Genomic DNA, 285,864 nt, shown 5'->3' with positions numbered 1-285,864 from the left:
TACCCAAAACCACCTAGATTTTTGTGGTGCGTAGTCAATACCTCAAATTATGCTGATAAACAAACAGTCTGCCAAAGCAACTGGAGAGTACAATTCTGAACAAGTTATAATTTTATTCTTGTAGCTTGTGCTGCTCAGCTGTCAACTGGCTGGACTGCATGGTCTGCCTCTTCCAGTGGCCCCTCAGAGTGTGTTGGGAAAACCAGTCTGAAGCCCACAAAGAACACCTAGCACAATACACATGAAGCTTTCCTGGTGTTTGACCCACAATATGCGCTCAGCCCTAAATATCTGTTGGTAATGTTACACGACGATTATGGCAAGCCAGTATTGACTATCTATTGCTCAGATGACCTTGCCTACAATCCCCACCTGGCTCAATTTCTGTGCCCCTCCCACAAACTCACTTACACATGAATTGTGGTACAGATTCCATAGTCAGTATAAAAGGTTCAGTGGTATGTTTTGCAGCTTGAGACTGAAGAGACTAGGTCAAGGCTGAGTGTCAACTTCAGGAAGTTGAAGTACTGAGGAAGAGGAGACAGCTGAAAACATCACACTCTCCTGGTATGGGAGTTACAATAGTGACTTCCTGCTTTAAAAGTGACTAACATTTTCCAGGTTCATACCACATGCTGGGCATTATGCCAAGGCCTGTACATGAATTATTTCATTTAAATATCTATAAACAGGGCTGTGAAGAAGGTTTTATTATCACTGCCAGACAGGTAAGAAAACAGATTCAGGGAGATGGTGTACTAGCAAAGAGCCAATAAGGAGGGGAGAGACTGGATTTAAATTCAGCCTGTCTGACTCAAGAGCTTAGATTTGGAAACATTATGCCAGTGTTTTCCAAACTTTAAAACAGAATCTCTGGCAAATAAGCTTTTATTTGGTGCACAGATGCTTCATTAAATAGTGAGAAAGTCACTTTTTTATAAGGTCTTTCAGTCCTTCCTTTCTTATCAAAGAAAAAGGCTCAGTTTGCTGCTGAATTGTCAACACCTCTCTAACCCTGGCTCCTCTCCTTGTGCAAACTACAGTAAGACCAAGCTCAGGCTCAGCCTGTTCCAGGCAGTGGGATCTAGCAGGAATTCACCCATATTTTCATGGTATTTAGTTTGACGTACTTATGTTAATAGAACATACATAGGTTTTTCATTATGTAGTAAAACAAGACTTCCTTTTGCAGTATACATACTAAAGAGTGAGCAAATACTAAAGAGTGAGAAAATCGTTAAGTAAGGGTGATGATCAGCTTTATTACTAGGAAATCGTCCCTCCATATATCAAACACTACTGCAGGCATTGTGTGAAGATATTTTGTAGACGTGACTAAAGTCCATAATCACTTGATTTCAAAATAGAGGGATTATCCTGGATCATCTGCGTGGGCCCACTGTAATCACAAGGGTCCTTACCAGGAAAAAGGGAGGCAAGAGAGTCAGAGAAGGAGATGTGAGGACAGAAGCAGAGGTCAGAGTGGTGTAGCCACAAGCCAAGGAACGTGGGCAGCCTCTGGGAGGAGAAAAGGGGGGGGAGATGGAATCACTCCTAGAGCCTCCCAAAGAGATGCAGACCTGTGGCCACTTTGACTTTAGCCTTTGAAACTGACTTTGGACTTCCAACGTCTAGCACTGTATGAAAATAAATTGATGCTGTGTTAAGTTACCAAGTTTGTAGCACTTTGTTTTAGTAGCTACAGGACACTAAAACCTTCGTCTATGATGTTCGGTAGGCCACAAATGACAGGGTAATCCAGATGGCACTAAGTTACAACACCTGCCCAGAAACCCAAGGGTCAGACTGCTTATTAAACAAATTAGCACTCTTCTCCCTACATTGTGGAATATATTACCTTATACCTGTTAAAATGTTGATGGTACATAGTAGGTGCTCTGTGCAAATCTACGGAATGAGTGGATGACAAAGGGTGAGCTAATGAGAGAGAAAGAAATGTCTTCCTATGAACATGCTTTGGGATTTGCTCTCCCCTGCAAGGCCGGTGTCTGCCTAGTTTGCATGGCCACTTGCCTCAATAAGAAAGGCACAAAGGTTGCCTGGGTCACCATTAGGAAGCAGTCTTAGGGCTGAAGGTTTGTTGCTTCTAAATGAAATACTCTGGATATCGACTTCCAGTCTCTCTGACACTCTGCTCTTTCGGTGGTTGTGAATTTCTTACCACCTTTAGGTCCAACCACCCAGTGGCTATTACCCTTTAATGCAACATTTGCCTAGAAAAGTCTCTCATCCTTGATTTATGACTTCTCGCTTAACTTAAAACTTTTTTATCATAATCTCTGTTTCATTACCTAGTTGCTAGTTTCATTATCATCTGCATCTTCATCATTATTGGAACCTTTGACATTGCTCAAGCATGGACTTTGACCCATCTCAGGTGTCCATTTCCAATCAAGCTCCTAGGCCCTTTTTCTGGACTTGAAACTCAAAGCCTAAGGTTTTCTTCATTTTTTCATATAGGTTTTAAAGTAATATATGCAAATTTTTTAATTACATAATAGAAAAATTATTGAACTTATCTTGAACTCTGGATCCCTTCCCCAGAGGTAGGTGTGTCTTTGTGTGTGTGTCAGAGAAAAAGAGAAGGGGGGAAAGAGAGAGGAGAGAGAGAGAATTATTCTCTTAGATCACATACAAGGCTATGTCTGTATTGTACTCTTGCTACTTTGCTTTTTTTAACATAAAATATAATAATAATAATACTTCTTGGGTTGTTGTAAGGATTAACGAATTAATCTTTAGTTAGTCTTTGAGCACTAAATGAGGGTTTGTTGAATACGTACACTGACCTCTAAAATGAAATACCTAATACTCTAAAAGATGTTCTTTAAAATCAAGGAACCCACACAGTCATTAATTTCTATTATTTCATCTTCTCTTTATATAGTATTTAACAAACATATTTTATACTACTATAACAAAGATAAACTTGTGATTTTGGTCACTTTTAAAAATTATTTATGCAAAACTTAATACTTTAGTCTGTAGACATGTAGCTTTATATATTCTAAAATACATGTAAGTCATCATTTGTGTAATCTTTTCCCTGATTTGTGTTACTTCCAACCTTTTGCTATAATACGTTGCACCACTAAAATACAAGAATCTTGGAATGGGGAGGGATCTTAGGAGTCACATTTCCTCAATGCAGCCATAGCCTATGACATTGCATACGGCCCAGCCTCTGCTGAACACACCCACGGAGACTCACTGCTTCGCGGAGCAGCCCAGTCCTCTCTTCAGCTTTGCTCCTCACAGTTCTGCAGCCTTAAGGCCTCCTTGCCCGTGTCCACAGCAGGTCCAACCTGCCCCGCAAACATTTCCAGTCAGGCTCCCTCTCACTCACCCCATCCCCGACCCCCCCGCACCCCTATTCCAGCCACAAAATAGACTTTTAAAATAAAATTGCCATCTTTAATGGAACATCTTTTTTAAAGTTTTATAATGTGCTTAGTTTTGATGCTTTTTTATTTTTATAAAATTATATTTGCTAGTTGAGCAAATGTAAAACAAAGTGATATATTTACTTCTACTGGATAACGTGGGTGAACTGGATACAAATGTTGTTCAGTATATAGTTTCAAATAACTTTCATTTATTAAATTAGTACCGGGTAACCTGATTGGCAAAATAATTGCTTTCCCTAAGCAAGCTACATGAACCCTTTAAACTGAATTTCTGACACAAAGTCCGGTGAACAAGCACCAGCTGCCCGCTAAACAAAGTGCCCTGGGGACCTGAGAGGTGTCAGCTGATGGCTCGGATGAGAACAAACTGGATTACATAATTACTACCACATATCAGAAAGTTGTGAAAACTAGTTATGTTCCTCCGTTTTCCTGACGTTCCTCATACAAGAACTTTTCACCTGAGGAATTGCAAAAAAGTTTAAATGAACACTGAAATAGCAATTCACTGAAAATCCTTTCAGAAAGGTTCCAGGATTTAAAAGGAAAATGTTACCTTGGAGCTGTCTAGGTACAATTGTTATGCAATGGTGTTGGGAGCTGGAATCACTGAACAACATGAGACCCCATGAACACCAGGAACTGGCCTTGTACCAAGAAATAGAGCCTGATCCATTGTAGGCCCTAAAATAAACAAAATCATTCCAATTAAAAAGTAAGACATTATTGTGCTGAAAAAATATAAATAGAAACATGAGCCCTGGCTGGTGTAGCTCAGTGGATTGAGCATGGGCCTGTGAACCAGTTTGAACTGGGTTACCAGGTCAATTCCCAGTCAGTGTGCATGCCTGGGTTGTGGGCCGGTACCCAGTAGGGGGTGTACGGTCAGAGGCAACCACTGTTGTTTCTCTCCTTCACTTTCTCCTTCCCTTCCCCTCTCTCTAAAAATACTAAATAAATAAAATCTTTCTAAAAAAAGAAAAAAGAAACATGGACAAGTATACACTCCACATTCAGGCCCATAATAAATTATAAAATAATCCTGGTTGGCAAAATGATCATTATCACTAAGTGAGCTATACAATCTCTTTAGACTTAATTTTAAAAGACTAAATTAGAAAGACTAAATCATTTTAACCACAGACTCCATATGTTATTGAGACATAAAAATGCTGAAAGAATTCATCACCAGCACACCCACACTTTAGGAAATATTGAGGAAGTCGTTCAGGCAGAAGAAAAAATGATACCATACGGAGATGTGGATCTAACCAAACAAATAAAGAGTTGCTATGTGGGTTTTTATGTAATTTTCTCTCACTATTGAAATACTTTTAAATAATAATTGAATGTTTAAACAAATAATAATATGCTATAGAGTTAATGACATGTGTAGTTAAATTTTAAAAAATAACAAATATGTAACTAAATGTACCACATTAAAAATTTGTTAAATAAAATAAAAATATATGACACCAATAGTATAAAGGCTAGAAGGGGAGAAGTGAAAGTACACTATTACTTAAAATTAAAAAGTGGAAAGTGATCTCCATTTCACATTGGAGGGTTAGCAACAGAGGAGTGGGAGGAGGAGAGTGGGAGAGAGGCTACAGAGAATAAGTAGCATAGACGGTAGGTAGAAAATAGACGGGGGGAGGGCAGGAATACTATGGGAAATACAGAAGCTAAAGAACTTGTGACACATAGACATGAACTAAAGAGGGGAATGTGGGGGGGGTGCAGGGTGGAGGGGAATGCAGGGGGGATGGGACAACTGTAATAGCATAATCAATAAAATATATTTTTTAAATGTAAAGTGATACAATATGACTTGGAGATAGACTGTGATGAGTTAAAAAATGTATACTGTAACCACAAAGGTAACAAAGCAAAGAGTTATAGCTAATAAATTAATAATGGGGATAAAATGGGATCATAGAAATACTCATACTGTAAAATGGCAAAGAGAGAGAGAGAACGAAGAACAAATGAAACAAATGGAAAATAAATAGCAAGATGACAGACTCAAATCAAGCATGTCAATAATCCTAAATGTAAGTAATCTAAACATCCCCCCAAATAGGTAGAAATTGTCAGGTTAGATTTAAAAAGAAACAAAGCAGAACCAACCCTATGCTTTCTATAAGAAAATACTTTAATATTACTAGGAAGAAGAAGGAAGTAATTTTATCATGATAAACAAGTCAGCTCATCAAGAGGACAGGTCATCATAAGTGTCTGTGCTCTTAATAACAGAGCTTCAAAATATACAGAGCAGGCCCTGGCTGGTGTAGCTCAGTGGATTGAGTGCGGGCCTGCGAACCAGAGGATCGCGGTTTGATTCCCAGTCAGGGCACATGCCTGGGTTGCAGGCCGGTTCCCTGCAGGCCAACTCCCAGCAGGGGATGCACGAAAGACAACCATACATTGATGTTTCTCTCCCTCTCCTTCCCCTCTAAAGATAAATAAATAAATAAATAAAATCTTAAAAAAAAATATACAGAGCAAATACCAAGAGAACTGCAGGAAGAAAAGGAAAACTCCACCATTACAGTTAGACATTTCCATATTCCTGTCTCAACAATTGAGAATACAAGTAGACAGAAAAATCAATAAAGGGATAGAATAAATGAGCAGCACTATCAATTTGACCTAACTCACCTTTATAGAATACTTCACCCAATACCAGCAGAAAACATAATTTCTCAATTGACATGGAGCATTTAGTGAAATAGACCATTTTCTTGGCCACAAAATATGTCAATAAATTTAAAAGGGTTCAAGTCACACAGAGTACATTTTCTGACCACAACAGAATTTAATTAGGAATCAGCAATAGAGATTTCTGGAAAATCCTCAAATAATTAGAAACAAAATAACATACTTTTAATTCCCCCCCAAGTCAAAGAAGAAATCAAAGGAGAAATTGGAAAATATTTTATTTATTTATTTAAATTTATTTATTTACCTTTAGAAGGGAAGGGGAGAGGGAGAGAAACATCAATGTATGGTTGCCTTTTGTGTGTCCCCTGCTGGGAGTTGGCCTGCAGGGAACTGGCCTACAACCCAGGCATGTGCCCTGACTGGGAATCCAACCTCGATCCTCTGGTTCGCAGGCCTGCGCTCAATCCACTGAGCTACACCAACCAGGGCAATTGGAAAATATTTTAAACTGATTGACAATTAAAACACAATTAAGTGGGAAATTTATAGTACTAAATAGCTATTGTAGAAAAAAAAAGGTATCAAATCAATGATCCAGCTTCCACCTTAAGGAGTTAGAAAAAGAAAAGCACATCAAAACCTACTAGAGTAAGCAGAAAAAAGCAAACGATTAAGATTATACAAGAAAATTAAAAAATAGAAAGCATAGAAACACTAGAGAAAAATCAATGAAATTAAATTCAAAACTCAATTGTATTTCTATATTATTAGCAATGAACAATTGGATACTGATTTTTAAAATATATATAATAGCATCAACCTGGCTGGTGTAGCTCAGTAGATTGAGCGCGGGCCTGAGAACCAGAGGATCGCGGTTCGATTCCCAGTCAGGGCACATGCCTGGGTTGCAGGCTGGTTCCCTGCAGGCCAACTCCCAGCAGGGGACGCATGAAAGGCAACCATACATTGATGTTTCTCTCCCTCTCCTTCCCCTCTAAAGATAAATAAATAAATAAATAAAATCTTTAAAAAAATAAAATAAAATATATATAATAGCATCAAAAGCACATAAAACATTTGGGATAAATCTAACAAAATACATGCAAGTCCTCCACACTAAAAACTACAAAACACAGCTGAGAGAAGCCACAGAAGATCTAAATGAATGAAGAGATACCTTGTCGTGGGTCCACATACTCCATATTGCTAAAATGCCAGTTCTCCCCAGACTGATACATAAACTTAATGCAGTACCAGTCAAAATCCCAGTGGGTGACACATGCTAGAACAGAGATAAAACCTGAACACATTATGCCAAGTGAAAGAAGATAGACTTTAAACAAAATGTCCACAAAAGGCAAATCTATAGCAAGAAACCTTTCTATAGAAAGGTGGTAGGAGAGTAATGGGAAGTCAGTGCTAGAGAATACAAGGTTTCTTTTCGGTGTGACAAAAAAATCTGGAATTCAAAGAGCGGTGATGGTCGTGCAACATTGTGAATATACTAAACAAACACTAAATTATACCCTTTAGAATGTCTAAAATGGTGAATTTTATGCGATGTGAATTTTATCTCAATTTTTAAAAATTTACCTGAAAAAAATGCCAGCAGGTGTTTTTCTAGTAATTGACCCGTTGATTTTAAAATCCATATGCATGCAAAAGACCTGACACAGCCAAAAACAACTTTGTAAAAGAAGAACAAAACTGGAGGGCCAACTGTATGTGATTTCAGTGCTTACTACAAAGGTACATCATTCACGACCATGTGGTCATGAAGTTAAAAAAAAAAAACAACAAGTCAATGGAACAGAATAGAGAGAGTGGAGAAATACAGCAGCACATAAATGTACAACTGATTTTCAACAAAGGTGCAAAGGCAATATCATCTCTCAACAAATGATCCTGGAATAATCAGATATCTATGAGTATATGCAAAAATAATAATAATAAGCCTCCATACATATGTTGCACCATATATAAAAATTAACTCAAAATTGATCATTGACTTAAATGTAAAAACTAAAACCATAAACCTTCTAGAAGATAACATAAGATAAAATGTATGTGACCTTTAGTTAGGCCAAGATTTCTTAGCTACAACACAATTCAGAGAAGAAAAATATTAATAAGATGTACTTAAACAAAATTTAAAACTTCTGCTCTTTGGAGGATTTGTTAAGAGAACAAAAAAAAAAAAAACAAGCCATGGATTGGGAGAAAATATTTGTAAGGCATCTGTCTAGTGAAAGACTTGTGTCCAAATACAATGACCTCGCGAAGAAAGTTGTCCTGCAGCAAGTGAGTGAAACTGAGAAGCCAAGTGAGTGAGCCCTGGAAGGGTTCTGCCCTCAAGGGCTGGCCGTCCTAGTCCCGGGGCCTTCCCCACAGTTGGTTCCCTGAGCCCATAAGTGAGCCTTTCTGTCTAAGCTAATTCGATGAAGTTTTCTATCACTTCCAACCAAAAACATGTCCTTAATAAGAGTCCTCTAGAGGAATGAAAGTATCAGAGGGAGAAACCAAAAGAGGAAATGGTCAATGATTTTCCATAAGAGTAACTATTGAGAAACAAAAATTTGGTGTGATCGCAAGGAACTAGTGGTATAAAATCACATAGTTGGCTGTAAACTTATTTTTTACTGTCTATTCAAATTGTAAAGCACACATATTTCAACTCAAGAAATTGACTGCTAGAGAAATATTGGCACATTGGCACAAGGAGAATGTATACGAATATTCAGTGTGGCTTCGTTGTACTAATGAACAATCACAAACGCCTGAAACATCCATCAGAGGGTGAGCCACCGCGGACCGACTTCGTGGAATGCCCGGCAGCAGTCTGAAACAGCAGGGTGGATGCCTTTGTACCAACACGGAAGAGAGCTCTAAGACATGTTGTGATGTGAAATAAGTAAGTCACTTTTATTCATCAGCATGTTTAAGTTTCTAAAAATAAAACACAGCACAAACCTCTATATTTCTATATGTGAGCACACGTGTAAGCAAAACCATAGAAAAGAACTGCAAGGTTCCACTCCCAATTGGTAATTGAGTTCACTTCTAGGCAGGGGACAGGAAGGGCGGGGGGGGGAGGCTTTCACTTTGCCTGCTTTGCTTGCAGGTTTTTTTGTTTGTTTTTAAGATTTTATTTATTTATCTTTAGAGGGGAAGGGAAGGAGAAAGGGAGAGAAACATCAATGTATGGTTGCCTTTCGTGCGTCCCCTGCTGGGAGTTGGCCTGTAGGAACTGGCCTGCAACCCAGGCATGTGCCCTGACAGAGAATAGAACCTCGATCATCTGAGTCGCAGGCCCACACTCAATCCACTGAGCTACACCAACCAGGGCATATGCTTGCAGTTTTTACACATAAACAAACTCACTAGAACTTTAACTAAAACCAATGAAAGAGTGTGAAGAATTTTTACTAAGTAGAAACATGTACTAGTTATCATGTAATAAAATAAGTAAGGTCCTTGCCAAATGGAAATGGATAAATGTACATAATTTTAGGGTCAATATATGAGGGGCCTATGCACATACAATAATAAAATGACTAAGTAGTACTAAGAGAGGGAGACCTTTTTTAAAAGGTTGATTAGGATAGAAGGAACATACTTTTTTGCATTTATGAACACAATGTCTGACTTTCTGATGATTGTTTTTAAGAAGTTCATCTACAGGTTTCCTGTTGAAAACTCAGTGCATTTTCCCATGGAAAAAAATGTTGAAACTTTCTAGTTATGTCAAAAATTTATTGTATCTGTCTTCTTTGATAGGAAGCATAAGAAATACACTGGAAATTGGGCAAAAAGATGCTCGCAGGATGCAGGGAGACATGAAGTTTCAGCCCCCAGGAACAAGAACCAAGGTGGCTCCTGGGTCTAGGATACTTACTGATGGACAGCTGAACCACCAGTCGGTTTTCCCTGGAGGTCACAGCCTTGAATCACATGACACAAGGACAGAAAAATATTGGCAAGCCCTGAGGTCCTTCCTTCCCTGCCTCCTAGATACTTGGCACTGCCTGTTTGGGTCCTAAGAATTCTGGAGTTTTAAAGACTTAAAAAAAGTTTTCTAATTTAATTATTGTTCAAGTACCAGGTTCACATTCCAGCTGTGCTATTTACTAACCACGTGGCTTTGAGCAAGTTGCTTAATCACAACTATCCTCATCTGTAAACAGCGGGATAAAACTGAACCTATCTCCCAGGGGTTTTTGAGAGGACTAAGTTGCATAATACACCTAAAATTACTGGCACAGAGCATGTATTCCATTAACATTGGCTGTTATTTATTTCCTATTGATAAACAGAAATATATAAAGATGTTAAGTATTTGTCATAGTGAATGTGTGAAGGGATCTTCTCTTGTTTTAGAAAGTTTCTCTGAGAGCATTTTATTCTAATTGTAAAAAAATTTTTTAAAGCTCTGACTTGCAATAATCTGATGACTATAATTATAGTACAATCTGTTACTCAGATTAGATATTTCAATAATCAATAATGCTTAGCTGTCTTTAGTAGAGTTTAAGAATTTTAGCCATGTAAATTAGCAAAATTTTTGCCTCTAAGGTAAGTCATTATGGTTTTATAATTGGAGCTGTGTTAGTTCAATAGACTCAAGTGAATCTCAAAAGTGTATATCTTATTGTTTGGTCCTTTTTTCATGTATTCATTATTCATGATGGTTCTGTCTTGGTCTTGAACAAATAAACACCAAAATATTTAAAAACACTGAACTGTCTTTCCTGGCAAGAAATACATTCCCAATGACTAAAACCCAAAAGATCACAAGATGTTTCCCTTCATTATATCATTTGATCTTAGATATGCTGCTCTCAAAACACAAGCTGCAATAAGCAGCTATTTACAGACAAGACAGCCCAAATCTATCATTTCAAAGAGGAAATAAGTGGTGAGGGCATTGCATTCTTAAATTAGAACTTCTGAACTGAAAACTTTTTGTTTGTCAAAAACAATTCTACGGGACAAGGGATCAGTCAGTGGTGGCAGATACTGTGGACTGGCTCCCTCACCACACATCTCACCACCTTTGCCACCTGCCTCCCCTACTAGAAGGCAACTTGGAAAGTGAGATATTTGCCTCTCTAGACTCGTGGGACAGGAGTGGGGTGGCCGTGTGATCCAGTTCTGGGCAACACAGGGTCAACAGAAGTCTTGGCTTAAGGCTGCCAGAAACGCTTTTTTAAAAGATCTAGCTGGCAGCTTCTTTGACACTTCGCCCTTCCTTTTTCGTCCTTTTTACCACTTGTAACTCTAACCTGATGCCTGAAGTGAAACTATCTCTCAACCACGAGAAGGAAGGCCACGGGAAGACATGGCTAAACCACCATCCCAGTTCTGAAAGCTTGTCCCCAGATACACTGTTGCTTAAAGCAAATAAGTCCCTTACTTGTTTATGCCTCTCTTTCTTGGGTTTTCAGTTGCTTGAAGACAAACACACAACTTATAAAATTAATACATCAGGAAGAACAGATTGCTCCTTGACATGAATAATTATTTTTCCAGAGACTACAAAGCACCTAAGGAAAGGTGTTTTACCAAAGTGCACTAGAACTGCCTGAGAAACTTGATTTACATAATGTGTAATATGAGTTTTGCTTTCCTGTGCTTATTACCAGAATCAACTTCATGAAAAAAATAAACATTTTTAAAGTTTTATTTTCACAGAGAATGAATACATAATTTAAAGAATATCGATGAAATTCTGACTTGCAGATATATATTAGAGACAGTCTTCTCAGTTCCCTTTTCCTAAAGAAGTTACAAACATTCTTCATTACTAAGTTGAGATATCACAAAGAAAAACGTAATGTTTTTCATCCTGGGTGGGGTGGGTGGGGTAGATGAAGTAAGTAAATACAAGCAACTCTCAAAACCAAATGCAGTTATTGACACTCAACCACTCCCTTCCCCAATCCCCTGACCATAAGGTGATGTGAATCTTAGAGATGTGTCTTGGTTATTTCTAATTTTTATAGTCAATATGACATAACTGGACATTAAACTGAAGAAAAATTCCTACCGTCTAGATTAGGTCAATCTCCCCAAAAGGAAAGAGACTTATTCCTGAGCCATAGCAAGGCCAAGCTGCCTGAGAGGGCACAGTGTCTGCTTGCAGGCTGTACGCTGGAAGATTTCTTTGGCTCCTCTAGTTTCGACTTCTCACCTTCCTGGGATCAAGTTAGTGGTTGGTCATCACACATACAATTTAGGGTCTGGTGTGTTAGTTGGGTTTCTCAGAGGCCACCTTGGGGGTAAAAATGGAGAAAGGAAAGGCCTTGTAAATCCACCATCACCCCCTCACCATCACATTGGAGCCAGCGCCACCCTGCTTTAGGGACTTCTACTAAAGGGGCTTTGGAGTAAGTTTTCATTTGTAGCAAGTGCATATTATTTTTTAAAAGCAATAACTGAATTAAGATATACCTGAGTGTCGTTTATAAATGTAAATATACTACTTGGGAGAGGTGACATTAATTCACCTGCCTCCCCATGCACATTGAAAGTGAGCAGTTAGTAAATCAGAGCAGTGGGACAGGCTGGGACTATTCACCTGACTCTCAGGTTGTTAATCCGTCAGCCACGTTAAATAAACATTAGTGCATCCATGAATTTATACTCACATTCTAACAAGTGTTTAATTAATCAGTTACTTAATAGTTTCATCAATGTCAGCAAGTTGATTTCTCTAGTCTGTCATAATGGAGCTACCTCTCACCAGTATTTGATCCCATGAACTTGTGGGAAGCACCTAGAAGCACAGAAACCTCCAGTCCCAGCTACCCTGAGCACTGAACACCGCCAAGTTAGCCTGTACAATCTGATGTTTTTCCAAATTGTGAACTTAGCTCTATTGAAGCCTTCTGAATCTCTCTCTGAACTCTTACTGCTACTCTTGAAACAACTATAGTGCAATATTCTTTATTCCCAAATCTGAGCCCTGAGCCACCTTTTTTATTGCTATACATACTGCCTCTGCTCTCTAGAGACAGGACAGAGCTCTTTCAAAAGAAATGCTCATTTGTTACTCCTATGACCAGAGTTTCTGCTTGATCTTTATCTGCTACTCTGGGAGTTGGGCTAGACGACATAAAAACCACAAGTATGTCTCCCCGTTAGGCACCGAGCAGAGCCAGGCCCTCTTTTCTCGTAAACTCAGGGATCTGAGGGTGACGTCATGGAGCAAGAAGAAAGTTTTGCAGGAGAGAGGGCCGATGACTCAGCATAGGAGGAAGAGTATGTTGATGCCTTTGGTTTTTCCAGGATGGTGGCTCCACTGTGTTCCTCACATCTTTGATGTGTCCTTTTATGCTGGCCACGGGATGGTGTCAGACTGGGGTGGGGAGGTGGAGGGGAGCAGGCAGTGGAGGGCCTGTGGTCAACACTGGTTTTCAAGACCTACTATAGTCTCAAGTCCCTCAGAAGCAGGGACCCTGCTCATCCTTCCCTCCTATGGGGTCTTATAACACTTACTATTCGAGCTGTAACTCTCACTTGACAACTTTTATGTAACTTTTCACCTCAGGTAGATAACAAATTCTTTGAGAGCAGAATGGACAGGTAAAAAGCAGATCATAAAGACGACAAGCACTTGCTAAATGTTTATAATTGATAATCAGGAGGAGGAGCATCTTACTGGGGATCAGTATTTGATGAAGAAGTAACTCCTGCCTCATTTGGAAGGAATTCGGACGCCTTTTTATAAACTAAATGTGAACATCAGAATTGCCTTTCATCCAGAAAGATGCTGTCCTTGAATCTCACCAGGAGATAATGAGCTTTCTTTTACTCAATTTATAACCCCTCACCGGAAGCATCATTACAATATAACCATCCTACAATACAGGTATAGTCATTTATGTTTACATTTATATATATATTTATTTTCTTCTGTGGCCATAAAAATAATTACAGAAACTTGCAAAACTTATAATCCATATCTATCAAAAAACAAGTAAATTATAATGATGGAAAACAGAATGGCAACTAAAGGGCTTTCCTCTGAAAAACCCAGACTTTTTGTGTAATAACAGAGATGTCAGACCCACCTCAGTCAGCATAGGACCAGAATCATTATCCATCATTCATTACATTACGACACTGTGTGACTTTATAAGCCTTGATGATACAGCAGTCTTACTAAAGGGATTATTAATAAATGATTGGAAACATGAGTATTCCGTTTGTACTTCACAAACTTTTGTATTATTTGGATATCTCTTAACCAGATAAATACATCAACTCAGCTCAACTGGAGTTCCTTTACTTCTTTGTTACCAGATACTGTCAAGTATTTTTCATGCCTAAGAATTGCTAATTTTTGAAGTTGATTGAAAAGTTTTTTAAACAAGGTATCATTTAGGTAATTTAAATTATGCTGTTCTAGGAAAATGTTTCCTGCAATCTATACAAGTTTATAACTTTATAGTATATAAATTATTCATCATAATTCCTTACTTTCAGAATTTGTAATCTGTATGAAATATTTCCTTTCACACGCTCACATGGAAGGAAAAATCAGTAATCCAATAATAAAAAAGAAACCCCAAATTAAGTTGTTTACTTGAGAAAAAGGAGGAGGAGGATGAGAAATGTCACAGAACGGTATCTGGAGCATTCACCAGACAAGGAACATGGATTAGAAGCATGAGAAAAACAAGATGCCCCCAGAAAAGGAAGTGAATTTAGGGCTAGGAATAAGGTCGGCGCTGCAGACTCTGCAGGAACAACCACAGGCGGAAGGAGAAATTCCAGCCAGGAGGAGTCTATGTGTCAACTCAGGGCCAAGACCGGGAAGGGTCTAGTGGATAGATCCACATTCGAACCATTCTTAGTGGCCTCTTATGTGGCATTGGGGGATACCCACTGTAGGACTTTGGACAACTGTGATTTGTCTATTGCAACACATATGTACATAGTTATTGTCTGTTTGCCTCTAAATAAAACTTGGTTTTACTACACTGCAATTACTGAACTTGCAAGTGTAATTCATGCCAGTTTACTATATTATCAAATGAACAGTTTTCTTGGGTTTTGGCTCATGCCAAAGAACAAGATTTTGGAGTCAAAAGAAAGTCACAGAATTTTTGAGCCTACTTTCTGAAATGAAAATGTTTTTCATCTCAACAAGTCTCTGTTTCTAGCACCGTACCACGCATATAGTGGACACTTTATGAATATTAGTTTCCTTCCCTTCTTTATGCCAGAAGCATATCTGGCAAGATGATTATAACTTCAGACATTAGTGCATGTTTAAACTATAATAAACGTTTCCTGTAAGAAAGCAAAAGAAATGGCCCGAATTTTCAGAATCACTAAAAGAGACCCAAGAAGGCATTTAGTTGCTTTAGTCCTTTTCTCCTAAGTGGATGACCTATTACAAAAAGCAATGTCTTTCAATTAAGTTCTTTTTGCTTTATGATCTAGTCAGTCCCATAAAATCAACCCCAGGAATTCATGTAATTCCTTCTAAGGAGGAAATAATCTTTCAGATAGCACTTACTCTTTTTGCTACCTTTCTCACACATTATTATCCTGTTATATCTACATCATACAAAAATTTTAAATATTTTTAAAGTAATTTTATATGGTGTTTTCACTGGCTGATATTTATACATTGAAAATTAGTAGACTTTTCCTATGTTGATAATATTTCTAACTGTTTATTCAGATGTTCTTCTAAGGACTCTTAACACATTAGAAGGCCACGTAAATAAATAATTTTAGAAAATGAACCTAATAAAAAACCCAACAATTTGTATTAGTCCTAAAAAGAGCAAATGCATACTTATCACTTGTCTATGTTTCACATTATAAACACTTTTTTAAAGATTTTATTTATTTATTTATCTTTAGAGAGAAGAAGAGAAATATCAATGTATGGTTGCCTTTCGTGAGTCCCCTGCTGGGAACCGGCCTGCAACCCAGGCATGTGCCCTGACTGGGAATCGAACCACGATCGTGTGGTTCGCAGGCCTGCACTCAATCCACTGAGCTACACCAGCCAGGGCTATAAACACTTTTTTGATGTAACAGACATTAATGAAGTTGGGGGGACACTGATTATATACACAAAATTATATTAAAAAGGAAAATATCTATGAAGGCAGAAGTTACTATCTGTGGATCAGTAATAATCATTAGTGAATAAGAAAACAATGTACTTCAATGAACAAGTACTCATTAAACTCATACCATTAGCCCAGCACTGTGCTAGGCCCTGTAAGTCTGGCAGTGAATGAGTCCCCAGTGAGGGGTGCCCAACCCGTGGTCCAGGGTGGCTGTGAAGGCAGCCCAACACAAAATCGCAAATTTACTTAAAACCTTTTTTGTGTGCATCAGTTTTCATTAGTGTTTGTGTGTTTAATGTGTGGCCCAAGTCAACTCTTCTTCTTCCAGGGTGGCCCGGAGACGTCAAAAGGTTGGACAGCGCTGCATCTCTTACTAGTCACTTTGTATACTTAAATATACATTGAATGATAGAATCATTTACATTTTTTTCTTACTACCTTAAAACACAAAATTAAAGCTAAGTATATTTTAAAATATTTTACCAAAAAAATAAATCAAAAAAGAAGCTAGAAGTTGAGCCAAAATGGAAACTCAGCTGCAACAGCTACTGAATTTATGGCCATTAAGCTATCTGGAAACTATTCTCTTCCTTTAAAATTTGAACTAGCTATAGAAAGCCCTCGCACTCCCACGGGGCACATTAGCAATAGAAATTGAGATCAGAGAGTTGTAGGAGCTGAGGCAGAGTTCATACAAAGTAAAGCCATATGTACTAGATTGGATTAGTCACAACTCTTCCCTCCATCCCCCAGCCATGTAAACCTGCGGACACTGGAGTGATGGCTGTATTCCCCCATTCTATTGATGCTGCACTACATGACTTATTCTAGTCACTAGAACAGCAGTGAACATGGCATGCACAAAAGAATTAAATGTCCTTGTATTCTTTGGCTCAGTCCTTAGCACTTCCATCGTTGCTAGAAAGAGAACATACACTAGCTAGCTCCTCTTCCTGCAGTCTGGGCCCCAGGGTAAGATATACAGGCAGTCCTATGCTAGACTGAAAGCCAAGAGCCAAACCAAGCTGCCTGCAGCCTGAAGCAGAGCTACTCTGCTAACCTACAGACCTGTGAGCAAGAATATAGATGCTTCGTGTTATAAACCACAATGTTTTTGAGGTTTCTTTGCTAGATTTTTGGAGCAATAGCTGATTAATTCATCATTCCTGGTTAAAATAAGCAGTATATGTACAGATTATCATTCTCTAACTAAAAAACAGTATGAACACATTTTATGCAATTATAAACAAAGAGACTAAAAAATGGTAAAATTAGTTTCAAATTCCATAATAGAAGTAACAGACCACACTGTTGAGTGGAATTATGGGACATAGGTGGGAGTCAGTGGAAGGTGCAGAGACAGGGCCAAAAAATGAATAATACGGGTCTAGACATCATGGGCTTGCCCAATTACTGAGAATCAACATGTCCCGATGTCAAACTGACACAAATTCACTTAAGCTGAATTCACTTCCTGTTAAAAGTACAAAGTTTCTTTTTCATTAATAATTGAAACATATTTCCATAGATCCAAGGCTTTAGCCTAAGTAATTTTATTAAATGAGACTTAAATTTGGTATCAATATAATTTGAAAGAAAAGCACAGTGATGTTCTTCTTTGTTTTAGCAACTACGGACAGCACAGAGACAGACTTATGTAAAGTAAATGTTTGTACCCATGGAAGGCAGAATGTTGTCACAGAAGGCTCTGTGGATGAAGGTTTTGTAATCGGTCAGAGAAAAGTGATGAAGCACAGCACACAGCACATGTGTGGGACACAGCAGCACGCCGAACTGAAGACCACCCACAACACGTTAGCCCATGCCATAGTCAAAAAGGGAAGGAATTTAGTTCCAGGAAAACACCACAAAACAAACAAAAACATTGCCGATTTGAACTCTCCTTCTTTAGTAGTGATATTGGCATCTAATTTTAATTTTTTTATAGTTGTAATAAATGTTAGTGGTAATGGGTTTTGCTTTAGTTAGTATCCTGTTGGGAATGAGAACCCAAATTCAAACTAACTGAAATAGGAAAGAAAATGTACGTGTTCATGCAGCTTGGAACGGCCTTGGGGCTGTTTAGTGCCATGAGTGGTTTGATCCAGTAGCTCCAAAAATGTAATCAAAATTCGGTTTCTTAAGTTTCTTGGCTCAGCCTTCTGCTGTGTCAGCTTCATTCTTAAGATTCATGTGGTAGCCTCTGGAATCTCCAGGCTCACATCTTCCTGACTGTGAAAAGTGCCTGTGGAAAGGCAGAACATGGACCCCACATCCACTCTGACTGAACCAATCTCTGTAGCCGAGGCCACGTGCTTCCACGGCACAAGGGCACAAGTGGAAGCTTACAGACTGATGGTTCCCAATGAGAGATGGGTGGGGATGCTTCCACAAGTGAAATCAGGATCCTATCAGCAAAACAGAGGTGACTTCGGGTGGACGAGGAGCATCAAGCATCTTGTATAGCAGGGGTGTGCAAGCTAGGGCTCATAGGCCAAATACGTTCCACTGCCTGTATTTACACAGCCCATTAGCAAGGAATGTTTTTTTACATTTTTTAAGCAGTTGAAGGGAGGGAATCAAATGAAGAACATTTCGTGATGTCAACATTATATGAAATTCATATTTCAGTGTCCCCAAATAAAATCTGAGGAACAGCCACATGCGTTTGTTTATACACTGTCTGGAGAGTGTTCATGCTACAATGGTCACAGCAGAGACCAAATCACCCAGAAACCCTGAACTATTTGCTATCTGACCCTTTAAGAAGAACTTTGCCAACCTCTGCTCTATAAGTTTATATCTACAGATTTATTTTAGTGCATTTAAGATAGTATTATTGGTAAATGATTTCAGTCAAGACTGAGGCTCTTCAGCAGTATTTGTCCGCAGTAGGTCACACTCCGATTCTAGAACTGCAGTTTCATCTATAGGATACTGAATAGCACAGATGGAACACCAAACAGGATTTCAGTTCCACAGAGGAAAAATGGACATTGCTCAGAGAAGGAAGCTTCTGATAATGACAAGCACATTTTGAAATGTCTCTGTGACATCACCCAGATGTTCATCCACTGGACATAGGCGCTATGTGGGACAACTGAGTGATATCAGGTAAAATGGTTTCATTCATAACAGGAGAAGAATATGGATGCCTGTGCATTAACTTGTTTTAGACATGTCAGTCACACGTCTCTCAGGTACTCTGTTTTTTCAAAGAAAATCAGCATGTCCACAACCCTACTTGATGATCCATCTCCAAGCTCCCACCCAGGAGTGACCAGTCTATAGCCCAACCAATGGCCCACGAACATTAAAATCTCTCAGAGATAAGTTGGGGCATTAGTTTCCTATGCAGTAGTTCCCCTTCTCCACAAAGGGCACATTCTAAGACCTCCAGTAGATGCCTAAAACTAGGTGCAGTATTGAACCCTACATACACTATGTGTTTTTCTATACATATGCATATTTTCACTAAAAGTAGGCCCTTTATGGCTTCTCTTTGGCATATAGGAATTGCCAAAATCACTGGCAATTCTTGTGCTTTGGGGCCATGAAGTAAAATAAAGGTGACCTGAACATAAGCATGGGACACAATGAGAGTCAACCTGATAACTAAGTGACTACCAGGAGGGGAAAATCCACAGCGTGGACATGCTGGACAAAGGGATGACTCATGTCCCAGGAGGGATGGAGTGGACCAGCACCAGATTTTATCATGCTACTCAGAATGGTGCACAACTTAAAACTTATGAATTGTTCATTTCTGAAATTTTCCATTTAATATTTTTGGACTGTGATTGACAGCGGACAACTGAAGCTACTACTGTAGTTGCCATAACAAATTACTAGAAAATGAATGACTTAAAGCAACAGAAATTTATTTCCTCATAGTTCTGGAGATCAGAAGTCTGGAGTCAAGGTGTTGGCAGGGTTGGCTCCTTCTCGAAGCTGTGAGGGAGAGTCCGCCCCCTGCCTGTCTCCTAGCTTCTGCTGGCTGACAACCCTTGGCATTCCTTGGCTTGTGGCTGTCCCCTAATCTGGGCATCCACCCTCACGTGGCCTTTTCCTCTCTGTGTCTCTATAGCTCCTCTTTTTTTTTTTTTGGTCTCTTATAAGGACACTTATCATTGGACTTAGGGCTCACCTTACTCTAGGATATCTCATCTCACTAACCATACCTTAATTACACCTGTAGAATCCTTTATTCCAAATACAGTCACGTCCTGATGAGCTGTAGACAGGAGTTTGGGGGGGCACTGTTTTACTTCCTATAGTTGAGACAAACACAATCATCCTCTCAGGAATTTGAAAAAGGAGAGTACAGATGAGGTAACTAATATTGGGAGCGTAAGTTTAAAAGATGTCCTAGATGGAGCCAGGAGCAAACCAAATTTATAAGCATAATGAAGGCATGGGAAATCAGAAATCACAGGTACAGAAGAAAATGAGGAACAGACAAGGTACAGAGTAGACGGTCAGGAAGGCAGCTGGCGGCACGAAGAGAAGGGAGAAGACACTGAGAGCGGGAGAGGGCGGGGTATGGAGCCGAGTTACCACCAGAGCACTGGACTGACCATGCGTCACTGTTCCTGTAGCACCTTGGGCGTCTTCCAGATTCTGAAGGAATCTACTGCTCTTAAGTTTCTACTTCTCTTTTCGCCAAATACATCTTCACAATTATCATAATTATTAGAACTTGCTGAAAGGTGTCAACTTTATTTATAACCCAAAGAGCTTAATATCTTGGCTCTTAAGATAACTGCTGAGTAAAATGTATGTGGCACACATTCATAGTGAGGTCCTAGTTATTTTCATTAATCCTTTTGCTATATTAAAAAATTCTCATTTAAAAAATTCCTCAGGTCACTATTAAAGATATCTATCTGAACTAGATCTACCCAGCTGATAATCGCAGTCAAAACCGGATTGTCAACCGTCAGCATGGCATGAGTGTGAGGTTTTCCTGTGAGACTGCGGTAACTACCTGAAGCCACAGTGGTTTAAGACAATAAATGATTATTTCTCACTCTTGTTGTTCATCAGCTATGAGGTGATGGCAGTTCCGCACCTGTCACGTATGTCTTGTCCAGTATCTGAGATGTGCTTTTCTTCTAAGAAAGAAACAGGTGGGGGGGGCACAAAACCAACAATGATAATCAGCACTTTCAATATCTACTCACATGTCACCAGCTAAAATAAGCCACGTGGTTAAGACCAATGTCAAAGGAGCATGGATGTGTACTCCTTCCCTGGAAGACACTGCAAGATGTAATGGGCCAGAATACATAAAGTTAGGCCCTTATCTATAATTTGTATCTAAATAGATTCTAGGTGAATTTAAAAAATAAATCACAATAGCACAGATGGAACAGGAAAGCACTATGCTAAGTGAATTAAGATAGGCAGTGAAAGATAAATACCATATGATCTCATGTATAAGTGGAACCTAATTAACAAAACAAATGAATAAAATATAACCAGAGACATGGAAATGAAGAACAAACTGACAGTAACCAGAGGGGAGAGGGGAGGGGGATAATGGGGAAGGAAAGGAAAGGGTCATCAACAAACATGTGTAAAGGACCCATGGACAAAGCCAAAGGGGGGAAGGACAGAGGATGGGAGGTGGGGTGGGTGGGGTGGGGGAAAGTGGTGGTGGGAAAATGGAGACAACTGTATTCGAACAACAATAGAAAGTGATTAAAAATAATTAAATCATAAAAATATTGTGGAGTCAGAGAAAGACTTTCACAGCATTACACCAAATATAGAAGTCATGAGGTTTTAATAGATTTGATTGATGTAATACATACCTCAAAATGTGGTCCCCTCCAAGAGAGTTTACTTAACTCATGAGCCAACCACCCTGCCTGGTACCAAATCCATTAGATCGCATTCTCAGCGACCACATTGGAACCACATGATCCTGCTGCTCCACTGGCTCAAAAATGTCAGCTCAACACCAAATACCTGACCCAAGCTTAACCAATCGAATTTACTTTCCAAGGAATTTGGACTTGGAATAAACGGCTCCTGGTTTAGTCTGGTTGCTATAGTCAAGAAACATGTAAACACAAAAGACAGGGGTGGTCACTTCCCACCACTCCATACTTGTGAAGCAGAGAAAGTTGGACTACGAGAGATGGAAATATACAGAGATAAGGAGATCAGGAGAGAGGACCTATTGGGATTTTGAGAACTTCACCACAGATACTTTTTGATACCAGGTTGCAATGTTACCCTTGAGTCTCGTGAGCTATATCAATATATTCATTGGAAAAGTTTTGTGTACATCCCCTTTTCTCACCTCTGATTACAATACAAATGATTCCACATAAGTGTCAACTTTTTGTCTCAACATCTCACCTCAAGAGTGGACTGCTCATGCTTGCTTCCTGCTCAGGGCTTCTCTGGCGCAGCAGTGAAGGACAACACAACCCAAAGCTTCTCATTTTGTCTGTTTGACAGAAGTCTGTAGAAGGGCTCAGCAATAATAAGCAGCAGTCTCCCAAAAAGGCAGTCTGGTGTCAGCCTTCCCTCCTTCCCTAGCTGACTTTCTTTGGCCTCTCATTTCTGCTTCTGGGAATAACATTCCAAATAAAACAACCTGCATACAACAAGAGACCCAGGCTCTGCTTTAGAAGAAACCCAGAATAAGCAAGTTGATATCAGAAATGGCCACAGAAAGAAAAAACAGAAAACAGTATTCTAAACCCAGCAGAAAGAACCCCATTGCTGGTTGTATATGACATGGTCACAATCTCTGGTAGCAATGGCTTCACGAATTACCATCACCTGTTGGATTGGAATGTGGCAGCAGTAGAAAGCAAAGCATGGGTTATGTGGTAATTGGGCAGTGGACTAGATAGCAATAGTAATTACAAGAATTATAGAATGGTCTGGCTTTTGTTGATTGCTTCTAGGTACTGATAAAAGGAAATGATAGACTCACGTCATCTAACTAGCAACTCAAGGCCCACTATAAAAAAAAAATTCCTCCATGGCTGTGTGTCTTTTAGATAATCAGTACTAGATCCACTGAACATCCATATGGAAACAGTGAACTTTGATCTTACTTATAGCATGCTCTCAGATTAATTTTAGATAGATCATTTATGTAAATAGTTAAACAAAGCATCTAGGAGAAAACACAGAGGAACATATTCACGACCTTGGGGTTAAACAGAACATAAAGAATACTACAAGAAAAGATGAAAAATCTCATTAAAATTAAGAATTTCCGGCCCTGGCTGGTGTAGCTCAGTGGATTGAGCTCGGGCCTGTGAACCAGAGGATCGCGGTTCGATTCCCAGCCAGGGCACATGCCTGGGTTGCAGGCTGGTTCCCTGCAGGCCAACTCCCAGCAGGGGACACATGAAAGGCAACCATACATTGATATTTCTCTCCCTCTCTCCTTCCTCTCTGAAGATAAATAAATAAAATCTTTTAAAAACAAAAGAATTTCCGTTCACCAAAAGACTCCATGGAGAGGGTGAAAAAGCAAGCTGAGGACTTGGATCATGTATTCAACAAAGTACCTAAATCCAGAATACATAAAGAATTCCTACAAACAGTAGGAAAAAAAGAAACCCACACAGCCTGATTTTTAAAAACTTCCCCCAAAAGTCTTTTCACAAGGGGGATAAACAAATGGCAAAATGCATAACAAAAGATGATTAATGTCATTCATCAAGGAAATGCACTTTAAAACTACAGTTTGATCTGACCACACTCCCACAGGAATGACTTATACGCAGACTGTCAATACTAAGTAAGCATCTGGTGAAGATGTGGAGCAACTAGAACCTTATATGTTGCTAGTGGGGGCATTAAATCAGGACAACCACTTTGAAAAAACTGCTTGGCAGTATCTACCCAAGTTATGTGTACATATGGCCAATAGCTAAACAATTCTACTCCTGAAAATTCCTTTGCCAAAATCAATGAGTGTTCAGGTCCACCAAAAGTCAAGTAAAAGTGTCCATAGCAGTTTTATCATAGTAACACAAACTGGAAGTAACCCAAATATCCACCAATAGGAGAATGGATAAATGAATTACAGTATACTATGGAAAGCTATGCAGCAATGAACAAGAACTAATACTTCACACAACATGAACACATCTCACAGATATAATGGTGAACAAGAATGCAAACCATGGGTCCATTTATATGAAGGCAAAGAATATGAAAACTGCATTTATTATGAAAGTGGTCATATATTGATATCACTGTGGGGATAACCGATTGGGAAGTGGGCATGGAGAAGCCTTCTGGAGTGCTGCAAATGATCTGTATCTTGATTGGGTTGGTGTTATAAGGGTGCATGCACAGGTAAACATATATCAAGTTCTATACTTAATATGTAGGTAGAGTACTTTGCTGTAATATGTACATTTATTTTTTTAAGATTTTATTTATTTATTTTTAGAGAGAGGAAGGGAAGGGAGAGAGGGAGAAAAACATCAATGTGTGCTTGCCTCTTGAGCAACCCCCTACTGGGGACCTGGCCTGCAACCCAGGTATGTGCTCTGATTGGGAATCAAACCTCCAGCCCTTTGGTTTGCAGACTGGAACTCAATCCACTGAGCCACACCAGCCAGGACACATTTAAATATATATAAGTTATGCCTTGATAAAAAGTAAATAAAAAAGGGCAAAAATAAAATGGCCTTTACTTCTTGTAGTTGTAGAGCAATATATGCTGTAAAACGAGACCCAAGGTTTCATTGCAAGGGGGTAAAACTGCACAGGAGAGGGACTGCACAGTCTCAAAAAGCCTTCTATGTCAAAGTCAAAGCCCTGACAGGAAAAGTTCTACACGGACACCTCTGAGGGTGACATTTGGGAGGGTAAACCGAAATATCTTAATTCCCATGAATCCTCTTCCAGAAGCAGCAGCCCTTCCTCCTTGCCAGAGAGAAAAATTCACAATAGCTGGAAGCTACACAAAACCTCACCTGGGTCAGGCATCTTCCAAGACAATGCTTTTTGCTGTCCATGATCTGCCACCGTATCCTTCATTGCCTCGGGAGGAACAAGGGTCTACTGAAAAAAATACATTTCCTACCCCGGGAGGAAACAGCTTATAGAACCAAAATAATCACAGTACCAGAGTAAGTACTAGCAAGAACTGGAAGAACATGTGTGGGAGTGTATCTTGAGAGTGCATAACCAGTGTGGTGGTGGGGGGAAAGGAATATACAGGGGTGGGTTTACCCTCGTAAACTCACAATAGGTTTACCATTGTGAGTATGTGAACCACAGTTTATTCTTATATTATCATTTATTAACTATGGTACTATTTTCCATACGAACAACTGTAAACCTACTTTTGCTCCACCCTGTACATCTGCATGGTGGACAACTTGCTGACCTTGGAGCACTCTCCTGTGACTTAGCCCCCTGAAAAGGAAATCTGGGGTCATCCTCCCATGCTGCTGAGACAGGCTTTTGAAGCTTGGCCATGTAGTGTCCTGTTATAAACAAGGTTGAGATGCCAGAACTATTTGGGGAGAATATTAAGGAAAGCCATAGGCTCAGGAAAATGAAGATGTTAAAATAGATTACACTTATTACGTTGTGACCCCACTGACTACAGGCCCCAGGAAGCCCTGGAGGACACTGGCCTCACTAAGGAATGGGGAATGTGTAAGAAGGTTGTACTGGGAGCTTTGAGAAAGTCAGTGACACATTTCCACTTTATGTTAATGAGATGTGGCCTTGAAACTGCCCTTCGGGTATCAACAGAGATGGTAGGAACCTAGAAAGGCCAAGGTCAGGGAGTGCCACCTAACTGACAGAGTCAATACGGACAGAACTATCATAATAGAAAGCAAGGCTGGAATGGCGACCAGTGTCCTGACCTCCAAAAACCAGTTGTGGTGGCGAACCGTCCTGAGTTCAAGACAGGTGGATGTACCAAATCATGGCCTTCCTTGACTTATTTGCTTTACAAAACAAAAACCAAAAACTGCCAAAAGATGAACCTCAACTTCAAAACAGAAAAATATGATTGTCTCTCATCCTGTTTTAAGCCAACTCATAGACCAGAGCCCATGAGTAAAGGCAAGTATGGGTGTTCTTGCACAATAAATTCTCCCTAATCATTCCCCAAAAGCTCTTGCAACCATTTATGACAGAAACTATACAATGAAGAAAGGAAAAGTCTTCCTAGACTTTTTTGTTACATGACAGGGTCTGACCTGATAATAAAACAAGCAAAGCCCAGATGCTGTCATAGGCCACTAGGTAGAGTAAGGGCTTATGGAGGCCAGGTGATAAATGCAGTTCTAGCCCAAGTCCAGAGTCCCCAAAATCTGCAGAATAAAATCTAGAAGATAGAAAATAGCAGATGCTGTGATTATTTCTCCAGTTCCCAAGCATGGCATTTGAACCAATTCATTTGGCACAGTTTTCCCACTCTCTGGCTTACTGTGTAAAAGTTATGGTAAGAAGGGGTATAAAAAAATCCCCAAGATGTATCCCTCACTCCCCTCCCAACCCTGCCATAGTTGAAGTGCCAATATAGTATTTTAAACATATCCCAAGAGGAATTTCAGAAATTCATACAACTCTCAATATTTAAATGATACAAACATGTTGGTTTCCATCATATTTCTCTTTAATTTACCTGTGTGACCGCGGCAAAAACCAAATGAATCATGTTGGCTAATGGTTATATATATATATCAAACTTAACCACTTGGTACTTCCAACTGCGGTTGATAGACTGAATGTAATATTTTTAATAGAAGATATCGACACAAGCTCTGACGTGGTATATATCTCTTGATCTTACAAGCATGTTCTTTTCAATACCCAATAATAAAGAGGGTCAAAAAATTTTACCTTTATATGAGAAGGACAGCAGTACATTTTACTGTTTTTACTCAGGGCTACATAAACTCTCCTTTCTTCATATTGTTTGCAAAATTCTTTTTTAAGAATTTTTGTTTATTTATTTTTAGAGAGAGGGGAAGGGAGGGAGAAAGCAAGGGAGAGAAACATTGATTGGTTGCCCTTATACCCACACTGACGAGGACCGAACCTGCAACCCAGGCATGTAGCCCTACTGGGAATTGAACCAGCAACCTTTCGCTTTGCTGAACAATGCCCAACCAACTGAGCCACACCAGTCAGGGCAAATGTCTACAAAACTCCTGATCATCTTGACACTCTCCAGAAAAACCAAGCTGGCTCACTATGACATCAGGTTAAATAGACTTGGTAAACAGGAAGTACTCTACATGCCCTACGTATACGACCCCTGTGTGCCTGAGGGTGGGAAACACACAGTACAAAGAGTCAAAGGCCTGCAGTGAAATTCTAGAGACCCAATAGGACTTTTTAAAATAAGTAGAGAGAGTACACTTTAAAATAACAACAAAAAGCATAGTAAATATGAAAACCGGTAACATAGTCATTTATAATGATCACATAGTGTTATGTACTGTATGTGCACCACTGTGTGTGCTGTACTTCTCCATGACCAGCGGCACAGTCGGTTGTTCACACCAGTACCCCATCATCACCGCAGCCATGTGAACAACGAGTTGCTCTGCGATGTTAAGACAGTGATGATGTCACTAGATGACAGAAATTTTTCAGCTCCATTGCAATCTTATGGGACCACCATTACCCATGTGGTCTGTCATTGGCCGAAACACCCTTATGTGGGGCATGACTGTTAAATACTCATGGCCAGTGTCAAAACTATTAAAGCTGGGAAGGACGGCCCTGCTAGACAGAGCCTATGTGTGTAGATAAGACACCTAAAAATCAGTATGCAGCCTCTTAGTGCATTAACTCTCCCCCATTCCTGACTGCTTAGAATTAGAGTAGGACAATTTCTACATTCACTGTATGGTTATGGTGTTGGCCTATGAATATATATGGTGTTTGTTAGCCATCTTCTCAGAACTTCAAATCATTTCCAAGGACAATGTCAAAATACCTAAAAGATACCAAAGTAATCCTAGTATAGTTGTTTTCTATTGTTGCTGTAACAAATCACTGCAAACCTAGTGGCTTCAACAACACAAATTCGTTATCTTACAGTCTCGGGGTCAGAAGTCTGAAGTGCGGGGCCCAAACCCAGGCATCAGCAGGGCTGAAGTCCTTCTGGAGGCTCTGGTGGGACAATCTGTTTCCTCACCTTTTCTGGCTTCTAGAGGCTGTCCCCACTCCTTAGGTCCTGGCACCCTTCAAAGCCAGCAATGTCCAGCTGAGTCCTCATGCTACAGCTTTCTGGTTCTCTGTTCTGATGCCCTCTTCTACTTTTAAGGGCTTTTATAATTATATGGGTCAGTATGGATAACCCAGGGTAAGCTGACCGCTTTAAGTTCGCCTGATTTACAACTTTATTCATTGTGACCTCAATTCCTCTTTACCACACAGTCATAGCTTCTGGGGATTAGGACTCAGACGTCTTTGTGAGGGGCCATTACTCCGCACACTGCACCTAGTCAATGATAATGACCAAGTGAAGTAAAGAAATGGCGTGTGGTAGGACTTTCATGGAGCTTAATGTCACTGTGACTGGGATGTCAGGGAAAGCTTAAAGGAAAAGGTAGATTTATTCTGGCCTTTAAAACATAGTTGTTTTTTATCAGAGTTTTTAAAAACATTTTATTTCTTTTTTAGAGAGAGAGTGGGGAGGGAGAAAGGGAGGGAGAGGACATCTATGTGTGAGAGAATCAGGGACAGGCTGCCTCTCCCACACGCCACAATCTGGGATCAGTGGCAAGCCAGGCATGTGCCCTGACCGGGAATCAAACTGCTGACCTTTCGCTTTGTGGGGTGACACCCAACCAACTGAACCACACTGGTCAAGGCCTAAAGCATAGTTATAAAAGTGGAGGGTGAGGCGTGGGAATCCAGATAATAGAAGGCATATGAACAAGATTTGAAAAATGTAAGAAATGACATAGAACAAGGGACAAAGCTAGAATATCTTGGTTAAAAGAAAGGTTCACAAGAGGGAGGAGGAGTGGGAACCAAAATTAGAAGGGCTGAGTTTTGTCTTTATCTTTTCTTCAAACTAACTGACCCCAGAGGGCTTTTTAACATCATAATGGACTCAGGAATGACCATCAGGAGTCAAATGCTTTTGAATACAGCATCTCAATGAAATAGCATCAAAAGATCACTGTGGGTATGCTGACTGCCTAAACTAAAGTAAGCACACCAAAATTCCTCTCCGATGAGCAAAACATGATCAAAATTGAATTTTCCCTCATTTTAACAGACCCACCCACAGAAAATTCAAAACATTTTATTCAAAATGCATTAAATAGCTCTCATTTTATATTTTTATTATACAAAATAACATGTAAAATATTTGTAAATGAGAAGAAGCTCTTCTTTTCCCCATAATGTGGCCATCTGATGTTAAGCAATGATGTTGTAGGTCAGGTCCTCATATCAGGTGCTGCATCAAGTCTACTCCATCATTTTGCTTTCGCTGTTGTATAATATAAAATTACATTTCGCAAGGTGTATCACAGCAAAGGGAGTAATGCATATTTTGCAATGTCCAAGTACTTTTGAATTAGGCTGTTCCAAAAAAGTCACTGTAATATTTTCAATAGTTCACTTCCCAATTTTTAATTTCAGGGAGAAAGATAAGAAGCTGAGGCTCAAGTTCAAGCTGCTTTAATGTATTCTGGATACCAATCTTTTGTCAGTTATATGTGTACGGTCTAACTTCTCCAGTCTCTAGTGTCTTCTAACTTTGTAAACGTGATTTTTGATACACAGAAGAAGGTATTCAATTTCCTAAAGGCACATTATCCCATATTAATAACTTCTTAAAGGTACTTACATTTTTCTTATATCTGTAAATTTAAAAATAAATTTTGGAAAAAATTCCACTGGCATTTCTCTTTCAGCAAGGTCTATTACTGTCCTATACATACCAAGTGCTCTGTGGCACGGCTTTGGGGAGATGTTCCTCTAAGGAACAGGGGAGGACAGGAGGCTTGAGCAACGTAAAGAGAACGATGGGAACAGAGTGTAGGTACTGATAACACTACATATCATTCCCTTATTGCTTTATGTGGGAAGGTTTGCCTTTGCCATCTTAAGTTTACAGAGTTGTTTGAAAACTCTTGACCGATCTATACAATTGCTAACTTTGTCATTCCATCTGCAGGTCTTGTTTTATGAACACATTTGACCAGACTGACATCACTCTGCACTGCTTGTCTGCCAAGGAGCTATTACAGGCCTGGGAAACTTCTTTTCTGAAATACTCTGTTGGGATTTTCATATGCCTGACTTCATATATGAAAGGTTTGCTGTAGCTGTAATATTCTAGTTATTCTAAAACATTTCAGATTCTGGAATTGGAGTGATGGGATTCAGCCAGATATATTCATTTTAGTTTACCTAAATGACTCATGGTTATCAATTGATCATTAAATGCCTGAACTCTAGTGTGACAGAGGAGACTCTGAGCCCAAACTTCCTTTCCTCAGATTGTCAAGGAAACATTCTAGAGTCCTTATCAAGTTTGATCCTTTAAAGACAGAAATAGTAAGAAGCTCCTGCTGTAACTCAATTCTGATCCTTCCTTCTCTCTCAATTACAGTCTCAGGTGGACAACATTGATACTTTAATGATCTTTAATTTCCTCATTGTTTTTCACCTTCTATTCTTTTGACTTCTATTCATCTTAACACAATTCTAAATACTAGATCAATGGAGTTCACAGTAAGGCTCTCTAGGCATGGTTGGCTGAATGATAACTATAACTTATTCATAGCAATAAAAATATTCTATTAAAACCAACTAATTTAACTTGGAGAAAATAGAGACTATCATCTTTTCAAATATCATAATTATTAAAATGTTTTAATGAAAAGAATTACTGAATAATTTCTAAATAATCAAACCAATATAAGTAGTAACAGAAATTACTAAGGACATGAGATATAACTAAAGCCATCATTTTAAACTGATAAGAACAGATACTACACTTGATCTTAGCCAAAAGGCCGAGAAGTGATAAAAAGCCATCATTTTAAAGCATTAAAATTAAATGCCTGTAGCTCCACAAGTATGTAAAGAAAAAACTAATTTTATAATAAATTAACTAACAAACAAACAAGAACAGTGATTTGGTTTGTTTCATTATAATATACTTGTTTTAATATTTTATTACCATTTTATATGCCCCTCTTTCTTCTATGTAATAAAATAACATCACTTATTTTCCTCTGCCAATAGATTAGCTACATTTTTATGAGCTTTGTAGATCATAAAAAGATCCAAATTAAAAAATACAATTTCAATACTGAAGTACTTCTCACCCCAGGAATTTGTCTAGATCTTTGAATTTCTCTTCATCGACTTCTAATATATGTTGTGATACCTCCCCCCACCCCCACCCCTCTCTCTTATCCTATCTTACAACCTGTGGTCCAGTCTTTGTCAGCCTAGAATGAAAGAAAATACCCGAGAGAGGTTAAGTGACAACTGGAAGGCATGTAAAAGTCTCTTTGAAGAACACACAGAAATTCGTATATGAAAGGTATACTCTAGATAGCATCACTTCAAGAAAATCTCCCACTGAACATTGAAAAATTTAAAGCCCTGGCTGGCGTAACTCAGCGGATTGAGTGTGGGCCTGAGAACCAAAGGATTGTGGTTCGATTCCCAGTCAGGGCACATGCCTGGGTTGCAGGCCAGTTCCCAGCAGGGGACACACGAGAGGCAACCATACATTGATATTTCTCTCCCTTGCTTCTTCCCTTCCCCTCTATAGATAAATAAATAAAATGTTTTTTAAATATTGAAAAATTTAATAATCTTATAAGTCTGCTTGGTTACCATCAGACCCTAAAATATTCTTTTCTTCTTTGTTTTTTTAGACCCTACTAAATGAATCAATCTTGCAAACCAAGAAAACAAAACTAAAAATATTCAATATGAAAACACATATTTCCTTTCATTTTCTGTAGTGTCCTCTTTTAGTGACAAAATAACATTTATCATATAATGATAAATATATCTATAGAACTATAAGTTATATAATACATTTATAAATAACACCATGTTTTAGGAAGAGTAAGGTATGGGAAATGGGAGAAAGTCAATGTTTTATAAGAAAGGATGTAAATAGCCCTGGCTGGTGTGGCTCAGTGGATTGAGCGCAGGCCTGCGAACCACACGATCGCAGTTTGGTTCCCCGTCAGGGCACATGCCTGGGTTGCAGGCCAGTTCCCAGCAGGGGACTCACGAGAGGCAACCATACATTGATATTTCTCTCCTTCTCTCCTTCCTTTCTCCTCTAAAGATAGATAAATTTTAAAAAATCTTTAAAAAAAGAAAGGATGTAAATAAAATATTGGAGAAGTATGCAGGAAAAACCCCCAAATTTTGGCTGCTATAACTGATAAGTAATGTTACAAATAGAAGATGGTATTGATGGAAAGAAAAAGATTTAGAAATCAAGAATATATCTAATTGTTTCAGAAAATGATATGGGAATATATGAATGGCATTACATTTTAAAGGAACTATCAGGTGATTCGCCTTTTCAGAGTTGGTAAAATAAACCCCCACCCACTGGGCTTATTATTTGACAGCAAGATCCTGTTTACCCTCTTCTGGTTTGGGGTAACTTTCTCTCCTACCTGGTCTGAAGCTCACACTATTAGAGCCACACCTGTAGACTACATAATGTACATACATTTGCACCCAGTGATGGTGACAGCCTTCCTCTCCTTAGCATGGATTCCCTTGTCAGATCTCACAATCACTGACGGGTTTGGGCCCTCTCTCCCTCTTTGGAGTGCCTATTTTTTTTTAGGCAGTAACTCAGAGTCCGAGTGTCAGAAAATGAATAGGATATAGTCTTTTTCCTTTAGGAGCTCACTGTTTGGCAGAAGACACCAATAGGGAAAGAAATATACTGCAACATGATACATTTTGACAAGTGTAAAGATACTACTATTGTTGTAAAGAATAATATCCAGCATTAGGTAAAAAGTGAGGAAACAGAGCACTGAGACACTACTGGCAGAAGCTCAAATTGGTAACAAGTTTTCTGGAGGGCACTTTGGTATGAAAGCCTTAAAAGAAAGGAAGGGAAGGGAGGGAGGGAGGGAGGGAGGGAGGGAGGGGAAAAAAAAGAAGAAAGAACAACAAAAAGTCAGTACGCTTTGCCCCAGCAGCTCTACCGCTCAAGATTTATCCTAAGCAAATCATCAGACAAATTTGCAAAGATGTTTGCACAAATGTATTTATTGTAAGATTTATTGTAACAGTAAAAACATGATAATGTCCAATAATAGGTGATTAAGCTAATTTTGCTATACCCATAGAACAGATTATTATTATCACTGTTGAGAAGATTTTTATATGCAGTGAGTAGAAAATATACTTATGATATACTTTTGAATAAAAGAAGTAGGTTATAAAGCATAATATGGATATTATGGATATCTAATATAGATATGATAAAAATGGCACTTCACCTCTGTGGTTTTCCTCCCCCAAATCTATAACCCTACCAAATCATGAGAAAAATATCAGACCAATCCCAATAGTAAAGCACCCTACAATATCCCTGACCAGTACTTCAAAACTGCCAAGGTCATCAAGACTAGGAAAGTCTGAGAAACTGTCGGAACCATGAGAAGCCTAAGATCACCTGACAAATAAAAGTAATGTGGTATCCTAGGTGGAGTTCTGCAACAGAATAAGGACACTAGCCAAAAACTAAGGAAATCTGAATAATCTATGGGCTTTAATTAATAACAATATATTGATATTGGCTCATAAATCATAATAAGTGTATCATACTAATGTAAAATGTTAATGTGGTAGAGGTTGAAATGAGAACTCTATGTAACTTTGCAATTTTCCTGTAAAAACTAATGTATATTAATAAAAACAATATGGCATAAACCATTTTAAAGATATATATTTACTATATATGTATAGAAACAAGTGTGGAAGAATATACGGGAAGGTGTTAATCTTCTTCACTCAGGTTGATTGAAGTATAATTTATATTCCATAAAATGTATTCTTTTAGGGCACAGTTCTATTAGTTTCAATAACTGTATACAGGTGGATAGCTATCACCACTATCGAGATAACAGAACACTCCGTCAGCCCTAATACAGCTGCGCAGCCCAGACTCTGGCAATCATCATTTTCTTTCTTTCCCTATAGTTTTTGCCTTTTCCAGCATGTCATATAATTCTCCTACAGGAATCTACATCTGGAACGTGCTCTGTTGATTAAAATTGGGGGTTCTGCTCCCCAGAATATGAGACTATAAGTAATAATTTCCTTACTTATTATCTCTATTTTTGAATTTTCTATAATAAACATTATTTTTGTAATTTAGAAAAATAAAAGGAGAAAGTAATTGTCATGGGTATTATACTAATAAACTATTGGAGTACAGATGAAGACATTTTTGTTTAAGATATTTAAGTTACAGGATTATTTTACTAATGGGTCAGTGTTGAGAGGCAACAGGAATTAAGGGGTGGTAAAAATCCTAGCTGTTCTACTGACTAGCTGTGTGACTTTGGGTCATCTATTTACCATCTTTACCCTCAATATTTTTATTTTCTCATGTTTTTAAGGATTTGTATTTTTTTATTTTTAGAGAGAGGGGAAGGAAGGGAGAAAGAGAGGGACAGAAATATTTGATGTGCAAAAGGATGTGCAAAAGATACATCCCTTGGCCCCCAACTGGGGACCTGGCCCACAACCCAGGCATGTGCACTGACTGGGAATGGAACCGGTTACCTTTCAGTTCACAGGCCAGTGCTCGATCCACTAAGCCATACCTGCCAGGGCTAAATATTCTTATTTTTAAAATAGGGTTAAAATAGTACCTGTCTCATACGGTTGTTAAAAAGATTAGATGAGACCGCATGTAAACTTGTGCATAAGAGGTTTTAGCCAGCAAAATCATCTGCATTGTTTTTTGGCTGTTCTCATTCTAACAATGAATCACTGTCACTATTGAGCTCTTGAGAGATGTCTAGATGTGGCAGGATGCTCTAGGCCACGGGAACAGCACATGTGAGAGCAGACTTACTGGAAACAGGTCCAGGGACAAAGAGCAGCATGGCACGCAGGGGCAGAGGGAACGTGCTGTGGAATATCGTGGAGCCAGGTCGTGAACAACCTGCTCACCCAGACCAGGGAGTTTGTTCTTTATCCTTAAGCCCAAAGACTGAAACTTATGTTTTGCTTGTAATATATATTATATTAGTATTTCTAGTTGTCTTTCTTTCTTTTATGCTAAGTGAGACTCCCCTCTGCCCTCTCTCCGCTGCATGCTTCCAAAGCACTCCATTCACATCTCTCTTACTGCATTTGCAATGTGGCATTACAATCATTTGTTTACAAGCCTACCTCTCCAGTTAAACAAAGCCCCTGTAGACTTTGTCCTCTATCTCACACTATACTCCAAAGAGGCAAAAAAAAAAAAAATCCTTTATAAATATTTAATGGATGAAGTTACATTTTTGCAAGACAAAAAGGAAAGTGTGAGAAGGCACAATCCATGGCAGACACATTTCAAAAAAAGAAACCAAGAGCAGATGATCAAAAGGAGAAGCAGCATGAAAGGTGAGACAGAGGCTTTAGGGCGGTAGAAGCCCCTGAGGGCAAGCTCACTGGATAGTTCTCACTAGAAGAATCTGGGCAGATGAATCAGCTCTTAACACACTGTTACATTTAGTGAGTGTCAGGTCCGTCTATGACATTATGGAACAAAATCTAAGATATATTGTTAAGTGGGAAAATGTTGCAGAACAATGTACATATGCTAAGTGTGTGTGGGAAATACATGTGCGTCTACATGTGCACACATATAACTTCATATATTATACATGCATGAGATAAAACTAGTAATACAGGTTGTTTCTGGAAGAGTGTGTTCCTTTTCATTTAAAAACTTTTAGTTCCTTTTACTTTAATAACTCATATATGTAATTAATGTGCTCAAAATTTATTTTAAAGATCTATAAAGTAAAATTTTAGGTTATATTTCTAAAGCTAACTCTAAAAATGAAACTATACACACACATGCACACAAGGAAAAAAGATCTGGAATGATGTATATCAAAACATGAATGGTGTAGCCACTGCTTGTGGGTATTTTTTATTTTATCCTTTTCTAGCTTCTTCTATCTCAATTTTCTAATTTTGCTGGTTCCTCCTCTTTTCCCAGGGCTCAGTCTTTAATAGTTTCCTTTCTCTGCATTCTCTTGATGACCTCATCATGTCCCTTCGCTTTGAATACCAACTATATGCTGAACAAATGTGTATCTCCAGGCTAGAACTGAGCTCCAGACTTAAACATACAACTGTTTGCTCAACCACTTGGATATCTAAACATCATCTCAAACATAACATCCCACACTAACCCCGACCTTCCCAAGCCAGTCTGGCCTCCTTTGGTCTTTACGCTCCACGCATGTGCCCACCTTATGCAAATGTGCCAGACCTTCCTCTGCTCCTAACCCAGATATTTTCAGGACTCATCTGCTCCCTTCCTTGAACTCTTTGTTGAAAACTCACCTACTCAATGAGGCCTTCTCCTACTGTCCTACCTAAAATTTCCACTATCCATCCGTAATCCCATTCCTCTTTCCAATACTATTTTACTTTCCTGTAATACTTATCTTTTTCTACTCTGTAGAAATGATTGGGTTATTATAGTTATTTTTTATAATTTGCCATGCTCACCTTTGACTAAAAAAGCTCCAAGAGAACAGGATTTTTCTCTGCACTGTTCTGAGCTAGAAAATACATGGCATATAATAGATGCTCAATAAATACATGTTGACTGAATAAGCTTATATTATCATGAAATAAAGAATAATTTTTAAATAAAAGTCACTAAGTGAATGCTACAAGTATCTATTTTTTCATAATTTGAAGGCTTTTTTGAAATTTAAAAAAACTTTCTATTTTTGTTTTCTTAGGAAAAAATACTTCTGGGTTTTACTTAGTTCCCCACCCCTCCCACTTATCAGGACTGGAGAAGCAATAGTCTTTGACTGCATTTCTCCTGTAGGCAGCATTACACAGGAAGGATCAACAGCCTTAGGCCTGAGTGTCCCAGAGCCTATCTCCACCACTGCGTCAGCCCTTATGTGCTTCTAAACAAGTCCCTTCACCTCCCTCAGCCTCCTTTTCCTCATCTGTGAAACGGGAACGATGCCTCATAGAGTTGCAAAGATTAAACAGAGTCAGAGCTAATATTTGCAAGGTGCTTACATCACAAAGTGGGTAATATCATCTCTGTTTTCCCAGCTTAGGAAACAGGGGCCAAAGGTTAGAGAACTAATTAGGTAGCAGGGTCAGTATCCTGATCCCTAAACAGCAAGTCCAGGATTCTTTCCCTTCCATCCTCACTACCTCTTATCTCTTTGGGAGAAGATAAAGGCTGGACAGAGTATCTAAAGACAAATAAATGAGGACTGGAATTTGATTCTTCTTTTAGCATGCAGGGGGCTTTGGGAAGTCCACTACTGCCACCACTGGGTGATTCATAAAAAACCTCGGGTTACCACAAATAATGTGCAAGTTAAATAGAATTAATAATATCCCTTCCTTTCCTATATATGTAGCTAATATGCAAAGTCAAATTGTCCTCTTTGATTTTTTCTTCTCAGGAATCAGCTCGGTTACTTCCACCCCTAAAATCTCTCATATCCCACATACATGTACTTTTTAACTCACTGCTTTCTTTCATTAAGTCTTATCCAGTTATAACAGATAAATCTTTCTCCCTCTTTCTGACATCCTTTGTTCCTTTTATAAAGTCCAAAATAGTTCCTTTCTGGCCAGGAAGCACAAAAGTAGTACTGAAAATACAGCTAAATAAGGAAAAGACCAACCACTCACTTTGAACTATTCTAGGTTCATTGAACAATACAGTGCACTACCCGAGAGAGTGAGCAGATGTCCCCTCCAGAATGTTCTCAGACTGTTCACTTCCCTCTTTATTCTAAATTAGGGCGATTGTGCTGTGCAGTGGGTAATGCAGCTGTGGGCTGGCTCCAATCCTAGTTCTACTACTCAGACGCTGTATGGCTCTGGGTAGCTATGTAACTTTTACCCCAGTTTTCTCATCTGTGAAGTGGATTATAATGGAATCCACCTTCTAGGGTTATTGTGAGAATTAAATGGGTTAATGTATTTAAAGCACTTAGAATGGCTTCTGGCTGGTGTGGCTTAGTGGGTTGAGTGCTGGCCTGTGAACCAAAAGGTCCCCAGTTCAATCCCCAGTCAGGGCACATGCCTGCGTTATAGGCCAGGTCCCCAGCTGGGGACAAGCAAGAGGCAACAGATGGATGTTTCTTTTGTACAGTGATGTTTCTCTTCCTCTCTTTCTCCCTCTCTTCCTCTCTAAAAATAAATAAAATATTTTTTTAAAAAGAGCAGCTTCTGGAACAGAGCAAGGGCAAAATAAATGTTGGTTATTGATATTTCCTCAAACCTGAATATTCAATATTTATTTTTTTTCTATTTTTTACTCTTTAAGCTACATTACAATAGGCTTAAAATTTTTTAAACTACAAATACAGTTGTTCAGTCATATAATCAAGTAAATACACTCTCACTAGGTAACCTAAAGATCTAAGTATCATTCACAAGATTGTTTCTATGAAAAGCTTACTTTGAATTTGTAAATATTTACAAATTAAATTTTGAAGTGTATTTTATTTTTTTAATTTAATTTATTTATCTTTAGAGGAGAAGGGAAGGAGAGAGGGAGAGAAATATCAATGTATGGTTGCCTCTTGTGAGTCCCCTGCTGGGAACTGGCCTGCAACCCAGGCATGTGCCCTGACTGGGAATCGAACTGTGATCCCTTGGTTTGCAGGCCCATGCTCAATCCACTGAGCTACACCAGCCAGGGCTTGAAGTGCATTTTATTTAGAAGATAGGGAATGCTTATATTAAAATGCAAATGTACATAATATCGTGACATATGATATACCAGAAAATTCTTTATGTTTTTTGAAATAAGGAATATCATAAACAATTAATCTATTTCTGTTGACATAGCTGGTATGGGTCAGGTACCTCTGAAAAGTATAAGTCAGAGGAGAAGGGGTCCCAGGTCTCCTCACTTATTCACAGAGCTGGGCCTTTGCAATCATATTCATAAGTGCTCTAAAACACCATGTTTGTAGAAAATAACTACTTTAGGCTGTGCCATCAGCACTTGCTGCAGTGGTCAATTTCCTGAAGATAAATTACTTAGCTAAGGAACTCTGATCTGCAGGGGAAAAGTACCAGGAGTATTAAAGTTTGACTCAGGAGGAAGAAGCCGATCCTACCAGCTACTTCCTTTATATCTCCAAATAAAAAACCAACACTGTGTGCACTCTGCAGACCTGGCAAAGTTCTGTTTATTTTCAAATTAACAACACTACTATATTTATTGGTCAGATAAGCAAATTTAGGTAAAAACAAGGTAAAAAAAGCAAGATATCAGGATATTGGTTAAATTTGATTTTCAGATACACAAGAAATATTCTTTTGCTATCATTATGTGCCAAATATTATGAGACTTAAATAAATGAAGTATTCTTTGTGTATCTGAAACTCTAATTTAACTGACCATCTTGTATTTAATCACTGTATTCATTGGGAGATGATTTTTACACATATTACTGCTTTCTCACTTCCTCTCTCAGGCAGGTTTTCATACACTAAGGAAATACATGTATTTTGTAAACAAAGTACACCAATCTGCACACCAATTGGTATTTACCTTCAAGGGTTGGAAACTGCTTAAATAAGAAATACCAGTAGTTCTCATTTGTGTTTAAATTGGGAAGGGAATTCATAATAGCATGTAACTATATTTTATTTCTTAGTTGGCTTTGTACAATTACAGAAACAAGCTACAGAACTGAGGGTTTTTTATTTTGTTTTAATTTGTACCTGTTCTCAAATGTTAAATGGAATCTTGTCTCAAAACAATTTAACATGAGACAATACTGCCACCTAAAGATCAGAGGCAGGTATGACTAAGAATCTAATTTTTAATTCCTGAATAAAAACATCTGGGTTATGGCGACACTTGATCTAATTAATAATGCCATTCTACCATCATATGAGTCTAATTTTTCCTTATTTTTTCATTAACTTAATGGAAAATTTCTATTTTCTACTATATGCCAGGCACTATGCTAGGTTTGGGGAAGTTAAAGATGTATGGAACCTAGTTTCTTTAATTAGCTAATAAACTAGTGGGAGATACCAGCAGATTATCAGATGTCATCCACGGTACCCTAGGCCTTTAAGAGTAAAATGAAATTAAATATAACCCCAACATCCATATGCTAGAAAACATGTATCTTCCTCTTTTTAAGATTGTAGGCTAGACTGCGATTTGTAATTTTCCCATTTACCTTGGACTCAGCTCCTGCTTCATCCAAAACAGTGCCTTTTATGGACTACTTTATTGTCATACACATATTGCCCTTGTTTGCCACCAAATTTCCTATGCATGTAGAACACGACATTGTTTTCTTGATTGCCATGATTAGTTACCACAAAACTTCTAGCTTGCAGGGAATTATCTCGATGTTTGGAAGCATGGAGGGATGTGTGCATGTGTGTAAACAGTTTAGAGCAACACTAACAATTACAAATTCAATAGTAGACTTCATTGCTTTTTGCAAAGTCCTTTGCACCATTTGGACTCTCCTTTCTCCCTCTGCTTCCTTTTTTGTTCTTTCCCCCCAACCTCCCCCCTCTACCATTAAACAATTCTTCCCACTTTATTGTACAACACAATCCAACTTTCTCGGTCTCACATCGCCAAGCCCAGCTTCCTGCTGGTATGTGCAACATGCAACTCACATTGTTTCATTAGGACACACAATGGCCTGTCTACCCAGGGCCGAGTTTCATCCCTTTTCTTTCCCCTATATAAAGATTTATTTCTCCATAGACAAGGAGTTATGGCAACCCCTCAAAAGACAGAGTGGTAACAGTTTAAGCCTTTAATAACACTTTAAAATGTCCTCCATAGACAAAGATACAAACAAAGGATCATGGGAGCCCTTTTTACTCCCCCCCTCCTCCCTCCCTTCTGCTTTCTCTGCTATGCTATAAGCTGTCCCTACAGGTATTTCTAAACAGTTTTGTAACAGCCCACGGCAATACTGCTAAACTTCAGGAAAAAAGAGGGAGAACTGATGGAAGCACTGTAATGCAGTACAGCTAATTTGCCGGTCCATGGTATACACTGTTTTCTCGTTAAACCTACAACACAAGCCTTCTGCAAAAGCCAGAGTATTCCTACAAGAGCTTGGTGAAAGGATGTTGGTAGGATGAATCATCATCGTATCTTGCTGATAATCATCACCAAATCCGGTTAACTACTGTTGGCCTTGAAAAGGAAGTGTGCATGAGAAATTGGATTAGAACATTAATTTTATAGAATCATAAATAGAAACTATCCCACATATTAAGTTTAAAAAGAATCATCCAATTACAGTTCACATTCAATATTATTTTGTTTTAGTTTCAGGTGTATAGCATAATAGTTAGACAATCATAAACTTTACAAAGTGACTCCCCCAATATGTGAAGTACCCACCTGGCACCATACATAATTATTACAGTATTATTAACTATGTTCTCTATACTGTAGTTTACATCCCTGTGTCTGTTTTGAAAGTACCAAGTTGTACATCTTAATCCCTTCACCTTTGTCACCCAGCCCCCAACCCCCTTCCCCTGTCAACCATCAGTCTGTTCTCTGTATCTGAGTCTGTTTCTAATAATTTTTTAAAAAGGATCACTCAGCCCTGGCTGGTGTAGCTCACTGGATTGAGTGTGGGCCTGGGAACCAGACGATCGTGGTTTGATTCCCAGACAGGGGACATGCCTGGGTTGCAGGCCAGTTCACAGCAGGGGACACACCAGAAGAAACCATACATTGATGTTTCTCTCCTTCTCTCCTTCCCTTCCCTTCTAAAGATAAATAAATAAAATCTTAAAAAAAAATAAAAAGGATCACTCAGTCAACAATTTCTCTAACTTTATTAATTCCTTCACCAGACCCCCTTGGTATGAAAGCTGGTGTACCAAAACAGAATAAAGCTCTTGCCTGGGCTTTAGTGATGCCATCTGATTGGCACTGTGACTTGGTCTGTATCTTTGGAAGTCAGGGTTTAAAGAGAGACTGAGCAAATCACTTCATTTTCAGAAATAAAATCAGAGAACTTCATGCTTTCACATATAAACATACATTTGTTGAGCATGTGTGTTGAGTCTTGCTCTATGCAATGTGCTTATAATACAAATCAAATAAAACATAATATCTGCTCTCAAGGAATTCAGAGCTCAATGAAGAAGACACATTTATCAAAGGCCATATAAGAATTTTGTAAATGTCTAAACCTTTGTAAATTTTCAGATCTGTTGTTTACCCTGTTTGTTTTTCCAAAGCAATTAGCAGTAAAATACAATTATAATGGTCTCTACATTTATTTTGGGGACCTTCACTAATCCTTAAGATGTACAGCTTAGAACAGAAAAGAAATCTAGACCAGTGCACTGGCATTCTGTCAGTTCCATGAATATTCCTAGCTCATTTACACTCTAGGGATTTTTTACTACATATTTCCTTCCTGAGCTATGGGAGGAAATTGAGGTGAAGGGACACTTCACAAATGAGGTATAGGCTTCCAAGTTAAAGAAACAAAAACTAAAAACCTCTTCCCTGTAAGAACCACAAAGGACAATTAGGGGATGGCTGTTTCCCAAGCACATCCCCTGACGTAGAGTAGGTATTTGCTTTGGGTTGAGATACTTGCCTTCTCCTTTAGTGCGTCCACTTTGCAAGGGGAAGAACAATGCGTGTTTATAGCTCAACAAACGAGGATGTACAACAGTGGCTTCCAAACCCACTCGTCACCTGAGGGCCTCACAGAAAACCACTCCTGATTCAAATGAAGTTTGAAAAAAATTTTATGACACGGTGCTATTGGAAATTTGGACAATGACTGGGTATTTTATAATACAGAGTGGGGTAAAAGCAGGTTTACAGTGTTTCACATGAAAAATGATACAATAATTAATAAGTAATAATACAAGAATAAATTCTGTGTTTTTGGTATTTATAACCTACTTTTGCCCCATCTTGAACTAAGCTGTTATAACTGTTTTCGGAATAATGGTGGTTTAAATTAACCATTAATTTAAATAATGGTTAAATTTTTATCTCTCAAAGCTCTATACTGAAATATAGATTAAATTATGTTTGGGGTTTGCTTCAATAGACTGCTGGAGAGGGAGAAACGTTGGGGGAGGGGTTTAAGTGAAACAGGATTGACCATTATTCAACAGATAGATTATGGGTACATGGGGGTTCAATATACTATTCTGTCTTCTTTGGTATATGTTTAAAGTTATCCATAAAATATATTAAAAAATACATATTCCTGGGTTTCCACAAGATTCTGCCTTAGCAGGTTGAAAGCCTGTGAATCTAACGTTTGCATCACCATCACTACCAGGAGATTCACACCATTATTCCTCCTTGCCTATCTATGCTATAAAGTATATTAGTGTTGGGGGTGGGGTGTTGGTGATCAAGCTCATACCCTCTAAATATCCTTAGGAAGAAAGTAGCTGATTAATTTACATAAGCTGTGCATTTAACAGTCAATCCAAAGGAGAGATTTTGCAGTTAAAGGAAAATCTAATAAATTTTAAAGAACAAAATTTCTTTCAACAAGGCCTCTAGATTTCAAGTTAAGAAACCACCCTCAAAACTGTGCTTTTTTGACTCTATCTTACGTCAGTACAATCCAGCCACACCAACCCCTTGCTTTCTCAAATGTGCCAAGCTCATTTGTGCCTACCGACCAATGGGTTAGCCACATGTTTTGCCCATGAATGCTCTTCCCCCAGATCATTACATGGCTGGCTCCTGTCTTTGTGTCTTTCATTCATATCTCAACCCCCAAAGCTGCCTTTTCGGGAAGGCCTTCCCTGACACTGCCTCCCCAGTACCCCATTCCTTACAACTGCGCAGGATCTTAAGCTGTTATTGAACTTAGCATTTATCACTACGTGAAACTGTTCCATTTGTTTACTAATTTATTGTTCACATCCTTTATCAAGGATATAAGATCTCTAACTACGGGGTTCTTATCCACCTTGTTTGTGGATGCCCCCTGATCTCCTATGAGAATGTCTGGCCAAAATAGGGACTCAACATAGGAACTCTGAATATTTCACATATGTACATTTTTAAGGTTAGCTTCTTGTGTCCCTACATTATATTGGAGGTCGCAAATTCAAATACCACAGGTATTTGTGCTCACTCATTCACTTTAGTGCTCACTCACTTTCTCCAAGAGGGACTTGGAGAAAACCTAGAGATCACCTGAACTGATCTAAAGGAGGAGGCTGCTCTTCAGCTCGACATCCATTTTTTATGCCTCCCTCCAATTTTAATGGTTAGCAACCAATGTGCAAAAATTAAAGCAGCATGTAAATCACCAGCTTGCAAGCTCTGCTCATAGAGGTAAGACAATTCAGAGATTAGTTAAGAGACAAGATTAGTTTTGAGAAAGGATACTGGGAAGATTGTACCCTACTGGTTTTTTTTTTTTGTAATGTGAAACGTGAAAACGTTTAGTAACCTATCCATCATTATGGGAATTCTCAAATAAGTTGTGGCAAATTTATTTAATAGAATACCATACAGTTAAAACAAATGAAGTCTAGCCATATGTACCAATGTGCATAGGTCTCCAAAACACATTAGAATAATACAAAAAAATATAGCCTTTATGTAAAACTTGAAAAGCCCAAAGTCATTCTCTATATTGTTTATAAACACAGAGTAAAAGTTTAAAAGCCTAGATTAACAAGATGCATATCAAATTGAAGATCTCGGTTGCCTCTCAGAAGGGAGGTAGGTGGCTTCCACTTTATTTGTATCGTTCCATTTGTTTCGTTTAAAAATATAAAACGACAAAACGTAACATTCATTCACTCTGGCGAGTGGGTACATGAAAAAAGTTTACTCTGTTTTTTCTTTCTAAAACATTTCACAATTTTAGAATGTGGGTAATTGAGTTTGTCTTTGTTCTGCCGCCCTGATGCTGATATGACCTCTAGATTCGGTGTCCCGTTTCCTCAGTAGCAAATGCGAGAAAGTCTGTGGTGCTCTCCTTAGTCTCTTCAATCTAAGGGTCTGTGAACCTAAAACCTCCCTCCCCACTCCCAGTCCCACCTGGGAAGGCTATCCAAACTAGGGGATGGAAATGATATCCCCCCAAATTTAGGAACGTTCCATCTCTCTCAATTCTCAATTGTTTCTTCAGGGGCAGGATGTGTATTGGAAGAACTGTCTTGGCAACAGAGACGTGGATTTATCAGCCTGAGTGTTTGTTAATATTCTTTTCTAAAACGGGGATAACACCATTACCTACCTCACCTAAAACACCTACCTCACAAAATTGTAGTGAAATTTAGAGAAAACATATGTTTAGTGCCTGAATAGAATTGCTACTAATAATGGTAGTAATAGGATCGCATTTAGGTTCTAATTAGGCTCAATACCACGGTTTTTCACGCTGCCGTCCAAGTCCAAGTTGGTTTACCTTGACGACTCCCGGAGACGTGACGGAAGCGATCCAGGAAGGGTTGCTAGGGCGACACTCCGGTTCCGCCTCCAGGCTGATCGAACAGCACGCTGGGAATTGTAGTGCATAAAAGCTGACACTAACCGAGGGGGCGGGGCAGCTCCCGAAAAGGGTACTGTATTTCTTATTCCTGCCTCCACCGCCATCTTTTACCCTTCCCTGCTTTTTGGGCCACAGAACCCAAAATGAAAGCCCAGCTATGGATCCTCTTTTCCAAGTCCGCGGAAGGTAAGGCTGAAGATAGGCCAGGTGGAGCACTGAAGTGTCAAGGGCGGAGACCCGCGCAGGACCCGCGGCAGGAAGAGGCGAGGCTCAGGCCGCGGGCAAGAAGGCTCCACCTCCTTACGTCACTTCCGTCAACAGAAGGCGCGGTTCAGGCGAAGTGTCCGGGATGTGACTTGGGCTTAAGCTGCAGCAGTAGCTTCGGCGGCTGCAGCTGCGGCGGTGGCTTCGGGGCATCTGGGAGGACAGTACTGATTCCTTCGTTTATCAGGTAGGAAGTGTAAGCGAAGGCAGCCCTGTCATGGCCTCCTTTAGGCCCCTCCCAGCGCCCGCTCTGGCCAGTGTTGGAATCAGGGCGGTAAAGGGTCGGCAGATTGGCGAAGCACAGTGAGGTGAAGTCCAGAGGGACTCCTCGTGGTCCTGCGTGGAGGCTGTGGGCTCCTGGCTCTCAAAGCCAGTCTGATTAAACTGCGAACCGCCCGGAAGGCCTATTCTAACTGGCTCTTTGCTGCTTGGTGTACGAGAAGGATTTCAGTGTTCTTGTGTCAGAGATGTTACCGTCCCCAAACGGATACGTTTCGAGCCTTTTAGAAACGTATCTTCGTTTAGACCACTGTTGGTTTATTTGCATTGCTTTACTTTGTAAGTTTCATTTTGCTTTTTCGTATGTTAGCATTGAGTTCAAAGGCCAGCATGTTTATATGAATCATCATTTCATACAGACCCTTGCCTCCTTAGAGAACTCACCTACACTGTTTTTCTAAAGTTCCATATCATTTGTTTTGCATGCTGAAACAACCCCCAAATACCTGTTCTGTTATTAAAAGTGTTTCTTTAAAGGAAAAATTGTTAGTCAAGATGTCGGAGGATTTTCACTTAGTATCTGGGATTATTAGGTAGTGGGCGTTTGGACCTTTCCTTGAAAACCTTCTTTGGAGGTGTCGTAGCTCCGGTTTAGACTGTCCAGAGTCACCCTGAGCTCAGTGATTTATAAAAATTCCAGTGCTCAGGCCACTGATTCCAGGTATTGGCAAAACATCCGTTTTCAATACAGTTCTCAATTAATTTAGGAGGGACATCAGTGGGTTTGAATCTTTTTGAACAGTCACAGCATGATTAAATGCAAGTCAACATACAGAAAAGGCCTTAATGCGCCTAAGGTACTTCGTAATCTAATGAGGTAAATCGCCTATACCGCAAATGTCTCATCTTTTGATAACATGAAACAATAAGTTAAGAAGAATTTAATATTATGCGTACATAAAAAGGAAATGTGGGAGGATATTTAAGGTGGATGACTTAGGAAAATAAAGCTGGTTAATATATAAAGTAAGGGGAAAGTCTTAGATAAATAGAAGGTCTTGCACATATTCTATATGGAAGGGTCGACTGTAACTTCATAGTGTAACTTTAAAAAAAGATTTTATTTATTTCTAGAGAGAAGGGAACAGAGGGAGTAAGAGAAGGAGGGAACCATCAATGTGAGGTTGCCTCTCATGTGCCACCTACTAGGGACCTGGCCCGCAAGCCAGGCTTGTGCCATGATTGGGAATGAACCCTTGGTACTTTGGTTTGTAGGTGGCGCTCAATCCACTGAGCCACACCCACCAGTAATGTTTTTGGTATTAGCAAAACTAAACATATATAATAAAGTTTCATGTTTTCATGGAAATAGGTAGATAAAGTGTATCAAAAGTAGTTACAGGCCCTGGCTGATGTGGCTCAGTTGGCTGGGCATTGTCCCACAAAGCAGAAGGTCACCAGTTGGATTCCTGGTCAGGGTACATGTCTGGGTTGTGGCCTGGTGGGGTGCGTGTGAGAGACAACTGATTCATATTTCTCTCATACATTGATTTTTCTCTTCCTCTCTCTCTAAAAATAAAGAAGTACAATATTTATACAAAAGTACTTACAGAAATAAGTTTAATTTTACATAACTTCACTTGTTCAAGGAACTATAATAAGTATTATCCCTAGACAGACACGGAGTTTCTGCTTGGTAGTTGATATAAGGGTTCTAGTCACCAGTTCAAATGCAGATACCTCTGTCGTTCTACATCTGTTTGAATCTGGTTGGTTCTTCTAAGAATATATTTTAGAAGGGAGCTCTATAGGCCACCTGAAGTTTGAGTCAGGCTGGGAATATCACATGGCTGTTTGTGTTTATTTTTTATGTATTGGAAACCTTCAATACTGTAGGGCTTTTGAAGGCAGTGACTTTGTCTTGTTCAGTACCATCTTCCTAATGCTCAGAATAGTGCTGGGCAACTGGATAAGAGTTAACATTTGTGGGATGAGTGAATACAGAAAATGGCAAAAAAAAAAAATTTTGTCTGATAGACAATTCGTCTTAAGGCTTCTGTGTACAAGTAATGTAGATTAAATTTAAGGCATCCTTTAACTATCTCTAACAACCTCTGAAACTCTTGATTTTATTTTATCCTATGAAGTGGGTATCTGTACCTTTTTCATTTTTGTGTGTTATAGCATTGTTGTATAATTTTATTGGTTTTCTTTAGGTCTTTTTCTAAGAAGCTGGTCTTGAAGCAATGGAGGAGCGGAAGGTGAAGAGGAGGAGCCCTAAGTCGTTTAGCGCCCATTCTACTCAGGTTGTTAGTGCCAAAAAAAATGCCATTCCAGTTAGTAAAAGCACAGGGTTTTCCAATCCTGCATCACAGTCAACTTCGCAGCGACCAAAGTTAAAAAGGTGAGTTTTTTCTTTCGTAGTATCACAGCAAAATGCTACTAAAGTAAATACTTAATCCTGTGATTCTTATAACATTTTTTCTCTTGACTTTTAAAGCAGTTCAGACACGTATGTGATTTAGAAAAAAATTTTTAAAGGTTAAAGTATGTGTATAGAGATTAGTGCAAAATGAATGGTGTAAAGGTCCTTACTTTGTCCCATATTAAAATAAACAGATCAAGAAAACTTGTAGACAAAGTTGATGAGCTAGTGAGAAATGGGATAAAGGGTGGATATATATAATTTTTTTAACTAAGATAAATTTTTGTGCTTTGGTGATTTTTATTTTTTGAAGTGTGGTTTCATTGTTTTTGTAGAAATGATGCTTATTTTAAAAATTCAAACACAGGAAGAATTCAGAGCAGAAATTTAAAAAACTAAAATTTCATGTCCTAGAAGTAATCATTAATATTTGGTGAACATCATTTGTCTTCAGACTCTAAAGGAAACAGGGATGGCAAGTTTAAATGTGACACACATTACTGTTGCATAGGTGTGATTATTTTGTAGGTTTAAATATTTAAAAAGCAAGGTAAGATTTTTTAGAGAAAAGCATTTTGTAATCTTAATTCTTTTTCTGTTTATGATTAAATTAACTTACTTCCAATTGCAAGCTCTTCGTGGAGAGTCGGGTAAGGAAGGAATGCTTGTAGCACGTTGTAGCCATTGGGTTTCCACAAGGAAAAGGCGAGCTTCTTGCCTTGACAATGGTCTCACACTCTGAGGACACAAAAGGGACATAGAGACACTGGAAAGGAACATTCCCGTAAGGATTAAATGATAAACAAGAGTTAGGAGGTTTCCTTTGATTAAATTATCAGATTGGAAAGGGGTTTTCATTCTGGCTAAATTTAATTTAGAGTCAGATTTTTAATTTGGTTATGGTTGGAGGAAGAAGAAAGCCAAGAGATTTTAAAGGTAATTACTCCTTTTACTAAATTCTTATAGCAATTTGTTTATACCTCATTGCCATTGTCTACCTTGTACTTCTGTTTTCCTACCCTCCTCTGAAAGGAGGGGGGCTGTATTAATAATCCTTATGTGTCAGACAATACTTAGGGCGGGGCTCTACACCTGGAATAATTCTAGTGACTTTTATTGTCGAAGTACTTTAATATAAAATGAGACAGTGCCTTGGCTGGTGTAGCTCAGTGGATTGAGCACGGGCCTGCAAACCAAAAGATCGCGGTTAAATTCCCCATCATGGCACATGCCTGGGTTGCGGGCCAGTTCCCAGCAGGGGCCAGTTTCCAGCAGGGCGTGCAAGAGAAGCCACCATACATTGATTAAATAAATAAATAAAATGAGACAGTGTGACATGATCAAAAACTCTGAAGTGGAATAAACAGGTTTTATTTTCTTTTTGGATAAAACTTCCAATGTGAGAAAAAAGATATGTACTAAAACCTTATATTCTGCAGTAGTTTATCTCAGACTTTAATGTGAATATGGATCTCTCGGGGATCTTTATAAAATGCAGACTCCAAATTAGTTAGTCTGGGATAGGGCTTCAGATAAGCATTTCTAATTAGCTCTCAGGTGATGTTGATGCTATAGGTCTTAAATGGCATTTTGAGTAGGCAGGTACTAAATGATGATATGTGTGTCTAATATGAATGTAAGATGCAGATCTTGCTTTGTGAAGAGCTGTTGCTGACCTGTCTACAGCCTATATATTCTAAATTGATTTCTTGTTAAAAGTATTAGTTTCTTTCTTGCTACTCTTCCCCGCACCCACCGTATAGCCTATTTATCTTGTCCTTACTGTGGTGAGTGCACTTACGGAAAAGATGTCATCATGCTACATTACAAAGAAATTAATTGAGTACTGAATCTATGTGTATGTCGGGATCTCTAGTACATGTTGGAGTTACACAGATAATATTCAACCCCTTCTTCCTTTTTTGCCTGGCAAACTACTTTTTCTTTAAGGCATCACTCACATACCACCTTTAGGAAGTTTTATGTGGCTACCCCTAGGTTGAGTGAACTGCTCCTTCTCTGTTCCACATCACTCAAGTGTTGAGAGCCTGACACATACTATAATAGATATGTGTAATATGAACTAATCTAGTCTAGAGTTTCTACAAAGGCCTTCTGGAGGAAGTAGCATTCACACTGAGAATTGCAGGATGTGTGGGAGGTAGCCTGACAAAGATGGCCATTAGGAGAAGGACACTAATGCAGAGAATTAGCATGCAGGTAGGTAAGAGAGTGGAATTCTAAAAGGCAGAGATTCAGAAAGTCTAGCGGATAGGTAGACAAGAGAGGATAGGGTTCCTCAAGGATATTTTATGCAGCAGACAGTGCAAAGCTACTGAACGGTTTGAATTAAGTGAATTATATGCTCTGATTTTACTTTTTAAAAAATGGACTTGGATGCTCTGTGGGGAGGCAAGGGGGATCAGAAACAACACACAGAGACAGGAAGACCAGTTAGGAAGGTGCTGGAGTAGTTCGGTCAAGAGAGAGAGCTGTGGCAGTGGAGAAGAGAGAACTACAAAGACTGGAGATATAACTGTGGTTGTTATCTTTTGGACTTCATGACTGCATGTCGGGGCCATAGAAAGGTGGAGGAGTCAAGGTTAGTAACAGGTTTTTAGCACTCCATCATGTGGTGATTAGGAATTGATGTGTCCTTCTTTCTCCTTAGGCTGGGTGCTCTTCCGTGCAATGACTGATGTCATATGCCTCTCTGCACACCCAGTACTGGTGACAGCTACAGAGTAGGCACCACACTGCCTGTTGAATGACCGATTGTTCATGAAACAAATAGGGTGAAGTTTAGAAGGGAAAGGTATATGTACTGAGAAATAAAATATGAAACAGGATAGTAAAAGTACTAATTCTCTTTTTAGTTTTTTTATAGTCCAAAGAATTGGCATATTGTATAAATGAATTAGTCAAGCTTTTTATATACCTTAGTAGTTATATTTTATACATTTCTTTGAGATTTCCACCACCTGTTCTTTTGGTTTCTGGCTTGAATTTACTGGGTTTATTTAATATTGAATTTGTTCTGATTTCTTGGTTTTAAGGAAAGTTCCACTTAATTCATAAATTTTGCTTAGCCTAGAACAGTCTGAAAATAGTCGTCTCCTTTTAAAGACAGTTAAGTGCAATTGATTTTTTAATTGCATCTTACTTGCAGAGTGACAAAAGAGAAGACGAAACCTCAGGGTGGAGAAGGAAAAGGTGCTCAGTCAACTCCAATTCAGCATTCCTTTCTCACTGATGTCTCAGATGTTCAGGAGATGGAGAAGGGGCTTCTCAGTCTTTTGAATGATTTCCACTCTGGAAAACTTCAAGCATTTGGTAAGCAGTAGATGTTTGTATATACCATTTTTCTCTTTGAGATGTTTATATCCTGTTTTCTGCATGTATTTTGCTACTCCTTTTAAAAGTGTCATTTTCTTTTGTTAAAAAAAGAGTCCAGAGGCAGAAAATGCATTCATCTTAGATTTCAGTAATCGATTCAGTTGTACTACTGAGTGTACAGTTGAAATTACTACATTGTGTTTCTCATGCTTCATAACATTCTGCGTGCTTCATGAAATATTCATTTAGTATGAATATTTTCATATATATTTCTTAAAGGAGGAATATGTTGGTTGGGAAAGGATTCGTGGTTAAGTCTTTATGTGACTCTTAATTTTATTGAGATTATTATAAAATATTGGAACACTTGATTCAAATGACAGTTGTCAAATTGGAGGTGATTAGATGCTGCTGTTGCTTCTATAGATGATATTACTATTGAAAAAAGTTATCTTCTTTACCTAAGGAATATTTATTAAAAATCTTTCATATATGATTTGTTTAGTCCCCATGATCATTTCTTGAATTGTTACTGTTTTTTGGTCAGAAATTTAATTTATTATATTTAGAAAATATGCAATCATTAACAAACTAATTTATAAAAGAAGATAATCAATTTCTCTTGTAGCACTGTAGAGTTTAAAAGTATTTCCTCTAGGAAGATAGTTAGGACTGTCTTAATCTTTAGTAATGTTCTGGAATGTTCTCCCAGGAAATGAATGTTCCATTGAACAGATGGAACATGTTAGGGGAATGCAGGAGAAATTAGCTCGTTTGAATCTGGAGCTGTATGGGGAGTTAGAGGAACTTCCTGAGGACAAGAGGAAAACAGCTAGTGACTCCAATCTGGACAGGCTTCTCTCTGATGTGAGTATATAGTTCTTTTCTTTATTCTTTTCTTAATATTTTTATTGACATAAAATTTACTATTGTAACTATTTTAAAGTGTATAGTTCATTGGGTTTTAGTATATTCACAGTTGTGCAGACATCACCACTGTCTAATTTCAGAACGTGGTCGTCACTCCAAACAGAAGTCCTGTAACTCTCAGTTCTCCCCACCAATCCTCTGGCCACCACTGATCTCCCTTCTGTCTCTACGAATTGCCTGTTCTGGACATTTCATATAAGTAGCATCATATAACATGTGGCTTTTTGTTGGGATTCTTTCACTTAGTGTAATGTTTTCAAGTCTCATCCATGTTGTTCTTTATTCTTTTTTTAGAGAAACTGTACTCCAAAGAAATTATACATAAGTTTTCTGAGAATGCTGGCAAATCTTAAAGCGAAACACTAGCTTCTGTACATATATGATAAAAACTTAAGATATAGAAACTAGTTATCAAAAAGTCCTGACATGACTAATACATATTACATTATTTATTCAGGGTGTTACTTATTTTTTAAACACAGAATTATGTTTGTTATTTATAGTAATTTAATACATTTCCATGTATGCCAGCTTGTTAGAGTTGCTGTAGAAGTACTATAGACTGGGTAGCTAAACAACAGAAATTTATCTTCTCACAGTTCTTCAGACTCAGAGTTGGAGGTGAGGTGTTGGCAGGATTGTGTCCTCTGAGGCCTCTCTCCTTGGCTTTTAGATGGCTGTCTTCATGCTCACACGACATTCTCCCTCTGTGCATGGGCACCTGGGTCCAGATTTCCTCCTCTTGTCATGCTAGGTTAGGGCCCATCCTAACGACCTCAGCGTAAGTTAATTACCTCTTTAAAGACCCTGTCTCCAAATGCCCTCGCATACTAAGCTGCTGGGAGATAGAACTCAAACATGAATTCTGAGAGGACAAAATTTAGCCCATAACACCACCTGTAACAGTTATTAGCCCATGTACTGGGAAGTGTTAAATTCGCCCCTTTAAATGTTTTTTTGGAACAAAAATTAATAAAAATTGAATTCCATGTACTTTAGTTTCAGAATAGTTTCCGTGGTTGCCAATGACATTCTGTTGCTTTTCTCTATTTTTTGAGTGAGTGTGAGAGAAGTTATATGCCCATACTTAAAAATTTCAAGCCAATATTTTTTAAGTCTACTGTGTTCAGTGTTGCAACTGTTTCCTTTTCCTAGTTCCTCTTAACAAATAAAGCTTAATTTTAATAAATTTAGGAGAGTAACTGTGGTATGCTGAAAATACACTGAATTTGAAACCAGAAAGCTTTTATTCATTCCAGGGTCTGCATTTGTAACTTTGAGCAATGTAATATTTCTGCAACTCAGATTTTTCCCTCTAGGAGTGAATTCATTCTACCTCATACTGAAAACTGAATGTCACGTAAAATATTTTTGTGATTGTTAAAGGTTTTAAAGTTTTTGATCATTAAAATGGCAATACTTATCTTTTAAAAACTATTATTAGAGATGATTATAATTATGCTTGGTTTTAAGTATACTTATGAAACCCCAGTTTTTATCATCTGGTTTAATTCTCATTGCATAATCTTGTTTAGTAAATGCTAAGTACTTTGTCATTCCTTTGCATAAGTAAATTTTGAAAAGTTTTTTCTTTAATATTGCTTTTCCATATAAAAAAAGCTTAAATAAAAATAATTTATTTAAAAATGGAGTTATGATATTTATTATATTTATCTTATAAAATTAAAATTAAATGTGTTTCTTTATGTTACAGTTAGAAGAACTGAATTCTTCCATGTATCCTTTGCCTACTAACAGCAATGAAAAGCCTATAGCCATGTTTTGGAAAGATGTGATTTTGTATATAGTGGACAGAGACATCTGCTGTTATTTACTGGGGCTGTCTCTCCTCCCCTTTGATTTCCAGATGGAGTTTTGTACTTGTTTTGTTTGTTCTGGCTTGTGCTTTATTTTGTATTGTTTTATAAATTTTTTTTTAATTAACAGTGGAGGATTAGCCTAGTTCTCATATAAATTATTTTGAATCTTAGATTCTGAGGCTCAATGGCAGTTGGTTAACCAGAACTGTGTTTAATTTAATATTATTACATAGAATATTTAAATGCATAAAATTGAAAATTAGACATTCAAGGAATATTTATATAGCTTGTGAAATGGTATTTTCACAATTAAGTGTACAAAGTATATTATCAGATTAGCCAAGGTACATGTAAAATATTCAGGTATTGGCCTTTCAATTTAGAGCAATTATTTCAGGAACTTTTCAAAATGTATTTTTTAACATAATGATAGGCACAATGTAGGGTACACAGAACAATAAGAAATGATCCTACCTATGAAATAATTTCATTTGAGAGGAAAGACATCCCCTCTGAACCAATAATGAGATACTAGAAAAAATACTGCAGAGTTAAGAGATTTAATTTTTGAGATTTGGCTCCATGTTTTGGTAACGTAACCTTGGGAAAACGGCTTAATATCTCAGTGTCCTCTGTGATGTGCATTGATTGCTACACATAGTGAAGTGTATGTGAAATTTTCCAAACCACATTATGTATATGTAATGTATATGTATTTACATATATATAAATTACTGTTATTAATATAACAGCAATTAATTGTTATGTTAATTACTGCTGCTATTGCTGAATTGTACAGTAACAACAAGGAAGAAGTAGGGAGGTATATTCAAATTCAGTATTAATAATTAATAGCTAATCTTTATTGAATACTTACAGTTTGCCAAGTATAACATGAAGGACTTAACACGCATTATCTCACTTGGGCCTACCCTTTGAAGTGGGTGGTGTCATACTCCCCATTTTACAGAAACTTTTGAGAAACCACATAAATTGGGGGGAGATATTAATGTAAGGTATCATTGTCAACGTGATTTAAGAAAGACTTAAATACACGGGTAAGATATGAATTAATTAGGGGGCTTTTCTTAGAAGTAGTTCCTAGTTCTTTGTTCTTTATATTCGTTCCAAGCTTTATATTCTTTCTAGGCTTTTGACACTCATGTATCCCCTGTCCCCTGAGTTTTTGGTAAACGCTTAGACTCACTCGTCTCACCACTTTCCTCGTTTCACCCACCACAGTCACACGAGGCAGAACACGAGAGCACGTGCTTTGGGTTGCTTGGCCAGCTGTTCTGCCTTGAGCAAAGTCTGGCCACCCTAGTTTCCTCATCTGTAATAAATGTTCTCTCTGTACTCATGCTTTCCCCTCCTAATTCCCTCTCTGTCATCAGTGCCTCAGTTATTTCCACCACCAATATTATTTTAAAATCCCTCTATGTCCATACCAGATATTGCTAATTAATATGGCACTTTTTGCCATTGAGCCTGGACATGGACATGAAATTATATGCCACCTTGTAACTACAGTAAGTTGTCAGTCATCATTCGTTCTGCCTTTTGTTCTTCTCTAATCCTCTACCCTTCTCACCTGACCCCATAACCTTTTAAATATCTACTCCAGCCCTACAGCTGCATGGTCCAATATGGCAGCCACTAGCCCTGTAGCCGCTAAGCACATGAAATGTGGCTTCTCTGGATTATGAAATGCTCTAAGTGTAATATGCACCCTTGATTTCAGAGATTTAGTATGAAAAAAAGGCTGTGAAGTATCTCACTATCTTTATAATGACATGTCGAAATAATTTTTGATACATTAGTGTCAATAAAATACATTTAAAAATTACACCTGCAGTTTGCATTATATTTCTATTGGACAGTGCTGCTGTAGACTTCGGATGTTGCCACTAAATCATCCTTAAAACATGACTTTCATGCCATTCCTATTCCTTACCGAGTTGTTTTTCTCACCATGCCGAACTTTCTAAAGGCTCTCACTAATTTGATCACCACCCGTACATCCTATTTTATTTTTCAGTCCCACCAAGTTGGTTCTCTGATGTCCAAGAGCACATCATGTTCATGTTTACCATGCTTTCCCTTCAGGTTGTACTTGCTGCCTGGAGTTACTCTGGCCTCTCCCTTCTCTCCATCAAATAACATCGAAGCTGACCACTTCTGTAAAGCATTTTGTTTGTACCTGAGACTAGCATTCTGGGTTTTTTTCATTATCTGTTGATTTTTATAGGTGAAATCTCAACCTTACAACTGGACAAGAATGTCTTTGATGGCAGGGCTCATGTGTGTACATGTTGCAGCCTCTCCCTACATACATTGCGCTCATTTAGTTCTCCATGTAGCAGGTAGCAGGTGGATCATATAGATGAGAAGGGAAAATAAAAGGCAGTGATGATGAGAAGGGACTAATATGTGCAGGGATTCCACCTATTTCCGAATAAATCAGAGGATAGAGGAGAGGTTTCAGAGCTCTGAAGATTTTATTTTTGACTTCTACAAGGATTGTTTTCTCAAGGATAATAAAGTGGTATTCTCAAGTGAATTTTTAACACAGCAATTTTTGTATGAAAATCATTCTAACTGCATTAAAAGTACAGTCTTGAGTCAGTGACTTTTTTCTGAAAGTCTTCAAATCCTTGTCATGGTTATAATTACTTCACTACATTTAAAAATTGTCTTACCACTACTGTTTCTCAGTAGCAACATAGGTACTTTCCCTTTAAATATATATATATTAATGCCTTGATCTCTTATCCCCTGAGTGTAATATCCAGAAGTTTAAAAGATGTACTTATTATAGAATGAAAATCTTCTTAACTGATGAATTCAGACAAAAACTCCATTTGGCAGATACACAAGATATTCCAAATACTTCGACCAGCTAAAATGAATGCAGTTGCTTTCTTGTGGTTTGAAGAAAAGCAGCTTTCTTTATTTTTCCAGCTGAATCCAGTAGCAGAATCATCTTCCACAATAAGGAACTAAAGCAATTACAGTGCAAGTGCGATGATTGTTTTCACATACCGCTTTTAGTAAATTTGACTTTCTGTAATTCACCTAACTGGGGGCCTTGGCCTTGCCAAAGGCCTATTCAGGAAATGTGATGCAGAGATTGTGCTGCTATGCTTACTATTGTTGCCTTCTGGGGTTATACTTGAAATGTGTCGTGCTAAATGTCGTGCACAGGGCTGAAGGATTTAGTACCCGTGAGCTCCCCACACTTACTCGTGCTGATCCTAAGTTGATGATGTGCAGGGTTTTTGTGGCAGCCCGGCTTCAGTTCACAGCAGACAATCGGTACACACGGTGGTGTGTTTTCCAGTGGCCAGTGATAACAAAATGTTAAATGAGTATTTGTGAAATTTGCTGTTTTTAATAAAGTGATTGTTTTAAATTTGTCTCTATTGTTTGTTTTGAAGAAACCTGTAGTCTTCAATCTGGGAATACGAGTTCTATTCTCAAGTGTAAACTGTGCTCATGTCAGGCGAGGCTCTGTAACTTTTTTGCACACGCCACAGCTTGTGCACACTTACCTGCAGATGTAATGAAGAGAGCACAGGCTTTAAAGTCAGACCTGCATCTGAATCCGCATTCTGCTCCTTGGCTTTGTGTTCATGCACATTTACTCAGTTTACCTGAGTTTAATTTTTGTTTTCATCTAGAAAAAGAGGTTAATGACCAACTTGTAGTGACTGTTATGGGGAAGTAAAAGAGTGTGAACCAAGATGCTAAGGCACAACTGTTGACCCAAGTAATGTCCAACAAACAGTAGCTTTCTCTCCCCTTACAAATCACGTGATTGAAATATCCACATACGATAGAATTTACCATTGCCAAGTGTACAATTCAGTAGTTCTTAGTATATTCAGAGGGTTGTGCAGCTAACAGCATAATCTGATTCAGCAGCCCCCAAAAGAAGCCTATTAGCAGTCACTCCCTACCTTTCTAACTCCCCCTCCACTTGGTAACAAGTACTCTACTTTCTGTCTCTATGAATTTACCTGTTCTGAACATCTTCTACAACTGCAATCATATTGTACAATACACAGTCTTTTGTGACTAGTTTCTCTTAGCATGATGCTTTCAGAATTCATTCACGTAGTGTGTATCAGTGCTTCATCTTTTTTCACAGCCGAATCGTGTTCCAGTGTATGGATGTACCACATTTTTTTTTACCAATTCACATGCTCCGTTGCCCTCGCCAGTGAGGAGAGACCCCCATGCTTCTGCCCGCTTGTTTCCAAGCACCTACTTGGGGACGGGGAGAGTGGGGGACCCACTGAATGACAGTAAACAAATCTACTGGGTTTGGTAATTTGGGGGATTCAGAGTTAAAAGAATTTTGATGAACTTATCTAATCGGTTTTTTTAATATCCCTTTAAAAAATGAGGTTACTAGAACATGAAATACAACCTGGGAAACGTTTCTGTTGGGTTGAGACAATGGGATTCAGCAGGGAGACCTCATTCTGGGGCTGGACAGAATAAAAGGGAACAGCCATGTGACGTGTTTTTCTTGGATGGGTCCAGAGATAAAGCGGAAGCTGTTTCCTGTAGCTTAGTGACAGAGCAACAGGCTGGCCTTGTTTATTCATTTGCCCTTTGTGCCAGGGGAGCTCATGTGGGTCTCAGGTAACAAAATTTTAACTTAACTAATTTGTATTCTTTTACACAACGTAAACATGTTGAAGGCAACAGGAAAAAAAAAAAAACCGAGGTGCCTGGGTTAGAATAAAATTTAGTATATGTTGCTTCTTCCTTGTAGATAAATTTTCATTACAGGTGAGTTTACTTATTTTTTAATTTTATTTATTTATTTATCTTTAGAAGGGAAGGAGAGAGGGAGAGAGACATCAATGTATGGTTGCCTTTTGTGCATCCCCTGCTGGGAGTTGGCCTGCAGGGAACTGGCCTGCAACCCAGGCATGTGCCCTGACTGGGAATTGAACCATGATCCTCTGGTTCGCAGGCCTGTGCTTAATCCACTGAGCTACGCCAGCCAGCGCTTTCATTATGGGTGAGTTTTAAAAAATACTACCAGAGCAAACTGACTTCCAGACTTCTTAAACTTATTTGCAAAAAACTAGATCATATAGTCAATCACATGGTTTTCTAACCTACTGCTTACGAATATTTTTCCATGGTGGTAACTATTCATCTACCTAGAAAAAAAAAGTTTAAAGGCTTCACAATAACTATTTAAAGACATTTTTACCAGAATCATTAGAAACCATCTAGGAAGAGTTTTAGTTTTGGTACCTTCTGTATAATTATAAAATTGAAAATAAATGTAAAATATTCTGAGGATTTCCTGAGGATAAGAAAACTCCCCTTTCCCATCCCATGGCCTTAAAATAGCTAACTTTCTCAGACCAAGCAAACGTTGGCTTCGGTATCCAGGAGTCCGGCAGCCTGGCGTCCCTCCGTGGCTTCTGGGCAGTCACTGCAAGGAGAGCCCGGTGGTCACCTGGGTCCCTGCCCAGCCCAGCCGGCCCAGGTAAACTAAGGACACTCTTCGAGGAGCAGGGGCGTGGCGCGGGGCCCTGTTTTCTGGTCACTATGGAGACGGTGCGTGGTCACCTCCTGGCTCTCACCCCAGGCTGCAGCGGAGGTCTTGTTCCCATTTTCACTACGCCGTCCCAAGAGCTGGCAGCTGCTGGGCGCTCGTTCTCTCGGCCACCTCCCGCAGGTAAAGCTCTTGGCTTCTGGGCCGCATCTTTTGCTTGGAACACCATGGGCACAGTGCTCAGGTTGGCTAGGTTCCGCATGCAGCCTTGGGACCATCCTAGGCAGCGCTGAGCTAGGGCACTGTCTCGACGACCTTGGACAACCTGAGCTACTGCAGGATTATCCAAAACTGAAGTGGTGCTGGGGAGAGACAAAGCAACCTCTGAGTAGGGGCAGGTTTGAGTTGAGCTGCGGCGGGTAAACACCAGCCTCCCCCGGAGCACTCATATAGGGTGGAAGTAAAGTCGAGTTATGGGGCAGTGTGGAAAACACTGATTTTCATATGGCCTGCACCATCAAACTCTCTCCATCCGCCAGTTCTCACCCTCTTTCCTAGCCTGGAGTTCAAAGCGCAGGGAGCGAGGTTGGGGAGGGAGGGTGTCCCTCCACCCCTGTCCCCAGTGAGTGCCCCGAGAGGGCTGGGGTAAGAGTCACAGCCCAACTCAAACCCGAGGCAATGCAGAGATCGTTTTGTTTCTCCCCAGTGTCACTTCAGTCTTTTGGAAAATTATGAAGCTGCTTAGGTTCTCCAAGGTCAAGGGTAGGGAGGCCAGTGCTCTGCCTGGGAGGTAGCAAAGGAGAAATAGAATCTACAGAGAATACAGTTTGTGGTTATAATTGTATAGCTCTGAATTAATATGCTAATATTTGATGAACAGGACAAATAATTACACTGTGATACTTAGAAATATTTATCTTTTAAAAAGTACTTAGGCTGCACTTAATAAATCTTTCCATAAGTATCAGCCCGAATATCCTGACATCATCTCTATTAAAGTTCAGAACAACCTAGGCAATTGCTTTCAGGCCCATCTTGACGTTTGTGCACCTCGGAAACCTCAAAAATCATGCTCTAAAAATTATTTCAGTGAGAGAAAGGAGGGGTTAGGCCTTTGAAAATTGGCCTGAATGAATTTAAAAATTACAGTTGCTTGTTACAGCTTTAATTTTATGTCTTCAAACTGAGCAAATTCAACATTTGATTATGTACATCTTCCACTAAGTACAGCATTTCCTGTCACCTTCTTTCCAACAACACAGATTTCCTCAAAGCGTGCTATTGCTTTCATTACATTTGTGCACGTAATAAAAATTATATATCAGTTTATGTTCAGATAAAGTCATGTTTTTACATGCCCTGAATAGGACATTTTATTTAACTGGAATAGTTTTTAATTTCTGTTTTCTTTTCACTAATCACATGCTCTTTTCTTTTATTGTTTTTTTTTCCTGCAATCTTTAGAACCAGATTACCTCTTGGGAGGCGTATTTAAATGGTTAATATTTTTCTCCACCCCTAATAGTTTATTCCTTCTTCATGCTTTAGGAGGAAGCCTTGCTAATGGATTTTTTAATGCGTAGAATTTAAAAGTTCCTCAAAAAAGAAATGCCAGGCACACATTTCTAAAGGTGCTAGAAAATAACCGATGACTGCCAGATTTTAACATAATTCACAATTAGTATTCTTGTCCCCGAGTGAATTCTCCCCCCACCCATAAGCACCCTAAAATACTTCTCTTTCTTCTGGTTCACTAATGTCATGAAAGAAGAATCTGTCAGATCTACCTAATCATTCAATTCTAAGCTCATTTTTACCATGTAACTGATTGAACACAATGATGGAAATTAGTAATAAGAATATCACATAAGTTGATAAATTGTCACAGTGATGACAGTGTTGTCAAATCCTAATAATCAGTGAAGGGGCTGGGCTTTTTCTTAGCTAGTGATTTGCTTTCCAGCCCTTGAATTTGGAACATTGGTGATGTGAACAATTATTCATTTACTCAGCAAATGTGCACCGAACGCCTACTTGTGGGCAGGCACTATGCTGCAAGCAGCTTCTGCAATGGCTCCCATCTTCCTGGTGTCCCGGCCTTGTGAATCCTTCTCCTTAAGTGTGGGCTGGACTTGCTTCTAAAGCAGGAGAGCCAAACTTTTCTTTAAAGGGCCAGGTAGTAAATATTTTTGGCTTTGTGGGCCATATGGTTGCTTTTCCAGTCACTCAACTTTGCTGTTGTTACTTGACTGTGTTCCAATAAAACTTTACTTACAAAAATGGATGGCAGGCAGTTATGGCCTGTGACTCTGTTCATTGACCCCTGTTCTGACTAATCAAAAGTGATGGTATAGCACTTCTGAGACCATGTTACACAAAGACTCTGGCTTCCGTCCTGTCTACTCTCTTGCTCTTTCACTTGCTTGGTTGTCATTTTGTGAGCTAAGTTGTGCAAAAGCCCTCATGGGAGGGGAGCCTCCAGCCAACAGCCAGCCAGGAACCGAGGTCCTGGTTCTGACAGGCTGTGTGGAACTGAATTTGCCAGCAACTACTTTCATGAGCTTAGACGTGGGTCATTTCCCTGTCCAGCTTTGTGATGACTTCAGCCCCAGGTAACACCTGGATCATGAGAGAGCCTTGAGCCAGGACTCAGTTCAACCGTGCCTTGACTCCTGACAGAAACTGTGAGATGATAATGCTGGTTTTTTGAAGCCACTAAGTTTTGGGACTATTTGTTACACAGCATTAGATAACTGCAGCAGATAACCAGTTCACACTATGATAGGCTCTTATAATAATGAGCAATAGAAATGCTGCACAGTAGTTACTCCTCTTGAAAATATTTAAGTTTCAAAAACATCTGGCAAAAAGAAACATGTCTAATTTTGTTCAATTTTTTCCCAAGCATATTGAATCATGGATTCTGTTTTTCTGAGAAACTCCTATTGATATCTTATGGAGCTACTATTTGGAAAAATATAAAATGCTTAAATGTGAAAATAAATCATTCTATTTAAAGAAGTTGTGATTGCCAGCATGCCATTTCTCTCTAGTCAGCAAAGTTGACATCGTAGATAATAAAGAGAATCCAGTAGAAATTTATATTTATATATACCTATATATGATGTACTGCACACGAGCAATGTTTGGCTTATTATGTAACTCAGTAGTTTCTTACAATGAAAGATAATAATTTTGAGAAACTTGCTAAATAAAAATCCCTTATGCTGGCTCTTGAAGGGATTTCACATAACAACAGCTGGGCATCTTATGAAACGGAGGATTTGTTTTCATTTAATGTTGATTCAGAAGTATTTAATTTCCCACATTGCCATGAGGTTTTTATCTGAACCACACATTATTACACTACAGTTCGCCAAGACACATCACCGCCTTGCTTTACATATAAAGAGGCTGGTGCTCAGAAACTAAACTATTTGTAAAGCTTCAGTTTGTTGGGAGGGGGATCAAAGCAGGGATCCAAATGTGGCACTGTCAAACTGCCCTCGTAATATTTCTAAAATTGTTCCTATTATGGTATAAGCCTTTCCAATATATTCTTTTTCAAAATGCACTTCCATCTTGTTGACTCTTAGTAAGAGTAGAGGCACTGGGAATTTTGTCTTATTCTCAAAATCTTCTGACTCTCCCAGAAAGTTTTCTCAGCTACTCCAGGCCCCATTTTTCCTCCTTGAAATGTATAGCAACAGACAGTTGCTTAGAAACTAAGACCTTTCCGATGCTTGAATTCCAGCTAGAATTTCACTGACAAGTGGTCAGTGAATTTGAGTTTTAGTATCTCCAGAAATAGACATAATAGCCTTCGGAGACAGCTGAAGCTGCTGAAGTAGTGGTTTTCCCACACAGATCCATCCAAAATCTGTCTGACATCATCCGTTGTTCCTAAGTCTGTCTTCTGGGGATTCACAAACCATATGTAATTGATTTTAAGTAAAAAAGCCTTCAGATAGCTGGTGTGTGTGTGTGTGTGTGTGTGTGTGTGTGTGTGTGTGTGTGAGAGAGAGAGAGAGAGAGAGAGAGAGAGAGAGAGAGAAAGGGGGGCTCTCTTTCTTTTCTCTTTTTAAAACAGATACTCTGCTTTCTGTAGGTGGAAGGATCCACCTCTTCCTCTTTGATCTATAACCTTACCAGTGCTCATGTGCATGAGTCCATTTGGGACTTTCTCTGTTGCTTTCCTTCTTTCAACGTCTGTCTCCGTACTAACACCACGTCATCCGCTTACTCCAGCTCCATGAATGAGAAAGTGACTCAACTCAATGAATTAGAAAGTGACTCGCCTGGGCTCCCCCCACTAGATCAGTACCAGCGTCTCAGAATCACACCTCTCATGTCCCTCCTTGTCATCGCCTCTTGTTCCTCCCCAAAGGTAACCACCATCCTAACTTTAACATTATAATATAAAACTTTGTATAAATTAAACCATACAAACTATATTATTCTGTTCCAGCTTGTTTTGTTTAATGTGTGTGTGAGTCCTACATATTTTTGTGTGTAACAGCAGATTGCTAATGGGTGTATAGCATTCTAGTACATTAATATATGACAATATAGTTATCCTTTCAACTGTAGGTGGGTGCTTGGGCTTTTTCCTATTCGAAGACATCTGATGCAGCTATGAATATTCTTATGGATTTACCTGATTCACATGTTCTTGTCTTTCTGTTGGGCCAAGTGTATGCATATGTTCAACTTTAGGAACTAATGTCAAACATTTTTTCAACGTACTTATATCACAGAAGCTGTATGTGAGAGTTCTGTGTGCATACAACACATGGCTTTATCGGTCTGTTCTGGACAGCAAACCATCCCGACATCGAGGAGCTTGAAACAAGAACCATTATTTTTCACAGTTCTTTGGATTGGCTGGCCTCACCTGGGCAGTTCTTTTGTTTCCTGTTATAGTCTGGGCTCATTGATGTGGTTGCATTTACCTAGGAGATCAGATGGAAGAGAACGCCTAAGCTGGCTTCATTCACACACCTGGTGCATTGGCCAGGGTGGCTGAAACAGGTGGGGGCTGGCTCAACCTCTCTCTCCAGGTGGTCTCTCATCACTCAGTCATCTGTCCCAGGCTTATTTCTTTGCCAGCTAGATCTCAGGAGTGCAAAAATAGAAACTGCTGGTCTTCTCGAGGCCCAGACTCAGGAGCCGCACATCTTCACTTCCACAACATCCTACTGGTTGAAACAAGGCAGCACCCGTACAGGTTCCCGAAGTCAATGTCCTGTGCTTTACGTTATGCTATGACAATACTCTCCTTCTGGGTACCAATTTCATATCAGTTGTTATTGCTGAACAACAAGTCACCCAAAATGGAGTGGCTTAAACAATAATTACTATTTCTCATGATTCTGAAGGTCAGCTGGTCCCAGCTAGATAGTTGCTGTACCCCCTAAGTGGTTCTCTAGAATCTTCCTTTCCCCACTGCTCTGCACTGCCACCTTTGTCCTAAATCAGCTGTCCATATATGCGAGTCTGTTTCATTGATCCTTTCTGTTTGTCTGTCTGTTCTTGTGCCAATATCTCATGCTCTTATTTACATTACCCTTGTAGTAAGTGAGTCCTGATATCATGTAGAGTAGTAGTAACTACTTTGTTCTTTTTGAAGCTGCCTTTAATATTCTTGTCCTTCTGCATTCCATACACTTTTTATACTGAGTTTGTCAAATACACACACACACACACACACACACACACACACACTATACCTGCTGGTTTTGACTGAGATGATATTGAGTTGTAGATTAGTTTGTTAGAACCAACATCTGTAGAGATGTGTACTCTTGATTAGATCTTTAAAATACTCTCTTGATGAAATATTTAGTATTCTATGTGGAATACTTATCCCTCTTTGCTTTAACTTGGATTTAATTTTTTTACAAATGGTATATTGTTGTTTGATAAAGTTCTGTTGTTAGTAAACAGAAATCCAGATGGTTTTTGTTTTTCTTGTGTTCAGTGAATTTTCTAAGCTTCTGCCTTAAGCCTGACAATTGATTTGTAGATTTTTTAGCATTTTCTACATACAATTATGCCATTAATAAATAATGTCATTTTTTATTTTCCATTACTATACATTATATTTTATTTCTTTGCTTTATTATTTGGTCAGTATCTCAAGAACATGTTGAATAAAAATGGCAGTAGCAATCAGAGGGGAAAGTTTCAACATTTCTCTATTAAATTTGATGTTTGCTATGTTTCCAAATATGTACTTATTTGGATTAGGAAGTTCCCTTCAAGTCATAGATTTTTTCCTCTTAATAGACAGTGAAGCTTATCAAATTTACTTTTTGCATCTATTGAGAATACCACATAATTTTCTTCTTTATTTTGTTAGTGATGAGAAGAGCATTGATTCTGTAATATCAAACCAAATTCTCATTTCAAGAGTAAATCCACTTTGGTGGTGATATATTACCTTTTTTATACACTGTTGGGTTGGGGATTCTGATACTTTCATCAGAATTTTTACATCTATGTTTATAATAATAAACCTATAATGTTCATCTTTTATACGGTCCTTGTTCAGTTTTGGTAACAAGGTTATGTTGACTTCATAAAAGGATTTGGTAATTATTCCCACTTTTTCTGTCCTCTGGAAGATTTTATTTGTTTACTGTTATATCACCCCTAAATATATATTTTTAGGATTTTATTTATTTATTTTTGGAGAGAGCAGAAGGGAGGGAGAAAGGGAGAGAGACATTGATCTGTCAGCCGCTTCTCACATGTCTTCAACCAGGGACCTGGCCTGCAACCCAGGCATGTGTCCTGATTGGGAATCCAACTGGTGACCTTTGGTTCACAGGCCAGCACTCAACCCACTGGGCCACACCAGCCAGGGCTGGCCCCGAAATGTTTGATAATATAAATATTGGTCCAAGAGTAGAGTGCTACTATAAGAACAGCAACACATTTCAAATTATGTGATGTTAACATTCAGTCTGGTACCATGAATTGGTTATTGGACACTTGGAAAGATGGCAACCCATGCTATACAGTGGGAAAAAATTATAAAACTATAGTCTTAAATAGGGTAAAGGGCATATTGTGTATCTAATTAGTTTGTATTTTATGCAAAGAGTTAGAAGATTAATGTTAATAGAATAAGTTCATTATCACTGGCTGCATTTGCCAAAGTAGTACTACAAGAAATAAAGGAGCTCAGAAAAGATTTTGGCTGGTTTATGAGCAGGAGTATAAGGAAATGCAGACAGCCAAAAAACGCAGGTACTTGTAAGGTTGGAAGGGGTAACTGATTCATAGCTTCAACTAGTAAAGAAGCAACTGAGAAGGCCTTTGATCAACTAAGTCTGCTTTAAAGTCTGCCCAGTGGCGAGGGCCAGGTCAAGGGTGTGGCTGCCACACCCTTTTTAGGATCTCCAAATGGAAGAAGGTGGTATCCAGCAAACACTGTCTATCATAAAAATATCACAGGGAAGGTAGACTTAGGGTTTGGTTTTTTTCCTCAGGAAGACTGACAGGCTCAAAATATTTGCAATTAAACTTAGAGAAAAATGTCTTTAAATAATTGTAGCCTATAGCACTGCCTAGAATCAAGTACATACCTTTAGATAGCTTTTGAGAGAGTGGTATAATCAGAGGAATCAGCGGCGTGGTCTAAAGGAGATGTGAATGTTTGAGACTGAAAATAGTCGTTGGGCCCCAGCCTTCTACAGCAGGATTTCAGAATCTATGGACTAACTCTTTTATACGTCATTCTTCTTTACAAATCAGAATATTTATTATAGTTATTCTTTCCCTGTTCTACCATCATATATACTGTATAGAGGAGCGAGGGCCAGAAAACTTATCTTCTTAGTTCAGAGATCTCTAGGTCAATAGGAGCAATACCTGGATCTGTAGAGACTGTTATGAGTCATGCATGCCACCTGGAATCTAAGATAAAAATATTGATGAGATGGAACTTTTGGGTTGTCTCCCTTAAAAAGCGGGTGAGTGTGCCCTGTGTAGGGGAAAAGGAGGAAGTGACCCACAAGCTAAGTTGTGGTAGACTGCATTACTGTTTGTAATCCTCTCCCCTTGAGCGCAGGCCGCACCTAGTGACTTGTTTTTTTGCTAATAGAACAGAGCGACAATGATGGGCTATCACTGCTGCAGTTTGGTTACAGAGAAACCATAGCTTGTCTCTTGTGTGCCCTCTCCTGCTTTTTCATTTGCTCACTCTGATGGGAGCCAGCTGCCGTTGAACCGCTCTGTGGGGGAGCTCATGTGGCAAGGAAGGCAAGGGAGGTCTCCACCCAGCAGCCAGTGAGAACCGCGGCCTTCAATCCAACAGCCCAAACTGAATCCTGCCCAGAGTCACAAGAATGAGCTTCAAATCCTTCAAATGAGACTGGTGTCCTGGCCAACACCTTCACAGCACCTTGTGAGAGACCTTGAAGCAGAGGTACCTGTTATGGATTTAATTGTGCCTCCCCAAATTCATATGTTGAAACCCTAACCCCCCAACATGACTATATTTGGAGACAGAACTTATAAAGAGGTGATGAAAGTTAAATGAGGTTGTAAGGGTTGGGCCTTAATCCAGCAAGACTGGTATCCTTCCAAGGAGAGGGAGAGACACTAGATCTCTTTCTCTCTCTCTCTCTCTCTCTCTCTCTCCCCCCCCTGCCCCCCGTCCTCAGTCCCTCCCTCCCAACCCGATGTGTGCACACAAGAAAGGTCTTGTGAGAACACAGCGAGAAGGTGGCCATTTACAAGTCAGGAAGAGAGGTCTCCCCAGAAACCAGCCCTGACAACACCTTGATCTTGGACTTCCAGCTTTTAGAAATGAGGAAAATAACATTTTTTGTTGTTCAGGCCACCAGGCCTGTGACATTCTGCTATGGCAGCCCTAGTAGCTGAAGACAGTGCTCCACCAAGCTCTGTCTAGATTCCTGACCCACAGGAACTTTGAGATAATAACAGTAACGCATTAGCTTAATTTTTTTCTCTGCATTCTCTTTGACTTGTATCCTCAAAAGACAGGCAGGTGGACTGGCAATTTGTGGTCTTCAGAGTCTTGCTTCCAGGGGGCAAAAAAAATAAAATCTGTATTCCTGGCTGATACAGAATCATTCCAATTTCTAAGTCATTTTCCCAGCTGAGTGCAAACAGCTCTAGTTTGGAGTCACGTTTGGGTGCAATGAGACGAGGCCAGAGTGAATCGCAATGACTCGGAGGACACGAACTCCCTGTGTGTGTCAGTGGGGATTACCTTCCCTGGATCTATATGTGAAGGAATTGCTCTAATTATATAACTTCCATAAGGACAATATTAATATACTGGATGTTTCTGGTTGATCTTAATCAAACATCTGTTGAAATGAACCTAGTTTTTCGGACTGGAAGAAAATAATTCGCTGAAATGTCAGCTGGGAATTCTTCCAGAAAAACCCTGGAAATGGAGGGCTTCCACACAAGATTCAGTGCCTGGACGCCATTTAGCAACAAGTCTTTAAACAGACAGGTGAGTCTCGTACTCTAGAATAAAGCAAGTTTCCTTTGTGAGGCGGATTTTACTACAATATGTTGGGTTGCGTGTTGCCATATGCTTTTTTTTCAGGGGGGGAAACACCCTAAAGAATTTAGTTTCTGAATCACCTTAAGCAAAAATAAACCTACAGTTGTCTGCACCAAAGACAGTTTCTTCTCACCCCAGTCCCCACATCCTACCTACAGATCTGGAGGCTCCAGATCTGTCCCCCCTTTCCTCTGTACCTCCAGGGACAAAGAGCAATCTCCAGAGCACACACCGTTTACTGTGACGGGGAAGACAAAAGAAGAAGTGCTTCTGGTGGTGTGGAGGGAGTTAATGCACAGGGGTGGGCGAAGGTAGCTGAACAGCTGTGAGGACGTGCAACACAGAGTTTATTCTTGTATTATTTTTAATTATTATATTATTTATTTCTATTATTTGTCTCATTACTATTGTTATTATTTCATACCCTTAGTTCCAATGCATCTTTTAGTTAATGAGGGCTGGTAACTTAACTCATCCCCGTGTAGTTCTCTGTGTATTTCTTTAATCCTCTCTTCCCTCCTGTGCCAACTGTATGGTTCAGTGGCCTGGGGATGTCCCCTTTGAAAGGCAGCCCAGGAAGTAGTCAGACCTTAATGGAGGAGCTGGCTGGGCCCGCGGAGCTCCTACGGGTTCAGGCCGGCTCACAGAGGAAGGAGGCCCTGCAGGCAGGGACCAAAGCCCAACTGAGTAATCAAGCCAGTGGGTTGGTATGTGTCACCGGAGCAAAGCTGGACTGATACCCAGGTTTGGGGGGATGCTGGTTCCTGGTGTATGTCTTCCCCGGAGACACGTCTAGCGATGGCTACGAGGCAAAATTCACTAACTTTCATTTTGGCAGGTGCAGTGAAGACACAGGACTGTGAGTTAGTAAAATCATACCTACTTCAAAGGGCCTTGTTTTCACAATTCCATGAGGGTAGCCTGTTTGGGTTTTCGAGATGAAATATTTGGAATCTGTTTCCCCAGGCCATATGAGCTAAGGTAGAAAGGAGAACCAGGATTCTTTACCTCTTTGTTTTGAAAGAGGCCTCCTTGGGCCCCTGTGTAATTGTATCTCCCACCCACCTTTTCCACCAGCCCACCCAACAAGCCTGAGCTTGTCCATATCCAAAAGTAGATTAAGCTGAAGGGAGAGACCTCTACTAAGTATGTGAAAACACTTTGTGACCTTTAAAGCACTATGCAAATATAAGCCCTGAGGTTGTTAGATTGCCGGAGGATTGCTAAGCAACTAAGAATATATTCAGCTATACAGAAAACTGTCATTTTTTCCCCTCTATAGCTCTTTCAGGAAAGAGTTGCTCTTATAAGTCATTGGTTTGACCTCTGGACTAACAAGCAACGTCAAGAATTCTTATTCACGATATTATTACGATGCACTAAATCACAATTAAGGTAAATGTGGCCTATTGATACAATTGTCATTGGTCGTTAAAGAAAATAAAGTGTAGTAAACTGTTTGTATAACTCTTAAGGGCTTTTTTCCTTACAGGGAAAACCAAACAAACACAGCCATCAATGGTTTAAGGTTTATAAACACTCTTCTGCTGCTGCTTCCTTGAGGGGAAATGGAACCTCTGGGGCTTTAATTTCAGCAGACCACAGGGAGGTGTTTAATCTTTGCAAAAACTTGTAAATAGCTTCAGTCAGTGAAGTTTGAATGTTGCCCTAGTATTAAATCCCTCTTGGAGCCATGAGACAGACAAGTACATCAAGCAGAGATTTGATATATAGGTAGGTACTCCGTAAAGATGGGTTACATAAATGGATGGATCTGAAGAGTATCTGAGAAGTACCCATAGCAACAGCATTTAGGAATATGGGCAAGACTTGTACAGCAGTGGTCAGTGATTGCCAGTGGGCCCTTGTTCTTGCTCTTAACGTTCTCTCCCATTACGTCTACACTTTACTTTGAAATACTCCAGCGAAGATGGTGTGATAGTCAAAGGTGTTGCTGAAATACCAGGGGCAGCCAATATTCTCATCAGGAATCAATACTAGCATTGTATTGGGAAGGTAATGGTCTCAGTTATCACCTGATACTTTGCTGACTGACACAGCAAATATCAGACATTAGTTATTATCAGAGCAACTAGTGGCTTGTCACCTTGTCAGATGAATGTCGCACGTGGGGACTCTTTAGTGAAGTCAAAGATGTGGGACAGACTGAAGCTCTAGAGAGCCCTGCAGTGCGCCTGCGTGCGGTTGAAGAACCCAGCCGCACTGGTAGCAGGTGCTCGAAGGGATTGTTTCCTAGGCTTTATGCCCAAATAAATGGTCAGTCTGGGGATTTCCGGTGGCCTGAGGTCAGTGGTGAGGGTAATGATGGAACCCCGTCTCTGGAACTTGTACTGTTTCCTGTTGTTTCTCAACTAAGTGGAACTTGCACCCAGAAGTCAGAGAGCTGGGTTTTAAACCTGCGGAACAGACTATGTGAACTGGTCTGGGCTTATTTACCAAGGTGTTAGTGGCTGTCACTACAACCTGGCGGTGAGGTTGGGGGCCTTTGAACTTCTTAGGCGGCTACCAAAAAGCACTGGAGTGAGACTTGTGGGAGACCAAATTGGCTTATTTTAGTTGCAGTGCCTGCCTCCCACTTTTTCTTGCACCCTTCCCTGCCCGTCTCTTTGGATGGGCCATTTTACCTCTTCTACGGACTCACTCACCTCCTCCATTGTCGGCTTTCGCCTGCATCTGTGGTCACACAGTGGATTGTTAACCAACTGTCCCTTATGAAGTCACTGAGTCACCAGGGGGAGACATATCTTTCTGGCTGTGTTGAAAAGCTGGAAAACAAGCCATAGAAAAATAGCTCTCAGTCAACACTTAAAAAACAGGGATGGGAACTTTTTATGGCAGGCATCGGCTAGCTTTTCTTTTACTCCAACTTGACAGCTTTCCAGATAAGAAAATAAAAGACCAAACCCCACATCTATAATTGCTCTGTGGTGTAGTCTCAGGTATCATGAACCAAGCAATTTTAGTTGTCAACACTAGAGGTCACTAGAGAACTGCTGGTATATTTTGAGGCATAGTAACACTAGGCCTGACATTGTGTCGCTGGAAATTGCATCCTTTGTCTGATATTTGAATTCTTCTTTCTGTGGGACAAGGATATGGAACTAATCTGTTCAGTGAAATCACTTCACTTTGTTTCCCAGCAGCTGTGTTTCTGCAGAGAGCTGTTTGTATTTCGTAGTCCCACAAAGCTGTGAGGACTTGTTCCCAGCCACTGATTTTAGGGGAAGTTGTCTGTCAGTTTTCAGTTTCTGGTCTCTAGACTTGGCATCCTGAACTCATCTTTCGTTTGTAGTGGTGGCTTCTGTTGTTTGATACCAGTCAGTTCTCTCCCCAGAGCCTGGATTAAGCCTGTCTTACCCGCCTTCCTNTTCAGTGAAATCACTTCACTTTGTTTCCCAGCAGCTGTGTTTCTGCAGAGAGCTGTTTGTATTTCGTAGTCCCACAAAGCTGTGAGGACTTGTTCCCAGCCACCGATTTTAGGGGAAGTTGTCTGTCAGTTTTCAGTTTCTGGTCTCTAGACTTGGCATCCTGAACTCATCTTTCGTTTGTAGTGGTGGCTTCTGTTGTTTTATACCAGTCAGTTCTCTCCCCAGAGCCTGGATTAAGCCTGTCTTACCCGCCTTCCTCCCCCTTTCTTTCGATCAGCCATTGCTTCTCTTCTACTGATGCCCACAGATCCCGTGTGCCCGTGTCTGATCCAACATAAACTGTGCTCAGTTTAGATGAGGTCTGACAGCCCAATTCACTTTATTGCTCAGATTAAAGTTAGTTCAATCAACTTCCTTTTAAACATCTTCATTCAGATATAATTCACATACAGTGAAATCGACCCATTTAAAGGTACAGTTCAACCGTTTCAGTAAATTCAGAGTTGTGCAGCCATCACCACAATGGAAATCTAGAACATGCTCATCACCCCCCAAAGGACACCCCCACCCTTGAGCAGTCTCCTTTTCTCCAGCTCCCAGAACTGGGAAGCCACAGATCTACTTCCTGTTTCTATAAATTTGTCTTTTCTGGACTTTTCACATAAATAAGATCACACAATGTGTGGTCTTCTGTGACTGGCTACTTCCATGTACTATAATGCTCTCAAGGTTCAATAATTTTGTGGCATGTATCAGCACTGCTTTTCTTTTTATTGTCAAATAATATTCTATGGTATGGATAGGCTATATTTTATTTATTCGTTCATCAGTTGATGGACAGATGAGTTGCTTACACATTTTGGCCACTGTGAATAATGCTGCTATGAGCATTTGTGTACATGTTTTTCCACATGGATGTACTTATTATGTCTTTTAGGTATATACCTAGGAATGGAATCTCTGGGTCAGATGGTGACAGGCCAATCAACTTTTAATAATTAAGTGTTTCTTTGGAATCATTTACTCCTATAGCCCCTTTTTGCCCTTACATCTTTATATGTAAGCCAAGCTATACATTTGTGCAAATGCCTCATTGTCCAGGCAGAGAAGCCACTGTGTTAGATGTTTTGTTTGGTGATTTCTGGATGACACTGTTGTGCTCCAGGTGGTTAGAACTGCGAAGCCTAAGATATTGCAGTATTGGTCAGAAATATGCTATCATGGTTTCTGTAAACTTTCCTTCTCAGTCTCTGTGAGATATAGTTAAACACTGAAGATGTTCCTTTCCTGATAGATATTCCCTATTGTTAGAATTTAAAAAGATTTCTTCAACAGAGTTCTACGCTATTTCAGACAGCTTCCAAAGGTCCAGCTTCTGAAACCATCCCTTTGGCAAATCCTCCCTCGCACCTCACCTGAAATGTGCCTTCCCCTGGGAAGCCCTCCCCGCTCATTTAGAATTTGTCCCCAGCAATTTTTACAAGCCTCTATCATGGCGTTTCCCCCAGTACATTGTGCTTTTGTTGTCATGTGTCTACTGGTTTCCAGTGTGTTGTCTCCCTGCCACTTGGCTGGGCTCGCCTTCCTTGTGACTCCTTAGAGGAAACTGGGCTGTTTGTGTCTGTCACACTGGGAGAGACCTAGGAGGAGCTCACACCTGTCTCCCAGCCGCACTGGTGAGACCGGTTTCAAATGGCCTCTGCTCAGCCCCCGGGAACGCCCCACACAAAGGCCTTTCAGTCCAAGGCTGGAGCTGTTCAAACTTGTAGCTTTGCGTGGTGGGTGGGGCCACAGTCATGTAAAATCATTTCCAAGAGATGGACAGGGTGTGTGTGTGTGTGTGTGTGTGTTTCAGGGGGAGAGGGAGGTAATGATCAGTGAAGGATTCACTTTCCTCATATGTCTCCCTCAGGGCCAGCTGGCAGTGGGGTTGGCGGGGAGACAGACGTACCAACCAACGTACAGTTAAGAAAGCTTCACTCTGCCCCAGCAACTTGAGTACGCCCTCCCCTCTTTCCAAGCCGCCCCTGGGAGGTCTCAGCTGGGAACTGTGAGGAAATCTTGTAGACAACACAGTTCTAGGTTAACTTTGAATGTAGAACATCTACATCACTGTGAGTGACTGAATGTCCATTGGAAAGAGACTTCTGTGTGGAGGTGATGGGCGGAGAGGGGAGGAAGCAGGGACATGCTGGGTTTCTCAATATCTCACACAGTCTTGAAATTCGAGTCATCTCGACTCTTCCGTCCCTTCAGCTTGTGGTCTGGCCATGTTCCTGTCCTTTCACAGAATTCCCGTGGTCATGGGCAGTCATGTGAACTGTTAGCATTTCTTGTTTGGGCAGGGGGTGTTAGAGGTAGATGAAGCTGAGAGAAAAAAAACCCCTTGAATTTGAAAGAAAAGGAGAAACCCAATTAAAAGCCAAAGCCATTTAATCGGGTGGGGATGAGGACAGAAGGAAAGTGGGTGGTGAGAAGTTCATTGGCCTGTATTAGGCAAACCTGTGCACCTGAAGTTCTCACTTCCATTTTGTAAATGGTGTTTCTCTGCTTCGTAATGTGGAACGTACCTTTGTAGCACTTGGCGCCGCCAGACATTATGTTATATTCAGTGCTTGTTGGTTTACTTAGTGCCCGCCTGCCCACTAGAAGTGAGAACTCCGCGGGACTCTGCCTGTCCCGAGCACTTAGAGCAACACCAGGTACATAGGTGTTACCCCTCAGCAAGTGCTTGGTCAATGATGAAGGAAGATGTCAAAAACACTCCTGTTACAACAGGAACAAGAAGGCATTCAGAAAGAGACTGTCGTCTGATAGTTCTCAGGAGGAAAACATTTTTCAAGATCTTAAAAGCTTTTGAATAGAGGTGATTACTAATAAGTTGCTTCATTTAAGACTTTTCATCAATGAATTAGTTCAAGACCCCTATAAAGCCAATCCGAAAGGAATTCTGCACAGCAGTAAAAGCGAAGGGTGCCCTGGGCTGCTGTTCCACACTGTCACCTGTGGGAAGGGCACCTCTTGAAGTCCGTTGCGCAACCTCCCAAACGCAGCTGCCCAGGCCGTAGTACCAGCCACTTATAAAATACATGGTATTAGCTTCCGAATGTACCAAATGGAGAATTCGGGGCTGGAAATGGAGACTAGGTTTCAAGGGACTATCTGTCTATATTCTGTATTTAAGAATCTCTTTAGGAAATAGCCAGGAAAGCTGCAGCAGCATTAGGGTCAAAGTGGCTGCCCGTGGGACCTCAGTGGCCCAGCAGGTCTCAGAAGCCCTGGTAGTGTGCCCACTTGGAGTCATCGGTAAACAATAGTGACGTTTGTCATCTTTCTTCTGACTCTCTCTATTGATTTCCTGGTCCGGAGGCTTTCAAGGGAAAATAACAGAAGTGCAGTTCAAAGCACCTGAAGAAGAAGTGGGAGTTGACTGATGTAAGATTTGTCTAGCTTCAGGCTGGGCTAGGTACTTGGAATCAAACAATCTGACTAGGTTCCTCCCTCCCCCTTCATCTCTCCCTGCCTGTCTCTTTCTCTCTCTTATCTCAGCTCTGCTTCCCTATCTTTGTTGTATGTAACTAAAAAGATAAGTGCAAGACTGTTAATTAGGAAATTATACATTTGTATTAGGGGTAATAAAAAATAACCCTAGATAAATAGATGTTTCATGTTCAAAAATGCCAATTCTCTCCAAATTAATTTTTGAGTTCAATTCAATCTCTGTTCAAGTCCCCAAATGGAATTTCCTTATGGACCTTGAGAAACTGATTCTAAAGCTAATCCGGAAAAGAAAATGGACAATGGTTAAGAAAAATTTAAATATAAAGAAAAAAAGTGAAACAGTAGCATTGCCAGATAATAAAACCACTTTAATCCATTTAATAAATATCCCTTACAACCCAGCAATTTTCCTTCTGAGTATTTATTTTAAATAGATAAGAAAACAAAAACACTGATTTGAAAAGATATATGCACCCCTATATTCACTGCAGAATTATTTAAAATTGTCAAGATATGGAACAACCTAGTTGTCCATTAATGGATGAATAGATAAATAAAGATATGATATATAGATATATATGTATATTCAATGGAATATTACTCACCAATATAAAAGAATGAAATCTTGTCTTTTGCGACAACATAGATGGACCTAGAGAGTATTGAGCTAATTGAAATAAGTCATATAGAGAAAAACAAAGGCCATATGATTTCATGTATATGTGGAGTCTAAAACAAGACCAAAAAATGAACAACAACAACAAAAAAAACCACAAACAGACTCAGATACATAGAACAAACTTATGATTGCCAGAGTAGGGGGTGGGGGTGGGGTGAGTGAAAAAGGTGAAGGAGGAAGAATAGGTATGAATTTCCAGTTATAAAATGAATAAACTATGAGGATGTAGTATAAAACACAGGAATTGGAGTCAATAAAATTATAATAAGTTTACATGGTGATTTACTGTGTAAAGTATATAAATGTTGAATCATTATTTTGTACAACTCAAACTAATACAATATTGTATGCCACCAAACATTAATAAAAAAAAAACTTTAAAAACATTTTAGGACTTACTGTAAAAAAGAAAAGAACCTTAAACATAAAAAAAAGAAGAAATACCCCAAGTGGTATTTTAAATGTGAAGAGGAACAGGACTGAGATGAAGGAGAGGGGTATGAAGGACAGGGGCTGGCATCTGCAAGGTTGGACTGGTCACACACATAGGCAGCTGCCTCGATCTTTCCTCGTCTTCCTTCAATGCCTCTTCAATGGGCCTGTCGCTGTGGATTACCGGCCACCTCCCCCCCCCCGGCCATGCCACCCCTCGATTCCTGTTCCTCTTCCTGACAGAAGCCCGTTTTACCCCAGGTATCACGTGCGGCAGGGGTGACTGATCACCTTGCCCACCAAGGGTGAGTCAGGGTTAGACAGAAGCTTGTTAAATCCATCTCTCTTGGTGGTGTCTGGTTTAGGAAAGGGTGTGTATATATTAATTCTGCCCAAGGGGATGTAAGAGCGTGGCTGCGAGAGAGCTTCTGGCAGCGTTTTCTTGGTTCTCAAAGGGACTTAAACGGGGACCTGAGGAAGGAACATGGCCTCTTCCAACCACCCAGCCTGCGGCTGCTGTTGTGTGAGAGTTATGCTCAGACTAGTGAGTTGTTTGGGAACCATCTCAGGGGGTAATCCTGGGGACCGAAGTAAATGCTTAAGTACACCAAATATGGAAGGACTTTGGCCCTTGATGACATCATGGAGTCCTTGACTTCACTAGCTCGGAGCTGCCCTGATTTTCCTTATTTTTTAAGGAAAGGCTATATATGGCAAACCCACAGCCAATATCATACTCAGTGGGCATACCTAAGCATTTTTCTGAAGATCAGGAACAAAACTGGATGTCCATTTCACCATTTTTACTCAACATAGTACTGGGAGTCCTCACCACAGCAATCAGACAAGAAGAAGAAATAAAAGGTTTACAAATTGGAATGGAGGAAGTAAAACTGTCACTATTTGCAGATGACATGATACTGTATATAGAGAACCCTAAATATGCCACAAAACAACTACTAGAACTGATAAATGAATTTAGTAAGGTAACAGGATAGAAAATAAATATCCAGAAATTGGTCGCATTTTTATACACCAATAATAAACTATCAGAAAGGGAAACTAAGAAAACAATCCTCTTGGGGTGGTAAACCCACAACACAATATACAGATGATGTGTCCTAGAATCATGTATCTGAAACCCATGTGATTTTATTAACCAATGTCATTCCAATAAATTCAATAAAAAATTTTACAAAAAGCAAACAATCCCATTTATAATTACATCAAATATATATATATATATATATATATATATATATATAGGAATACATTTAATCAAGGATGTGAAAGACCTGTACTCAGAAAATTAGAAGAAACTGAAGAAAGAAGTCAAAGCAGATACAAGTAAGTGGAAGCATATATTGTGCTCAGGGGTAAGAAGATTTAAAATGTCTATACTATCCCGAGGCAATTTATATTCAACACAATTCTTATCAAGATACCAAAGATGTATTTCACAGAACTAGAACAAATATTCAAAAATTCATGTGAAACCACAAAAGACCCTGAATAGCCACAGCAATCTTGAGAAAGAAGAATAGAGTTGGAGGAATTATACCACCTGATAACAAACTACACTACAAGGCCATAGTAATCAAAACAGCCTGGTACTGGCATAAAAACAGGCACATAGATCAACAGAACAGAGTGGAGAGCTCAGCAATAAACCCATGCCTTTATGGTTAATTAATATTTGACAAAGGAGGCAAAAACATACAATGGGGTCATGACAGTCTATTCAATAAATGAGGTTGGGAAAATTTGACAGATAACATGCAAAAAATAAAACTAGACCACCTTACACGATTCACAGAATAAACTCAAAATGGACCGAAGGCTTAAATGAGAGACTCAAAACCATAAAAATCCTAGAAAACATAGGCAGTAAAATCTTGGACATTTCTTGTAGCACTATATTTTTTCTGCTGTATCTCCTCAGGCAAGGGAAACAAAAGAAAAAATAAACAAATGAAACTAAAAATTTTTGTTTTAATTTTTTAAAAAATACATTTATGGCCTGGCCAGTGTAGCTCAGTGGATTGAGCTCAGGCATGCAAACTGAAGAATCCAGTTTCGATTCCCGGTCAGGGCACATGCCTGGGTTGCAGGCCAGTTCCCAGTAGGGGACACATGAGAGGCAACCATACATTGATTAAAAAAATACATTTATGGAGTTTATAGATACAAAGGGAGAAAAAAAAGAAACATCCAATGTGAGAGAGAAACATCAATGGGTTACCTCCCATATGCACCCCAACTAAGGATCAAACCTGCAGCCTAGGTATGTGCCCTGACCAGGAAGCAATTTTCCAACTAACTGAGCCACACCAGCAAGGGCCAAAGTAAAAAAGTTTTGCACAGCAAAAGATACCATCATTGAAATGAAAAGATAACCCACTGAATGGGAAAACATATTCTCCAGTCATGATAAAGGGTTAATATCTAAAATTTATAAAGAAATTTTCAGCCCTGGCTGGTGTGGCTCAGTGGATTGAGTGGCAACCTGTGAACCAAAGGGTCACCGGTTTGATTCCCAGCCTGGGTTGTGGGCCAGGTCTCCAATAGGGGGGTGTGTGAGAGGCAATCACACACTGATGCTTCTCGCCCTCTCTTTCTCCCTTCCCCTATCTAAAAATAAATAAACAAAATCTTGAAAAAAAAAAGAATTTGTGCAATGCAACACACAAAAAATCCCCCAAACAATTTAATTAAAAAATGAGCAAAGGATGTAAATAAACACTAATCCAAAAGACATACAGATGGCCAAAAGATATACGAAAAGATGCTCAACATCACTAATCGTCAGCAAAATGCAAATTAAAACCACAATGATGTATCACCTCACACCTGTCAGAATGGTTATCATCAATAAATCAGCAAACAAGTGTTGGAGAGGATGTGGGGAAAGGGTAACCCTAGTGCACTGTTGGTGGGAATGCAGACTGGTGCAGCCACTGTGGAAAGCAGTATGGAGTTTCATCAGAAAATTAAAAGTGGAACTGCTTTATGACCCAGGGATTCCACTTTGGGCAATATATCTGAAGAAACCTGAAACACTGATTGAAAGAATATATGCACCCTTGTGTTCATTGCAGTGTTACTTACAACAGCCAAGATTTGGAAGCAGCCCGAGTGCTCATCAGCAGATGAGCAGATGAAAAACTGTGACACCTTTACACCATGGAATACTGCTTGGTGGTAAAAAAGAAGAAAATCTTACTTTTTGCAACAGCATAGATGGACCTCGAGAGTATGAAGTGAAATAAGCCAATCAGAGAAAGACAAATACCATATCATCTTCCTTATATGTGGACTCTCATGAACAAAATAAATAAACAAAATAGAAACAGACTCATAGGCAAAGAAAACAAACTGACAGCTGTCAGAGGGGAGGGGAGTTAGGGGACTGGGTGAAAAAAATGAAAGAATTAAGAAAAAAATCGTAAACACAGACAACAGTATGACGATTACCAGAGGGAAAGGCAGGGTGAGGGGAAGGGAGATGGGGGAAAAGGGAGGTAGTGATGGGAGGAGATTTGACTTTGGATGGTGAACACGCTGTATAATATACAGATGATGTATTATGGAAATGTATACCTGAAACCTACACAATTTTGTTAACCAATGTCACTCCAATAAATTCAATGAAATTTTTTTAAATGAAAGGAAGATAAACAGGTTTTTAAATGGACTACAATAGTCCATTTACCAAGTTGTTACTTCTCTGATCACACAGGGGTCTAACCTTTTGGTGTCTCTGGGCCACACGGGAAGAAGGGTTGTTTGGGTCACACATTAAAAACATTGCAACGTGTAATCACAAAAAAATCTCATAATGTTTTAAGTAAATTTATGATTTTGCGGTGGGCCACATTCATAGCCATCCTGGGCTGCACACAGTGTGTGGGCCGCAGGTTGGGCACCCCTAGAATCTAGCTGAGAACCAGCCAGATTTGGAAAAACAAGGAAGTATTAAGTGGCCAAACAGATGTCTTTTACACACTGCAGAGGGCCTTTCAGCCCTCAGTCCGAGTCTAAGTTGTTTATTCATTCAGGGCTTCGAAAGGAGTTATACATGCTCTCAAAACCAGCACACCTTCATCCAACCCTCTGTATCTCACGTTCCCAGCGAGAGGTGGTGAATGCCCAAGTGTATGGCACAAGGCCTAGGTGACTTGGAGTCCCCAAGGCTTCTGCCACCTCTCAATTCTACTCCCCCTAGGAGGCAGAAACACGGACCACATGAGTGTCCCATCCCTTCTGTCCGCAATGCAATGAAACAAAATTATTGTTTCAGGTTCTGTGGGGGCCTTTTTCATCTTTTGCTTGCGGTGCTACTCGATGCTTTTACAACGTGTTTCATTGTAAGCGACACTAAACTTGACACACGTGATAAAGGACACATTTTACTCTCACGTAACTGAAAAATCCAGAGGTAGGTTTGGCTACAGTGAAAGCCTGATCCTGAGGTTCAGAAATAAAACCAACACCTTGTTTCTCATCGTCCCTCTGTTCTGCCTTCCGCAGCCTTGGCTTCATTTATTACACTTCCTCCATGATGCCCCGGAGAAAAAGTGTTTCTTTGTTTGTGCTTTACTCTGATTGGACTAGTTTAGGTCCATGCCCACTTCTGACTAACAGCTCTGGCCGGAGGACTGGCCCACAGGAACTGACTCAGCCTTCATCATGCACTTTGTGGGGGCGGGGATGGAGCCAACTTCATAGAAGCACGTGGACTCCCGAATTGAGATTATTTTACCTAAAGAAGGGGAGGCAAAAGCTAAAGTCTATTCATTCAGCATCCAACAAATACTTACTGAGTGCCTGCTGTCCCCTAGGCATAGTCCCGACCGCGTGGGACTCAGCACTGAGCAGAGTGTCAGAGGCAGTCCTGCCGTCTGAAGTTCATATTTTCGTAGACTGAGACTTGTTGTAAAATAGAAAAAGGGAACTGTTCCTGCCTGTTATTGGATATTTGACAGTGCATGTTAACACCACTGTAAATATTTTGGGGTGTTTTCCACATCTCAGAAGTTAGAGCAGCGTGGTAGACTAAATAATGGCCTCCAAGTACATCCCGGTCCTAACCCCTGGAATCTGTGGACTTACCTCATACAGCGAAGGGACCATGCAGATGTGATGAAGGACTGTGAGATGGGGAGATTATCCTGCATTATCAGGACTCAGTGGTCCTTATAAGGGATGCAAAAGTCATCAGAGTCAGAGAGAAGGTGTGGTAATGAAGCAGCAGGAGGGAGAGAGGGAGAGGGAGTTGAAGATCCCATGCTGCAGGCTTCGGAGATGGGCCAAGGAACACAGGCAGCTACAAGGACCCGAAAAGGGCAAGGAAACAGAGCCTCCCCTCAGAGCCCCCAGAAGGGCCCAGCGGCCAACACCTTGGCCCATCTCGACAGGTATCAAGCAAATAGCTACAACTGTGCTAAGTGACAGAGGAAAAGTAATGGGTACCTCACCTAGTCCAGGGGCTGGGGAAAACCTTGACTGAGGATTTGGCTGGGGGCTGAAGACAGAGTAGGAGTTGGACAAGATTGGAGAACACATGTCTACCTGGAGGGAACAAGTATGAAGCCTTGGGTTGTTTTTGTCTGCTCAGTAGTAATACCAGGATTTTAGGAAAAGATTTTATCTATTTATCTTTAGAAGGAGGGGAAGGGAGGAAGAAAGAGAGGGAAAGAAACAGAGATGTGAAAGAGAAACATTAATCAGTTGCCTGACCCGGTACTGAACCCACAACCCAGGCATGTGCCCTGACCAGGAATCAAACTGGTGACCCTTCTGCTTTATGGGATGATGCCTAACCAACTGACGCACACTGGTCAGGGTAATACCAGGCTTTTGAAGAAGCATTGGAAAATTGGTATAAACTAAAAGAGTACAATACCAATCACTCATAATCCCACTACCCAGATATAACCTAATTTTTGTGCATATGGGCACCGTTCCATCTAACTATAAACTGGAATATACAAAATATTTTAAATCTTTAAAGAACCCTCTTCAGTTTCCCTTCCTTATAGCTATGCTCTTTTATTTTTTTAAGATTTAATTATTTTTAGAGAGATGGGAAGTGAGAGAGAAAGAGGGAGAGAAACATCAATGTACAGTTGCCTCTCGCATGCCCCCTACTGGGGACCTGGCCTGCAACCCAGACATGTGCCCTGACTGGGAATTGAACCAGACACCCTTTGGTTTGCAGGCCGGTGCTCAATCCACTGAGCCACACCACCCAGAGAATGGTGTGGCTTATTCACTAAAGACTTACTTTCGCTTATTCACTAAAGACTTTAGCATCTGGTTCTCCATTTCCCTTATACCCCAATCTTGGTTATTATTCTGTGTCACATGGGCATCCACATGGAAACCCATCCAATACAGACCCTTGCCAGGCTACATAGAGTGTTTGTGAAACAACCAGACAAGACAAAGAGGTACTTAGGCACCCAGAGAGCAGGTCCTTCGGCCCGACTCCCTCACCACTCTCCAGGCGATCTCTCCAGGCGGTTCTCCCACTCATTTCCATCACAATTTTGGCAGCTTCTTCCCAATTCTTATCAGAAACTTAAGAGCAGAGAATTAGATTCAAGTCCTGTATTACTAAGCCTTGTTATTTTTGCAAAGTACGCATTGTACATTCAGTGGCACACTGCAAAGTATTATCATGAATTATTTAAATGAAGCTATCCTTGTCCCAGTAAATAAGCAACACACATTTGGTTCGTTGTCTCCGGGTTGTCATTTCTCTTCCCAGATTTCTTACATTGCAACACTAACTAAAGCGCAATGAGCCGCAGTGTCATTACCACAAACTACCCTGCTTCTGCCGCCCGTGTAATGATTTCTTTTTTAATGTGGCCAAAGCATTTTCTCTTCTTCTTGCCTCGGATTCATTATACTTGGATGTGTCCTTGGAGCAGTGCAGACAAGGAACAAACATAAAACATGTATAATCGAGACTTTCTTTAAAAAGTAACCCAGACTCAATGTTGCTCTTTTGCCCTGCTGGTATGGAACAGGAGAGGCTGGGGGTGAGAAGGGGCATGGCGACAAAAACTCTGAAGGTACTGAGACCCATCTTTGAAAAAGAGGCTGAAAACGTCCCTGTTTTGCATCTCCTTCTTTTTTTTTTTAGGATTTTATTTATTTTTATTTTTAGACCAAAAGGAAGGGAGGGAGAAAGAGTGGGAGAGAAACATCAGTGTGTGGTTGCCTCTCATGTGCCCCCACACTGGGGACCTGGCCCACAACCCAGGCATATGGCCTGACTGGGAATTGAACCAGCTAACCTTTTGTTCACAGGCTTGTGTTCAATCCACTGAGCCACACTAGCCAGGGCTGCATCTTCTTTTATTGATCTGTTTTGTGATTCTAAATGAGAGAAAATTGTCTGTCAGGGGCCAGTAAAATGACTATGAAAGCTGCCTCAGACAGTGATGAGTTAGGTCAGGGAGCCTTTGAGATGCACTGTTCTGGGTATTCGCACAGGCTCATTCGGCCTGAATGTTAACCTCTATCAACACTGAGAAGGTTCCCCCAATGGCGTTTCTGTGTGTGGACACTACATGCTGCCAGGACAGGCACAAGTTCATTCTTTGCCCCCTGCTTACATCACACACGAACACGCACACACACTCATCTGTTCCCCAGACCGACGTGCCAAAAGCTTCATCTCAGAGCCACTCTGTCTCAGGTTGTGATAAGGGCAGTGCCTGGGCAATGATCAAGAGGGAGCAGTGACTTAAAGCCAGGGGAGTAGGAACACAGAAAAGAATAGGCAGCCATTAAACTTTGGAACTAAAGCAGGTAGCCTCTTCTTTAAAATAACTTTTTTTTTGTTTTGTAATAATTTGTAATTTCTAGAAAAGTTGCAAAAATAGTATAAATAATTTCTTTATCCTGTTCACTTGGATTCGTCAGTGGTTAAAATTTTGCCGTATTTTGCCATATTATTCCAAATCATTTGAGAGTAGATTGTAAACATGGTGTCCTGAAAAAACAAGGACAGTCTGCCGAACAGTCAAAGCACATCGTCCCCTCTCAGGGCATCAGCAGGGACAGGGCACCACCATCCAACCCACAGCCTCCGTTCAATATTGCTGATTGATCCAACAATATCCCTGACAATTGTCCTTTCCTTCCCAGTCTAGAATCCAATCCACGCTCACCTAGTGTACTTAATTTCCATATCTCTGTAGCCACCTTCAATTGCTCACTGTTTCCTTGTCGTTTCTCACTTGACACTTGAAAAGGACAGATGTGCTGCTTTGTTGAATGACCTTCAATTTGTGGTTGGCTGATATGTCCTCAAGACAACACTCAGGTATTACATCACTGACAGGAATAACACAGAAGCAATGCTGTCTTCTCAGTGGGCCGTGTCGGGGGCCAACCATGACAATGTGTCCCACTGCTCGGGACACTGACTTTACCACTTGCTTGGGATGGCTAATTAGGAAGTATTTTATACTTATTAATTAATAAGTAACTAAAGTGTATTTAAATGATTACTTAAAAATTTTTATTGCATGTTTTCCCATTACCATTTAGTCCGCTGTGCAGTCACTACCCTGCTGTCCATGTCCATGAGTCCTTTTTCCTTTTTGCTCCATCCCTCCACCCCCTAGTCCCCCCACTCCTTAGTTGTCAACCTGCTCTCTATGAGCCCGCCTCTGTTTGGCTTGTTGGTTCAGTTTGTTCATTAGATTCCACATAGGAGTGAGATCATATGGCATTTGTCTTCCTCTGATTGGCTTATTCCACTCAGCATAATGTTCTTCAGCTCCATCCATACTGTTGCAAAGGGTAAAATTTTCTTCTTTTTTATGGCCAAGTAGTATTCCATTGTGTAAATGTCTCATTGTTGTGTTATTCACTCATCTGCTGGTGGATACTTGGGTTGCTTCCATATCTCGGTGATGGTAAGTAATGCTGCAACGAACATCGGGTGCTTATGGTCTTTCAAATTAGTATTCTGGGTTCATTCAGATATATTCCCAGAAGTGGGATGGCTGGGTCAAAAGGCACTTCCATTTGAGGTTTTTTGATGAAACTCCACACTGCTTTCCACAGTGGCTGCACCAGTCTGCATTCCCACCAACAGTACAAAAGGGCTCCCCTTTCTCCACATCCTCACCAGCACTTGAATACTTTTAAACTAACTAGAAATATTTGAGTCTATACATATATCCTGTTTCTCTTCAAACTTGTCTGGTGCATCCATTGATGATTCTAATCTACAGCATTTATTACTATGAAAGCTTCCAAGAGGTGATTTTCTAATTTAATTCCTTCCACCTGTAGTAGTTGGAATTCTGTTGTATGGTAGAACTTGTCCTTCTCCTAAGACTTGTAATGAGGCCCAAGTTAAGCCCACAGTTGGGGTTAATTCATGGTCAAGACTTGCTCCGGGTCTGATGGATGTCAGTAACCTGTTCATGAATGTAACTGAGGTTCTTTTTGCCCCTAACTGGAGATGCCATTTTCATTTCCTGTTGAAACTTTCCGAGGCTTGACCCACTTTGTGGGAATTTAGGCAGAGAAGACACGTTCCAGAATAAGATCTGTTCAGAGCCACACGTGCTCTTTCAGTGAGTTCATCTGTCCCCAGTGGGATCCAGGGCAGCAGGAGACACTTAGCAGTCAGAAACAGTTATGTAGCCCCAGTGGCCTGAGGTAAATGACTTCTGGTAAGTTCTTGTTGCCAAAGTTTCCAATCAGCTGTGAGATTGGTCACAAGTGTCTGTAATTCCAAGAAGCTTGGAAAAGATTAGGAGTTCCAGGGAAGAGTTTGATTTACTGATGCCTGGATTGCTTCCAAACTGTCTTATTCTGGTGTTTCTTCTTATTCAGTGATGACCACCTCCCTCTACCTGGTGGCCTGGGATGGTAGCAGATGTTTATGGCTAATATCTAAGGGGCACAATTGTTTTCTGTGCATTTGTTTGTTTTTGTAATTGGTGGCTGTAGGGCCAGCAGTGCCTCTTTCATGGGCTCTCAGATGTTTCTTTGGCCTATACCTCCCCAAGGTGATCACGTCGATGGGGCCTTGCATTGTGTATTCTTTCAAAGTCCACCTGTGCCTAGGCAGCTTGACATGCAATGTGAAAAGTGTCCTTGATAGATGCCATATAAAAAGTTTTCTTTATAGATGTCACATTAAGAAGTTATTGTTGAATTTATGTGGGTATGGTGATAGTATGAGAATATATATTTTTAAAAAATGTTCCCTTATTTAGCTTACACAATGAAGTGTTTATAAATAAAATGATATGATATTTTAGACTTGTTCAAATAACGTGGATTCAGGCAAGAGGAAGGAGGAGAAGGAGCCAGAGGGTGGGGAGAAGGAGAAGAAGAAAAAGAAAGAGCAGAGACAGATTGGGTACAAGATAAAAATTATTTAAATTAGTTAATGGAATCATAATACTATCACCAATATTAAGGTGAAATAAAGAAAACTTTAGGTAAAAGGAAACTGACAAAATTTGTTATCAGAAGACCTGAAGTAAGAAATGCTAAAGAAAGTCCTTCGGGACCAGGAAATTGATACCAGATGGAAACAGATTTATAAGCAGGAATGAAGAGCACAGGAAATGGTAAATGGGTAAGAAAATATAAAATATTTAAGTTATTTGAATTCATGGGACTGTTAAAAACATTGCATTGTGGGGTTTATAAGCAGATGCAGCGTATGTGTCAACAAAAGCACAGAGGATGATGAGAACTACACTGTTGCACTGGTTTAACTATCATGGTAACACTAACTTTACATAGACTATGAAAAGTTAAAGATGCACATCACACTGGCTACGACAATTTAAAAGTGTAATTAAAGAAGTTGTCTAAAAGCTAGTAAAGGAATTAAGACAGAATACAAAACAAATTATTAATTCAAACAAAGCAAAGAGGAGAAATAAAGTTTCATAAAACAGATGGGACAACCAAACAAAATGAAAACTTTGATTCAACCATATGAATAATGATATTAAATTATAAGGGGACTAAACCCTCAAATAAAGGGATGGTTGTCAAATGAGCTGAAAACAACATCTGTGTCCTGACTACGAGGGATACATTTTAAATATAAAGAAACGGATTGGCTAAAAGTAAAAGGATAAGAAAAGATACAATGCATGAATAGCTTTTTAGAAAAGTAGTAATAAAATTGATAAACTCCTAGCAAGAGTAACCAAGAAAAAAAAGAAGGAAAATACAAATTATCCAATATCAGAAATGAAAAAAGGGCCATCGCTGCAAATCTTACAAACATCAAAAAGGAAATAAAAGAAAATTATCGATAATTTTATACTCATAAATTCAACATTTAAACAGTTGTTTTGTAGATTCCATAGCTGTGTGTAATTGTTTTGTAAATGCTACATGCAGGGTACATGCATTGAGACAGTTTTACTGCTTCTTTTCCAATGTGTATGTCATTTATTCATTTTGTCTTGTTGAGCTGGCTAGGACGTCCAGTGTACGTTAAGCTGAGTAGTGAGAGTGGACACTCTTACTTAGTTCCTGATGTCAGGGGGAAGGCATTTAACATTTCACCACTAAATGTGATGTAGCCAGAGGTTTCTATTCTAATTGTATTGGGAAGCCATTCTGAGCTTTTACGCCTATATGTGACATCATTTGATCTGCATTTAAAAATCCACCTGGGCTGCTGTGTGGAGAATGGGTTCTGGGCAGACGAAGTGGAAGCAGGGAGACGATCAGGAGGCTGTTCCAACAGTGCAGGGGAGGCTGGAGGTGACTTCGACCAGCGTGACAGCTGCGGAAACAAAGCCACGTGGTTGGATTTGGGGCTATAATTTGGAGGCAGAGCTGACAGGCCCTGCTGATTTATTAAATTGGGGTGATGGAAAAGGGGGAAAGAAATTTCAGATTTATAGCTTAAACAACTAAGGCTATTTCACTTTTTTTTTTCTTGTGGATTTTAAATACTTTTGTTATTCATCTTCTTTGGAATGGATCATGGAAAGTAGACAGAGTATTTTTGAAAAAAATATAGCTTATGTTATTTAGGATTTAATTATTTTTTACAGGTAGACCATTAGAGAAAGAACAATGATTAATTTTATACTAAATTTTAGTCGACTTTAGAAATTAGTGTTCTGAATTTAATTTCTGTATCTTTTGTCTCAGGTTTTTCTACGACCAGTTTTCAGAAAGGATGCAAGTGGCCAGAGTGGATTTCTCTACCGTGTTACCACGCTTCATTTCTCTCTACATCTTTTCCTTTCTGAATCCGAAAGATCTGTGCACTGCTGCGCAAGTCAGCTGGCCCTGGAAGTTTTTAACTGAACAGGTTTACTAATTGTCACTTCCTAGTAGTAGGGCCCGGATACGTTAGTAATGTGTAATGAGGCGATTGGGCTAACTTTCTTCCCTAAACAGTCCTGGCTGGGGTGGCTCAGTGGATTGAGTTGCCAGCCTGCAAACCAAAGAGTCACTGGTTCAATTCAGGGCATGTGTCTGGGTTGCAGGCCAAGTCCCCAGTAGGGGGTGCGTGAGAGACAACTACACATTGATGTTTCTCTCCCTTTCTTTCTCCCACCCTTCCCCTCTGTCTAAAAATAAATAAATAAAATCTTTAGAAAAAAAAAGATAACTGAGGATCTCTGAACCATAATTAACTTGCCCTTAAGAAAAAAATGGAGATACGTTAAGGTAATTTATTTTGTAAGTAAGGGGACATACACTATTCTAATAATTCATGCAATTTTAATAATTTATAAATACTCAATTATTTAGTAAAATACCTTTTCTTGGCTAAAGGAGTCTATCCTTTCATTAAAATTATTTAGGCTTGGGGTTTTATATATTATTATTTTATTCATGATAAATCGCCTTGAAAATTGCTGTACAATCACAATTTCAACTGATCTCTCTTTGGCTAACATCCATTGAGGAAGATAAGTCTGGATCTTCAACATCCTCTGCCATTAATGCTGCTCTGTTTTCCTCTTAAAAGACTGAATGAAATGTAACGGTAGACATAATTTTAGAAACAAGTCAATAATTTGTTTCTTTAACCCATGCACGCCTTCCGGGGTGGGTTGTGCTGAGATTCTGATCTCAGAGACTGCTGTGCTCTCTGTGACGGGCCCACATGCAAAAGGCATCTGTGAGCCCTGGGTTGATTGCTATAAAAATCCAGGCTTACTGTTTGCACAGTAGTTTGTTTTCTTTCTACTTTCAACCTTTCTATGTCCTTATATTTAAAAAATATTTCAGAAAAGAATGTAGTTCTTTTTTTAACATTTAGCAGTCTGTGACTTTTAGCTGGGGTAATTTGGTCTGTTTACTAAGTAAATACTGATATATTTGAACTTAAGTCTACCATTGTACTATTTATTTTTTGTGGGTTCCATGTGTTTTGTATTTTGTTTTTCTCCCTGTCTTCTTTTGGAGTATGTAAATATTTACCTGTCAATATTTTTTACTATTAATTATAAATTCTTTAGAAGTTGTCTCATGGCTACCAGAGAGATTACAGTACCCATTCTAGGATTATTTTAACGCACAGGAGGTAATGCAAAGAGCTTAGAACATTCAACTTCATCCCCCTCAACCCTTGTTTCTATGCTTTTGTCAGATATATTCTTTAAAGATTTTATTTATTTCTTTTTAGAGAGAGGGGAAGGGAGGGAAACAGAGAGGGAGAGAAACATTCATGTGTTTGCCTCTTGCATACCGCCAACTGGGGACCTGATCTACACCCCAGGCATGTGCCCTGACTGGGAATCGAACTGGTGACCTTCCAGGCTGGTGCTCAATCTGCTGAGCCACACCAGGGCTGTTGTCAGATATTTTAATGTCATATATAACTTTTAATATATTTAAGTATATATGAAATATGCAAACATTTAACTATACAAAGTTCACAAGACTATTATTATTATTTTCTTTACTAAAATTATGCTTAAATTACAGTTTATATTCAATATTATTCTGTGTCAGTTTCAGGTGTACAGCATAGTGACTAGACAATCATGTACTTCGCAGAGTGGCCACCCCAATAATTCTAGTGCCCACCAGGCCCCACACACTAGTCGTTATGATATTATGGACTATATTCCCTATGCTGTACTTGGCATTTCTGTGGCTATTCTGTAACGACCAGTTTGTACTTCTCAGTCCCTTCACCTTTTTCACCCAGTCCCCAACTCCTCTAATACTATTATTTTATACAGTCAATATTTATTTATAAATAACAACATATTTACTTTTCTGTTGTTTGTGCCTTCCTGCATCTCTGAGTTTCCATTTGGGATCACTTTCCTTCTGAATTATCTTTAATATTTCTTTTCATGCAACTTGCTGCTGACAGACTCTCTTATTTTTTATCTTAAAATGACTTTATTTCACCTTCATATTTAAAGAATATTGCCACTGAAAATTTGAACTCTAGGTTGGCAGTTAATTTTTTATAGTACTTTGAAAATTTTCCATTGTTCTCTGGCTTCCATAACTATTTATTGAGAAGTAGAAAGTTTTATTGTTATTCCTTTAAAGGTAATATTTCTATTTCCTCTAGTAAGTGTTGAATATTTTTCTCTTTTAATTTTTTCATAATGTACCTAGAAGGTGTGCATTGGTATGTGTATTTATCTTATCTTTTTAATAGTAATAAAACTTTTAGTTAAAATACTATTTTTTTCTTTTTTTTAATTGTTGTTCAAGTACAGTTGTCTCCATTTTCCTGCTACTACTTTCTCCCACTCCACCCACCCCCACCCTCCATCCTTCTCCCCTTTGGCTTTGTCCATGGGTCCTTTATACATGTTCCTTGATGGCTCTTAGCCTATTTTGTGTTTTGCAGTGATTTTTGAATCTGAAATTTAATGTCCTTTATAGACTTTGAAAAATTCTCAGATTCTATCTCCTTATATATTGCTTCTCTTTTCCTTGTGGGATTCTGATACTTATCTTAGACTGATCCTCCACATCCCCTAAGTCTCACGTTCTCTCAGACATCTTTTCCATTCTTTTGACTGTTGGTGTTTTCAGTCTGGACTTTTCTTCTAGCCTGTCTTTCAGTTTACTAATCACCTCTTTAGCTGAATTCTAATTTGCTGTTAAACTAGTTCCTTGAGTTACAAATTTCAGTTATCATATTTTTCAATTCTAGAATGTTGATTTCTTTGCCCAAAATTTCCACCTAACCATTTAATTTCTTAAACATATTAATTATAGATTTTTTATTGCTGTTTAATGACAGTGGTCCCTATTTTCCCCCATTACTCTCCCCTGCCCTACCCATCCCCCACCTCCCTCATTCAATCACCACCCCCCAATTGTCTTTGTTCTTGAGTCCTTTATACATGTTCCTTGACTTGACCCTTCTCCTCTTTCCTCCACATCACCCCTCCCCCCTCCCCTCTGGTTGCTGTCAGTTTGTCCTTTATTTTCATGTCTCTGGTTCTATTCTGCTTGCTTGTTTTGCTGAGTATGTTAAACTAATAGGTTAGATCATATGGTATTTGTCTTTCACTGCCTGGCTTACTTCATTTAATGCTCTCCAGCTCTATCCATAAATGTACCACAGTTTTTTGGTCCACTCATTTACTGATGGGTACTTAGGCTGTTTCCAGCACTTGGGTATTGTAAATTGTGCTGCTACGAACAGTGGGGTGCATAGGCTCTTTTGAATTGGTGTTTCAGGATTCTTAGGGTATAATTTCAGCAGTGGAATTGCTGGTCAAAAGGAAGTTCCATTTTTAGTTTTCTGAGGAAATTCCATATTGTTTTCCACAGTGGCTGCACCAGTCTGCATTCCCACCAACAGTGCACTAGGGTTCCCTTTTCTCCATATCCTCCCCAGCACTTATTGTTTGTTTATTTATGATGACCATTCTGACCAGTGTGAAGTGATATCTCATTGTGGTTTTAATTTGCAACTCTCTGATGGCTAGTGATGCTGAGCATCCTTTCGTATGTTCCTGGGCCCTCTGTATGTCCTCCTTGAAGAGGTGTCTATTTAGGTTCTTTTCCCATTTTTTAATTGGGTTGTTTGTCCTTCTGGAGTAGTCATGTGAATTCCTTATATATTTTGGAGATCAAACCCTTGTCCAACGTATCATTGGCAAATATATTTTCCCATGTTTATTTTTTTTAAGTTCACATCTGATAATTACAATATCTGGATCTCCTGAGGTTCTCTCTCTGTTTATTCAGAGACAAATGTCTTTTTGTGTGCTTTTAATTGAGTATCAGATACTGAGTGCAAGAAGTTAATGTGGTAATTTGAGTCTCTGGATAATAGTATCTTCCTTCAGAAAGAATTTGCTTTTGGTTCTGGTGTTTGTTTCAGCTAGGAATAGATCCCCTAAATCTAATCAGAGAGTGAGATATTTCAAAGCTAGCTTCAGTCCTGGTGATAGTTTATCCAATTCTTTATCATCTCTACTGAAAAGGATCTCAGTTGAAATCCTGGTATGGTTACCAGGAATCTTCCCCTTAGTGGGCCCTTAATCTAACTTTGTTTCCTCTCTTCCCTGCAAGAATGCCTAAATGCTTTACAGCTTGTAAGGCTTTCACTTATAACTTTCTGCTCTGCCTGTCAGACAGCCTGAACTTGACTTTCAAATTGTCAAATGGTGTGAAAGCGATGCCAACAACCAGGCCCGCCCCTGGATTCCCCTTCTCCCCGGGGTCTTGGCTACACAGGTCCTTACACACTGTAACTCCATCACGACGTCAGATGGTTGTTGTCTGATATTCTGTCTAGATGTTTAATTTGATTACATCACATGAAAGTTGCTGTTTTCCTATCTCAAAAGTGGTGATGCATGGGCAATATCATATGGCTCAGTCAAAGTTGTTCTCAGGGGGAGGACTGGCTGAAACACACATCCACACCACTACTAGAAGCAGAAGTCTCTGAATGTGGGGTTAAAGTAACCAAGTGCTATGGGAGCACTAGATGAATATACAAAGATGGCTAATACATATGTTTATATATAACATACATGTTCATCAAAGAACAATTTTCCTGTGGAGTAAGGAATGTTTCTCATTTTTCAGAGTCAAGTTTAGACGGCAAGTCAACTGCACTAGAAATCTTAAAGTATTAAAACAAATGAGCTGTGTGCCTGAAAGCATTCTGACTAGGAAATTGACCTTTAAAAAACTCACAACTCATCCTTCTCACTTCTGCCTCTGAAGGATTGCCTATGGATGCCCAAGTGCATCAGGTTCGGGTGGTTTCTGCCCTATACTCCAACGGATCATGAATACGGTGCTTGGAAGCACCATTACATTGCCTGTGTGTCCAACTTAGACTGGCTGACACCGAGGGAAGCTGCCGCCCTATATGGGACCCTGAACGAACCCAAAACAGAAGACGAGGAGCTACAGGAGAGACAAAGAGAAAAGTGTCTAAGAAAAATAATGTGGGAGAAAATTGCACTGCGTAAGAGTGAGTAGCATTTTAAAACTTCTTATCTTGACCAAGTAGTATCAAAACCAATGGACTTACACACAAATTCCCAGAGAGGAGGGTCATGCTGTTTTTCTGGAACAGCATGTGGGTGGCATTCTCGGAAGTACTCATATGGTCAGGATAAGCTCTTTTTCTCTTCGTTGTATATTTCCAGTTAATTAATAAGCAAAAAATACTTCAGATGAACTATATGAGGTCAAATATCAGTGCCTCCATCGCCTGTCCTAGTTTTCCTCAAATTTGTAAGACCAAAGATAAGGAGGCGAGAGAAGCATGAACACAAGCCTAAACAAAGAAATAGGTTCAGGACAATTCAGAAGACTCTGGGTTGATGAGGAAGGAGGAGAAACGAAAGTGAGAGCGGAAGCAGGCAGAACGGCACTTTCTTTGAAGTAGAAAGAGTGGGGACCACACACTTTCAGCTGAGCCTTCTGACTCGTGTGGAAAGGTAATCGACAAAGTTGATTTGAGTTCTCCTTTTTATCCATTTATTATTCTACTGACTCACCCTCTGTGAGATCATAACAAAGAGAAAGTTGCTTGAAGCCAAGGAGGAGGACAGAAATGGAGGGAAGCCTATAAATTGACTGGTTTCCACAAGAAAAGAGTTACTTGTTCTCTGAGCTTTGTTCCTTGACCTGAAATGACTGGAAACTTGCAGCCACAGTGCGGACAGAAGAAGAGATACAAATAGAGAGCAAAAGTGGCCACAGTGATGGCCGTTTGGAATACCGCCCTGGCGCAGCCTGAGTTTTGATGCCTTTTATCTATGGAGACTTGGGGGGGAGAAGCGTGCTGTGAACAGCCGAGCTGGCTGCTGTTTGTCTTCCAGAGGAGTTATTCCGAGGCCGACCCCCCTGGGGGAGTGGAACAGGCTGCTCCAGATTGTTACAATCCCAATGCCAGCCACGTCTCTCCCAGCCTGTGCGGGATCGAGTGGGATTACACGAAGCTCTGGAGAAACAGCTTGTTTTGGCATCCTTAGAAGCTTTGCCCAAGCGGTAAGCAAGCCTCCTTTTCCTGAAGGCTCTGGACCATCTCTTAATACCAAGAATTTATTCTAGAATAATCTAGCTAACACATAGGATCTCATAATTATACAGCTCTTATCCTTGGATACAGCAAAAACAGTGGTCTTTAGCATGCTTTCTGAAGGAAGAAATATATAACATTTAAGTTTTACATTTCAAATATTCTTAACCCTACAAGGAGGCCATATTGTGGATATAGTATATTTTTGTACAAAGTTATTGAGCAAATATATCGCTTTTCCAGAAATGTTTTAGGGTATAAGCATATCCAAATGATAATGTGGGGGTGGGGTAGGGGTGACTGTGGAAAGAATGGAGACATTACTCAGGTAACTGGATAATGGGAGGATTATGGAAATTTGAAATTTCTCTACTGCCCCTTTTCAAAATGTTTGTTCGAACCCCTAAGTAAGTCACTACATTCATTTTAAGTGCCCCACAAAAGCTAAGTTCTGAGAGAACTTTCTGGCATCCCGCAGATGAAGGAAGAGAGGACCAGAGGGCAGCTTTGCCCCCGACCTGCCCAGGAGACCCATTTGCCTTTATCCCCAACTGCAGGGACAGACCGAGGTACTGATGCCACCTGCCTCATATACAGCATGTGGCCGATGGACACAGAGAACATGTAATCAAAGTCGGATGAAGAGAAAATGAGAATTTCACTTACTTCCCCCTCTTTCCCCTATAGAAGAAATGTTTCGGGAAGATATTCGTACCCTTTACTACCAAAGAAAAGTTGGCGTGGAGGTTTTAAAAATGACAACAGCCCTTCAGGTGCTTCCCCACCACACTTCATATTAATATCATCTCGGATTCCTGCATATGAGGTACAGAGTGTGTTAAAAGGCCAGGCCTCTCTGAATCAAGTTCTCTCATTGACACTGCAGATTGTATGACGATGTTTGGCCACCGAGTGCATGAAAACGGTTCATCTCCTAAAAGACACTGGTCCTCTCTAAGTGGAAATTTACAAGCACAATAGTATCTTCCTTCAGACAGAATTTGCTTTGGTTCTGGTGTTTGTTTCAGCTAGGAATAGATCCCCTAAATCTAATCAGATTTAGAGGATGAGAACCAATAAAGATAACCATAAATCAAAATTAGAGACAGACTCATAGATGGAGCAGGCTGACAGGTTTTTGGGGGGTGGGCTGAGTGGGAGGTTGAAGGGATGGAGCAAAATAAAACGATAGAAAAAACCTCAGGGATACTGACAGTAGTGGGGTGGCTGCCTGGGGGGTTGTGCAGGAGGGTGTGGGGGTGGGTGGGGATGGATGGACTTGGGGTGGTGAACACGCAATACGGAGCACAGGTGATGTGCTGTAGAATCATGCACCTGAAACCGGTATAATTTTGTTAGCCAGTATCACCAAAATAAATTCAATAAAAAGGAAAAGAAAGAACTCAAAAATGACAGCTTCTATTTTCTTCCACTGAATTTTTATACACTTTTGTTGTTGTGGATGAATTAGAAATTCCTAAAATTTTAATGTGGTAATTAGGATGTATGAAGTGTAGCCATTCTTTGATTACAGAACGTTAATTTAGTTCTTTAGTGTGCTCTCCTACAGTGTAAATAGCACTCAGTTAAGTTCTTCCAGTATAGAAAACACCTGTTAGGTATTTGAGATTTATTAATTGCGGTGTCATAGAATTCAAAGCACTATTTAATAGGTCTCTTCTAACAGAAAAGTTTATTATATAGATCACTTCATGTAAAGTTATTAATTTAAATTAAACCATTAAAAATCTCTAGTGATCCAACTGATGGGAATATTCAACAAAGGTTTGTATCGTGCATGCTTTATGAGTGAATATCCATGTGCATGTTGAAAACTGCTATGAAGCCCTGGCTGGTGTAGCTCAGTGGATTGAGCACAGGCCTGCGAACCAGAGGATCGCAGTTCGATTCCCAGTCAGGGCACATGCTTGGGTTGTAGTGCAGTTCCCTGCAGGCCAGCTCCCAGCAGGGGATGCACAAAAGGCAACCATACATTGATGTTTCTCTCCCTCTCTCCTTCCCCTGTAAAGACAAATAAATAAATAAAATCTTTAAAAAAAAACTGCTATGAAGTATCAGCTCACTGAGAACTGTTACTTCTAAAAAGAGCACTAATATGTAATTACTGAAAGTAAAACAACTTTATGAAAATAAAAGAATTACTAACTAGTTATTTTTAAGATTCTCTGAGTGAATTATAAAATGTATGGTTTGATTACTTGCCTATTTAAAAATTAAAATAAAAATTTAAAGAAACAAAAAAATAAAAATAAAGCACTAAAGGCCTAAACTGCCTATATTTAGTAGGTACCCAATAAATACTTACTGAATTTGTTGCACTTAATCCACAAAAGAACAAGGTGATTACAGATTATTTTAAAATTCTTTGGAATGCCCAAGGAATTAACAATACGTACCCACCACCTCTCAGAGGAATAATGTCAGAAATCCTACTTCATGGTATATATAATGAGGATGTCATTAAATTAAAATACACTCTTTCTATGATGAAGTCACATATTTTAATTTTGATGTGAATAAGAAAATAAAGGAAGTACACATATATATTAATACACAGATAGGGACATATGTAAGTGATATCTAGTAGGTTATATTCATTAGCCTACTTAAAGTTTTGCAAAAAATTCCTATATGTTTTTAAAAATTATTCTAGAGAAAGGGGAAGTGAGGGAGAGAGAGGGAGAGAAACATCAATCAGCTGCCTCTTGTGTGCTCCTGAGCCCAACAGGCAACCTTTCAGTTTGGGAAATGATGCCCGACTAACTGAGCCACACCGGCCGGGGCCAAAATGTTTACTGTTAAGATATAAAATCACTTCTATTTCTGGGCATCTAGGGATGAACACTGACCACTTACAAGGGCTGACTTAGTGGGTCCACAGGAAAGCAAGATCAGAGTTCTGATCTCCACGTGGACCACAGTTTCCCTAATGATTGAAGATTCACTGTGCAGGGCACAGAGGGTAACGGGTGACAGAGCATGGGTGAATAGACTGATATAAAATAAGTTCATTCTCCTACTTGTCCTCTGTATATAATACTGTGTCGCAGCTACTGGATTATGAATGTGATGTGGGGGGTAGGTACAAAGGAGGGTGGATGTGTGGTAGCTCTCCATTCTGTTGAACTTTGATCTCCGGAAGATGGCATGAGGTTTTGTGAAACATTAATGACTTCAGTGACTTTCTGACCTGTCTGCTGCTAACCGATTAACTTTATCACAATGGAGTTTATTTGGCTGTTGAATTCAAGGAATCGTGTTTTTTATTTTTATTTAGGGGGGACATTTTTATCAATATTTATAATTCAAAAATTCACAACTAAAAAATCAAGTTTATTACAAAATTGAATAATCTCAATTTTTTATTTTTTGAATGATGTATATATGTCTCTGTGTATGGGTGGAAAGAAATAACATAACTTGTTAATAGAATTTATCTCTGAGCGGTGATAAATGTACATCATTTTTTCCTCTAATAATTAGAAAAATATAATTTTTAAAAGCCCAGTGAAGGAGAAAGATTATATTTCTCTTTCCATAATTTCTGAAAAAGCAATAGTCTTTCCAAATCACAGATGACATATTCATTAAACTTCTATCATTAATAGTGTCAAGTAAAGGGCTTTGGTTTTATCTTCTAGATGGTGGTGGACAGCGTCAGGGCAGGTGTCACCCCTGTGGTGTACGAACACACTGGCATGACCTTGGAGAGCCTGCTGTACCTCATAGACAAAGCTCTGGATGGGCAGAAGGCACAGAGTGTGGGAATATTTAGCGATGGAGATAGCAGAGAAATCAATTTACTCCAAGGTAAGGTGAGGTTGGAAAGAACAGCCAACTGTGCACTGGCGCAGTGTCTGTCCACGTGGATGACCTTACGGTGCTGTGTAAGTTCCCAGTGGTTGAGAAGGTGGACGGCCCAGCTCCAAGTTAACCAGGCAGGGGTAGCTCTGTGCAGGCCTTTCACTGGGGTAATGAGGCCCTTCCACAGTGGGGAATCTGCTTTGCTCAGCCTATCCATTCAAAGGTTAATGTCACCTCCAAACCTAGGATGACGCTTGAGCAAATTTCTGGGCACCCCACTAGAGTGACACATCATGAAACAAGAACTCCCTTTCTTCTGTCTCTCAAGCCCCAAGGAATTGCTATTCCACTCTCTGTTCCTACGCAGGTGACTAATTTAGATATCTCATATAACTGGAATCATACAGTATTTGACTTTTTGTGACTGGTCTATTTCATTTTATATAATGTTTTCAAGGTGTGTCCATACTGTAGCATGTAGCAAGTTTTTCTACCTTTTTAAAGGCTGAATAATATTCTACTGTATGTATATACGACACTTTGTTTATTCATTCACTGATGGACATTTTGGTTGCTTCCGCCTCTTGGTTATTGTGAATAGTGCTGTTATGAATGTAAGTATGTAAATATATCTTTGAGACTGCTTTTAATTCCTTTGGATACGAATGTAGAAGTAGACTTGCTGGATTACATGGTAGTTCTAGTGTTAATGTTTTGAGAAAATGCCACACTACATTTTCCATGGTGGCTATACCCCTTTACAATCCCACCAACAATGCACAGGGCTCCACCTTCTTCCCATCTCACCAACACTTGTTATTTTCCGGGTTATTTTTTAAACCGTGGCCATCCTAATGAGTATGAGGTGGTATCTATTATGACTTTAATTTATATTTCTCTGGTGATTAGTGATGTTGAACATCTTTTTATGTACTGGTTGCCATTTGTACACCTTTTTTAGGGAAATGTCTATTCAAGTCGTTTGCCCATTGTTTAATTGGGTTATTTGATTTTTGTTATTGAGTTATAGGTGTTCTTTATATAGTCTGAGTATTAACCCCTTATCAGACATATGATTTGCAAATATTTTCTCCTACTCTAAATGTTGCCCTTTACTCTGTTGACCATGTCCTTTGATGCACAAAAGTTTTCACCTGGATGAGAGTTAAGCAATTTGAGTAGTAGCAAACCCGGGTCTTTGCACTGGGGTGCACTGTGACAGCGTTCCTTGTGCTTCCAAGTGGCCGCATGCAAAGAAGGGGGTTGGCCGGTACCGTTCACTTGTTGTGGGCCATCTTTCAAAAATGTCAGTGGTTACTGGTTTTAGGGCGAAGGAGATGGTGAATGTTTGAGAAATAAAACTTCTAGTTTCTATTCTTCCTCACACTATAACTTACATCCTTCTTAGCTTATACCTCAAATAGAATTGTTTCCGTTTTACTAACTTGAAATCTGTCACCTCCGTGGGACGAGGGAGGAGAGGGAGCAGGTGGCCCAGGGTCTAGCTGGCCACAAGCCGGCAGAGTGATCACCCGCGCCCCCTGCCGAAGTGTCCGGGGCTGGAACTCAGAGAATTTTATTGTTAGTCTTTGGTTCAGCTGGAACTTATTTTTCACTCTTCTTGTTTAGTTTATCTGTGCCTGAAGTGGGTTGTGTTCCACATCCAATTCTTATGTCCCCCAAAGTAAAGGGCAGCTGCTCTTGGGATTTGCTTTCCTGACAAGTCACACGGCGGCTCTTCTCTGAACAGTGAAGGGCTGAGCGCAGGTGCGCACGGTGGTCGTAGGTGCGCCTCCTGCAGAGCAAGAGGGCCTGTCAGGGTGTTTGCCCCATCGCAGCTTTTTAAAAAATTTACTTATTTATTTTGAGAGAGAGGGAGAGGGAGGGAGAAAGAGAAGGAGAGGAACATTTAGAGAAACATTCAGTGGTTGCCTCTCATAAGCGCCTCAACCAGAACCAAACCACCGGGACTTGAACCAGTGACCTTTCACTTTCCAGGTCGGCACTTTCCCACCTACTGAGGCACACTGGTCAGGGCTAATCTCCAGATGAGAAAGGCATCCAAACGCTGCCTTTTCTTTGTTTCCTTTTATTAAAGCAACAGTGATGATAACAAAAACACCACAGAAAACTCAAATTTCCTTCTACCTAATTGTGGGATTTTCCCCAAAGCGTTTGCCTTAAAAACAACGAAAAGAAATCTCAGTCCAGTCGCCCGAAGAGGACCTTCCATTGCGTGTCTGGATCTCTCAATGTGAAGGCACAAACCACCAAGGTCCTGTACGGGACTTCGTTTGCATTACCTTTGTGGGGCTAGCAAAGCTGAGTCTCCAGGACTGGTTAGAAATCAGCACAGACTGAGTCATTGCACACGTTCCCAGGGAGTGAGCATTGCGGTGATGTTTACCATCTCCTGGAGCACTTTTTCTGCTTCACGTGGCTTATTTTTTGGTTGACAATCATGGGAAACATTTCTCCTTTGGAACTTGGTTGCAAAATGCCAGGACTTGACTGGCCATCCGCCTTGAACCCTGTCTTGAGCCTGGTCACTCCCACTGCTACATGGTGGAGGTAGAAACACAAGGTCCCAACCCTGGTGCACAGTGTCCCACAAATCCAGAGTGTGAAGGAGACTAGGGACATGCTGAAGTCCAGGGGTGCCTTTCGTGGCCTCAACTTGCTGCGGCACAGAAGCAGAGATGCCCTACAGATTCTGGTCCGAGGGCAGATATTGGCTTTTTTAATTGTGCTTCCATTTTTCACAAACTGCTAAGAGTTGCTAGCCATGAGAATGTTACAAATTAATATGACTTTTCCATGTTTCCCTCAGGCTATAAAATTGGTATTAAAAATTTACTGAAGCCTGAGGTGAGAGATTTCTGGGAGAAATTAGGCAGCTGTGTGGCCCCTGAAGGAGAAGGGGGTCACGTGGACCTCTTTGTGCCCCTTGGAGCGTCAGGTGAGTTTTGAAAGGTACTGGTCCAGTCTACCTCACGATATTTTGTGAATTTGTTCAAATGATTCCATCGTATTTACTCTTTATTTCTTTTTTGCTTTATACCTCATATACTCAAGGCATTTAGAGGAAACAGGCTTTGGGGTTAGTGGTCCCAGTAAACTGTTCCTGCAGAAATAAGGTCACTAGTGACAAGAGCCAGCCAGAAACATTATTTCTGTTTCTTCTGGAAAACACAGTGAAGCCAGGCTGCACAACATAAGGGAAAGTGCCTCATCAGCACAGGAGCTCTGCTTGGTCAATCTGGCACAGCTCGCCGTGCTGTGTCCTGAACCTGGAATGTGTGAGCGTGAACTTGGTGACCGAGAACCTGGACTTGGATCCTGCTCAGGCCACTTTGGCTGTGTGGCCTTAGGCAAGTTCGGGAACCTCGTTTCCTCCCGTGAACATTAGGATAAAACTACCCAATGTTATAGGACTTGTGAATATCAAAAACCATAAAAAGTTAATTTATACAAATAAGCAATAGTATAAACACTTAATATCAGAACACTAAAAACAGCGAAGTGCTTTGTGAAGATGAGTGTAACTGCTGATCACTGAGGTTGCTGATATAATTTTAAGTGCCTCTCTGTCTAGTAGCAGACACTGTAATTTGAAGCTGATTTTAGTACTTGAAAGGAAACTTCAGAAACATTAAATCAAATTCACTGGAGTTATTTGTTAAATAAAATCTCTGCCTTCATGGACTCTGCATTTATTTGCCTGTGTTTTACCAAGCAGAACAGGGGAGAGGGAACATGACATTAAATTTTCTCAAACTGTTTCTTATTACCTATTCTTTAGAGAACCGTGAATTTTAAAGTTCTTAATTTTCAAGTTTCACTAGCAAGCTTCAACCAGGGGAAAGGTTAAAAACAAAAAGAGGGAAGGGGTTTAGAGGAAAGTGAAATTCAAATTTTTTTAGAGTTATTACAACGATATAATCTCAACTATATAGAAAATGTGCACAGAAAAATCAATAAGGAAATATAGCAAAATAGTAAGACAATCTATCCCTAGATGTGTTTTTCACATTTTCTAATTTTCAACAGTGTTTAAAAGTGTGTTACAGAGAATACGGATATTGCAGCCCTTGCTTATTACTTGTGTTTGGCGGGGGGTGGTGGTGTTCTGTATAGAGAAAGGACATATACCAAGGTTTCAACATGGTTGGATAAGATGATAAGTGAGATTTCCTTCCTCTTATATCTAATTTTTTTTACCTTATTTGCCTCTATTTTCTGTAATCCACCACCTGCCCCGCCTCTTACCTTCATTCTCTGTCTTCCCTCCTGTTAACTGTGGAAGAAGCTTCTCTGCTCAAGTCACAGACCAGCAACCACACTTGGGCTCAGTAGCCCACTGCTTTCCTCTTCCGACGTCCCTTCTACGCTCACATCCTCGTGTGTAGCCTCAGTTCTCTGTCTTTACTGGATCATTTCTACCAAACCAGGAACACCTGCAGTAGCTCCTGTCCCAAAAAACAAGAGAGATCGTGAACTTTCCCTCACCACATTTTAAGTTGACTCGACCAGCGCTTCTCCAACTTTCACATGTCTTTGAATCTCCCAGAGGTCTTGTTAAAGGACGCATCTCTGGGCCCCACCCTTGAGCGTCGGATTCAGGGGGTCTGGGCCAAGGCCTGAGGGTTTTCATTGCTACCACGTTCCCAGGTGTTGCTGCCGCTGCTGACCCAACGACCTCCCTTGGAGAACCACTGGTCTGTGCTGACCGCCTCTACCTTCCTTCCCTGTCATTTGCTTCTCAAGCTCTTCCTCGTGGTCTCTTTCTCTCTCCTGAAGTTGCTTTTGGAAGAAAATCAGTGACTTCCACGTGCCCAAATCCACTGGCGCCACTTCCTCCCCCTCCCTTTGCTGTGACTTCTCAGCAGCACCTGAGGCAGATGACCACCCCTCCGACTCTCCTTCTTCTCTCAATTTCTTCAAGACCACACTCTCCTGGTTTTCCTCCGACCCCAGTGGCGGCTCCGCCTTCTTCTCCTGTGCCGACCCCTCCTCCTCAGCAAAGCTCTTAACTGTGCCTGGGCTTGACCCTGGGTGTTCTCCTTTTCCAAGACCACACTTTCCCCAGCGCTGTCTCATCTACTCCTAAGACCCTGACTTTAGTAGAGATGCCAGAAACCCCCAAACGGAGGACACTGCCAGCTCCCATGTCTCTGAGCTGCAGGCTCATATCTAGCTCCTGCTTGACATCTTCATAGGACTGTGCAGTTGGCATGTCTAAGAGCATCTCAGAGTCAACACAACTGGAACAAACTCGCCATTGCCACCCCAGCACCAACCCTCCCCCTCCCCAGGATTCCTCAGTTAAGATATTGTCATTCACCCAGTTACTTCATAAGCCAGAAACCTGAAATTCATCTTCTGGGGGCATTATGTTAACAATTCTAAACAGCTTTATTAAGGTGTAATCGACATACAATAATCTGTATGTATTTAAAGTGTGCAACTGGCTAACTTCTGACGTGTGTCATAGCCATGAAGCCATAGAACAGTCAAGATGATGAGCGTACTTCAGCCGATAGCGTGTCACTGAAAAGGGAGTGAAATTAATGGCATCCTCAAGTTTGACCATCATGTTCCATTTGGTGTTTAACAGTTTCAAACTTCTCCTTTTACACTGAGACTCCCTCTTCCGTGACTTTGGCCCGAGTATTCCAGATGTGAAAACGAGCACAAACCCAAACCTCACTCCCTCTTCCCCACTCTGTTGCGCAATCCGCGTAAATTCCGCCTTTGGACGTAAGCACTCAGGGCTGAGCTGTGACGAGTTGGTAACCTACTCCAGCTCGGGATTTGAAGTGAGGGCGAGAACTGCTATGGCCTTTCGTGGCCGGCCCATTAGTGCTCCTAAGTAACACTTACCTGTTCCACAGCGAAACCTGTGAGTAAACTAATGAAAGTATTTTGTGTGCAGAGGCAGGTGTAGAAGTTCTTTCTCAGCTGTCTCAACTCACTGGCACGTTATTTACCGCCCCCACCGGGATCGCAACGGGCTCCTACCAGCACAGTAAGTGTACATGGGCGCTGACCTCGGGCCCGGTAAGGCCCACCAACTGCAGGATCACCGGNTTTCGTGGCCGGCCCATTAGTGCTCCTAAGTAACACTTACCTGTTCCACAGCGAAACCTGTGAGTAAACTAATGAAAGTATTTTGTGTGCAGAGGCAGGTGTAGAAGTTCTTTCTCAGCTGTCTCAACTCACTGGCACGTTATTTACCGCCCCCACCGGGATCGCAACGGGCTCCTACCAGCACAGTAAGTGTACATGGGCGCTGAACCCCCGGGCCCGTTAAGGCCCACCAACTGCAGGGTCACCGGAAGACAAAGCGCGGCTGCATAATACTGGTTCTGGCTGACATCAACTACTGTTCCTTCTCTGAAACTGTCTCATTTCCCATCACTCTGTCGTTTGCTTAGAAAGGGGGAATATGTATTTGCAAATATTTGCTTCAAGCCATCATCTGTAAAACTCAGTTGAAAACATCATCTTTAACAGTTAAACAAAGATGTATAGTTGCTGATCTAAAGAAATAATACGTACAAAGAACAGTTTTTAGTAAATATAATTAATATGGTTTCATTTGGGAAAATGAATTCCAGCTATAAAGAGATGATTAAGAGGCTTGCTCAGGCTCCATTTCATTACCTGAGAGGAAAAACAGCCAGTGATATAATACACCTGGAAGCAAAGTTTTGTTTAGATACAAAAGCAGAAGATATTAGGTCAAAACACAACATCAGCTGACCAACAAGAGAACCAACTGCTTTGTTACAGTAATGAGAATAGTTTCCCCTTTAAAACTCCCTGCCTCTTATCAAACAGCATTTGGGGTGATATAGAGACGATATAAATTATTACCTCTCTGACCCCAAATTACGTTTGAAGATGGGAAAACTGCCACAATTGGGGAACTTGTACGGGAAATGCTATAACAAAAAGTGCATTGATGTAACAGAGTTTTGTAACAGAAGTTACTTGTTAATTTCAGTTTATATGGCAACATCACCCAGTGAGAACATATTTGGCCCTGGAGAGAGGAATCTGCCCAGCAGAGCAGGGCACACACACTGCGTTTACAGAAAATGTTTTCTTCTTCTCTCCTCCTCTGCCCCCTCATCCCCCTGTTCACCCTCCTTCCCCCGCTCCTCTTATTCTCCCTCTGGGAGAACAGTTACAAAGATTTTCACACGCTTAGCAATGAACATGGGGTGGGGGAGAGTCAAACAAGCCTATCTATCCACTAGGGACAGAAAATCAAGTTGGACGTGGCACTGTGCCCTTCAGTAACTGATTTTCAAGGAGAAAGACTTGTGTAAGCACCTGCTAGAGTCATGTAGAGATATTTGTAGAGAGAGCGCAGCTTAACTTAATGTAAGGAACACACAGGGTTGGCTAGGACAGGAGTGACTGTGGCTGGTGTGATGGGGAAAGCAGGCAGAGTGGGGTTCCCTTGCATTTTCATTTTGAGGATAAAAACATAAAACAGTATGTTCTCACTTAGATGCTTGCTCTGCTTCCCAATGCACAAGTCCAGCAGCTATTTAATTTTTTTATTTCAAGTATAATGTGTCAACCCTATCTATCAAAAAGTAGATAGACATTTGATATTATTCATTGTAATCTTTTTGAGTTTCTAATTTTACCTTTGAAAGCAGACTATGGGTGTTTATCTTAGCCTTCTAATGAGAAAGGATAATAAGCCCGGGGTAAATACAACTAAGTTGTGTGTGTGTGTGCATACTATCCAAAAGAAGTAGAATGATTTCACCTGAGCTTATGTCTGCACCAATAAGAGGAGGAAATAATGTCAGTTCTCAGCGACTGGCTGGGACCGTCGCAGGGAAGGGCTCCCCCCTCCATCTACTTCAGCGAATCAAAGCTGCAGACATGGTCCAGCTTCACGGACGTCCTGGAAGACACCTTGAAATCAGTACGGAAACAGTTAAGTCCCCTCTTCAAGGAGCTGCAGAAGCACGTCAGTGGCAGGATGATTGGTGAGAACTCTTGCTCCTTCTGTTGCAGTCTAATTATGAGGTTTGTTTCATGTCCAGGGCGAGTCCAAGTTTAGGCACGTAAAAGTTGACTCCCAAACATCGTGAGTGCTACTTTATTCCCTTTGTTTTTTCTCATGCTGTGTTTCAAATCTATGAATACTCATGAAGAATATTAAATATTATTTAATAAATATTACATGTAAAGACAAATACATATATTCATCTTCATGCTGAGGCCAGTTCCTGGTTTCAGAGTTTACCGTCTCATTGATCCTGTGTCAGTCAATTATTTACCCAGGCAAAATGCGCTCCGTGTTTGCTCAGCCCGAGAACTCTGTCCTCTCCCGCTGCAGTTGTCTCTCAAAGCTGAGCACTTCTTAAAGCACAGCACCCGTTCCTTAAATGGCTCTGCAATTGCGTTCTGTTTATTTTTTACCTAAAATGTGGAATTGGGTGATGGATTCCAGAGTCCTCTGCTGAGCCTGCTGGATATTATTGAATTTATTTTCTCATTTATGCTCCACAGCTGTGACCAAATGATCACAATAGAGGCTTTGGGAAGCAAAGCCCTGTGTCAACTGGAACTTCACTTAAATCATCCATTTTTTAAAGTACTTTTTTTTTTTTTTACCATATGGGCAAGCGAGTTTTCCTTCCATCTTTACCTGTTCAATTTTTCCCTCTTTCCATATAACTAAATAAAACCCCCGAAGAATCAAGTCATCATATATCTGTGCCTTACTTCCTTTCTTCCCTTCCCCAGCCTGCTCCTTATTTAACATCTGTTCACACAGTCACTCTCTGCACACGAGCTGTAACACATGAGTAAGCATGCAGACATTTTGATAATATATGTGAACAATAAGAAGTAGAATGGAAGAGAATTCTTTTCATATAAATGCTTGTTGTCCAATATTTTTAAATGTAAAAGATGCCTGTGTATGTATGTTAGTATAGTATTTTCTATGGTCTTAAGATATTTATATTTGAGCAGAAAGATAAAAGAGAGTGTGGAGGGATCTTTGGTGGGATTATGAATCCAAAATTTAAACTTAAAATTCATTTTCACATATTCTCTCCTTATTGTCTGGTTTGTAGATTTTATTCAGCATCAGCTTTGCCAGGGTGGGTCCTTTTTATGCCCTGCACATTTAGTTGCTTTTGCTGGCTTTATATTTTATCATGGTAGATAACCTTCATGGTGTAAGAGAATCACAATTTATATTCTTTGCATCTGTATCCACTAAAAAGCAACCGTGAGGACTAAGCTGTGCTGTTCTTGATCACATCTCTTACTTAAATTGATTGCAGGACAGTTTATGTTTGACACCGTGAGCATGACTGACACTCTGAACAACCAAGAGACTGCACAAGCTCTGGCAGATGGACTGGTGGAGCTTTCAAGAGAAAATTCTGTAAGCATTAAAAAAAAATAAAGTACACTATGAAATCCCAACACTTAAAAACTTTTTTAGTTTGTATTTATTATTATTATTATTATTATTATTATTATTAACTAGTATACCCCTCCAGGGCACAATTCCTCAGAAAAATTACATCACTTTGTAAAAAGAGCACTGAGAGATTCTGGGCCCAAGATCTACTAGGCACACGAGACAGACAGACAGACAGGAAAATTCAGGTTATTTAAAAGTTGGTTCCATTGTGCATTGTTTTCTGTCTTGTGAATGATTTCAGTCAGAAATGACTTCTTTAAAAAACATGTGAGTGGCTTTATATGTCACATAAACATTAATCAACAGTTAAAACAGTTAATAGTATGACAGAAAAATTGAAAAAGTATGAAAGCAGATGGAAAAAGATAAAGGGCCCAGAGGCTACATGAGGGGAAGGGAAAGAGAACAGAGAACAGGAAGAAGCCTGTCAATCATTTGGCTGGGGACCAGCATGGCGGATGCCTGATGAAGCATTTTCATCACAAACAAATCTTGGACGCTCCCCCAGAAAAGTGAGTCCACGTATCAGGACACAGCGAGAGGCCCCGAGACCCTTATGAGGCTACGGGAAGGTGAATGAAGCAGCCGTGGGGCTGGGGGAGTGGAGAGGAGGGCAAGACCAGGGATGGCACAGACATGCTTGGTGCTGTGTAAGGGTTTTATCATTCAATGAGAGGTTCTCCAATCCATCTCTTCCACTGCAGTAACTTGACTTTGTAGGCGGATTTAACTTTGTCTTTGCGTACGTAATCCTGTTCTGTCCTGTGTCTGCTTTGGTTCCAACATGGCTTCCTGGGTAACAACTGCCAGGTGTCCCCAGGGTGAGGGGTTTGCTACGGAGTCTGAGAAGGTGCAGCTGGCTGTGATTTGCCTTCTCCGAAGTCTCAACTCTGGGGGCTCCAGCCAACCCAGGGGCAGCTAGGGATGAAGGCCCTGGTGAGCTTTGAACGATCAGGGAAGTTTACGGGGGCAACACTGAGACTTTGAAAGGTCCTGCACTATCAAAGTCTAAAGATTTACTAGAGGTGTTTGGTGTAGGTTGAGTGTACTTACTGCCACCTCATTATTTAAAAATAACCATGCATGGAACCAAATTTGAGTGCTTTCCCCAGCAATTTAGCTGTGTAGTCCCTCTCCCAAGCCACCTTTCTCCTGAAAGATAAGATCCCTCCCGTCCTCTTCCTCATCTGGCAAAGGTGGGCCACTTTGGTCTTGAGACCCTCCCATAAGACCTTGGCATCTGACCTGAATTATGACAGTCAGTTGAGAATGAAGAGTATACATGGCAACTGGAATGTGTGATTAACCAGAAAGTCCCGTTTACTGACTCTAGTTGAATAACCATTACTTTGTTTGCTGGACTTAAAAATTAACTAGGTAGAAAATTGCAAACTCTATTAAAAAAACATGTTCTCTTTTCTACTACAGTTTTGTTGACCTATATTTCTGATGAAGGCTTTAAATACAATTTTTGGGGGGGCTGGGGCTGTGGATTTTTCAGGACAAACCTCTGGAATTTTTGTCACATTTTCTGTTGAAGAAATGTAGTGAAAAGAGCAAAGATTTTGACAGAAATGTTACTTTGACAAAATTGGACCAAGAGGTGACGTTCGATTCATTCATGAAGGTAAAGTTATCGCTGCATTCAACACTGTTGCTTCACTGAGGAGTCAGACACTTGTGCTTGAGAAATTCACAGACAATGATGACAATTCCGCCTGGAAGGCTTCCAATCGCTCATTTCTTCTAAGAACTTTATTTCCTTGAATTATTATTTTTAAGTGTTTACAGTATAACGAGTAATGTTTAAGGCACTTACAAGCATAAAACACCCTGTGTGGACTGGAATAGTGCTCCTTGGGTTCAGAGGAAAGCTGGACATTTGCATTTTGCCTCTTTTTCAGTTGACTCTTGAGGTGACTTAGAGATTTGTTTTTCATTTGCCTACCAGGACGTGTGTGTGTGTGTGTTAAACTAAGAATTGTTCTTTTCTTAATTGAGATTCAAATTCATAAAAGAGAAAAAAAGGGGGTTTGAATTTAGTTCTTCAGGCAAAAAAAAATGATTCTGCCAGTACTGTATTAAGAACCCATATATTCTTTTTAAAAAGATTTAATTAATTTATTTTTAGAGGGGGGAAGGGAGAGAGAAAGAGAGAGAAACATCAGTGTTTGGTTAGCTTTTGCACAGCCCCCACTAGGGACCTGGCCTGCAACTCAAGCCTGTGCCCTGAGTGGGAATTGAACCAGCGATCCTTTGCTTCGCAATCTGGCGCTCAAGCCACTGAACCACAGCAGGCAAGGTAGAATCCATATATTCTTGATTAAGTGAAATAATCAGGATCCAGGAAACATGGAAAATTGCACTGTCATTCAGAGGGCTGATTTCTATAAAAATGTCATTTTAGAGCTATTTTATGCCCATAGAACAATCACCTACCTGTCTTGCATGATCACAGGCTTGGGATACCAGCCGCAATACAAACTCACCATGGGGAATGGTCATAGGAATTTAGACTCTGAGTTCCCTTAGCAGAAAATCGCTTGTTTTCCTATAACCTGACATCCTGCAAATCTTCTCTGTGGATGGTGAAGCACTGGGAAGGGCGACAAAAGGACCACTAGAGGCTGTGTCCCCTCTGGCCACCCCGAGTCTCGATACAACTCTTGGGGATTATTCCCCCAAAGGGTAGATGTCTTTAAAACCTACTGTTGAACTAAACATGAATTCACTTTAATAAAATAGAGCAGAAAGTTTGAGCTTAACGTTGCCTCAATGCCAGAAATCAGACTGGCTAGGGTTATAGCGCCTGTCTGCGATGAAACTACAAAACGTGAAACTCCTCAATGCCTAGAAATCTCTTGGATATATTTTTACTTTTTAATTGGTACCTTTATTTTAAAAATCAAGTTAGAAAAATATGTTAGATTCTTATTTGGTTTTCTGTTATTTAGTACCAAGAGCTTATGTACAAAGCCCATAAAACAAAGTTGGGGACCCCCAGGAGGAAAAAAACCATGGGTTAGATGTGGGTGCTGCATTAGGATAAAATGGAGAAGCTGAGTCAGCACTCCACACATGGTGGTTTATTTTTGAAACTAGCTATTCATCCAAAAGAAGCACACAAGCCTCACAGCCTTAGGAGTGGGAAGTCATGCTTTCTGCTGAGATACTGTTTTAAAGAGCCTTCCACAGGGGCGTGTCTGCCAAACCCAGGACAACACACACACACACACACACACACACACACACGGATATATATGTGAAGAGACAGCTACATCTGTCTACCTACCTGTCCACCATCCCCCATCAGCTGCCTGGTCAGCAGCGCCTGCTGGTTTCTGTGTGCCTGTAGTGTTTACCCTAAGACCACACAACCACGGCAATGAGTCACAGCCAAAATCATAGTTGTCCCTGAGCAGGACCTGTCACTTTCACAACTATTTCTGGCCCCTAATACAGAAAGCTAAGTGTTTTCTAGGAGAAGCACCAGCAAACTAGGGTGTCTCTGGAAAACACAGTGCCTGCCTGGGCTCCATCCTGGAGGAAAATTTCTACTGTGTGGTCAGTTGGACATCGCTGTCTTTGCCTTGGGGATAGCCAAGGCAAAGGCCACTAATAATTGTTTTCTTAGGAATGTGCGAAGTTTGTTCTGTTACTCCCTCTGAATTTATCCTGAAAACAAAATAAGGAATGGCATCTTAATCTAAAAACAGTCTCTAAAATTTCTAACCATTAGATGTGTAGTATAAAATGAGAAAACTTCATACTTTTAGGTTCAAACAAAAAATTACAATGCCATACCAATTTCCTGTCCACAAAGAAAACTTGATGTTTAATAAAAATAGCTGCTGCTAAGCCAGAGGAGAAACACAGCCCCAAGCAGCTTCAAACAGAATGACGATGGTCTGGGCTCCACGCTGACACCTGAATTTTAACGTGTGGGTGCTCATGTGGGCACTTACAATAGGGTGCGCTCCCAGATGAGGGTGCCTCCCCTCCCTGTGAGATTCTGCTCTGTTTGGGTTCTCCTAACCCTAGGCCTGGCAGTTTGGGTTTGATTTTCCCTTCGTGTCCGCAACCATTAGACCTACACAACTATTGGCATCACTGCTGATTGGTTGAAGTTGCCATTTCTCAGTATAAATGATCAGCGCTATTATTTATCTTGGAAGAAAAGAGGGTTCCACTCAGAGAAATTTTAAATCATTTTTTTAAAATTTGAAGTAGATATACCCCCCACGCCCCCAGGCATAAATGTGAACACACGCCAGGTTGCAAAGGCGCAGCCAGGAATGGGGAAGACCCGAGAAATGGCAGGAAGCACACAGGCTCCGTGGGGCCTCAGTGGGGCCTCGGCGCACCAGGAAGAAGACCCACGGCTGCAGTCAGGACCGGGGCCCTGGCCTGGAGCCTTCAGGCAGCCCTGAGGCCACAGACACAGAACGAATTAGTGTTTGCCTCAGTAAGGTGAAAGGAGTCTTGGTTACAAATTGATGGTTCCTTCCAGTCTCATCCCCGGATATCAAGATTTGACCAGGGGTAGTTTTATCTTTGACAACACAGGGCTTCTGTAACGACTGTTAATCCTCCCTTATTAGCTCTCAGCATAAACGTGGGACCATTGTCCTATTGCTAGAGTGGACCCAGGGTCCACTCTAATTTATATGGAGGCCCCAAGAACAATGAACAGCCCTGGTCATGTGGTCAGGGCATGGTCCTGATATGCCAAGGTTGTGGGTTCAATTCCCGGGCAGGGCCCATACGGGACTCAACCAATAAATGCCTCAATAATTGGAACAACATGTTGATGTTTGTCTGTCTCTCTAAAACTAATAAATAAAACAATTAAAAAACAATGGGTAAATTGAAGAAAGAATAAGTCATATTTAAATGTGGTAATGGACAGGTCTAGAAAGGTCACGTGAATTGTTTTGGATGCATTTTAATTAGGTGATAAAGGTGGTGTGTTTTGTAAAGTGTCATGAGTTTTTTCTTCTGGCATCTTGACCTGTCTGCCCTCAACTGACAAGAGACAGAGCAGAGCTGAGGCGGAGGCCCGTGACCCAGGACACATGGGGTTCCCTCAGACTGGGTGGGGGCACGAATGGGGGGCTGGGAAGGGAGCTGCTCTGGGTTGAGTTTCTCAAGTATAATGCAGTTTAAAGGAAGCTAAAGGCTTTGTTTTCATTTTTAACATAAAATTTACTTTACAAGAGGCATAATCGGTCTTGTTCAGTGCTTCCTTCATAGTTAGGGCTGAAGGCAGAGATGCCCAGAGCCTCCCTCGCGGGTCTGATGGCTCCTGCCTCCGACTGATCAAATCTGTGTTGACTTCCCAGGAGTGCAATGCTTTGGAAGACAATCCTCAGGACTTAAAATCACGCCTCAGCAAAAGTGATCCAAATTTCGGGGTGCTTGTTCAGCTGGTAAGCCAATTATTCAATAACAAGAATTTTCCATTTGTTTTTTCCTGAGCCTCCCCTGCCACCCTCCCCCGGGTGTGGGGGGCAAATAAAACTCTTTAGACTTTATTCCCATTAGTTCTTCTTTTTTTCTTGAAAATTCCAAGAAAAAAGTTTGGGGGGGTGTACTTCCAAATGTAATAGAGGGGAGTCCAGGCAATAGCTTTTCTTTTGACTGTTTTCCCATCAAAACGAACTTTGAGTCAAGAGGACTGAGGTCCTTTGCACTCATCTTGGGAGCCAAAGCCGTCTCTGCTTTGTGCTTATCTCTGACGCTAGGAGGGTGTCTAAAGAAATGCCCAGAAGGTTCACAGACTCCAGCCGACTGACTGACTCACGGTCTGACTTCAGACGTTGAGCAGAACCGGTAGGACAACATTCACGGCTCCTGTCTCCGGCTAGAGAGGGCGGTGCATGGAGGAGGCCGCAGTGTAAGCGCAGGCTTGGGCCAGTCCCACGCTAATACACAGCACCTGCGTGTATTCCACTCCCGTCCACGTTTATGGTCATATTTCATTCTCGGGATCCTGTAAGGTAGCTACTAGTAGCCACATTTTTGTAGATGAACGGAAGTCAGAAGACTTAAATGACTTCTCTAAGGCCAGACAACTGGTGGAAAGAAACTTGAACTCTGTGGCCCTGACCTGAGCCTGACGCTACTTGGCAAGGGATAGCACCCTGGGGAGCATACCTGCGGCAGGCGGTGCAGACCACATACCCCCGGAGTGGGCGTCAGTGGGCAGCACAACACCTCATTTGACTGTGGGCGACGACACCCGATAACGGTTTTAAGACAACAAAAAGTGTGACAATGGACATCTTTAGTCAAAATCATTATACAGGGTCCAGCAGAAGGAAGGCCTGCTTCAGTGTGGTTGGTAGGGTAATAATATGGGTCTGAGAATTTAGTTTTAATTTGAACATTTCACCTAGAATGTCATGTGGTGTGCTAGAGTGTGATGTTGTCATGTTACAGGATCACATACTTATGATTTTGTAATAAAAGGTTTTATAATAGCCTGGCTGGTGTAGCTCAGTGGATTGAGCACGAGCCTGTGAACCAGAGTATCACAGTTCGATTCCCAGTCAGGGCACATGCCTGGGTTGCAGGCCAGTTCCCAGCAGGGGATGCACGAGAGGCAACCATACATTCATATTCTCTCCCTCTCTCCTTCCCTTCCCCTCTAAAGATAAATAAATAAAATCTTTTAAAAAATTAAAAAGTTTTATAATAAAAAGGGGTGTTATTTATGCCAGATTCTGTATATGTTGGATAGGTCCAACAAATTTTAAAAATATGCAAACACACATAACAATATAATATGGGCTGCTAGCTTAAGTGGGATGTAGATGTATTTTTAATGCATTAGCTTTATCTAAGTAGGCATTATATGTAGACCACGTGTTTGAAAGATGAAATTCACTAAGAACAATGTGTTTATAGTATTCTGAGCAGAGAGTTTTCTAACTTTTATCATAAGTTACTTTTCCATTCAAATTTTAGTTCATAAACTGCTGGTTGACTTGTTTTGGGTGAAGATCATGTGTCATTATGCTTTACTACCATCATTTTGTTTGGGGCAGTTTGGGGCATGCTTTGGGCTGGAGGGAAAAGGGGAAATTTTGTTCTAAGAGTATTAATAATTCTAGGCTCAAATACAAGTCCAATAATTTCAGACATTTAAATGGTATAATTGTTTTCCATTGTGAAGGTGCTCATTTTACAACCTTTGAAAAGTACAGATAAAAGAAAAAGAATTGCCCATTCCCACCGTGAAAACTAATTTCTCCAAATATGAACATAGCACACATAATGAGAAGGTGTACGATTTCTTCATACCAGTTTATGATTTATTTTCCCCTCTGCATTAAAAAATAAAACAGGACTTTGAAATTGAGAAAACAGTTGACCACCTACCTACCCAGGAGAAATGGGCCACAGTTTCCAAGTTAGGCATGTTTTCCTGAATAATGAAAGGAGGGCTTGGGCTTCCATATTTCACAGCATGCCCGCGGAAGCAAATTTATAATGAGAGGGCTCACTCAGCCCTTCTGTCTGCAGGATAACCATTAAAACACTCCCGGAAGAAGGAAGACAAGCAAGAGTGGGCAACCCAAAGTCTTCTTCACCCACCATGAAGGCAGGCCTCTGTCTTACGGTCATCAGCTAGCACCCGGTGCAGGTCCCATCTCTACTATGGCATCATGCTGGACTGATGTGAGGGGCTGTGTCCCCCTGTTGGGGACATGCAACAGTCAGCGGGGTCCTCCATAGTCCCTTATCAAGATTCCCTCTACCCCTGCATGTCACAGACCAGAAAGGGGCAGCTCCAAGGGACTGCCTGATTGCTCATTGCTTCCTTTTCTCTGTCTCCTTTGACTTTCAGGCTTTTTGAAGCTGTAAGCCAGGAAGGATTCCTTATGCATTCTCAATGCTTTTCCACAGGAGAGAAAGCTGCGGATGGACTCAGCCGCAAAGCGAACTCGAGTGGCCGGGGAGCTCTTACGGAGCGAGAGAAGATATGTGCAGATGCTGGAAATTGTGAGAGATGTATATGTAAAACCACTGAAGGCAGCGTTGTCATCGAACAGAGTGATTCTGAGTGCTACAAACATCCAGATCATTTTCTCTGATATTCTGCAGATTTTAAGTCTCAACAGGTAATTCCTAAATTTGTATGTTCTGACCTCGTTTTGCAGTGGGAAGAACCCACACTGAATTGCACCGAGGTTCAGGCATCTGCCTCTCTTGGGGACCCTGAGCAGCACACAGAAGACAGCGTTTTTGCCACTGGGCTGCAGTCAATAGTGATGATTTTGGGGGCGTTACTTCTGCTTCAATTCAAAGCCATGGTACTAGCAGCGGAGTTCACTGCCAGCAGATTCTGTATTCAGTATGTTGTTCATGCAAAAGACAAGACAGTATGTTTAGTTGAGCAATGGGAAAGGAACCAAAGAATTTAATGGGACTAAGTCACTAAGACACTTTGCTTAGTGGACCCAAGGTCTACCTTAGTAACAGCAGGTGTCTTGAGTATGTGAGGGTGCACAGAGGAAAGTAATCCCTTGCCCTGGTGGTAAAGTAAGACAAAACTAGGCTTGTGTTTATGTGCCAGTGATACTCTAGAAGACTGGGAGGAAGTTTCTTACCCTCAGTGGGCCCCCACTGCTACAGAATCAAGAGGTTGAACTAGCTTCTTCCAGCTTTCAAGGCCTGTGGTGGCTGAATGAGGGATAACCTTAGATTCACGGGGAAATGGGCCCAGGGAAGATTATGGCCATTTCAAGTGGGTCGAATAGTCTACTCTGAGAATTGAAAGAGGCCTTTGCTGCCTGTCTGGCCAGCCCTGTGGGAATGGGAGAGTCAAAGGCCGCCTTCGGAGGCTCTGACTCAAGGAGTAAAGTGGACAGGTGGGATTCCACCATAGCCAACCTACTTCTTCACCTCCCCCTCCTCCTGCCCGGCACTGTTCTGTTCTGCTCTGTCTCAAGACAAAAGCATTTCACAAAAGCTCAGCCACAAATGACTAGGCCAAAACAGCCTGCGTGGATGACAACTGATTTACTCGTTGAGGTTATTGGTTACCACGGACCAATCTTTCACGTGCACGTGTTTCTCACATTGCAGGCAGTTTCTAGATAACCTGAGAGACAGACTCCAGGACTGGGGCCCAGCTCGCCGTGTGGGAGAAATATTCATAAAGTTTGGAAGCCAGCTGAACACATATACCAATTTCTTCAACAATTACCCTGTTGTCCTGAAAACTATTGAGAAGGTAAATGATTGCGTTACCTCCAGGCATTTATTAGACCTGAGCTTGAAAACAAGATTTATGTGGCATCCAAAGGTCTAGGGCTAATGGGAAAGATTTCCTCACCATGTTTTGCTTCCAGCTCTCCTATTTCAGTTTACTGTGGACTCTGAGGACGGGGACCCTGACACTTAATTGTGTATCACTGGGGGCCAGCACAGTGCTTGATACAGCAGGGCACAGACACTGGCTGTTGGACTGAACTCATCCTCACACAAACTGTCAGACTCCCATCTGCTGCTGACGCCCACGGCTCAGTTACAGGAAAAGGTTTAACAGGCAGAAGAAAGACTGTGAGCCCCAATGCCATTCTGCCACAAAGATCTGCGTGACCTTGACAAAGCTGGCTCTCTCATAAAGGATAGGAATTAGTCATCCATGTTTTGGGGGATAAGGATAGTCTGTTTGTGAAATTTTACTGTGCATGAGAGTTTCTTTGTCTTGCATTCTATGGAGAGTTCATTGTGCCTTGTGCCATGTGTAGTCTGAGCAGGAATATTCGCTTCCCTCTGTGTCACTCACTCAGTACTCTTGTTGGGATCTCTTCTGATGGCAGTAAGATCCCGCTACCTTGTGGCACGGGGGCACACTTCTGCCAGTGTCCAGTGTGTCCTCTTTGGCTGTGTCCCCCTGTCTGCACTGAGGTCTCTGGCCCATGTCTGACCTTGGACATCTCCCTTTATAGACACCCCTCCCCACACCCAGAGAGTTTAACACTGCTGGACCATCTGATTATGTCTTGTGGGAAAACTGTGTGAACAAGGCAGGTGCATAGAACTGACTGACCATGAGCTCAAGAATCGAAGTGTCCTGTATTACCAGAAACAAACCAGTGACGAAATTTTTATAGTCACAGATACCAATGGTGTCTGCTTCACTAGCACAGAGGGTGCATACAAGTACTCAATACTTGTTAGCTATTAATATTATTGAAATCAATAAACATTTGATTTCTGGAAATTAGCATACTGGCATCTTTTAGGCATGTACCCCGTGGAGAAAAATGGGTGCTTCCAGGGTGCTTTAAAGGTGATAAATGAGTGCATTTGAAAGCAGATGTTCAATGCAGTGGATCACTTTTAGAACACCACACATGATTAGCAGCGGGTTTATAAGGGAATACCATCAATAGTCTTTCACTACAAGGAAATAACATTTACTGTGTGACAGCCATTTAACGGACAGGGTTTATTTTTCCACCACCCTAACAAGAGTTAGGGTTGATATCCAGGAGGAAACCAAGGCTCTGGGAAGTGAAGTAACTCAACAAGGTCCCGAAGAATTAGGGAGAATTAGATTAGAATCCTAATTCCTCTCCAGGCTCCCTGGTTACAAAGTCTGTTTTTGTTTGTCTACCCCGTTTCAGGACAGTGGACAGGGTTAGGTCTGTGGTATAAATAAATCACTCTGCTTGGTGCATTAGTGTTAGCAAGCCCTAGAAACACTTGGACTAGATGCAGATGTTGGTCTCTTGCTTTGGGTGAACCCTTGATCTTGTCTGCCTGGGGGAACAGAAGGCTCTGCAGCAGACAGGCAGGGCAAAGTTTTGACAACATAATGCTCACCTTTAGTGCAGAGAAGCGAGACCGGCATTCCGGGCTTTCCTGAAGAGGCACGATAAGACTATCACTACCAACATGCTGAGGTGAGTTCTGAGGGCGAGCATGGCGGAGGCACCAAGGGGACGGGGCATTCTTTGACCTTCAGAAAGAAGGTTCCCTCCTCTATGCCTCACAGCCTGCCGGAGCTGTTCTTATACCCATCCCGAAGATTTGAGGAATATATTCATCTTCTCTGCGCTTTGAGGCTTCACACTCCTGCAGAGCACGTGGACCGTGGGGACTTGACCGCTGCGATGGACCAAATCAAAACATATCAAGGTTACATAGATCAGGTTGGTTGCTGACAAGTCTGTGTCCTTTGAAAATGTTACAGTGCTTTTCTGGCACTCTGACTCACAGATCCAGATCCACACAGTTCCTCTTGTCTTCAAATTCTTTCGTCTTTTCAGTGTGAAATCCTTGTGTTCAGAGACTTGGAGCACTAAAGGTATCTGTTTTAAGCCAAACAACATGTTCTGGGATAACTATACACGTTCGATTAAACCTTATCAATGCGGAAGTTTAAAGAAATAGGTATCTGGATTGAATTTTCTAGAGGACTAACAGTGAAAAAAGAAGATCCTCTGTGCCTGAAACAACTTCTTAATGTGTTAGATTTGCTGCCTGGGCCACTGGGCACCGCGGAGCACAGTGCTCTCACTCCGAAAATATCCCTCTGATGTGCATTCTCCATGGGTGTCCAGGCTGAATGTTAACGGAAAACACATTATGCCCAGAAGATGGGTTTTGAATACAGTCTTGTCATTTGCCTCTTCGTTTAAAAACACTGGGTACACGAAACAAGGTTCTTATAAGTGCCATGACATATTTAAAATCTATTTTTATGTATACAAATCCCACAGTTTTATGCTGCCTTAAAATTACTTTGTTTTCTAGATGAAGCAAAACATCAACAGGAAAGATCAGCTGTCAGACATACAGAGAAGCATCTGGGGGTGCCCTGTACGTATTCCGACGTACTTTCTACATCTCATGCTCATGGATACACTCTCGTGTCTCTGGCCAAAGGAGACGTCCAGATGTCAAATCAGCTAACATCTGGTGAATGCCTGCGGTGGGCCTGCGGCTGCCGAGCTCTCACACCTCACATCCTTCTTGTCTGCAAGGATGCCACAGGAGGAGCAGCACAAGTGGGCTTGACCCTGTCCCTTCGCTTTTCTGCAGTCTCAGTTCCTTGCTCGCTACTACTGTGGTCAGGACCCCCGACCCCAGAAGAAAGGGGCCATGTCTTCTATTGTTTTGTATATTCCTGTGCATAGTACCTGATGTAGGGCTTTGCACACCAAGGATACCTGAGAAAACCTCACAAGTCTTCTGCTGGCTGTTACCTACAGAATGTTATCTGCTCCAACGCTGCCTTCTCTCTCACCTCCTGGCCCACCACTTTGTGAGCAAACCACACAAATGGACTCACAGTTCTCCAGTTGTGTTGGCCCCTCCTCGTACATTTATGCTTTGTCCATACACTTCCTTCCTTTCTTACTCTGCTGGGTCAGCTCCTACCCTCCTTTACACATCCAGCTCGACCTTCATCTTCCTTGCAGCTTCTCCCATGTCACCAGCTGTGGATCGCCCTTCCCTAGGTGTCCTCAGCACCCTGGGCCTCTGTCACATTTTATTACAATCTTTTATTCACTCAACTGGGAACTCTATCGGTGTGAGCTATGGCTGACTTGACTTCCAGGGTGTGACATATAACAGGAGCTCGGTATAGGAATTCTAAGGAATGAAAGTATCAGTTGATTGGAGATGTTATTTTTATTCGGTTAAACTGGGGAAGCAAGATGGAGTTGTTCTGTCATAATTTAGATCTGCATGTTTTGGTAGGGAAAGTGGAATTAACTGGATTACAAAAAGCCCCAAATCCTGGAGTGGACAGAGTCCATAGAACTTAATTCCAGGTCGCTGTTCACATCACGTGGTCATGCCCATGGCTCCATCGGTGCAGGGGCCTGACTCTTAATTTGCAACAATTCGTTCCCTTCCTTTTCCTGATACGTCGCTTCTTATTCACCCCACCCCCACTTTATTTTTGATGCCATGAAACATTTATAAGTAAACCAATTTCAGTAGTTAAAAAATTAGACAATACCCTAAAATATAGTTTTCATGGTCAATTCTGTGTTCTAAAGGAAACCTGTATTAGAAACAATAAAAACATTCCCTTTTTTATAACTGAACTGAGTTCTACTCAACACTTACAAATTCCGGGATACAAAATGGTTCTGCAGTAGTAGCGGGGCCTTTTATTTTCTAAAAATTATCTATTTCTCATTTTGTTTTTGATTTCCTAGCCTCTATCAGAAGCACACAGATACCTGATTAGGGTCCAAGATGTAGCCCAACTTCACGGCTGCGATGAGGAAACACATTTCTATTTAAGGTAAACACCGGAATACCCTGTGGTTGTAGCCACGTCTTAGTCATCCTGTATCCGGCACCCAGCTCAATGTCTGACACTGTAAGTTTAGGACAATCCGTGTATTGAACTGAAAATTCACACACATACCCTCCTCTGAGATAAGGTAAGATGCCTTATCACCTTACTTGAATTCCAGGCAGCTCCTAGGCAAAACAGGAAAAAATAAATAGTCTCTGCTGACCACAAACTATAGAGAAACAGATATTCTAAAGATGAGTCACTCCCCTACTGAGAGGCACTCCGAGCACTGAGACACCACATGAAGCATCTGCCCAGCGGAAGAAAGAGCCCCAGTTCATTACCCCCAGACAGTCGCCGCGGTCAGCGTTTAAAAGGTCTCACCATGGGACCACTGTTACACTGAGGTCTCGCTATGTCTGGTTTGCACGGTGCTCACAGTAATGTAAGGACAAAAAATGGGAGAGCATCGGTTTCCATGAACCAGCACCCACTTTCCTCCTGCAGAACAAAGATGGGCACTGTTTCTGTAAAGGGTCAGATAGTGAACGTTTTAGGGCTTACCGACCAAATAATCTCTATGGCAACTACCTAACTTTGTCATTGAAGCACAAAAGCAGCTATATAACCAATATAATAATATAACAAATACAATCTTAACAAACAATATAATTCATAAATGAATGAGTGTGACTATGATCCAGTAAAACTTTGTTTACAAAAACGAGCGGTGGGGCCAGTCTGCTAATCTCTGCTTCTGGAAGTTGTTTGCCAAACTGTGTTCTCACTCAGTATTAATGGCAGCAAAGACGATGACTCAAGAGCAACCCAATGGAGAGGAATGAACTTCTTTCATTCGTCCAACTCCAATAAGATACATAAAAACTGGTTTACCAGTTCTTTCAATGACTATTTCAGTAAATGTTTCTCAAAGACACAGGACAGAGGTGAGGGGTTGTTAGAAGAAATCAGTTCCCTCACCGAATCTCCACCTAGAGTGAGTCTTAAATGAAAATCAAATCCCACAACGTGCCACTTTCTTACTGTCAGTTTTTGTTATGTCCTGATTTTGTTGTTTTTGGTCAGCAGCAATAGAAAGAGATACAGTGATGGAAGGGCACTAGCTGTCCGGCCAGAGATGCCAAACACCCTGGTGTGGTAGGAACATGCCAGGGATTGCTCCACTTCTTGATTATTAGAATTTATTTCACCTTCATAGAATATATTTAACCTTAAACACCCTTCCTCTTTTTAAGTAATTTTGAATTTCTGACTTACATAATTTTCCTTTTCCCCGAAGAACTTCCTTTGAGATTTCTTGCTAGGCAGGTCAACTGGCAATGAAGTCCCTCAAGTTTTGTTTATATGAGAAAGTCTTTTTTTTAAGTTGTCGATCAGTTACCATTGCCCCAGTTTCCCCCATTGCTCTCCCCCCCATTGCTCCGACACCCTCCCTCCCTCAGTCAGTCCCCACCATAGGGCAGTTTTTAAATTCTCTAGGTTCTTTCAGGATTTTACCTTTGTCTCTGACCCGTATGGCTCAGTTGGTTGGGCACATCCTACAAAGCAAAATGTCGCCAGTTCAATATCTGGTCAGGGCATGTGCCTGGGTTGCGGGTTCTCTTCCCAGTCAGGGTTTATATGAAAGGCAATCAATCAATGTTTCATTGATCTTTCTCTCCCTCTCTTCCTCCCTCCCTTCCCATCTCTCTACAAATATTTTAAAATCTTTTAAAATAAAAGACTTTGTCTTTGTCTTTGAGATTTCGGAGTTTGAATGTGAAAGGCCTCAGTGTATATATTAAGGCATTCATCTTACCTGACACTCTCTTTTCTAGGCTTCCTGTACCTGTCATTTGGTGTCTGTCAATGATTTTGGAAATCAGCTATTATTACTAAATCATCAGCTATTATTACTTCAAATATTCCTTTGATTCCTCTTTTTTTCTGAACCTGATGTTCCTATTAGACACAATTTACATCTTTTGTAGTTGTCCCCTATTTCTTGGGCAATGTTTTTTTCTTTTCCAGTCTTTTTAATTCTTTTTTCTAGTTTGGTAAGTTTCTATTGATAAGTTTCACTGTGTCTTTCTTTGGCTATGTCCAGCCTGCTGATAAGCCAATCAAAGGGCATTATTCTATTGTTTCTGATTTCTAAAATTTCCTAGTGCTTTTATTTCTATTTATATCACCCATGTGTCCCTGCATGTTGTCCAATTCTCTAATAGAGTCCTTCTCATCATGCCGGAATTCCCAAATTTCTGTTGTATCTGCAGCTTGCCTTCCTGGTCTCATCAGAGTGTTTCTTTGGCTCTTAGCCTGCCTTGCAAGTCTTTGTTGAACGCCAGACATGGGGTATTGGGGAAGGAAACTGAGGTAAGTAGGTGTGTAGTGCAAGGTTTTATGTTTCCTTGGCTATGCGTGAGAGCCTGCGTTCTTTTTGCTGTAGCTATGGTGTTAGAGGATCCAGTTTTCTCTGTTGTCCTTGGTTTTGTCTTCCCTGTTGTCACAGGGTTTTCTAAAGACCCTTTAAAGGGAGTCTGAGCCTTGCTGTTCTTTTCAGCTGTAACCCGCTTCACTCTAAAGCATCCTATTGAAGTGGTGATAGAATACAAGGGGGAGAGGAAGAGTGCTATAGTCCTGTGATTTGGTCTCGGCTATCAGTGAGCCTGTGCCCCAGAGCCATGACCTTCCCAAAAGCTGCTCAGGGTTTTTCTTGTTTTGGGTTTGTTTTTTTTTTTTGCCTCTAAGGTAAGACAGGAAAGCTAGAGGGAGCTGGAGTTGGGTATTTCTGCTCCCCCACTTCGTCTAGATTCCGGTAATAGTTTCCCTCGAGGGCAGGCCTTTGTTAAGAATGGCACATTCTAAACATATTTCAGAATTGTTACTTCCCTCCTCTCTACTGGATTTTTCTCAGCTCTTCACAGAAGGAACCTGGTGGGGATTCTGGAGGTAAGAGTGATGCAAGGGGTAGAGGGGCTCCCCAAACAAGGCCTGCAGAAGGCTTTAATCTCTGAATCAGTTTGGAGTCTCTAACCATTAGTCCATTCCCTTTAAATAGTCTTAGGCAGTGCTGGCTCCCACGTGCAGCTTCTGCTTCTGGTAAGCTGTACTTCTCCGTGTGCACCCGCCTCTCCAGCTTTTAGGGTAGTGGTTTGTCTTGTGACCACAGCTCTCAGATGGATCTAAGGAGACTTGTTAATTCTGAGTGTTTTCATTTCTTTTTTTGTTATGAGGATGGAAGCTATGACTTCCAAGCTCTTTACACATGTAACCAGAAGCCAGAAGTCTCAATTAGAATTTAGATGTCTGTCTTCAGTGTTTCAACAACAGACTACATTTGACAATTTGAGGACAGTGAGAAAATACTATTTTGCACTCTTTGAGTATGAGGTACACTTATATTTAAATAGACAATACACCAGCAATTTGCCAAGCAATAAATGTTAATGTAATTTTGCATTTACATTTGAAATCAAGTAAATGCAGAACAGTTTTATGCCCCAAAACGCATCACAGAATATGTAGCCTGCAACCTTGTTTTCTGTGATTTTAGAAAATCACAGAAAAGCTAAGAAATGACATTCCCATGATTCCCATCAGGGCTATCTACCTAGAGGAAACTCTGCTTACGTTCATGCATAACCCCACCAACCCATGAGTACAAGGGTCCAGTTTCCCTTGTGTTTTAACTCCTCTCATTTGATATCATCTTTCGTCACTTGGTAAGGAAGGCAGGACTGTAGCCGTGTGTACGGATGGGAAGTTGGTACTTACATAAGTTGTCTGAGGTCTCGGAGCTAACTAGTGGCTGGCCTAGAATCCCAAACCAGGTCTCAGAGCTCTGACTGCTGGTTAGAAGGGCAGGCAGAAAGCTGAACTGAGTCTTCCTGCTCAGGACTCCCCAGCCCAGCAGCAGGTGCTGGACAAGTAAGTTGCTAATCAACTAGATCTGCCATACGAGGAGCAAATAATATTTGCATTATAAGTTTAAAAAATTGAATAGAGATCAATCAAGTCCATCATTTTAGAGCTAGGAAATTTGGAGGTATCTGTCTCTCTACGGATATAGGCCCAAGTTTTCGGTATACACTTTTGGAATACAGGACGCACATCGGAACTTTGATCATTTTTTCCGGAACACCGATGTTCATTTATGTGACTTACAGCTTGCTGATTGTCAGCATGCCTTTTCCCCTTTCAGTGGGGTCTCCCCAAATTTACAAACGCCCTCAAGAGCTGGTGACTGGAGCCCTGAATCATCAAACAGAGCCACCCATGTCTCAGACCCAGGGTTTTCTTGAGGAAAAACCCTGCGACAATGCCACAAATGCAGCCCCCTTTCCTTTCAGCCCCGTCCAAAGGAAACCACAGTCATTTACCAGGGCGATTGGAGAAGGAAACCCTCAACTTTTCAGGGACGCTGAACTCTGCCTGAGTTGACTCTTTTCCTGGGCACCCCAAAAGCCACTGATTCACCTGTCAGAGTGTGAATGATGGGGGCTATCATTTTGGTTCAGTTAGCTTACAAAAACTTCTGATTGTTCATGCTGATGTCCGTTCGTGCCAAAGGTTATGTTCTGAAAATCCCCTTCAAAGTTGTATATATTTACTGAATTTGGGTACTTTGTCTCTCGGGCAGGCTAATGAAGTAAACAACAAAGTACTTCTAGAATGGTGTGGAGAATCTAAACTGTAGTAGACCTGTCCCATCTTGCTGAGTCATTGAACCTACCTGTAAACAAGCAAAGAAACCCTATCCAATTCAGGGAAAACACTCTACCCTCAGAGTCGGTTCCTTTGAATGTGAGCAGAAGCAGTTTTCTGAAACCCTAGCAGGATCCAGTTTCAACTCCAGTGGCTCCATCGGGTCAATGCGAATGGCGAAATTGTTTGCTTTTCTGTATGTAGAGGAATTAAGATTTTTTTAGGAAAGACTTTGACTTTATGTCTTTGGATGAAAATTGTGGTGGAGATCTTGTGGCCCTTAATTTAGTAAATGACTTTTGAAAATCATTTTTTCTAGATAAAGCTCAGATTTATATATATTTTAAATAGCACTCTATGATCAGATTGAAATAAAAACTTGTGTTTATATTTTCCCACTCATGTTCTTTGCTTACAAGTGACCTAAACTCCAAACTCAGTTATTGTGCCTCCTCCTTCCCTTCCCTGGGCCAACGACCCACCTGGCCAAGTGAGTCACCAACTGGAATTCTCACTCATTTACCTCTGCTCTCGGTGTGTTCCCTTCCAAAAGGAAAACAAAACAACTATTTACCAAAGCAAACATCCGTTTCAGGGCCACTTCTTCCAAGAACCCTTGTCAGCACCCTCTTGGAGGATTCACATCAAAGTTTCATTACAGCTTTAAACAGTTTTCTAAATTGGTGGAGGGAATAATTGTTCTTATCAGCCACATGGTGAAAGTACTGCCAAAAGGGGCAAGGACATGGGGTGGGGGCCGGGGGGATCTTCCGCCTGTTTACAGTGGCCTTTCACCACAGGCCACCACCACCCATGCACTTAAAAAGCACCCTCTGCCTTTCTCGAGTGCCTTCTCCTTCCTCCCTGGTTCTGTCTGATCTGTTGTCAGAATAACTACCGACTTGATCAGAGCATTATTCCTTGCAAAGTACCAGTGCACGTGCAGCATCCCCCTCCTTCCTGCCCGAGTCGCAACCAGATGGGAAAGGGATGTGTGCAAACAAGTTGACTAGTGACCAGACGACTGTTCCTGCCTCTCCACACACCTAACACGACCTGCACTTCCTAACAGTCTGCAAATAGCCGAACCTGCACTCTTAAAAAATGCGGAGCTCCCTGATCCAGTCCTCTGCCCAGCTCACAGGTGGGGCTGTAACTTGCCTTACTCAGTGTGGTCTGTGTATCAGCATACCCAGCGAACTGTTAGAAACACAGTCTCAAGCTACCCTTGCACTATCAAATCAGAACTTGCATTTTAACAAAATCTCCAAGTAGTTCAGATGCACATTAAAGTTTGTATTATGTACAAGTCAGAGACACTGTCATATGAAGTAGACTCTAAATACAAAATAGAGCACCTTTTATAGAGAACAATCTGGAAGTCTTTGATAAAAACACATAAACCCTTTCGCCAATCAATCGTACCCTTGGAGATCCTGTGATAGAAATAAGAGCACATGTGAGGAATTTGTTTATATGTAAGGACCAGTTTATTCCAACACTGCTCATAGTGGCAATAAAGAACAAACAACAGGAGAGGAAGGGAGGAATGAGACCCAAACCTGTAAACAAAGCACATGTCTATCAAAAGGGGACTGCCTGCCCCGGCAGGTGGTAGTTGGATGAAGCATGATCCTGTACACCAAACAGGCTGTAGGTCTGACCTCTGGTCGGGGCCACGTACCTAGGTTGTGGGTTCAATACCTGCTTGGGGTGTGTGTGGGAGACAACTTAATTGATGTTTCTCTCTCTCTCCCTCCGTCTCTAAGATCAAGGGACACATCCTCAAGTGAGGATTATACAAAAAGGGGACTGCTCATCTAAAGGGGGAGAGTGAATAAGTAATGACCCCTCTACACCATGAAGTACTGTGAGAAAAGCAGGGAAAAGTGTGACTATTACCATTTTTATAAAATAACGGCAAACTACCTGTAAATAGGTGTGTGTGTTAAAATTACCTGAGCAGATTAAAACAATTGGAAAGATGTGTACTAGTTTGGTATCTTGGGTGATCTAAGTAGAGGTATGTGATGTCACTTTAGCATTTATTATAACTGTATATGGATCAAAATTGACAATTTAAAAATTAAATGAAAAGTGAAGGTGATTAAACAAGAGGCCTCCTCTAACAAGCTAGTAAATTGACTCTCTTCTTTAGCATGCCTGAGGGTTGCATGACACTTCCAAGAGAAAATAAATTTGTCATCTTCCATCAAAACACTGAGCTTGCTTCGTGTAGGCGGTGGAGTGGGGTTCTCTGAGCTCTTCCCCAGCATATCCCTTGATGTGTGTTGAGTGTTCGCACAAGACAACCCATTACTAGTGAACAGAGAAACCTCTCTGACCTGGTTCCAACAACAGAACAGCAAGAAGGTAATGGAGGTCGTGGACACATTTGGCCTGCTGATACATATGCTTCCATTTGACCACGGTCCTGGCAACCTCAGTGAAAATCAACAGCTTCTTAACTCTAACCTTTCATACTGGTGAGGGATATTAAGCTGCACACCAATTTCCCTTCCTGGAATCAAAATTACAAATTTCCCTACCAATAGTTAATTGCTTTCTATTTAAGGCACCTCATGCCATACTGGTTCACCCAAACCTGTTACCCTTAAAAGATGAAACCAAACAAAAATTTATTTTCTCCAGATTGCCCAAATGTACCAAACACTAAATATCAACCTTGACAGAAGTTTCAAAACACAGCATGACTTATGTCTTAAAGGAAGGAAAGCTGAATTTCATCTTGCCCTCACTGTACTGAAATCCTCTGAAACTGCCCTTCCCTGTGCTCATTTTAACACAGGCTCTATGAACATACCCGAGACCTCAGCCTTTTCCTCTTCAACGACACACTGCTTGTTTGTAGTCGGGGCACATCTCATACTCCATTCGAAAGGACTTCAAAATCGACCTACCAGTTCATTGCATCCGTGGCCCTTCACAGGCTACTTGTAGAAGATATTCCAGATTCCAAATGTACGTACTCTTTTACTTCCGAGTTAAATACCTTTTGAAACTATATTCTGTAATGCTCATTTACTATTAATTTAGAAAGTAGAAAAAGGATTGGAATTGTAATTTGTAGTTGGCAAATGATTCCCTAATTATTCAAAAAATTTCATTAATGTGAACTTCCGTCTACCTGAAAAAGCAGAAGAGAAGAATGCTGACATTGTCAGACACGCACCCCGGACATTAGGAAGTTTCAGAATTCCCAAAGGGAGGCACGGCCCCACGTCACCACGAGGGACTCTCTGAAGCGGTTCCACGGGAGCGCTGAGCCCTCCCTGCTACTCCACACTGCTTGCAGGGTTACAGTTTTGGGCTTTTATCTATTACTTTTTCCTTCTGTTATGACTCTATACTGCCTGTGGATGTTACTATTTTCGATTTTCTGTTTCCACTCTACTGGGACTAAGTGATTAGATCTGACTGTACCTTAAATTCATAATTAGGTTGAGAGCAACGGAAAATGAGATCAACAGATTTGCAAAGGATGTTTAGTAACAAACATTTCATTCATAATAACCTCAATAAAAAACCATGCTACAAAAAACCTTCTGACTTAAAACCTAACCCTACTGTGCCTATTTCTTAGTTACTCTACACTCTACTTCCCAGCTCAATAGGCTCCGCATCTCTTTCTTGTACTTGTTGGGCCAGAAAACCTGAGTGGAGTGCTCTCATTTCAGTATTTTTCATTGTGTATAAAGGCAGGACTTGAGACAGATTACCTAGTTAGTTTCTTTAGCTTCTCATTCGCTTCAGCCCCATTTTAAATGAGCCTAAGGGGGAAAAAAAGTGAAACCAAGTGTGGGACTAAATATTTCCACTGAGAGGACAAACTCAGATAAAATGGGCTAGTTACCAATAATCACTCGGTATGTTGAAAAGGGTGTGACTTCCCTTAGCCAGCTATGCCCTGTGTTAAAATATCATTATGTAACCTCACAGCTAAGTAGTTGGCTTACTTCTTATTTGGCCCTCATACCAAAGTTGTCTAGGTCTAGCTCTCAGCATCTCTGTAACTTAGTGGAAACCTTCACTGGCTCCAGGTCCTTCTGGAGTGACTAAAACACGAAATTACAGAACATTTAATCAGCACTGGCTAATGAGGCTTAGTGGTTTGAGCAGTGGCCTGTTTACTGAAAGACTGCTGGTTCGATTCCCCATCAAGGGTACATGATTTATTTCTCTCTTCCTCCTTCCATTCCCCTCTCTCTAAAAATAAATTTAAAAAATTAAATCACCTATCATTTAGTCTTTAAATACAATTGCTTATTGCAATTAATTATAATATAAAGACCATATTATTTCATTATCATATATTTGAAATTTTCAGTAACTTTAGGAAGTTATATTCTAAACTGGATTTGAATTCCTTTTTTAGTATTAAAAATATTATTAAAAAAGACTCGAACAATTCTTGAATTTTAAAACAATTTCCCCTTTTGATTGCTACTTGCAAAGATTAATTAGTGTACCTTAAATATCTTTACAGATGTAAAGAATGCATTCGTTCTTCAAGGTCCAAGACACGAGTGGATATGTGCCACAGAAGCAGAGGATGATAAGTTCCTATGGTTGTCCGTACTCCAAAATACAATCAAAAGTACAATGCAGAAGTGAGACTGGACTTTTAAAAAAAAATTCAGGATTGCCAGGTCTCCCTGGCAAAGAGAGACAACATGCACTTCCTGTTCCATGTTAAGTTTTGTGAGAAGATGACCTAGGATAGCCCATAAGGTTCCACTTCACTTATAAATTTCATCATCTATGTTCAATCTATGCTCAGTCATCTGAAATGTGGAATAAGAACAAGTCCACGATTTTGAACCATTTCTTTCGGTAGGTGTTGTTCATGGACAATCTTAGTTACTTGACTGACAAAACCCTAAGACAGAACAAGCATATTATTTAAAGTTTTGTTTTATGATCTAATAAAAAATAATATCACAATGAAAAGGGTTCCTTAAATGATCAGTCTGGAGAAATATTTTAATTTGTTGGCAATTTACCAATGATCTTTAACATTTTCATGAAATAATTACTGATTTTAAAAATAATAGAAAATATAAATGGCAATTTACTTAAAAACTTATCACATATATCCTTAATATGAATGTACTCTCCCAGAAAGTATTAAAAATATACCACTATGAGGTACTAAAAAGTTTTCTGTAATTTTTAAATATTCTTTGGTTGCAAAATAAAATCCTTAGACCTTCCAAATAAACTTTAAAAATCTGTGACATTGTTAAATTAGAAGGCTGTTAAAAAATACCCTTTAAAAAAAAAACAGGGTTCTGGCCAAGATAAAGGGGTAGGTAGAAACACTTCACCTCCTCACACAATCACAAGGATAACAACCAACTTAAAAACAACGAACAAGGAGAACTGCCAGAACCCCGCAGTCTGCACAAAGCTCCGGCAACCAAGGAGTTAAAGAAACATTCATCCAGACCAGCAGGAGGGGCAGGCTCATCAAGAAACTAAAGACTCAAAACCTCTAGCTGCAAATACTGTGTCGGTTGCAAAGGTGGGAGAAACTCCCAGTCTCACAGCAGAGTTCATTGGAAAGTGGGGCTGGAGCAGAGCAAGTGGCGTCATTATTCCCTCTCTGACCCCTCCCCCACAGACAGCCTCACAACACAGTGAAGAGCGTTGCCCCACCCTGGCAAATACCTAAGGCTCCACCCCCTAGTAACTTAACCAGTGCACGGTGGCAAAGACATATGGCCCAAATGAAAGAACATATCAAAATTCCAGAAAAAGAGCTAAGCGACAAGGAGACAGACAACCTACCAGATGCAGAGTTCAAAGCACTGGTAATCAGGATGGTCATTGATTGAGCTCAGTCGCAAAATGAAGGAAGAAACTAAGGCTATAAAAAGTGAAGTAAAGGAAAATACACAGGGAACCAACAGTTAGGGGAAGAAAACTTGAGCTCAAATCAACAATTTGGGAAAAAAGGATGAAATAAACATCCAACTGGAACACAATGAAGAAACAAGAATTCAAAAAAATGAGGAGAGGCCTTGGAGCCTCTGGGATAACTTTAAGCACTCCAACATCCGAGCCATAGGGCTGCCAGAAGAACAAGGGCAAGAAATTAAAAACTTGTTTGAATAAATAATGAAAGAAAACTTCCCCAATCTGGTGAAGGAAACAGATTTCCAGGAAGTGCAGGAAGCCCAGAGAGTCCCAAAGAAATTGGACCCAAGGAGGAACATACCAAGGCACATCATAATTAAGTTACCCAAGATTAAAGATAAGGAGTCTTGAAAGCAGCAAAAGGAGACAGTTACCTACAAAGGAGTTCCCATAACACTGTCAGCTGATTTCTCAAAAGAAGGGCTTGAAAGAAGTATTTGAAATCATGAAAGTCAAGGACCAACATCCAAGATTACTCTATCCAGCAAAGCTATCATTTAGAATGGAAGGACAGATAAAGTGCTTCCCAGATAAGGTCAAGTTAAAGGAGTTCATCATCACCAGACCCTTATTATATGAAATATTAAAGGGACTAATCTAAGAAGTAGAAGATAAAAAACTATGAACAGTAAAATGACAACAAACTCAAAGCTATCAACAACTGAACCTAAAAAACAAAAACTAAGCCAACTAGAAGAGGAACAGAATCATAAAAGTGGAGATCACATGGAGGGTTACCAATGGGGAGGAGGATGGGAGAAAATGGGGGCAAAGCTACAGGGAATGAGAAGCATAATTGGCAGGTACAAAATAGACAGGGGGAGGTTAAGAACAGTATAGAAAATAGAGAAGCCAAAAACCTTATATGTACAACCCAAGGACATCAACTGAAGATTGGGGGGATGCGGGGCAGAGGGGGGATAAAGAGGAGAAAAAAATTGGGACAACTGTAATAGCATAATTGATAAAATATACTTAAAAAATAAATGGAAGCCTATACCTACCAAAACTTACCTATAATGGAATTTAGTTAAATAAAAATAAAGAAATCAAGATAAATCTATTTCAAAACAGAATCAGCAAAATAGGTGTTGAGTATTTTTCTGGATCATTCTTTAAGGTCTTCATTTAATTATTTAATAAACTGAAACTATTAACCTGTTAGCTATTTGGAAACTTTAGCTGATGTATGTAGTAATAATATTTTTATTTAGATAATGGTAGATAAAGTTATATTAATCTAGGAAACTTTTGCTTATCAATTTCCTTTTTGTTTCATATTCTCCTCTAACGTAGTAAAATCTATTAGTACACTACAGGATTGTGAACTAGGCTATTTTAAACATTTTCTTTTTTCTTTCTTTCTTTTTAGATTTTATTTATTGATCTTTAGAGGGGAAGGGAAGGAGAGAGGGAGAGAAATATCAATGTATGGTTGTCTCTCATGAGTCCCCTGCTGGGAACTGGCCTGCAACCCAGGCATGTGCCCTGACTGGGAATCGAACTGTGATTCTTTGGTTCGTAGGCCCGTGCTTAATCCACTGAGCTATACCAGCCAGGGCTAAACATCTTCTTTTTTCAACAATGAAAATATAATTTCTTTTAATGTGTAAAATTTTAAATTCTGTTAAAAANGAAACTATTAACCTGTTAGCTATTTGGAAACTTTAGCTGATGTATGTAGTAATAATATTTTTATTTAGATAATGGTAGATAAAGTTATATTAATCTAGGAAACTTTTGCTTATCAATTTCCTTTTTGTTTCATATTCTCCTCTAACGTAGTAAAATCTATTAGTACACTACAGGATTGTGAACTAGGCTATTTTAAACATTTTCTTTTTTTCTTTTTAGATTTTATTTATTGATCTTTAGAGGGGAAGGGAAGGAGAGAGGGAGAGAAATATCAATGTATGGTTGTCTCTCGTGCATCCCCTGCTGGGAACTGGCCTGTAACCCAGGCATGTGCCGTGATTGGGAATCGAACTGTGATTCTTTGGTTCGTAGGCCCGTGCTTAATCCACTGAGCTATACCAGCCAGGGCTAAACATTTTCTTTTTTCAACAATGAAAATATAATTTCTTTTAATGTGTAAAATTTTAAATTCTGTTGAAAACTATACAAAACTTCAAATATTTTATTAAAGTCACACTTTTGATTCTGTTAAGATATACTCACACAGCTTTACATCTATGATCCCACAGACAGAATAAACCCCTAAAGGGAATATTTGCTATTAGTCAGCAATTAAGTAAATTTACAAATTTGATCAAAATGTATGTATATCATATGGTCTAAAACAAATCCTGAAACAGTAATATCATCCTGAATGGGGCACACCTCAGAAACTGTTCATAGGAAAAACCTGTTTACATGGCAAAAGAATGAGTGATAAGATAGCTCAAGATAAACTAGAAATCCTAAGAAATTTCCATTTATGCTGTGAATAATTAATGTCCTCCTAAGTTTTAAAACATATTACTTGAAAATAATCTCTGTACAGACTGATGAGTATACACTTTTAAAGGAGAGTTCAGTGCATAAATCATCCAAACAGTAGTGATGTTCGCAAGTGGATGATACTTATGTTGTTTGTGGTTCAGCACTTTCCCCTCACTTTTAGGGTACAATTATGAACAGTCTGTCTTCTAAGCTATTTTATAAGTTTGCTGCTGAATTAAAATCTTCCACAAGCCCTGGCTGGTGTGGCTCACTGAACTGAGTGCTGGCCTGAGAACCACAGGGTCACTGGTTTCATTCGCAGTCAGGGCACACACCTGGGTTGCAGGCCAGGTCCCCAGTAGGGTGTGCGTGAGAGGCAACCACACACTGATGTTTCTCTCTTTCCCCCTTCCTTCCCCTCTCTAAAAATTGATACATAAAATCTTTAAAAAATATTTTAAGAGGTCACTAGTGAACCTAATCAAATTTTCTTAAGGAAAACACAGAACTGACATGGAAAACTTAAAGTACCATTTTACTCCAGAAGAATGTGTAATTGATTATTGCAGAGCTTATGGTTAAAGAATGCCTTATCCAATACAGTTCTTTCAAATAAAAAACTAGGAAACTCATTTTAAAGATTTTCACAGAACAAATAAAAATGCTTTATGTGTAACATTTAGTTTACTCAATTTTATCTCCTGTTGCAAATATGCTTGAGATGTAAAGAGAGCCCATTCTGTAAATCCAATCAGCCACTGAAGTGTAAGGGACCAATACTGCTGCTTTGGAATAACAAGGGTGGGCTGTGCCAACAAACACAATATACCTTCCAGAAAAAGTCATCCTGACCCTTTTATTGTTGAAATTAAAAAATAAAAGATACTTAAATACAATGGTGAACATAGAGGGCAAAACAGAATCATAAAATTTAACGTTGACTTAAGCAATGAGCTGAATGTTTGGGTCTCCAAATTGGCTTGAACCCCAAACTGCTCAAGAATGGGTATGTTCACAGTTAACGGCAATTGGCTTATAGGTGAGAGAATGGTCGAAGCTGTTCCAGTTGAACTTCCAGGGAAATTCTCTCCTCGAGAACATCCTGCAAAAGGTGAAAAGCCAAGTTATATTTCAACACACATGAAAATGAACAGCTCTGCATCAAGAAAACAAGTTAAACTTGTTAGGAAGACGAAGGGACAGCTATTCATTTCCTAAAAAGATACTTCATTTTAGCAATGTTTCTTTACGTATGTAATATCAAAATATGCTATTAAAATATCCTTCTTATTACATAATTCAGGATAATAAAATGCTTTTTGTTTAATAATGAAAAAAGCTAGTATTTCCAATGGTAGCTATTACGCATGAAACTTGCATGAGGCACGCCCTCTGCGGTAACGGTAGGTAGTCAGCACAGATTCGGTCCTCTCCCCAGTGATTACATCTGGTTGTGGCAACTTTCACACCTCACGTTGAGCTTCAGTTTCACAGAGAATAAATTTATTTTGCAATCAGAATTTCTAGTCACTGTTTTGAGCAGATATTTCAGATAGTCAGCAAATTCTAATTTATCTACTTTCTTACCCCTCACCCATCATGCTGATAGTGTAATATTTTAATCAGAACTACCTCTTCCCATTTGGTATCATACTTCCTATTTTCTATTCTTGGAGATAATAAGAAAAGTGATTCTTAAAAAGGCTCCTATACATAGTTCTATGATTTTCTTTAGTTCTTCAGAAAAACACCCATTAACAAAATTTTCATCTTCAGTATGGTCCTAACAGCTTGTCCTTAGTTTTACATTCTTTCTTTACAGCAAACCAAATTTATGAATATAGAACAACTTGAAATACCTCCTTTGAGTAAAGAATTCTACAAAAATGTCATTCACTCAACATTTATCAAATGCCTAATGAGATACTGTAATTTGTAAGAAATACATATTTTTCATTCAGATGACCAAATTGTATCTCTCATATATATTTGGCCTTTATCCATAGTTCCTGGCTCACAGCTCCCCAAAACCCTAGGAATTTCTCAGGCATTTGGGAGAAAGCGTCTTTTGTTATGTCAATAAAAATAACTTCTGGAAAGCACCTAAGGCTGGTTGCCAGGAGAACCAACCAAGTGATTAGAATCTTGGAATTTTCATTCCTACCCCTGGGCTGAAGGTTGAATCAACAGCCAATGGCCAATGACTCAATCAACCACACCTAATTGAAGCTTCTGTAAAAACCCCAAAGAACAGTATTTGGAGAACTTCTGGACTGGTCGGCACATGGAAATATGGGGAAGAGTGCCACCTGGAGAGGGCATGGAAACCCTGTGTCCCTGTCCCAGAAACCTTGTCCTATGTACCTTTTCTACCTTCCTGAGCTATATAACCTTTTAGAAACCAGTGTTGTAAGGGGTGTATTTCTCTGTGTTCCATGAACCTTTCCAGCAAATTAATTGACCAAGGAGTGGGCCAGTTGGTCAGAAGTGGGGGTAACAACCTGGACTTGTGATTGGCATTATTGAGGGGGAGGGGTGTCACTGGAATTCCATCTATAGCAGGTTGGTCAGAAACCCTTAACCGGTGGAATGTAATCTTATCTCCAGGCAGATAGTGTCGGAATTGTTTGTTGGTGTCGGGGACCCCCTCCCAATGTTGGAATTGGGTCTGGGAACCCGGAAGACCTAACATGTGCTAGGTTTAGGGGATAAAGACAAGATGGTTACAAGTTTACCTAGGAGAATTCCAGTTTACCTCTGGTGTCCTGGCCTAAGTACTAATACATCCCTCCCTCTCTGAACTCAAAAGTTTATTCATTTGGATATAAATTATACGGTCACCCTAAACAGAAACTACTGTAATTTACCTTCAATGAGTTTAGTTTACCTAATAGGGCAGAGATAAACATGCCACAGATAATAACCCTAGGAGACTATGATAAATGTTCCATGTGAATAAAATGTTACAGAAAGGAACTAACTCCATAGTCATTTTACATTTCTGCAAATTCCTTTCTACTCATCTTTATGGTTTACAACCTTGCTACTCAGAGTGGGGGCCAACAGTCTAGCAGCATTTCCAATACCTGAAAGCTTATTAGAAATGCAGAATTCTCAGGGTCCTACACATTGAAGTTGAGAACCACTGGTTTATAAGACACGAATGCTTAATGATATTAAGCCATAAATGATTCTGGCTGTTAATTTTTATTCACAGGGATTAAAAGAAATCATGGCTAGAATAAGAAAAACAAGCCCATGCCTCTCAAGTACAGAAGCACACAGTAGCCTTACGCACCACTCCTATTTAAGGCTTGCCTTGTCTTTTCCACGTGTGAGACGATCTAAATTGCCTCCATCCCTCTTCTTTAGGTCTGTTTAAGTCCCATTAACAGAATGTGAGTTATCTTTGATGAAAGGATAAGCTACAACACTCAAACCATCTCAGAAGAAGAGTGCAGACAGCGCTGTGTGTGATCTGGGAAGCACACAGATGGTGACCTCAGGGTCACCATACGCCCTTGCTTGTTCCACTATGAAAAGTTAGGAACATTGTAAGAACAGCAATGCCATATATATATATGACTGCCTATATATATATATATATATATATATATATATATATAGGCAGTCATATCAGGGTTGAGTACAAGAAATTCCTTTTAATATTAGAAGACTCAAAGGCATATAAAACATTTTGGACACATATTTCTCTTGCTACATGGAAAGTTTCATACTAGTGTAAGAACTGCTGAATCACCTCTAAGGTCCAATCCAACTCTGAGATACTGAGTCCACGCAACTTCCAAATATTCAGAAACTACATTACCTTTAACTGTTGCTGTAACTCACTGTTCAGTCTGGCCAAAACTGTGTTGGTTTCCTTATTGCGTCTAATTGATGCCTGAATAGCTTTCTTATCTTTCCCCACAGACCTGAGGAAGTAAAGAGGGCCAAAAATAAGCAACATTCATCTCTTACCTTTAAATTCTCTCCCTTCATCCCTGATCTACCTCTAAAGACTTTATTTTTAGGGAGGGGAAAGGAGGGAGAAAGAGAGGAAGAGAAACATTGGTGTTACAGAGAAACATTGACTGGTTGCCTCTTGTGGGTGCCCCAACCAGGGACTGAACCCTCCACCCAGGCATGTGCCCTGACTAGCAATCGAACTGGCGACATTTTGCTTTGCAGGATGACACCCAACCAACTGAGCCATACCAGTCAGGGCCCTGATCTCTACACTAGAAAGCAGAGGGAGCATCTTTGGCCTTGTTAGTATAGCTTAACCCTACTTACTCAGTTTCAATGGTCAACCAAAGGTATTTAAGCTTCAGAAGCTTGATTATTGTTGTTACTGTTTTAATTATTCTTCTTTAACAGAGTCACCTGGGTTTAAGTTAGTCTAGAGCAGGCATTGGCAAACTTTTTCTGTAAATGTCCAGACAGTAAATATTTTAGGCTTCGAAGGACATATGGTTTCTACTGCATATTCTTGTTTTCTTTTTCTCTTTCTCTCTTCTCCTTTCTCTCTCCTCTTTTTATAAAAATGTAAAAGCCATAGTTCATGGGACTTACGAAAACAGGCCATGGGCTGAATTTGGCCCATGGGTCCTGTCTGCCAATTCCTGGTCTAAAACAACTATAGTTAAAGTAGCAGTGTTACTCTACACTATTAATTCTCAAAAAGTCTGCTTCAGGGTTTACAATAGGGTACTAAAATGGAAATGGAATTGAATTCAATCAAAGAAGAAAAAAGTGGAAAGATTATTCTACTTATAAATGAGAAAACTCTCAAAGAGCAAAAATTGAGAACTTCTTTTCAACTCAAGAACTAGTCCGACATAATTTCATTCTGGTTGATATTTTTATTTGCTGTGCTTTAAAAAAAATACTTAGGATTAATTTATTTTTAGAGAGAGGGGATGGGAGGGAGAAAGTAGGGAGAGAACCATTGATTGGTTTCCTCTCGTATGCCCCCCAACCAGAGACCTGGCGCATAACCCAGGCTTGTGCCCTGACCAGGAATCGAACTGATGATCTTTAAGGTTTACAGGATGGCCCCCAACACACTGAGCCACACCAGTCAGGGCTTAATTGCTGTGCTTTTTGTTCCTAGTAATTAAATGTGTTTAGGAATAGCTTTGATTACCTAGGAATAGAAGGCTGTGATGTAAGAACACCAGCTAAGACACCTGTCTTTTGTGTATGTTCATCAGCTTCTGGCCTTAACTCATCTTCTGATTTTAATCTTCTTCGAACAGGTTTGGGTGGTGGAGCAAGAGGTGTTGTACCTTTGCTCTAGAAGACAAAAATGTCATTAATAAGGAGCATTTCCTAAAGACACTCATGGTTAATCAGAACTTTACCAACATCACTTGCTTCCCGTAAGCCACTTACTCTCCAAACATTAAGTCACTTTTCCTACTTTAAAACAATTTACAATTTGTAGCAACACGACAAAAAAGGATATTCCTACTTGATATCACAATTGTGAATGTACCCATTAGACAATTTTAAAGGGTAAATAACAGCTCCTTGTGACCTGAATCTGACTCCAACCTGTAACACTCACAGACTTAACATAATGATGATACAAACTCAATATACACCTGTTCAATATATATAAAACTAGTCTCTGGAAACATGCACCCATTATCACCACAGAATTTCCTACTCAAAAATACTAAAATATATCACCATAATGAAGAAAGCAGTTAATAAAGAAGTGAAAAGCCAGGCATTGTTAAAAAAACAAAAATCCTTCACTAAGGTGCACAGTAATTGTAACTCATGAAAATGAGTGGACATTTTGTTGGAAACTGTGAACCTGCCTTCAACAGAATCAAATATAGTATTTAGCATTTATCATAACCTGATGTGACCTAAACAAAAAGACTCAACTGCCATCTCTTACACACACCTATTTTTAATTTGTTGCCATGAGCTGACAAAAATTAACTATTAAAAGACACCACAGAACTACTAATGTAGTAAGCATTAAAGTGTCCAAAAAATAGAATTTAACCCCTTGCAGAAACCAATGCTATTTAAATAACTATTAGGAAGGTCTGGATGAAAATAGAAAAAAAATTAGCAAAATTTGGGTAATGTACTAATATCTCTAACTTCCTTGGAAATGCAAACAAAAGCTAAGAAGGATTGGTACAGATCAACGATTTTCAATCGGTGTACTGGAAAAACTGTTAAAACATGCAACACCTGACTACGTGGCCAGGGGCAACTGTCCTCTTTTCCCTAAGATCAGGGGTGTCAAACTCCTTTTCACCAGGGGTGACATCAGCCTTGTGGCTGCCTTCAAAGGGCCGAATGTAACTTTAGGACTGTTAAGCTACTCCTTAACCAGGGGCAAGGAGCTCGGTGCTGCTGCTGGGTAGAAACTAGGTGCTGGGCCGTATAAAGCAAGAGGAGGGCCAGATTTGGCCCGTGGGCCTTGTGTTTGCCACCTGTGCCTTAGATGGCCAAATTAAAAAAATGACAGCAAACACAATAGCCATCTAGTGTGAATAAATAAAAATTATACCTATTTTTTGGGTAAGACTGGCAAAAATTGTATTTTTTTGGTGTGCCATAGAATTGTAGTATTTTAGCTTATGTTGTGCCATGAGATGAAACAGGTTGAAAATTGCTGATATAAATAGATATAAGAATAGAGAAATATGCATAAGGCAAGTATGATAAACTATTAATAAAGGTGTAGGTTTACTGATTAAAATGTAAAATTCTTTCAATTTTTCTGCATGTTTAAAAATGTTCATAAAAATTTGAGAGAAAAAATTATTCCTAAAACAGTTAAAGATACATAGAATATAACATTAATCTTAGAGGGTTGACAATTTTACCCTATTATACTTAAAAAAACTCTGAACTTTCAAAAAGGAATTTCTACTATATGTACTTAGATGGCTTTAATACCACATAAATTTTGATAACCTGTGGCATGCACTAATATAGACGGCAGAATACCATCTAGAATTTTTAATAGGCAGAGGCAACAGAATGAGTTAGATGATCTCTAGCTTTATTTCTAAGATATCTGCCATCTTTAAAATCTTAAAAAGTAAAAATGATTTCCTGTAACATTCTGTATGTACAAAATGGGCAATATTCTGAGACTTTTTGCATACCACATTGGCGGGAGCACTAGCAGCTGTCTTTTCTTCAATTTTACTGTCTGTTTTGGCAACTCGAAGAGAACTTGCAGGATCAGAAGGTTTTTCAACCTAGAGATTAATACACAGTGTTACTAATTATATACAAGTAATATATAATTATGCATAAATATATGTCACACATCAGAGTAAAATGTTAAAAAAACTATTCGCTGTGACAATGAGGAATCTGAGATAAAGATGAGAAGGAATGTGAGAAAGCCCTGTAAAATGACTGTTTCCTACTGCTGCAGGGCAGAGAGGAGGGCAGGTCATAGATGTGAGGGTGGAAGGGGATGTGTCTACGCCAGGGGCACAAGTATCAGTACCCAGCACACACAGTACTTCCCCTCAGGTTCTCCCCTGTCTTCCTGGAGGTTCAGTCCGTACCCTGAGTGGCCCCACAGTGAGATAGAAGGTTACAGGTTTGAAGAAGTGGCTAGTAGAAAATTTTCCGTGGATCAGATCTGTAAGAAACCTTTAGCAATGATGCCAGTCAAATAAACATAGATTTTGGGATCTGTGAGAAAGGCTCAACAAGTTGAGACTATCAGAACCAAGGTTTTCGAATTTCTCTGGTCCCTCCAATTCCGTATTTGTCTTTAGTGAGGTCAGGGAACCCTAGAGAAGTTCTCGCCACCAGAACTAAACAGAGTCTTCTGAAACACTGCCTGCAAAGATGTAATCTGTAAATCTGTCTAACTAAAGTGACTTACTTTCATATTGTACAAGCTCAGTGTAGCTGTGGTAACCAGTGTCTGATGCTACATGGAAATCTTCACCAAACCACACAATCAGAAGCTCAGCATTGAGATGCAGCCCAGGGAACTGCTTTAGCCAGGAGCAGATGGTTGTGTCTTTTCACAGAACAGCCACTCCCACCCAGATTCTGATTCTTACTAAGCATTACGCTGGTTCTGATTACATTACATTCTGATTACATTACATTACCTTCTGATTCTTACTAAGCATTACTCTGCAACTAGCAGATGTCTAAGGCCAATGAAAAAGCTGAGAAGCAATGACCTGGGGAATGTCAGTCTGCTCCAGGAAGCAGCAGCAGATCTTTGCTCCCTGATGTTCACTCTAATATGTGCTCCCTTAGAGGTTCCTGTTTACAGACAGGCTATGAACATGGTGTGGAGAGAGATTCCCTGTAGAAAATTAGAGGAGCCCTTAAGAACTAACCGGCAAGACTTCTGGATGTTTCTCAGCTTCATCTTCTTGTTCTTCACTTACATTTGATGCAGCAAATACTTCAAATTGGCTGAAATCTGCAAAATTTGGTTGTTCCGGTATCTGCTGAGGTGAGGTACTGGTGTGAGTTATTAGGCTGTCAGCATCCACAGGCCGATGCACCACGGGACCAGGGGCCTATGCGGTTTGGGACAGAGGGACAAACATTTTAATGGTGCAGCAGTCACAAAGAGTCCTCTTTTTCTTTGAAAACATTATCATAAAGATGCTCTGTTTTATTATCTGTAAATTCAGCAAGGTGAGCTACAGTGACATTAAGCTCTAAAAAACCCAGAAATGAAATACTAAGACACTAAAAAAAAAAAAAAACAATAAAAGAGATACTTGTACAAAATTATTATTGCTAATTATAGAGAGGAATAATAATTCCTCTCTCTCCTATGAACTCAAAGAGAACTTGCAGGATCAGAAAGCTTTTTCAGGAGAGAGGAAGGAGAGAGGAAGGTCTGGCCCTACTCTCTGATTCTCTACTTTTTTTTTAAATTGGGCTACTGCTTAACGGATTGTTTTTTAAGCTATTATTTTTTAAAACAATATATTTACAAATATTTTTCATTATATTTCTAAGTAATATAAAACATATAGAGATGTGTTTCATTATATTTCTAAAAAGGTTATTTTTAAAATGTGAAAACCAGTACACTAACGATCCCTCCAGCACTTCAGTAATACTTCACTTCAGCTTGCCCCCCACTCCTTTGCCAGACCAACCCCACAATTTTCCATCGAATGATACATTTGCCGAGTATCTCCTTTTGGCCACACACTATGGTAGTAACACTGAACAAAACAAGTAAGGTCCAGGCCCTAATAGAGCTGACAGTCTACTGCAAGCCGAGGCACAGGTTAACAAGGCATTAAAATAGAGTGTGAGAAGTTTTACGACAAAGGAAGTACAAGATGCTATTGGAATAAATCAGAATTCTCTTCCTTGCTCACCCCAGAAACAACTTCCATCTCTAAGAAAAATTCTATCCTCCTTATAATGACATACAGCAGAGGCTCTGCCCCTTCCAGACTTCTTCAGTTCCCTTTCCGTCACTCCAATTATACTGAACTCACTCCATTTTCCTTGAAGAACACGCCAGACTTACCTTACACCTCTGTGGCTTTGTGGGTACCATTCCGTCTGGTTGGAATGCCCTCTGTAAGAGGTCTGTCACTTTATCTTTCCAGTCTCTGCTTAAAGTCTTACTTCCTTCACTTTACTTAACCTTTTCAATATGACTCCTGACTACTAAAGGTGTAGCAAAGCATTTCATACATACATCTATGGTTACACCTATAATTGCTGTTTCTAGTTCTGTCTTCCCCACTAGACCGGTTCTTGAGTCAAGAGACAAACTCATTGGGTTTTATAGAGTAAGCCCAGTAAAAATACATCTGTACATGTGCTGGCACTTTAGATGAAATAAACACTGGAATATTAAAATTTCAGTATCTTTTATGATTAAGAAACCATCTTTTTAACTGCAAGTACCAAACTTAAAGATTCTAAAAACAAAACAAAAAATCAACCAAATTCATTTATGCAAAGGTAGTCAGTCAGTCACGCAAACTAACAGCTATAATCCAGAATCTGCCCAGGCACATAACAGATCGAAACAATTTCGCCCTGGTGGGATGCAGAGGCCACCTACTACTTCCTTTACTGACACAGCCACACATCCAGACAGGTGCAGTGAGGTCACTGTGAATTACTGCCGGACCCAGCAGAGATGGACGCCTTGGATCTCCCAACCCTTTGTTCTGTCCACTAAACCTTCTTTTGTCAAGACACTATCATTTTGATCACTATGAAGCTTCTTTCAAAAAACATGACAAAACAAAATAAAACAAAACCCTCAAATCTTTACTGAATTATCTTTCAAAATAAGACTTATCTTCTCTGAATTAACTGCTCAAGAGGAATGACAATTAGGCAATTTCAGATCTTTAACATAATTCTAGAACAGAATCCAATACCTCACAGACAGACTGACCGTGAGGAGTGGAACGACTGATGGTGAGTAATGGGCACGTTGAAGAATACCTGTGAGGGCTGTGGTCTGGGAGGCACTGCAGGAGGATGGGCAACAACTCCAGCCTGTTGTTGTCCTGCATGGATATATAAGTCTTCGTTTTAGTAAATATAAAATTACTTTGCTAGTAGAGCAGGCTGAATGAATACAAAGGATACAGATTGAATACAAATGATACAGGTTGCATCTGAATCAAATGATACAGATTTCTAAGACGGTCTGATAAGTACTGAAAGGCATTCGTTGTCTTATATATTCATTGTCCAGATGGGACCTAGTGGCCAGATCGTGTGGCCTTTTCTCAGTCCTCACTTCTCTTGTTCAGATGCCCTGCCTCGTTCCTGCGATACCATGCAATCTTGGTTTTCTCCCCACATTCTGACTAATCTTTAGCCATCAAGTATGAGGACTTCTAATTTTCTCTTTTAATTAATACTTCGCTCTATAGTTTCTATGTAGATGATTTTCAAACCATACATCAATCTCTCCTAGCCCACAAGTCCAGCAGCCTGTTGATCATCATTCCTCGTCATCTCGAACTCAACACGTCCAAACAGGACATCCTCACCCAGTGTCCCAACTTTACTATTTTGACCAACATCATAATAATGACCAGTTACATAAAACTGAAACCTCAGAGTAAGTTATGACTCCCTTCTCTCCTTTGTCAGATAACTTAAGACCTATTAGCTTTCTCTCCTTGGTACCGCCACATTGTGCTTTTAAAATCTGTGGCATCTCTCAGGTTCCTTTTTTTATCACTTGAATTCAAACACATTTTAGACAGTCATTAAGAAAAAAATCACTTCTCATGTGATACTTTTTAAATTTGAATTTTTCCTTCAGATAAATATTTAAAAAGACATATTGAGGATATGTCATGGGTCCTTAATTAACTTTAAACTCGCATGATGACATGCATTATGGTTCTCTAACCCCTACCTGTGGTGACTGCAAAGGTCCGATTCATGTCTAAAGATGACGATCTAGAATGAGAGGGCTGTGGCCTTGGAGGGGGAGGTGGCGGTGCGGGGTTATCAGGGGACGTTCCTGAATGAGACCTGCAAAGTTCATCACATTACAGTCGGTCATGCTACTGATAGTGACGCTTTTTTCTTTTTAAGCATTCAAACTGGGCTAAGCAGCAAAGGATATTTTCCCCAGTAGGTATACATGTATTATAATGAATAAGGACAGTATTATTTATGATGTACATTAAACAAGTGGTTATTTAAGTGGCAAATAATATTTTTATAAAGTACAATTTTACATTTAACAAAATTTCAAAAAATTTGAAAAGAAGGTTAATTATTAAGAATTCAAGGTAGACTGGAAAACTAGTATGATGTTTTCTCATTCAATGAAAGGTACTATGTATTAGTCTAAAATATTTATTTTTAAATATGAGAAGGTCTACTTTCAGATAAGGATAGTTTTCAACTTCAAGTTTGAAGTCTGGAAAACAGAGGTAGAATCTGGCCCAACTACCCGCGGTTCCTGTGCCTGTGTTTCCACTTTACCATTTTAGAGGCAACTATACTTATGCTCGACTCACCCTAGAGATGCACTTATTTGCTACCAAAGTATTCTATATTCCGAAAAGAGTCTCATGGACTCTGGCAATCTGATCCTCACTTATAGGAATAAAAAGCAGAATAAAATCCAAGGTGACTGAGAATTTTAAGCAACACAGGAAAACTGTATGAAGGAGCAGCCTTTGGACTCCAAGCTCTTTGGCGATTCTGTACTACAAGTCTCTTCCTATATCCTCCAGGTATGTGGCAACAGGTACCACACATAAGGAACAAGAGAAAAAAGACACTTCTGTCCTGTAGTTTTCTCCTGTGGATGGTAGACCTTTACAGACAAACCTTTGCCATCCTCACCCAATCCCGCATCCTTTTAGTTTGTGCCTGAAAAATTATACATAATGCAGATCTTTGGGTCAGTAGGTAGCCCAACACCGGGCTGGGATTCTGAATAGCTTTTTAAAACACAGAAGTCTTTTATAGCCTAAGGCTATGAAAGGAAACCTGCACATTTATTACTTAAACAGGCTCTCATGTTTACCTAAAAAAGGACTGCCAGTATTAAATTGCCACTGCAAAGAAGTTGTAAGCCCTTCTTTTTTTAGATTTTATTTATTTATTTTTGGAGAGAGGGGTAGGGAGGGAGAAAGAGAGGGAGAGAAACATGAATGTGTGGTTGCCTCCCGCACACCCCTTACTGGGGACCTGGCCTGCAACCCAGTCACGTGCCCGGACTGGGAATTGAACCGGCAACCCTTTGGTTCACAGGCCTGCACTCAATTCACTGAGCTATAGCAGCCACGCAGGAGTTATCAGTCCTTAAATCTTCTACAGAATGCCATGAGACAATAAGGGTTTCATCTGTTTTCTGTTCAAGTTGGAAAAAATCAAAATTATTTCTTTTACATAAATTAATAGGTAATCACTGTAATCTTTGCTTTCAGTGAAGCGAAGAAGAATAGAGAAAAATATATAATGTATACTTGGTCCTAAATCATTTTAAATATTAAAATGTAACAAGATATTTTAATGTTTTTTATTGATAGAAATACTGACCTTTGACGAGTTACATTGTTCCCGATCTGTTCTGGGTCTGAAGTAAAAGAGTCTGAACTACTGTAACCATCTGCTGATAAATGGAATATATCCTACTTAATAATTTCTTCACTTTTACTCTAAGTGCCTCAAACAAATATAACTGAATTATTGTTTCAAATCAGATATTTAAAACTGGCTAACAGGTTAACAGTTCATCCCAGTATTACTATAAAAATTTAAATGTAAATCAAATAATGGCCAATTTATACAATAAAATACTATGCATATAGATTAAGTTACAAACCAGGAAAGTTAACACTTAGTAACAGAATTATTCAGAATAAGTAACATGAAAGGGGGTCAAAAACAGTACATACATTAGCATTTTTCTCCAGGTGTTAACCACCAGCTAGGATATGAGTTGCTAACCCGCCGTGCCTCTTCTCTCCCCTACAAAACGTAAGCTCCACGAAGGCACAGACTTGTTCGCTTCAGTGTGGATCCCCAGTGTCTAGAACAGAGCCTGGCATACAGGCTGAGTAACTAGATACTGGTATGCACGATTTCTTGTGCGAGACAAAGAAAGAAGCTAGTGGGAAAGAGCCAAGGAACTAAATCAGGCTGTTTGAGAGGAACAGCAAACAGGAGGCCTGCCTTGAAAAAGGCTCAGGCAACAATGAGGAACCATTTGTTCATACAGTGGGTAGGATGTTAAAAAAAAGTGACTATTCTCTACCTTATTCGGTGAAGACAGTATTAAATGGCTATACATTTGCATTATTTAGGCTCTAAATCTAGACTTAATAAACTTCTAATGGAAGATGTAATGCTATCTTTCACTTACCTACAGTATTTCCCGAAGCAAATTTCACTGATGAATTTATTTTATTTTCTTCTGATAGGTCAGATGGCTTCACAAGTAACGGGCTAGTGGGATTGGTATGATCTAGTAGAGAATTAATACATAAAAATACAAGATGTAGGTATCTGAATTAATAAATTTATAAACCTCAGAGCACATGACAAGACCTCATTCAGATATTACAAAGAAGTAGTAAACTACTTATATCCCATGGGATATAAGACAAAATACTTTTTTACACAAAATACTACATTAATTAAACACAAATATAAGCCTATTTACATAGAAATATGTTTTCTGACACAATAGAAGGTATTTTATAATAAAAAAGTCAATTTGCATGTTCATACTTTGCTAATTTTATCCCTTTAGGGTAATTATAGGAACAGAATTTTGATTATTTCATGGTACCAGTTTGGCATTTTTAATACAAATTCTGTAACACAAATGACTGTAAATAAGTAATTTATTATGCTGCTTATAAGAAACGTAATTACCTTTGAGAAACCCTAACTATAAAATATTTAATCTAAAATGAAGAAAAAATTCAAGATTTTAAGCAAAAGAATTTCAAAGCCAAAATTTAACATATGCCTCTACAGTTACAATTTTAACATACTTTAAATGAAAATTCACAAAAGTGATCATAAAAACAGAGTCAGAAAAGGCACATTTTCTAAACGTCCTTATTTAAAAGTTTTATAATTTAAACTCAAAAATTTCCTTTTATAAACTGTAACATAACTTAAAATATACATATAAATATGCACACATATAACTGTAGAGAGAACAGAGTTGAAAAAAATCAGCATTCATGAAAGAAATCTGAACCCTGACAGAATAATTACTTGTTCATTTCAGCTGATGCTAATGTAACACTGTTGGGAACCACAACACACGACCTGCTAACCTAGAATACAGGCCAACCAGCTTCCTTACCGTTGCCAGTTCGTTTAAGCTCCATTTCCTGCATGTGGATTTTGCTTGGAGTCATCCGAATGGGAACTGGATGAACAATAGCAGTATCCTAGAGACAAATGAGGGGGAACACAGAATTTGTATTAAAGATGCTAAGCTGATACCATGAAATAATCAAAATTAACAAAACTTTTAAAATGGTAGCTAGACTCTCTTATTCACACTAAAACAAGCATGAAAATTAAATTAAAAGTTAGAGAATTATATGTAGAAAAATCAAATTCACTATACATACCTAACAATTTGATTTCTTTGATAAAAAACACATTTTAACTTCTGAATAATTAATGAATGGATTTCATAAAAAATGACCTTATAAAAATACAATTTAAGACAGTATTCAAAGGCAAAGTAGGAAATGATCTAATGAAATTGTACAAACTGAACCTCTCAGATTAAAGTAAACTGAACTATTTCATCAGAATCCAAAATCAAGTAACAGACTAAACTCATTTTCAGAAAACTGATCAAGAAAATTTGACACTTCTCTTTTTCATGTATAAAACAAGGTTAATGAAATGCCTGCTATAATTGTAATAGTAGGCATAATACATACTTTTATAGATTAGTTCTATACAATTCTAAAGTTTTGCATACAACTTCCACCCCAAAATCCATTTGTTTAAAGACAGATCAGTAAGACTCCTATTCAAAGATTCTAATACTTTTCTTCCCATCCAAGTACTAACCAGGCCCGACCCTGCTTAGCTTCCAAAATCAGACGAGATCCGGCGTGTTCAGGGTGGTATGGCCCTAGACTCTAATACTTTTCTTAAACCTTTTCAAGATGGTAATACATCTGATATTCCTAAACTGTGCGAGTGGGAAGCCTTGTCAGAAAAGTAGAGAAACTAGTAGAAGAGACTTTTGAGAAGAATGAGCGAGTAAGGCAAGGAAGAGTGGAGGGACACAAACGGTAGCCTCCCAGAAAGGAAAGGAAAGGAAAGGAAAAGAGAACGGTGCACCTGGGAGCATAGGCAAGCCTGACCCTGGGAGCTGAGACTCCCGGCGGAAGAACCAGAAGGGGATCAAGCATTGGGTTTCAGAGGGACACGCCAGCTGAAAAGCACTGCGGAGGGGGCTCCGATCCCTACATGAGAAGTAGGTTTGCATGTGTGCTGCTGTGAAAAACTGAACACGAGATCCTTAAATTTCAAACATCTAGTAATGAGTCAAGTTTATACTTTAGTATAAAGGATAACAACTTTTCAGTTTTAGTGGGACACCATTTTGACGGCAGTATTGAGTAACACTAAGTCTCTGCTAGAGAAAGTTAAGTTCCAGCATACCATTTCTTGTTTAATAGCTCTCTTTGGCTTAGTCTCCGTCTCTAAATTCAAACAATTTATGGCAAATTAATTTCTTACTGCAATTATACTGATATATCCATTCATAGTAATTTCCTGCCTCTGTACCACTGCGACGCTGGACAGGGTTCATGTATTACCCAATTAACCTGAACTCTAAAATTATAGTTATCAAGATGAATTTTACAGACGGAGTAAAGTTTAGATTCCTCACATAATAATGAGTCAATCACAGGAAAGTATTTATAACAATACACTTAAAATGTTGTTATGGTTATAAAAACATGGTTTTAGAAATAATTACCAGTTTTTTAACTTACAGTTTTTAATAGCAGAAATAACTGCCATGAAAATCAGGATTTAATATTATAATGCAAGATTAAAAGAGAAAGAAGTGATAGTTTGTGACACAGTAAGTTCTCATTCCAACCCCCTACTCCCCAAGACCAGAAAAAAACAAGGAAAATCTATTAGATGCTTTAACTTACAGCATATATCTGATATACAGTCTGTGTATCCTCATAAAATCAAACTTAAAAAGCTTGCAAGAGTTAGAAATATTAATTAACTTTTCCATATATTTTTAGTACAGTAAATGGAAGTACAATAATGACTCCAAGAAAACTATGAATGTTCTATTCATTTTCCCAAATAATTTGTTTAGGTTTCTAGAGCAGCGAAGCAATTACGTACTGCATACTTCACCCATACACCAACTGGCTGCTATGGGCCTATAATAGCTTTAGTCCAATGGATCCTGATACTAGCAGGAAAGGTAATTCCTTGAAGACCAGGGACCAGCATATCAGAAGCTCGTGTGATCTCACAAATGACAGTCACACAGGATAGAGAGCTCTGACGTTAAGAATTTTCAACATCCAAATGAAGAACCATGAATGCTTACAAGCCTCTGAGTCCTGAGTCACAAGATGCCAAAGTAATAATACTTTCTCTGCTCCAAATTAACATCCCCAAATTTAAAAAGAGAGAAGAAAGTATAAGACTGCCTGGCAGCTTTTCCCCACTTTCTTTTATTTAAATAACCCAAAGCCTTTAGGAAACACTCCTAATCACTCGTGGCACATTTGTATCATCTATTTGGGCATCTGATTTTATACAATTTAGTACTTTATTAAATATTATATTAATGTTCAGATATCCTTACTTTTCTACTTCCTTTATATCCTGTCATCCTGTCCAAATCTAGCCCTGCCTACTTTCTGTCCCGTTGTCACTAAGTTAGTTCAGGTGCTCATTATCTCTCTTTTGATCCTATGGATCTTTCACACCACTGCCCAAGTGATCTCCCCAGCTTCCTGTTCGTCTCCCTCATTTTATCATGGTCCTCTCTGTAGTCTACAGTATCTATGAGATTAAACTCAGGTTCTTGGAGTAACATACAACGATCTTCCTGGTCTGGTTCCAACCACATTGGTCAGTCCCTATCATTCCCCACCCCCCACATGTCTACCTTCCATTTTCACCACACTGAATTTGATCTTGCTCATGATATTCTCTCTGCTTTGAATGCTCTTGTCCACTTCTGGCAACTCATTAACAACTCAACACACAAACATAAACTCTTCTGTAGAAATCTTTTGGGCTGAGTTGGTCCATGGTTCTCTGCCCACAGTTTTGTCCATAGCCACAGATGATAATTATGACGATCAGCTATATTACAAACATCAAGCTTATAATAATTAAACTGCAGTCTACTTAAGACTGCAATTTTATTTTTGACATCTTTGTATTTCTAGGAAATATCACAGGCACCTAGAAAGAGGCTCCACCAAACCAAGTGAGTTGGATGGGCATAATCAGTGTTCAAACTCACTTTCTTTTCAGATCCTGAATTGCTTGGAAGTTCTGCGGCACTCAAGATCAGGCATTATCATGGAGAAGATTAGGACACTAAATTTCTCCTCAGTCTAGAATTCCCTTGCAGAGGCAGATTCTACCAGAAGCAATTAACTGACAAGCAGTTCAACAAAAGTGACCAAGTTTCTGCAAATGAAATATCAGAAACTCAATTTCACCACAATTCTGGGAGCCTAATGATTAACTATCTCGGTTTGTATGTGAGGTCACTGCGCTGTGGGATAGCTGTCTTCAACTGCTAGAGAGCAGTTTAGAGCTTTTCAAAGATTCATTTTATTGAGCAAATGGCTAATTACCAATTTTAGCTTTAAAAATATTCCATTAAATATTTCCAAGGCTGTAATGGTTGTCAAATTCACATTAGAACTATAGTTTTTTTTTTTTCTCCAAGGTGATTTTTTTCCTAATCTGAATGGACCTTATTTATGTACAATCCTTATTTATATAAACCTTGCAAAAGATAATTTGGGATTGTAGTTACTGGGTATGTATGTACAGGCAGTATGTTGGGGAGGTATTAAATGAAGATTAAGAATTCCAGGCCCTCAGTGGGAATAGGACATTCTCCGGATTGAAAGTTTAAAGAGAAATTACTAGTTGGGGGACAAAGTTGAGATTTAAGTTTACCACCATAAAAGTGTTTCTAGGTTTCAGATTATAAATATTTAAAACTGGCAACTCTATGAAATTCGGAGGTCTAAATTCAAGTTTAAAATGTTGATTAAACACTTAAAAAATTTCTAGAGCCTCCAGTCACACTAGCAATAACAAAAGAAAGTACTGAGCCATAGTATTTTAAACACTAGAGCTAAAATTCATAAATTTTATGAATTTTAAGAATATCTGAGAATTTATAAGAATATCACTATCATTAAGCTAAATTATTTCCCTGCATTTCCTGCCTGTCATGAGTGAAACTTATTTTGTCCCTGAATTCTACATTTCATATTTAATGTTCTTTCCTGGCCTGACAAAAAAGTGTAACACTGTGAATAATTACTTTAATTATTTCATAAGGGGTAGAGAATAGAGTTTCTCTATTGCTACAGCAAACCTTCTTTCACAAACAAAACACTTGAAGAGAGTACTTTAAATAAAGCTATCTTGACTGTGTAAGTAGGAGGCCAGAATGATACAGAGAAATGAAACAGAGAGCCCTAAGGTACTGTGAGGTTTTCTTTCAGCTTACACAACCTGTCCCTTCCCAAGAGATCTTAATTATAGCTGATAATAAGCAGCAAACTTTGTGTTTCTTTTTTATTTCTCCTTAATTTTTCAGTTTAAAACTGAAGATTAATGAATGCTCTAGAAGCAGCAAAGCAAAAGGCACAGATAACCTACATATTAATTGACTCTTAAATTATTAATTATAAAACACATTAAAAACCTTCCATACATTATGTTTGAATTCAATTCAACATCATCTTCTATATTTCACATACAAATTCTTTAAAATTGTAAAACATACCAAAGATTCATTAAACTGTTGATTTACTACATTACTTTAAATGCCACTTGTCTCAAACATTAAACAACAAGACCATTTTGATTAATAAATGCTGGCTTTGAAGAAACATCTAAAAAGAATGTCTTGTGTCACTTTCAACTGAACTCATTTTAAAATCCTCCTTCCCTTCCTACTGCCTCTTCTTTCTGAAAAGTGCTTATTAGCATGTTCTTCTCTTTAAAAGAAAAAAATAAAACAAAAAACAGGAGTGAATAGTGAGAAAAATAATTACTAGCTAAGGTCTTGAAGTTTTCAAATAACTTGAGGGATAGGTGAGGCATATATGAAATTAAACCTATGAGAATAGAATTTATTTTTGAAGTCAGGATGTGAACTTTGTAGCATTTTCCAAAGCAACACAGAGAACCACAGGAAGACAGGACAGGCCTTTCTGCACAACGGGAATCTTTGATAACAACTCCATTGTTCTGCTGGACTCGATTCTCTGAACAGAACTCAACACACGATTTAAGTCAAAGCCACACCATCTGGACTATAGAAGATGACACTGTATATTTACATACATAGTACGTACTACATGATGTGTAAGCATACAAATAAAATAGTACTTACTAAGTGTCACTACACTAAACAGTATGTTTAATAACACATACACTTAATTAGCAAATGAAAACAAGTCAACTAAGTCAACTGTCACAAAATGTTTCTTTAGACACATGTACCAGATTTTAAAAACATACAGTTTTCTCTCACCAAAATAACTAGAAAATACAAACAATGGTTTAAAAAAAAGTTCTTTCCATCATTAGGCACACAAAAACTGAAAAGCCTATCACTATTTCCCTCTAAGCACTCCACTGAATCATGCATAGCTAAAAACCATAATGAATGGAAATCTGGGTTAATAAAATTAATTTCAAACAAGCAAGCTAAGTGATTGACTTACAGGATCAGCTGGTGCAATGTTAGAATCAAATTGGGTCAGAGTTTGTGAGCTTGAAGAGCGTTCGCTAAATGTCTCCCACTGCTGAACAGACAGAGGAGAGACAAGTCAGCACGACGAGAAAGGTGGGGTAGAAGGTCACTGGAGAAGGCTGAGCAAAGTAATTCAGAGGTTGCACTGCAAGTTGTGTTTCACAGGCCTGAAAAACTCCGTAACTCCTAGTTTTCCATGAGCATTTTACACTCTCCTATGCTGGGTCATCTTGTGATATAAGGTCAGCGGCTTCAAAATCAAACGTATAGTAACAATTTATTGCAATCTCTATGAAGAGATTCTGATCCTTACAGAATTCAAACTCAAAACACAATATAGGAACCGAGTCTAAGTGGTATAAATGGCAACAATGTAAAAATATAAAGGGGCGTGCTGACTAGACAAAGAATAACTTCAAATCCTCTGGTTCAAATTTAAATGTTAATGTATTGATTTGGTAACATTGGAGCATCTTAAGTACCAAGCTCTCGGTCAAAACAAAGCAAGTCACTGTGACTTGCAAGTGCGACCCCTGAAAGATGATTCTATTATGTACGTGCACATTATTTTGTACCTATGTATACTTAATATAATTGAGAGAAAACCCAAAGATTTCTGGAATTATAACATATGTTTGAGCTTATGTCAATCTGTAGCAAGTCAACCTCTGCAATCAGCACTAGGAACAGGACCATGCCAGACCAAAAGACAGAACCGCCAATCAGGCACCGCCCCCCCATGCTGGGAAAATCAGAATGCGGCCACAATGAGAGCAAATCAAGCATCTGGGTATGAGTTACATATATAAAAGATGTATTTTGATACAAAATACTACTCTTCTAAAAGAGGTATACAAATATCATACCTCCAAATAGGTGGAGTAGTAAGCCAATATTAATTTTAGTAAATTCCATGTTTTAAAGATCTTGGCAATAGCACAGAATTTTTATATCAGAATTGCATTAAAATTTGATTAAGAATTGTCAGTTGTACTCTGAAGAGGGAAAAACAACTACACATATACAATATATACAAACAGATGTTTACACACAGACACACCTACCCCATTCATCAATATCCTTTTTATAATTCAGTATGGAAAAGTATTCATTTTTATGCTTCAAAGTTCGACTCATTTAAAATAATGATATTTAATTTGAGAAGACTTGTAGAAATTATATTTAGCACATTAATGTATTGATAATTATTTACAAAAATGGCTAATACAATCATTCAACAACTTTGCCTAAATATTTGTTTTAAATTCATAAAAATTAAGATATACAAAGATATGCTGAGTTCAAAGTGTTTCTTGAATAAAGAGAGCTCTCAATAATTCATTTTTATCATGGGATGTCACTTCAGGGAAGTGACTTACCAACATTTATTGTTATAGTTTCTTCAATAATTATTGTTGCATGTGTACTTCAGAAGGAATTTTTAAAATACTAATGATGTAACTCTGGAGAAATGTTTAGATAGATTTTTGCCAAAAAGAAGGCATTTATTTGAATCTGGTTGTTGCATGAAGTTTTACTTGGTTTCACAAGGCTGTACAGAGCTACCTGAGGAGAAGGACACTTTTTTCTTTGTAACGTCAGTATGGTGGGTAAGAGCATAGGCTCCCAAACTAGACGGCCAGAATCCTAGTCACGCTGTACAACTTTAAGCATGTTATTGAATCAATCTGTGCTTTGCTTCACCATCTGTAACTTGAAATTAATAACACCTATGTCATAGGATTGTTGTGAGGAAGTAGATAGAGGTCATATACAGAAAGAGCTTCTGACCAGAACTGGCACATCAAAAGTGCTCGTAAATGTTAAGGATTATTATTAGTGCCGTTATTACTATTATTAGTGTTATCCTCTATAGCGCCTCATCCATATTCACATGCTGAATAAATATTTGTTGAAAGAATTATTAGTGCTTTGTGGTAGAAATTATTAAAATGTCTCAAAGTCAGTGTTAGTTTTATTAACATTTTGATTTTCTGCACAGAGTAAAAAGAAAGATAACTATGACATTCATAACCTTATTATTGAGTACTACAAAAATAAAACTTGCAGTTTTATTTTTATCTAAAAGAAAAAGTACAACTGCTTAAATCAGAACATGGATGGGACTTCCATTCCTAGTCTTTAACAATCATGCCAATTTTATTTAGAATGAATATGGGCCTTAAAATTGAGATGCTTCAGAAAGAGTTGTTTTATTTATGACCTGGTATTAATGGAAAAACTACTCTTAATCTGATACTGCTTTAAAAAAATGAGCAAAAATAGCCATTTCTAAAAGTGACTCTATAAGGCCTCTTTCCTAGTAAATTCTTTCCTCCCTCTAGGAAAGGGTTAATCTCCTCTCTCTAGGAAATCTCTTATATACATGGTTTTACGTCCGACGGTATGACAAATGGTACATTCTATCTCAGGAACAGGTGTCCATAATTGTCATAAAGCAGCAGCAAGTACTTTCCACCTGCCAGTTACTTCTGTTTTCAACTGTCCAAAATTAACCAGTGTCTCTTTAACCCAGTAGTACTTTTCTGGCTTTAAAAGGCATGGAAAACACTGAAGTTTAAAATTTCCTGAAAGCCAAGAAACTGAAATTTGCAGCACTACCTAAAATGATACAAAAAATGTAAGAAAAAAAGTAACTTGTTCACAAAGAAAACTACTCTAACAGGCTATTTTTTAACTAAAGTTCTACAGAGCACTAAGGTTTATTAACACAGGGGCCCAGGCCCACTCGCTTATTCTAACCTGAGTGTCCCTACTGCTAGTGCTTTATAAAATGGAGCTGCAGAGGAAGGAAGGGGAGGGGGACTGCACTGGTCTCAAATTGTGTTTTGCATGTTATGCTTGGTCTTATACGTAACATATCTTCTAACCACTGAATTTAACAGGGCTAAATTTGATTTTGTATTAAATAAAACTAAGTTAGTATAAATAGCCTGGGTTGAAGAACATACTTTTTTTCATGTGCAAAGGCTCATCAGTGACTACTGGTACCGTTACAATGCTAAGATTCCAAATGTGCTACCATGTACCGTGCCTGCGAGAATGAGCGGGCACTGTGACACGGCAGGCATGGTGGTGGACTGCATGTCAGAGAACTTGTGTTGAAATCTTAGCTCTTGTCCCTCAATAGCTTTAAGGGATCTAGGCCTGTCTGACAGCACGTGCCTGCCCCGTCTAGCTCATTTAGCAGGAGTGAGTGGCAGAAACCGAAACAGTGTATGTGTGAAAAAGTACTTCGCAAACCTCAGAGTCACACAATTACAAACATTATCGCAGGCCTACTTTATATGTTCTCTTAACTATGCGTACATGCTGAGAGAACTAGATGCTGAAATTACTCTGTTTGGAACATCTTACCTTAACAAAGTTAATATTACTGAAAGGAAAGGGAAGCTTTGCTAACCTCACTGCTCTGATTCATCTCTGGCCAAGTCTGGTTTAGTGACGGCATGGATGGTGACTTGCTTGGAGGTGCTTCTGCTGGAGAGCCTGAATAACCTACCTCACCTGTCTGATCCCCAACGTCTGCAATTTAAAAATAGAGAAATTCTCTATTAATAATGTATTTTAGTTTAGAAATATTACAAAAAACAAAATGAAGATTTTGACAAGTAGTAATTTATAATCTGAAACTTCATTCCTCATGTTCCTAAAATAAATACTTTAACAATCACACAATGAGACTGTACTCATTCTTGCTATTTATTGTCTACCTTAAACCACAGCTTTTCATAAATATAAATTCTAGTTAGGAATAAATAGAAACAAGAGTGTTATACATATGATAATAATAATAATACAACAGTAACCATGCTCTGAGTCATTTTCTGATAGTAGGGCTGAGCTTGTGCCAGTTCCCAAGGCATATTTCATGGAACATTAATCACTGAGGTACTTTGAAAAATCAGGGTCAATCCCTGACCAGCATGGCTAGTTGGCTGGGTGTCACTTGGCAAAGGGGAAGGTGATCGGTTTGATTCCAGGTCAGGGCACAAGCCTGTGCTGCGGGTTTGCTCCATGGTCAGGGGCATTCTCACTTTCTCCCTCATCCCTACTCTCTAGAAACAAATAAATGACATCTTTTTAAAAAGTAGGTTCAAGAAGTTTTTTTCTGTTCAAATAAATTTGGGGATGCTGTAATTCCCTGTTGAAGCATCCCCACGAACAATTTCTATATCAAAGACTTGTGATGTCCTAGAGCAAATAAACGATTTAAATCAGTTTTCCCCAAACACAAACCTTTTTTTATCAAGTAAAATCCCTTGATATTCTCTTGGAATATACTTTGGGAACTGCTAATTTATGCCAAGTGACTCACACTTTCTCCACGAGTATCCCGTTACCAAAGAGCATCGTAGTGCAGGGCAGAGAGCAGGAGAGGAAGAGTCCCAGGCATGAGCAAAAAGCAATCAGTGAGCCCACACGGAACAAACTTTTGTCAGGCTCACTGGCACTTACAGACTTCATGAGAAAACTGCTAATCTGTGACACAATTTCAAAAGGGTTTTTAAAGTATTATGTGATAGCATATTCTACTTTTAATTGGTTAAGCCTTAATTTAGAATATTTCTTAAATTCCAATTTAAAAAATGACAATTTTCAATGGTAATTCTCATTCGAATCTTCCAAGTTTTACATGGCTTTGAGTGTAATCCCAGTGTGAAAAAGTACATTAACAGCCAAATTAATGGGCCAAATCTAATCTATTTAGAACCTGTATTAAAACATGATTCCACCATCTGTCACAATTTTCCCTGTTTGACCATGGGCAAGTTGAATGAAACAGCACCAGAGTTTCTCCATCAGAACAAAAAACACTGCCATTAAATGTTAGCATGGTACCTCAAATTCCTAAATAGATACCCATATAATAACCTGGTAGTGTATAGGTTTTAACCTTTCAATCTATTCTTAAGTAAATTCTTCACATTTTCTTGCCCAGCACAGAACCTAATACATATTGGGCAGGCAAATATTTATTGAATGAGTTGCTTTTGTGTTCTTCTTCATTAAATTCATTCTCTCCTTTACTGTTATTTTCCCAGAACCAAAACTAACTACTGATATTTTGAAAAGGTACTCAATTTCTCTACACCCTATTCTGTTACATGAGTACCTCAAAGTATCGGGTTGGCCAAAAAGTTCATTTAGCTTTTTCTGTGTGATGGCACTGGTAGTGCTTAGCTGTCTCTAACTTCATTCGAAACAATTCTGTTAGACTGTGAGCTGTCGTTGTACCAGTGTGCATTTAAAAAATCGAAATTGGTGAATTTTTGTGTAGCCATTTTAATACTTAAGGTGGGAGAAAATACCCAACATTTTTGGCCTGTAAGTCCTTACTATTTCAATGCAAACAATGAAACACAAAAAAAGATTTGCACAGTGCATGAAGAAGGTGCTGTGACTGATCAAACATGTCAAAAGCAGTTTCTGAAGTTTCTTGGTACTATTAAAATTTTGCCCAAATAATTCCTTGCAGTGGGGTTGCCTTATGCATTGGAAGATGTTTGGCAGCAGCCCCGGCCTCCACCCACTAGAAGCCAGTAGCAGGAAGTAGCTGACATACTGAAAATATCCAAATCAATAAAGTTACTGGTGAAAATGAAAACACTGTCTTTTATTTTGCAGAAAAAAAACTAAATGGACTTTGTGGCCAACCCAACACTTCCCTTTTATTTATCTAGACATTATTTCTCTACAGTTGTATCACACCACAAGTTCTTTTTTTTCTTCCATTATTTTAATGCAAGTTCTAAAATGCAGTCCAGCACCATATTTTGTGAAGTTTTGTTTTTGTAAGATCAGAAATTGTTGCTATTCCATTCTTAATCCTATCCGTTTCTCAACGGAAGTGTGAGAATAGTATAGAACAAGAGGCAGACAGGCTTCAGAGAAAGTTGTATGAAGACCACTTAAGTCAAAGCTCTTAGAGAATAACTAATGGAAAAACATTTATGATAAACAGTAGCAGCAAATTCCTCATGGGAATAGCTTCTTGTGGTTTTTAATGTGAAAAAAATTATGAACTTTTTTTCTGTGGTAACAAAGAGAAGGAAGCTAAGGAAAGAAGGGTGACAGCCATAAATTCTGACAGTTTACAGAAACTCTGTTAAAAGGATGGTGACCAGAGAAGTGTCTTTAAGACATCCACGAAAGCAGGCGTTAAAGAAAAATACTACGGTCAGACTACATTATTCAAGTTACAAATGTCATCTTACGGCAAACTGGGACCCTGGTCTGGCTTTCTACACCTCCATTCTCATGTCAGTCTTCTACTGGCAATTTAGAGCCAGACTGTACCCTACACCCACACCTCAGGGCAGGTATAATTTGGGACAGATTCCAGGAACCTCTGTGATTCCCTGGCATAAAGCTGTAGTGGGTCCAGCCTCGTGAAGTATATTATTCACCCAAATAATTATACTTCGTAAGTATTCCAACGGAGTCATTTTCCTAGAGTAGCAGTTCTCAAACTGTGGACCATGGACTCCAGGGAATCCTCATGACTCTTTTAGGGCATCTGAAAAGTCAAAAAGATTTTTGCAACAACAACCACAACAACAACAACAACACTTTTTTCCTGTGTTGGCATTTAAACTAACAGTGCAAAAGCAACAGTGGGTAAAACTGTTCATTTATTAACAAGAAACAAGGCAGTGGCACCAAAATATAAAGGGTGGGGAGAAAGTAGGTTTATAGTCGTAAGTACATGAAACAGAGTTTCTTCTTGTACTACTATTATTACTTTTTAAATACAGAAAACTGCACTCTACTCTTGCCCCCTCCTGTATTAGTCACTGTATTCTTCCCCACGCATTCCAGTTAAAATAAATGAACAACTAGGCTTGGGAACATCACTGAAAATTGTTCACAACCAAGCTATAAAATTATTTTTATTAAATCTCAATCCTGAAAAAACATCTTTTTAATACTGTGTGCTAAAATGGGAAGTAAAATAAGTATTTGCAAATTTATATAATGGAATTCCAAAGTAACGGGGAGGTGATCTATGTTCCATATATAGTATTCATATGTCTGGTTCTTATCATTGCACAATGATCATCTCAAGGAAAAGTACTGTGTGGTCCAGCTGTCAGCTGCACGGACCACTTTTTCCATTCAACATGATTTTTTCTTTAAAGAACAGCTGATAAACTGTAATTACTCAGACTTGATGTAGGCATTTTCTCAAAAATGAATTAAGTGGGCCTGTCACTTCCAGAAAACAACTGTCTTCAGTATTTTAACTAATGAAAAACTTTGAGCTTCAGAGAGAAAGTTAGAATTTTGGTAAATGTGCATCCACACCCACGAGCTCGAGAGGCTCACAGAACTTAAAGATTTCTGTGACCAAACAGGCTACAGAATTAACAAACATGCTGTTCCAATATTTTATAATGAAGTATACCAACACTGGAAAGATCTGTATAACTCAATTAACTAATATTTGCAAATCATCAATTACATTATAAAATCATGCGCGGGTAAAAGATTCATTCAAAGCATATTCACAGTGTAAGACAGATCTATGGATTTTAAACTAACAGCACAGATAACTAAGATGGTTTCAGCTTTACACTGCAATTAATGTTTAAGAAATCACCATCTGTTGACATTTGGTACCAAAGAACATCCACAATTATCTAGAAACTGTCCCTCCTTTCACCATGCAAGACCAGACTTTCTTCATGTACTGGGGACGGGCACCTTCTCCCTGCCAAGACTTCCTAGGCTAGATGGTCTCCGGCGCAAACGTTCAGCTCTGCCACTGAGGTGCACAGCAGCCATGGTCATTAGTCAAGACGTGAGCCTGGCTTATTTTACTAAGACAATGAAATTTCGGTTTCACATAATTTTACAAATTTGAATTTCATGTGTCATAAAATGTTGTTTTTTGTAACTCTCCAACAATTAAAACCCACTTTTTGTTGTGGGCTATACAACAGTCAGCAGACTGAATTTGGCCCTCAGGGCTTAGTCTTCTGGATTCCCAATACCTCAAACAAACTAATATCCAACAGCCTCAACACAGAAGCAAATATGAGAATCTAGCTGCTTTTTACAAAAATAGATATTAAAGAGATTACAAAAATGTAAAGCAATGCCACCCTTTTCATAACTTTTTGTATTCTGGCGAACACAGTTATTTTCCTAAAAATACCTGTGCTAATATTTAAGGGGCTTATTAATATTATTTTAAAATAGCCATATACATTTTTAAAATTATCATTTTTAATTTCTAATAGGGTAACTATTAATAGACTTCAGTTATATAAACAGAGGCTCTTTGGAATCCATAAAATTTTTTAAGAATGTAAAGGTTCTAAGACTAAAAAGTTTTAAAAGATCACTGTCTCAGAAAACCTCCAATTATTTATGGAATAAATTAGCAGAATTTCACATTGCTTTTTTCCAACTTCATGTATAGAACAACAAATGGCTGTAGAAAAAGAGCAAATTACCTATGTTCTAGAAACTAGCACTCATGAGCATTAGTTCTATAAATAAGCTATACTGCCTGCAACTTGGCTCCCTGCAAATATTCCAAGGAAGAGCTTCACGTGCCCATGAAAGCTCGCTTTAAGACTGTGTCCTCACGGAGGCAGGGGTGTAGTTTTACTCTTACCTGATGCAGTGTTCCAACCTAGCCTCCTGCTGGAACACTGTGTCAACCCTGCCTCCCTCCTGAGGGTTCTGCTCTGCCCCTGACATCATCAGAGCATCAGGGCTGAAAAAGAAGAGCACGAGCCTAAATTATTTGTTAAAGTCAACCCCAAAAGGGCTTTTTGCAAGAAGTATTTCCATGTATAAAAGTGTGTCTGGAAGACACAACCCTCCGCGGTCATACTGACGTACTGTCAGTCTACACTTAAAAGGTTAGCAATGAGTGCAAACCATGTTCTCAGGTTCGCACTGAAAATAAAAATGCTGCACACAGTTTTCACCCTTCTATCCTTCGAAAGACTCTGCAAAGCCCACAGGTTCACTTCAGCACTGGCAGTGTACCTGCTGAGCAACCTTTCTGGAACAGCTTCAGTTTTCACCTTGGTTTATAATCTCCCCACCCTAAACTTCTCTTACTGTCTTAGTAATACATTCAATATAGTAAAAAATTGTTTCAAAAATGACTGTCAGCTATTATTAAGCTTACAGAAGTACATACACACCCTAAAGTCTTACGGTTTAAAACTTACTTTGTTTTCAAGTAGCCAAACATGTAGGAAGAATTCTTTAATCATAAAGATTCAAGGTTCCAATCTCACTTCATAGCTCTATCAAAGCAAAGCTTAACTATAGCTTTTATTTATTTGAAATGTCAATATTATTCTTCTAAGAAAAAATATTTAAAATAAAGAATATACAGGCTTTGATAAATTTTAAGTATTAAAGGAAAACTAGAAATGGGACCTTTTTCATTTACACTTAAAACACAGGGATAAGCAATACATAAGCCAAAAGAAATTACAATTTTAGGTATGCTTTGTTTTGAATATTATATGCATCAAAAACTATATTTTACTGCCAAAATTAATTCAATTTCTCCCAACACACCACAAGAGGGAAACTTAGTAAGCCAACCTTAAGAAGACTTATGTAGAAGTCTGTTAAGCTTTAAATTAAAATTAAAGATAAGATTTTTAAAAAGTAGAAATGTGTCCAACAGCTTTGAAATGAACCTAAACATCCACCCAAAACACTAATTAAATCGTACTGGCTGATTTTTTTTTTTTTTTTTTTGCAGTACTGATCAACATTTCAGTGCTTACTTGATTCAGCTGTTATACTTCAAAGAAAGAACATCCCAGATCTATAGAAGGCTCTCATTAGCCAAGGATAGCTAAAAATGGAAAAGGTCCATTTAAAGTTAATCCACTGAAAATAAGGATTCTAATTTCATAAAGAGAAAAAGAAATTTAATTAGGACTTTGTCTTCAAAATTTACACAGAAAATCACAAAAATGAGAATGAAGAACAAACAATGAAAGATGTTAAATTCTGTGGGTGCAATTTGGTGATAAATTAATAAAGGCATGAATTCAGCCAAAGAACATTTAATGAGGACCTAAACATACATAATAGTAAATAAAAATGTTGTATTGAAAAGACAAGGCTCCCATTTCCATGGAGTTTTCATTCTAACAGAGGAAGACAGACAACCTTCCTTCAACCTTTGATTTTACAACACTACAGGCAAAGAGAAAGGCCACTTCTGCAAAATATAATTAGAGGGGTCATCAAGTATCCCCAGGACTCTCACAAATCCACTGATATTTAAAGTAGAATCTTTAAAGCCTCTAGTGTGTCACCTTGTATAGGTTTTCTCATATATTATCTACACTTATTTGCCAATGTCTCTGCCAGGAATTTGAGAACAATTATTTTGACCAATTTCATTAAATGATATATCTTTGCCAATATTTGCAATTGCACTGATTTGTGAACTATAAAACCCTACTATCTGGAGCTAAATAATTCTCATGTTAAGACTGTACATGGGTTTGTATAGGGGGCTTGGAAAGTAATTCCTTCATTGAAAAGTCAATGATCAATATTAATGCGCATTTTCATTATTTTTCCCTCTGCAACTAAGGGCACTGGGAGAGTGAACTGTTCAAAAACAAAGATTGGGGGTTCTTGGTTCCAAACAAAGGTATATGTAGAAGCATGAACGCTGAAGCACTGTTTTAAAGGTAAAGCCAAGAAACTGCCTCAAAACCCACCAGTAAGAGACCGGTTCAATCAAGGCAGCAAGTCTGTAGGTGACAAAGTGTAAGGATGTCCAACATTATAAGAAAAAACAATCAAGAATGTATAGTGTGAATACACTTGTGTTAAAACAGATACCTGCATATGTTACCTGGGTAATCTTTCATGTTAAAATTTTCTGAATACAGAGAAGCTCTTAACAGTGATTAGCTCGCATCAAACTAGTAACGACTATAAATTTTTATAGTAACCTATTCATTAAAAAAAAACTGGCTTTTAAAAACATCCATATTAGAAGTATTTCTAGGAGTTTGAGGATCTATGTTATGCGCCATATCAACAATGAACATCTGCTCAAGTTTACTATATAAACAGTGATTATGAAGGAGATGGGATGGGAGTGCGCATTCCTTTCCCTCTTTGGGCACTGAATCAGGTATTATTGAGTTGCTCATGTGAGCATTGTGATGTGAAGACAGAAAACAGTTTAAAAAACAAGTAGTTCACCCAATTAGTCATTAACAAAATGTCTACTTATATACTAATTTGTACCCTACTAGCTGCTGAGATATAATGAACAAGATCAGTCTCATTACTGCTCATCCAAGGGCCTCTATTCTAGCTTAACATAGAAATATTTTATCAAATAATCCCATAAAATGCCGTATGTGTATAATTGCTACCCTGCTACAAAGAAGAGTCTTCACAGACTGAGATTAAGATGCAAAGCATCTCAACGTGTTTGGTTTTTTCCCTTGAAGATACTGTATTGTGGTAAGCTGGCAGGTCACCTTTATATCAATATCTGTATCTATATATTTTAAAGAAGATAACCACTCTTAGAAGATAAACATTCTTTCTTGAATTCAGCTTCAGAAATACGTTTCCACAGATGAATTTCTGTATGCCTTCTTTTAGTGCCGATGTTAAATATTAAGGATTTTAATTCAGGTCCATTTAAATACTTGTACCTATGATCCTTAGCTATTTTATTTTTATCTGCTATTTAATCCCATAAACATGTTCAAATAACTTTGGGAAAAAGTGTATATTCCACCCATGTCTGCCTCTAGAAAGCCTAGCTCATTTCTCCAAACTACTGTAACACAAGTCACCACTTTCACCACCTATTTTACTGTTATTAACTTGTAAAAACAGAAACATACTTGTGGAGTGAATATTTTAGTTTGTCCCAACATCACACACATATAACATATAACATATTAAAAAAACTGTATTTTCAAAGATAGAAATAAGAAAAATATCCTATTTTAAAAATGGCACACATTTAGCATTAATCCACTTAGTAATTATTTACTGAGCAACTTAGTACAACACACCTGGCAAAGTGCTAGATCCTGGGAGTAGTACAGTGAATATGATATATTTCCTTTTTTTAAAAAAAGAAACTCAGAGTGTAGTGGTAGAAACAGGAAAAAAAAAAGAACAGGATTCAGTGTGATGTATGCCACAATCAACAGCATGTAGGAGAGATCAGAGAAGACAGAAACTACTTTCGTCTTTAAGTCAGAAAGGCTCCATAGAGGAAATACTTATGCTGAATTTTCAGGTCACGCAAAAGATATTGCTTGGGTACTTCCCTTTCAACTGTGATCTTCTAAAAACACAAGTATTTAAAAGGATTTTTACAAATCTTGAATGACCCAGTGCCACATGACAATTTCCATACACAAGAACTTTTTGTGTCACAACAATCTCAGGCTCATGAGAGCGGGGAGAAAAAGCATCAGTTTCCTAACCCTTAAATTAACAAAATTTCAAATGATCATTTATAAGTAGGCAAAGCAAATCTGAATATAATATTGTGTGGGCAAATGTTTAAAGAAATTTTAAAAACTATATAGATTATGTTGAAATGGGAAAATACTATCTGAGACTTTGATACCTTTAAAATTATAGTTAGAACAACAGTGTACATATACGCACAGGCAAAAAAAAATCAGACTAACTCTTCACTAAAAAGATCTAACAGGGGAAAAAAAGAAATACGCCCGGGAAAGAACTTCTACTTGAATCATCAACCTTAAAATTCAGGCAGCAGATCAAATTTACAAAAAAAAACCAAATTTTATTTAAATTAAATAAAAGGAAAAGAAAAGACTACATTGCAAAAGCCAGATTTACCAACCGATATGCGACAGATAACAGAACCAGACAAGTCTCTAGAAAATGACATATAACAGAATAAATTTGACTTATTAATATGGTACCAGTTTTCAAAGGATTAAAGTCACAGCAAAACTCTAGACATTGGACCTAATTTCTAAATCAATGGCATAGCAAGTCTGTAGCTATCAGAATTTCTTCCCTTTAGACTACTACTGAATAAACCAAAGTTCTTTTTGTTTATTTCTTAATTAGGTAAATCAAAGTACTTTGAAGCAAAATTACCCAACAAAAACACTAACATTTTAGCTCAAGTTACATGTTAACTGATGCCTAATAAGTACTTGAAATGATCAGGAAAATCCTAGGATTCTTACAGGATGTTTCTAAAAAACTAAAATCAACCCTAAAATTTTAAATTCACTTATTGGTTGACAACAAGTCAGTGTATAATTCAGGTCCTGAAATGTGAATGGTATTGAATCCACATTTCAGGTGGAGAAACAAAAAGGAAGTAATACAGTAAATGGTTAGAACTTGCCCAAGGTCACATGGGTAATTAGCAAAACTAGAAGCACATTCAGATTCCTGATGCTAAGGAGGCCATTTTCTTTTTGACAGTAATAGTCAAAAAGATTCCTAACATATAATTCAGGCAATAAAGTCAGATGATATGCAATTGTGGGTCAAAGAGATGCTGCCTAATAGATGAATGCCCTTTTGAGAGTTAAATTCTGTTTTAACTTCTCTTTTAGAAGTATAAAGTTCCTTCCATCATGTCTAAAGTGAATTCACATAGAAAAACCTAAGACAATTAATTTAATTTTAATGAGACTCTTTAAGAGTAGATTTCCTTTTAGTCATTCATAATTTTTTTAAAAGTACTCATTTTTTACCCCTTATATTCTTGTTTCCTTTAAAATAAAGCTGTCAGTAAATATGAGCATTTACAAAAGCATTCTTGTAAACATGATCAACAATGCAGCAATATATACATCAAACACAAAATTTCCAGATTTCTTTAGAGTCTGAAGAAATTGGCTTTTTAAAGGAAAATGCTTACAGATTGCAAATGTCCAAAGATAAGCCAGGCATTTCCCTTCAACAAATTAAGATGCATGAAATGGAAAAATGTTGATAATGAAGACTTCAGACAATATAAATACAATTAAAAGATGGCAAAATAAGACACTGTGAAATGCTCTTCAAATCTTAGTAAGTCACAAGTGTCAAGTAAAGTTGTGGCATATACTCTTTATTTTTGTTTAAAGCTGATTAAAGAGACAAAACATTAATCCAAGGTCAGGCTGTACATCTTACTCTAGCAGCAAATCTACATGCTCTTAACGAAATGTCTATGTTCTTAACCTAAGTTTTAACACCTATCCCTTGATTTTGCTTTGAGAACCAAGTGTTACTTATCAAGGCATGCAATCAGGTCTTTTCAGGCTCCTGGATCTTACCTGCTGAATCTTCCAAATCAATCAGTTTGGGCATTAAACTTTCAGGGAGTTTTTCTGGTAAATCATAGCCATTCTTCCTAGCAACTACCAGATGAAAAGCAGCACAAAACTCATCCAGTGTCAATGCTCCATCTTTATCAAAGTCTGAGAGTTCCCTAAAAGACAAACTTATCATGAATATAATCATATTCTTCTTCGGATCTCTTTATGTCTCAAAAAAAGAGAAATCCTTTCTCAGAAAAAGTGCAATCCATAACTTTAAAAATCCCACAGGTGGGAAGATATATAACAAAGCAAATGTAGCAAATTGTTAACTGTAGGATATAACCGTTCTTTTCTATACTCTTAAAATTTTCATAATAAAATGCTGAAAAAGAACCCCCAAAATAAGGTTGGCAAAAAAATGAACTTTAAACACATATGGGGCCTGTCCAGAAGGTATCCAGCCATGTCATACAAAAGACAGAGACATTTATAGGAGATTAAAAAAACCATTGTGCATGACACCTCAGTCCCCTTCAAAGTAGGCACCTTATGACCTCACACAGTTCTCCCAATCGCCATCGGCTGTCCCTTTGTATTTTGCCGACTCCCATCAGGGGTCTGAAATCTCTTCTCTTTGAAAGGTGATTTTAAAAAGGAAGAAGTCACAGGATGCTAAATCTGAGCTGCAGTGGGGCGGGGTGATGTGATGATTCACCAAAAAACTCTGCATAAGACATGATGCGTGAGCAGGTGCATTGTTGTGAAGAAGCTGCCAATCAACAGCTGCCCATAGCTGTGACCTTCTGAATCATCTGAATCGTTTCTGCAGAGGAATATTCAGACTTAATGCAAAATCTGATGCAGATTTGTTGCTCTACTCACTCAGTCATTTTTTTTAATAAAAGATTTTATTTATTTATTTATATTTAGAGGGGAAGGAGAGAGGGAGAGAAACATCAATGTATGGTTGCCTTTCGTGCGTCCCCTGCTGGTAGTTGGCCTGCAAGGAACCAGCCTGCAACCCAGGCATGTGCCCTGACTGGGAATCGAACCGCGATCCTCTGGTTCGCAGTCCCGCGCTCAATCCACTGAGCTACACCAGCCAGGGCCTCACTCAGTCATTTTGAATCAATGGCCACACAGTGCACATGCTCACTCAACAGTGTCTACTGCCCCCACTGGCTAGTACAATGAAGTTATCACTGTTCATGCGTGAGCATTCCTGTCCACTCTCCTTGGTTGCCAGGTCACACAGATGTCCCACAAACCAGACTTATTAATAATGGCTGCATTTTTCTGGACAGACCTTGTATGTATTTTTAGAAACCAGACTTAGTTGAAGTCAGGTTTATTTAATAAGTCAATAAAAATTTCCACAACTTTGTTTTTATTATTATTAAAGATCTACACATGCATATACTTTAAAGCACCCAATACAACTACAAAGCTCAATACAAAAAGAGAGCACACCCGCCCTCCAATTCCGCCATTTCCTAGATGCAGGTGCAACCATTTTTGTATTTATCACCTTAAATTATAAAGAACTCGAATATATTGCTAGTTCTTGATTTTTGGTGTTAGGCATTACCTACCTCCTACTATAGCACTCTACACTACTAAAAGTGCTATTAAAATTTAGACTATAAATATATTGATATAAAGTCGAAACAATGCTTGTGTTTATCTGACATTTTGTTTATTCTTTTTATCCTAACCTGAGGGCATGTTTAATAATTTTAGAGCGAGGGGAAGGGAGAGAATGAAACATCAATCAGTTGCCTCTCATATGCACCCCAACTGTGGACCAAACCCACAACCTAGGTACGTGCCCTGACTGGGAATCGAACTGTAACCTTTCAGTTTACAGGACAACTCCCCAACCAACTGAGAGACACTGACCAACTCTGATAATTGTTTTTAAAAAGTAATAAGTGATTATAATTTAATGACTAATTCCAACCATACAGCAACTATCTTAAGTCTGTATAAATGGGTGCTAAGCATTGTTCTCAAACTCATGGCTAGTATAGGACTTAATAAACTTGTTTAAATTCAAATAAAATAAACATAACCATGTATGAGCAAACTAACTTATTCCATACATTATACTAGCAACAAGAGACAGTTAATACAGCTTAAAGACTTCAGCATTTTTTAAAGAACTACTATACCAATATCACTTAATTTTGTTTCTAAAGAGTGAGAGAGAAGCTGGCTATTTTAAGGCCAATACTGAGTTAAGAACATTTTTGAAAAGGTTAGTGTGATAGTTTGTTCTTTTAATGTTAAAAAAATATACCTGCAGGAAACTCCTTTGAAACGACCCACATTACCCAACTAATATATACCACACTTACCATATATGAGAAAGTTCAAGAATAGGAAGCTTTGATTTTGTAAAAAACTCTTTAGCTGCAGATCCTGAAATATTAAAACAGTATTATTTAGCATTATTCTGAACGTAGAGATCCAAGAATAACATGTGTAAGTCTCAAGACCTTTTTCACTGAAAAAAGGTAACTTTAACATGTATATATGGCACGTTTTTGGTTTCTAGTGATTATAAGTTCTTTCTAGACAATTTGAAAATTATCTTTTATAATTTCTGACCAATAAAACCATGTCTTTGGTATTATGAAATTGAGACTTTGAATGTTCCCCTCTAGAAGAATTTGTTTTTAATAACTCACCTGGTATAAATCCATTTAGATCAGGCTGAATGGTTTTAAACTGGTTTACATAATACTGTCTTTGTTCATCTGTTATTTTCCAGGGATCATCATAACTACTGGATTGCCTACGAATCTCATTGGCAGTTGTAGCTGATGCTACAGTTCGTACTGTTGTCTGGTCCTGTAATGAAACAATTTCTCCTCAGTATGGTATCTATCTATACGATTACATGGACCAAGATTGCTAGGTTACTTATCTTTGAAAGTAAAACTTACTTTTTGTAGATGTTTAAAATATAAGAAGTCTTCACAAACTCATCAGCAAACCACAGATTTATAACCAGGTTATTGAATGTTTTTGGACCACGATTATATAAATGTGTAGAAATGACAGCAATATGTAAGCAACAGAAAGTTATGGAAATGTGCTAAGAAAGCCAAGCAAATATATTGCTGGATGCCAAAAACTTTCCAAAGTTCACTAAGGAATTAGAAAGAAAATCAGCCAGAACTTTTAGCGAAACATTTCAATGATAACAGACTTGAAAGAAAGGCATGGAGCTAAGTTTTGTTTTTTTAAAAAATAAAAGAATTAACTTGCGTTTATAAAATGTGCACAGCAAAATATAAAAACAATGCCTGCAGCAATACTCTGAATGAAGCAAATAAAAATGCAATACCAGTAAAATGTCACACCTGGACAGAAGCAGGATGCATGGGTAAAAGAGTACTGGTTGGTGGAGTATCTGCAAAACTGACCCAGTTTTCTTGAGGTGGAGGTGGGGAATGCCCTGACCACACTGCGTCACCAGCAGAAGAACCTACAGGCAGAATGGGTAAACATGCTGACTCACTTTTAAAGAAAAAAAGTTACCAGGCTTTTTATTGTAAACTCACCACACACATATTACATAAGTATTCTTTCAAGCTCTAATTTTGAAGAAATACTATTTTCTAAAAATGAAATCTTTTATGTCAATTTAAAATTAGCTCATTTAAATCTATTAAACTGTTATTGAGGTTTCCATGTCAATACTGAAACTAATATAATATATACCTAGTATCCTGGGAAATAATTATTTATACTCACTTCACCTTCAGAGAATCTGGTACGTATAAATTTTTTTTCTAAGCATCATAGGTAAATAAAAGTGATTACCACTGTTCAAAGTGATCCACATACTTAAAAATTTTCATAGTTGGTTTTTGCTTCTATTTAAGGCATTTAACTTATAATTAGACATTGTCTTGGAGGCAACTCTTAAAGAAATGTTATCGAGTTCCCTTCAATCTACACCTTTAATCAATGTATGTTGCCCCTAGAACTTCTAAATACCTGATTGTGCTTCACCAAAGGGAGACCAAAACGGCCCAGGTCCTGCAAGAGGCCTCTCACTATTTCCTCCACTGGGATGTCGGCTGTGCTTCCTCCATGTGTGCGGAGAAGCTGGTGGTGACTGCTGTGGAGAAACTACTGGAGATGCAGGTTCCTAGAATGAGTATTATTATTTTAAAATTTTAATTTCAAGGTAGCATGTTCATTATTAAGGCACTCAGTAACAGTTTCAGTGTAAGCATCTACACAGGATGTCAGCTGATGACATGCGTGTGACTACCTGCTGATCCGCAGACGTGCGAGACTGAACAGTGTCATGGCTCACGGATCCTTTTTTCACCTGTCCCCTTCCAGGTGGTGGAGGAATCACACCAGAATAAGATCCTTGATTTTCAGAATCTGAAGAGTATGAGGCTGCATGGCGAGATTCCTGTTCATTCTTTGAAGCAATAAATCTTGGCAGAGGAAGGTCCTTTACTGTTAACGGTGAAAACAATTATTACTTTAAAATAAATAATGAGTACATTAAAAACTGAAGTTGAGATGAATAAGATACGAGAATTTTATAAAAACTGATATAGACACAACAGACATAAAATGTGTATCATTATGAAATTTAGACCATTCCTTAGATTGTTAAGGGAGAGGATAACCAAGAAAGAAACAGCAACACCAAACTGTCCTTCTAAGAAGTTATAACAACAGCTCTATTGAATGTCCACTGCATGTCTAGTTCTATATACACACTTTATATTTACCTCATCTCATAACCATTAGAAACTTGCAAAGTCCCTACTTTACATGTGCAGAAACTGAGGCTCCAAGATGCCAGTCACTAACAGTAATTGACAAAATCTAAATCCAGCTCCGTCCAACCACCAAGCCTAGGCTGTTTCTACTCAACACTGATTCTCTAAAGTAGAATGTTAGAGTTCAAAGCAAAACAGAATATGTCACCAAATTTCAGACTAGATTAATCTAGACATTTTCACCGCAGAAATTCCTGAAACTATCTTACCATTCACCAAGGATACAATATAAACTGCTGAATCTATGAATTTAAGTCTGGCTTATTATTTCACTCCTACAGGCAGATACTCAATATTCAATTTTAAATGAAGAAGAATAAAAAACTTCTCTGCAGGTCAGTCAGAACTCATACTTGTAGACCAGAATAACACAGCAGCAGAATCACTCTTAGAACAAAATGTACTTCCGTCCACTATGACTACCTGCGTGGCTCCTGAGAATCTCCACACTAAGGGGGAGATTACACTAACTCAACAGTATGTAAAGAATTCAGATGACCTGAGAAAAAGTAAACTCTCAACACTAGAAGAACGATGTGCAGCAAACCAGAGGCCCCCAGTGAAAACATCCAACTGACTAATCAACTAAACTGGTACTGAAAACTGCTGTACTACAGATAATACAGTTTTCTCTTTCCCTTTCTCCCTATGAAAACTATAAAACTCCCTGCATTTAAATGCTTACAGTTTCCATCTACTTTAATATCAACACATGTTCAAATAATAGAAAAACTGATTACCCTAGGTGATACTTACACGGCAGTTAGATGCCTGTAACTAGGCCTTAGTCTGCCAATATTTTAGTACTATCAATCAGAATGTTTTGTTTAACTAATACTTTCTAATTCTATACAATGCTTCTCATAGTCTTCACAAACAAGAAAACAAAGTATAATGTTGCTTTATACTTAGTGAGAAAAAAATATAAAGAAAGAATATGAAGGTCACTGAAATTCACCACTTACCTTGATAAGATTATTCACCTAAATTCTAAGCAATTCTTAATAAATTTATGCTATAAAAATCACCATTTTAATAGTTTTATATAATTAAATATATATGAAGTACACTTATGCCATAATATTTAAGATAAATGCTTTTGAATAATCACAAATTTGAAAAAGTATGGCGGTGAGAATAAAGTCAGGACACTTCTTCACTCAAGGTCACAAATGCCACTATCATATCAGAAAGACTCAACATTTGTAGTGATTTTACTTCATCTGTGATCAGAAGTCTAGTTTTGTTTCAGTTACTAATGTATTCCATATTTACCTGTATTAATACTTTCCACTCTTAAAGGGAAACCAGACTGGGCCACAGCTACAAGTTTCAAAGCAATGTAGAACTGACTTCTTCCAAAATAACCAAGTCTTGTTGCACCACAAAGCTCCATAATCTGTAAAAGAACACAAGGTAATATAAGATTTATGACTGTGATTATCTAACTTCTGTTGATAACTTCTCCAAAAATACATAGCTGACATATTACTCTCAACTTGATGACCTACTTCCTCAAGTGTCAGGTTTGTTGGAAAACAAAAAGGCACTGACCTTAAATGAGCAGGTTATTGTTCTCCTACTTATTAAAATCGATGTGAGAAGCAATTTTATTTTATTAGGGTAACTTTTTTATAGGAGTCATATTTTTAGAAATAATGTACCATCCATACTTCTTCACAAACACTGTGCATACAACAGGGCCATGCAACTGACAAATTATTTTGCAGCCATTTAAAGTAAAAGTTATAAAATCATATATTAAGTGGGAAAAAGACAGGACACATTTGAAAACACATAAATGCAAATTTGAAAATAACCAGATATACAAAAATTCTATCAGCAATTTTGTTCAGTGAGATCAAGGGTAGGACTTTTTCTTATTTTCAGTACACCAAAAGGCTGGGGGTTTGATTCCCAGTCAGGGCACGTATCTAGGCTGTGGGTTCAGTCTCAGGTCAGGCTGTGAATGGGAGGCAACCAGATGATGTTTTCCCTCCTTGCATGAGTGCGCGCGCTCTCTCTCAAACTCTCCCTACCTTTCTCCCTGAAATCAATAAACACTACATAAATTCCTTTGAAATTTTTAAAATTTGTTTAAAAAACCAAGGAGGATAAAGAGGCAGGTTTATATTATGGGAGCTATGAGGAAAAGGAGGGTGAGACAGTTAGGAAAGGAAGGGCACACACAGCCTTGTAGGCTCTGTAGGCATTTTGTTAGGATTATTGTCCTTATTCACTACGCTTTTCTGCCCACTTGATACCCCTTAAGAAATCATTACACATCTTAGATGTTTTGGTTTATAAAGCAAAGCATCTACAATATGGTAGGTATATGTTAGCTACGGGGCGAACCTAAAAGCAAACATATGGTTTATTTAGCTTTGTTACATCTGTTCCAGGGGCCTGGGGGACACTCAGGGAGAGAGAACAGTTAGACATGCAGGGGGAGTGTCCAGAAGGGAGTGAGCTATAGAAATGGGCTCCATACTTGGGAAGTAGATGACAGGTGATGACTGCACCTGGGGCAGGACTGAGGTTACCTGCAAGCCCAGAGCAGTGAAAGGAAATGCCAGAGAACACTGAAAGCTAAAAGGCACAAAGAAGTCCACAGAAAAGGCAGGAGGAAAGTACCAAAAAGAGAAGCCAAGTAAACTTATCACAAGAACAAAATAGATAAAATGAACTATGGAATAACCATATAAGAAAACTATACAGCCTCTAAGACTCACTGCTTATAGTATTAATGTTATTTTTAAAAGGCAGTGTATAAATCTAATTACAATTTCCTTTATACAAATATAAATGGTAGTGAATATGCCAGTATTTATGTCTGGGTGCTGAGATTAAGGGATATTTCTGTTTTCACTACATGAGTCTATAGTTATTGCAGTGCTACCAAAAGAAATTATCATTTGCTCAGAAAATTGATAAATAATTTATAAAAAACAGAAATAGTGGGACCAATAAACAAGGGAGAAAGTATACTCTGTATTTTGTAATTAGGAGGTTTTTGCTACTTGCATAGAGATATGACAGGGTAAAATAGTTTGCAATGAGTTAAGGAATGAACAGAAAGAATTTAAGTGGAAAGACAGGTACCTGAATAGGTTAAGATGCTTGGTTCTGAAAGAAAGTTTGGGAAGGTAATATTACTTCTCCCTAAATCTCAGAACTAGTCAGGGGAAGAGTTGACACTAGAAACCAGGTCTTTTTATTTCAAACACAACACTCTTTCCAGAGTGGTTGGAGAGCAAGGAAGCACACTACCAGTCTACGGCATCACACATGACGAAATTTTAAAAGTCTGTATGCCAAAATTCCACCCCAGGAAGCACGAAAAGAAATTTGAGTACAAGGGGGAACAAAGGGTAATGGAAAAAAATTAACTAAAGTTTTTCAAAAGACAAAGAAAAAGTTTGAAAAGGGAGAGGAAAAGGGCTTGAAAACAGTATTTGCAGTTGTTTTTCTACAACTGCTCCAGCTGTACCAGCTAAAAAACTCACTTTGTGGCCCAAGTCAGGCATGTGTCTCACTGAGTATCTCCCCAAGCTACACCAACTGCAGAGGCCACAAACTCTTGAGAGCAAGAGAAAGGAGGGCCCTGGCCTATGCAGCTCAATTGGTTGGGTGTCTCCCGCCAAGTGAAAGGTCACAGGTTCAATTCCTGGTCAAGGCACATGCCTGGGCTGCAGGTTAGGTTTCCTGACGATATGCATGGGAGAGGCAACCAATCAATGTTTCTCCTTCTCTTTCTCCCTCCCCGGATTTAAATAAATAAACAAACAAACAAATAAATACATAAAAAAGTATTTTTGGAGAAAAAAGGAGAGGGAGGAGGAAAGGAGCTGTGCCATACAATTTACAAAATTAATCTCTGATGAAATCAAAAGATTTTAGAATCAAGAAGTCAGACTTATCATCACAATCTTGTGAATTAGACAAAATGTGTCACTGAAGAAATATCTGGAAAAAATTCCTAAAGGCAAAACTGCAGGACCAAAGTATTTGTATATTTGAAAATGCAACAGCTATCACCAACTGCCTTTCAAAAAGGTTACTGAGGTTCACCCTCCCACTGTCAGTTGAGAGTGCTTGTTTCTCATCTCCAGTAACTTGAAAAACCACCCAAACTTGTATCACTGGCTTGCTGTTTTGCAGTTCTGTATAGCTAACTTAGACCTGTTTTTAATGACTTTAGCATTATAATATCTAAATATCTGATAAGGTTAGTTTAGCTCTCTAATTTTTTTCTTATTTAGAATTTTCAAGGCTATTCTCATATTATTCTTCCAAATAAATCCTTAGAATTATGTATCAAAATAAACTGAGGTTTTAACTGGGATGACAATTTATTTACAGTCATATGCCTAACTTTAACAAGACAACTTCTAGTGTGTGTTATCACTAAGCATGATAGTAGTATAAACACTCTCCAATTGCTTTGTCATATTAAATAACTACTCAGAAGTTCCACTCTTCTACGAATTTTGTTTTTGTTTTTTATCTTCAAAAACCACAAAGAGGTGTTAATTTTACTTTGTGCATACTTGGCAGAAAACTAGATCATAATGTTTCTCTTTGGTCTACTAATACTAATAATTCTACTAACAGAGTTCCTAACATCAAACCATTCTCTTTGATTCCTGCCTGAAATGAATTCCATTTAGTCATGATGTATTACTTTAAAAACAAAATACTAATAAAATTTTAAGCACAAGTCTAAAAAGATTAAGCTTTAAAATAAAATAAAAAAGCCTATATCTAGAAGGTTTGGAATTGGTGTTATGTTGGCTTTGTAAACAGAACTAGCGAGCTTTACTTTTTTTCCTCTCTGGTCTGAAATACTTTAAATAGATTAGCAACTATATGTTCCTTAAAAATGTGTTAAGAATTCACCTATAAAAGAACACATGGACAAAAACAAGGGGAGGGGTGGAAATGGGAGGGAGGTGGGGAAGGATAGAGGAATGGGGAGTAAAAGGCAGAAAACTGACTTGAACAATTAAATTTTTAAAAATAAATTAAAAAAAAAGAATTCACCTATAACACAGGGTGGACATGTACATCTTTGACACGTGTCTCCACATTATTCAATGTTATTTGGTATACACCAGGTTTTCTATCTCCAAAATACATAGTAATTTCCTAGAAAATCATTTATCACCTCTAAATTTTCATATTTACTATTAGCTTAGCCTATTATTCAAAGTAGTCTCATTGTTTTAATGCTCTCTCCATGGTAATTTCACCTTAACCTAAGTTTTGTGTATTTGTACACAAGCTCCTCTTTCTCTGCTCCAGCGAAACCACCTGAACTGTTGGGCTACAGAATCCCAGGCGCCTTCCACCAGATTCTGACTTAACGAGGAAACCCAGCTAGTGGTGGCTGGTACACCGCTGACAGTTACTACAAACGATTAAGCTTTATTTTATTAACATTATAAATTTACATGCTCCTGGAAAAACAAATGAAATAGTACTTAAAGATACAGAATGAAAAGTGCCCACACTTCCCATCAGAAATAACAATTCCTTTCCATATACTCTTCCAATTTTTCTACATGTATATAAATACATGAGTACACATATGTCATATACACACTTTTTAGAAATACAGGATCATACTAGATATTTTTTCACATATTACTCAAACATGTTTTTATATCAGCATACAAAGTTCTCTTTGATTATTTTTTACACAGCATTCCATTGCACAGACATACCTATTACAAATTAACTAATCCCCTACTGATGATGGAAATTTAGGTTTTTTTCCAGCTTTCCATTAGAAACAATTTAAAAATAATCTTATACATCTATTTTTGCACACTTTTACAACTGTGGAACAAATATCCATAAATGGAAGGTACTTTAAAATATACCTACTCAAGTACTACAAACTGAAGGACTGGAACAGTGACTGCCTGGCTGCCTGGTCTAAACACGAGAGAAGTCAGTGTCATTCATTTTACTGGCTTCACAAAACTTCACAAAGGTATACATACCAGCCCTAAATAAGCCAGACTGATTTCTCTACTCTGTTCCATAATACTTACCAAATAGTCACTGACATCTAGGAAAATAAACTAGACTGCAGTCCACTTGAATACCGATAGAGATCAAGGTGCCTAGGGAATTGTTCTGTATCATTCACACAGCACTTGAGCAAGTTATATAACTTCTACAGTCCCTCAGTTTCCCCACATGTAAACTGGCAAAATATACTACCTCATACTGTTCCTGTGAGGATTCAGTGAGTCTGTAGTTAATAAAGCACTTTAAAAGCACTTCTTTATTACTTTCATCATATGTACTTTCTACCATCAGCGTCTTTTCAGAGACTAAGTCATTCTTGAAAAGCACATTTTCTTCAGAGCTGAGAGCTAATGCCTTTAAGTACCAAAGTAGGATTTATTATAGTTTTTGACAAAAAGTACTCTAAAATCAAGGATGCTCCTGCGCCTTAAGCATTTTTGAACTTCGGATTAAGACAATACACTGAGCACTGGAATTTATCCTCTGCCATCAGGAAGCTTATGAAAATGACACAAGGAATAAATCCACAAAAATAAGGGAAAGGGAACCAAAAAGCTGACGAGAAATGCCAATAAAATTTAGCACTCAGAAAACAGATGGAGCCATACCTAATACAGTAAGGTGGGAGAAATTAGTGTCAGGAATACTTATGGGAAAGAATCAATTTGCCCCAGAAAATTTAGGGCCTCGTCCCAAAAATTCAGGTATGACTAAGGGCGCGATTGGGGCAGAGATAAAGATCCTTATTTCTGCAGCTGCTCGCTGAATAGTAACAATCAGACTGCACCCTCTGAGTAAAATCAAACAAAACACTGGAAGTTGTACCTCTAAAAAATGAAAGGTCAGGGAAATACACAAGGAGGGTTGATGTAGATAGGAGCTGTTGCCCCAGAGAAAAGCTTCTCTTTCCAGCATGTAGTCATCCAGCTCGAGTCAGCACGCAGCCCGCCCCCAACGCGGGGCAGCAGCCTTCTGAGCTGCGACGCCGCAGCACCTACAGAGCCGGGTCAGTTTTCTAATGGCTCATTAAGTCTGAACATGTACCAAAGATCAACAAACAACTGAGCAAAACTAATAAAATGAAAGAGAACTGCCCAATTTACAAACAGGAAGAAAAATCTCTAAGAAGAAAGATGTAATTCAGGAATGAAAGAACACTTAAAAATACTCTAATGAGTATCCTCTGACAGATTTTAGGCGATACTGCAGCCATAAAACAATAACGGGATACTACAAAAAAGGAGAAAGAGAATAGGATGTATGGAAATATATAAAGCTCAACAGAAATACTAGAAGTTAAAAATAAAAATTTCTCCAGAAGTAGGAAGGGAAAGATGAATTGGAAAATGTAAGAGAAAAGAACCAGAGAAAACAGAATAACTACATTTTAATTAAAATGAAGTCTGAATTTTAATTAAAATGCAGAAAAAAGAGTAATAATTCAAGAACAAGAGTTTTCCCCAAAGCTAAAGGACAAAAGTTTCTCATATTGAGAGAGTATACTGAGTGCTCAGCACAATGGGTTAAAGAATTCCTAAACACGTTTCTGCGGAACTTCAGATAAAACAAAGATCCCAAAGCGCACCAAGAGTAGACTTAGGGCAGGTGGATAAAGGGGGGAGACACTTAACACTTAAGAAGTATTAACTTAACTGGAATCACACTTCTTATCAGTAACACTATCAGAAAACAATGAGGCAACATCTTCAAGGTACTAAGAAAAAATTATTTTCAATCTAGAATTCAATATCCAAACTACCATGAAGAAAGATGATGGAAAGAACAGACACTTTAATAAATGCAGAAACCTCCTATGAACTCTTACTTGAGAAAATATTTGAAGGTGTTATTCAGCAAAATTTGGAGACAGAGCATCCAGGAAAAAGTAAAATACATACCAAGAAATCTGGGAAATAAAGTTAAGGGTGGCAGCTGTGAAAGAAAATTGGGCCAAGTAGCAAGCATGACAAGTTCAAGGGGCTACTTAGGAAGCCTAACACTGAGTGACTGAAAGTAACTGTTACTGTCAGTAATGAGTTAGAAAAGGGGAGCAAATGGGACTCAGACGTTGAGCTTAGTAAAATGGGAAGCATGAGCTTGTCTGCTTCCCAGCCAGGAAGCTACATCTTCATCTTCCAGGGAATTACAGCATTGCTCTACCAATGGGATTAACACTTTTCTCCCCCCACTGTGGTACCAGATTGCCAGGTGGGAATAAGGGAAAGCAAGCACCTAGCAATAGAAGTGAAAATAGAGCAGAGGATGGTGCTAGACCAATGAGGCCTGTCAATCTAGCCTGGGGAAAGAAAGGATTGGTTGGGAGGTAAACCAATCCAAAGCCTGCAAAAGCTTGGGAAGCAGATTGATTATTCTGAGAAAGCATCTGGTCCATCCCAAACCCAAGCTCCTGGCTATAACCCACGGGAACAAAGAACTGTTTCTTGCTCTCCCACTAGTGAAAGCATTCACCCTGTTTATTCGTGCCCTCTCATGCCTGGAAACATGGGTCTAACAGCTGGAGAAGGTGGCATGGGCTCCAAAAGGACAAAGTTTTCTCTCTGTCTCTCCCACCCAGTAATGTGCTCCTCTCTCACCCAGTAATGTGCTCGCCCTGTGCACTCCCACCTTCTCTCTCCATAAACGTGTGGCCTTAGCAGCAGTATAGTCAGCAGCCACATGGACTGTGCCACTGGAGCAGATGGGAACAAGCTAAGCTACCTGTATGGGGTCTGAGCCTGCAGGCTCCAAAAGACTAAGCTTTAATATGAAGCAAAAACTCTGGCACTGGCCTTTGTGTTGGCCTTGCTGAGGACTCAGGGTAGACTTTTTCCATGGCGGGGCAGAGGGAGATGGGACACTAGAAACCCAGGGCACAGTTTCTATTTCTGCATAGATAAACCATGCCACACCACAATCTTCTGTCTGTGGGTCTTTGCGATGCTTTCCTTGTGATCCCATGGAAGATCCTAATTTCCATCAACAACAAAACCACACAGGACGATCTGATCATAAATTCCTAACTTGGCAGGTCATGGTGGGTAGTCACGCCTGAAGTCTGTACTTTTCTTAGTAAAAAGGGTAATTTTTGCCTTAACAATGGAGCATTCTGTCCATTGTTTTTGTGCATCTAGGTTAACACACCTCTGAAATACCAGAGCAACCTTTTCCAGACCCTCCGGAGGAGGTATAACCACCTTCACCAGACTCCCCACTGTTACCTTGTTGCCTGTATACCATCTTTACTTACTGTACATGTTAAATGTTAACTTTCCTGTGCCCACAAATGTTCTGCTTTTTATCCTTTCCCGGAGATTTCCCCACTTTGTTTTCTCCTGTCTCCTTAATCTACCAATGGATTTCATGTAACCTTCCTTTGTTTTTCTCCTTTGATTCTAAATGTATAAAATTAACTGCAAAACTGTCATTCTCCAAAGCATTTTCTCAATCTGTTCATATGTTCCTTCCAGAAAGGTCCTTAATAAATGCTTATAGAATTATTCTATAGGGTTTGGATGTTACTGGCCTAGAGAACAACCAGTCCAAGGTAAGAGTAAAATGACAGAAGGTTCCAGGAGGAAGCCTGCAGAAAAAAATAGAGGGGGAGAAATGAATGAAGGCAGATGGTACAAGAAAAACAGAAAGGCAACTGAGAAACTGCAGTGGAAATAGCTGTTTAAGAATGTAATCATTCAGTACAATACCTGGACGTAAGGTAAAAATATGTATATTGTCATAATGTAAATATTTTGTTTACTTTCAATTTTTAGACTCAACCTTAAGACAAAACATACTAAATAATTATGAATTATGGCTATAGAACATGATGCAAAAATGCTATCAATATTAAGTATGTTAAAGTGTAGCTAACAAGTTGAGAGAAGGATAAAAAATGAAAAAAAAAAGACATGGGCTTCTGGTATGTTTTAGCCCATAAGAACTTTACAAGTTGACACTCCATCCTAATAAGTAAAAAGCTGAACAAAATGAAAAATCAAGAACTCATCTTAGATCCATAAGAGAATTGAGGGTGTGAACCCCAAGAAAAAAGACATGTACTAAGAAGGGCTCCTGGTGGCTAACTAGACTCAAATTTTAAGAACAGAGCCTAGCAACCATTTCTGCACAGGAGCCTCTCACACAAACTGCACTTCAGAGAAGCTGACACTGGACTGCCTGCCTGTACTGTTGCTGCCACCTGAGCCAGCCCTTCTAAAAAAGTTCCTGGAATCCTTTTTCAAGCCACAGGACTGAGGCTTTCCCCATCCAATGGGAGCTACATGGCTCCAGAAAAATCAAAGTGGCTCTATTCTGACCAATCAGGACAGTGTCTTTCGAACCAATCAAACTGCCAGAATTTGGAGTCCTCAAATACGGACAGACCAATCAGGTATCAGGGGCAGGGAGTTTTGTCCAGATAAGCCAGGTCCCCTCTGGCTCCGAGGGCACACTTCTGCTTTCTGCTGAAGACTGGAGATTTGTGTATCCCTGGCTGAGCTGAAACACCAAAGATGTTTTATCACGGAACAGTGCAGTGCAAAGCAGACCTGCACAGATCACAGCAGAGCAGGCCATGGAGGAAAAAAGCAGAGCTGTCTAGATGGAAAGGGGCTTGGACTGAGAGCTGCCTCACTGCCATGCTGTTTTCACAGCCATGCTGTCTAACTGGGAATCCCTGCTGGCGTTGAATTAGCACCAACAACCATGGGTAGACAGGTCATAGAGCAAACTGCTACCCATTACCCCCCACCCCAAACTGGAGGTCAAGAGAAAGCAAATACAGAGACTCACCACTTACTTGAAGAAAACCCATCAGCGTTGTGAAAAGTAATATAAACAGAGCCACTCTAAACTGACATTAGAGCTGCCATCCCAGAGAAACTACCTTAAATGTCTTTGAAGGGAACCAAAGCTTTGCCATCCTGAAGCTGCCTTCTGGGATACTGACTTGATTCTGACGTATAAAACAAGTGGTAAAACTGCCACTTTCTGGAGCACTTTCTCAATCCACTGAGATTTTGCTTCTCAGCAATTGTCCGGTTAGCTCAAATAAACTCATAAAAATTCTCTACAGGTTTGGATGTTTCTTACATCAATAATATAAATAATGTAAAACTATAAATCTCTCAGAAGATAACACAGGAGAAAACCTAGATGGCCTGGGATATGGCAATCAACAGATACATCAACAAACACATAAATCATGAAAGAAAAAAACGGTCATCTGGATTTCTGTGCTCCAAAAAATAGGGTCAAGAGAATAAGAAGTCACAGAATGGAAGAAAATATTTGGGAAAGACTCACATGAAATCTGGAAAGCTGGCAACACCAAATGCTGATGAGGGTATGGAGCAACAAAAACTCTCATTTACTGCTGGTGGGAATGGAAAATGGTGCAGCCAGTTTGGTGATTCCTTACAAAACTAAACATACTCTTATCATATAGCAATCATGCTCCTAAACTTATATCCACACAAAAACCGTTTCATAGAAGTTTTATTCATAATTATCGAAACTTGGAAAAAACCAAGATACCTTTCTGTAGGTGTGACTGGTACAGTCATGCAGTGAAATGTTATTTAGAAGTAAGAAGAAATGAACTATCAAGTCATGAAAAGACCATGGGGAACCTTAAACGCACATTACTAAGTGAAAGAATCCAATCTGAAAAGGCTATCTACTGTATGAGTCCAATGATATGATATTCTGGAAAAGACAAAACTATGGAGACCAAAAAAATCAGTAGGAGAAGGCACAGAGGATCTTTAGAGCAATAAAAATACTCTGTATAATACCATAATGATGGATATGTGCCATTATACATCTGTCCAGACGCCAGGTTGTACAAGACCAAATGTGAACCCTAATGTAAATTATGGACTTTGGATGATTATGATGTGTCAATGTAGGATCATCAGTTTTGGCAAATGTACCACTCTGGTAGAAGTTATGCATGTGGGGGGGGAGGGGTACTTGGGAACTCTGTACCCTCAGCTCATTTTTGCTGTGAATGTTAAACTACTAAAGTCTACTTAAAAAGGGGGGGGGGGCATGGGCTCAACAGACATTAACAGGGCAAGAAATAAATGAATAGTGTGAACCGTAAGAAAGGAATTAAAAATAACAAAATGTGGGCAAGAGAGGAATAGAGAAGTAACTTAATAAAATCCTTATTTACCTTAGCAGAATAATGTATAAAATTGATAAGCCCAGATAAAGTGGGGTTTTAAAAAATGTATGAAAGCAATCATCAAAGAAATGGTTGAAAAGGTTCAAGGTGGTTTCTATAAGAAATGTTGAGCATTGGAAAGGTAAAGGAGGAAAGGAACTGTTGCTTTTTATATAAACCCTTAAAATCTTTGATTTTTTAACCATGTGTAGATACTATTTTTATGAAAATCAAAAGCATATGCTTTTAAAAAGTATATTAAGCACAGACTCATATATTTCCAACCATGTAGGTTTTTATAAACAAATTATGTACTTAGGGACTTTCTGAAAAAGTAGAATATTTTTCTTTCACCAAATAAAATAATGCTACTTAACAGTTTTTGTTTGGTTCTGTCCTTTCTAATGATTTGTGACTTTCCCTCATTGCCACGGTTCCGTGCCTTGCTCTATCAGCAGCCCTTCCCACTGCTGCCTTCTGCCTTGTATACTATAGATTAGAAATAGAACCAACCTTTTAAAACTGTACAAAGTAAAAATAAAGTTCTTTAAAAAAATAACGTGAGGAGTTCTCCAATAAGCAAAGTATTGGGTTAGCAAAAAAGTCAGTTTAGTTTTTTTCCTGTAAACTAAAAGACACTTTATAATTTTCACCAACAACTTTATTGATCTGGATAGTTTGAGTAAGTTGGCTATCTCCTGCTATTGCCTTCTAGTGGGTGGAGGCCAGGGGTGCAGCTAAACATCTCCCAGTGCATAAGGCAGCCCCACAGCAAAGAATTATTTGGCCAAAATGTCAACAGTACCAAGAAACTTTGCAAACCACTTCTGACACATTCAATCAGTCACAGCACCTTCTCCACACACTGCGCAAATCTTTTTTCTGCATTTCAAGTTGCAGGTTTACCTTTCTGAAGTAATAAAGCTTAATACACCAAAAATGTGGCATATTTTCTTCCACCTTCAGTATTAAAATGGTTGCACCAAAAATTCACCAATGTTGATGATTTTTTAAAATGCATGCTGATATGACAGCTGTCACAATACAGTCTAACAGAATTGTTTTGAATGAAGTTAAAGACAAATAAGCACTACTAGAGCCATCATACAGAAAAAAACTAAACAAACTTTTTGGCCAACCCGATACAAAAGTATCATTCTTTACTTCCAGGTATAAGAATATGATGGTGGTAGTGGTGGTGGTTGGGGCAAGGGTTAACGTTTATTGACACACAGAATATTAAACACAGTGCTAAAACTCCACCTGGTCCCTTAGAATCCTTAAAAGTAATGGGGCAGAATTGGTATTATTATTATGATTATATAGAGGAAGAAAGAGAACCAGCCTGGCCAAGTAATTAAGGCCAGAGTATCCAACAAAGTACAGAGCTGTAATTTAAATTTATGCCTGTAAGCTCCTACTAAAACATGTTGTACATTGTTCTTTTCCCAGGACAATGTCTGCTTCCTCTGTAAAAGTATCATCAATAAACTGTAAGGCATGTCTCACAGTCCAGGGTAGAGGGAGTGCTAACAACAATAAAGGTGTATGGAAGTTATTTCTTATTTGAAGTAAGGGGACCTAAGTAAAGTGGTTGCCAAATTAGATATTTGGGTTTAAATACATAAGCTGAATCAAATATTAAGAACTCAAACCCCACTCTGCCAAACAAAACAAATGATATATTGAAATTATAGATAATACTGAGAATCACCCCAGCAAGCCATTAATATTCTCTCCAAAAGGAAATTTTATGAATTTAATATAACAAAATAGACCTATAATAGACCTTCCATTTATAGTCATTATCAAGTTACAAATGAGGTGACTCAACTGAACTGATTTTAATTGGCATTCTTCAGTTTAAGTGGGACTGGGTCAGTGAATATGTTGACTGTATTTTTTTGGTGGCTTAAAAGCCAGGGTAGGCCCTGGCTGGTGTAGCTCAGTGGATTGAGCACAGGCCTGCGAAGCAAAGGGTCGTGGGTTTGATTCCCATCCAGCCACATGCCTGGCTTGCAGGCCAAGTTCCTCAACGAGGGGCATGCAAAAGGCAACCACACATTGATGTTTCTCTCACTCTCTTTCTCCCTTCCTTCTTGTCTGTCTAAAAATAAATAAAATCCTTTAAAAAATAAAATAAAAGCCAGGGTAGTTTGGTCTACCTATATGCACAACACTGACTAGCCAGTCAGTGTCACTTTTATTGTTCCATTAACTTAGACTAGTCTCTACACTTCTCCACGACTCATTAGCTTTACCAACATGGGGATACTTGTAATGGACAGAAATTAGAAAAAGCATGGAACAATTATACTGGGTACCTACTATTAGGAAGGCTATTTACTTGTTATCCCACTTAATGCTCACAACAATCTAATGTCCGCTACCATTACCCCCAGATCACAAAAAAGGACACTGAGGCTCACTAGTAAGTGGCAGGGCCACAATTCAAAGCCAAGTTAGGCCACCACCTGAGTCCAAAGCCTCTCTGTTCCCAGCTGTCTCCAAGGCAAGCTAAGCAGAACACTGAATATTGACTGTTCACAGAGCAGTAGTTCCCAAATGTATTTGAAAAGATATCAATCAAGTTAAAGGGTCTGTCATCAAATATGTTGAGATACATCATAGTCCCCCTGGAGATATCACAGTGCATTTTTTAGCCCATGAACACCCCAAAATTCCAGGTCAGATGCTCTATATAACACCTTTTGGGAATCAATGTTGCAGACTCTAGAAATGACAGCCAAAAAAAAAGAATGAAATCTTGCCCCACCGGGTGGCTCAGTTTGTTGGAACATCATCACATGCACCAAAGGGCTCAGGTTCGAGCCCCAGACAGGGTAAGTACAGGAGGCAACAGACTGATGTTTCTCATGTTGATATTTCTTCCCTCCCCACAAAAGTCAGTAAACATATCCTTGGATATTTTTAAAAAAAGAATGAAATATTGCCATGTGCAGCATGATTTGGACCCAGAGGCATTGTGCTGAGCAAAATAAGTCAAAGACAAATTCCATATGATTTCACTTATATATGGAATCTAAACACAAAACAAATCAAAAAATAAAATAAATGAACAAACAAAACAGAAACAAAATTATAGATACAGAGACCATTTTGATGATTTCTAGATGGGAGAGGGGTTGGGGGAAATTCAAAAAAGGTGGAGGGATTAAGAAGTAGGAATTGACTGTTACAGAATAGTCACAGGGATGCAAAGTACAGTACAGGGAACACAGTCAATAATATTGTAATAGCTATGTATGGTATCAGATGGGTAGGTACCAAGTTTATTGGAGTACTTGCTTCATAAACTATATAAATGTCTAATCATTAAGTTGTACACTTTAAACTAATATAACATGGCATGACAACTATAAATTAAAAAAGAAAATACTTAAAAAAATAATTTTTTAAAAAAGAATACTATTACATGTAACAAAATTTTGTAAAATACTGTTTTCCAAAATGTAAAAAAAAAAATGAGTGAGAAGAGTACATTATTTTATATATATGCCAATTTCCCTAATGTCTGTTCAGCTTAGGAGAAGGTTCCTGTATCTGTTTGTTTTAGACTCACTGCAGTATGTTCTTTTGTTTGACATGTAAGCAGACACTCCCACCTCACACAGACATGTCCCAGAGAACAGGACTGTTCAAAGAGCCTTTCCAGTAACTCTGATACTACTTTTCGATGCCACAACAGAAGTGAATGAGTGGTAGCTGCTTAATGGCTAGCTGCAATATGGAATGTGAAGCTACATCAGTAACTTTTTTGCATATTCTTACATTAAAATCATTGGTATCTGGTGAACTACACTCTGCATTGGTCATTTCTAAACTCTTGGTTCATGGACTTATGAAGATCTTCCAAATATTGACACATTTCATTTATAAAATATTTTAAAGTCACATTGTTAATATCACCACTGATCTCACTGAAAAGTCATTAAATACTGGAAAGTAGTGAAACCCATTCCTACCAACAAAAGTTTTCCAAAATCCTAATTTTTGCCAGAAAGCTGTGGTTTTATCATTAATAACAAACAAGTTTTTTCCTTTAAGTGACAGGCATACTCTCCTCATTTTCAAGAAGATGTCTGTCCAATCCCAAGCAAGTTGTTCCTTGAAGAAAAGGATGTACCATTAAAAAAGACTGGATACTACAGCTCACAACTCAGTAAATACTTTTCCTCAAGACAATCTTCATACTTCAGAAGTGCTTCAGTATGCAGAAGTGCTTTATGCACACTTCCTATTTCACCTCACAACATAACAAAAAGACATATGCTTAAGGGTTAATATTTAATAAAATTAGTGTCTTCTACACACATAACATTCTTAAGTGAAATGGCTTCTTTACTGCAGGGCGGTATAGCGTGTACGTTACCAGTACAGTTTGGTGACACTGCGTTGATTTGTGCTAAAGGAAGCAGTACTTTATCCACCACTACCTTTGCATTATCAATGCAAATGTCATTCAGAAAAAGAGGTAAACAACATATTACCATTATGAAAATAATTTTGACCTCACAGATCAGGAGTCTGTAGACCAAACTTTGAGAAATGCTACTATAGGGAATACCCACTTATTCTACAGAGTGAAATCAGAATACAGTGTTAGGAGGACCGCTTGCTTTGATGCTACTGCTATATATTACCTTCCCTAACGCAGCCACTGAAACACAAAGACTCCAGGTGCAAGTAACATAAGTGAGTGAAGCCGGCCAGGTCGGGGAACACAGTGAGCTAAGGAAAGCAGGTGTGAAGGGAGCAGCTGCGATCCAGCCCCAGCTCACTGCTGCTACAGAGTATCTGCCAAACGATGACATCCCCAGATTTTTCTAAAGCTGGAAATCTGGAATTTTCTCTATGTTCTCTTTTTAAATGCTACTATGGACTCAAAATCATTTTTTAAAAAATATTCGGACCAACTGAAAACATGTGGACCATCTACCTACACATTCTGTCCCAGAGGATGTTCTATAGCTAATACCAGAAAAACAGTGATAAAATAGTAAATGGCAAAAACTGCAATAATGTTCCTCCAGGTTCTCTAGCGAGCAGAGTGGGAAAAGAAGGTGAGGTCATTTCATGAAATATATACACATATATAGGCATTATTATTATATATTAACTTGCCCTACTTATATAATGGTCCAAGGGTGTTTCAACTGTATGAGACTCCAGATGCCCAGAAAAAACTATTTTCATACCGTTAGTGAGTCATTATATAATGACTTTATATAAGATCTTGTTTTCTGGCAAAGTGACTCAAGGTACCAAGACAACTGAAGAGTAACCAAGGAAATTAATTCAAAAAAAATGCATTATCTCATCCTTCACTGGTGTGTCAGGTATATAGTTCTTACAAACTCTCACAGTATAAATAATACAAGAATTCTAAAACACCTCTTCTTCCTTCAAAAAGCCAGCCACGTCCCCGCTTCAGGAACTCTGCACTTGGTACACTCTATGTCTTCTCCTGAGTTATTTGCAAGCTACCTTCTTCGTCGCTCAGGTCTCAGCTCAAGTGTCATGAGCTCAGAGGCTTCCTCGAGCACCTTACTGGTTCACTTATTTATTGTAAACGTTTCCCAAAAGAATGAGACTCCAGAGAACAGGGAAGACCTCTCATATTCTTATACTCCCAGCACCAAGACAACTTCTGATGCACAGCACCAATATGTTTGTTGGCTGGATAAATTAATAAAATATTTTTAATCAACTTTGCTGTAGTATCTTTCCACTCCTATACAGACTACCAGACAGACAATCCTACAGCACAGCTCCAAATGTTTGTTACATTTTAAAGAACAAACTTTTAGGTCTAGCATTCAAGACTCTTCATAACATAGCTCCAAACTCCCTTCCCTGTCTTATTGTGACCAATCTAGACTTGAACTCTTCTTCCTTCACATTTTCACTTTTCTCTCTCTCACCATATTTCTCTCTTAACTACGTCTGTATGTTAAAATTACCCTCTTCATTCACAACCCACCATAAGAGCCTCTCCCTTCCTGTAACATTTCCTATCCTTCCTACTCTATAAGCAAATGACTTCTTGTACTAGTAGTCCAGGTTCTACCACTTGAGTTACTTCAGTTATTTGTGCAATTATGTTAACCACAGCACACACTCCCTATACCCCCATTCTTCCACTAAACTCCTGGGGGGCAGAGACTGTGATTTAGTCATAATGGAATCCCCTACAACCTGGCATTGTACTTTGCACAAAATAGGCACTTAGTGTTGAAAAGAACTGCGCCCCAATGGTGTTCACACCCTCCTGATTTACCAAATTCAGTTAGTCTCCATTTGAATTAAATCTTTACTTGAAAAGATCATTCTTATCATTTCTTTTAAAATTAAATATTTTCTAGTAATAAACATTGTTTTCTCTGTCCAGGTTGTTTAAGATTTTACATGATCCATACATACCATGTTACTACCACACTTCACTGTGGCAAGGAGAGAAAGTCAAGGAAAAAAGTCAACGACAAAGATAGAGGCATACCCGGTCTGTCCAGAAAAAGTCCAGCCATCATTATTAACGAGAATGGTTTGCACAACATCCATGCAACCTGGCAGCCAAGAAGAGTGGACTAGAATGCACATGTGTGAACAATGACAACTTCACTGTACTAGTCAGTGGCAGTGGTAGATACCATTGAGTGAGCATGTGCACTGTGTGGCTCTTGCATTCAAAATGACTGAGCAAGTACAGCAACGAATCTGCATCAAATTTTGTGTTAAGCTTGCACATTCCTATGCAGAAACCTTTGGATGAAGGCTTTCAGGGAGGATGCAATGAGTCAGCACATATAAAAGTGTAGCACAACGTTTCAAAGACGGCTGAGAATCTGTTGAAAGCGATCCACATTCTGGAAGTCCTGCAATAAGCACAACACTGAGAATGTTGATCGTGTATGGGCTGCAATCAACAAAGGTCAGCGACTGACAGTGGGAAAACTAGAGGTTGACATGGGTATTCTAAATACTACTGTGCCCGAAATTTTGATGCAGGATGTTGGTGTGAAACATGTTGTGGGAAAATTTGTTCAGTGGCTTCTGCTACTAGAGCAGAAGGAACATCATGCTGCAGTTGCTAATGACTTGATTCAAACCAACACCTATGAACCAGATTTTCTCAGGAAGGTCATAACTGGAGATAAACTGTAGAGAACTATTGTGAGGCCCCAAGGTGCCTACTCTCAAGGGGACTGAGGCATCATTGTCCTATGTACAATGTTTCTTGTATTTTCTTCAATATATGCCTCTATTTTTCATATTACATGTCTGGATACTTTCCAGAGAGACCTCACATATCAAAGCCATTTCAGCATGACTTAATTTTCTTTCAAACACTGCTGTCAACACAAACTATGTGGACACACTAACCTCTAGCATTTTCCTTTGTTACAAAAACAATTTAATTTAGATACTTAGCAGAGTCCAACAGGCAAGTGGGTAACTATTATCCATTACTGCATCCATGGCGCATATTCCCATTCCTAAATGATTTTAGTTACTAGTGACCAACTCCACTGCCAAATTTCTTTACTAAACTCAGATCTGAAGTGAAATGCAATCTTACCAACCCTGTCTAGATACTTAGTTGTACTAGAGCATATATCTCAACTCACTTTCACTACATTACCTTCTTATTCAAAACCTTTCATGCTTATTGCTTGGCTTACACAACTCAAAGGATCTTTGATTTCAAGTCTGCTTCCCAAGACCACATTGCTTCTTTGCTTTCTCCTGCTATGATTTTATCTTAACTTTTATGTAAATACACGGGCATTCCCTTAGTTCTTTTTTTTCCTTTCAATCATACCTTCGTACTTCCATTTCACGTTATGAACCACTGTCCTATTTCAGTTAAGGATGAGTTCTTCAAGTCTTTCCCCAACAGTATCCTTAGGTAAAATAAAAAATTGCATACACTTTTATGTTGACAAGAGGCACACATTAATTTTCAGACCACCTCAAAAATAAGAAATGTGTAAAAGCTGTCATAACTACTAGAGCAAAATAGCAACATCAGATTTTCTTGGGCCCTTACCATCTGTATCAGGCACCAAAACATTATATAAGCATTGGATAAGAATCCCCTTTCTATACTACAAGCAAGTAATTTGAAAGAGGTATATTTTTCAATTCAATAACTTTTCAGCAGAAGTTCAAATATATTATATATATTCTTTTCCCCTTACTAAATACTGTGATATTTAAGACTATATTGATAAATATTGGTTAAAAAGGAAATTTAACACTACAACAGTATAGATTACTGCTACTGGACCTAGAAGTTTAATTATATTTAAAAGGCAGATTTTATTGTACCTGTTAAAGAAAAGAATCATAAGAAATGTGGTGAGTTAAATAATCAACATAAATGAGGATTGAGGACAATTTTAGAAGTTTCTAATATGCTTGACTTGAATTTCTGAATAGTATAGGTAATTAAAGAGATTCCTCTTAATAATATTCAACTCTTAACCCTTCAACTATAAATTTTACTTGCTTTGGGCAATATACACTCCCATTGACAGCTTACTATGATAAGAGTAGTATAAATAGAATAAATATTTTATTGCTTATAATCAGAATGTCATTAGTTATCTAAACAAATAAAATACTTCTGATAGCCTCAAAATGTAAGGACTTTCTTATATGAAGTATAACTGCCTATAAAGTTTGTTGGTAGTTCAATTAAAGTCCCAAATTCCCAAATAAAATGATTTTTGGTATTATCTATATTAACAAAAAAGACCTTAAAAAAAAAGACTGAAGTATAGATTAAAGGTAAAGAGAAAAACAACAAAAATGAAACAGAACTTCCAAAAATACCACAAACCATCTAAAACTTAAGCTTAAAATAGTAGTATTTGTCTCTGGAAAATATTGGAGCATGGGGAGAGTCTAGTAAAATAAATCTGGCCAGTAAACTATACTTAGGGTGACCATAAAATTTACATCCAACCTGAGACATTTGCAAGAGTGAAAGGGAGCACCATTTATAGTCACGTCTGGGCAAAAGGCATAAGTAAGCTGGTACTGTCTCAAGCAAACCCATTAAGCCAGTAAGATGCATAAAACAACATGCAAAGTCAACATTTACAATATATCTCCTTACAATATGCCATATTAAATATTAATTTTTGACTAAGGAGTACTGTTTTTCAGGAACCAGTTATTAGTACTCAAACCCTCCTGTTTTCTTACTTGGAGACCTAACTGACTATTCTAGAGCCTCCTATTTAATGAAAAAATTTAAGTAATAATAAAAGGTAAACATTTAAACACTGAGCCAGACATAATTTTAAGCACTTATAAACTAGCTCATTCAGTTTTCATAATGAATTTTTTCATTGAATTTATTGGGGTGACACTGGCTAACAAAATTAAACAGGTTTCAGGTGCACAGTTCTACAGCACATCACCTGTACACTGTATTGTGTTCACCACCCAAGTCTTGTCTCTGTCCATCACCACTTATCCCCTTTACCCTCCTCTGCCTCTACCTCCCCACACTATTGCTCCCTGCACTGTAATCACCACACTATTGTTCCTAACAGAAATTTTTCTCCCTGAAAGACAGGGACCTTTATCCCACTTTTACCGATGAGAAAACTAAAGCACAGACAAGTTAAGTAACCCACCCATAATCAAAGTAAGTGGGGAACCTGAGGATTCCAGAATGTGTGTTTACCTACTGCATTATGTCACCTCTACTGCTCCTTTGGTGGGAAGACTTGGGAGCCCGTGATTTTTCATAAACACATAGAACACAGTGAAGCTCTGAATTGTCTGCAGTCAGTGAGTAGAATCAGACTGGACAGGTTTCAGAACCTGTGATATAATTTCTGGTTCATTTCTTTACCAGCAGTCAGGCAGTAGCAAACCCTGACCTAGGAATTTTCTATTATTTGTGATAAAGAGAAACCCATTCATTCCACTATTGTCATGATGTTTTAATTTGTGCTATGGGCTACTGTGTTATTACAGAGTGAGAATGACAATGATGATTGCGGTAACAGCTAGCATAAACGGTGTATATACATGGCAGGTGCTCTTCCAAGCACAGTAGCACATTAACTAGTATCATTCTAACAACCGTAAGTAGGTACTGTTTCACCCTGGTAAGCTTGCTCAAGGATACACTGTAACAGAACCTGGATTGAAACCCATGCTCTTCACAACTGTTTTATTTTATGAGAGATCCTATTTTCCCAGAAGTAAATTAATATAAGTTGTATTATAAAGGAGTTCTATGCTATTATCATAAAACAAGAGCTGTTAGTTTTTGGTGGATAGGTCACAGAATCAAGTTTTGATAACTGCTTGTTATGTAAATATAGCTCACTCAGATACCTCAAGTTTCCTAAACAAAATAAGAAGGTTAAATTCTACATCTAATATATTTTATAGTGCAAATAGTATTTACCTGAATGTAAATTTCATAGTCTATTACATATGATGTAATAGACTGTAATTGTATGATGTACATACAATTATATGTACAAAATACCCTCTGAAAACTATTTCTGCCACAGTACCAGACATTATTAGCCGTGTGCTCCCTTTTAAAAAAGTGACACAGATGTATGTTTAAATATGAATTGTTATGTTGAACAAAAATATAAGGTGTTAAATTAATTTGTGTTGGGGATTTACGTGGGAATAATAAAGTCATTTGCTAAACCTCGTCCTACAAATCAAGCTCCAAAGGAACAAGATCTGGTGTGAAATTCAAGAATCAGTATTTTTATTCTATGAGTGTTTATGATGGTTTTTATTAAATATTTGGTAATAAACTTTCTGTATTCTAGTTTGTTACTGTCCTAGGCTCAATATTTCACTTTGCAGGAAGAGTGAAATATTTAACTATTTAAAAAGAAGTAAATAATCTGGCTTACTGTACTTGTTTTATAACCAACATTTTAGGAACATAATACAACGGTAAGAGGTAAGAGCTAACAGCTTTATAGCACTAGTGCAAGGACCAGGGACTCTTCCAGGTATTTTGTGAATGAATTTAGTCCTCAAAACAGTCCTATGAGGCTGGTGCTGTATTATTCCCAATAAGTAAATAAACCAACACCCTAAGACACTAAGGCCCAGAGCAGTTAAGTACTTGCATGAGGGTAAGAAATCCTTAGAATTAAACTGCATCTTTAAAATTCTACCAAAGATTTTTTGTTGAATAAGTGAGGACAGAAACAAACAAAATAAAATAGATGATGATGATGGAAAACTACCATTTAGAGTGGTATACCAGTACTTATTTAAGACAATCCTCAAACAACCCTTAAAAGCAGTCATTGTTATAGTCATTTCACAAATCAAAATAGTGAGGCAATAGGAAAGTTCTTGCTCAAGGTCAAAGACAAGGAAGAAGCAGGGCCAAAATGAGCCCAGCTTTGTGAAGCTCCTCAGCCTGGCTTTTTCCATTCTGCCAGTGTTTCCCAAACCTTCAGACACTAGCATATCACCTTCACGGATTCTGCCAAGTCCATGGGCCACCTGTACTACTACGTTCTTAGTATTTCTTCTTTAGATGAAGACTTTTTAAAAAGTTAATAAAATTTATTTTAAAAGGAACTTGTATTACAATATAAATGGAAAACATGTATCACTTGAAATAGAAGGTAACAAAAACAATAATTCAATGCAAACACTTTTTTTATTTTAGTTATTTAATTTTTAAAAAATTGTATTTGTTTACTTTTAGAGAGAGGGGGATGCAGGGAGAAAGAGAGGAAAAGAAACATCAATGTGCCAGACAAACATTGATCAGTTGCCTCTCCCATGTCCCCAACCAGGGAACTAGCCCCTGCAACCCAGGCATGTGCCTGACTGGGAACCAAACTGGAGATCCCTGGGTTTGTGGACAATGCCCAACCCACTGAGCCACACCAACCAGGGCAAAATCATTACATAATTTCAGCCTAATACCACTGTCTGCAAAATTGTCTAGTGACTATATCAAAGCCTACTAATTCTTTATTGAAAGAGTAACCTGTGTTGGAAATGCGTTAAAAACTTACAATAACCAAACTTAAAAACTTACAAGTACCCCAAATTGTACTCAATCAGATTTGAAAACCAGTTGAGAAGGGGACAGCTCTCTCACAACTTGCTTGCACATCTTGTTGGGCATGTATCCCATCCTTTAGAGAGAAATCATAAAGCTACTCTACTGCCTCCCCTTAATTCAACTATGCGGCCATGTCTGCAAACTTTCTTGCACTTAACAACATTTTTGAGACTGCTTTAACACAAAAGGAGGCAGAGTGGTTAGTTATTAAAATCTGTAACGTTACAAGAAGGCCTCATCAAAATGCTCTCAAAACCTCACACATCCCTGTTCTCAAGGAAGTTCTAACCTAGCTGCAAACAAGACATACAATTGAAATAGCTAGACCATGATGTAAGGCTATAATCTTACCTATCAAAATGGTTGGTGTCTTGAATGAACACAAATTTGCCATCAGAAGGAGCTGGATTTGAATCCCAACTCATGTCAAGCACCTAGCCTCCGGAGCCAGGTTTCTCAGCTGTAAACCAGAAATAGTACCTGTTCTCTAAGTTTAAAATTAAACATATCTAGCCCTGGCTGGTATATCTCAGTCGATTGAGTGATGGCCTATGAAACAAAGGGTCGCTGGTTCAATTCCCAGTCAGGCACATGCCTGGGTTGCAGGCCAGGTCCCGAGTAGGGGGCACACTAGAGGCAACCACACATTGATGTTTCTCTCCCTCCTCCCTCCCTTCCACTCTCTAAAAATAAATAAATAAAATGTTAAAAAAAATTAAACATATCTAAAATTGCTCAATGCCTGGCCCATAATAGGTGCCATATGATTAGTAAGTACTCGTTACTCTCACGAGTTGAAGATAAGTTTATTGTGCATTCAAAATATTTATGAAGGAAGAAAAGTCTGATATGGACCTTGGAAAATGGACATGTTTCTGGTTACGTCAAAACAAGATGGCCATACTGGGCGTGGAGGAGTGGGGCTGGCATCCATAGATCAAAGCAGGGATTGCAGTGTTGACTGGACAGCAAACTGGACAAAGCTAAGGTAGTGAGGGCACTAAATGCCAGACTACACTGAAAACTTGAGGAGTGGCATATAATTTTTTAGAAATTCACTTACTGGTTCCCCAGCAATTACAGAAAAGCTGGTTAAAATTTAAAAGGCAACTGTAGTAGTTTAGCAACGAGGTGGTCAGGGCTTGGATAAGTAATACAAAGCAAAGAATGGGATGATTAGCTGAGATCTTTCAAAGAAAAGAACCTCATAGGCTATATACATAAGGAAAGGAGTTAAAGCTGACCGAACAAGAGGACACGCAGTGGGAAGACAGAATGTTAAGGACATATGGTAACATATAATTTAGCATCATAGTGAACAAAAGAAGAGATACTATGCACCAAGAAGTTAGTGTCAACTGCAAGGGAAGTGGTAAAACAGATGAAGACCTAAGAAAAAGGCTATTGGATTTGCTGACTAGGAAAAAAGTGAACTTTTAGAATATCTTTTTTAAAGGGGGGGGTGGGAGAAGGGTAATGACAGAGTTAGATTATTCAAGCTTAGGGAGGGTACAGGCAGCAGAGAAGAAATCTGGGTCATTTGTTATTCGGCAATAAAAGGAAGAAGAAAAATAGGAAGACAGCAAACGGGTAGACAGGGTCAAATGAACAACACAGGAAACAAAAAAGGAACACTATGCAGAAACAACCATGATACAATACAATTAGTAACTATGACAATTCTGTTTTTGTCATTTGTTAGGTGCCAAGTAAGAAACACTAAGTTTGCACTGGCTTCAGGATCAAGTCTTGGGGGAATCAGCAGAAATGTGATTAGGGAAGTAAAAGATTTCTATGTCTAGCTAGGGGTTCAAAACTGTGGATAGCAGAAAATCTAACCATAAACTCCCTTCTTCTGATTATTAAATACTTAGCTTTTTAAAGGCAGGCACAGAATATAGTAGGCTCTTAGATTTCAAAGGTTTCCCACCTGCCGTTTTCACTATTATGTGAGATTTATATGGACCGTGACAAGTAGTATAATTTGTAACTCTGACGTGTCCAGAGTATCAGTGGCCTGTGCTGAGGAATGTGCTATCCCTGAGTGATACCACTGTGAGTTGCCCAGCTCCCTCAACTCTACATGGATTTGTGGTCTTCCACTTCGCCAGGCATGCTGCAAGTTGACAGAAGCTTTATGACATTTAATAAAAGGATGTACAATGCTCCAAGATAGGCAGATTCCACCACAATTTATTTCTTTAGTTGCCAATAAGTTTCCAGTTTTGTTTCTTTTTAAACGTACAGTCACTCTTCTATAAAATCATAGAAAATAGGGGAATGGGAGGAAACTGACAATGTTGGTCAACAAAGCAGCAAAGTGAGAGAGCTCAGAATATTTTTCCTGTTCTTGCCACCTCCTTCTTGTCTCTTCTCATACTTAGAATGCTGACTGGGGTGGGGAGAGAGCACCCACAGTGCTAGCAGAGGAACACCCAAGGCTGTAAGCTCCGCCACGCCCTTTTTACCTCCCTGGGTGAAGAGCCCAGAATTGCCTTAACTCATCATCCCAACTGCATCTACAAATGCAGAGCAACAGCAGGGCTAAGCAAGGGGCTCGCTCTAAAAAGCTGGTTATTTTCTACACATCTACTATGTGCTTTTGCTGCTCTAAACATTGTGAGGTCAAGAAAGAAAACAAAATACTGAATTTTATTCAGTTTGCTTAAACTATTGTTAGGAGGTAAAAATATTGGAAAAGCAGCTAAGCAGTGACATAAACAAACATAAAAAAGGCAATATACAGTGCAAAACACATTCAAAAGGATGGCAAAATGAAAGTCTCCGAGTGAGGGTGGAGATGTTCAAATTAAATTTCCAAACCCTACAAAAGCTAAGTCACAGTGTGAAAAAGCAGGATGGAAGCATGGAAGTTGGGGGAGGGTACTGCAAATGAAAAAAGTAGCATGAAGAAAAGAAACTGATAAAAACCAAGTAACTGTGAGAAGCAGAAAACAGATTTGCTGGGTTGGAACACAAAGTCCGTGTTAGGAGAATAATAAGAAACAAGTCTGTGAGATTTGAGGGTGAATTGGCAGATACCTTTCAAGGCTGGGTGGGCATGACCACTCGGATTTGATATGCTTTCCCTAGTATCATGCATTTTATGAGAATGCTATGCTTTCCCTGAAAAACCACTGACCTGCTCCCTTATTTAAATTGGTTGTCTACCACTACCTGTTCATCATCAAGTTCAAGAACAGGAAATTATACTTCTGAAAGGCAGAGAAACTCATGAGTTTAGTATTAAAGTAAACCATGATATCTTACAAAAATTAAGAGAAGAGCCTTAAGGTACAGTACCTTAAAGTTATTAATATACATGCTCACTATATTTGACTAGAATTACATAACAACTTCAAAAGCATTCACTAACATACTCACAGTCTAATTGAAAGATCTATACAATCTGGTCTCAGAGGTTTCACACTGTTCAAAAGGCCCATTCACTGGCATGTGGAACGTTTAGAGTGGTGTGATAAAATAAAGAGGTTAGGCTAGGACCCCTCAATGTTCTGATGAGAAGTGAAGCCCTGAGTGCCAAATTAAACAGTCCAATGTGTTTCGGGTGCCGACCATGAACAGAGGGGTATGAGGGAAAGCAAGGATAAGCTAACACCTGATTTCAAGTTGCTTGCCACTGATCAAGAGAAAACCCGAACAAGAGGCTAAAAGTACAAGATGAATACAGGTGCGAGCAGACAGACCAGTGTGGGAAGGTTACAAGAGGGTTATCTTTATCTGGTTGAGATGATCGGCGAAAAGTCCAAAGAAGTAAGGTATTATGCAAAAACAAGGTGGTATTTTTGTAGTTTTTGAATTATTATTTCAAGTACCTTTCTAATTCCATGAAAGACAATATAATTGTATATAGATGCTTCCTGATGATTCAGATTATTTACAAAATATACCTGGTATAAAAATTATGAAGGAAACCAAAGGACTAAAAAAAATGGGTAAATTTGCAAATATCTCAATATAAAAAAGAAACTCATCATGAGAGCAACCACACAACTGTACTCTTGGGTCTGGCTTGTTACATTTTTTACATTCGTCTTCGTTGTAGCATTTATCAGTAATTCATACAACAGTATCCATTGTGTGGTTATACCAGGTTATCCACTCACCATCTGATGGACTTTTCAATTTCTGACTATTGTGAATAATGGTGCTAACAGACATTTACACTTCTTTGTGTGCACATTTTCATTTCTCTTGGGTAGATTCTAACAGTGGAATTGCTGGTTCATATGGTAAGCATACAAATATATACAACAACATGTCTAAGTCCATTTTTTAAAACATACAGCTATCCAACTGTCCCAAAACTACTTGTTGACAGACTATCCTTTCCCATTTGAACTATGCTGGCACTTATAAAAATAACACTGCTTAAAAATCTTCTCCCGAGGATATGTTTACTGATTTTAGAAAGAGAAGAAGAGAGGAGAGAAAGAAACATCCATGTGAGAGAGAAACATCTATCGGTTGTTATGTGCCCTGACCAGGAATCGAACCCGCATACTCTTAGTGTATGGGACAATGCTCCAACTGAGATACCCAGCCAGAGCCAATCACATGTTCTTGATGACAGATTATAGCTTAATTTTTATATTAGTTGGGTAAGTCTCCTAATTTGTTTATCTTCAAAATTGTTTTGGCTATTGCAGGTCCTATGCATTTCCTTATAAATTTTAGGATCAGCTTGACAATTTTTTTAAAAAAGTCTACTAGGATTTGGTTGAATCTGTAATCAATTTGGGTGGAACTATTAGCTTATTATTCAATCTTCCAATCTATGAACACAGACCCTCTCTCCATTTATTTAAATCTTCTTTAACTTCTCTCAGCAGTGTTTGTAGTACAAATATCTTGGTGCTTCTTTTACTAAATTTACTCCTGAGTATTTTATTCCTTTTGATGCCACTGTGAATAGATTTTTTTCTTTCTTTCACATTCAGGTTATTTCTTACTACTGAACTGTTAATCTTGCCTTTGTAGAAAAAGTAGAGGCCATTAGGCTAGAATATCCCAATTTCTCTCCTCCAAACCTATATACCACTTGCCTCTATATGTGTGTTCTTACTTCTTCCCTCTTTATAAAATTGAGGATGATCCATTCCCTATTATAGAACACTCTCTGTGCAGTCAGGATTCTGACCTTTGTTGTTACCCGAGGACTTTTCTCATCGTCCTTCCCTCCTTTATTAATCCTAACAACTGAAACTATGCTTCAGTGATTCTTACACGCAACAAAGACTTCCTTTATATCCTCATACATCTCTAGCTTCTACCCCATACCTATTTCCTTTCAGAGGCAAAAGAAAAAAGAGGAAGGAAAGAAGGAACCTATACATCAAATTTCCAGTCCTGAGCCACTGTTTATCTCAAGTCACTTAAACCTGGCTTTCATCTCTATCAGTGACTGATGACCTGTAGGTTGCCAAATCCAATGGACATACTTCTGCCCAAATATTCTCAACCTCTAAGCCAAACTCAATATAGGTTAATATTCTTTTCTTGAAATACTTGCATTACTTGCCATCCATAACACGATCCAATGTACATCCCAGTTCCCCTAAACACACCAGGGCTGTCCTTCCTAAGCCGCCTTCCTAGCGGCTTCCCAGCTTACCAAATTTGCAGTGTTCCCAGAGCTTCTATTTCTAACCAATTCTGTACCCTCTAGTCTCTTCCTCAGAGATTTCACTTATTTTCACGGCCTTAAATATCATTAATACACTGATTATCTTCAAATTGACATCTCCAAGCCAAATATCTGAGTTCCTCAAGATTCGTTCATCCTCTCTGATAGAGGCCTACTTGACAATCTCACAGGCTTCTGAAAACTCAAGATTGACAAAAGGATACTGCTGATTTCACCATTTTCCCTCCACCAAAATCAAACAAACAAAAAACTCAAAAAACCCATTCCCTTCTCAGCCATCCAATAATGGCAAGTTCCAGCAACATCCCTGAGTTGTTCGCTTTCCCTTAAGTCCTATATCCAATGCACTTACATGACCCCCTATTTCTCCCACCCCAAAATACCTCAAACACATGCACCCCTCTCCACCCCACTGCCGCCCCACTGATGTAAGCCCCCATGCCTGCCCGAAGTGCTGCATCACCACCGGCCAGCCTACTGCACTTCCGCTTGCCCCAGTGCCCCTCCTCTGTAAGGCAGGAGAACCTTTACAATTCGTAATTCAGATGATGCTATCTGCTGAACAAAATCTGGTAGTGCTTTATAGTCCAAACTCCTTATCGCCGTGCACAAGGCTCTATAGCCATTTCCTCCTCTTGCTCGTAACGCTACAGCTTTCCATTTCCTCAAACACATGAAGCTCTTCCCCGCATCAGGCTTCTCACTTGTTGCTCCTGCGGGTGAAACACCTCCTTATCTCTCCCTCACTCCATGTCCGCATCTCCTCGGAGAGGCCTTCCCTTATTTCTAAGTATGTTCCCTCGTTTCCCACGATTCTCTATTAACTGTACACAGTGTTTTTCCTTTATTACATTGGCATGAATTATAATCCATGAAGGCAGGGAAGATTTCTGATTTGTCAACACTGCATATACACCCCAAATATAAACAGGAACCACAAAGAAGTATTTATTGAAAATATACAAAACTTTATGATGATACACGTTCATTCAGCATTTCACAGATCCACCAGCTCTTCCTTAAAACCTTCTTATGCAGGGGTCCATGGAGGGAGCTTGACTAGGTTGGGGGAAGGCTGGCAACCTCAAATCACATGTAAATTTTGTGTAACTATTTTTTCTAAGCAGATGTGTGTGCCAGGACCTCAAAGGAATCCACAACCTAGAAGAGGTTAAAAGGAGATACACAAATCTAATAAATTCTAGTTTCATTATTTAACAAGATAGACTCAAATTTAACATAGTCAATTCTTGAAACAAAATGGAGATGTAACTTTTTCTGAAGCCTAAGTCCTATAATTTATCAAATCCCAATGAAATATGGTGTGGTATGAACTTGAAAGATTTCTGAGCCAAACTTATTACAACCTGATTTTTTTTTTTGCCATACCTTCAGTGCATGCAACCCATCAGACATAAACTCCTTACACAGAGGTAAAGAAGGGAAAAGACAAATGAAGATGCGCCTATCACAGGAAAGACTACAGAAAATGAGACATGTATGAGGGAAAACATCAGAAACGTCAAGTCCTATCACCCATTTAAAATTCTAGATACCTTGAAGAACTAAGCACCTAAAAAGCCTTTGAAATTCCCCTATTCAACTCTTTCCCCCAAATATTAAAAAATCAATTCCAGTGTCCAAATCACGAAGCAACTAATTTCCAGTCTGTGTGCTACTTTCTTAAAGTTGTGGCTAGGGGTACCATCCCCTACACTCTTGTATGAAAATCCAATCCGATCATTTCATGCAGTGAGAACTAACACCTAGACATGAAGTGATCTGCTCAAGGTCACGAAGCCAGCTGAAGACAGGACTGGAACGTGCCTCCCCTTTCAGCGCTCCTCGTACCAACCTCTCATCCTCCTTTACAGCTCCTCACAGAGCTTTGCATGAACTTCCAAAATACCAACACTAACTGTGTGAAACAGGGTAAGGAACAACAACAGAAAGACCAAAAGTAACACAATATGATATAAAAAAGAGAAAAAATTTTGAACTATAACACTACAGAAAGCCATTGAGACTTTTTTCACAAACCATGTAGAGGCATTGAGGGGGACCCACAAAAACCAAGGATTTATTTATTAAAAAATGTGTATCTATTCTTACAAATTTAAACTTCAGTCACCTTCAAATTACCCTCCGTTTGATGCAATGCGCCTACTGAGATGTTTTTCCCACTGCCCAAAACAGTTTTGGAACTCGATGATTTTGACACGGTTTAGTGCTTCTATTGTTTTTTGTTTCACCTCTTCCACAATGGCAAAACATTTTCCTTTGAGGACTTTTTCATCCAGGGAAATAAAAAAAACTGCTGAACACTCAGTGTGGTTTGGGCAGGTGTGCTTATAAATTACCCATCATGAAATGGGAAATAAACAATCTTCAAAAAAATCACTGAGGCTGAAATGCAGCCTCTCACAACGCCAGCTGGTGCACTGGTACAGATGGGTTCCTAGAATACTCACCTACTCGGGGAAGCCTGCGCTACAGGAGGCCTGCCCTCCAGCATGTAATTCTGGGTATTTCTGGGTGCCCCCCAGTGTTTTTCAACTATATAGAAGAAAGTGTCTAAGGCAAGATTATTTTTGAACTTTCTTATAACTATTTTAGTGATTCAGAAATTACAAGTGAACATAATCACTATTCCAGAAGAACAAACCTGACATTTATTTATTTGTATGAGTTTATCATTTTCAGTGCGTAATGAGGCTGTTTCCCTCTTTTAATCCTATCACTAATGAGTAGTTCTTACAATTGAGCAAATTTTAAGAGAAAGACAAAATGGTTTGTTTCATTGTTGTCACTTTCCCCCCATTAAATTAATGAGTCATTCAAATATTCTACCAAGATATCGCTCAACACAAATGATCTAAAAGACTTCTCAGCCTCATTAATAGAGTGCATTGTTTATAACCTTCAATAAAGGAACAGTTAGTACTGGAAACTTCTGTCAAGTTATTATGTATTGAAAATCTGTATGACATTTCAAAAACATCTCCCTACATGGAGCTTTTAAGTAAAAGCTAAAAAAACACGGTGTGGTAAATAGTGTATCTTCCCTAATCTTTAAAAATAAATTACTTCTGGAAAAAAATATTTTTTAAGCCACTGAATATTTTCTTGCAGAGCAGACAGCAAAATTCCTTACAAGTGGATCCTAGGAGACAGATTTTTCTTCCCCTAATCCTGCTCCTTTATGGTGTAGAGCATAATCCTATCAAGTGTTAGCTAATTGCTTTGTGTATTGCTACACTGTCTCCAGCCCCCCCTCCCTTAAACTCAAAACAGGTTTTACTCTGCTATTTTAAACAAGCATAATTGATGAGCATACCTTAAGACATTTGACAGTTGCAGTAATGTCAAATTGCGTATGTGTGTCCAGGTTACCAACTACAAAAACCTCCCTATTTCTCTTAAGTGGCTATGTTTCAAGACATCACCATACATAAAACTATTTACTACGTGCAGAAGAAAATCCATATACATGTAAATGGGAGGAGAGACTCTATTCGCTAACAAATTATTTAATTTCTCTAACTATCAAGTTCCTAGTTAACATCCACTTCAGAGCTGTTGCAAACATCAAATGAATTCCTCCATGAAAGTTATTTGCCCGGTAAAAAGAACATAATAAGCACTCAATAAAGGCCAGCTCCTTCCTCCTTCAGTTCTGGGCCCTCTGTTCTTTGTTCCCAGGTTCATTCCCCCAGATGACTCAGCCATCTCATGCTTTTATTAGCGAATGCTGAAAACTACTACATCAGTCAAAGTCCTGATGTGCACATGCATGCCCAGTGTGAGAAGCTATCTGTCCCTGCCCCGAGATACTTAGGTGATAAAGGAAGCAGTGACCCCAACATCTGGACTTCACTGTAAGAACCAGCACTGAGGTGGACAAATCTCCACTTGTTTCCAACTATCTCCTGGAAATTTGCATTGCTATCTCAAAATGCTTGAAATCAAATTCATGATTATCTCTTTAAAAATCAGGCCCTCTTCCAGTCCCTTTTCTAACTGAGTGGGGTCCAACAGAACATAATCCTTGCCCCATTCTTTTGTCATCTCGATGTTGGCAAGTGTACCCGCATAACCTCTACTGTTCCTCTGGGCTCACTTTCTGCCCCCTGCCACCACGAGTCCAGGTCAGACTGTCTCAATGTCAGCACTATTGACATTTTGGGCCAGACAATTCTCTGCTGTGGGAGTTTGTTCCCTGCATTGTAGGATGTTTGGCAGCGTCTCTCACCTTTATCCACCAGATGCCAGTATAACTGCTCTCACCCCCCTCCCCTCCCCCCCAGTTATGACAACCAAAAATGTCTGCAGACAGTGCCAAATGCCTCCCGGAGGACAAAGCAATTGCCCTCACCAATGCCTTCCCTCCTCCTACATTTGAGTACCTAGGCCCAGTTCCTCACCATTTCATATATGCATTTAGAGAATCAGTCCCCAAATTCATCTCCAGTTTCTTCCTTCTAACTCCTGTCCCACTGATCTCCTAAAGAATTCCTAAACCCCTGATTGGTGTAGCTCAGCTGGCTGGGCATTGTCCTGCAAAGCAAAAGGTCACAGGTTCGATTCCAAATCAGGGCACATGCCTGGGTTGCAGGTTTGGCCCCTAGTCAGGGTGTGTACATGAGGCAGCCAACTGATGTTTCTCTCTAACATCGATGTTTCTCTACCTCTCTTCCCCTCTCTCTAAAAATAAATAAAATCTTTAAAAAAGAAAGACTTCCTAAAGCACTGCTTTTTATGAGTCCTTTCTCTTACATCTACAACTTTGTTACCTTCACAATTAGTTGAAAGCTCTCCACCCAGCCTTGATAATTTGGCTTCAATTAAACATTATCCCACAGAGCACCTCACACACTGAGTACCTAGCAGACCTTTAATAACACAGACCTGTTTGTTCAGCCAGCCCCTCCTTTTCTATTCTAGTGTGGTTGCTCCGGTTTAGATGCCCATTACCTAGCAGCCATTCCAGACCACTGGGTGAGTCTCCTTCCCCAGCCTCTATTGTCCTCCTCACTCAAAGTCAAAAATGATCAATGAGTTTCCACTGCTTACTGAAATATGAAGTCTTCCATCTGTTCTTTAGAGTCTTTCCTAGTACAGTCTAGCTCTGTGTTCCATTACCCCGAAAACATACTCTACCTTTGGCACAATCTACCGGCTAGTCCTTGGAAAGGTTCCTACACTTTCCACCTTTGGTCATGTTTTTTCTGTGCCTGGCAGTCCTCTTAATCCCACTGCCCTCCCTCCACACTAATTTAAAGTCCATCTGAACTAAGAAGCTTTCCTGCTCATACTTGCTGCGTACCTTTCCTATGGTACTCACATTGTGCTTTACACTACACATGTATTCCTGTAGTTTGCAAGGTCCCTGAGAGCTTACTCCTTTGATGCTGTGGGATGCCTGGCCCAGTGCTACACAGATAACTCAACATCACACGTGCGTTTCCCCCTTTGAAAGCAAAGGAGGGCTGCGTTTTCAGGCAATCTCAAACTGCCTTAAGGGAACTAAATCCACATTCTCTCCCATTTGTCTCACGTTTTGTGTCTTCAGCCAATTTTTAAGTAAACTGCCTTCAAGATACCCAGATTGCTATTTAGTATAAATTACTGTAAGAGTTCTGCTTTAAGGAATTCCGATAGCTTCCAACTTGTAACTGAATCCAGAATATTTATGCTATTTAAATTCTCTCTTTATATAAACAGGCAACGGAAATTTATTTTTCAATGTTAATAAAATTAAGCAAAACATGGAAATAACTGGATTGGATTAAACATATTTCAAGCAAAAGTTAATTAATGCTAATTTGTCTATCCTAAGTAATACATTCAAAGTCCTAAAAAAATGAGTCAGTTTATTTCAGTTCTTCCACCCCAAAGACATAAACCAAAACAGAACATGGGAGATCTCTCCCTAATTTTAGTTCCTAAATGACCTGAAGGTATGTTTTGTTATTTCTACAGAAAGATCATGTTCTGACCAGACCAAAACCATATGAAGACAGTATCCCTTAGCAGGGTCAGCAACCTAGAGGCCCTGTTTTACATGCCCCTGAGCTAAGAATGGTTTTTACATTTTTAAAGGGTTGTAAAAACACAAAGAATATGGGACAGAGACTGTGGCAGGAAAAAGCCTAAAGCCCTTTTCCTTGTTCAGCAGCACGAATGTGAGACTCCTAGTTGTTTGCATGTAAGACACCCAGCTTTTCCTCCCAAGTTTTTAAAAAAGCAATGTAAAACATACAAGATTGTGTAAAAAAAAAAGTACTCATTCAACTTAGTCATAGTTACTGCAAAGGTAACTTCTAAAACAGGCCTGTGTGGATTTTTACACTTCCCAGAATTTTTGTTAGAAAGAACTTGACTCTCATTCTAGAAATGAGCACAGTTAGGCTTGAAGAGTGAAATTCCTGACCCAAAGTCACCGTGTTAGTTCATGACAAGGTGGGGTCCAAGACCCAGGCCTCGAAACCCCTGATTTCTCCTCTCTGCAGNCTCATTCAACTTAGTCATAGTTACTGCAAAGGTAACTTCTAAAACAGGCCTGTGTGGATTTTTACACTTCCCAGAATTTTTGTTAGAAAGAACTTGACTCTCATTCTAGAAATGAGCACAGTTAGGCTTGAAGAGTGAAATTCCTGACCCAAAGTCACAGTGTTAGTTCACGACAAGGTGGGGTCCAAGACCCAGGCCTCGAAACCCCTGATTTCTCCTCTCTGCAGTCCACTGCATCATAACTATGCTTTTGGCTTCAAGTTTTGGAGATTCGGACAACTAGCTTCAATCACCACATAGATAAGAGCTTTGTTCTTATAACAGACCTGTGGTTCCTGATAGGCTGTTTAGACAGACGCTTACCAGCAGCTATGAATCATTGAACAGTAACATTAATGCCCACCGCATACATTAGATAAGAACTTCTAGGAAAACGGAGGTCCTAGAGAAAGCTTACGACTTACTCCGCTGCTCTAGTGCTACAGATTGAGGCAAATAGGGACGTCTGACCTCCAGCTGCTCAACGCTTACCTCCCAACCCAAATTCACAACTTTCACCAAATGTTACCTACCGAATGCCAACTGAAAAGCTGTCCCATTTACATCACTCACACGCCGTACTATAAGCTCTTCCCAGATCTTCTTGAGAACCACTAGTTAGAAGTTCAAATTCTTTAATCTCCCTAAGTATTTAGCTTCCTTAGAAAAACTGCTTCTTCGATGTCTAAATCTATAAAACCCACTTGCATCGTGTCTGTTCGGTTTATTCCGGAATTTTTTAAAAGACATTTTACCTATACTAGTGACTTTACTACAGTTTAGGAACCGAAGAGCTATGTATATACCGAGACTAGGAGTCAAAGATATGGTCACAATCCAAGATCCTTCATCCGAAGTTGCTCTCCCAGGGTTGAAAATCACAGATTCTGAGGGAGAGCCGAGAGATTCAGGTCTCCGGCTTTTCAGAGATAATAAAAACACCCCCGCCCCACCGCGTCTCTGTGAGACTTTTGTCCTCTAAGAGCGACCCCCTCCCCCTCGACCGCGGCCCGAGTGCCGGCGGCCCGGGCACCTGCGGCCCCTGCCCAGGGCGGTGGAGCCGGGGGGAAACCCGCCCACCGCAGGCCCTCCTGGAATCGGCGCCCACTCCCACCCTCCGGGCGGACCGCAGGAGGCCGGAGCGGCCGGGTAGAGACCGTTCGGTGGCCCGCAGACTCTCGGACGCTGCGGGAGACGCGGGCGGCGACTATACCTGGAGGACCACGTCGTTGGGCAGCTGTGCGGCCCGGAACAACTCCAGCACCCGGCCGTTGGCCGCCACCTTCTTGGTGCTCTCGATGTCGCAGTAGGAGAAGAGATCCGAGTAGTATTTCTGCTCCGCATCGCTCAGCGTTAAGCCTTCCATCTTCTTCGCCTCCGGCTCACGGCCGCCCCACCCCGCATGCAAGACCCCGGGCCCGCCCCACGACCCCGGGACTGCGGGGACTGCGCGTGGCCCGGCTTTCTCCTCGCCCCGAAGCCCCCGGGAGCCCCAGCCCCGACCTCACGCGCGCGCGGTGCACCGAGCAACAGGGCCGGAGGTCGTGAGGAGGGGGCCCGGCTCAGCTCGGCGCGCCGCCGCCTGCGAGGCCCCGCGCAGTCCCGGGCTCCGCGCGGCGCGCGGCTCCGGCTCAGTGGCCGCGGGGAAGGAGGCGGGGGCCGCGGCGGCGCGAGGCACTGGCGGATTCCGCCACCGCCTGGGCTGCAGGTTCGAGTCCCCCGGCTCTCCTCCGCTTCCCCCTAGGCTTTTCGCCTCGGTTTCCCCTTCCGTCCACGCCCCCGGAGCGGCAGCACTTCCCGGAAAGTTGTGGGGTTTCGAGTCTAAAGTTTCGGGGTCTCCAGGCTAAACGCGGCCGCCGCTCTGCCTCTCTTCGCCGCCATTTACTGCGCTCCGGCCCGGCCCCCAACGCGCCCGCACCGCCACTGACAGCGACCGCGCTCCAGACCCGGATGTGAGGACGGGAGGAGAGAGCGCGAGAGGGAGAGAGGAACACCCACCGGGCTGGCTCGGCCGCTCCCGGGAGAGGGGGCCGCAGCGCCCCCTGGTGGCCGGAGCCCGGCGGCAGGGGGCCGACCAGCCAGCGCTCCGCCGGACGCGCTGGGACCCCCGGGGAAGCCAGGACAGGGGGCAAAGGCCTGCGGCTCATTGAGATCAAGAGAACTTAGAGATCCAGGTTGCCGATTTGATTGTTTCAGAGCTTCTGGCACTCATGGTTGAATAAACATTCGATTGAAAAGGGACAATGTTCAGGTATTGTATCCCTTCGTACCTTTTTGGTGTCAGAAGTTTCTGAGAGTCAATTCAGCATTTCTGTGCGCTCTGAAAGGCTTTGAATACCCAGTCCCTTTGGGAACTCTCCTTAAACAGGCACTAACACTGCGACTTACGTAACTGCCAATCTTGTTTTAAGCCCTCTTTACCTGAGAAACGAAACTGGCTGGCTAGAAGGAAAACTGACAAGCTCTCTTTTTTGTACAAGGTCGTTCTGGTCACCAGGAACTTCGTGCTGTGTAGGTTTTTACCATCAACTCTGTAAACCTTCCTTATCTCCCTTTGTGGGAGTCATGGAGTTGCACTGTTCTGTGTGCACCTTTCTGACAGAGAGGGTTCTTCAGATAACTCAAGCAGATCTTAACAAGCGTTTATATGTAACAAATACGAAGTCTTTCAAAAACAGCAGCTGAGACAGAATTACAGTTTTGGTCTTTTATTTATTTTGTCTCTGCGTGTTGCCCCCCAGGGTGCTAATCCTGCAAATTAGTACAGATTCACAGTCCTTTAACTGCAATTCGAAAACTCAAAAAGCACTGTAAACCCAAAGCTTGGGGGTAACTCTTGGACAGCAAAACCTGAGGTGCCTCATTTGGAGACAAAAATCTTAACTCACAGGAGGCTATCATGCCACTCAGCATCGGTATTTATTCATTTTACTCCAGGCTTTAATGGGATGTTAATATATACACTGTTAGACGCATTGCATTACCCCTTCTTTGTTTAAAAAAGATGAGGGACTGTGGAGCTCTGAATATTTTCTAACTTGAGTAGTAGCATTTTATATAGATACAAATATAATTCATGCCATGAAGCTCAAATTTCCCTGTCTCTCAAATTTTCAGTGTGCCACGGAGATGCCTCCCATACCTCTAACGGGGCACCTGCCAGAGGTGATCAGGGCCCCACAGACGGCCTGTCTTCCCAGGGCACGAAAGGGCGGAGCACAATGGGGTCGGGACTGGCTCAACTGCCTTCAGCACTGGTTTTCTTCACCCCCTTCCCTAGCCCTTGAAGGTCTTCCCTCCCCCAGGGCCGTCCTTTCTGCCACCTGAATTAGTCTCCCCCCAGACCTTTGCCCTGCTTGTGCTCTCACACCGTTCAGGTCCCTGTTCACATACCACCTCCTCAGAGAGACCTTCCCCCGACACCTGACCTAAAATAGTCCTACCATGGCACTCGACCCTCTTACCTGAATTAGTTTCCTTTATAGCACTTTTTACTACCTGACATGAAAGTATATATCCATTTAAATTATTTTTTAAAGATTTTATTTATTTATTTATTTATCTTTAGAGGGGAAGGAGAGAGGGAGAGAAACATCAATGTATGGTTGCCTTTCGTGCATCCCCTGCTGGGAACTGGCCTGCAGGGAACTGGCCTGCAACCCAGGCATGTGCCCTCACTGGGAATCGAACCATGATCCTCTGGTTCGCAGGCCTGTGCTCAGTCCATTGAGCTACACCAGCCAGGGCCCATTTAAATTATTAATAGCTAATAATTATGGAGAACTTAGTAGATTTCAGTCACTGTTCTAAAACTTAACACTAATGGATTACCATGTTAATCGCAACAACCCTATGCAGTGGGCACTCTTAGTATTTTTATTTGACGGAAGTGGAAACTGAGGCACAAATGAGATAAGTAAGTTAAAACTCCCATTGTTATTAAGTGTGTAGATCTAGGATTCAGAATCCAGACAGTCTCAGCTCCAAAATCACTGTCCTACAGTGCCCTTCTCACTTGTTCATTAAGTCGTCCCCCACCCCCACCATCCCTGTGTGTACCAGAAAACATATGTTCATTGCCATAGCTCCAAGGCCTAGTGTGTGGCACACAGCACCCATCAAGAATTTGTTGAATAAATAAAGGAACAAATGATATGATGAGCCAGTCAATTTCGTGACCTCCTAGTGGGTCTCCCTAACTCTAGCAACCTCCAGCTCCACTTCTCTGTAGCGAGCTACGATAATTATAGGATTGCTTCACTTCGAAGTTCTGGGATTCTGAAATTTCCTTCTCAGTCTGTAACATGCTAGCCTTTTACCCTCTCGCTTCCCATGCCTCCAATAGGCCTGCTCATTGTAACCTTCAGGTTCTCCCCTCTCTGTCCAGACACATAAGTCATGCATTCAAAAATCCACTTGGAGCATCTCGTGCCAGTGCACGATCTTCTCCTCTGGGACCACTCACTCCAGGGACCGTATTGTCAGCCAGTCCAACGACGTGCTGCCGCACCCTGGATGTACTGTCCTTCCTCCTACCCCTTGCCAAATGCTAATACTGAATTGACCACACGTGTGTTACAAGGTGTTGAGGGGGACTCTTCCTGTGGTCCTGTTGCTCTGTGAGGCTTTCCTAATGGAATAGGACATAGAGTAGGAGGTTTCCTGTTGATGACCAAGGGCAGGCTGACAAAAACTACCACATGTTCTAAAGAAAGACAATCAGGTCAGACCTCCTCTGCCCTAAGTAAGGGCTTACTAAGGAGCAACCAGATGGGCCCTACAGCCAGCAACCACTGCCTCAGCTCCACTGATCCACTCCCCAGGGCCTGGGGGAGGACTCCTGTGTCTGGGTGAAAGCCCCTCCCGTTGAGGCAGGGGCTCAAAAAGCAGGGAGGCCCCCCAAAAGGGAGACCTCCTCGGTCTTTAGCTGGATACTGGGTGGGCCTGATGCTGGACGGTTTGACAGTTTCACAAGTGAAAGAGTTTTTTCTCTATATCTGTCACTTAAATTTATATTTTCAGGTTTGGAAGGAAAGAAATGATTTAACACATGGGCTCTTTGAGGTCAAGTCTATTTTCTTTCCTTTACATTTCTAGACATATCAATTTTAAAAAGTGACATCAGGAGAAAGCTATTTTAAAACAGATGGTCCATATTACTACATAGCTACACATTTAAAGATGTGGGTTTTCAGGTAAGATCAAATAGTTGGTTACTGCCAGCAAATATCAACTGTTTTTTAATTGGAAATCTTTAAGTTTTTAAAATAAACCACACACAGGACAATTTACTGTTTCTGGAATGCAGTTCTCTGAGTTCTGACAAACAGGTACAGTCGAGTAACCACCAGCAAAAGCAGATGCAGCGCCATTCTGTGCCCCCCTCCATTCCTAATAGTGCCCCTTTGTCCTAACTCCACTCTTCCAGCCCCTGGTCACTACTTGTTTACTATTTCCATACTTTGGCCTTTTTCAAAATGTCATGTAAATAAAACCGTGTGGTCTGCAGCCTTTTGAATCTGGACTTTTTTCACCTAACATAATGCATTTGAAATCCTTCCACATTCTTGCTTGTATAGTTGTTTGGGGTTTTTTTATTGCTGCATAGTATTCTTTTGTATGGATAATTACAGTTCGTTCATTCATTCACCACATGAACGATGTTTGGGTTTCTTTCAATTTTGGGTGGTTATTAACAGAGGCACGGTAAACATGTATATATACAGGGTTTTGTGCTACTTTAAGTCTTCATTTTGGAAATTCTCCCTCAAATTTCCATTTGAGCCAAATGGAAAGCAATGTTGAACTTAAAATAAATTGCCACGCTGTTTTCTAAAATGGCTGTGCCGCGTTGTATCCCCACCAGCAATGCACAGAATTTTAGTTTCTCTTCACTCTCACAAAGCATTTCAACATCACTGTCATGGGCATGTAAGGGTATCTCACTGTGATTTTAATTTGCATTTTCCTGATGACAAATAGTATTGAGCATCTTTTCATGTGCGTATTTGCTATCAGGATATCTTCTTGGGTAAAGTGTTCAAAGTTTTTCCCATTTTTCATCGGGTTGTTTATTTTCTTATTGTTAAGTTTTGAAATTCTTTATGCATTTGTGATACAAGCCCTTGTCAGATACGCGATTTGCAAGAATTTTCTACAGACTGTGGCTTGCCATTTTATTTACTTATTGGTATCTTCTGTAGAACAGACTTTTTAAAATTTGGATTAAGTTCCACTTAGGGGTAACTCAAAAAGACATTAATGAGGGCAAATCCATTAGACAGAATTTCAGTTAGTGCACCTGGTCATTCAATTTGTACAAGAGAAGTCACCTGCCCTGGCTGGGTAGCTCAGTTGGCTGGAGTGTCATCTCCCTATATGCCAAGGTTGTAGGTTTGATTCCCAGTCAGGGCACATAAGTAAGTGGAACGGCAAATTCATGTTTTTTTCTCTCAAATCAATAAATTTAAAAAGGAAGGAAGGAAGGAAGGAAGGAAGGAAGGAAGGAAGGAAGGGAGGAAGGAAGGAAAAGAGAGAAAAAGTGGCCCAAGATAAGAACAGATATTAAACCCATGGAGAATGACAAATGGTTGGGCTGGTAGGGCAGGGGCTTGGAAGGAGGCAGTTCAGAAGGACCAGGGAGGATGAGGCCTGGAGGAAAGCTTGGCAATGAACCTATGAGAAGGGACATGAAGTGTGACTACCTTCGCACTGCATGTTCGCATCCACCAGAAAGCATGCACTATGAAGGAAGCACAAGGTAACCAAGTAGGCAAACGACTTGGCCAGGTGGTGCGAGGCAGCCTCTGCTATCAGCCACCCAAGGGTGGCACATTGGCGCAGGAACTGAATAGCTACTGTGACAGCAGTGGAAGGTATGCATGGGCCCCGCAGTACGAGTTTCCACTTACTAAGGCCAAATGTCCAACATGCCAGCAGCCGTTGAATTCAGCTCAACCCAGCTGGGTGTCAGCTCAACACCAGATTGAGTTTTCTGATGCAGTGTCATCCCTCAAGAAGACCAACGGTGACAAGTTGATTTATGTTTGCTGGAAGCAGACATATTCTGGGTATCAGTTTGCCTTCCTATCCCCAGGGCCTCAGCCAGCACCCGAATTAGAGGATCTAAGAGCATTTTTATCTCTAACCTGGGATCTGCGTGCCAGCACTTCAGACCGAGAGAGACCCACTCTACAGCAGTAGAGGCGCATCAGGGAACTCATGCCCACGGGATCTGCTGGACCTCTCCCGTGCCACCTCATCCAGAAGCTGCTGGCCTCAGAGGCAACAACGGCTTTTGAAGGTGCAACTTGGGGATGATATTCTGGGAATACGGGCATCCATACTCCAGAATGCAGCATGTATCTTAAATTACCCACCCTGTCCACTACTGTGTTCCCAGCGGGCGGAGTACATGGGATGGGGAACCGAAAGGTGGAAGAAAAGCTGGCTCCGTTTGCCTTTGCTCTCAGTGACTCACTTGGGGGAGTTTGTACTTCCTGTCCCCTCCATTGTAGCTTCTGAGCATCCGGAGGTCCTGGTTCTCATAGTGGAGTTTCCACTATGAGAAGTTTCCAGAAGTTTCCACTTCTGCTTCCACCAGAAGGCTTATTATTAGTCCCATTAAAATTTAAGCTACAAATGCTTTCCTGTCATTTAGGGCTCCCCAGGCTAATGGAGATGGGATTGTAGGGAACAAAAGAATCACCCTACTTGTACTGAAGGGTAATTGAACCTATTCATCATCAGAAAAAGGTACTTATTTTGCACAATCAAGGCAGGAAAGAATGTTTCACATCCAGAAGCTCCAGCGTGGTGGTGTCTCTTGGTTCTTCCCTGTTCGATTTCCGTTTTGAATGTGCTGGCGAGAATGGCACCAGGTGTTAGACCAGGTGGGGGTCAGATGGCACCTGGTTCAGCAACCTTGGTACTTGAGTTCTGTCTAGGGAATAATAATTCAGAGCCAAGACTCCAACTATAAGAGAAAGTTTATTTAGAAAGTCACAGAGGCAGAAGAAACGAGCAGTAGAAGAGATGGACTCAGGAAACAAGTTACAGAGGCAAAAGAGGGCCCTTGGAGCTTAGGAGAGAGAAGGGGGAAGGTAAAGTGCCTGTGGGTGGGGGGAAGAGGAGGAGGAGGGGAAAGATGCAGGGGCGTTCCCCAGAGGGAGAGGAGCTGGGTCCTCAGGCCTAAGGGCTTTTAAGGGTGGAGATTTCAGGGGAGGTCCCAGGAAAGTATCTCAATAGAATATTCATCAGCTTTCCAGGCCTGTCCTTTCAGGGTTGTGGGCTCCATTGGTTGCTCAGGACCTGGGTGGAGTTGGGGGGGGGAGGGAGGGGCGGTCCTGAGCCAATGCAGGTGGTCCTGAGGTCAGCCTAGTACTCTGTTGTCTGTTTTTGCTGCTGTTCTGGGCCTGGAGCTTAAACACAGCTGGGGCCTAGATGTATTTGATGCAGGTCAGAACCTCATTGTCTTGGGGTTTTAATGCTCAAGGGCTTATTCTCTGGCCCTCTTGTTTGTTTCTTCTGTGAGAGAGTCTATGATTAGCAACATATCAAAGGAGGAAAAGGTTGGGGAGGGTCTGAACCCCATGACCAGCGATATGAAAAATCAGGGGATCTAAACCGCAAAAGCGGAGAAATGCTAGGGGGGAAAGGTTACCCCAGGGACAAGGTCCTTGTTTTCCGGGTTTTGCCTATAGCTAGGTGGGGGAGGGGGGGGCTTTCCACCCTGGTGACCTTCTGTACCTGGCTTATCCATGTTCTTTCCATGTCTGTCTAACTGCTTACCACAAATACAAGTGTAACTGGAACAATGTGAGATGGCGTGGTGACAAGGGACTCAAACCAGTCAGGGGTGAGGGTTGGTGTTGCCCCCAAAAGTAAGCCACTTGGAGCAACAAAGCCGTTAGCTGAGGGTAGTGGACACACTCAGTGAAAGAAGACAGTAAATGTCAAGTGTAGCCTTGAAATGAACTGTAGCTCACAGTTCATTCCACTCCTCCTCCTCTTGTTCTCTTGTAAAACTTTTCAGGAAATGAGACCGACCCATAGAATCCTGAGGTGGTTGTCCCTGTACGGGATCAATATATGAAGCACGTGGATCTGCGTGGTGTGAGGATGGGCTGTGGGGTTGCTGGGGTGGGCTACCCCAATTACCCACCCCTTCCCCCACCCCCATTCTTTCAGCTGTTGGGAATGTTGAAATGTCAGAGGCTGCAGTTGTATCCCTCTGCAGGAACCGCCTTTGGGACAGGGAAGTTGCCTCACCCAAAGTTACATCTCTGCCCCAGGGACAGCCGTATTCAATGACTAGTCAGTGCTGGAGGAGCCTAAAGGCCCTTGTGTTGTTCTGGGACAGCACTGAGGAGCCTGAGCTCTTACGGGGTTGCTTGGAAATGCTGTTGTCACCCCATTGTAATGCTCCCCCTGCTCAGTTAGGGGTTTCCTGCATCGCCTCACAGGTGTTTTCCTGAAAACAGTTCTCAATGAAATTTCTATAGCAAAACCTTCACTTCCCATGTGTTTTCCGGGGATCCTGACCTAAGCCACCCATACATTTCTGCTCCTATTAAGTTGAGTTAGTGCTTACCAACCTGTTGTACTTAATTGCAATTGTTATAATGGATTAAATAGTACAGAAACAAATTCATTATGAAAATGGAAAGATGGCTTTTGTTTTGTTAAAACCAAGAATCAAATCACATATTGGAAAAACATAATGATGGCAAGTCACTAAGAAGGGTTGCTGTTGCATTAGCTATGGAATTCACGACGCCAGACTCAGAGTTAGAAAAAGCAACATGGTACCCGCGTGTCGAGCTCACAGTGTATTCAATGTGTGCTTCTTGTTTCATGATGTAGAGTTTGCAGTGGAGTGTAGTTTTTTAGTGGTAATAGGAATCGGTGTTTTTTCTTATTTTTTGAGGGCTGTATTATTTTGGTAAAACACACTCCTTGTGAAACAAAATGACTCGGGAAAGAATAAATTAAAAAATGAAAATTACCTGGCATCCTGCCACCCACAGCAACTTCTATTAACATTTTCAGGAATATTCTGGCATCATTTGTTTAAAATACACACAAAAGAATAAGCATGCAATATCAACTAAAGGGATGGGAGATATATATATATATATACATACATATATATATACACACATATGCATGCTATAATCATGCATATATACACTATATATTATATATACATTACTACATATTATAGCAAATATATCAAATAAATGGATGCATTTCATATATTACCATGTTATTGCTATACTATATACTGATAAGTAATTCACCCATTTATTTGAATTTTGTATGCCTATCTCTTTGTAATATCTTTTGTAGATCTCTTTCACTCCTACAGATTGTACTCATGAAGAAATGGATCTCTTTTTTATTTAAAAACATTTCTCTGAGATGTAATTGACTTAGAACATTATGTTAGTGTCAGGTGTACAACATGATTTGACATTCGTATCAAATATCTGTATATTTATGTATATATGTTGATATTCATATATGTTGCATGACCACCACACACAGTTACACATTTTTTCTTGTAATGAGAACTTCTTAAGATCTATTCTCCATAACTTTCGAATATGCAGCTTAGTATAAATTTTATACTAAGTATGCTTAGTATACTAAACAGTATACTTAGTATACTCTTTATACTTAGTTCTAAATTTTATTTCTCTTCCTCATAATCAAATTAACTGAAAAATACAGGGGTGGGCAAAAGTAGGTTTACAGTTGTGAGTTTGGGAAACATAGTTTATTCTTGTATCATTATTTATTAATTATTGCATTATTTTCCATATGAACAACTGTAAAGCTACTTTTGCTAACCCTTGTATACCCACCAAATGCCATATTAGGTCATCTTTATACTATATTACCAATGGGATCTATTTTCATTACCTAACTCAATGGGACTCAGACAATTATTATTTTTGTGGACATTGCAGTTGTAAATAGGTGGTTTAATAATGAGATAGTATTGGGAACTGCCCTGCCTGGTTTCAGAAGCTGTAACCCCACTCGGCTAAGGCTGAGTAAAAGACCTTGGAACCATAAGTCACTTAGGAGGCAAAGCTTATCTTCCTGGTAGGGCCACCACCTCTGCCCCCTTTCACTTCACCCTGCTTTGGCTCTGGGTGGATGACAGGTTAGCCAACGATGGGCAAGATTCCTCAAAGGAAGGACTACCTAAGATAGCCATGGTCATGAAGGGGCCCTCAGGGAAGGATTTGGAGGGGCTATAGAAAAAGGGGGTGATGGACCCTTGCCCCTTGGCTTTGACATAACCTGAGTCCTCATTATGCCTGCAAGAAGTCTCCTAATCTCTTGGCTGCCTTACTTCCCCTGCCTGATTTAAGCCTGAAACAATGCCGGAGTTGGGTGCGGCCCTGCTCTGGAAAGCACGGGTTCCCTAAGGCTATCAGGCCTAAGAAAGAATGCGTAAAATTCTATGAAACCTACTTTGCTTATACTCTCAATTTAAATGATAAGGGTCCAAGCATGAAGTGAGTTTGTTTCCCAAAGTTTCATGGCCCTTTAGCTATCTGACCCTGACTCTAAATAAGCCCTCATAGTTCTTAGGATGTTTTCTATTGTTTGATCTTTACTGCCTGACAATGATTGATGAGCTTTATGTATACGCCTTATATTCCTACGCAAATAAACCAAATAAATGCCCATTGAGGAACAGGCTCCTTCCTGGTCCTTCTCCTTTGAGAGACTGGCTACCTTTCCTCCCCAAGCAGATCATGTCTTGGTACACTTATTCGCACCCATGGCAGCCAGGGGAGCCCTGCAGAGCCCCTCCCCACAAGATAGAAAATACTAGGTAAATTTAATATCTCATAAGACAGTATGAGTTTCATCAGGAAGAAAGGCATGGAAACCTAAACAAAATTTTTGCAACAGCAAAAGTAAATCAACATTTTTTTTCATTTTCTATTGTTTATGGTATTACAGTTGTCCCGATTTTCCCCATTTGCCCCAGCATTCCCCACTCCCTCAGGCCATCCCCATAGCATTGTTCATGTCAATGGGTCATGCATATAAGTTCTTTTGCTACTCCATTTCCTATATAGTACTTTACATCCCCGTGGCTATTCTGTGATTGCCTAATTGTACTTCTTATTCCCTTCACCTCTTCATCCATTCTTCCTTACCCCTCTCCCATCTGGTAACCATCAAAATGCTCTCTGTGTTCATGATTATGTCTCTGTTCTTGTTTGCTTAGTTTGTTTTTTAGATTCAGTTGTTGATTGATAGATATTTACTGTCATTTTATTGTTCATAGTTTTGGTCTTCTTTTTCTTAAATAAGTCTCTGTAACATTTCATATAATAATGGTTTGATGATGATAAACTTCTTTAGTTTTTTGTTTGTTTGTTTGTTTGGGAAGCACTTTATCTGCCCTTCAAATCTAAATGATATCTTTGCTGGGTAGAGCTTGGCTGTAGGTTCCTAATGTTCATGACTGAATGTTTCTTGCCAATCCTTTCTAGCCTACAAAGTTATTTTGAGAAATCAGCTGACAGTCTTATGGCAACACTCTTGCCAGTAAATAACTGCTTTTCTTTTACTGAATTTAAGATTCTCTCTTTATGTTTACCTTTGGCATTTTAATTATGATGTGCCTTGCAGTGGGCCTCTTTTCATTAACCTTTCTTGGGGCTCTCTGTGGTTCCTGGACTTGCATGTTTACTTCCTTCACAAAATTAGGGAAGTTTTCTTCCATTATTTTTTCAAATAGTTTTCCAATTTCTTTCTCTTTTTCTTCTCCTTGTGGTACCCCTGTGATGCAGATGTTGGAATACTTGAAGTTGTCACACAGGCTGTTTACACAATCCTCTTTGTTTTTGGATTCTTTTTTCTTCTTGTAGTTCTCATTGGTTGTTTTTTGCTTTCTTATGTTCTAAATCATTGATTTGATTCTCAGCTTCATCCACTCTACTGTCGTTTCTCCATAAACTGTTCCTAATTTCAATTAGTGCATCCATCCTTTCTGATTATTCTTTTTTGTGCTGTTGAGGTCCTCACTAAGTTTCTTGAGCATCCTTATAACCAGTGTTTTGAACTCTGCATCTGATAAATTTCTTATCTCTATTTTGTTTAGTTCTTTTTCTGAAGTTTTGATCTGTTCTTTCATTTGGGCTATGTTTCTTTACTCATTTTGGCAGCCTCCCTGTGTTTGTTTCTGTTTATTAGATAGAGCTGCTATGACTCCTTATCTTGGTAGCATGGCCTAATGTACTAGGTGTCCTGTAGGGTCTGGTGGCACAGCCTCCCCTATCACCCAAGCTGGGTACTCGAGTTGTGCCCTCCATGTGGGCTGAGTACACTATCCTCTTGTAATTGAGCCTTGATTGCTGTTGGCAGGTCAATGGAAAGGAATTACCCAACTAGTCAGCTGAAGAACTGGCTGTGACCACTGACCACCAACCTCTGCCTTCTGTGGAAAATCAGTTCTGCAAGGGATTGGTGCTGTGATATACTCTGAAGTTGTCCACTGAGTGTATAGGCTCTGGGATTTCCTGGGTGGTGATGGCCACAGTCAGCCCCAACCTGTGTTCTGCCTGGGGAGATCCTGCATGAGCTATAAAGCTGTCTAAGATGTCTGTTACTTTTGCTGAGCTTGGAGATTCCCAGGGGAGGCCAAACTGTGAATGTAGGTTGGCTTCTGCTAGTGCCTGGCCTGGGGCCACTTAGCAGGATGTACAGAGGTGTGGGGCTCACTGAGATCAGTTGTTGCTTGTCTGAGAGGATTTAGGAAGTTGTGAAGCATGAGCCAAGATCAGCCATTCACATGGAAAAGTTACAGTTGGAAATTGGGACAAGCCTGTAAGTTGGGTGGGACAGAGTGTCAAGGGATCTCCAGGCCAGGGCAAACAAAGTTAGCCAGACTGATGGAGTCCTAGATATGGTGCCAGCCTGCCAGCTCTGTGACTCTGTGGGGAAGGGCTCAGAAAAGGGACAATGGCCTCTGCTTGCCTTTCTCTCTGAGAGAGAACTGTCCTTCAGCTTTTTCCTTGATGCCAGACACTTTAGTTCCCTTCCTTCTCACCCTGTATGCCATGATGCATTTCAGACTGCTACCCTAGTGCTGGAGTTCAGAGAGAGTTAAGCTAAGTAAGTCTGTGTTTGAGTTCTTTAAAGGGAACTCTTTGGGACTTGAGAAGTTTCTTCCATCAACTCAATCCCTGCTGGTTTTTGCAGCCAGATGTTAGGGGATTTATCTTCCTGGCACTGGAACCCTGGGCTGGGGGGCCTGCCGTGAGTCTGGGACTCCTCGCTCCTGAGATATCCCTCCCAAATTTTTATCCATCTCAAGTGGATGTGGAACCAGGCCATTCCACATCTCTACCCCTCCTACCAGTGCAGATGGATGTGGTTTCTTTAATTCTGTTGTTGTCAGACTTTCATTCATCCCAATTTCTGTTAGTTCTGTGATTATTGTTCTATATTTTAGTTGCAATGTTGATGTGGTTGTGAGAGGAGGCAAGTCATGTTTACCTGCCTTCTTGACCTGAAGTCCTGTTTTTAATTGGATTGTTTGTCTTCCTTGAGTTGAGTCATATGGGTTCTTTACCTATTTTGGAGACTAAATCCTTGTCAAATGTAGTGGCAAATAAATTTTCTCATATAGTGGGTTCTCTTTTCATTTTGCTGATGGTTTATTTAGTTGTATAGAAGCTTTTTAATTTGATGTAGTCCATTTGTTTATTTTTTTCTTTATTTCCCTTGCCCTAGGAGATATATTGACAAAGATATTGCTACATGGGGTATCTGAAATTTTATTGCTTATGTTTTCTTTTAGAATTTTTATGGTATTGTGACTTATACTTAAGTCTGTTATCCATTTTGAGTTATTCTAGTGTATGGTGTAAGTTGGTGGTCTAGTTTCATTTTTTTTGCAAGCACCAGTCCAATTCTCCCTATGACATTTATTGAAGAAACTGTCTTTACTCCATTGTATGCTTTCCCCCCTTTTATCAAACATTAATTGACCATAAAGGCATGGGTTTATTTCTGGGCTCTCTATTCTGTTCTATGGATCTACACGCCTGTCTTGTTTTATTACCAGACTGTTTTGATAAGTGGCCTTATAGTATAGTTTGATATCAGGTATTATAGTTCCTCCAACTTTGTTCTTCTTTCTCAAGATTGCTGAGTCTGTTGGAGTCTATTTTAGTTCCATAAGAATTTTTGGAATATTTGTTCTAGATATATGAAATATGCCACTGGTATTTTAATAGGAATTGCATTGAATCTATAGTTTTCCCTGGGTAGTATGGTCACTGTAATGACGTCAATTCTTCCAATCCATGAACAGAGTATATGCCTCCACTTATTTGTATCTTCCTTGGTTTCTTTCTTCAGTGTCTTACAGTTTTCCAAATACAGGTCTTTTACCTCCTGGATCAACTTCATTCCTAGAAACCTCCTTTTTTTTTGTACAATAGTAACTGGGATTGGTTTTGTAGTTTCTCTTTCTGACAGTTCATTACTAGCACATAGAAATGCCATCAGTATCTGAGTATTAACTTTGTATCCTACTACTTTGCTGAATTCATTTACTACATCTAATAGTTTTTTGGTGGAGCCTATAGGGTTTTCTATGTACAGTATCATGCCATCTGGAATGGGGTTGGAATCCTACTGGAAGGGGACTCAGACATCTCATTTTTTAGAGAAATACATAGGCCGTGAGTTTGCCAGTAGGATGTAGCCACTGAAGGAGAGCTCAAGTCTATCATTGGTGTATTTTAGGGCAAAATGTCAAGATGTAAAATGGAAAAAGAGTAATTTCTGCCCTGGCTGGCATAGCTCAGTGGATTGAGCTCGGGCCTGCGAACCAGAGGATCGAGGTTCAATTCCCAGTCAGGGCACATTCCTGGGTTGCAGGCCGGTTCCCTGCAGGCCAACTCCCAGCAGGGGATGCACGAAAGGCAACCATACATTGATGTTTCTCTCCCTTTCCTTCCCTCTAAAGATAAATAAATAAATAAAATCTTAAAAAAAAAGAGTAATTTCTAAATGAAAATAGTTGTTTTCTGTAGCTTTTTTTTTGTATCTTTGGGAAATAAATATCTTACGTATGGCAACACCAGACTTCATTAAAAGTGTTTCTCAACCATGGGCCTGACTCATTTAATACAATTTCCTGCATTCATCCATTTGTTTTGCCTCACTTCTCTTTCTGCCTTTGAGTGTAGTTGTCAGAGGTCCAAAAGTATCAATACCACATTTCCCCCAAAAAAACTTTGTATAGAGAGCTTTACTTCTGTGGAAAACAAACTAATTAAAGATCTTTATTATTCTGGAGGGCAGAATGGTACTGGTGGTATCCCCCAGTTCAGATAAGTGCAGAAGAAAATTGTGCTTTGTATTGGCAACTCCAGCACCAGGAAAAGAAGCTAAAACTTCCTCTTTTCCAATACGGATGACTTTTATTTCTTCTTCTTGTCTGATTGCTGTGGCTAGGACTTCCAGTACTATGTTGAATAATAGTGGTGTAAGTGGACATCCCTGTCTTGTTCCTAGTCTTAAAGGAAACATTTTTAGTTTTTGCCCATTGAGTATGATGTTGGCTGTAGGTTTTTCGTATATGGCCTTTATTATGTTGAAGTAAGATCCCTAAATTCCTACTCTGCAGAGAGTTTTTATCATAAATAGGTGCTGCATTTTATCAAATTCTTTTTCTACATCTATTGATATGATCATGTGATTTTAATTTTCATTTTTTATGTGATGTACCACATTTATTTGCTTGCAAATATTGCACCAACATTCCTTCCCCAGGATAAATCCCATGTAATCATAGTGGACGATCTTTGTAATGTATTGCTGGATCTAGTTTGCTAATATTTTGTTGAGGATTTTAGCATCAATATTTATCAGGGATATTGGCCTGTAGTTTTATTTCTTTGTTGCAACTTTACCTGATTTTGGAATTAGGATAATACTGTCCTCATAAAAAGAGCTTGGAAGCTTTCCTTTTAAAGTTTTTTGGCATAGTTTGAGAAGGATAAGCATTAGTTCTTCGAATGATTGGTAAAATTCACCTGCGAAGCCATCTGGTATAGGACTTCTGTTTGCTAGGAGTTTTTTGATTACTGCTTCAATTTCATTAGTTGTTAGCAGTCTATTCAGGTGTTCTGCTTTTTCTTGGTTCAGTTTTGGGAGATGGTATATTCTAAAAATTTATCCATTTCACCCAGGTTGTCCAATTTCTTGGCATATAGTTGTTCGTAGTAATTTCTTACTACCCTTTGTATTTCCATGGTATTTGTTGTTTTTTCTTCTTTTTCATGTCTGATTTTATCATTTTGTATCCTCTCTCCTTTTTTTTCTGTATGAATTTGGTTAAAGATTTGTCAGTTTTGTTTATCTTTTCAAAGAACCAGCTCCTGGATTTGTTCATCTTTTGAATTGTTTTTTTAGTCTCTGTGTCATTTACTTCCACACTTATCTTGATTATTTACTTCCTTCTACTCCCTTTGGGCTTGGCTTGTTGTTTTTCTAGTTCTTTCCGGTGTAGGGTTCGATTGTTTATTGTTTATTGTCAATCTCTTTGAGGTAGGCCTGTAACGCTATGAACTTTCAGGACTGCTTTCACTATGTCCTATAGGTTTTGAGTTGTGTTTATTTTCCTTTCTTTCCAGCTACGTTTTGATTTCTTCCTTGATATCATTGATGATCCATTCATTGTTTAATAACATGCTATTTAGCCTCTATGTATTTGAATAATTTTGAGGTTTTTGTTTAAAACTGAAGTTGATTTCTAGTTTCATGCCATTGTAATCTAAGAAAATGCTTGATATGATTTCAATTTTCTTAAATTTGTTAAAACTTATTTTGTGGGTAAATCAACTCTTTATATAAATAGAATTATCAGGAGAGATTAACCAAAATGAAAAGCACTTTTTTTCCAAATAAAAATCAAACCAACAAAAATTTATTTGCAAAGCAGTTTTCCTCTAAGTTTCCCTTGTAAACATTTTTAATTTAGTGTGCTTTCAATATTCTGAATTTTTAACATGGAAAAAGTCAAATGGTTTCCCTATTCTTCATTATACTAAAGCAGAGGTAGTTGTAGAAAGTGCTAAAGTGTGTCACTTGCCATTAGTAGTGTTTTCTAAAGCATCAACTTTGTACTGGGGCAAAGTCACCTCCAAACACTTCGACTTCTTAAAATATTATTTAATAGAAATAAAACAAAGTAATCTGTCCTTTATTCTACTTCTACAACCTATATTAGTATCTATTATCCCCCCATCACTTTGCCATGAAAATATTTTACAGTGTCATGGGTTCCATAAGATTCCATGGTGCTTACAAGCTAGAAGTCTTCTACTTTGTGAAGTGTTTTTCATTTTAGTCCTACGTCATACTTTGATGTTGTCAGTATTTCACTTATCTCTGTGCAATCTTAAAAACTAAAAATGGCCCTGGCTGGTGTAGCTCAGTGGATTGAGCGCAGACCTGGGAACCAAAGTCAGGTTCGATTCCCAGTCAGGGCACGTGTGTGGGCTGCAGGCCAGTTCCCAGCAGGGGATGCACAAGAGGCAACCATACACTGATATTTCTCTCCCTCTCTCCTTCCCTTTCCATCTACAAGGAAATAAATAAAATCTTAAGAAAAACGAAAAATGTCTAAAATAAAAATGAAAATAAATCAATCTTAATGGCTATAGCAATAGGAAGGTGTCCAGTTGTAATGGAAACAGAATAGTTGTAATTTGAGGTCAAAGACTTCTGGGTTTGAAGCCCAATTCTGGCAATTATTAGCCGGATTATGTAGGGAAGGTTTAACCTCTCAACCAATGCCCACTTCTATAAAATAGGATACTTTATTTGGCTAGTGCAAGAACAAGAGAAAATGGATAATGAATGGAAAAGATTGCTATTTATTGGTGTTTGACAAATGGCAGCTATTGTCAATGACAAACATGATCAATTAAAATCTAGGCTGTCTATATTTGTTCTTGCTCTCTGTTCAAATGATTCAAACAGCCAGTGTGTATATCCTTTAAGCTATGAATAATTTATTTTTTAAAAGATTTTATTTATTTATTTTTGGGAGAGAAAGGAAGGGAGGGAGAAAGAGGGAGAGAAACATCAATCTGAGACAGAAACTTCAATCTCCTGCACATCAGGAACAGAAACCGAACCCACAACCCAGGCATGTGCCTTGACCAGAATTGTACTTTCAATCGACAACACCCAGCTGACTGAGCCACACCAGTCAGAGCAAAGTAACTATTTTAAACATACCATTATTAGTTATCACATCCATTTCCTCCTAGTCTTCAAGTTGTTACCATACTGTAAACCCTTTGGACAAAGAAAGTCTTACCTGTGTCTAGTGATTTGGGTACATTCAACAGTGTTATAATCAGTAAGAATTTAGTGCTTAAAATCAACTTGTCTCTTTTTAAAAATAATGATTTCAATACAGGTACCTAAGCAGTGGGTTCAAGCATTTAAAACACTGTACGTGGCTTTTAAGTTTTCTCTCATGAATACAGTCTTCCTCAGTAGCAGCATGGGGTTGAACTTGATTTTGTCAGTTCTTTTAGGATCTTTCTGGTAATGTGTAAAGGGATAAGTAACTCAGTCTCTCACTTAAATGCTCAGCCTTTCCTATTTCTTCTTCTTCTCACTGATCTTCTCCCAGATGTTACAGAGAGGTTTATGGCAGTGGGAAATAGAGATAGTTTGCGCAATTCTTGACTGTGAGAGAGAAGGGGCCTCAAATCTATTGGAGTACCTTGTGCTGTCCCCTGGTTTCACTATAAGGTGGCTGGTGTGGTGTAGTCCCCAGGTCTACGATGCGGGGTCCTTAGAGTTCGCTGGTCCAGTCTGCCCTTTCGGGGCATTGGGCTTGCATCACAAAATCACTCGTACCTGTAACCTCTAATCATGAAGTCCGCACTTGGTGGACTGTCATTCACCAGTCCTCCCGCTATTAGTTCCCGTCGTCTATATAGGGACTTGCCAGGGTGAGGGTGTGGGTTGCCTCATAGAATTGAGTCTTTGGTCATCTATGGCTGCATAACATAGTATCCAAAAATTGAGTGGCACAAAACATGATTTTGTGGGTCAGGGGTTTGGGAAGGGCTTGACCAGGTAGTTATCCTTTGTGGTATCTTATGTGTACAGTCACCTGAAGGCCTGACTAGGCTGCATGACTCACTCACGTGGGAGCCATTGATGCTGGCTGTCGTCTGGGAGCTCACCTGGGGTATCACCTTCAGAGTCTCCTGGCCTCTCCATTTACTCAGGCTTTTTATAGCACAGTGGCTGGCTTTTAAAAGGCAGCATCTGAAAGGCAAGCATTCCAAGAGATCAAGCCAGAAATTGTGCAGCATCATTCCAATGCATTCTATTGATTATAGGTGAGCTATGAAGGCCAGAATAGATTTAATGAGAGGAGAATTATTTCTAGTCCACCTCCTGATGGAAGTGTCCACTGTTGTTCATTATAATGGATATGCCATACAAAATGATTTGTCTTTTTAAATCATATATACTATAACTGACACAAAATGAGCACAACTAACTAAGGGTTTACTTTAGACTGGGTTTCTCTTTGTCACTAAATTTGTGACACTATTTTTGGCTTTGTACTAGTGCCAGTTCCCTCTCAAGAGTATATTTACTGTATTTCGCTGTATATAATGTGTACCAACATTTTTAGCCCAAACTTTCAGGAAAAAAATCTTTTGTTTCAAATTTTTATTTCAATTATTCATTTATGTATTTAGATACTTGGTTTTTGTATTATAAAGGAATTTTAGCATTTATTTTTGAGCATATTATGGTATAAGAAATTTTATGTAACAAACAATTATAAAACACAAGAGCAGATACAAGGTATTTCAGGTACTACTCATGTATAATGTGCACCCTGTTATTCTCTTAAAAATTTGGGCAAAAAAGTGTACATTATACATGTCAAAATACAGTCTCCAAAGTAACTGGATCACCTTTTTCTATTTATCACAGGAATGATTCATTTATAAAACCACTTGATATATTTAGGTGGTGTTTTTTTTCCATCAACTGTATTAGTTTCTTCCTAGATTATTGGTGTATTCAGATTTTCTTTTTCTTGTTGGATGAATTTTTTTCTCAGAAATGTATTTATTAAGTTGAGATTTTAAAACTGTCATCAATTTTCTTTAATGTGTATTATGCAACTACTTTAATGATAGACCATAATTAAGTTTCAAGGTAGAAGATAAGTTTAACTACTTTCTTGGATTATTTGAAAATAGATTAATACCATCTTTAATTTTTAAAAACTCTCATTGTAGAAGTGTACTACTTGGATGGTGGAAGAGCTGGTTTTATCAAGATAAGTGATTTTCAGGTAAGAACTATAAAATTTACTGTGTGCTAGTTTCTGTAGCACATAATAAAGAAACCCGTAAAGGTCAGTTCAGCAAGAAGTCGATAAGCACACTCAGATCCAGTCTCAGTGGTCCCAAGGTCCACACTACCCATATTTCCTGGAACAATATTTTGATTTAAAGACAGAAAGTTATTTACCAAAGCAACTCAATAAACCAGTTAAGTCACTCAAAGAGAATAATTTTCAAAGGATTATTTATCAGAAAGGTAATCATTAATAACTCATTATATGTACAAGGAGAAAAAAGAAAAATAGAGAAATGTAGCTAAGGAGTCGAAACCATAAGTTTTCTGAAATTCCCTGATAACCAAAATAAAGTTGGTTGTTTGCTTGGTTAGTCTGATGCCATGTTTGTAGTTGATGGTTTTATTTGTAGAATTTGGGATCCTCACAAGACAAATTATTGCTTTGATTTTCTACCTTAATCTGCTGCCTGGGTATATCTTGTGTGTGAAGTTAACTTAAGACAGGCTCCCCAATTGGCCAGGTGATTTCAAGTGACCAGACTGAGGATGAGGAGCAGTTAACAGTGATTACGTGGTAAGAGTGCCAATGAGCAAGTGGTTTCCACAATTATATTATCATATTTTCTCTTTATGAATTTATTAAAATTCACTAGCTTCTTTCATTCTCCTTCCTTTTTTGCTTTGCTTCCTTCTTATCTCTTCCCTGCCTCCCATTCAGACTTATTAAATCCTATGCTAAGTCTGAGGATTTGAAGAAAACATTTCTTGCTTTTTTATAGGGGTAAGAAGATAGTGAAGGGGACATTCATTATAAGAATTCAAATAGTTATAATACAGTGTGGTACATGGTCTAAGAGAGAAACGGAATAATCCTAGATTGTACAGAAAAGTTGCCCTGTCTATAGACCTGGAATGGTAAGAAGTAAGGTCAGTTTGATTTTTTGCTGTTAACTGCTCCTTCAGAAGGGAACTGTAATACTTTTGCAGATAGAACAGGACCAGTAACAGTGAACCAGACTAAAGTGATGACATTTCAAATTAGGTCGCTGGAGATGGGGAAATCAAGAAGGGGACTAGACGTGAGGAAGACCAAAGTAAACGAAAGGCAGTGAGAAAAAGGAGGGAAAGGTGGGAGTCCTGCAAGATGAATAAGTTCCAGTGATCTGCCATACAGCACGCTCAACGGTCCTGTACCGTATGCCTAAAAATTTAAAACAGTAGAAACTCATGTTAAGCGTCCTTGCCATAATGAAGTGGAAACACCACCAGCAACAGCAATACTCCCACGATACAGTCCCATGCTGGCCGGGCTGAGCAGCACGCACTGAGAAGGATGCCTGGCTCTCCACACCAGCCAGACCCCAGACTCCGCTGGATGTGACCTCCTTTGGAATCCTTCTCTGTTGCCTTCATTTCTCTGAGTTTTGTTTTGTTTTGTTTTAAATAAAACGACTACTCGATAATTCTAAGGTGTCTCTAATCAGATCACCTAGAATTAAAGAACTTGTTTAATGGGACTAGCTTTGGAATAGGAGAGTCACCATTTACTTTATTTTTTACAACCAGGTACTTTCCTGCCTGTTTTCTTTACATTTGTCTCTCTGATAGTCAAGGACATTTGTGGATGCGCATTCATTTAACGTTTCAGTATATCTCTAATCCTCTAATCCTCCAAAGCAGCAATTTTCAACCTTTTTAATCTCATGGTACACATAAACTCATTGCTGAAATTCTGCAGCACACCAAACAATATGTTATATTTTTCACCCATCTGACTTAAAAATAGGCATAATTTTGATATATTCACACTGGATGGCTATTGTGTTGGCTGTTGTCATTTTTCAAGTTGACACTCTGAGGGAAAAGAGGCCAGTGCCCCTGACTAAATAGTCAGGTATTGCATGTTTTAAAATTTCTTGCCCTGATTTGTGTGGCTTAGTAGTTCGGTCATCATCTCATAAAGTGAAAGATTACCGGTTCGATTCCCGGTCAGGGCACATACTTGGGTTGCAAGTTTGGTCCCTGGTCAGGGTGCATGTGAGAAGCAACTGACTGATGTTTCTCTCTCACATCAGTGTTGTTCTCCCTCTTTCTATCTCCCTTTTCTTCACTCTATAAATAAATAAATAAATAAATAAATAAATAAATAAAATCTTAAAAATAACTTCTTGCTGCACACTACTGTGCCTTTTGTGGCATACCAGTTGAAAATCACTGTTCTAAAGGTTCAAGAATTATCTGACAGGCATAGAGCTTTAAGTCATACTAGGGACTTTGCACCTAACTGTAATCCTGTCATGAAAACAGTTTGGTAAGTTCAGTTATTTTCAAGTAAACATTTATTGAGCACCTACTATGTGCTAATAACTGTTCTAGATGCTGAGAACAAAAAGTTGAATAACATGATCACCATCATGGAGGAATTTCTAGTTTCGTGGAGGAGACAAATAGATACTACTTGATATCTTTTCTGTCCGGGTTTGTACTTTTTAACTGTGCACCTCCCCACCCGCCCCTCCGCCTCTGAGTCCCAGCTTGGCTTTGTTCCTGGTTTGAGGATGCCTGGTTCTCCTCTAATGGCCTTTGATCCTTTTTTCCGTGAACATTTTGTGAACGTTCAGACTGCTTATGGGACAGGGTTGGTTTTTCCTGGCTTGTCTGTGCAAAAAGATGGAAAGCAAACATTTCACCTCCCTTCCGGGGAGGATTTGGAGTTAAGTTCTTTTTGATCTCAAGGACAGCTAAATTTTCAGTTTTTAATTAACAAGTTAATTTCTAAACGATCAAAGTCTATTGTGAAAATGCCACAGGAGGAGAGGGCAATGGGAAGGGGGTCAGGGCTTCAGAGGGAAACAGGAAGTTGTGGAAAAGGGATTTTCCAGTGAGAGGGCCTCTTGCGAGGCTGGGAGTTGATCCTTAGAGAAGCAGCCTAGAGAGCTTTGGGCCATTGCTCCACAAGAGCAGGGTAAGTGGAACTCAGCAAGGGTCACTGTTGGAGGTCCCAAAGTCACAAGTCTCAGAACATCTGCCTTCAGGGCAGAAGCCCCTTTCCTAGACACAGGGACCGAACCAGCCATTTCCTGGTCCACACCCAGCACTGCGCAGCACAGCGAAGTCCACTCCGGCTCACTCCTTATACGATCACCCAAGTGGACCCCCATCCACTCCTTCAAAGACCCAGACTAGGAACGGATCCAAGAGAAAAGGGCAAGGGCTCTACTCTTGGGTGGGGGCAGCGAGTTCCCTCATACTCGACTGGACACTGAACCAAAGAAGCTTAAAATCAGCCTGCACTGGAATAATAACTGACATCCCTGTTACCTGTTTGTTTCCCCCAGGCTCTGCTCGCCCACCTGCCCACTTTCCACCAATACCTCTTTAGTCCCCATAGCAAGCCATTAGATGTAAACTATAGATGTCAATTGATATCATAACAATTTTTCAGAAACACTGTTCCTTTCTTCCCCTTTACACACCTTTCTACCACATTTGAATCTTCCTTTTCTTATATTGTCAGCCTTTTCTTTGAACTTGACCTTGAGACTGGATTCTCCTAGGATGCTTCTCCTACTTTTGGCCCTTTGGAATTTGGCTATCCTGTAGGATTCTGAGTTTTTCTGCTCTTACGGCTGTGGTGTCTCCTGCTCTACATGGAGCCCAGCCCAACACCTGCCCCTTGGCCAGCGTCCAAATCAGGCTATATCCTCCTTTCCCTCACCAGACAGGGAATAGAAAGGGGAGAGCCTGTTCCTGAGCCTTATGACAAGCTCCAGGGCATTGACACCAGTGCCTTTTTTTTCAATGAAGTCTGCCTGCAAGGGATACCTGTCAAGTTCCTTAGAGTTACCACACAGTTAGTTTCCTGGCCCAACCTAACTTTCTGGGAATTTCAGAGGAAAAAATCTTTGCATTCTACTCTTAAGATAGAAAACCAGGCCCTGAGTAAACTGATGTGTGAGGTAACTGTGAGAGCTCAGGCTTATGGCTTTCAGACACACCTTTACTTGTCCTCTTGAGCACCTGATATGGTTTAAAAAGGATCCATTTGCCAGTCCTGAAATGGCTCATCCAGCTGTTGGGAAGAAGACCCAGAGGGTTCCTATGCACTCACACAGGTTAAATTACAGGTTAATTGATATGTGGCCAAATAGAAAATTGGTTTACCATATCTGTACAAGATCCAACAGAATGGCAATTTCCCTCAGCTTTTGGGGTACCTATAAAATAGAAGTTAGAGAAAGGGACATGGCACCCACTTTCTTATCTTGAAACTACACTGCAACACACACATATACCCACTAATTCCAGAAGAGACCACCTGGCTTCGCCCAAGGCAAGATGCCTCCCAAGACCTGAATGGATGTGTGCCATCATTTAATCATATTGTATATAATGATTAGTGCTGATTGAATGACTGCTTTGGACTAGGTAAGCCTTATAATTGCCTTGTAAAGCAAACGTTAGTATGTTCATTTTATGTATGAGGGACCTGGGTCTTAGAGAGACTGAGCCCAAGCACACACACGAAGTGACAGAGCTGGGGATCCTACGCCCGGCCTGCCAGGCACCAGAGTGAGTTCCCCAGTGTTTTCACCCATGTTGGGCGAGGACACCAGCTTCACTGGACCCACTTTTTCCAATGAAAAAAAAAGAAATTTTTGATAACAAAAATTGAAGAGATAAGATGTTACATTAACTTCTAGCTTGAAACATTTAACTTACTTTATAAATGGAATAAACACATACACAGTTTATCTATCCTAAAATTATAATGCAGTAACTTATTATACTTAACTTCTTAAGTATAATGGAAGTTATTTAAATCATATAGATTCACTGGGGGCATATAATAAATTAAATATCACCTACCATTCAGCAAATTGGGGGTGTTTTCGGGAGTACATGTCATCTGGCAATGGCTTGTTAGGAAACTGTGGGCCCAAGTTAAAACCAATGCCAATATATGATACATGCTAAATTAACCATGATGTACTTACCTAAGTCATTTATAATTACTCAGGAACATACTTAAGAATATACTTATGATCATTTGAAAAGCAGAATAATGGTAACAAATAATAATCATCGCAGAATAATACTGATGCGTAATTGTTAGCAAAGTGTCTTACTTCATATAGTCAAAGTCCAAATCTTTGCTTGTGGAAGTGCGCATGGGTGCTTTGAAATAGCATGGCAACCTTTATATTATTCTTAGTAGTAGGCCTTTCTAGTCTCAAATTTTCCACACTAATGGCTGCCTACCCCAAGTATACTACGGCCTCTGTACTCTTAGTTGATTTGAAAATAAGCCTGGTTCTAGCTCTCTACTGAACTGGGACAGAACAATAGTTTAACAACTGTCAACAGAAGATCACTGTAGGGTACCCAACAGGGAGAATTTGATAGACGTACACATTGCCCACCACAGTAAATGGTGGTCCCACAGTCTGAATATCAGACCAAAACCCCCTGCTAAAGGAAGTTACCTATCAAGATCATAGTAAGTACTCGATAAATATTTGTTTAATAAATGTGTTTTAATGGTTATAATCATCAAGGACAAATGTAACTGAACAGATAAAATATTAGTATTAAACTCTTGTGTTGCTATAACATATCTAGTCATCTTTCTTTTCTCTCATAAGCTTTGAATTCCTATTAATGTGCAAGTAATTCAAATGATTTGTCTTTAATTCTGTGATTATTAAAACCACTGTGTGGAAACCAATCTGATTTTGCAAGGACAATAAACTGTGGAAACCAATCTGATTTTGCAAGTACAATAAACTAACAGATGTCTACTGGATGTCTGCCAGTAGATATGACTGACAAATCTTTTATACAATTATTGTTTTTACTGTATAATAATACTTGTGTCTCAAAGAAAACATTGTGTATATGCATGGTTAATAATGGCAAGTTTTTCCGATATGTCTTACCTGGATGAGCATCCTGAAACCAAGTAACTACTCAGAAAAGAAACTCATCTAGAAACATCTGGATGCTTAAACTTTTAAACTGAAATCTAAATATTTGAATGATATAACCTATCAAACTCAACTGCACTACATAAGCCCAAGGAAATATTCAGCTATTGCAAGGAAATGTGTGTCAAGAAAAACCATGTTCTGAGTTCCTAAGAAGTCAGTGCATAGATTGCAACCAGTTTTAAAAAACAAACACTGTCAAAGAATTCTTATGGCTTATTTAGAACACCCCAAACACTTTAATCAACACTGCTAAGACCAAGAAATAAGAAAATGTGATGTATATGCCTTCCCACATATTTCTGTTGCTTCATCCCTTTGTTAAATATATAGAACGAGGGCCACAAAGACTTTAAAGGCTTACTCTTGTGGATAAACCTTTTAAATGTGTGTTGACAAAACATTAAACCATATCTCTGCTATCTTCCTCTGAAATTTCTCTCAGGAAGACTTAATGAATGTGTTTGACATTTGAATGTTCACTAATCATTGACAGCTAAAAGGCAGCTGCTCTGAAGAATTTAACATGCAATTAATAATATTTAAAATCCACATTATGTTGTGAATGATGGTGTTAGTGAAACTTTCATTGTTATGATTACTTGGCACTTTATTCCACTAAAAACGTATTCAACTAATTTTTGCATATCATAGTGGCTTACTTTAATTGAATATGATCCAGAGGTGTCGATATGAGGACAGTGATGTTACGCATTCATCTCACAATAAAAAGACTGTGGAAATGGAATATAAATGCTGGCAATAATATGCACTTAATGCACACTAAATTTGCTTATATTACCTCTTTCCTAGAAACTTGTTTAAATTTGGGTAAAATTGAAAAAGTTTTTCAGTCTACAATGGCTAAGATAATTGGCTTACACATCTAATCTTTCATTTTAAATAGCCCTGAGAAGACTCAGGAGGTCAGACAGTCAACTCTCAAGTCCACCCCACAAGTCCATTGTCAACCACCCACTCCCTGCCAGGCTTGGTGCCAAGCATCTTGAAGGATATGAAGTGAGTAGGACACTGTCCACCCTCAAGAACTCTATCATCTACTAAGGGGAAATGACTATGGTACAAGTTCCAAAACAAATTTAGTTAAATGTGCTATTTAAAAAAATAGACTGTAGCAATTTTTGTCTTCTTAAGAGGATTGTCATCATTCACATGAAAAGAATTTGCTATGGGCTTACTTCCACCCTTTCACTGATAGAAACTATGGTGAAGTGGGACAAAAAGAAGAGAGAACAAAAAAGAAAGAAAGAAATTTAAATAGAGGCAAAAATAAAAGCTTCTTCTAGGTTTTCCAAGATACTCAGGGGTCAGCGAAGCAGGTGTTTTTCAGCAGAGCACATTCCTGAGAATGGAGTTAGGACTAGAAAGCTAAACTACTCTGCATGATAAAGGCAGGGAGGTTCTGGGGCCTCAGAAGCAGAACCCTGGAGGACAGACTTACGTGAGGACAGTCCCCTGCGGCAGGTGGGAGGCTGGAGCTGGAGGGAGCGGCCGTGAGCAGTTCCAGAGGCAGTGTGGTGAAAGATCTTTACACAGGGTATCACGTGTGCCGTTACAAACTGCTTGCTCTGCTTTAACCTAACTGGTCTTCATCCTATTTGCCAAGTGGAGAAAGAGTTGGGGGGGGGCATGAATTAAAGAAGTGAAGCTCTTCCTGTCTATTTTGGGTGGAAATGGTTGAACATCTGTAAAATGTGATACATAATTGGGATTAGACAGCTCAGAGCCTGCAGAAAGCAGAACATACATCTGGAGAATTTGCAAAACTATAAGGAAGAGCATTAGACTTCCTACGAGATGAACTTGAATTGAGTTTAGTAAATTTCAAAGATGATAGTGATATTTGCATTTCATAAGGGAGCATGAGACAGCTATCCTCAACCATGTCCTAAGTGCTGGACGGCTCTCAGGAGGGGGTTAGGGCACANCATCCATGCGAATGGAGTTAGGACTAGAAAGCTAAACTACTCTGCATGATAGAGGCAGGGAGGTTCTGGGGCCTCAGAAGCAGAACCCTGGAGAACAGACTTACGTGAGGACAGTCCCCTGCGGCAGGTGGGAGGCTGGAGCTGGAGGGAGCGGGCCGTGAGCAGTTCCAGAGGCAGTGCGGTGAAAGATCTTTACACAGGGTATCACGTGTGCCATTACAAACTGCTTGCTTTGCTTTAACCTAACTGGTCTTCATCCTATTTGCCAAGTGGAGAAGGAGTTGCGAGGGGGGGTGGGGCATGAATTAAAGGAGTGGAGCTCTTCCTGTCTATTTTGGGTGGAAATGGTTGAACATCTGTAAAATGTGATACATAATTGGGATTAGACAGCTCAGAGCCTGCAGAAAGCAGAACATACATCTGGAGAATTTGCAAAACTATAAGGAAGAGCATTAGACTTCCTACGAGATGAACTTGAATTGAGTTTAGTAAATTTCAAAGATGATAGTGATATTTGCATTTCATAAGGGAGCATGAGACAGCTATCCTCAACCATGTCCTAAGTGCTGGACGGCTCTCAGGAGGGGGTTAGGGCACAATGGGACCAGACAGGGATGAAATGAAGGAAGAGAAGCAGAGCTGGGCATGTTTCCTGTATTGTTCATTTCCCTTAACAACCTTTTGCAGTGAGGAAGTCTGCTTTAAAAAGAGACACCATTTTATTCAATCATTACAACCTGAAAGCAGGTTTTAGTATCACTGCTTTTTAGATTAGAAAACTGAGGCTGATCAAAGACAGAACCAGCCAGGACTGGAGTCAGCCAGGGTGCCTGGGTCATCTCTGCCTTAACTGTACATAACACATGGAACTGATGCATGAGCCAGCGTTTGAGTTTGGCCTTAGATTTCAGGAGGCAAAGATATGGTGGGAGGGGAGGATTCATCATGCAGAGAGATCAGAGCAAAGGCAAGGAAATGGGGATTTGGTGGTGTCAGGCCTGGGTGAGAAGAACAAACAGGTCGCATGTGAGGCACACAGAAAGTGCTAACTAAACATTTACAGAACAAAACTAATTTCCACCTCACCCCCATTCCACGCCACGGACCAGATGCAGAAACAGGATATGGTTCAGTCAGACTGACTCATGGTTTTCACAGATGGTTTGGGGTGGTCAGAAATCTGGAAGGAAGTAGGGGCCGAGGGGTAGAAGGTTTTAAAAGGCCTGGTGAAACATGTGCAGCACCTGATTTAATGGTCCATGAGGGGACACTAAAAGATTTGAGCAGGGGGGTCACATGATTACCACTGTACTTTCAGAAAATTACCCTGGCAGTGGGTGAAGGATGGCCTAGAGCAGGGCATCTTAGGCTTGAATTTAATGCTAACTCTGTTTCCTTATGTCTGCGATTCTGCATCTCTAATAAGCTTTATGCCGTAGAGACTGACCCGGGGGACCGGGTGGGCTTGGGACTCTGATAACCGCACTAGAGGAACACTGGAGGGGCAGGCCAGAGGCAAAGTGAGAAGTTATGCACTTGGAGGGCTTCCTTTTTTCAGAGCCCCAGGACAGGAAGAAGAGTTAGAGAAGGAAGAAATGGCAATAGGAGCGGTCTTTAGGAAGCTCTTCATCCATCCCTGATACAGGAAAGGATCTGAGCTCATGCCCTGCTCTGTCCCTTCCCAGCCTTTCTGTGTATACGGGAGGGTGTTTCCGGTTGTCAGTCCTCTCCCACAGCTGACTACAGGAAGTTGATGTTGTCTGGCTCCAGTTTCTCCTAGAGTCCCTTCCAAAGGGGAGGCTGCCTACCATCCTGGCAGTATTCGCCAACCTCCTACTGAGAGCTTCAGGGTGTGCCAGTTGGGGATCTGACCCATGATTTTCTCCGCCTGAGCCCTGGCTCCTGGCTCTGTTTCTCCCCTTCATCCCCAGTGGCAAGATCTCTGCTTTGCTCCTGCATCTGGTCCAGGGGATAGTGAGGAGATAGTTCTGTTCCATCGATGTTTATTTAGTGCTGTCTGTGTGATAGGCATCCAACCCTGAACCTTTATTTCCCTCCCAAGCTGGAAACCTCCAGGACAGAACCCCAACTTTGAACTGCTTCAGCTGTGCTTTTGAACTCAGCCTTAGAATCTCACTTCCTTGCAAGAGACTGTGCTTGCCCCTGTCTCCTGCATCCCCCTGCTCCCTCATTCGTCTCTGAGGGTTCCACTTCTTCCTGATCTCCAGCAGCCTAGAGCCACTTACCTTCTGTAACTGGGGAACCATTAGCCAGGGGATTGGTGACAATTCCAAGTGCTACAGAGCACTGTGGGACAATCCGAACCAGGAAGAGGCCATTGTGTTTGCCAATTGGGAGTCGTGAGCGACTGTAGACTAGAGAGGGTAGCTTTAGTAAAAAGGAGAAGGTAGAAACCAGATCACAAGTAGGGCAATAAATGGTGGATAGTGAGGGTTAGAAGCAGCTAATGTAAAGTGTTTGAAGAAATTTGTTGAGAAAACAGAAGCTCAAACCAGCAGCGGGATTGAAGGAAGGAATTGTGAATAAACTGGAGGATTTACCAGGATTGTAGAAAGAGAAAAATGCTTCGACAGAGACCAGAGAGAAAGAAAACCCTTTGTTGCTAGGCCTAGGGACATTTGCATCTTGAGAAGGGACTTTTCCAGCCTGCAGACAAGTTTCATTTTGCCTGGATGGTCTTTTAAAAGCATTTAATGAATTGCCTCGGTTTTTTCAAAAATTGGGAACTTAATGTTTTTTAAAGTCTGGATTTCTATTTTTTTTCCTGAAAAGTGTAAGAGCTAGCATCTTTGGGTGCACATTCCCACAGCTGTCATTTATATTATTTGCCAGTCTCTAAAGGCATTGGAATTTGTACCAACTGTTCTAAAGCAATCTATCCTGGTTGAAATTCCAGGCACAAATTATGGTGGTAGAGGTGCTGTCTTGGGGAAATGAAACCTTCCTGATTACCCCTCAATTTTTATAATGAGTCCCTACCTTGCCTAGGTATCAGAGTGTCCTCTGCCGTCCTGGAAAGTGTCCCGCCCGGAGGTACCACAAGTGAGGGAGCCTGACCAGAGACCAGAACAGAACCTTTACATTCTGTGAAATGAACTAAAAAGGTATGGTTGAACTATTATAGCTGAAAAGCAGCAGAAGTCCCTTGGAATTCCTTGGAGCAACTTCTGCCTGAGGTTTCCCTGGCTGCTGACTTCACAGGCTTGTCTAGATCAGTGGTCCTCGACCTCAGCTGAAAATCAGAATTACTTTGGTACCTTAAAACACAGATGTCCCAGAGATTATGTGTGATTTGATTAATTTTGGTGGGTTCTGGGCACTGCTTCTGAAAGGTCCTAATGTGTAGCCAAATTAACTACCACTGTCATTAACCCCTTCCACTCCAGGCCTCCTGTGACCCCCAGACAACACCCTGGGCAGCTGCACTAGACATTGTATTTCTCAATCCACCTTTTCACCTGCTTCCACTATCATAGCACAGCTACCTGTCTGGCTGCTCTTTGCACAGAGCATTCCACCTCTTGTGATTGAGGTCAATGATCTAGAAATTTTAACTCTCAGCTGGCAATGCTGACCATTTGGCCTGGGCTCAGTAAAGGACAACGTGGCCTCTCTCTTACTGGAGCTAGAACAAAGCCCCGGAAAAAAGAAAGGGGGAGACTCGAGAGCCAAAGAAACAAATCTACAAAGGGAAGGGTGAAATATAGGTCGGGTAACCAGTTGTCCTAAATTGGCTGAGACCATCCCAGATTGTATCTGTTTGAGTAATCATTTTGAGGTAAGGATTTAGATTTCTTGTCAGAGAAGTAGACAGCCCAGAGCTTAGGTGATTTATACATTTTTTTGGTTGGTGGTTTGGGAGTGGGAGAAGAATTGTAAAAACTAAATAGTGTTTATAAAATTACTAGGGTTTTTAGCAACTTTCTGAATTTCGTCAATTTTTTAAATACAGCTATAACAGCTTTATCCAATAGAACTTTCTGGGAAAAGAGATTTTTTTTTTTGTGCTATCCACAACAGTAGTAATTGAGTACTTGAAATGAAGCTACTAGGACTGAGGATCTGCATTTTTAATATCGTTTCATTTCAATTAAGTTAAAAGTAAATGAAAACTCCCAAGTGTGTCTAGTAGCTCCTTAGTGTACAAGGCAGATCTTGAGAGCTGCTGCGGTCTGTGATGGACGCATTTGGGTGTGACTCTTCTCTCATACCTTCTTTTTAGAGAAACCATCTCATTTGCAGTTTTTGGAAAGAGCAGCCTTATGTATTGAACCTATTTTAGAAGATATAACTGGGTCGATCTGAATTGCATCAATCCAAACTGAGTCATTTAGTTTGTCTCTTCCAAGACCCTGGAACTGAGATACTGAGAGACTGCGTCCCTTTGTTAGTGGTGAGCTGAACAAGTAGGGTTGGCACTAGAGACTGTGATATGGAAAGGCAAAGCCCTAAGCAACCTGAAGTTATGTTGGGCTAGAGACTGGAAACTATGTAGTGAAACCAGGGGGAGGGGATTGGGGAGAGAGGAGGAAGGAGAGGAAGAAATCGTGTTGTTTTGTAAGTGATGGACATAATACCTGAGTTTTGTTGAAGACATTGTTTCTAATTGGGGGGTTAGAGGAGAGAAAAAATATGTTCAAAGATACAGAAAAAGAAAAATGGGAAGGTAAGGAAATGTTTTAATGTAAATTCTAGAAATAATGATGAATGTATTACCTAATAAGCCAGCTTAGAAGAACCCCATTCTTCAGTTGACAAAGAATGATTCTCTGTAATGTGGGAAGGTGGTTCTTTTTGACCACTCAATAATGGACATACAAGGTTGGGCACATAATGATTTTCAATAAATATTTGTTGAGTGAATGAATGAATAAATGAATGAAGCAGCAATGGGGACACGCAGCACCTTCCTAAAATAGTCAGATGACCATTTTGTTCAACAGTTTTATTTTCAGCCAAATAAATTTTATTGTTCTCTGGTTTGTTTTTAACTATTAATTGTCAATTAGTCTTATCTTTTCAAGCACATGTAAATTGATATGTAATTCACATACCATAAAACTCATTTTAAGTGTACAATTCTACATTTTTTAGTGTGTTACAAGATTGTGCACACTCCACCACTATCTAATTCCAGGATGTTTTCCATCACCAAAAAAGAAACTTCATGCCCATTAGCTCTGTTCCCTCCTCCCCTTAGCCTCTAGCAACATGAATCCATTTGCTGTGGATTTGCCTTTTCTGAACATGTGACTTCTGGGTATAGAACTAGGAGTGAAATTGCTGGGTCAAAAATGTAAAATACATGTTTAACTTTTTAAGGAGCTGCCAATGACTTTCTCTAAATCCTCACCAACACTTATCTTCCATTTGTAAAAAAAGATTTTATTTATTTATTTATTTTTAGAAAGAAGGGAAGGGAGGGAGAAATGTGAGAGAGAAACGGTGATTGATGTGCCCTGACTGGGAATTGAACCAGTGATCTTTTGGTTTACGGGATGACACTCAACCCACTGAGCCACACCAGCCAGGGATCCATTTACATGCCAGTGGGTGTAAAGTGATATCTTACTATGTGTTAGATTTGCATTTCCCTTGCAACAAATGAGCATCTTTTGGGGTGCTTATTAGCCATTTTTATAGTATACCTCTTTTAGAGAAATGTCTACTCAAACTCTTTGCTCACTTTTAGATTTTGTTATTTGTCTTTTTATTGTTGAGGCATATGAGTTCCTACATATTCCAGATATTAGATTTTTACAGATACATGATTTGAAATATTATTTTCCCCATTTGTTACTGAATAAAAAATGGAGGTTCAGTTCCCTGCCACCACAAAATCCAAACTCCTGAGTCAAGTGCTATTACAAAAGGAAAGGGGTGTGTTCAGGTGCCACACGACCTTGGGACAATGGAGGACTCCTGTCCTGCTCAAACCCACTCAGGTCTTATAGGGGTAGGGAAGGGAAGGTGTGCTCCCCGTAATCCAATGATCTTTCTAGCTTTTGGCCTGCTAGGGCGCCTATTCAGTCGTCTTTCTAGCGTTCAGCTCGCTCTGGGCTCCATCCATTCATCTTTCTAGCTTTTGGCGCTCTTGGTGTGAGAACCAACCCCCTGCCTCCATATTAGCCAATGGGTGGAGACTCCCCTAGTACTCCCACTGACTGTTCTACCTAACACATTCGGTGGGTTGTCAAAAAAAATGATTAATGGTGTCTTTTGAAGCACATTTTTAATTTGATGAAGTCCATATTTCTATTTTTTCTTCAGTTGTGTGTGCTTTTGGAGTCACATCTAAGAAAATGTTGCCTAATCCAAGGTCATGAATATTTACATGTGTGTTTTCTGAGTGTTTTATAAGTTTCTGCTCTTACCTTTGTGTCTTTGATCCATGTTAAGTTTTTTGTGTATGATGTGAGATACAGGTCCAAATACTTCTTCTCCCTGTGGATACCCTGTGTCCCAGCACTGTTCATTGAAAATACCATTCTTTCTCTATTGAATGATCTTGGCACCCATATCAAAAATCAATTGATCATAGATAAATGGGTTCATTACTGGACTGTCTTATTTTATTCCATTTTCTATGCATCTGTCTCACAGTGCCACTCATTATAGCTTCATAGTAAGCTTTGAAATCAAGGAACGTGAGCCCTCCAACTTTGTAATTCTTTTACAAGATTGTTTTAGTTATTCTGGATTCCTTTCATTTCTCTGTGAATTTTAGAATCAGCTTGTCAAAAGAAAGTAAAAATTTGATAGGAATTGCATTCAATCTGTAGATCATTTGGGGTTTATTACCATCTTCATAATATTAAGTGTACCAGTCTGTAAACATGGGATGTCTATTTATTTAGGTTTTTTTAAAAAAATTTCTCTCAACAATATTTCATACAAATGTACAAGTCCTTCACTTCTTTAGTTAAATGTATTCCCAGGTATTTTATGCTTCAGATGCTGCTGTAAACAGACTTGATTTATTAATTTTCATATTGTTCACTGCTAGTATATAGAAATACAACTGTTTTTTACATGAGGTCTGTCTGGAAAAAGCCCAGCCATTGTTAATATAAAGAGAACAATTTGCATAACACCGATGTGACCTGGCATTCAAGGAGAGTGGACTGGAATGCTCATGCATGAACAATGATGACCTCACGTACTAGTCAGTGGGGGCAGTAGACGCCGTTGAGTGAGCACGTAAATGTGCTGGGTGGCTGTCACATTCAAAATGACTGAGTGGGTAGAGCAACGAATCTGCCTCAAATTTCGCATTAAGCTTGAACATTCCTCCACAGAAACTATTTGGATGATTCAGAAGGCTTTCGGGGAGGATGCGATGAGTGAGGCACAAATAAAAGTGTGGCATAAGCGCTTCAGCAATGGCCGAGAATCTGTTGAAAGTGGTCCACATTCTGGAAGGCCTGCGACAAGTGCAACACCTGTTGAACGTGTTGAACGTGGGAATGTTGAACGTGTGTGGGCTGCAATCAACAAAGATCGGCGACCGACACTGCAAGAACTAGAAGCTGATCTGGGCATTCCAAAAACTACTGTGTCCGCTATTTTGACATAAGGTCTTGGCATGAAATGTCTTGTGGTAAAAGTTGTTTTGTGGTTTCTGCTACTAGAGCAGAAGGAACATCATGGTGCAGTTGCTAATGACTTGATTCAAACCAACACCTATGAACCAGATTTTCTCAGGAAGGTCATAGCTTTGATGGAGACTGAGGTGTCATTGCCCCATCTACACTGTTTCTTGCATCTTCTTCAATAAATGTCTCTATTTCTGGATACTTTACAGAAGTCCTCGTTATTGATGTTATGTCTTGACACCTTGCTGAACTGGCTCATTGGCTCAGATAGCTTGTGTGTGTGTGTGTGTGTGTGTGTGACTTTTTAGCATTTTTATTTTGTTCCTGATCTTAGGAGAAATGTGTTCAGTTTTTTGCCATTAAATATGACATTAGCTATGATTTTTAGTAGTTGCATCTTGGTATATTGAGTAATTTCCCTTTTATTCTTAGTTTATTGAGTATTGAGTATGTTTTATCCTGAAAGGGTATTGTATTTTGTCAGATGCTTTTTCTGCATCTATTGAGATGATCATGTGGATTTCTCCCTTTATTCTATTATGATACAGTATTACACTGGTTAATTTCCATTTGTTGAACCAACTTTGCATTCCTGGAATAAATCCCACTTGCTCATGGTATATAATCTTTTCACCATTATTTCTTGAGAGCACAAGCTTTACTTTCACTTCCTGTGTCACCCAAAGCAATCAGACAATACTACAATTAGATCAAGAGTTAGTGACCAAGACATCATTGTGTAGTCATCATCATTATTACCATCATCATCAACATTAATATGAGCACAAGTTGATGACAGTCTGAACTAGAATGACAGGCCCAAGTGAGAAATCATATTTTAAGGAATCAGATAAAATTTTTAGACAGTATTGGCCACAAGGCATTATTAAATTTCTTAATGTTCTTGAATAATTCTTCCATTCCCAGGGATAAGCCTTGCTTGGTCAAGATCCTCTGTTCCTTATTTTTAAAAGTTTTAATAGAATAGAACATAGCCACGGGAAAAACAATATTTATCTTAAGTGTCCTGCTTAGACATCAAATGAACAAACAAAGCCAACTCAGAGGCTCAGATGACAGAAGGGTGGTTACCAGAAGGAAATGGGGTGGGGGGAAATGAAGAAGGTGAAGTGGGTCAAAGAGACCGTGACAGACGGAGACGAGACTTTGGGTGATGAGCACCAGTGCAGTGCCCAGGTGATGTATTATAGAGTCGTACTCTTGAAACGCACTGTTATTAACCAATGTCACCCTGATAAACTTAATTTTTTAAAAAGCCAGCTCCAGGAATTCTCAAGGCAAAACACCTGTTTAACCAGTACACAGATCAAGAAGTAGGGGTTCTTCTGCTTCTTGATCTGGGTACTAGTTTAACAGGTGTTCAAAGAGGGGGCATTGGCAACACCGCCTAGTGCTCCTTCAGGCCCCATCTCAGTTGCAACTTCCCACCACCTGCTAAGGATAACCGCTGATCCTTTACAAAGACTTGTTTTCTATGCAATGCAACTGCATATTTTGAAGTGAGAACTTCAAATTTCCATGAAGTTTTAAGTATGTATAATTTATCTTATTCTAGGAACATGTAACTTCTTAAGTAAATTATAACATGCATATCATACTTTATTTGGGAACTATCTATAGCTATACCGACCAGTACAATAGCCACAAGTCATATAAAGATGTACCTGAAATGTGCTGTCTACACAATAGACTTCGATGACTCAGTACAAAACTAATATTTTTATAATGTCTCAGTAATAATTTTAAAATAGCCATTACAGGTTGTAATAATAGTATTTTGGATATGTTAGGTTAAATCAAACATATTATTAACAATTTCACATGTTTCTTTTTAATGTGGCTACTAGAAAATTTTAAGTTACAGATTTGGACTATAATTATATTTCTCCTGGACAATGATTGGCACTATGCGATTAAATAAAGGGACAGATTGTTTTAATATTTTATATGTAGATTACTGAGAGGTTTTTTTTTGACAAAGATCAAGCTGGAAGCTGCTTTGTAACCTCTAGGACTGGCACATGCTTGATAATTAATGAATACTTTCTGTTTGTTAAACTTTATTTTCTGCTTTTTAGGTTAAGATTCTGCATTGTTTAGCTACATGATGATGATATTCCTAAGAGATCAAGAAAAGATATGACAGAAGTCTGTATGCAAGCTGAAAGAAGAGGAATTTATAGAACTATTAGTTGGAAAATGTATATTCCTTTCATCAAAAAACAACTTTTTACATTGTAATTCCTTGTAGAGTAACATGAGGTTTGTGATGTGTTTAGTGCGGCATATGTATAAAGGAAGTACTTTTAAAGATTGAACCCATTTTTATATTAACAGGGACTGCTACATTTAGGGAATCAGTTTTCTTTTTTTTTTTTGCTTGTTCGCAAAATAGTTAATTAGTCAGAACTGTCACACCACAGATTAATTATTCGTTTTATTGGATGAATGGAGAATTGTGATGTGGGGCATTGGCCAAAATAGCCAGGTCCTGATTGGAGAATTGCTAAATATGATATTTTTCATTGTTTTAAACGATTTTATTTATTTTTAGATAGAAGAAAAAAGAGAAAGAGAGAAAAAAATGTGTGAGAGATATGTCAACTGGTTTGTCTCTCGCACACCCCCAGCTGGGGACCTGGTAGGTAACCCAGGTATGTGTCCAGACTGGGAACTGAACCGGTGACCTAGTTCGAAAGCTGGTGTTCAATCCCCTGAGCCAGGCCAGCCAGGGAACAGTATTTTCTTTAAATCATAAATTTTATACTATACATATTTAAAGATATAAAGTGTAACTTCTCAGATTTCTTTTAGTGAGAAAATATAGGCTGCAAAGGATCCTGGAGTCGCCTTAAACTTCGGGCGACTGAGAAACCTAGGCCCGTCGGATCTTCGTAGAAGAGTTATCTTTTTGGGCGTGGGGTGCGGAGACTGTCAGTCCCGCCCCGAGGGATAGGTGTTCACTGTGAGAGCGTAAGTAGAACACAGTTTGAGAAGCGGAGGGATCCTGTGCCCGGCTGGGGGCTGGATCTTCATATCCCCTCGGGGAGCAGGTCTTTGTTGCTCGAGTTCCCTCGCTGGCTCGGCTTTTGTTAGAGCCCGCTTCTATCACTTCCGCCCCGCCCACCTCTGCTTCATCCTCGAATTTCTGTTCACCCAGACCTTTTGCTTTCTGCAGGCCCATTTTTACTACTCCGGCCTGAAGCCCTTTCTGCGCTTCAGCCTTTCTATCAGATGAATCATTCCCCCCTTTCAAATTTCAAAGGAGACGGACTGGTTTACCTGGTTACCAGTTACTGTTCAGTGAGAACTGTTTGTTCCAGGTCACCTCAAAGGATGACGGCCAGTTTGTGGACTGTGTGCTCTTAGGTCACATGATCACTCTTACTCCAATCAGTTATTGGAAGGGGTTGCTTTCTGGATAGTTGTTTGTACAACCTCTGCCCTGGGACGGTTTGGGTCAGTTCTCGCAACAGAGCCTCGGTTTCCTTTACAAAGGAACTCCAGGTACAATACGAACGTATCTCTCTCTCTCTCACACACACACACACACACACACACGCGCGCGTACTCACTGATGAAAACAACCGTGGTTGAAATGTATGAGTAAGTTGACTGCATTGTGCAATTAAATGCAGGAAGTAATAAATNCTGTGTGCTCTTAGGTCACATGATCACTCTTACTCCAATCAGTTATTGGAAGGGGTTGCTTTCTGGATAGTTGTTTGTACAACCTCTGCCCTGGGACGGTTTGGGTCAGTTCTCGCAACAGAGCCTCGGTTTCCTTTACAAAGGAACTCCAGGTACAATACGAACGTCTCTCTCTTACACACACACACACACACACACACACACGCGCGCGCGCGCGCGAGTAAGTTGACTGCATTGTGCAATTAAATGCAGGAAGTAATAAATGAAGGGAAGAAACCTCTATTGACCCAGAATCAAGAACTGGCTTTGTCCAAGTAATTTCTTTGCAGTAGAACAAATAGGTTTTCAAGATGAGTTTTGTTTTGCAAATCAGACCATTCCGGAGACTCCTGCGTCTGGTGTACAGAACCAAAGTCACATTCCTCCTAGGAGACCTCAGCGTTCAGTACGTTGGGGGCGCTTTATTTCTTCTGTTACGAGTTCTTTGCAGGAAACCACGCCAAGGACCAAGATACCTGGGGCTGGGGACCACTGGCTCTAAGATCCGGGGAGGAAAGGTGGCGGTAACCCAAGATCTGGGACAGTTCCCACCTGTCTGGAATCTGTGCCCTCGTCGGGAGTCTCCTGCTCCCGAGTTTCTTCCCCTTCGGCTGGTCCCTGGGAATGTGGGCGGCCCCGTTCCGAGCGAGCGCAGGAACTCTTACTGCCCCCTCCTCCTCCTGCACACCACCAGCCTTTCTCTTTGCTTCAGTCACTTCCTTCCTCAGCCTCTTCCTCCCCTGGGTGGTGAATAAGATAGCGCTTATTAGCCCCGGGCTAACGCGGCAGCACTTTTTCAACGGAAAAGAAAAGGAGGCGGAGAGGTAGGTCCCCTGGGACGAGGTGGCCAGGTGTGAGGGATGGACCCGGTATCCGGTGGAGGCCAGGCCACGCCAAGCAGCAGGAGCTCGTGGGCAGCGGGTGGAGAGCGGGCATCGAGCGGGGCGCGCGGACGTTACAACCGGAATCGGGCAGAGGCGGTGCGGGGGCGGTGGGCGGTGGGCGCGCCCCCCGCCCTCCCTCTCCCGCAGACTTCCGCACTCAGCTCACGTGATGCTTTGCCGGCTGGGGGCGGACGGAGAAGCCCGCGGCGGTGTGCGGATTTTTACTGTGTGGCCTTTGCACTTGGCGGGGTCGGGAGGCAGTCCCGCAGAGCAGGGAGAGGAAGGGTTGGGGTTGCGGGGAGAGCCACCCACCACGGCCTCGGGACAGTGGGTTTTGCGGCGTGGGCGGTGGGTGCGGCTCTGTGCTGTCCCCATTGTACGCAGTGGGAGGTAGAGAGGCGACACTAGGGGCTTGTGGAACTCCGAGTGGGGTCCGTTTAACTGCCCAGCTTGGGCGCTCGGTCTCGCGGCGCACTGGGGCGCAGGGAGAGTGGGGAGCCCGGGCCGGTGGCGGTGGAGTTGCGGAGACAAAGGCTTCCGGGACATGGCCCTCCCCGGGGAGGCCGCCCCAGAGCCCACGGGGCTGTCCCAGAGGAGTGGGTCGAGCCCCGCATTCCCCACCTCTGCAGTGCGGGTGGTGATCATGCAGGGGACAGGGTCTTGGGAACCCTTCCGGGCCAGCTCCCAAACCTGGAGCAGGGATCACCATATATGGAGTGTGCGCGCTGGCGAGCAGGCAGGAAGGAACCCAGTCATCCTTTGACCAGCCTCAGCTGCTGGTCTCGAATGGCTTAGGAGGGCGGGAAAAAGTGGCCGGCCCTGGGACCTAGAGTGGGCTCCTGATTATCAGACACTCCCTTCGTTAGGCTTTAGACCTTGAGTATTAGAAAATCTCCTGAACTGCCTCCAAACTTGTAAAAAAATTATGAGTGTATAATTTAAATACATGTATATTAATGGTGGAGCTTTTCATCATATGCCCAGTCCTCTGACATTCTGCTTTTTTGGTAAGTCCCAGGCACAGTGCCTAATTGCAATCTGTCACAATTAGAAGGCCCGCCTAGCATCTGCCTCCGCCTTCCCAATTCCCCCTCCCTCCCCCATTGATGGACTCTTTCTTCCCCTTGACTTGCCCTCTTAGGGCATCTCTTTTTTGTTCTCGTTTGTTGTTTTTTGTTGTTGTTGCTTACTCTAGGCCCAGGACTGTGTCCTGGCAAAATGCTATGGGTCTTCCAACGGTTGTGTAACACGGGCTGTTCCTACCCCTTTGTCTCCACTAAATAATAAAATTTTAAAAATCGTGCTCAATTATGTGTGGTAGCATGTTCTGACTTAGGAAGTACTCAGGTTGTAATAGTTCATACAAATACAACTCTATTATATTTACTGCACCTTAAATAGTAACTGGCAAAGAAAAAGAACAAAAAGGAAGGGGAGATGGAGGAGGAGGATGTGGTAGAAACAGCATTTAATTGCCGGGAGCCCCTCTGAGCCAGTTTCATCATTTATAAAATGGGGATAAATAATAAATACTTTGCAAGGCTCTTAGGATTATGAGTTAACATAGATAAGGAGCCTCATGTGTAATTAATTATAAAGAAATGCTGGTTGCCTTCGCTGCCCTTCTCAAAATTGGATAAGCCTACATCTGTTAGTACGATACCGTATTCGCATATACATAATAATAGGATTTCCATTTTGAGTTTCATGATTAAAGGAGAACCATGTATGAAATGTGTGGCTGGTGGTGGGTGGTAGGCGTGGAGAATGGTGTTAGAGAAATTTTCAGAGTGGGAGGAAATCATGGAATCTGAGAACTAGGACTGTCATCTCACATTTCTTTCTCCCTTGTGATCATTGTGGGCTGGCTTCCTCCTCAGCACTCCTAGATCCACACCACCTGTGCATTCATGCTTCCAGGAACAGGGTGCCAACTTCATACATTGTTAGTCAGTTTTGATTGTTAGAGCAAGGTTTTCTTATATGGCTACCAAATCTGCCTTTTTAGTGCATCTCCCTTATCCTGTCTAAGAGCAACACAAAACAAGGCTATTCACGTAAGTACATAAAAGGAGCTTTAATTCAAAAAAAATAGTGGTATGTCTTCTCTAGACTAACTTTTTGGGTCAAGAGTCCTTAGAAAGCTGCAAGTGACGGAAACTATTTCACACAGCACGAGCTAAACCTGGAAAGTTGATTGGTCCATGTAATGGGAAAATCCAGGGTCATGTAGAGTCTCAGTCATTGTTATGTGGTTGGACTTCTCTTTGTGCCAGCTTTATTCCTGGCAGATTTTCCCCATGTAGTAGCTGTTTACATCAGGGGCTCTAAACTTATTATACCAGAGAACCCAGTGGGACAGTGTAACTTTACTAATAGTTATGGCAAAGTCCGTGGGCTGAGCCTCCTCGTTCATGATGAGATCACGTACTTGTGCCCTAAATCAATTGTTCAGAGCCAGAACTCCTGGAGTTTGGGGTGAGGCTCTATCCAAGATACATGGATTTAGAGGCAGGAAAGAATTGATCCAAACAAAAATTAGACTAATTGTTCCAGAATGGGGAATGTGTGCTGGGTAGGTACAAGTGACAGCTGTCCACCACACTGACATTTACAGGTGTTTTTTTCTGCCATAATTCTTATGGTAAGTCTTTTAGTTGTGTCCTCTAGGTGTATATTAGCTTATGAGTATCTTTCTCAGACTGAATCACGAATTGACTATAATGTTATAGATAAAATTCACCAACATAAACTTCCTAATATTTGGATGCTATACTTTTTTATGTAGATGTACTAACCTAATGTGTTGCATTTCATTGCAATACAAGCTTCTTAAATTATAATATTCATACATATAATGTAGCAGATGGCAGTTGTGCTTTTAATTATTAGCTGATGGAAAATCTGGGGTCCCAATCAGTATAGTTTAAACATAGATGCCATTCTTGTTTTCAAAAGCTACCAGGAATTGGTTACGATCTGTCTGGATAAAGTTTTTTTCATTTTGTTACCACAGAGTAAACCATTCACACAACCCCCCTTTTTGGTCCCTTGTTTCATTTGGAGAACTTCTGAGTAGGAGACCAATTGATGCAAACTTTCTGACCCCCACATTGTCCCTTTCACTGTGAATTACTCCCTTCTTACGGAGACTCCTCTTCTTCGACCCAAGTCGGTCAGAGTTCTCGCCTCCACCTCTGTCTGCTTCCCCCTCTTCTTGCTGGTATTTCTCTCTTCTCACTTATGCAGCTGTTTGCCAGGCCCCTTTAGCTTCCCCTCACTTTCTCTGAGCGCTCTTCCTCGAGGGCTCCTCTCTATCCCCCACTTAAAGCAGCAGCTTTATGGAGACAGCTCCCGTAGGTGTAGTTCCACCCTCTCTCCTGCCTTTGCTCCTTTCAGTCCACAAAATCAGAAGTTATTGAGCCTGTCCTCCTGGGGCCAAACAATCCAGCGGAGAGCATTATAGGCAGCTCCCTGCCTAGAGGAGCTGAGCGCCTGGTGGTGAAAGCCGAGAAGCTGGTAATTCCGATCGAGTGAAGTGAAGAGGGCAGACAATGCTTTGGGCACACTCTGTGGGGGAGGTCTCCTACTCTGGGCTTCCTGAAAGGCTTTGAAGGAAGTATTCACTAAGCTGGGGCTGAATGTGTGGGAGTTGGTTCCAGGAAAGAGGAATAAGTCATAGCCTGGGTTTAAGAAACGGTATGGGGAAAGGTTGGAAGCAAGAGACTGTGGGACATTTGAGGAATAAATAAGAAGCCCCAGGCCGGAGCAGCCTGGAGTTCAAGAAGGTTGAGTGGAGGAGGCAGGAATGGTGGGCAGAACCCAGCCCATGGAGGGCCTGGTGAGCTGAGATAACTTGAACAACTCCCATTACCTGAAGACGAATGGTCTGCACCACCAGCTGTCCACTGTAGTTAGGTTGTGCTGAGCACTGCCCAGGGAGGGACGTATCCCTGAGTGTGTGACCCAGAAGTCATCGCTGCACTGACCTGACATTATTAAATGCCTTGTATCCATCTACCTTCTTCAGTGGACTGCAGGCTCCCAGAGTGGGGGAGTGTGTACCTCTATGTTGGTACCTCCAACTGCTAACTTAGGGACTGCTTTTTCTTTGCTTCTCCACTTTTGCACACGCTCTTGCCCACTCGTAAAACACCCTCTCCCACCTGCCTGCCTGGCCTGCTCCTCCCCAGTGAGCTCCCCGGAGCCCCTAAGGCCTCCTTCTTTGTGCTCCCATAATGCCTTGGACCCATCACTCAGAGTGCGGTCATATTGCTTTGGTTCCCTCCCTGGCTCTGCTTCTGGAAGGTGAGTGGCCCCGCGGGCAGGTCCTGTGTCACTCACCTTTTTACTTTTGATGGCCTGCAGAGAACCCTACAGAGGATGGGCTTAGAGTTAAAAGTGGGTGCAAGGAAAACGGCTGCATTCTTCCTAACAGTGTGTAGAATAAGAGTGGGATCAGCCCAGAGGGGACGTTGTACTGATGGAGGGAAAACAGAGGTGCTCTAGTGCCGTGCATGTCACACAAGTGTTTCTAGGAAGAGGAGCATGAAAAATCAACAGTGACAAATGCTGCATAGAAGAGAGGGCCCTTGGATTTGACAAGATGTGCTTAGTGGGATGAAGAAGTGGCAGTAATACAGACGTATTTTTTTCTCCCTCAGGCAGCAATGAATGTGGATCATGAGGTTAACCTCTTAGTGGAGGAAATTCACCGTTTGGGTTCAAAAAGTAAGTATTGTAACACTGCCTCAGTATTTCCATTGCATTTACCTCAGAGCAAGTAGGACCGGCTGTTTTGAAAAAAGCCCAGGAGGGGCTCACCTGGCCTCAGGACAGTTGTGACAGCTTTGCCCTCAGGTCCAGGTGACAAGGGCCCTCAGTCAGGAAGTAATATCTGGAGACACAAAGCTGTTGTGGCATTGTGATTCTGTCGCAAAGAATGGGTGAGACATTCTATTATCCTTTGAATGGAACTGCAATTGCTGTGCCTCTTTAATCTGGCTGCATCGAAATCCGCTAATTGAGTCGTGTTCAAATTTGTATTTGTCAAACTGTTAAAATTTATTTTCTGCTGTATCCTGCCAGCATTTTACAAACTTCCAGATGACTAGGGACTAAGATTGAAATGACACTGAAGTGTCTTTATTTTCTCCAAATTCTTGAGTATTTATGCACATATAATTAAACCACCCTTTAGTTGTTTTTTTTTTTAAGTCAGGTTTCTCTTGTAGCATATAAGCAGCCACTGTGAAATTAGTGATGTGTGTAATTGCTAGAATTAGTGTCCATTTCCAAAAGTGACTGTTGTGCTTGTAGCTGTGGGCATTTGTACGTCTCAAGTAAGATGCGAAAAATTTGGGAGCATTTTGAAAATGTAAGAGCAATAGACACATTCAGCAACAACTAGGATAATGGAACTGAAAGTTATAAATTACATCTTATAAGTGAAATATAGCTTTAAATTACTTCATAAGAGTTGTTTTGTCATTAGAGATTGATTGTTCGTACTTACAGCTCTGTGTGCTTCTGAATAACAAGACATACTTTGAAAATTCCATGAAGCCATTAGTACCAAATGTCCCTTGTATTAGTTTTCTATCGCTGCCGTAACATTACCACAAACTTAGTGATGTAAAACAACACATGTAATATGTTAGCAGTGTAGTCATTGTACTTAATTTTCCACTTCCCATTTTCCATTGTACAAAGTCATTGTACTTAAAAGTTTAACCTCCATATCCCATACATGTAGCAGATTAATATGTTAGCAGTGGTGTGGCTTAGTTCATTGATGCTGCTATCACAAAATACCGCAGACCAGCTTATGAAGAGCAGAAACTTATCGCTGGTAGTCGTGGAGGCTAGAAGTCCAAGATCAGGGTGACAGCATGGTTGGGTTAAGTCTTCTTCCAGGTCCCAGACTTCTTGTGTCCTCACATGGTGGACAGGACTAGGGATCTCTTTGCAGCCTCCTTCATTAATCCATATGACTCATTGCTTCAAATCCTTACATCCTCATGACTCCAGCACCTCCCAAAGGTCCCACCTGCTAATATCATTCCATTAGCAATTACAAATTTAACATAAGAGTTCTGGGGTGGGGAGGACACAAACATTCAGACCATCGCAGAGTCTGATAAGGGTCTTCCTGGGCTAAAATCAGGGTGTTGGGGTGCATTCCTTTCTGGAGGGTCTGGAGCATCTGTTTTCCAGTCTTTCCCTAGCTTCTGGAAGCAAACTCCATTCTTGGCTCATGGCCTCTTTTCTCCGTCTCCAAAGCTGCTGACGTCGCATCACTCTGACTTGGTCTCCTGCCTCCCTCCTTCATGTTGTAAGGTCACTTGTAGTTACATTGGGCTCAGCCCCAGAGTTTGGGATGATCTCCCCACTTCAGGGTCCTGGATTTAATCTCATCTCCAGATTTCCCATTGCTTGGTAAAGTAATATGTTCATGGGTTCTGGGGGTTAGGACACGGATACCTTCGGGGGCCGTTATACTTTCTGTCACCTCCCCTTTGTGGTCTTCACAGGCACTTTATTGCATCTCCAAACCTGACGTATCATCATTGATATATGCCAAGAAAAAAATAAACTAGGCTTATAAAAGGACCAAGTTTAATCACACGGTCAGGTACTGTTTGTTGGGAATCTCTAAATGCCAAGCACTGTGTGAGTACGTGTGACATAGAGTGTGTTCCTGTCCCTCAGAGATCTTATTATAATACTTAGTTGAGAAAAATAGATTAAAAACTTGGGAGGCAATATCACAAACAGTGGCATGCTGAACTGTGAAGTGCTGAAATCCAATTCAGGACGGCCCCACAGAACTAGATGAGTGGAAACTAGTTTTGAGGCACTCATTGAATCCTTAACTAGCAAATCGGACTTTGAAGCGCAGGACCGGCCAGTTTAGGAGACACGTGTGAGGAGACAGTGGAGGATGTCATTTATTTAGTTACTCTGTCAGACCAGTGAACAACCTTTCCTAACCTCGTTCTTCTTCACCCACTTGGTGGAAGGAAGTTCGGTGAGTCTTGTTTTCAACAGTGATGTCTCTACCTGTGGTCCTCATCTCTACACTCCCAGTTTCTCATGAGCTCTGTGAAGTCATGTTACTCCTGAGAGTAGTACAGTTGTTTGGTTTACTAAAGGTATTAAAGGTATATTTCCAAAGATTTGTAGCATTCTTTTTTCTCTTCGATCTTTCTCCATCTCAGCTTGGTGTTTGTTGTTCAAAGTCATTGTGCTTGAAAGTTTAACCCCCATATCCTGTTCAACCAGGGTGAACTGGAACTTCATCCAAAATTAGCAGCTTTACAGACTAGAAGACAGCAGAGTAACTTACCTATTTCTGATAATGGATGACTTATGAATTGGAATGTATCTATGGAGATATATTATCTACTGACATGTTATGGTAAATTATTTAAGTTGTGCGTGGAATACTTTTGGTGAATCTAAATTTTGATATGGATTAATCCTATGCAGATTAACCTAAATATAAGGTATTAGCGAAGGTGAGAATTGATGACCTTAGTTTTACCTGTTTTTTTTTTTAAATAAAATTCTTTTCTCATTTCCCATCCAGTAGGAAAAAAAATTAAACATTTTTGTGGATAAACATTACTTAGAGATTTAAATTCTTTCATTCAACAAATATTTCTTGAGTGCTGCTTTCATGCTGAAGTGCTGGGAATGTGAAAATAAACACAATTCCATCTCAGCCCTTGTGGGTCCCTTCAGGTAGCAGGAGGAGAGACCGCACACCGAAAGCCGGTACTGGGAAGTGGCTGAAGCATGCGCTCTGGAGTCGGACTCTGGGAGCGCATCCCGGCTCCTTAACAGGCTTACTGTGGGACCTCGGGTACATTTCTAAGCTTTTCTGTGCCTTGGTCTCCTTATTTGTAGATTAATAATACTCTGTTTTGCCCAAAGATACTTTATTTTTTCACACTTGGAAATTTCTAAAATAAGGATGTATCTTCTAATGCATGGTGTGCTGCAGTTAAATTGGCAGTTCAGTTGGAACATACAGTAATGGTCCCTCATGAAATTAATTATGTCTTTGGTGAAATGAGGATTAAGTGAGGTTTAATGACTGTAAAATGCATTGAATAGTTCTAGCAACACATTACTATCAATAAATGTTAACTATTATTACTATAATTGATGGTGAGTTCTTTGACAACTGTATATTTAATTTTATGAGAAGAGCTATTAACACAGCTGAAGGCTTCTCAGAGAAGGTGACATCTGAGTCCATTCTTTTTTTTTTAAAGATTTTATTTATTTATTTATTTTTAGAGAGAGGGGAAAGGACGGAGAAAGAGGGAGAGAAACATTAGTGTGTGGTTGTCTCTTGCACAGTCCCTGCTGGGGACCTGGCCCACAACACAGGCATGTGCCCTGACTGGGAATCGATCCAGCGACTCTTTGGTTTGCAGGCCTATACCCAATCCACTGAGCCATACCAGCCAGGGCAAGAGTCTGTTCTTAAAGAAAAAGAGTTTAGCTCGGGAAGGGGTCTGGATGCTGGGCAGATGGCTCAATGTAGGTAAAATGACCAAGGCAGAGATTTTCATGTCACCTTGGATAGCAGCAGGCTGTTCATTTTAGCTGGATCAGAAGGTGCATGGAACAGTATGTCAGGGGACTGGGCGAGAGGTAAGTGCAGGGGCCAGCGGACGAGGAGTCTTATCTGTGAGGCCACAACTTCACTTTATTTTAAGGGCATTAGGGAGCCACTGAAAAATTAAAGCAGAAGGCTGTCAATTGAGTTTGCATCTTGTAAACCTTTTTCCACATTTTAAAATTTCATACCAATATAAAGGATGTATTGGGGGTCAAAATGGAGAAAGGGAGGCTGGTAAGGAGTCTCACAGTTAACCCACATGAGAATCAGTTCAGGCCTGAACTAGGGAATTAATCTTCCACCGAGAGGAGAAGCTAGAGCCACAGAAGACGCAAAGAACGTGGTATTGCTTGTGAGACTGAGGGGTGCATGGGCAGAACTCCAAGATTACACCCAGGTTACGCCTTTGGTGCCCTTAAAATATTTAACCTGAATTTGCCATATGCCGGGCACTCTATAAAAGACTTTACCTATGTTCATCTTGTAACCCTTGTAACAACCCTGTGAGGGGGACATGTACCCTCATTTTATGGAGGAGATAACTGCAGCTCAGGGAGGTCGAAGGGCCTGCCCAAGGTCACCCAGCAGCTCCACTTATTTCTGGAATCGGTGAAACAGAGTTTCACTGCTAGAAGTTGAAGAAAATCAAAGAGGTACACCTTTGCTTTCCAGGCCAAGCACAGTCAGATTCTCCATTTTTATTTACAAACTTACTCTTTTCTTCTTCTCATCTTAGTTTACTTGATGTGCATCACTGTAGTTACCCTGTGACTCTGGCTTGGGACACTCCCCCATTTCTCTCACTCGTAATTGAGCCAGTGATGGCTGACTGACTGCAGAGTGTGTGCTGGCCATTGTGTTGTGTGTTTTGGAAATGTGGCCACCAACAACCCTGTGCAGAGGCTTAACATTCCAGTTTTACAGGTGAGGAAACTGAGGCTTAGTGAGCTTAAGCAAGTTGCCCAAGGCCGAACAACTAGTGGGTGTCAGAGGTTTCAGCTGAGGACTGTTCAGTGAGACCCCCCCTTAAAGTCCAGGGCAGGTTCTGCCTCCTTCGGCAAGTCTGCCTTCACTGTTCTAGCCCGTCTTGTCCTCCTCCGAACTAACTTGGCCTTGCTGCTCCCCGGAATCCAATCACACACTATCGCACTGTCGCTTTGTGAGGCATGTATTATTCGTTGCCTTGCAGGCTTTGAAGTCATTTCTTTGAAAGCTAGAAAGTGATTCTATGGTTCCTTCTGTCTGCCTCCAGTGCCCAGCACAGCGCTGCATTCACAAGGGGAGGTTACTAAGAGCTTCAGGTTGGCAGTTCTAGCCGGGGGCGCAGGAACCCAAGAGCCTTGGCCAAAGAACGGTCCCCTCTCACCGAGAAGGCCGTCTTCTTGACAGTGGCACAGCTTTCGGAGGGAAGCAGTGCTGTGGGAAGGAGGTCAGGGGATGGCCAGGCAGATCAAAGGAACCAGCCAACCACGAGGACGTGTCCCAGATCACCCTTATCTCTGAGTTTTCAGTGGATAGATTTTAACCAAAGATCCTCTTTTTGCTTACCTTAATTTTTAAAAGAAAACTTCTAAGAGCAGTTTTAGAGTCACAATAAAATCGAGAATAAAGGGCAGAGGTTTCCCAGTTACGTCGTACTCTGTCACATGCATCATCTCCCCCGTCATCAGCGTCCCCACCGTACATTTTTACCTCTGGCAAACCTGCTTTGACCCATCAGCCACAGTCCATGGTTTACATGAGGGGCTCCGTCTTGGTGTGGTGCCTTCTGTGGGTTTGCACAGACTTATAATACATGTATCCATCATTATAGTGTCATACAGAGTGTTCGTGCTGCTCTAAAAATCCTCTGTGCTCTGCCTGGTCTTCACTCCCCCACCCCAACTTGTGAAAACCACTGATCATTTTACTTCGTTTTAGCTTTTTTCATACTTTTGCCTTTTCTAGAATGTTCTGTAGTTGGACTCCTTCAGCATGTAGCCTTTTCAGATTGCCTTCTTTCACTTAGTAATACGTTTTTAAGGCTCCTCTGTGTTTTTCATGGATTGAAAACTCATTTCTTTTTAGTGTTCACCTTCACTTTTAACATCTGTATTAAAAACTGGCCTTCGGTCTAGACAGTCTAGGGATCTTAGTAAATACAGATTTCTTCATTTTTTCAGGCCATCATTCCCTCCCTGGGGGTTCTGAGCACATTCAGAATACACCTAGAGAAGAAGCATTGCTCCTGACCTGGGGTTCCTCTCGTTATTTTTTCTGACTCAACAGCGAACATAAGAATTAAACTGAAATCTAGGCAGAGGGAAATTGGTCCACAAGTAGTAAGTGGCACTGTAACACATTCCTTTGTAAACATCTCTGGGGCCCCTTCCTGTCTGTCCAGATAATACAAAGGCTGGGACGTGGGCACTGTGTTGTGTTTATTTAGTCACATTTGGGGTCCGGCAACAGGTGACATTGAATTTACGACTATTAAGTGTTAAATTGTAATTTCAGTTGACTTACAGGTAGATGTTTGTTAAAGATTATGTAACTCTTTCATACTTGGGGGCAAGAAACAGAGTTCGCATTGGCTAACACTGTATTTTCTCAAATTAGATGCTGATGGGAAGTTAAGTGTGAAGTTTGGGGTCCTCTTCCGAGATGACAAATGTGCCAACCTCTTTGAAGCATTGGTAGGAACTCTCAAAGCTGCAAAACGGAGGAAGATTGTTACGTACGCAGGAGAGCTGCTTTTGCAAGGTGTTCATGATGATGTCGACATTATATTGCTGCAAGGTTAATGCGGTTTGCCTGTCATTGTTTACTGTTATTTTCTGGTAAACTGGAATATTTTCAAGTCGAAGGGCAAACATGAGCGTACTTCATGTATTTTTATAGACCTTGTAAACAAAAAGAGATGTTTTAGAAGTCTGTCCTTTTTATATCTTGGAAGAAAATTTATGTATTACACTGTCAAATAAATAAAACATTTTATTTTTCTCAGGAACCTGGTTGGAAAATGTAAGCATTGAGGCTTTTTTTTTTTTGGTGGGCGTGTGAGAGTGTTTCATAAATCATTCTTAGACAATTTCTACAGATAATTGACATTCTGTGAAAGCAAGAAGCAAACTGAAGACCAGTTCCCACAAAGAATGTTATTATGTTTATGTAATAAAAACATGTAGCTATCTTAAAAGGGCCTTATTGTCTTATTTTGTCATTGAAGATTTATGTGCCTCTCAGAATTGAGTTTTTGCATCATGAATAGGTAACGGCAGTAATTCTTAATTTCAACACAAATTCTCTTAAAGCTATGGAATTGTCTAAAATTAAAAAGTAAGGATGGTTTGTGTTATGGTGGGGCCCCATTAAAAATACTGATTTTGTTGCCTATCGTATGCTTCCATGGCATTAGGAGACATGCCCAAACGCGTAACCCAAAATCTTCACTTTCTGGTTGGGTCAGTTAGACCCACCTGACCCAATACAGGATTGTCTGTAATTGCATGGTGCAGCCTGTAGTACAGGCTGGAAAATGGTCTGGAATCCCCAGGAGGGTAGAATCAGTGAAAGCCGTGACAGTGGGAAAAGATATCGTAGAGGAGGCCGAATTTGCATGCTCAGAATTGATCATCCAGAGGGAGAAATGGGGCTAGTGAGGGTGACGACTCAAGGTAGGCCAGCGGGACATGGATTAGCAACACACGAGCTTGTGAAAGGTCAGAAGATGTCAGGCTGGCTGGGATATTAGGGAGAGAGGTGACTCAGACTGGGTAATTCGGGTGGAAGGAAGCTGGGAAGCCGGGGAGTTGTGGGATGAAGATGCTGTTTTGCGTTGGCGCTGGTAGCCAGGGCGGGTCACAGAGAATAAAGATGTGGTCAGACAGGCCTGCTAAACACATTGCTCAAGAGTCTCTTGGGGGTGGTGACATTGGAAAGGCAAGTGAAGGATGGACCTCCAGCACATTTTGAAGGAAATTGAAACTCACTGGTACCCTTTTTTTATTGTGACAGGACCTAAATTCAAACTAGATTTAACAACAGAGTTCACTGGCACTTCAGAGCCATTGCTAATGTTTATTGAACATTTACTATGCTAATTAATCCTCATATTACCCTGTGAGGTAAGTATTAATATTATCTCCCATTCTGTACATAAGGTAAGAGAGGCCCAGGAAAGTTAAGTAGCTTTTCCAGGTTCAGCTACTTAGACAGTGGGTGAGTTGGGATTTTGAAGTTAGAGTCATCTAACTGGCAAATCCAAGGACAGGATGAGCTTCAGGCATAACTGGCTCTGGGGACCCAAGCAATGTTGTCAAAACTCTGTCTTTCCATATTCACCCTGATACCTTTTGTTCAATTCCATTCTCTTTCTACTCTAAATAGGCTTTCTGCATATAGCCAGGAAGATGCCTGCTGATAGTTGCAAATTCACATAATCTGAATTAGTCTCATGCCAGAGATTAACAACCCCAGTGGCAAGAGAATTGATTGTATCTAATGAGTCCTAAGAAAGGAACTTGGGCCCCACTTGCAGCTCAAACCTGCCCTTTGGCCAGTACCATTTGGCAGAGGGTGAGACCGTGAAATAACAACAAGGTCACATCTGAGCAAGGGTACAGTAGGGTACCAGGCTTCACATCCTCATCTCAGGTAGGAGAAGTAGTTCCCCAAGGGAGAGGATGCACAGTATACGGGGATGACTTGTAAGTTCACTACAAGTATAAGAGTCCTTTTGGAGGAAATCCATAAAACCATGTGGCAGACAAAGGGTAAGTGAGAGGGAATAGCCACCTCTATTAAAAGCTACCACCACGTGCAAGCTCATTTACTGAGAATCACGTGTTAGCAGAGATGGGGAAACAATGGAGTAAGAGGGCTGGCTTTAGGGGAGGAAAGTTTCCTTTGAGCACAGTGAACTTGAGGTGGGTACCGCAAATGGGCAGTAAGCAAGTGAGGATTTGGTTCTGGAACGTAAGTGAAGGTACAGGAGTGTAGACAAACTTGAGAATTAAGACTCAAAATTGATTTCCATCTCAATTTTGATATGTGCAGATCGTCATAATTCTGTATTATTATCATTAAGTTGAAAATTTAACGATCGGGCACCTAGAAAACAGAGGACCGGATCTACAGACTTTGTAAAAGCTTAGGCAGCATTGGAGCCTCAGGGTCTGTTACTCACTAACTTCATTTCTTGGAGTCGGTGGTGCCTACGCATTTTCTCCTCTGGAATCTGGGAGGCTGTGACTACTTTAGCAAATGGAATACAGAATAAGGGATGCTAGTGATTTTGGAGGGTGGGCCAGAAGTGACCAAAAAGCATGTTGAGAGGGACACAGGGTTTCAGGGATAGCTTGATGAAGCAAATCAATGCTGTCATCCAAGTCCTGGATTTCCCCCCCTGTTTCTGCATTCTGCTTTCTGTGATACAAGTTTCACTCATCTCATTCTAAGTTTGACTTTCTTCTTGGTCAAAAAATAGCTGTCTAGAATGCTTCAGCTTCCAGGTCCTCCAGGCAGAGATGGGGATCAGGACAGGAGGGAGAGGTGCCAGGAGAAGCCCAGAAAGATCTCATTCCTGGAGCATGTGGGATTTAGGCCAATAGGTAATACAATCTAGGCTGATAATATTTTATTTCATGTGAGTGTATTCAGCAGAAACAAAAGAGGAAGTGGTAGAAGAAATAGCGCATCATTTCAGGAAATGGTAGATACCACAAAATTAAAAAATGGGAGCAGAAAACTAATTATTTAGGAGCAGAATTTATTGAGACAACTTTATCTAATTGCCCTGCAATTCAATAATAATTACATATGTTATTAAATGGGTACCAAATTAATTTTGGGGAGTGCACTATTTGATTAAAATGATGAACAGTCTACATATGTTCAATACTTATTTGGGTGTTGATGTCGTAACAAGCAGAGAAGGCGCTTGCTGACATCTGACTGCAGAGAGGCAAAGGGTGTCAGTGCCAAGAGTCCATAATGAGGTGAGGCATTTGGGAGCTGGAGTTAACCGCAGACTTGACCACAGCAGACTTGACCACCACTTGACCACAGCAGCCAGGGCACACGCACTTAGCAGATTGAAGAACCAGGTGCTTGGTGGGGAGTAGTGGCGAACAAATCCATAACCTCTAAGTCTTGATTTCTCCTCATCTGTCATATGGGGAAAATAATGAATACTGCCCTGGCTGGTGTAGCTCAGTGGATTGAGTGCAGGCCTATGAACCACATGATCACGGTTTGATTCTCAGTCAGGGCACATGCCTGGGTTGCAGAGGACTCATGAGAGGCAACCATACATTGATATTTCTCTCCTTCTCTCCTTCCCTTCCCCTCTAAAGATAAATAAATAAATTCTTTAAAAAATAATGAATACCTTACTCTTAGGGTTATTATGAGGATTAATGCCTGAAATGCAGTAATTGCTCAATCATTATTAGTTGTTGCAGTTATTTGTCTTGGCGGGGATGTTGTTGGGATTGAAGTTGTTACCCTTGTGCGTTTGACATAGAACTGAAAGTAACTGGAACATCAGGGGGACTTAGGACCGACAGGGGAAGTGGTCACAGTCAAGGTGTCACTGTATTAGACTTCCACGGGAGGGAAGAAGGCTTACTGAAAGCCGTAGGGCCAAGTTCAGAGACCAGTTTAGAAATTTTAGTTTTTATTTTGGTGGTTTTTTTGTAGGAAAGCCAAATCTCTTCCTCCCGTCTCTCAACATACCATCATCCATCCATCCTATGGAGACCTGGTCTTTTGTTCACTGATGAACTCCAGCCCCGAGAACAGTGCTGGCACTTAATACATGCTTCATAAATCACTGTTGAGTGAGCGAATGGATGAATGAAAGGGTGGATGGATGAATCAGTGTAGCAGACGAGCTTGGTTGCTGTTCTGAGCGTCAGAAGTATGCTCATGTATCATGGTCACTTACAACTTAAAATAACAAGAAGGAATATGGGTTGGCAGTCTCAGTTCTTCGATTTGGCAATGTGCTGTAGTTTTTTTTAAAGATCTGTTTTGGCAGCTTTTATTATACAGTACGTGAATGATAAATGAGTACTTTCTTACAGGAAGGTAACACATGGCTCCTGTATTTTATGAAATAACAAACCTTTCATTTCATCGCCAGCTTTTTAGAATATGTTTCATAATTAAAGAAATAAAAAATGAGCCTTTGCAAGGCTGCGCCAAAATGGAAAAGTTTTGGGATGAATCCAAAGCCAGCTAGTCTTAGGCAGTGCATACTAGGGGACAAAGCTCTACATACACAGGAGCTTGAGATGCAGGGGAGGGATAACAGCTGCCTTCCTAGAGAGCTGGGTGCAGTAGAAGTTCCCCCTGTGACAGGCCTGGCTGATGAGGCTGTTTCTGAGCAGGACCTTTGGAAGTCACTGCAGAATCAGAGTAGGGGATGGTTAATTTGGATAAAGGTTTGAAGGACTTTTATTTTGGAATGACAATCAGTTTGGGAATTTGGAGAGGCTTCAAACTTTGGTTTGAGAGAGAGGTAATGACCAAGATAAGACGAGATTACAGGAACCAAGAAAAGGGAGCTCACGTAGTGGGTCTGGGGCAGAGACACCAGGGCAGGAGGAACAGGGCAGCAAACGACTTAAAGAAACAGTTGTTTGCATGTTCTACATTTAGTATAATAGTTTCCAGAATGGGGTTCATTGTGGGTCCTCATGAGGAACCCACAACTGGTTTAAACATGCTAGGTGTTTCTTTGGTGGTTAGAAGCAAGTTACTTTTGTTTTATAGAGAGCTAAGAGATGTTAACTAGCAACCTACCAAGGAAGGTCAGGGTTGCTACACTTCGTTGCCTGTTAAGCTGAAGTCAGTGTGACTATCAACCCTGACAAAGCAGCTGACTCAAAGCCTACCGCAAACGCCGGGTGGCGGTCAGCACTGCGCATATTATGAAGCTCGTATCGTGGGCACATGTCATGAGGTCAGAATCTCCACTTTGAAGGGGCACTTTGTTTTTTGTTTTTTTTTAATATAATTTTTATTTAATTCTTGTTCACGTACAGGTTTCTGTCTTATATTCCCAACCCTGCCCGCCCCCCGCCCCATGCTCCCCGCCTCCCTCCCCTTTCCACCCCCCACCCTTAGTTATTGTCCATGTGTCCTTTATACTTGTTCATGTGAGTCCATTCCCTTTTCCCCTATAATTCTCTCCCCTCTCCCCTCTGGACCCTGTCAGCCTGTTCCATATTTGAGTGTCATTGGTCGTATTTTGCTTGCATGTTTGGTTTGTTTAGAATCCTGTTAACGGTGAGATCATATGATATTTGTCTTTCACCGCCTGGCTTATTTCGCTCAGCATAATGCTTTCCAGTTCCATCCATGATGTTGCAAAGGGTAGTAGTTCCTTCTTCCTTTCTGCCGCATAGAATTCCATTGTGTAAATGTACCATAGTTTTGTGATCCAGTCATTAACCGATGGGCATCTAGGTTGCTTCCAACTCTTGGCTATCGTGAATTGTGCTGCTATGAACATCGGGGTGCATAGGTTCTTTTGGATTGGTGTTTCAGGGTTCTTAGGATATACTCCCAAGAGTGGAATTGCTGGGTCAAAAGGTACGTTCATTTTTAGTTTTCTTAGAAAATTCCATACTGTTTTCCATAGTGGTTGTACCAGTCTGCAATCCCACCAACAGTGAACTAGAGTCCCCTTTTCCCCACAACCTCTCCAGCACTTGTTGTTTGTTTCTTTGTTTATGATAGCCAATCTGACTGGTGTTAAGTGGTATCTCATTGTGGTTTTAATTTGCATCTCTCTGATAGCTAGTGATATCGAGCATCTTTTCATGTGTCTCTGGATCCTCTGTATGTCCTCCTTGGAGAAATGTCTGTTCAAGTCCTCTGCCCATTTTTTAATCGGGTTGCTTGTCTTCTTTGAGTGGAGTCGAATGAGTTCTTTGTATATTTTGGAGATTAAACCTTTGTCTGAGGTATCATTGGCAAATATGTTTTCCCAAACAGTTGCTTCTCTTTTTATCTTGATACTGTTTTCCTTAGCCATGCAGAAGCTTTTAATTTTGATGAGATCCCATTTGTTTATTCTTTCCTTTATGTCCCTTGCTCTAGGGGACGTGTCAGTAAAAATATTGCTGCGTGGAATATCTGAGATTTTCTTGCCAATGCTCTCCTCTAGGGCTTTAATGGTTTCACGGCTTATATTTAAGTCTTTTATCCACCTTGAATTTATTTTGGTGTATGGTGTAAGTTGGTGCTCAAGTTTCATTTTTTTGCATGTAGCTGTCCAGTTCTCCCAACACCATTTGTTGAAAAGGCTGTCTTTACTCCATTTTATGTTATTGCCCCTGAAGGGGCACTTTGTTAATGGCGTATCATCAGTGTTTAATTGAGCTGATCATGATTTCTAATTGCTACCATTCTGGCTACTTAGTGACTAACTGTGGATTTAGCTTCATTATTTTAAATTTGTTGGTTGTTTGATTACAACATTGCAAGTGGTGACATATATTTGAGGGAATTGTATTTTTGGCTTATAATCTCCCCTGGAACTAGAGTTTGAGATATGAATAACCCCTACTCTCTACTGCTGGAGTAGATGTGTGCAGAAACCCCACAGTAAGTACTGATAGAGCTAGAGTTTACTTTCATCCTTCAGTTCTCTCTCTAATGGAAATGACGTTATTTGGTGGTGCTTGGGTCCTTTCCCTTGTTTAAATGTGCTATGGTCCAAAAAGTTTGAAATACAATGTCCAAACATTTTTAGTTTGATAATACTATGAACAAAAAGCAGCTACTTATTGTATGTTGGTGACATTAGGAAAATGGCCTGAAAAGCTAAGATTCCCAGGAAAATTATTAGGTTATGGAAAGAATCTTCACTTCTATTATCAAATACTTAGAAGTCTACATGTTACAATTGAGCAACACTTGACTGCAAAGCATGCTGACAGACCAGTGTTAGGCAGAAGGGAAGAGGAGCAAGGCGGGAGCTGGTCAGCCCCAGGGGGTCGGGGAGCAAATGCCTCTGTAGCACTGATTTCCAAGAGGTGGCCATGGCATCTGGGTGTGAAGGAAACTCCACATTGACCCAATTATGTTGAGGTATCAGTGCCTATAATTCTGAGATGCTGACCCTGGTGGCTACTTAAATGCAGGATTCTAATCCCAAATCCTAGATCTTCAACTAGGCAGAAACACATGCTTCAGGATTGTTTTTATTCTGGGCCTAACCACTCCCTGCTGTGTTAGAAAGATTACAAGGCTCGACTCAACCCCAATGGGACCACGTGAGAGGGGGTGGGCAAGAAGGCTGAGGATTAAGATGTGGGGCTGAGAACGTTTTTCTGAACGGGTTCAGGTATTTTCAGGTGCTGTTCACGCAGCGACTCCTGTGGTGCAAGAAGGGGGAGAAAGGGAAAGAATAGAAAAAGGCTCCCCAAAGTAACTTCCTTGTCTCTCTTTTAGAACCTGCCAAAACCCAACATGACTCCATTTTGGGTTAGGTTAGGGTTTTTTTTTAAGTACAAGAAGACAAAAACGGAAGAACACCAAGGGAGAACAATAAGAGGGTTTCTTTGCCAAATCAAATGCTAAATGTTCAAGTATAGTCGGCATGGATTTCAGCCCCCTGCCAAAAGTGGAGTGCTTTGAGAGCCTGGACCCAGGGCGGCTGTGGCTCATCGACAGAGTGGACATGGACAGGGTGCACAGTGATTTATGTCCAGCTGAGGAGCTGTTCCAGCAACCAGGGGAGGACTGTGACCCCCGTTATCACCTCGCCTGGAGCAGAAATCATGGACCTGAGTGACATCCCATCATAACTTTCCCTTATTTGATATGCAAGTGAAGATGCTTCATTCCAATTTATTACAGAGGCACAAATATCAAAAGAACAAGAAGGATTTCTTTTAAAGGTGTTTTTAAGGATGGGATTTGCAGGCACTGAAGTTCCCCTTTCCTGGATGCTTGCTGCCTCGGGGGAAGGTGTGGAAGGAACTTGGCAGGGCTCTTTCACTGCTGTGGTCTCAGCCCACCTGGGGAGAAAAGTCAGTGCAACTGGGACGCCGTGCGTCTCGCAGGACGCAGTTAGGAGATTTCCCAGATCTGTCTCCTAAGGTCTGTCTCAATATTCTCATCTGCGACACAAGTACACCCTTCACACAAGAACAGAAACCTCAGCAAGGCCAGGAAATTTTTCTTTTGGCTTGTTTTGTTCAGAGTTGTGTCCTTGGTGCTTAAAATAATACATGGTACATAGTAGATGCTCAATAAGCATATTTTTGAGTAAATGAACTAACGTCCTTCACAACATTCACTGTGGATGATCATAGTAACAGTTAACTATTAGTACATATTTAACAATGTCCTAAGCGCTTTACATATAGTATGTTATCTAATCTTTGTAACACACATCCAATAGGTATCAATAATAATACTATTATTATTATTATTGCTTTATATGTAACTTCCTCAAGTTACTTCCCCAAGTTGCTGTACACAAGCCCTGTCCCTTTTTCTTTTTGCACACCCAGGTTACACACCTTTGAAATGCCCCCTTTTAAGTGGAATTCCCTTCGAGAGGCACGCCATCTTCTTAACCCTCCTGTGACCCAGTCCCTGCCTTGTTTCTCCCCCACCTTCCTGTAATCTTCCTTACAGTCCCCTCTTCATTCCAAATGCGTTTTAAAAACCTGCCAAAGTGCCATTTCCTGGAGCATCTAAGATTTTGCTTCCCAGACATTGTCATGGATTTGGCTCAAAAAACTCATAAAGTTCTCTGCAGGTTTGGCTATTTGTTACACCAACATTATATTGCAGTGCATCACTCGCGTGTTTGCGGTGATGCTGGTGTGAACAAACCTGCTGTACTCTCTGCTGTACAAAAGCATAGCACACACAGTTGTGTACAGTGTGTAGTACTTGATAATAAAGTAAATGTTATTGGTTTATGTATTTACTATACATTTTATCATTATCTTAGTGTGTACAATTTCTTCAAAAAGTTTGGAGTAAAATAGTCTTATATATCTTATGTTCACTTTTCTTGATTGTATCATTCTCTCTCACAATTAATTTAATCTCGTGTTGTACAGTAACACGCCACGCAGGTGTATAGACTAGGAGCAGTCGGCTGTACCGTACAGGCCAGTGTGTAGCAGGCTATCCCATCTAGTTTTGTGTAAGTGCATTCTATGATGTTACTACAACTGCGAGATCACCTAATGATGCATTTCTCAGAAGCTATCACCATTATTAAGCAGCACAGGACTATAGTGAGAGATTTATTTTAACAAACTGAGTTTTGTGATTGTGGGGGCTGGTAAGTCTGGAATCTTCAGGTGGACAAGCTGGCAGGCTGGAAGCTCAGGCAGGATTTCTCTGCTACAGTCCCAAGACCAAGTTCCTTCTTCTCAGGTTACTATCAGTCTTTGGTCTTAAGGCCTTCACCCGATTGGTTGAGGCCCACCCACATTATGGAGGATAATTTCCTTTGTTTAAAATCAACGGATTATAAATGTTTATCATATCTAAAAAATACCTTTAGAACGACATCTAAACCAATGTTTGGGCACCAGAACCCAGCCAGGATGCCATATAAAATTACCCATCACAGCATCTATAAATCCTGTTTAAAGTTAAAACAGGAAGTTATGTACTCTGCTTAAATGGCCCTACTTATATAGTTAGTCAGAGCACATGAATATTCGGTAGATATTTATTTTCCATTCCAAGTGATATATGATTTTGGGGTTTAATGTTGCACGGGCCAGTCACTGACACTGCTCTTGACTGGGGTACCTTAGTTATAAAGGAGATTAGATGTCCATATTGCATCAAAAACATCAGATAGGTGGCTAACTCTTTAGGGATTCTCTAAGACCTTGACAGATCGTATTTCATAGAAAACTCTCATTTACTGGAGGTAATGGCATCCTTCAACCAATGAAAGTGTTGTGTTCCAAAAGCTTATTTCTTTTTGTTGATGAAATTTGAAACATAATCCCCCCCCCCATGTTGTAAATGGTGGTTATTATGATCCCAGTCTCCACAGACTCATAGATGGAGCACAGGATGACAGCTTGTTGGGGGTAGGGAGTGGGGAGAGGGGAGGGGGCGGAGGGATTGAGGAAAAAGGAGAAAGGACTCATGGGCATGGACAGCAGTGGGGAGGGGGGTAAATGGGGACTACAAGTTGGTATAAAAAATAAATGTGATTCCTTGGAAAATAAAGAAAGAAAGAAATAGTAAACCTGGAAAATAATTTTTAAAAATTATGCTCCCAGGCTCCCCCCAAGCCCTAAATAGATAGTATTTCCCTTTGTCGATGTAAGGAATATCCAAACCAGAAAATATCTATAAAATTTTTATGAGTTTATTTGAGCTGAAAGTGACAACATTGCTGGGAAGCAAGATCTCACGTGCTCGGAAGAAGGACAGTTTTGTAGTTTCTTTTACACACTTGGAATTAAGGAGGGAATGTTACAGGAAGGTGAAAGAAAGCAAGGCAGGGTTTGGATTACAGGATACTTCACAAGATTGTGTGGTCTCTCAAGGGTGTTTTCTAGGGCTCTGCGAAAGAGGATTAGTTACTTCTGGCATTTCAGGGTTGCGTCAACCCAGATGCACAAAAACGGTGGGTAGGGCTGGCTGCAACCTTTTCCTAGAGAAGTCACAGGGCTTGGAGTGTGAATACCCACCGCGATCTGCCCAGCTGGGAATTTAGGGTCAGATCACTGTGTGAGGGTCCTTCTGGTCAGTGTTTCTTTCGTCAACAGTTTCTTTAGTTAGTTAGTTTCATAGTTAATGTCCAGGTTGCCTACTTCCCTTTTTCTGACTCCTGGAAAACATCAGCAGTGACGGATCCAGTGCTCCTACCACAAAGTTACACAGAGAAGTTCACTGAACAGAAAACATGTTTGACGAAGGGACATGTGGAGTGGTGTGTTACCCACAGAAGTATTTCTTTTAGATCCATATTTAAAAACAAAATTCATTATTGATATTTAAAAGTAAGATATTTAACCAAATATTACTGATATTTGGTTTGGGTCTCTCAAACCAAGCCAGATTCCTAGGTTCTCTGGAAAACAAAACAAAACAAAACAAAACAGGATATCTGGTTATATGAGGCCAAGATCATGACATAGTAAATAGAGGCTGGAGCAAAGTAATGGAGGTCCCTGGATTATACTCCCCAGCTCACCACCCCTGGCAGGCTTCACCGTTCTGTTACGAGTGTGTTCCTGCAGGCATCTAAATTGTGACCTCTGTCATAAAGACACTCTGTGACAACTTGCTGGGGGTCTGTCACACAGCCAGCATCTGTCAGTGCACTCAATATAGATGAAAAGCAGGGGCCTATGCTTGGGGGAGAGAATGAGAAACGGCAAAGAGGACAAATGAGCTGTGGCTATTTGGAAGAAAGAAGACAAAGAGGAACACTGTATATAACACTGGAAGGGAGAGCCCTTTCTGGAGGAAATTCAGTAGACTCAGTTTTACACTGTGCATGCTGCGGAGGAAAGGGAGACACCTTTACTTGCTATATTTTATACCACATTCCTGGTGACTTGTGCCTCGTCACTTTTTGAAAGTGTGTTTTGAGTGAGGGTGTTATATGAGCATTAAAAGTAAATCAACAACAAAGCTAAGGAAATGGGTTTGCAAGTCTAGTCTTCTTTCTTTATGTGTGTATCATACCAGGATTCCGGGCATTGCAGGAAGGGCCCTTAAAATAGTAACTAATCACTAGCCAGATGTTTGAAACTCAGTGTTATTTTAATATAGTCAAACTTAAATCTCTGTATCATCATCTCTTCTCAACTCTAAGTATAATTAACACATAAGCCATGATGGGACTTGTATTACGATGATTAAATGGACAATTCATGTTGTTAGCCTTCAATTATCCCAAGATAATTGTTTGTTAAATGCTGAGATATTGATGAAGCTGTGATTAGACGGTACATAAAACAAATGAATTGGGCAGGTAACGACCCAGGCATATTTGGTTCCTGAAAATAAACACCAGAGCTAATAAGATGCGGAATAATGACACCAGCCTGATAGCCATGGCGTCTCCAGAAATTACTGGGCTGATTCCATTTTACCGCTAGCTTCTGTGTAAATATTAACTTCATGGAAGTTATGAAACTCATAAGCAATTACAACAGCTATTACAGCATTAATATAGTTTGAGTATAGTTTGAGTTAAAATTCATAGATATAGTTTTTGCATATATAATATATATTTTACATATTTAGTTAAAACCAATTTTTCTACACTCATGTAGACATTGTAGCATTTAAAATCAATTCTTATTCATCCCTTAATTCTCTATGTGTTTCAGCAAAGGAGGAGTGGACTCAGGAAAGCCTTCGAGAGAGATATGAGGTGAGTGCTAAAAGGAGAGAAGATATCTACCGTGATGCCATGGAAGATGAAGGTGATTTTAGGGGAAAGAGGAGAAAAAAGGTCTGAAAAAAAACTGAGACGACTTTAGTGTGAAGTACTCACTTTACACAAAACACTCACTTTCTCTGGAGTAAAAAAGGAAGCATGGTGTGAAGTTAATCTCCCAAGGCAAGCAAGAGTCAGATTACATTCTAGGACCTAGTGTTTCTTATGAAGAAGTTGGTACTTTGTTCCATAGCCGACAGAGGCCATTTGAAGCTTTGGTGGCAAACTGAGACTCTTTAATAGGGACACATTGCCATGAGAGACATGGACAAGCTGAAAGGGTCAACGTAAGGCAGTGGTTGTAGGGACAGATGAAATGTGAAGGATGGTGGAAATGTCAGGGAGCTAAAATTATCAGGGTGTGGATATCAGGTGGACAGGGAGAGTTAGGCAAATGAGTCTGAGAGAATGATTCAGGATTCTGGGTTGTTTAGGGTATTAGGATTGTCTTTGGCTATCAGCAAAGCTGGCAGTGGCTTCTATTACTGTTTTTTCAGGTTGCCAATGTGCTCCAGGTCAGAATCCTCCTGGCTTTCTTCTCAGCCTCCTTTCGTGTGGGCCTTTATCTTCGTGCTGTCTTGTTGTAGCAGGAAGCCTGTGCTAACCCAGCATCGCATGTGCTGTGGGTCCAGGTTTGATGTAGGAGAAGGATGGGGGACAAAAAGGCTGAGTCTGTCCCTTTTATTTTTTAAAAAAAAAATTGTTGGGGTAATATGAGTTAGTAACATCGTACAAATTTCAGGTGAACAACTTTATAATATAACGGCTGTATACTCCATCGTGTGCTCACCACCTGAAGTCTAGTTTTCTTCTGTCGCCTTGTATTTAACCCCTTTCCCCTCCTCATCCCCCCCAGCTGGCCTCCTGCCCCTCTGCTAACCACTGTTCTGCTGTTTGTGTCTGTGAGAGTTTGGGGTTTTCTTGGATATTGTTTGTTCATTTAAAAAATTTTTAAGTATATTTTATTGATTATGCTATTACAGTTGCCCCATATTTTTCTCCCCTTTATTCTCCTCTGTCCTGCACCCCCCTCCCTCCCACATTTCCCCACTTTAGTTCATGTCCTCGGGTCGTACAAGTTCTATGGCTTCTCCATTTCCTATACGATTCTTAACTACCACCTGTCTATTTTGTACCTACCGTTTACGTTTCTTATTCCCTGTACCTCTTCCTCCATTTCCCCATGTGGTCTCTATCTCTATGATTCTGTTCCTGTTCTAGTTATATGCTTTGTTTTTTAATTTTGTTTCTGTGTTTTTTTAGGTTCAATTGTTGATAGTTGTGAGTTTGTTGTCATTTTACTGTTCATATTTTTGATCATCTTCTTTTTCTTAGACAAGTCTCTTTAACATTTCATATAACAAGAGCTTGGTGATGATGAACTCCTTTAACTTGACCTTATCTGGAAAGCATTTTGTATGCCCTTCCATTCTAAATGAAACCTTTGCTGGATAGAGCAATCGGGGATGTAGGTCCTTGCCTTTCATGACTCAGAATACTTCTTTCCAGCCCCTTCTTGACTGCAAGCTTTCTTTTGAGAAATCATTCATTGCTTTTTGTTTTATATCCCACATGGAAGTAAAATCATACAGTTCTTTCCTATTCCATCTTACTCATTTCCCTTAGCATATACATATCTCAAGCCTGCCCTTTTAAAAAGCACTTTCCTCGATGTCCCGCCTTGTCACTGTGATATGCATTAGCCAGAACTAGTTTGTATAGCTACCCTCAGTTGCAAGAGAGTTTTTGAGCTGGGTATAGTGTCTCTCTGAATGAAACACCGGTTCTGTTGGTGCAGAATGGATTTTGAATGGACAGCAGAAACATTTTCCACAGGTAATTAGGTGGGTGTTGGCTTCATGCTCTGAACCAGGAAATGTAGGATGAGTAGCAAGTCTGAGTGGAAAGACAATGTGCTCAGTTAGAGATGTGTTGTGTTTATGGTGACTGTGAGTCACCCAGCTGCAGTGTTCAGTTGGCATCTGAAAATCTTAAAGCAGCATAACTGATAATAATTTTGGCAGTTCTTGGCTTACAAATGGCAGTTGGCCTTTCTCAGCATAATAATAATTGTTACTGGTTATATGCCTGGTTATATTTCTTTAGGTATCGGAGCAGATTGGTTACTTGGTTCTTAATAGCGGTAATCTTCAAATTGGGGTACCCCTGAACATAGAAGACTTTCTGAGGGGCACATGAGCATAAATAGTTGTAAGGAAGTCAATTTCTACATTCTCAATTCCCCATACATACTCTTCCGTGAAATCGATCTGCCTGAGAACTGGCTGGGATGTTTACGAAGGTTCTTCCTTCTGACATCTCCTTTTCTAGTAGTCTTCCTCCCAATTTAAAGAGAAAGATATGCTTTTTACTCAGCTAGAATCGCATATTACACCACTTAATTACATATTTGTTATGAGAAACGTTATTTTTTGTTTTATAATTTATTCTAAAATGTGAGAAAATTCTATTGCCTTTACTACTTTTAGCGATTTATTTTATAAGACGTGCTTTATATTTATGTATTGAGTTTGCATACCATTTCTTAAAATCCATATTAATACATATTTACTTAAACTGAGAACTGAAGTCAAAGTTTTTCTGAAGAAAGTAATTGTGATATGATTGATTTTGCCAGTTGGATTAGGTGGTGAGTGTTTTCACATATTCAGTGCCTAAATCTGCTTTTTTTAGCTCATGAGAATTTTGACAAAAACATATTAAAAACGTGGTAAAATAATTTTTTGAAAAATAAAAATGAAAAATAATTTTATTGAAAATTATGAGTATGCAAAGATGTATAAAAATAAAGATCTTTCAACCCCTCTTAAACATTTCTTATTTTAGAAAGTACCTGGAGGTCAAATATAAAATATATTAATTATATATTTTATATTATATAATTAATGGGCATTTCGTAAGTCTGGGTAAAATCTTTCTTGGCTAAAGACCTAATAACTGGATAAAACTTCGGTTACAAGCCAGGTAGTTTCCAACCTTTTTCTTCCAGTAAAATCCAAGGCAAGCCTAATCAAGTTGTCATGTCATAGAACATGAAAATAATTTTATGACAAGTCACCAGGTGACTTTTGACATAGGCTTAGGAGTTCAAAGAACTGAGTGACTTTGTTTCAGCAAGAACTTTTTCCATCCCCGCATACAGGGCTTGGCAAAAGCAGGTTTACAGCTATTCGTATGGAAACAGACATCCAGGTTCATGTTGTTACAATATTATTAATTCTGTTTCTAGTACTTACAACTGTAAGCCTGCATTTGCCCAGCCCTGTATTTATTTATCTTAAAAAGATTTCTTGGAGTTTACATTTATAAAAATGAAAAATGAGAAAAATTTCCCCAATCATTCTTTTATTAGTAATTTATTTATTTACTTATTATTATTATTACTATTATTACTTATTATTACTATTATTTATTTATTTATTTAGTAATTTATTTTATTAGTAATCTTTTATTAGTAATTCTTTTAACAGTAATATTAATGGATGAAAATATGAGCAAATATTTAAAGTGCAGCCTCATTCATGTCATTAAGAGATGCATTTCCAACAAAAAATTTCTTCTATGTTACTAATTAGCTATCAAAAGTGTCAGCATATTGATGTTGTTTTGATCAACTGTGTGCTAGTAATTTTACTGATGGCAAATTTTAACATTTAGAGCATAATGGGACCGTAAAGTAAATGTTTTTCAACTTTTATATCGAAAATACATGCACATTGTTTTACAGGAAATATAATATGGGTATCTATAAAAGACTCTCAAGCATAGAATGGTATTAGATTTGGATAAATTTATGTGATGGGTAGAATGGATTTAGTGTTGGGAAAATTTTCCCAGGGCCAAGAGACCATAGGAAGAGGCTGTAACTCTATCACATTAGCGTTTTTTTAAGGGAACTTGCAGACCAAGCGTCACGGATACGCACCGCACCGCAGGGCAAAGGGGTTCTGACAGGGCAGGAGGGCTAGGGGTACTTGGGCACGACCCGCCCCACAGAAGGGCAAAGTGCCTATTGTGCTTGCCCAGGGCAGGGCGAAGGCCTGCTTGGTGAAGCATAAACCAGCCCCCTGGGGGCCTAGGGAGGGCCCCTCGGAGGCCCCCCGTGGGGATCGGGGAAGCAGCCCCTGTTCTGCCCTGGGTCTCCCCTGCAGGCCTGGCTGCGCCTAGGCAGTGAGGAACAGACCTTTCTTTCTACCAAAAAAACCTTCGTGTTCGGATTTTTAAAAAATAGATACTTCTGATACCAAATTGCCAGAATATTTAGATTCCGTTAGCTACTTTTAAAACAGTAATGTCAAACTTGTAACAAATACATCAATATTTAAAGCCCGCTGGAAATTATATTCCTTGCAACTTTAAACCTTATGATAATAGGTACTCTTAGAATCAGGCTTAAAATACGTGAAGCGGTACATGGTTTTAAAAATTCTTTATGTCAAAACATGAGGCGTTTAGCTTGTGGAGCAACGTGCAGTTTGAAGACCACCGCGGGACCCCGGTATCATGGAAGCAGGTTATTGAGAACCCCGCCCACCCTCCCTCCAGGCTGCCCGTGGGAGGCCTCGTGTGGTTTCCTGAGCCTCGCCCCTCCCCCAGAGCCAGGGTCAGCGCCCCAGCACCACACTTTCCTCCGGAGGGGATGTATCTGTGGAGAGCTCTTTTGGGGTTCCTTGAGAGCAGAGCAGGCCCTGAAGGCGTGCTGACACCGAGAGGAATGACCAGAGTGGCTGAAGAAGAGAATCCAGGATCAATCTACCTGCCACCAGACGCTGGGGTCTAGGGGGAAATTGAAGACTTGAGTGTTAGGTTGAAGAGCAAGAGAAGAGCTTGTCCATGGAAGCAAGTCAGGGGCTTCGAAATGGAACCTGGCAGCCAACAACTTGAATCTCTGAGGTCTGACTAAGCACAGTGGCACTGTTTGGCACAACCGATTCCTTGAAAAGAGGAAGAAATAAATGCTTTTAANTCTACCTGCCACCAGACGCTGGGGTCTAGGGGGAAATTGAAGACTTGAGTGTTAGGTTGAAGAGCAAGAGAAGAGCTTGTCCATGGAAGCAAGTCAGGGGCTTCGAAATGGAACCTGGCAGCCAACTCCTTGAATCTCTGAGGTCTGACTAAGCACAGTGGCACTGTTTGGCACAACCGATTCCTTGAAAAGAGGAAGAAATAAATGCTTTTAACGTACAAGAACCTATGGAGAATATTATGAGAGGTGTCCATGTACAATTTGCCAAAATATAAGGTCATCACTTTGTTATACTCCCTTCAGCTCGTTCCCAATTAATTTCCAACTCAATCAGCAATATACTGGAAGATTTTTTGCTTAGGAAAACTGGATACGTTGACGTGAAATAGATTTTTTTAGAGAAATACGTGATTGCTCATTATACCTTTGAAACTTATTTTTTACAGTGCGATTCTAGTTCTTGGTTGTGTGGATTTCTCAATACTATGGAATTGAAGCCTTCCATTTTCACACTGTAAGTTCATCCTCGAAGACCTTGAAGTATTATCAACATGCTCAAGAAACTCCTTTCCAGGCGACTAGTTCAGATCCAACTTAGTGTCCCTAGAGTGAGTGGCTGTAAGATAATGACTATTTGTGATGTTCACCGTCACACAGTAAAGACCATTGTTGAAGTAATTTAGAATATTGTCTGATTCCAAAATTTTACGGGGAGCTCCACTCACTGATCCAGACAACCACACATCTGTCGTCACAGAGGGCAAGAGCGGGTGTTACACTGAGTGTTCGTTCTGGACTACACATGACTTCAGTCATTTTCTCTAACTGCATCCTCTCAGAATTTAACATGTGCACCACGGGTTGTGGCAGTTTGCCAGCGTTATGACAAGGGCATGTCGTGCGCTCTCCCACTAGAGTGAGGGGATGTTGTATTTGTGATCATGACCCACAGGAAGAAACTCATTTTTTATTGACCTAGTAATCATACATGCACATGCACACAGTATACCACATGTGTGCATCTTACTGGGTCAAATGCTCTCTTCCCTAAATTTGGGTTTGCCTGTTTGCCTGGAATTTGAGATTGTAACCCGATTTGGAAATAGCATTGTTACAAATACAGTAAGTTAAGATAAAGTCATACTGAAGTAGGCTGGGTCCTTAATCAAATATGACTGGTGTCCTTACAAGGAGAAGAGAATAGACAGAGACAGACACACGCAGAGGGAAGACGGCCATGTGAGGATGGGCACAGGGTTTGGAGTTATGCAGCCACAACAAAAGAAAGACCAAGGGTTGCCAGGAGCCCCCAGCAGCTAAGAAAAAGCCAAGAGCCCTCAGAGAGTAGATGGCTGTGCCAACACTTCCCAGTTTGTGATGCTTGGTTATATTGGCAAACCAGGGAATCAACTGATCTCTCCCTCTCTCTCTCTCAATGCCAGTTCAATATTTTCACAAAATAATACTCATCTATACCACAAAAAAATACATACTAGAAACATACTGATATTTTATTTTTTTGGTTATACCCTGTTATAGTTTTGTTTAAGATTGGGCTATGATTATATTAATTTATTAGGATGCCAAGCACCCTTCAATGAATCTGCTGAATGGAAAGCACTGAACTAAATGGTCCTAAAGGAAAGAGAATACATAATCTATTGGAGGAATACCTAGAATGTGTGATAATGAATGCAAGAAAAATAGCCACCGTAGTCATTTGCATTATATTGGTATCGTTATTACATTAATTAAAAGCCCCCAAAGGAGTTAAAATTGTTCATCTGCTTTCAGACGTGAGTATTTCTGTGCCGTGATTCAGTGGCTCCACACAGAACACAAACAGGGAATTGATCCAACCCAGAGATGCCTGAAACCACACTAACAGCCGTGTGTAACTGTAAACCTGCAAGTTTTCGTGAGAGGGACTGATTTTCAGCCAGGTCTCACTGCTTCCTAGATAAGTGACTTTGAGAGAAGATAATAAATATCTCTGAACTCCACTTTTCTCCTCTGAGAACTAATGATGATAATACTGTCTGCCTCACACCATAGGTAGTGTTCAGCATAGGGAAAGTGCTCAATGGATGTGAGTGGTCTTCCCTTTCCTGTTTATACTAGTGGGTTCAGAGAAGGGGGTCAATGGAGAGATCACCAGGACACCAGAATCTGAGAAGAGAAGAGGTGATGAAAACGATGGTGCCTTTGGGATCACCTCAGATGCCACAGAAATGCAAGGTCCCCGGTGCTGTAATGGTATCGACTGGTAATTAGTGTATGTGGTTCTAATTTTTATTTCTAGGTTGGCCAGATTTTGCCTTCAGTTCAGCTAGTCACTAACTTTCGTATTTGCTTCTTTATTAGTATAGTGAACCACAAATATCAGAGTACAGGATGGCGGGAATAAGACAATGGTATCTCTGTCACTTAACAGTCCAGAATTAGTCATGTGGGGACCCGTGGAAAGCTCTACCATCCTCAGTAAGTCTCTGCTCCCTACCAAAGTTCCTCATCTCCCTCCTTACAGAGCGGGAATTGGCAGGAGAGCACACATGCCTTCCTTTTGAGGACACCACTTTGTAGAGACACAAATCGCTCCTATCCGCATCCCATCAGGCCATAACTTAGTGATATGATGACATCAAACTGCAAGGGCTGCTGACATGTTTCTACTATCCCTTGGTGGTTCTTTGCCCCCTCAGACTTGGGAGTTTTATCATTAAAGAGAAAATATAGATTTGGTGGACACTCAGTCTCTGCTGCAGTTATCCCTCTTGCCCTCCAAATATGCATTATCTTCTTTCCATACATTGAACACATTCAATTCTTCCCCACAGCAGAGGATCCAAACTCCCTCCCAGTGACTACAACCAGTTCAAAGTCCAAGAGCTCTGGGTGATGTGACGTCCTCTCCAGCTGGGCTGGAAGTGGGTCATTTGGTTCGCTGACCCATTCATCAACAGGAAG

General features: G+C 40.0%; 4 protein-coding genes and 1 pseudogene across 22 annotated transcripts; 3 read left to right on the top strand and 2 right to left on the bottom strand.

Moving 5' to 3' along the window:
• Positions 1-31,092: 31,092 nt before the first annotated feature.
• LOC118986816 (uncharacterized) lies at positions 31,093-31,200 on the bottom strand (annotated as a pseudogene).
• A 15,005-nt stretch (positions 31,201-46,205) lies between these two features.
• On the top strand, positions 46,206-58,316 carry CCDC28A (coiled-coil domain containing 28A). 2 transcript variants are annotated; one of them, XM_037045645.1, is made up of 6 exons: positions 46,206-46,357; positions 48,606-48,793; positions 51,984-52,147; positions 52,863-53,017; positions 54,795-54,817; positions 57,749-58,316. In XM_037045645.1, exons 2-6 carry the CDS (start codon positions 48,636-48,638, stop codon positions 57,801-57,803), a joined length of 555 nt encoding a protein of 184 aa, XP_036901540.1. In that variant the 5' UTR covers positions 46,206-46,357; positions 48,606-48,635; the 3' UTR covers positions 57,804-58,316. The 2 variants fall into 2 exon arrangements, with proteins under 2 accessions (XP_036901540.1, XP_036901541.1); XM_037045646.1 differs by having other exon boundaries at positions 46,207-46,348; positions 48,597-48,793.
• Positions 58,317-60,517: 2,201 nt separating this feature from the next.
• On the top strand, positions 60,518-132,723 carry ECT2L (epithelial cell transforming 2 like). 11 transcript variants are annotated; one of them, XM_037045635.1, is made up of 24 exons: positions 60,518-60,607; positions 64,673-64,811; positions 68,649-68,858; positions 69,787-69,920; positions 71,257-71,369; positions 90,147-90,309; positions 95,172-95,424; positions 96,281-96,449; positions 97,168-97,306; positions 100,143-100,311; positions 103,136-103,264; positions 106,241-106,333; positions 108,138-108,320; positions 109,632-109,735; positions 111,279-111,404; positions 115,120-115,206; positions 117,689-117,903; positions 118,871-119,018; positions 120,626-120,699; positions 120,792-120,948; positions 121,553-121,618; positions 122,971-123,059; positions 130,573-130,745; positions 132,271-132,723. In XM_037045635.1, the coding sequence occupies exons 4-24, from the start codon at positions 69,819-69,821 to the stop codon at positions 132,396-132,398; spliced, it is 2,880 nt and encodes a 959-aa protein (XP_036901530.1). In that variant the 5' UTR covers positions 60,518-60,607; positions 64,673-64,811; positions 68,649-68,858; positions 69,787-69,818; the 3' UTR covers positions 132,399-132,723. The 11 variants fall into 11 exon arrangements, 10 of the variants coding, with proteins under 10 accessions (XP_036901530.1, XP_036901535.1, XP_036901529.1 ...); XM_037045640.1 differs by lacking the exon at positions 64,673-64,811 and having other exon boundaries at positions 69,842-69,920; XM_037045634.1 differs by lacking the exon at positions 64,673-64,811.
• Positions 132,724-136,661: 3,938 nt separating this feature from the next.
• REPS1 (RALBP1 associated Eps domain containing 1) lies at positions 136,662-213,893 on the bottom strand. Of its 5 annotated transcripts, none has more exons than XM_037045629.1 (20): positions 213,495-213,893; positions 177,023-177,146; positions 175,219-175,415; positions 174,939-175,092; positions 174,299-174,423; positions 173,621-173,783; positions 173,288-173,351; positions 170,946-171,100; positions 160,052-160,173; positions 156,599-156,679; positions 150,961-151,048; positions 150,004-150,105; positions 149,178-149,250; positions 147,535-147,653; positions 146,604-146,668; positions 144,503-144,688; positions 143,291-143,386; positions 141,295-141,443; positions 139,975-140,080; positions 136,662-137,247 (listed from the first exon to the last, which is right to left on the bottom strand). In XM_037045629.1, the coding sequence occupies exons 1-20, from the start codon at positions 213,645-213,647 to the stop codon at positions 137,179-137,181; spliced, it is 2,391 nt and encodes a 796-aa protein (XP_036901524.1). In that variant the 5' UTR covers positions 213,648-213,893; the 3' UTR covers positions 136,662-137,178. The 5 variants fall into 5 exon arrangements, with proteins under 5 accessions (XP_036901524.1, XP_036901525.1, XP_036901526.1 ...); XM_037045630.1 differs by having other exon boundaries at positions 149,178-149,247; XM_037045631.1 differs by having other exon boundaries at positions 174,362-174,423.
• A 38,851-nt stretch (positions 213,894-252,744) lies between these two features.
• Positions 252,745-265,640, top strand: ABRACL (ABRA C-terminal like). 4 transcript variants are annotated; one of them, XM_037045628.1, is made up of 3 exons: positions 252,745-252,766; positions 258,498-258,564; positions 265,067-265,640. In XM_037045628.1, exons 2-3 carry the CDS (start codon positions 258,504-258,506, stop codon positions 265,249-265,251), a joined length of 246 nt encoding a protein of 81 aa, XP_036901523.1. In that variant the 5' UTR covers positions 252,745-252,766; positions 258,498-258,503; the 3' UTR covers positions 265,252-265,640. The 4 variants fall into 4 exon arrangements, with proteins under 4 accessions (XP_036901523.1, XP_036901521.1, XP_036901520.1 ...); XM_037045626.1 differs by lacking the exon at positions 252,745-252,766 and adding an exon at positions 252,977-253,062; XM_037045625.1 differs by lacking the exon at positions 252,745-252,766 and adding an exon at positions 253,409-253,773.
• The last annotated feature ends 20,224 nt before the right edge of the window (positions 265,641-285,864 follow it).

Source organism: Sturnira hondurensis, unplaced genomic scaffold (genome assembly GCF_014824575.4).
Source record: "Sturnira hondurensis isolate 20B ecotype Veracruz unplaced genomic scaffold, ASM1482457v3 Scaffold0004474, whole genome shotgun sequence".
Classification (NCBI taxonomy): Eukaryota; Metazoa; Chordata; class Mammalia; order Chiroptera; family Phyllostomidae; genus Sturnira; species Sturnira hondurensis.
Note: the sequence above shows the minus strand (reverse complement) of the source record. Positions and strands in the feature narration are given on the sequence as shown.

Bases quoted from the DNA above. Each gene is read 5' to 3' on its own strand.
- CCDC28A (XM_037045645.1), top strand. From the start codon at position 48,636: ATGGAGGAGCGGAAGGTGAAGAGGAGGAGCCCTAAGTCGTTTAGCGCC. The intron at 52,148-52,862 runs GTAAGCAGTAGA...ATGTTCTCCCAG, and splicing joins TGGAAAACTTCAAGCATTTG to GAAATGAATGTTCCATTGAA. The intron at 53,018-54,794 runs GTGAGTATATAG...TTTATGTTACAG, and splicing joins TGGACAGGCTTCTCTCTGAT to TTAGAAGAACTGAATTCTTC.
- ECT2L (XM_037045634.1), top strand. From the start codon at position 69,819: ATGTCAGCTGGGAATTCTTCCAGAAAAACCCTGGAAATGGAGGGCTTC. The intron at 109,736-111,278 runs GTAAGCATTAAA...TGGATTTTTCAG, and splicing joins AGCTTTCAAGAGAAAATTCT to GACAAACCTCTGGAATTTTT. The intron at 130,746-132,270 runs GTACGTACTCTT...ATATCTTTACAG, and splicing joins AGATATTCCAGATTCCAAAT to ATGTAAAGAATGCATTCGTT.
- REPS1 (XM_037045629.1), bottom strand. From the start codon at position 213,647: ATGGAAGGCTTAACGCTGAGCGATGCGGAGCAGAAATACTACTCGGAT. The intron at 174,424-174,938 runs GTATTTAGAAGT...TTCTGCCTGTAG, and splicing joins CTTTGGTGAAGCACAATCAG to GTTCTTCTGCTGGTGACGCA. The intron at 140,081-141,294 runs GTAATCAAAGCT...TTACTTCCTCAG, and splicing joins TCACAGCCTTCTATTCCTAG to GTCTGTGGGGAAAGATAAGA.
- ABRACL (XM_037045628.1), top strand. From the start codon at position 258,504: ATGAATGTGGATCATGAGGTTAACCTCTTAGTGGAGGAAATTCACCGT. The intron at 258,565-265,066 runs GTAAGTATTGTA...TTCTCAAATTAG, and splicing joins TCACCGTTTGGGTTCAAAAA to ATGCTGATGGGAAGTTAAGT.